Source organism: Dendrobates tinctorius, unplaced genomic scaffold (genome assembly GCF_039654945.1).
Source record: "Dendrobates tinctorius isolate UK_male_01 unplaced genomic scaffold, ASM3965494v1 ptg000173l, whole genome shotgun sequence".
Taxonomy (NCBI): domain Eukaryota; kingdom Metazoa; phylum Chordata; class Amphibia; order Anura; family Dendrobatidae; genus Dendrobates; species Dendrobates tinctorius.
In genome coordinates this window covers 3309071-3552863 of record NW_027361840.1, presented here as the reverse complement: position 1 = coordinate 3552863, position 243793 = coordinate 3309071, and the positions used below count along the sequence as shown (strand labels likewise).

General features: G+C 47.8%; 2 protein-coding genes, 1 long non-coding RNA gene and 1 pseudogene across 3 annotated transcripts; 2 read left to right on the top strand and 2 right to left on the bottom strand.

The window, feature by feature from the left end:
* Window positions 1–12163: 12163 nt before the first annotated feature.
* LOC141054000 (uncharacterized) lies at window positions 12164–72162 on the top strand. The gene is made up of 3 exons (XR_012221325.1): window positions 12164–13761; window positions 29409–29622; window positions 70794–72162. It is a non-coding gene; the product is annotated as an uncharacterized lncRNA (long non-coding RNA).
* Window positions 72163–75384: 3222 nt separating this feature from the next.
* On the bottom strand, window positions 75385–81201 carry LOC141053999 (2-oxoglutarate and iron-dependent oxygenase JMJD4-like; annotated as a pseudogene).
* A 231-nt stretch (window positions 81202–81432) lies between these two features.
* On the top strand, window positions 81433–108989 carry LOC141053997 (uncharacterized). The gene is made up of 3 exons (XM_073551139.1): window positions 81433–81472; window positions 105606–106113; window positions 106768–108989. Exons 2-3 carry the CDS (start codon window positions 105623–105625, stop codon window positions 108851–108853), a joined length of 2577 nt encoding a protein of 858 aa, XP_073407240.1. The 5' UTR covers window positions 81433–81472; window positions 105606–105622; the 3' UTR covers window positions 108854–108989.
* Window positions 108990–168147: 59158 nt separating this feature from the next.
* Window positions 168148–212463, bottom strand: LOC141053991 (uncharacterized). Its single transcript, XM_073551133.1, has 4 exons — window positions 212261–212463; window positions 197216–198513; window positions 172332–172439; window positions 168148–168206 (listed from the first exon to the last, which is right to left on the bottom strand). The coding sequence occupies exons 1-4, from the start codon at window positions 212461–212463 to the stop codon at window positions 168148–168150; spliced, it is 1668 nt and encodes a 555-aa protein (XP_073407234.1).
* Window positions 212464–243793: the final 31330 nt, after the last annotated feature.

Genomic DNA, 243793 nt, shown 5'->3' with positions numbered 1-243793 from the left:
CTTCCCGACTCCACATACGACTGTCACGCTCGCGCCTTGGCTGAATGGCGCGAGCCGGGGGTTGTGGCCCCACTGTGCCACAGACCAGACTACCCTGGAAGGGGCGTGACTGCGACAGCTACCTTGGTCTTCACTGGAGCCTCTGATGGTGAGGTCAGGCTTGTGCGGCAGGTAGCTGCCGGGTGCCACTCCAGGGTGGTGTCTGGCTGTGGCTGCTGATCCCACTCGGGAACAGGACACCTGGAGAGGTGCGAGTGACAAGCAGGCTGAGACACTGGGCAAGCAGGCACGGCTTGGTACACTGGCAGGCAGGCACAGCTTGGAGACACGGCTTGGAGACACTGGACACGGCTTGGAGACACTGGGCAAGCAGACACGGCTTGGAGACACAGGGCAAGCAGGAGTGGTATATGAGAGAACCGGTTTGGACCTGTTCACACAGGAGATGCAGGTATGGATATAAGCAGGAAGGTGTGGTATATGAGAGAACAGGTTTGGACCTGTTCACACAGGAGATGTAGGTAGGCAGAGCCGCAGGAGTGCGGAGCAGGCAGAGCCGCAGGAGTGCGGAGCAGGCAGAGCGGCTAGGGAGCCGTGCAGACAGAGCGGCTAGGGAGCCGTGCAGACAGAGCGGCTAGGGAGCCGTGCAGACAGAGCGGCTAGGGAGCCGTGCAGACAGAGCGGCTAGGGAGCCGTGCAGACAGCACAGATAAAGAGGACACAAGGAAAGACACGGCAGGGAAGGAACCACAAACAAGGAGACTGACAGACAGAGGTAAGACTGAGTTCAGACAGAGGCACAGGGACAAAGACTCAAGGGCCAGGATATTCAGCCTCCCGGCAGGCAGACAGGGTACAAAGCAAGACTAGAGAATCCTCCAGAGAAGGAGACAAACAGAACAGGGCCTGGCTAGCTCAGCAGCGGAATACTAACTGAGTATAGACATTGCTCAGGCAATGTTTCAGTGGGAGTGGCGAAACTAAATAGTCAAGGGCTCCAGGTGGTTGGTCAGGGACAGATTACACAGGTGCACCCAGACCGCATAAGAACCAGAGAGTTCAGGCGCTGCCCCCCTATACACACAGTCAGGAAACATGGAGAGCAAGCAGGAAAACAAGAGGCATAGCACATGGAGCTCAGGGCTGGCAACAGACAGATTTCACAGCATGGTTTGAAGGAGAAAGTAAGTTGGTGCGCTGGGGATGGGAGGCCATGCCGTGATGCCAGCAGGGTTGTTACAGTACCCCCCCCCTTTACGGCCCCTCTTCCTCAAGCCTGCCAGAATGACCTGAAGAAGGAGTATGGGACCACACACAGTCCAGGTTGACACGACATCCTTCACGTAGGGTGGAATATGTGTGCCATCAGGAATCCCAGGGTGCCAAGCTTCTTGGTGCCCGATGGAGTCAGCTTCCAACACCAAGGGTATAAGGACTTGGATCTCTTCCTCCAGAGTGGAAGAAAGCAGGGACCTGGAAGCCTCAGACTTGACCCCTACATCAGCCGGCCAACTAGAAACAGCAGACACCCTCACTGAGTCCAACTTCAGCCCAACATGCCAGAAAAATTGGACCTCCTCCTCCCAATTGGTGAGAAACGGAGATACGTAGGCCACTGTTCCAACCTCTTCACCCACCTGCCAAATGGAAGCTGGAGGCATACATACAGAGAGCCACTTCAGCCTGTTACCCTGAAAAAACTGAACCAGATCCTCCTGGTTAGAGGATGAGTGAAGCTCTGTCTTGGGACCTTCACCCCTAGGCCACAGGGGAGCTGAAGGCATACACTCTGGATCCATCTTCAGCCCTTTATCCTGGGGAAGACAATCAAGAGGCAGGGGTGCTTTTGGGAGCAGAACACTGGTATAGTCGCTGGGGATGTGTGAGGAGACTGAGACCGCCTCCCCCTCTTCAGAGGCACCCTCACACCTTGACTCGGCGACTAGCAAACCAGGCGAAGAAGACGACCTTGACTGAATGCGACGCAAGGGAACCAGACACCTCTTGTCACTTGATTGTTTCAAGCGCGGTGCCCTGCTAGGTTTCCAGACATAAATGGGTGCTAGAATCTCTGGATCACAATGACCCATGGGCATACCAGTCAGCAGGTGGAAGATGAACTTCTTCGTGTATAAAGCTCCGACCTGGAGCTGTAGTTGTCCTTGCAGGACTAGACTATTCTCAAAGAGGGCTCGGCCACCTTTAGACGATGCCCACGCCGGGTTCTGGAGTTGAAGAATGGAGACCACACACCGACTCTGTGTGGCTGGTGGCTCGAACACCCCAAAGCTCCCAGAAGGCAACGAAACAGTCATAGGCTTTAATGGAGAGGGAGGACTCTCACCAGGGGCAGCCTCTCCTACTGGCCCAGGGTTCTGGAGTACGAGCTTCACAGGGCAGAGGCTAGATTCCGGCTGCAACTTGGCCCGCTTCTTCTTCTTAGACCTCTTGGATCTTGCATGGGTGGCCGCATCGGCAGACTGTGGAACGGGTGATGGCTGGACAGTCATAGGAGGTTGAGACGATTCACCCACAGGTTCCTCTTGTCTCTGGAAGCTTGGAGGGGAAGACTTTTCAAGAGCAGCTGGACGAGGCATGTCGAACACTTTACGGAAGGCCACCAGGAAGGCCCCCAGGCTCATGACGACAGGATCCCCTGCTTCCCAAAGGGGACAGATCCACATCAAGGCATCACCAGCTAGGTAGGACATGATGTATCCCACCTTGACCCGATCAGAGGGGAAACAAGCTGCATTCTGCAGGATGTAGTGCAGGCATCTCTTCAGGAACCCTTGGCACTCTTTAGGGTCCCCATAGAACCTAGGCGGGTCTGCTGGGTTGTGCTCTTCATAGGCCAGGAGCTGATTGTAGAGAGCATTGGAGATGATGATTGGTTCAGAGGTCTCCACGATCGGTACCACGCAGGACGGAACAAATTCCTCTGGTTGCTCATACTGGCAGGGAGAAAGTTCATCATGCTCCGCAAGCGGAAAGACATGGGACTCAGCGGGGACCATGGCCTGAGCAAACTGTCACGCTCGCGCCTTGGCTGAATGGCGCGAGCCGGGGGTTGTGGCCCCACTGTGCCACAGACCAGACTACCCTGGAAGGGGCGTGACTGCGACAGCTACCTTAGTCTTCACTGGAGCCTCTGATGGTGAGGTCAGACTTGTGCGGCAGGTAGCTGCCGGGTGCCACTCCAGGGTGGTGTCTGGCTGTGGCTGCTGATCCCACTCGGGAACAGGACACCTGGAGAGGTGAGAGTGACAAGCAGGCTGAGACACTGGGCAAGCAGGCACGGCTTGGTACACTGGCAGGCAGGCACAGCTTGGAGACACGGCTTGGAGACACTGGGCAAACGGACACGGCTTGGAGACACTGGGCAAGCGGGCACGGCTTGGAGACACTGGACACGGCTTGGAGACACTGGGCAAGCGGACACGGCTTGGAGACACAGGGCAAGCAGGAGTGGTATATGAGAGAACCGGTTTGGACCTGTTCACACAGGAGATGCAGGTATGGATATAAGCAGGAAGGTGTGGTATATGAGAGAACAGGTTTGGACCTGTTCACACAGGAGATGTAGGTAGGCAGAGCCGCAGGAGTGCGGAGCAGGCAGAGCCGCAGGAGTGCGGAGCAGGCAGAGCCGCAGGAGTGCGGAGCAGGCAGAGCGGCTAGGGAGCCGTGCAGACAGAGCGGCTAGGGAGCCGTGCAGACAGAGCGGCTAGGGAGCCGTGCAGACAAAGCGGCTAGGGAGCCGTGCAGACAGAGCGGCTAGGGAGCCGTGCAGACAGAGCGGCTAGGGAGCCGTGCAGACAGCACAGATAAAGAGGACACAAGGAAAGACACGGCAGGGAAGGAACCACAAACAAGGAGACTGACAGACAGAGGTAAGACTGAGTTCAGACAGAGGCACAGGGATAAAGACTCAAGGGCCAGGATATTCAGCCTCCCGGCAGGCAGACAGGGTACAAAGCAAGACTAGAGAATCCTCCAGAGAAGGAGACAAACAGAACAGGGCCTGGCTAGCTCAGCAGCGGAATACTAACTGAGTATAGACATTGCTCAGGCAATGTTTCAGTGGGAGTGGCGAAACTAAATAGTCAAGGGCTCCAGGTGGTTGGTCAGGGACAGATTACACAGGTGCACCCAGACCGCATAAGAACCAGAGAGTTCAGGCGCCGCCCCCCTATACACACAGTCAGGAAACATGGAGAGCAAGCAGGAAAACAAGAGGCATAGCACATGGAGCTCAGGGCTGGCAACAGACAGATTTCACAGCATGGTTTGAAGGAGAAAGTAAGTTGGTGCGCTGGGGATGGGAGGCCATGCCGTGATGCCAGCAGGGTTGTTACAACGGCAATCAGACTAGCTCCCTGGATCAACGCAATATTAAGGAGACTAGTGTATATACCCTGTAATATTATACTTTTCAAGAAAGGCATCCAGTCCCTTCTTAAATTTTAGTAGTGAATCACTCATTACAACATCATATGGCAGAGAGTTCCATAGTCTCACTGCTCTTACAGTAAAGAATCCGCGTCTGTGAGTATGCTTAAACCTTCTTTCCTCCAGACGTAGAGGATGCCCCCTTGTCCCCGTCACAGGTCTAAGAGTAAAAAGATCATTAAAAAGGTCTTTGTATTGTCCCCACATATATTTATACATTGTAATAAGATCACCCCTAAGCCTTCGATTCTCCAAACTAAATAACCCCAAGTGTAATAACCTGTCTTGGTATTGCAGACCCCCTAGTTCCCTAATAACCTTGGTCGCTCTTCTCTGCACCCGCTCCAGTTCAGCTATGTCTTTCTTATACACCGGAGACCAGAACTGTACACAGTATTCTAAGTGTGGTCGCACTAGTGACTTATATAGAGGTAAAATTATGTTCTCCTCATGAGCATCTATGCCTCTTTTAATGCATCCCATTATTTTATTTGCCTTTGCAGCAGCTGCTTGACTCTGGCCACTAAATGTGAGTTTGTCGTCCACCCATACACCCAGGTCTTTTTCAGTGACTGTTTTGCCCAGTGTTTTACAATTAAGCACATAATTATACAACTTGTTCGTTCTACCCAAGTGCATGACCTTACATTTATCCCCATTAAAGCTCATTTGCCATTTATCAGCCCAAGCTTCTAGTTTACATAAATCCTCCTGTAATATAAAATTGTCCTCCTCTGTATTAATTACCCTGCAGAGTTTAGTGTCATCTGCAAATATTGAAATTCTACTCTCTATGCCCCCTACAAGGTCATTAATAAATATGTTAAAAAGAAGCGGGCCCAAAACTGACCCCTGTGGTACCCCACTGCTAACCGTGACCCAGTCCGAGTGTGCTCCATTAATAACCACCCTTTGTTTCCTATCCCTGAGCCAGCTCTTAACCCACCTACACATATTTTCCCCTATCCCCATTGTTCTCATTTTATGTATCAACCTTTTGTGTGGCACCGTATCAAAAGCTTTTGAAAAGTCCATGTACACCACGTCCACTGCATTCCCTTGGTCCAGTCCGGAACTTACCTCTTCATAAAAGCTTATCAGATTAGTCTGACAGGAACGGTCTCTTGTAAACCCATGTTGATATTGGGTCATAAGGTTATTCTCCAGATACTCCAGTATAGTATCTCTTAGAAAACCCTCCAGGATTTTACCCACAGTTGAGGTTAAACTTACTGGCCTATAATTTCCAAGTTGTTTTTGTCCCCTTTTTGAATATTGGCACCACATTTGCTATACGCCAGTCCTGTGGTACAGACCCTGTTGTTATGGAATCTTTAAAGATTAAAAATAGTGGTCTATCTATGACTGTGCTTAATTCCTGCAGTACTCGGGGGTGTATCCCATCCGGGCCCGGGGATTTGTCAATTTTAGTGATTTGTAGACGCCGCCGTACTTCCTGCTGGGTTAAGCAGGTGACATTTAATGGAGAATTTTTATCCCTGATCATGTTATCCGTCATGGGATTTTCCTGTGTAAATACTGTTGAAAAAAAGTCATTTAGCATATTGGCTTTTTCCTCATCCTCATCCACCATTTCACCCAGACTATTTTTAAGGGGACCAACACTGTCATTTTTTAGCTTCTTACTATTTATGTAGTTAAAGAAGATTTAGGGATTATTTTTACTTTCTCTGGCAATGAGTCTCTCTGTCTCAATCTTTGCTGTCTTGATTTGCTTTTTACAGAATTTATTTAATCTTCTGTATTTAGTTAATGCCTCATCACTACCTACTTGCTTTAATTCTCTAAATGCTTTATTTTTATCTCTTATTGCGCCCCTTACAGCTCTATTTAGCCACAGTGGTCTCCTCCTATTTCTCGCATGTTTATTCCCATACGGTATATATTGTGCACAGGTCCTATTCAGGATGCTAATAAACGTCTCCCATTTTCTTTGTGTATTTTTATGTCTCAGGATATTGTCCCAGTTAATTGCACCAAGATCATCTCTCATCCGTTGGAAATTTGCCTTCCTGAAGTTTAGTGTCCTTGTAACCCCTCTACTACACATCTTATTAAAGGATACATGAAAACTTATTAATTTGTGATCACTATTACCCAAGTGACCCTCAACCCTTACATTTGATATGCGGTCTGGCCTGTTGGTTAATATAGTAACGGGTAAGGCGGGAGTAAACTAGGCGTTCCAAAAGTTTAGAGATGAAGGGGAGATTGGAGACTGGTCTGTAGTTGTTTGTGCAGGATGGGTCGAGAGCAGGTTTCTTTAGTAATGGAGTAACAATGGCGTGTTTGAAGGAGGATGGGAAAATGCCCGAGGAGAGGGAGAGATTAAAGATTGTAGTTAGGTGGGCTGTGACGACTGGAGAGAGAGACTGGAGGAGATGTGAGGGCATGGGGTCGGTAGTGCATGTAGTCGGAAGAGAAGAAGAGAGGAGTCTGGAGACTTCTTCTTCTGTGATGGGATCAAATGTGGAAAGTGAGCCAGGGGAGATGCAGGAAGGGATGGGAGTCACAGCACTTGGTGGTTGGGAGCAGATTTCTTGACGGATATTATCTATTTTTTCTGTAAAGTGGGAGGCCAGGTCATCAGCACAAATGTCTGTGATAGGGGCTTGTGCTTTTGGCCTGAGGAGGGAGTGAAAAGTGTCAAAAAGTTTCTTGGGGTTGTTGGCTAGTGAGGAGATCAGGGTGGTGAAGTAGGTCTGTTTGCCAAGGTGAAGGGCAGCGTTATAGGTTCTTAACATAAATTTGAAGTGGATGAAGTCTTCTGGTGTGCGGGTTTTTCTCCATAGGCGTTCAGCACTCCTGGAGCATCGCTGGAGAAGTTGAGTTTGCGATGTGAGCTGTTTTACTCTGTGTTTGGAGGTTCTGAGGGTGAGAGGAGCTACTTGGTCAAGGGTGCTTCTAAGAGTGTCATTGTAGTGATGAACAGCCAGATTAGGACAAGAAAGAGAGGAGATTGGGGACAGTGATGAGTGTAGGGAATCTGAAAGTGTCTGAGGGTTAATGGCTTGTAGATTTCTGAATGTGTGATAGGTAGGAGTGTGCTGGGGTGGATGAGGATTTGTGAGCATGAAGGAGAATGTTGTGGTCAGAGAGTGGAAGCCGTGAGTTATTTAGGTGGGAGATTGAACAGAACCGGCAGAAGACCAGATCAAGGGTGTTACCGTCCTTATGTGTTTCAGAGATTGAATGCTGTGAGAGGCCTAGAGAGGTGGTTAGTGATAGAAGCTGGGATGCAGATGTGGACGTAGGGCTGTTAATGGGGATGTTGAAGTCTCCCAGGATGAGGGTTGGTAGTTCTGAGGACATGAAGTGCGGCAGCCAGGCTGAAAAGTGGTCAAGGAAGTGGGTGGGTGAGCCTGGGGGCCGGTATATGACCGCTACCCTGAGGGAGAGGGGACAGAAGAGCCTGATGGTGTGGACCTCAAAAGAAGGGAATAAGAGTGATGGAACTGGGGGGATGACCTGGAAAGTGCATTGTGGGGACAGGAGTATGCCAACTCCACCACCATGTCTGTTTGTGGGTCTCGGGGAGTGAGAGAATTGTAAGCCACCGTAGGAAATGGCAGCAGGAGAGACAGTGTCAGAATGCTGAATCCAGGTTTCAGTGAGGGCCAACAGATTAAGAGAGTTGTTCAGAAAGTAGTTGTGTAGGAAAGGAAGCTTGTTACAAGCAGACCGTGGATTCCAGAGGGCACAATTAAAAGATGTAGGTGAGGGAGAGCAAGTAATGTTAATAAGATTATTATGGTTTCGATATGAGGTAGGGTAGGGGTTGAGGATGGGGGATGGTGGACCAGGGTTGGGGGAGATGTCCCCTGAAATCAGTAGGAGTAGGAAGATAAAGAGCAGATAGTTGTTGGAATTGTAAGTGGTTTTTTTCTGTGATGTGTTTGGGCAAGATGGGCTGAGGTTTCTCAGGATGGTGAGGAGTGCGTGGGAGCTGTACATGGGAAAGGGAAGTATAGAGGGGCTGATGTGTATGAGTCATGATGGAGGGGGGATGGGGTGGTGAATGTGGATGGCAAGGGAACACAGGAGAATAAAAATAAAGCACATGGTTAAAGGGGAGAGCAAAGTGTGGGTTACCTGACTCCTGCCCTGACTAACTGCCATGTATAACTGCCGTTTTGCTGGATGCTTAGCTTCTGTGATGCCATGTATAACTGCCGTTTTGCTGGATGCTTAGCTTCTGTGATGCTTTGCTTATGGGATGCTTGCGTGCTGTACCCCACACTGCGTGCTTCCCCTTAGCAACTACTACATATATAGGCCACACTACAGGGTCAGGAGAGAGGGATTGTGGGAGCTGGTTGGGTATAATTTGGCAGCTGGGGCCAGCACACCAGGGGATGGTTAGATGATCAAAGGCGCTAGACCAAGATGTGTCAATATGCTATAGCACCTTCCACCTGATAAGATCTAGAAAGGCCCCAGTCACGGATCTAAAGCAGTAAGTATTACATACAGTGCAACAAATGAATTATACCGAAGCTTTAGCAAGCACATTAAAATATGCAGCAAAATGGTAAAGCAGCAGAAGTATGGCGTTGTACCATTTGGATATATAGCAGCAGAGAATAGAGGCAGCAGAGGTGGGAAGTTGTATCATTCAGGCTGCTTGCTAGCAGTGAATGGAGTAAATACATGCAGGGTGGCTCAGTTGATTACCTGTGTGAAGAGAGATGAATGTTAATTCCATGCCATGTATAACTGCCGTTTTGCTGGATGCTTTGCTTCTGTGATGCTTTGCTTATGGGATGCTTGCTTGCTGTACCCCCACACTGCGTGCTTCCCCTTAGCAACTACTACATATATAGGCCACACTACAGGGTCAGGAGAGAGGGATTGTGGGAGCTGGTTGGGTATAATTTGGCAGCTGGGGCCAGCACACCAGGGGATGGTTAGATGATCAAAGGCACTAGACCAAGATGTGTCAATATGCTATAGCACCTTCCACCTGATAAGATCTAGAAAGGCCCCAGTCACGGATCTAAAGCAGTAAGTATTACATACAGTGCAACAAATGAATTATACCGAAGCTTTAGCAAGCACATTAAAATATGCAGCAAAATGGTAAAGCAGCAGAAGTATGGAGTTGTACCATTTGGATATATAGCAGCAGAGAATAGAGGCAGCAGAGGTGGGAAGTTGTATCATTCAGGCTGCTTGCTAGCAGTGAATGGAGTAAATACATGCAGGGTGGCTCAGTTGATTACCTGTGTGAAGAGAGATGAATGTTAATTCCATGCCATGTATAACTGCCGTTTTGCTGGATGCTTAGCTTCTGTGATGCTTTGCTTATGGGATGCTTGCATGCTGTACCCCACACTGCGTGCTTCCCCTTAGCAACTACTTAGGACCAATATAATCTGGTGCATGGGTCTGTGGTGTTTTTCAACTTTTGTGGTCAGTGCACTGGAGGAGCCTGGGTATTTTACTTACCTTATCCTTAGGATATATTGGCAAGTTTTTACTCTGCCCAACATGTTTAAGGCTAAGTGCACACGTACTTTTTTGCCCTGTGGATTTTTCCGTGCAGAATTGAAGAAATCCACAAGTGAAATGACCTGCATTTTTCCTGCGGATTTCTTCCTTTTTTATTGTGGTTTTCTTGCGTTTTTTGTGCGGTTTTCCCCTACGGATTTCCCCCTGCAGATTTGGAGAATGGAGCAGGGGGAAAACTGCACAAAAGAAGTGACATGCTGCATATTTTGTACCACAAGAAAACCGCGCCGGAAAATCCGCAGCGTCTGCACAGCTGTTTTTTTTTTCAATTGATTTACATGTTACTGTACATCACAATGCGGATATGCAGCGTTTCTGCACGGTAAATTCCGCTGCAGATCCGCTGGAAATCTGCATCGTGTCCACATGGCCTTAATGTGGAAACAGGATGTCCATGTTACGATCCAGGGTACTTAAGTCACTTTATGATGCTCATCTACTCTTGCTAATTGTGTCTGCTCACACCTACTCTATATATTTTCTTTTTGCATATTTATGAAAAAACTCTCTTTTTTTGTAATAAATAAATGTTACTATTTTTCTATACTAGCATAGACTCTGTTTCTCCTCCTTTTTCTCATTACAATTTGAGTCGCCGCTTTGATGCATCTTCTGCCTAAAAGGGTGTTATTTGCACCATCATTGGATAGCCAATAATGATTTGGAGATTTGTTGTATTATCCACAATTTGCATAGTTTTAGGCGCTCCCTCAAAACACATTTGTTCAGAGCGGCCTATCACGTTCCCTAATCACAGTCATTCTAGGTGTAAGTGTGTGTGTGTAACCCATTCACTATCTCCATCCATCCCTCACTCCTTCAAGACGGCTGGACCATCATTGTATATACACACTTGTACTCTGTATCTCCCCCACCTCATTGTAGAGTGTAAGCTCTCACCAGCAGGGTCGTCTTATTTTGCTTTAATTATTGTATTGTTAATGTTGTTACTTACTACTTGTGTTTTGAAATTTTTAAACTGTAAAGCGCTGCGGAATATGTTGGCGCTATATAAATAAAGATTATTATTATATTTCCATTAAAAGATGACAAACCTTAGTAAGGGTTTTTTTGTGGATTGAGTTGAAGGTTTTATCGGGACAGTTTACATTACATTTTGGATCACCTTTATCCTGCGCTCTACGCTGAACACTTACTTTTGGGTTTCTATCAAAATCACTGAGTGACGTGATTCAGATGAAACTCCAGAGGGATTTATTCACTATAATTCAGCAGCAGATTACTCTGGACTCCGTATCGCCAAAGTTCAGCCGTGTCCTTCTTTTCAGAGGTGCACAAAACTGGCCGACCGTGATTTTTTACACACTTAAAAAACCAGACACTGCCAGATCACAGGTCAAACTACGTCCACAGTGTTTCCATCTGCCTCATTATAGGGAATCTTCCACCAAAGATTTACACAAAAACTCCGATGTAAGCGCTCAGCATAGAGCACAGGATAAATGTGTGCCGAGTCTTACTACATGTAAGGATTCCGGACTTTCCTTTGTGCCTGTTTGCCCTCATCCAAGTTGGAGTCTTGTATCTCGCCCTGTCATGGAACTTCCTGTCTGTCCTGTTATTTAAGTCCTGGTCGTGTGTTCCTCCTTGCCTGAGTATTTTGGGCTGTTGGTTCCAGAGCTCCTGCCCGTTGTGCTGGTGAACTCCCTGCTACTTCTGCTGGGTAATTGGTGGTCTGCCTCGCCTCATTCAGCTGCCTTCCATTTTCTGTGTGCTCCTGGATCCTGATCGGGGTTGCCTATTGATCGGAATACTTGGGTGCTGCCCCTCGCCTCAGAAGCTGCTGCGCTCAGTAAGAAGTGCAACTTCATATCTTCTGGACTACGTCTGTTGGGCTGTGGTGCGGGACTTGAGTGGGACTTGTCAGCCCTTCAAGGTACCTTTAGAGACATTCCCCTGTCTATGCTTCTTCTATGTATTGTTGGACTCCCACAAGCAAGTGCCGTACGGACGTGTGATCAAGATATTGGTGGGAGACTCCCTTGTTTAAGTACTGTGTGCATTGAACGACCCCCTTGCTGGATAACCACGTTTAAGTACTGTATGCATACCCACTGATATCTTTAATGGTCTTCCTTGTTTAGGTGTCTTGCGCACTCCTGCATCATATCTTTGCTGGACTGGTTCGTACTAGCAGTCGCGTCCCGCTATCCAGCTTGCTGTGATTTACTATATTGTGCTGAGCACCTCGTTTCGACTGCAGGAATATCTGTTAGTTCTGTTTACATTCCTGTTTTCTTTAAATACATCTTTTTGCTGCAGCTTTGTTCTCAGACTGATTTTATCCCACGCTATCAGATTCCTTAGCACCTACATAATTGTTACAGGATACTCAGGCCAATTAGGAATCTGCTGGGATAATGTCGACTGGGGCAAAGTTGGATCATTTGTTTTCTATGATCAACTCCTTACAAGGGGACGTAGTAGCTCTGAAAAAAAGGTGGCTATCTGGGAGGCCCATTTCAGGCAGGCGCTGCAGGATTTAAGTAATCAATAACAGCATGGGCGCCTCCACCCCTGGGGCAGCTACTGCCAACTAGTCCTCCCAAGTTACCGCCGATTAGATTTAATGGTGAACGCTACAAATTTTGTGGGTTGATAAATCAATGCATTTTGTATTTTGATGTACCCGCTGCCCATTTGTCTTGTGTATAATCATGTTACTTATCTCCCAAGCTCTCGCGTGGGTGAATCCGCTGATTGAGACTCGTGACCCTCACTTGAATAACCTTGATGATTTTCTTGCTGCAATGTCTATGATGTTTGATGATCCAAATCGTCGCACTACAGCTGAAACTGCATTGTTGTCATTACGTCAGGGTAAGCGCTCTGTTGTTGAATACGCCACTGAATATAGACGGTTGGCGGTGGATAGGGTTTGGGAGTTTATGCTCAATTACCCATTTTTAAGAGGGGACTTTCTAGTAAGATTAAGGACAAATTAGCCCATGCAGATTCTCCTCAGGAGTTGGAGGCGTTCATACAGCACTGCGTCCGCATTGACATATGTATTACTGAACGTAGACAGGAGGAATTTGCAGCCTTTAGCCGTGTCTCTAACTCTCCCCTTCCATCTAAAGAACTTGCAGGCAAAGACTCTTGGGAAGCAGAACCAGTCCCTATGCAAGTGGATGCTTTACAGCGGCGTGAGAGAGTAACGAGCGCACAGAGCATCACTTTCGTGAGAGTTTATGTTTTTACTGCAGTCAGTCTGACCATTTCCTTATAAACTGTCCTAAGCGGCCTCGCAAGGTACTAGCCGCTGTAGGGGAACATAATAATCAGGATGAATCTGTTACTTCTGAGTCCAGCTTTTCTGTGAATGCTGTGTTTCATTCCCTAGCAATGACTGCTGCTCCCAAGACACGGAAGGATAAGGATGCACATTGTTCCCTCCTCATTAAGATCTTATTGTCGGGCCAATGGATCTCATGGGTGGCTATGGGGGATTCTAGAGTGGGGGGTAACTTTATAGACGTCACTTTTGTCAAGGAACATGGCAGATTCCACAGAGAACCACCCCAGTAGGCATGGAAATGGTGGATGGTTCTCCCCTAGTTTCTAGACCGGTGGATCAGGAGACGGCACCCCTGGAGATTTACATGGAGCCCAATCGTCGAAAAGTGCTTTCTTTTATGCTAATTTCTTCACCACATTTTCCTTTAATTCTAGGAATTCCCTGGCTTCAGGCACAGAACCCAATCATCAACTGGGAGACCAAGGAGATCACCTTTCCACAAAAGAATACACCAGTAACAGGTCAGGTAAATTCTCGGGATGCGGAATGTATCACTGGAGTATCAATGTTACCACCCATTTACAACGAATTTTCTGATGTCTGTGGCAAGAAAATGGCAGATCAGCTTCCTCCTCTTAGACCCTATGTCTGTCCTACCAAGCTCCTTCCGGGGGCGGCTATTCCATTTAAAAATGTTTACCCACTAGCAGCTCTCACAAGCCTTGAAAGAACACATTCATGAGAATCTGGCTAAGGGTTTCATTCACCCCTCATCACCGGCAGGAGCACCCATCTTTTTTGGAAAAAAGAAGGAACTCTTAGACCCTGTATTGACTACCGGGAGCTCAACAAGGTAACCATTTGGAACCATTATCCTTTATCGTTAATCCCCGAATTGCTGGAGTACGACACGCCAACATTTTTTCTAAGTTGGATCTTCGAGGAGCTTATAACCTAGCTCGGATCCGCTCTGGGGATGAGTGGAAGATGGCATTTAGATGTTGTTATGGGCACTTTGATTACCTTGTGATGCCTTTTGGACTCTGCAACGCTTCGGCAACCTTTCAACATTTGGCTAATGACGTCTTTAGAGATTTGCTAGATCATTTTGTGGTAATCTATCTGGATGATATGGGCATAGCCACATGCGCAAAGTGAGCATTTCACTGCAATCCTATGGGTGCTGAATCGCCGCGATTCCGCACAAAGAATGAAGATGCTGCGTATTTTTCCGCTATGTGATTCCGCAGCTGAAAAATCCGCAGCATTAGCACATCGATGCGGAATCCCATAGGATTGCATGGGGTGCATTTTCGTAGTGTTTGTGCGGCATTTCCGCAGCGGAAAAACGCTGCGAAAATGCTAAACAAACGCAACGTGTGCACACAGCCTAACACTACGTTCTTTGGGAAGCAGAATTAACAAATCAACAGCAGGTGAAGAATTGGTTTTATTTATTATTTATTTTTTATGCCTTTCCTCGTGTGGTATAAGTCATTAGACTACTTTATTCTTCAGGTCGGTGCGCTTACAGCAATACCAGATTTAGACTTTTTGTATGTTTGGCTGCTGTCACACTAAAAGATACTTATTTTGCAAAACAAGTTTTTGCATCACAACATTTTGAGAGCTATAATTTTTCTATATTTCTGCTGACAAAGTCATGTGAGGGCTTGTGTTTTGCAAGATGAGTTGACGTTTTTATTGTTACCATTTTCGGGCAAATTACATTTTTGACCACTTTCTATTCTGATTTTTGTTAGGCGGGATGTACAAAAAATAGGTATACAGGAATTGTTTTTTTGTCAGTACGATTACAGCGATACCACATTTATATATTGTTTTATGTCTTGCCGCTTTTACACAATATAAATTATTTTATAGAAAATTGTGGGTAAACAACTTTGTTTTAAGCATGTGATGCTTATTCAAACTCACCTGTGGAAAGTGACAGGTGAGGGCAATATGAAAATTACACTTGAAAGCAGCTAAAAAGGGGAAAAATTGACTCAATCTTTGCATTGTGTGTCTGTGTGTGCCACACTAAGCATGGAGAATAGTAAGAGAAGAACTGTCTGAGGACTTGAGAATCAAAATTGTTGAACAATATCAACAATCTCAAGGTTACACATCCATCTGCAGAGATCTTCATGTTCCTTTGTCCACAGTGAGTAACATAATCAAGAGGTTTACAACCCATGGCACTGTAGCTAATCTCCCTGCACGTGGATGGCAGAGAGAGATTGATGAAAGGTTTTAACGCAGTAAATGGCCTGGATGGTGGAAAACCTCCAATCAAGGTCCAAAGTAGTTCAAGCTTTCCTGCAGGCTCAAGGTCTCAATGTGCACATGTGCCGCCTCCGGTGACCATTTTCCCGAAGCCCACATCAAGTTAGATTTGGAAACAAAATGGGGGCCATATAGGGGAGGGGGGTGGATTGCATTAAAGGGATTTTCCAGGGTTGACACAAAAGTCTACAGTCATGTCTACAGTCATTCTATAGTCTCTAGTCTGCTGAATTGTGACGGCGTGCAGTGTGCATGATTAGAGATGAGCGACTTTGCCTTTTTTCGGGTCGAGTCGGGTTTCATGAAACCCGACTTTCTAAAAAGTCGGGTCGAACGAAATTGGCCAACTATAGGGAAAAGTCGGGGTCCGACTGAAACACGAAACCCAATGCAAGTCAATGGGGAAGCAAAGTCGGCAGGGAGTGGAGGACAGGAAACACACCTACAGTGCCCATTTCATTGCTAACGACACCAATTCTTATTACTTAAGCTTGGCAACCTTAATTTACTTTATAATAATAGTATACGCATTGAAAACTGGGAGTTATTTGGCTAAAGTTGTGGGGGGGGTAGGGCTGGCGCCAGGTTTTCGTGTGCCCTGGGCCAAAGAATGTCAGTGCGCCCTTTTAACACATACCACAATTCATAATGCTCCGATACGGCACAGAAATATAGGTATAGTACAATGAAAAATACTTCACTGCTTACATGACATGACTGATATCTATTTTAAATTCTACAATAGCTCAAAAAATGGGCAGTATATTACTCCATACAGTATTATGAGCACCGCATAGTGCGCTATACAGCGTAATGAGGCCCATATATTTCTCCATACAGAATAATTGGTCCCATATAATGTTCCATACAGTATATAATGAGCTCCACATAATGCTACAGTATATGTTGGTCCCCATGGATGATGCTCCACTGTCTTATGGGCCCAAATAATGCTCCAGAGTCCATATATAATGGGCTCCATTTCTAATGCTCCAGTGTATAATGGGCCCTGCAAATGCTGCTTCAGTGTCTGATGTCCCCCATTTGGAATGCTCCAGTATATGATGGGCCAAATGGATGATGCTCCAGTGTGTTATGGGCCCAAATTATGCTCCATATATAATGGGCCCCATTTCTAATCATCCAGTGTATAATGGGCCCCGTAAATGCTGCTCCAGTGTCTGATGTCCCTCATTTGGAATGCTCCAGTATATGATGGGCCAAATGGATGATGCTCCAGTGTATGATGGGCCCCATATATCATTCTTCAGTGTATATTGCTCCCCAAAAAATGCTCCCAACATTTTAAAAAATTAAATACCTCTCCTCGCTGGGCACTGCTCTACTCTGGACTTCTCAGCATTGCCATTTTAAAGCTCTCTGCACTTGTACTGTTTCGGTAGAGGGCATACAGACGTGATGTCATCGCACTCTGTAACCTGAATGTCACTATCAGGAAAGGTGGAAGACGTCACGGCGGTGGAGCAGGGAGAGGTAAGTATTGCAAGTGCTGTGGCCCTGAGCAAACAGGGGGGACCCACTCGTGAGCGCCGGTACCTCATAGTACGCCAGTGTGTTATGAATGAGTCACCGGAGGAGGAAAAAACAAAAATGCAAGCTAAGTCCAGAAAACTGGAGAGGTTGGTAGCTAGCGGATTGCAGACCCCTGATCCTATTCACAACAACTAACAGTAGCCGTGGGGAATTCCTACGGTGGTCCTAGACCCCTCGTCACAGCCGGAGAACTAAATAAGCCTAAAGAAAGAAATGGGAAATCTATACTGCCCCAGAGCAGACCCCAAAGCAATAGACAGCCCCCAAAATGTATTGACGGTGAAAACAGATGAAAACACAAACACAGACAGAAAGACAGGCTGAGCAAACGATGGGGCCCAACTAACTAGATAGGACAGGACAGAAAAGATTCTGGCTGCAATCCGCAAAAACCCCACCAAAAATGTCCCAACCGTCTGATAAGAAAAAAGACCCTGAAGTCGCTAGACTTCAAAATCACTATATCAGCACTCAGGTATATTCTGAAAACAGAGCAAAGAGATCAACTGATCAGAGACAAAAATGGAATTCAGCCAGTCCCAGCAAGGGCTGGCTGAACACAAACACTAAGTAAACCAGACAAAATCTCATGGAATAATAGCAGAGCAAAAACTTAGCTTTCGTAGACAGGAACTATACTGGATGCAAGAGCTCAGAGCAGAAAGGATCACCAGCAACCCTGCAGGGCGTCGGCTGCCTTATATCCACTCAGAGATTCCGGATGTCCAATCACACTCCACCTGTTCAGATGACAGATCTTTCCCATCTAAATCAACTTCACCACCTCCCTTCACCAGCAGAGGGAGTTCATCGGACATCAAAGGTGAAGGAGAAAATGAACTCATAACACCAGTGTGTCTGATGACGAGTGGGCCCCCCCACTGTCAGAGACACTTTATTGTACTATGAGAGGCCCTGTGCCAGTCCCGTCGCCCAAGGGTGGGGCCACACACCTGTTCAGGGCAACAGTACTTGCACGGGTGCGGCAGGTGTTGGCCCTGGGCCTGGGGTAGGTGGGGGGGCAGCCCATTTTGGGTGGTTTAAAAGATGGCATATGTTGATGTGTAGGCTGGACTTTCAGCTGCTGCAAATGGAGGAATTGGAGAAGTCAGAGGAAGAGGACAAAAGCAAGCCATTTTTCTGGCAACCTATGTGTTATCAGGGGAGGGTGGGACAAAATATTTTAAAACCCATGCATGGTTCATTTTAATGATGGTTAGATCTTCAACATTTTGGGTTGACAGACGGGTCCTTTTTTCTGTCAGGTTTGATCCAGCAGCAATGAAGACTCTTTCAGATAGCACACTACCAGCAGCGCAAGTGAGCTCTTGTAAGGCATATTGTGCCAAATCAGGCCAGGCGTCCAGTTTTGAGGCCCAATAATCAAAGGGGAATGACCTGTGAGGGAGAACCTCGATATGGGAGGCGAAGTAGTTTGTAACCATAGATGACAACTGCTGTCTCCTGTCACTTGCAATCGATTCTGTATTAGCTGTCATGTGCACAGGACTTGAGAAATCAGACCACAACATGGTCAGGAAACCCCTGTCTCCAATGGCAGTTTGGCTGTGTGCACCACGAACATCTCCCCCATTTTGCCCACTACAGCTCGTGGGAGAACCAGCTCCGCTGCTGTGTGCTGGGAATGCCTCAAACAACCTGTTTACCAGAGTTGCTTCTTTGTTAGCCAATATTAGCTCTAGGTTCTCCTATGGCATGATGTTGTATAATTTGCCTTCATAGCGTGGATCGAGGATGCTGACCAACCAGTAGTCGTCATCCCTCATCATTTTGGCAATGCGGGGGTCCCTTTTAAGGATCCGCAAGGCATAGTCACACGTGTGGGCCAATGTTCCAGGTGTTAATGCTGCACTGCCAGTGGTGGGTGGAGGAGCACTTTCTGGCAAATCCACATCCCTCCAGTCACGCACAAACCCTGTACCTGACCTTGGCACGCCTACATGTTCTCTTGCCCCGAGAAGCATCCTCCTCCCCAAAATAATCATCCCCCTCATCCTCCTCCTCATCTTCCTCCACCTCGTCCAGGACAGTTCACTGACTAGACAATGGCTGACTGTCATCAAGGCTTCCATCCTCCTCCTCCTCCTTCTGTTGCTCCTCCACAGCAGATGCCTGATCCTTGATGTGCGTCAAAGTTTGCATGAGCAGACGCATAAGTGGTATGCTCATGCTTATGATGGCGTCGTCTGCGCTTACCAGCCGTGTGCATTCCTCAAAACACTGAAGGACTTTACAGAGGTCTTTCAGCTTTTACCACTTCACACTCGACAATTCCATGTCTGACCTCAAACTGCCTGCCTGTGTATCCTCCCACAAATGCATTACAGCCTGCCTCTGTTCGCACAGCCTCTCAACCATGCGCATGGTGGAATTCCATCTTGTAGCAACGTCTATGATTAGGCGGTGCTTGGGGAGGTTGAGTGATCGCTGCAGCTTCTGCACATGACTGGGGTGGACATTTGAGCGACGGATGTGCAAGCAGTCTTCGCACCTTATGGAGCAGGAATGTTATTATTATTTATTATTATAGCACCATTTATTCCATGGTGTTTTACATGTGAGGAGGGGTATACATACAGTTGTGGCCAAAAGTATTGACACCCCTGCAATTCTGTCAGATAATTCTCAGTTTCTTCCTGAAAATGATTGAAAACACAAATTCTTTGGTATTATTATCTTCATTTAATTTATCTTAAATGAAAAAAACACAAAAAGAATTGTCCTAAAGCCAAATTGGATATAATTCCACACCAAACAAAAAAGAGGGTGGACAAAAGTATTGGCACTGTTCAAAAAATCATGTGATGCTTCTCTAATTTGTGTAATTAACAGCACCTATAACTTACCTGTGGCACCTAACAGGTGTTGGCAATAACTAAATCACACTTGCAGCCAGTTGACATGGATTAAAGTTGACTCAACCTCTGTCCTGTGTCCCTGTGTGAACCACATTGAGCATGGAGAAAAGAAAGAAGACCAAAGAACTGTCTTAGGACTTGAGAAACCAAATTGTGAGGAAGCATGAGCAATCTCAAAGCTACAAGTCCATCTCCAAAGACCTGAATGTTCCTGTGTCTACCGTGCACAGTGTCATCAAGAAGCTTAAAGCCCATGGCACAGTGGCTAACCTCCCTAGATGTGGACGGAAAAGAAAAATTGACAAGAGATTTCAACGCAAGATTGTGCGGATGTTGGATAAAGAACCTCGACTAACATCCAAACAAGTTCAAGCTGCCCTGCTGTCCGAGGGTACAACAGTGTCAACCTTTACTATCCGTCGGCATCTGAATGAAAAGGGACTGTATGGTAGGAGACCCAGGAAGACCCCACTTCTTACCCCAAGACATAAAAAAGCCAGGCTGGAGTTTGCCAAAACTTACCTGAAAAAGCCTAAAACATTTTGGAAGAATGTTCTCTGGTCAGATGAGACAAAAGTAGAGCTTTTTGGGCAAAGGCATCAACATAGAGTTTACAGGAGAAAAAAAGGAATTCAAAGAAAAGAACACAGTCCCTACAGTCAAACATGGCGGAGGTTCCCTGATGTTTTGGGGTTGCTTTGCTGCCTCTGGCACTGGACTGCTTGACCGTGTGCATGGCATTATGAAGTCAGAAGACTACCAACAAATTTTGCAGCATAATGTAGGGCCCAGTGTGAGAAAGCTGGGTCTCCCTCAGAGGTCATGGGTCTTCCAGCAGGACAATGACCCAAAACACACTTCAAAAAGCACTAGAAAATGGTTTAAGAGAAAGCACTGGAGACTTCTAAGGTGGCCAGCAATGAGTCCAGGCCTGAATCCCATAGAACACCTGTGGAGAGATCTAAAAATGGCAGTTTGGAGAAGGCACCCTTCAAATATCAGGGACCTGGAGCAGTTTGCCAAAGAAGAATGGTCTAAAATTCCAGCAGAGCATTGTAAGAAACTCATTGATGGTTACCGGAAGCGGTTGGTCGCAGTTATTTTGGCTAAAGGTTGTGCAACCAAGTATTAGGCTGAGGGTGCCAATACTTTTGTCTGGCCCATTTTTGGAGTTTTGTGTGAAATGATCAATGTTTTGCTTTTTGCTTCATTCTCTTTTGTGTTTTTTCATTTAAGACAAATTAAATGAAGATAATAATACCAAAGAATTTGTGTTTGCAATCATTTTCAGGAAGAAACTGAGTATTATCTGACAGAATTGCAGGGGTGTCAATACTTTTGGCCACAACTGTAATACATGCAAGTACAGTAATCTTAAACAATACAAGTCATGACTGGTACAGGATGAGAGGACCCTGCCCGCAAGGGCTCACAATCTACAAAGGGATGAGTGAGGATACAGTAGGCGAGGGTAGAGCTGGTCGTGCAGCGGTTTGGTGGATTGGTGGTTACTGCAGGTTGTAGGCTTGTCAGAAGAGTTAGGTCTTCAGGTTCTCTTTGAATGTTTCCATGGTAGGCGAGAGTCTGATATATTGTGGTAGAGATTTCCAGAGTAGAGGGGATGCACGGGAGAAATCTTGTATGCGATTGTGGGAAGAGGAGATAAGAGGGGAGTACAGAAGGAGATCTTGTGAGGATCGGAGGTTTTGTGCAGGTAAGTACCGGGAGACGAGGTCACAGATGTATGGAGGACTCAGGTTGTGGATGGCTTTGTATGTCATGGTTAGGGTTTTGAACTGGAGTCTTTGGGTAATGGGAAGCCAGTGCAGGGATTGACAGGGGGGAGAGGCCAGGGAATAGCGGGGGGACAGGTGGAAGAGTCAGGCAGCAGAGTTAAGAATAGATTAGAGGGGTGCGAGAGTGTTAGAATGGAGGCCACAGAGCAGGAGGTTGCAGTAGTCAAGGCAGGAGATGATGAGGGCGTGGACAAGGGTTTTTGCAGATTCTTGGTTGAGGAAATATTTTAGAGTTGAAGTCGGCAGGAAGCGGAAAGGACTTGGATATGTGGTTTGAAGGAGAGATCAGTGTCAAGGATAACCCGAGGCAGCGAACTTGTGGGACTGGAGAGAGTGGGCAGCCGTTTACTTTAATGGATAGGTCTGTTGGGGGGGGTCACGTGAGATGGGCGAAAGATGATGAATTCTGTTTTGTCCATATTAAGTTTTAGACATCTAGCGGAGAAGAAGGATGAAATAGCAGACAGACATTGAGGGATTCTGTTTAATAGGGAGGTGATATCTGGTCCAGAGATGTAGATCTGTGTGTCATCAGCATAGAGGTGATACTGGAAGCCATGAGATTCTATGAGCTGTCCGAGGCCAAAGGTGTAAATGGAGAAGAGCAGGGGCCCTAGGACTGAACCTTGCGGGACTCTGATGGATAGGGGCGCGGTGAGGAGGTAGTGTGCGAGTGGGAGACGCTGAATGTCCGGTCTGCTAGGTATGACGCAATCCAAGATAGGGCCAAGTCTGTGATACCAAGAGATGAGAGGGTCTGTAGTAATAGGGAATGGTCCACTGTGTCAAAGGCAGAGGACAGGTCCAGGAGGACAAAGTAATGTCGCTTGGCCTTGGCGGCCAGTAGGTCATTGGTGACTTAAGTTAGGGCAGTTTCAGAGGAGTGGTGTGGCCGGAAGCCAGATTGCAAGTGGTCAAGGAGGTAGCAAGAAGAGAGGTGGGAGGACAGTTCAAGATGGACGTGTTGTTTCAGTAGTTTTGAGGCATAGGGGAGAAGTGATATAGGGTGATAGCTAGATACAGAGGATGGGTCAAGAGAGGGCTTTTTGAGGATAGGTGTGATTGAGGCATGTTTAAAGCTTGAGGGGAAAACACCAGTTGTTAGTGATAGGTTGAAGAGATGGGTTAGGGATGAGATGAAGACTGTGTTGAGGTTTGGGATGAAGTGGGATGGGATTGGGTCAAGTGCACAGGTAGTGAGATGTGATCTTGAGAGTAGAGTGGAGAGTCGATCTTCTGTAATGGTGGAGAAGTTGATTTTGGGGGAGGAGGGCAGGGCAGGTAGGAGGAAGGGCACTGGGGGTTGTTGACCAAATCTGTCTCTGATGTTATCAATCTACTCCTTGAAAAATGAGGCAAAGTCTTCAGCTGAGATGAGTGGAGAGGGTGGAGGTGCTGGGGGACGGAGGAGAGAATTGAAGGTGTTGAATAACTGTTTAGGGTTGTGAGACAGGGAGGATATGAGAGATGAGAAGTAGGTTTGTTTTGCTGCAGCGAGTGTGGCCTTGAAAGTAGTGAGAGAGTGTTTAAATGCGATGAAGTCCTCATTGGAGTGGGATTTTTTCCATCTCCGCTCAGCAGCCCTGGAAGCCCGCCTCAGTTCTTTGGTCAGACTGGTGTGCCAGGGCTGTTTGTTGATTTTGCGAGCTTTGGTATGTTTGAGAGGGGCAACTGATTCCAAAGCTACAGCTATTGTGGTGTTATATAGAGCGGCAGCGGCATCCGCATTGTGTAGGGAACTTACGTCTGTAAGAGGGATTCAGACAGTGAGTGTAGATCGAGGTGTTGAAGATTTCTGTGAGGATGTGCAAGTTTTTGAGGTGGGAATTGTGGACCTGAGGAGGAGAGGGAAGAGAATGTAAGTAGGTTGTGGTCAGAGAGAGGAAGAGGTGAGTTAGAGAGGCTAGATAGGGAGCAGAGGCGGGTGAAGATGAGGTCTAGTGTGTGGCCATCTTTGTGAGTGGCTGCAGAAGACCATTGAGTGAGGCCGAAGGAGGAAGTGAGAGATAGAAATTTAGTGGCAGCTGAGAGGGAAGTGTCAATGGGGATGTTGAAGTCGCCCAAGATGATAGTGGGGATATCAGTGGAAAGGAAATGAAGTAGCCAGGTGGTGAAGTGGTCAAAGAAGGTGGTGGCTGGCCCTGGAGGGCAGTATATGACAGCTAGTTGGAGGTTGGAGGGGTAGTAGATGCGCACAGAGTGCACCTCAAAGGAAGGGAGGGTAACAGAGGATGGCAGCGGGACTGGGGTGAAGGAGCAGTTATCTGACATGAGAAAACCAATTCCTCCACCATGCTTGCAGCTGGGGCGGGGGGTGTGGGAAAGGTGGAATCCACCATATGAGAGTGCAGCAGGAGAGGCTGTGTCAGAGGAGGTGAGCCAGGTTTCGGTGATGGCGAGGAAGGAAAGTTTGTTAGTAATAAAAAGATCATGGATGAAGGAAAGTTTGTTGTAGACAGAGCGAGCGTTCCACAGAGCTCCTGTTAGTGGGACTGGGGAAGCTGGAGCCGGGCGAATGTGTATAAGGTTGGAGTGGTTACGGAAAGTTGTGATTGGGCATGGATGGGAGGTAGACATGACTGTGGGAATGTGATGAGGAGGACCAGGATTTGGAGAGATATCGCCGGCCGTGAGGAGGAGCAGAGAGAGTGTTAGCCGGTGGGAGCAGGAGAGGGCATGAGGGGGCTGTCTGTGTTTGGAGAGAGAGGATTGTATGTTGAGGAACAGATCTGAGGAAGAGGCGAAATGGATTGGAAGGATTGAAGAAGAGATGAACAGTTCATTGCTAGGTGTAGGGATTAGTGGGGTTATCAGAAAGTGAAGGATTATAGGGGTCAGAGTGGAAACAAACAGAAACATTGTTTACATTGTTAACGCCGTATAATTATTTAGGAAGCACTGCACCACCAGGTTCAAGGTGTGAGCCAGGCAAGGTATGTGTGTGAGTTTTGCAAGGCCTATGGCTGCCACAAAATTCCCCCCATTATCACTGACTACCTTGCCTGGCTCAAGATGTAGACTGCCCAGCCATGACTCAGTTTGTCGATGCAAGTGGTCGGCCAGTACCTCCGCGGTGTGTCTACTGTCGCCCAAAGACATCATTTTTAACACAGCCTGCTGCCGCTTACCACTAGCTGTTCGATAGTGGGACACCTCGTGTGCAACACTGACAGATGTGGATAGAGTGCTCGTGCGACTGCGCTCTAACGACGAGCTTTCGCTTCTGGAGGAGGAGGAAGGTCGAACGCCTACAGCCAACTGTTTCCTATACCGTGGGCTAGGCAGCACTGTTCCACCGCCGCTGTCCCCTGTGGAGCCTGCATCCATCACATTAACCCAGTGCACAGTGAAGGACATGTAACAGCCCTTGCCATGCCTACTAGTCCATGCGTCTGTTGTGAGGAGCACCTTTCCACTCACTGATTGTTTTAGTGCATGGACAATGCGATCTTTCACATGCCTGTGGAAGACAGGGATGGCTTTTCGAGAAAAGAAGTGCCGACTGGGTAGGTTATAGTGTGGGACAGCGTAGGCCATGAGCTCTCGGAAAGCTTCGCTTTCTACCAAACGGAAGGGCATCATCTCTAATGAGATCAGTTTGGCAATGTAGGCGTTCAAAGCCATTGTACGCGGATGAGAGGATGAGTACTTTCTTGTCCTTCTCAGAGTGTCTGGTAGGGTGAGCTGGACTTGAGAGCTGCATATGGGGGAACTAGCATTGGACATGACGGAGTGAGAAGGGGTTGTGATGGTGAGGGTGTTGATGGCCTAGATTCAGTGTTTCCTCGCGAAAATATTGTGATTGCCTGACTGGTTTGGCATGGTGATGATACCTCAACATTTCTTGATGGTGGTGTGCTTAGCGGTGGCCTTACAGTGGGGGAAGCGATGGAGCATTGCCGGCTAACTTCAGTCGGAGCAGGTGCACATGTGCTACCTGAGCTTTTGTAGTCCGTCCACGCTTGCAAGTGCATGTTGGTTAAATGTCTAAGCATGCAATTGGTATTCAAATTTCTTAGATTTTTCCCTCTGCTAAAGGTCCTTCGGCACTTCTTACAGATAACCTTTGCGTCATCAGTAGGATTTTGTTCAAAAAAGTGCCACACTGCACTCTTCCTACTATGGTACAAATTTTCAGGGCTTGCACGCTGTGCTAATTTGACCGTCTGGCCAAGCTGTCCTGCAACTCTTTTAGTTTTCTTGCCACGTTTTTTGACAGCTGCGGGCCTGCCGGATAACCGCTGCTGCGATGATGATGCCTGCTGCGGATCCTTCTCTTGTTCTGACCTATTGTCACCAGCACCCTCTTTCCCCAATGGATGCCAATCCGGGTCAACAACTGGGTCATCCATGACCTCGTCTTCAATGTCATCTGCACCTTCCTCTCTACCTTCCTCTGTGTCACCGTGTACAGTGGTATAGTATGCAGGAAGGGGCACCTGAGTTTCGTCAGGGTCAGATTCTGGCTCAGTAGAGTGCGAGGGCAATATTGTGCTGTGGGTGAATGAACCAGCAGATTCATCTAGCAGTGGCTGTGCATCAGTGCACTCCATGTCAGATTCATCTTGGACTGGGGAATTCAGGATTTGACTGGATAACCCAGGCATGGTATGTGAAAAGGGCTCCATAGAGTAATCTGAAGTGTGTGCTGCAGCATCCTTCACTTTTGGTGTGGGTGAAGGACACAAGGAAAGGTGTTGTTCCTGACTAGAGGCCTGCACTGACGACTCCGTGCTTGCAGTTTTTGTAACTTCAGAAGAGGAGGCAATAGAGCTGGAGGCTGTTTTGGCAATGTAAGCCAAAACCTGTTCCTGATGCTCCGGCTTTAAAAGTGGTTTACCTACTCCCAGAAAAGGGAACCTTAAAGGCCTTCTTGTGCCAGACGATGACGCAGGCTCAACACCTACTGCCTTAGCTGCTATTGTGCTTTTGCCAGAACCAGCCGATGCACCACCACCATCAGTACCAGCTGCACCCCCCTGCCCACGTCTGCAGCCTGTTCCACCATACTTCCTCATGTTTGGGAAAATGTACCAAAAATACCAGAAGAGAGATGGTACTGTATGAGGAGCGTCCAGCTGTGTAAGGTGTATTAAAAAAATTAAATCTACGTATATATTTTGTTAGTCACAGACGCTCTACCAGTATGTATTTGACCGTAATCCAACACGCAGATATACGGTACTGTATCAGAAGTGTACAGCTGTATACGTTTTTAGTGAAACTAACAATCTCCGTATATGTATTTACGGAGTGTCACACACACACGCTGACACTGTATAGATGTGACTGTAATGCGAACGGCAGATATACAATACTGTTTGAGAATCAGACAGTTCTATACGGTGTATGGAGAAATGGAAATGTCCGTACATGTATTTACAGAGTGTCACACACACACGCTGACTCTGTATAGATGTGACCGTAATGCGAACGGCTTTTTTTTTCCCAGAGTCACACACAGATAGCTTCACTGTTTGAAAAGCAGACAGCTCTATACGGTGTAGGTCTGGAAAAATGGAAAATCTTTTTTTTTTTCCACAGTCACACACAGATAGCTTGTATTTGTCAGTGATACCAGCCAGTACATGGTAGTGTGTGAAAAAATGAACGCTCGGTAACTGAGCAGAACAAAATAATAAAAGTTGGAGTGCTTTGAAAACACAGCAATGCAGCTAGCAGGTAGCCTTATAAGGCAGCCTAATCACCACCAGCGCTGCTGCACATAACAAAAATCCTCCCCTGTCACTGCACACTAACTGTACAGCGAAAAGCGCTATCAGCGGAAGCAGTTTTTTTTCTTCTTCCCTGCCTAACGCTCTCCCTGTTCAGAATCAGCAGCTGCAGCAGCTCTCCCTGTTCTAAGATCGGCAGAAGTAAGATGGCGGTCGGCGGTCACGGCCTTTTATAGGCACTGTGACACCACACAAAGCCAGGCAGTCACTTGCATGCCCTTCTCTAAGGGCAGTTTCACATGTCAGTGGCTCCGGTACGTGTAGTGACAGTTTTCTCACGTACCGGAGACACTGACACACGTAGACACATTCTAATGAATGTGTCTATGCAGATGTCAGCATGTTTTCATGGACCGTGTGTCCATGTGCAAAACATGCTGACATGTCCGTTTTTGTGCAACAGCACGGATCACACGGGCACATACAAGTCAATGGGTCCGTGTAAACACATTCCGCACACGGATGCTGTCCGTGTGCTGTTCGTGTGCGATCCGTGTGCGTTTTTAAAAGTCAAAGGGTTAACATTGAAACTGATTTTTCCAATACACGGACAGCACACGGATTGTACACACGGACATACGGATAGCACACGGATGTCACACGGATAGCCTACGTATCCACACGGACACGGATAGCTCCGGTACCGGAATTATCTGGATGTGTGAAACTGCGCCAACATGGTGGGGGCCGCTGCCAACGTAATCGCGTTGCCCACGGTGTGCGTCCTTGATGATTGGCAGAGAAAAGGCGCTGGAAGCATCATTTGAAATGCGACTTTGGCGCTCAAGTCGGCGACCTCATGGCCGACCTCACGCTATGGTCGGGTTTCGATCGGCGAAACCCGACTTTAGCAAAAGTCGTCGGATTCTGAATTTGGCCGACCCGTTTTGCTCAATTCTACGCATGATGTCAGTGTTTCCTAGAAGTCACAGAGCAAGCGGACGCTCATGCGCTGAGTAGACAAGCTCCGCTTCTCTCACCAGAAGTGCAGTCAGGGAAGCTGGATATATCTAGTCAGCACAAGACAGCGAGCATGCGCGTCGTGTGACATACAGGATCTAATATTATGTGTAGGTGTCATTTACATGTCTGTAATTCTGCAAGTTGCACGGACATGATGACATGATGCCTATGCCGCGTCAATAGTGAAAGATAGAATGTTAAAAATAATTAAAAAATAAAAAATCCGGGTATATTTACCTTCCGGCGTCCCGCGCTGCCATCCCGGCCTCAGCGTTCCCAGTAATGCCTTGCGAGACCTGTGTGACGTTGGTCTCGCGTTGCTATAGTGATCTCACGAGACCGCTAGAGTCACGCGAGACTACGTCATCACTGGACCGTGCCGCAAGGCATTACTGGGAACGCTGAGGCCGGGAATGCAGCGCGGGACGCCGGAAGGTAAATATACCCCGATTGTTTATTCTTTTTTTTACAGGGGTATGGTACCCAGGGCCTGGAGGACAGTCTCCTCTCCTCCACACCGTGGGTACCAACCGCACATGAGACGCTTAACTTCGCGCATGGTGGGCATAGCCACATGCGGGAAGCGATTCTCATGCATTCCTATGGGTGCGGAGTCGCGGCAATTCTTTGCGATTCCGCACAAAAGAATGAGCATGGTGAGATTTATTCCGTGATGCGATTCCGCTGCAGAAAAAAGCGCAGAATTAGCACAGCATGTGCGGAATGCCATAGGAATGCATGGGGGCGTTCTGTACACGAGTTTTAAACGTTTTCGTGCCGAAAATCGCAGCAAAAACGCTTAAAAATCGCATGGTGGGCACACAGCCTGAAGGGGTGTAACATGCGCTATGCCAGGATTCTGCGGCCGTCAGGTGATGGCTCGATTTGCAGACTTGTGCTCCGGCTGACGTCTACTCCTGCTTCTCTTATTGTTCTGTTTTTCTACTGACAGAAGCCGGAGACGCTCGATCCAGCAGCATTACACACCGACCTCAGTGTCATGGATGACAGCGGAGAAATCTCGCAGATCGCACCGCTGCCACCAGTTTGTCAGAGGAATTCTGCTGCCGCCAATCACCAGGACAAAACGCAGCTGTCTGACGAGTGATGGACGAGGCCGCCGCTGCCTCCACTACTGCGCCGGATATTGGGACCTCACAGTGACGGTACGGTATATACACTTCCGATTCCAGCGCCTAGAATATATATATATGTGTGTATGTGTGTACATAAATATATCTACCATATGACTGCCAATCGGCTCTGTCACAGCTCCCGGCGATTGTGTCGCTATCCCACAATCCACAGCGGCCGGAAGCAGAGACAGAGCCGACCGCCATATTGCAACACCCAAGCAGTGGCCATCTACCGCGGAGCTGCAGCCGCTGCCAGGCTGCAATTGGCCTGAAGCGAGGAGGGGAGGAGTCAGGGGTCACATGATCAGTGTGTGCAGGACTCTGCTGTGCTGGTTGTCATGGTGCTGGATGAGGGGAAGTTTATGTGTGGGGTCAGGAGGGGTTTACAGGGTGGACGGAGCTGAGCCGTGTGTACGAGGTGTACGGAGCGGAGCCGCGTGTGTACGAGGTGTACGGAGCGGAGCCGCGTGTGTACGAGGTGTACGGAGCGGAGCCGCGTGTGTACGAGGTGTACGGAGCGGAGCCGCGTGTGTACGAGGTGTACGGAGCGGAGCCGCGTGTGTACGAGGTGTACGGAGCGGAGCCGCGTGTGTACGAGGTGTACGGAGCGGAGCCGCGTGTGTACGAGGTGTACGAAGTGGAGCCGCGCGTGTACGAAGTGTACGGAGTGGAGCTGCGCGTGTACGAAGTGTACGGAGTGGAGCTGCGCGTGTACGAGGTGGACGGAGCGGAGCAGCGTGTGTACGAGGTGTACAGAGTGGAGCCGCGTGTGTATGAGGTGTACAGAGTGGAGCCGCGTGTGTACGAGGTGTACGGAGTGGAGCCGCGTGTGTACGAGATGTTCGGAATGGAGCCGCGTGTGTACGAGGTGTACGGGCTGGAGCCGCGTGTGTACGAGGTGTACGGAGCGGAGCAGCGTGTGTACGAGGTGTACAGAGTGGAGCCGCGTGTGTACGAGGTGTACAGAGTGGAGCCGCGTGTGTACGAGGTGTACGGAGTGGAGCCGCGTGTGTACGAGGTGTACGGAGCGGAGCCGCGCATGTTCGAAGAGAATGCCAAGAGTGTGCAAAGCAGTAATCAAAGCAAAAGGTGGCTACTTTGAAGAACCTAGAATATAAGACATATTTTCAATTGTTTCACACTTTTTTGTTAATTATATAATTCCACATGTGCTAATTCATAGTTTGATGCCTTCAGGGTGAATCTACAATTTTCATAATCGTGAAAATAAAGAAAACTCTTTGAATGAGAAGGTGTGTCCAAACTTTTCGTTTGTACTGTATACACACACACCCACACCTCGGTATAGTCACTGCTCAACAAAAAACAAAAAGAACAACTAGCTTCCATCACCAATCATTTATACAGGCTGATTGGACGCCTGTTACAGGTTGCGTATGGCTTCAGGGTGTGGTTTACAGAGGAAAAGGAACAAAGCTATTACATTTTATATACCGTATATACTCGAGTATAAGCCGACCCGAGTATAAGTCGAGGCACCTAATTTTGCCACGAAAAACTGGGTAAGCTTATTGACTCGAGCTGGGTATGCATTGTCCCCTCATCCCTGTCCTGCTATATGTGGCTCCCCCTGTTGTACGCTTGGCTCCCCTCCTGTTGCATGCTTGGCTCCCCGCCTGTTGCATGCATGGCTGCCCCAGTCCCCTCCTATGTATGGCTTGCCCGGTCCCCTGTCCCATCTTGTATGCATAGCTTGGTTTCCCCATCCCATCCTTGTATGCATGGTTTTGATCAGCTAGCCCAGTCCTCCTTCATCCTTCCCCGCCCTCCTCGCGCCGTCGCTGCACGTCCCTGTATCTCCGTTGTCCCGGCGTGGCAGCTCTTCCTGTGTTCAGCGGTCACGTGGTACCGCTCATTAAAGTAATGAATATGCGCTCCACGCCTATGGGAGTGGAGACGCATGCATATTCATTATCTTAATGAGCGGTACCACGTGACCGCTCAGCACAGGAAGAGCTGCCATGCCGGGACAACAGAGATGCAAGGAGTTCAGCGAGGGCGGGAAGAAGGTGAGTATGATGTCACAGCCGCTGGCTCCTGCCGCTGCTCCACCGCTCCCCTCCCGCTTCCCCACTGGCTTTCTGGACAATGACTCGTGTATAAGCCAAGGGGGGGGGGTTTACAGCACAAAAACATGTGCTGAAAATCTTGGCTTATACACGAGTATATACAGTATTTAATCTGGAAACATAGGCAGTGTTTATAAAAACATACAAAATGTGAGCAAAACAATATATATACAATTGCATAAAATTAAAAGGAATAACGAAAGAATAAGTACTAAACCTGGCCACAGAGATGGCTCAGAGCTTAGCGGAGGGCGGTACTCCGTAGGAAAATGGACCTTACTGTGATGTGAGTTATGTTCGTCCCACAACGCCGAAAATATATCTCCCATAACTATCAGATCGATGCAAACCCCAATATTCATCACTGGCCAGTGGCTGCATCTCAGACAAGCCTTTTGAACAGAGGAAGCTCTTGCATTGGAAGTGTACGTCTCCACCTCTGTGCAATTAAATCCCAGTCTAGGCAGCTGGTTCCCAGAACAGATTCCTGTTGTAACTACCTAGTCCCCACAGGAGGTCCTTACTTCAATAAAGGCTGAAGTGTCAGCGCTCTCTCACTTCCCCAGTTATAGTTTCTCACTTCCCCAATTCTAATTAGTCTCATATGTTCAATGTGACGGTGATTTGTCTCCTCTCCAGAGATTTCTTTATGGATTTTTACATTTTCTCTACGACATTTAGGATTCGGCATCTCAACGTCAACTTTCAGAACTGCACAGTCAGTGTAGGGCAGCAGAGGAGGGAGAAGCTGCTGGGGATGGACACTTGGACTAGTCATCCTGGTCACATCTTCCCCAGCCGGATATTAAATGTAGGTTTCCTCTGAAATGTCACAATGTCAGAGTAAATCATCCACGGCTGTCAGATCCCTACTCTTGTGGGAAAACAACACTGGAAGCCGTATACGTTACACGGCGTCACTGCTCTCTGCACATCACACGTCAGTGTTCAAGGCGGAAATAGAAGCCATTCTGTCAATGTAAGGCTAGTTTCACACCAGCGTTTATGAGCGCAGCGACGGCCTGCGCACGGCCGCCGCTAAGCCCCGCCCCCTGCCGCGCCTCCGCCGGTAGCTCCGCCTACCGGCGCATGACGCTGCATGCGCCCTGCGTCCCCTATCTTTATCACTGGGGGCGCAGGGCGTGCGCAATATGCATTTGGCGGCGCATGCGTCCTTTTGACGGTGCGCTGACCTGCGCCAAACGCAACCTGCTGCAGTTTGGTTGCGCCGGCGCACCGTCAAAAAGGCGCATGCGCCGCCAAACGCATACTGCGCACGACCTGCGCCCCCAGTGATAAAGATAGGGGACACAGGGCGCATGCAGCGTCATGCGCCGGTAGGCGGAGCTACCGGCGGAGGCGTGGCAGGGGGCGGGGCTTAGCGGCGGCCGTGCGCAGGCCGTCGCTGTGCTCATAAACGCTAGTGTGAAACTAGCCTACGGCAACAATAGCAGATGAGATATATTATGAGGTTCTGCAGCAGCTGAGGTGTGTATGATGATGTTCTGCAGCAGCTGAGATATATTGTGAGGTTCAGCAGCAGCTGAGGTGTATAATGAGGTTCTGCAGCAGCTGAGGTGTATATGATGATGTTCTGCAGCAGCTGAGGTATATTGTGAGGTTCTGCAGCAGCTGAGGTGTGTATAATGAGGTTCTGCAGCAGATGAGGTGTATAATGAGGTTATGCAGCAGCTGAGGTGTATATGATGTTCTGCAGCAGCTGAGGTATATTGTGAGGTTCTGCAGCAGCTGAGGTGTGCATAATGAGTTTCTGCAGCATCTGAGGTGTATATTTTCAGGTTCTGCAGCAGCTGAGGTGTATTGTGAGGTTCTGCAGCAGCAGAGGTGTATATTATCAGGTTCTGCAGCAGCTGAGGTGTATTGTGAAGTTCTGCAGCAGCTGAGATGTCTTATGAGGTTCTGCAGCAGCTGAGGTGTCTTATGAGGTTCTGCAGCAGATAAGGTGTGTATTATGAGGTTCTGCAGCAGCTGAGGTGTATTATGAGGTTCTGCAGCAGCTGAGGTGTATTATGAGGTTCTGCAGTAGATGAAGTGTGTATGATGATGTTCTGCAGCAGCTGAGGTGTCCTATGAGGTTCTGCAGCAGCTGAGGTGTCTTATGAGGTTCTGCAGCAGCTGAGGTGTATTATGAGGTTCTGCAGCAGCTGAGGTCTATTGTGAGGTTCTGCAGCAGCTAAGGTGTATTATGAGGTTCTGCAGCAGATGAGGTCTATTGTGAGGTTCTGCAGCAGCTGAGGTGTATTATGAGGTTCTGCAGAAGCTGAGGTGTGTATGATGAGTTTCTGCAGCAGCTGAGGTGTATTATGAGGTTCTGCAGTAGATGAAGTGTGTATGATGATGTTCTGCAGCAGCTGAGGTATATTGTGAGGTTCAGCAGCAGCTGAGGTGTATAATGAGGTTCTGCAGTAGGTGAGGTGTGTATTATGTTCTGCAGCAGCTGAGGTATATTGTGAGGTTCTGCAGCAGCTGAGGTGTGTATAATGAGGTTCTGCAGCAGATGAGTTGTATAATGAGGTTCTGCAGCAGCTGAGGTGTGTATAATGAGTTTCTGCAGCATCTGAGGTGTATATTATCAGGTTCTGCAGCAGCTGAGGTGTATTATGAGGTTCCGCAGTAGATGAAGTGTGTATGATGATGTTCTGCAGCAGCTGAGGTATATTGTGAGGTTCAGCAGCAGCTGAGGTGTATAATGAGGTTCTGCAGTAGGTGAGGTGTGTATTATGTTCTGCAGCAGCTGAGGTATATTGTGAGGTTCTGCAGCAGCTGAGGTGTGTATAATGAGGTTCTGCAGCAGATGAGTTGTATAATGAGGTTCTGCAGCAGCTGAGGTGTGTATAATGAGTTTCTGCAGCATCTGAGGTGTATATTATCAGGTTCTGCAGCAGCTGAGGTGTATTGTGAGGTTCTGCAGCAGCTGAGGTGTATATTATCAGGTTCTGCAGCAGCTGAGGTGTATTGTGAAGTTCTGCAACAGCTGAGATGTCTTATGAGGTTCTGCAGCAGATAAGGTGTGTATGATGATGTTCTGCATTAGCTGAGGTGTATTATGAGGTTCTGTAGTAGATGAAGTGTGTATGATGATGTTCTGCAGCAGCTGAGGTGTCCTATGAGGTTCTGCAGCAGCTGAGTTGTCTTATGAGGTTCTTCAGCAGCTGAGGTGTATTATGAGGTTCTGCAGCAGCTGAGGTCTATTGTGAGATTCTGCAGCAGCTGAGGTTATTGTGAGGTTCTGCAGCAGCTGAGGTGTATTATAAGGTTCTGCAGAAGCTGAGGTGTGTATGATGAGGTTCTGCAGCAGCTGAGGTGTATTATGAGGTTCCGCAGTAGAAGAAGTGTGTATGATGATGTTCTGCAGCAGATGAGGTATATTGTGAGGTTCAGCAGCAGCTGAGGTGTATAATGAGGTTCTGCAGCAGCTGAGGTGTGTATACTGAGGTTCTGCAGCAGATGAGGTGTATAATGAGGTTCTGTAGCAGCTGAGGTGTGTATAATGAGTTTCTGCAGCATCTGAGGTGTATATTATCAGGTTCTGCAGCAGCTGAGGTGTATTGTGAGGTTCTGCAGCAGCTGAGGTGTATATTATTAGGTTCTGCAGCAGCTGAGGTGTATTGTGAAGTTCTGCAGCAGCTGAGATGTCTTATGAGGTTCTTCTGCAGCTGAGGTGTATTATGAGGTTCTGCAGTAGATGAAGTGTGCATGATGATGTTCTGCAGCAGCTGAGGTGTCTTATGAGGTTCTGCAGCAGCTGATGTGTCTTATGAGGTTCTACAGCAGCTGAGGTGTATTATGAGGTTCTGCAGCAACTGAGGTCTATTGTGAGGTTCTGCAGCAGCTGAGGTGTATTGTGAGGTTCTGCAGCAGCTGAGGTGTATTATGAAGTTCTGCAGAAGCTGAGGTGTATATGATGAGGTTCTGCAGCAGCTGAGGTGTATTATGAGGTTCTGCAGTAGTTGAAGTGTGTATGATGATGTTCTGCAGCAGCTGAAGTGTACTGTGAGGTTCTGCAGCAGCTGAGGTGTATTGTGAGGTTCTGCAGCAGCTTAGGTGTATATTATCAGGGTCTGCAGCAGTTGAGGTGTATTGTGAAGTTCTGCAGCAGCTGAGATGTCTTATGAGGTTCTGCAGCAGCTGAGGTGTCTTATGAGGTTCTGCAGCAGATAAGGTGTGTATTATGAGGTTCTGCAGCAGATAAGGTGTGTATTATGAGGTTCTGCAGCAGCTGAGGTGTATTATGAGGTTCTGCAGTAGATGAAGTGTGTATGATGATGTTCTGCAGCAGCTGAGGTGTCTTATGAGGTTCTGCAGCAGCTGAGGTGTCTTATGAGGTTCTGCAGCAGATAAGGTGTGTATTATGAGGTTCTGCAGCAGATAAGGTGTGTATTATGAGGTTCTGCAGCAGCTGAGGTGTATTATGAGGTTCTGCAGTAGATGAAGTGTGTATGATGATGTTCTGCAGCAGCTGAGGTGTCTTATGAGGTTCTGCAGCAGCTGAGGTGTATTATGAGGTTCAGCAGCAACTGAGGTCTATTGTGAGGTTCTGCAGCTGCTGAGGTGTATTGTGAGGTTCTGCAGCAGCTGAGGTGTATTATGAGGTTCTGCAGCAGCTGAGGTGTATTATGAGGTTCTGCAGAAGCTGAGGTGTGTATGATGAGGTTCTGCAGCAGCTGAGGTGTATTATGAGGTTCTGCAGTAGTTGAAGTGTGTATGATGATGTTCTGCAGCAGCTGAAGTGTACTGTGAGGTTCTGCAGCAGCTAAGATGTATTGTGAGGTTCTGCAGCAGCTGAGGTGTATATTATCAGGTTTTGCAGCAGTTGAGGTGTATTGTGAAGTTCTGCAGCAGCTGAGATGTCTTATGAGGTTCTGCAGCAGCTGAGGTGTCTTATGAGGTTCTGCAGCAGATAAGGTGTGTATTATGAGGTTCTGCAGCAGATAAGGTGTGTATTATGAGGTTCTGCAGCAGCTGAGGTGTATTATGAGGTTCTGCAGTAGATGAAGGGTGTATGATGATGTTCTGCAGCAGCTGAGGTCTCTTATGAGGTTCTGCAGCAGCTGAGGTGTATTATGAGGTTCTGCAGCAACTGAGGTCTATTGTGAGGTTCTGCAGCTGCTGAGGTGTATTGTGAGGTTCTGCAGCAGCTGAGGTGTATTATGAGGTTCTGCAGCAGCTGAGGTGTATTATGAGGTTCTGCAGCAACTGAGATCTATTGTGAGGTTCTGCAGCAGCTGAGGTGTATTGTGAGGTTCTGCAGCAGCTGAGGTGTATTGTGAGGTTCTGCAGCAGCTGAGGTGTATTATGAGGTTCTGCAGTAGTTGAAGTGTGTATGATGATGTTCTGCAGCAGTTGAGGTGCATTGTGAGGTTCTTCTTCAGCTGAGGTGTATTATGAGGCTCTGCAGCAGCTGAGGTGTATTATGAGGCTCTGCAGCAGCTGAGGTGTATTATGAGGCTCTGCAGCAGCTGAGGTGTATTGTGAGGTTCCGCAGCAGATGAAGTGTGTATGATGATGTTCTGCAGCAGCTGAGGTGTATTGTGAGGTTCCGCAGCAGATGAGGTGTGTATGATGATGTTCTGCAGCAGCTGAGGTGTATTATGAGGTTCTGCAGCAGCTGAGGTGTATTATGAGGTTCCGCAGTAGATGAGGTGTGTATGATGAGGTTCTGCAGCAGCTGAGGTGTATTATGAGGTTCTGCAGCAGGTAAGGTGTGTATTATGTCCGGTGAATGAGAAAATCATGACTCTTCTTTGTATTATTTAGTGGTAGTTCCTCACCGGGCCGGTTACATGTAGAGACGTCCTCTGAGCATCGCTCACCACCCCGGACATCACTTTCTTCTTCCATTATGGCGGCAGCAATAAGGTTTCTCAGATCTTTACCCGGATTTCAGAGCTCTGAAAGAAATAATGGAAACGTCACAGATAGAAGGAAAAGTCAGGAGGAAAGTTGTAGCGGAGCGGAGGAGATGAGCACAGAGGAGCCGTCCGCTCTCCGGACAATATTTATATCCCGCCTGATCTCTGGTTCTGGAGCTTCTCTCCTGACATCTCTGCGCTGCACCGTTCCTCTGCTGTTCCTCCTGATAATGTATGACTATATAGACAGCTGGGTGTCACCGGGGGTCACGGCACGGACCCTCTGATAATGGGAATGGACAGCCCAGCTGTCAGTGGATTCAGAGCTGAGGACCCCGTGGATGTGCCGTTAGGTCGGGCATTTTGTCATTGTGCGGTAAATATGATCTGGAATCATGATCGGCCACGACAATCCCATTACCGCGATGACAAACATGAATCTTTTTTTATTTATGTGATGAAGAAAATTCAGAATATTCCAGAAATGTCTCCAGGTTTGTGTAGGAACCTTCTGAGAACAGGAGAACCTTTTTCTCTGTTGCTGGGGCTGAGCGGGGGCTTGTTTTTTGGTTTCCCGGCAGTTACGCCAATTCAGCACATACAAAGCTTTGTTGCTTATTTTACACTTTTGGATCGTGAGATAAATAAACAAAACATAATTCAAATGGGGCAAAACTAAATATGAATTTTTCTTTTTCTTTACTGTTAACTACATAAATAGTAAGAAACTAGAAAATGATCGTGTTGGCCCCCTTAAAAATAGTCTGGGCGAAATGGTGGATGAGGAAAAAGCCAATATGCTAAATGACTTTATCAACAGTATTTACACAGGAAAATCCCATGACGGATAACATGATCAGGGATAAAAATTCTCCATTAAATGTCACCTGCTTAATCCAGCAGGAAGTACGGCAGCGTCTAAAAATCACTAAAACTGCCAAATCCCTGGGCCCGGATGGGATACACCCCCGAGTACTGCAGGAATTAAATACAGTCATAGATAGACCATTATTTTTAATTTTTTAAAGATTCCATAATAACAGGGTCTGTACCACAGGACTGGCGCACAGCAAATGTGGTGCCAATATTAAAAACTTGGAAATTATTGGCCAGTGAGCTTAACCTCAACTGTGGGTAAAATCCTGGAGGGTTTTCTAAGAGATACTATACTGGAGTATCTGAAGAAGAAGAACCTCATGACCCAATATCAACATGGGTTTATGAGGGACCGTTCCTGTCAGACTAATCTGGTGAGCTTTTATGAAGAGGTAAGTTCTGGACTGGACCAAGGGAATGCAGTGGACGTGGTGTACATGGACTTTTCAAAAGATTTTGATACAGTGCCACACAAAAGGTTGATACATATAATGAGAACAATGGGGATAGGGGAAAATATGTGTAAGTGGGTAAAGAGCTGGCTCAAGGATTGGAAACAAAGGGTGGTTAATGGAGCGCACTCGGACTGGGTCAACTGTTAGGTGGATTCATAACTGGCTTAGTGATCGGACCCAAAGAGTGGTCGTAAATGGCTGCACATCCAGTTGGAAGAATGTTTCAAGTGGGGTACCACAGGGCTCTGTCCTGGGCCCTGTATTGTTCAACATCTTTATCAATGATTTAGATGAAGGAATTGAGGGTAAACTAATTAAATTTGCTGATGACACAAAGCTAGGAGGGATAGCTAATACTAGAGAAGAGAGAGAGAGGATTCAAAAAGATTTAAATAAACTGGAGAAGTGGGCAGCAACAGAATGGTTTTTAACAGGGAGAAATGCAAAGTACTACATCTGGGCAATAAAAATGAAAAAAGCATATACAGAATGGGAGGAATAGGGCTAAGTGACAGCACATGTGAAAAAGACTTGGGTATACTAATAGATCACAGACTGAATATGAGTCAACAGTGTGATGCAGTGGCAAAAAAGGCAAATGCAATTATAGGATGTATTAACAGAAGCATACAGTCTAGATCACGTGAAGTCATTATTTCCCTCTACTCCTCTTTGGTCAGACCTCATCTGGAATATTGTGTCCAGTTTTGGGCACCACATTTTAAAAAAGACATCAACAAACTGGAGCAAGTTCAGAAAAGAGCGACCAGAATGGTGACCGGTCTGCAAACCCTGTCTTATGAGGAAAGGTTGCAGGATTTGGGAATGTTTAGTTTGCAAAAGAGAAGACTGAGAGGAGACTTAATAGCTGTCTACAAATATCTAAAGGGCTGTCACATTGTAGAAGGATCAACTTTATTCTCATTTGCACAAGGAAAGACTAGAAGCAATGGGATGAAACTGAATAGGAGGAGACACAGATTAGATATTAGAAAAAACTTTTTGACTGTTAGAGTGATCAATGAGTGGAACAGGCTGCCACGAGAAGTGGTGAATTCTCCTTCAATGGAAGTCTTCAAACAGAGGCTGGACAGACATCTGACTGGGATGATTTAGGGAATCCTGCTTTGAGCAGGGGGTTGGACCAGATGGCCCAGGAGGTCCCTTCCAACTCTACAATTCTATGATTCTATGATTCTATGGTTAGCAGTGGGGTACCACAGGGGTCAGTATAGGGGTACCACAGGGGTCAGTATTGGGCCCGCTTCTTTTCAACATATTTATTGATGACCTTGTAGGGGGCATAGAGAGTAGAATTTCAATATTTGCAGATGACACTAAACTCTGCAGGGTAATCAATACAGGTAAGGTCATGCACTTGGGTAGAATGAACAAGATGTATAATTATGTGCTTAATTGTAAAACACTGGGCAAAACAGTCACTGAAAAAGACCTGGGTGTATGGGTGGACGACAAACTCACATTTAGTGGCCAGTGTCAGGCAGCTGCTGCAAAGGCAAATAAAATAATGGGATGCATTAAAAGAGGCATAGATGCTCATGAGGAGAACATAATGTTACCTCTATATAAGTCACTAGTGCGACCACACTTAGAATATTGTGTACAGTTCTGGTCTCCAGTGTATAAGAAAGACATAGCTGAACTGGAGCGGGTGCAGAGAAGAGCGACCAAGGTTATTAGGGAACTGGGGGGTCTGCAATACCAAGACAGGTTATTACACTTGGGGTTATTTAGTTTGGAGAATCGAAGGCTTAGGGGTGATCTTATTACAATGTATAAATATATGCGGGGACAATACAAAGGCCTTTCTAATGATCTTTTTACTCTTAGACCTGTGACGGGGACAAGGGGGCATCCTCTACGTCTGGAGGAAAGAAGGTTTAAGCATACTCACAGACGCGGATTCTTTACTGTAAGAGCAGTGAGACTATGGAACTCTCTGCCACATGATGTTGTAATGAGTGATTCCCTACTAAAATTTAAGAATGGTCTGGATGCCTTTCTTGAAAAGTATAATGTTACAGGGTATATACACTAGTTTCCGTAATATTGCGTTGATCCAGGGAGCTAGTCTGATTGCCGTATGTGGAGTCGGGAAGGAATTTTTTTCCCCAATGTGAAGCTTACTGTTTGCCACATGGATTTTTTTTTTTGCCTTCCCCTGGATCAACATGTTAGGGCAAGTTAGGATAGGATATGGGTTAAACTAGATGGACTTAAAGTCTTCCTTCAACCTTAATAACTATGTTACTAGGTTTAACGAGGAAAAACTTAGGTGACCTCCACCTGCAATGCTCCTGAGGGACATAGTGAAGATGTCCACCTACGGCTGAGGTCCAGGAGGACGAGATGACAGTGACAGGACTAGGACAGTGGCGGTGGTCTTCAGCAGAGCCCCGACTGTCAGAGTAACCCACAGGTCCCCAGTGATCGCACTGCAGGGGGCTGATGGGGGCTCCTCCACATGGACACCACCATGCATTTCATTTAAATGCTGCTGTCCTAGACTGAGACAGATGGCGGCTATATAATACAGCTGGTATCTGCCTCGTGTGGACGGAGCTCAGCTCCTGAGCCCCCTCCACCACCGACGACAAATTCCCAGGATGTGAATACAAAGATTCAAAGAAGCTTTATTGGCAGGACTAAATACACATTAGTTTTGCCAAAGCAAGTGTACAAAAGGGAATAGGGATAGGGACTGTAGGGATGTTGGGTAGGGGTTGTAGTATAGGTGGGTGGGGGCAGATCCAGGGTGGGCTATAGAAGTCCATGGCATAGGGAAGGTGGATGAGGGGATGGGGGCAGATCCAGGGTGGGGGCTATAGAAGCCCATGGCATAGGGAAGGCGGATGGGGGCAGATCCAGTGTGGGGCTATAGAAGTCCATGGCATAGGGAAGGTGGATGAGGGGATGGGGGCAGATCCAGGGTGGAGGCTATAGAAGTCCATGGCATAGGGAAGGTGGATGGGGGCAGATCCAGTGTGGGGCTATAGAAGTCCATGGCATAGGGAAGGTGGATGGGGGCATGGGGCAGATCCAGGGTGGGGGCTATAGAAGTCCATGGCATAGGGAAGGTGGATGGGGGGATGGGGCAGATCCAGGGTGGGGCTACAGAAGTCCATGGCATAGGGAAGGTGGATGGGGGGATGGGGCAGATCCAGGATGGGGGCCATAGAAGTCCATGGCATATCATAGTTCTCTTTCTCGCAGCCTATGGCATGCGCTCACATATTGCGCCGCTATCTCCACTGCTCTCACTTCTTCTCCCAGCAGGATATTTGTTTTCTCTTCCTCTTTCATGGTGATGAAATCCGGGAAGAGATGTGAGAGTCTCCTGAAGTGAGTGTCCCTCACTGCTGAGTATTTGGAGCAGTGTAGCAGGAAGTGGGTCTCATCCTCCAGGGCCTCCTGGTCACAGTGTTGTCACAGTCTTTCCTCCCTGGGCTTGTAGCTCTGCCTGTGTCGGCCGACCTCGATGGCCAGACTGTGGGCACTGAGTCTATACCGCCTCAGGATCTTGCGGTCTCTGGGGTCTGGGAGTTTCTCCAGATATGGGGCCAGTCTGTAGTCTCTCTGTAGACTCTGGTACATGGTCAGTTTCTGTGAGCTGATGATGTCGTTCTTCCACTCACTTACGTACCTCTCCTGGCCTTCGTCTACCATCTTCCTAATTCCGGCTTTTGTCAGGTTGTTGTGATTGGTGTTTTGGTCAGGTTGGGTTTGGGTGGGCTGTTCCGAGGGTCCTGGTTTTTCTGTTTCACCTACATGTGTCAGGGCTTTATGGTGATGGGAGCTTGGATTGCTCCTTTGTAGGTGAGCCCGGAATGACAGTGCCCTCTTTAGAACCGTTAGGTGTAGAGGGAATCTGCCCAGCTCGGCCCAGCAAGCACTGTTGGAGGTGCTCCGATGGACTTGGAGGAGGTGCTTGCAGAATTCCAGGTGGAATATTTCTGTTGGGCTGGAATCCCACCTTGACCAGTCTGGGTAGGTGTGAGGGCCCCAGACTTCGCTGCCATACAGGAGGATTGGGGCGATGATAGAGTCGAAGATTTTTAACCAGACCCTCACTGGTGGCTTCAGATGGTAGAGTTTCCTTCGGATGGCATAGAAGGTTTTGCTGGCCTTGTCTTTCAGGGTCTGTATGGCTTGTTTGAAGCTCCCTGACCGGTGAATATCTAGGCCCAGGTAGGTATATTTGTCCGTTCCTGTAAGGACGCAGTTGTTGAGGACAAATGAAGGGTGCTGGTCTGATTTTCTCTTTCTCTTCTGGAACACCATGATGTTGGTTTTCTTTAGGTTGACCGGTAGAGCCCAGGTGGAGCTGAATTTCTCTAAGATTTTCAGGTTGTCTTGGAGGCCTTTCTCGGTTGGTGAAAGAAGCAGCAGGTCATCTGCGTACAGCAGGAATTTCACCTGCGCGTCATGGAGGGTGAGACCTGGTGTTGTGAAAGATTCCAGTGCGGTGGCCAGCTCGTTGATGTAAATGTTGAAGAGCGTTGGGCTTAGGCTGCAGCCTTGTCTGACTCCCCGGCTCTGCTGGAAATAGGCCGTTCTTCTACCGTTCACACACACACTGCAGAGGTTCTCGGTGTAGGAGCTTTTGATAACATCGTAGGTCTTTCCTCCTATTCCGCTCTCCAGCAGTTTCAGGAATAAGCCTGGGTGCCACACCGAATCAAAGGCCTTTTTAAAGTCCACGAAACAGGCGTATATCTTCCCGTTCTTTGTATTGTGCACGTGGCTTTGAATGAGGCTGTGCAGGGTGTAGATGTGGTCAGTAGTGCGGTGGTTTGGCATGAGCCCTGCTTGGCTCTTGCTGAGGACGTTGTGCTCGGTGAGGAAACTGAGGATCCTCTTGTTCAGGATGCTGTTGAACAGTTTTCCCAGGTTGCTGCTGACACATATGCCTCTGTAGTGTCTTTTTGCAGGAAGGCGTTAATATCTCCATAATTTTCTTCCAATTTGTCTGATAATTTGTAATAAATGTGATTTTTTTTCTTGAGATTTCATGTTTTTCAGTGTAAGAAGATGCACCGGACCGTAGGTACCTCTCTTGCGCTGGTTCCGGGACTATGGGATGGAGGATATGTATGATGAGTATATGGGCATTGGACTGTGGGATGGCGGATATGTATGATGGGTATATGGGCACGGGCCTATGGGATGGAGGATGTGTGATGGGTATATGGGCATGGGCCTATGGGATGGAGGATGTGTGATGGGTATATAGGCACGGGCCTATGGGATGGAGGATGTGTATGATGGGTATATGGGCATGGGACTATGGGATGGAGGATGTGAATGATGCGTATATGGGCACCGGACTATTGGATGGAGGATGTGTGATGGGTATATGGGCATGGGACTATGGGATGGAGGATATGTATGATGGGTATATGGGCACTGGACTATGGGATGGAGGATATGTATGATGGGTATATGGGCACGGGACTATGGAATGGAGGATATGTATAATGAGTATATGGGCACAGGACTATGGGATGGAGGATGTGTGATGGGTATATGGGCACGGGACTATGGGATGGAGGATATGTATGATGGGTATATGGGCATGGGACTATGGGATGGAGGATATGTATAATGGGTATATGGGCACGGGACTATGGGATGGAGGATATGTATGATGGGTATATGGGCACTGGACTATGGGATGGAGGATATGTATGATGGGTATATGGGCACGGGACTATGGGATGGAGGATATGTATGATGGGTATGTGGGCACGGGACTATGGGATGGAGGATGTGTATGATGGGTATATGGGCACGGGCCTATGGGATGGCGGATATGTATGATGGGTATATGGGCACGGGACTGTGGGATGGAGGATATGTATGACGGGTATATGGGCACAGGACTATGGGCTGGAGGATATGTATGATGGGTATATGGGCCTGGGACTATGGGATGGAGGATATGTATGATGGGTATATGGGCATGGGACTATGGGATGGAGGATATGTATGATGGGTATGTGGGCACGGGACTATGGGATGGAGGATGTGTATGATGGGTATATGGGCACGGGCCTATGGGATGGCGAATATGTATGATGGGTATATGGGCACAGGACTATGGGCTGGAGGATATGTATGATGGGTATATGGGCACGGGACTATGAGGTGCAGGATATGTATGATGGGTATATGGGCATGGGACTATGGGGTGCAGGATATGTATGATGGGTATATGGGCACGGGACTATGGGATGGAGGATATGTATGATGGGTGTTAGGGCTGGCGGAACACACCAAATAATAAAATAACAGTAAGTTGCGTTCGCAGCCCGGGGTCCACCGTGTAGGGATGGTAAACTGCTGCTATATATATACATACATACTGCTTTGTGATTGGTTGGTGATAAACACACACACATCAAGTTTTATATATATAAAGACTAGCTGAAGAGCCCAGCGCTGAACGGGCATAGCAATTAACTACGGGTTGTTATAAAAAATTATAATGAATATCTATATATATATATATATATATAAAGCTGAGTGTATAGCCCCGCCCGCTCCGCATAGCCACACCCACTATAATATCCCACATCATCCCGTCAGCCAGAGCCACCGGACTACTACTCCTAATATCCCACATCGTACCATCAGAGCCACCGAACTACTACCCCTAATATCCCACATCACCCCGTCAGCCAGAGCCACCGGACTACTAATCCTAATATCCCACATCATCCCGTCAGCCAGAGCCACCGGACTACTACTCCTAATATCCCACATCATCCCATCAGCCAGAGCCACCGGACTACTAATCCTAATATCCCACATCATCCCATCAGCCAGAGCCACCGGACTACTACCCCTAATATCCCACATCATCCCATCAGCCAGAGCCGCCGGACTACTACCCCTAATATCCCACATCATCCTGTCAGCCAGAGCCACCGGACTACTACCCCTAATATCCCACATCATCCCGTCAGCCAGAGCTACCAGACTACTACCCCTAATATCCCACATCATCCCATCAGCCAGAGCCACCGGACTACTACCCCTAATATCCCACATCATCCCGTCAGCCAGAGCCACCGGACTACTACCCCTAATATCCCACATCATCCCGTCAGCCAGAGCTACCAGACTACTACCCCTAATATCCCACATCATCCCATCAGCCAGAGCCACCGGACTACTACCCCTAATATCCCACATCATCCCATCAGCCAGAGCCGCCGGACTACTACCCCTAATATCCCACATCATCCCGTCAGCCAGAGCCACCGGACTACTACCCCTAATATCCCACATCATCCCGTCAGCCAGAGCCACCGGACTACTACCCCTAATATCCCACATCATCCCGTCAGCCAGAGCCACCGGACTACTACCACTAATATCCCACATCCCGTCAGCCAGAGCCACCGGACTACTACCACTAATATCCCACATCCCGTCAGCCAGAGCTACCGGACTACTACCACTAATATCCCACATCATCCCGTCAGCCACAGCCACCGGACTACTACCCCTAATATCCCACATCCCGTCAGCCAGAGCTACCGGACTACTACCCCTAATATCCCACCTCATCCCATCAGCCAGAGCCGCCGGACTACTACCCCTAATATCCCACATCATCCCATCAGTCAGAGCCACCGGACTACTACCCCTAATATCCCACCTCATCCCATCAGCCAGAGCCGCCGGACTACTACCCCTAATATCCCACATCATCCCATCAGTCAGAGCCACCGGACTACTACCCCTAATATCCCACCTCATCCCATCAGCCAGAGCCGCCGGACTACTACCCCTAATATCCCACATCATCCCATCAGTCAGAGCCACCGGACTACTACCCCTAATATCTCACATCATCCCATCAGCCAGAGCCGCCGGACTACTACCCCTAATATCCCACATCATCCCATCAGCCAGAGCCGCCGGACTACTACTCCTAATATCCCACATCATCCCACCAGCCAGAGCCACCGGACTACTACCCCTAATATCCCACATCATCCCATCAGCCAGTGCTACCGGACTACTACCCCTAATATCCCACATCATTCCGTCAGCCAGTGCTACCGGACTACTACCCCTAATATCCCACATCATCCCATCAGCCAGAGCCACCGGACTACTACCCCTAATATCCCACATCATCCCATCAGCCAGAGTCACCGGACTACTACCCCTAATATCCCACAACATCCCGTCAGCCAGAGCTACCGGACTACTACCCCTAATATCCCATATCATCCCATCAGTTAGAGCCACCGGACTACTACCCCTAATATCCCACCTCATCCCATCAGCCAGAGCCGCCGGACTACTACCCCTAATATCCCACATCATCCCATCAGCCAGAGCCACCGGACTACTACCCCTAAAATCCTACATCATCCCGTCAGTCAGAGCCACCGGACTACTACCCCTAATATCCCACATCATCCCATCAGGCAGATCCACTGGACTACTACCCCTAAAATCTGACATCATCCCGTCAGTCAGAGCCACCGCACTACTACCCCTAATATCCCACATCATCCCATCAGCCAGAGCCGCCGGACTACTACCCCTAATATCCCACATCATCCCATCAGCCAGAGCCACCGGACTACTACCACTAATATCCCACATCATCCCGTCAGTCAGAGCCACCGGACTACTACCCCTAATATCCCACATCATCCCATCAGCCAGAGCCGCCGTTCTACTACCCCTAATATCCCACATCATCCCGTCAGTCAGAGCCACCGGACTACTACCCCTAATATCCCACATCATCCCATCAGCCAGAGCCACCAGACTACTACCACTAATATCCCACATCATCCCGTCAGCCAGAGCCACCGGACTACTACCACTAATATCCCACATCATCCCGTCAGTCAGAGCCATCAGACTACTACCCCTAATATCCCACATCATCCCATCAGCCAGAGCCGCCGTTCTACTACCCCTAATATCCCACATCATCCCATCAGCCAGAGCCACCGGACTACTACCCCTAATATCCCACATCATCCCATCAGCCAGAGCCACCGTTCTACTACCCCTAATATCCCACATCATCCCATCAGCCAGAGCCACCGGACTACTACCCCTAATATCCCACATCATCCCATCAGCCAGAGCCACCGGACTACTACCCCTAATATCCCACATCATCCCATCAGCCAGAGCCACCGGACTACTACCACTAATATCCCACATCATCCCATCAGCCAGAGCCACCGGACTACTACCCCTAATATCCCACATCATCCCATCAGCCAGAGCCTCCGGAATACTACCCCTAATATCCCACATCATCCCATCAGCCAGAGCCACCGGACTACTACCCCTAATATCCCACATCATCCCATCAGCCAGAGCCTCCGGAATACTACCCCTAATATCCCACATCATCCCATCAGCCAGAGCCACCGGACTACTACCCCTAATATCCCACATCATCCCGTCAGCCTGGGGTCAGAACCAGAGCGCTGAGTGGATTTGCCCTGACTTCCATACCCATGATCCCTTTAAGAGGGAAGATGTGCCTCTGGGATGGAGGATGTGTGATGGGGATATGGGCATGGAGGGGGGATTCATTTCTGTCATGTACTCTCTGCTCCTTTCTGGGGGCAGACAATGGCTGGGAGCTTATGTTCCCGGGGATGCTAGATTTCTCCCACCGTGTCAGTGTCTGCTCAGGTGTTGTCAAGTGGGAAAACGTGCTCATAGCAACCAATCACAGCTCAGCTTCTTTTGAACAGCTCTGGTGAAATGAAAGATGCTTCGTGATTGGTTGGTGATACACACACACACACATTCAGTTTTATATATAGAGATAAACATATATAGATGTGGGGGCTCCGGCAGTGACAGGTGCAGTTATTTATAAGTAGCTTGTTATGTGGCGGCCCCATATATCGGGGAGGGGACATCTGTCGGGGTCTGTTGGACATTTTCTGGGGTGATTTTCCTCTGATGTCTCCGGACACAACTCTCCACCTCCTGCTCTCCTCAGAGATAAGCGGCTCTAGAGACGCTTTCCCACCGCTTCTCCCCTCCCCATAAAGAACATGTGCCCATGTGTATGGGGGTCCGGAGAGATGCCTGCACCTTAACCCTAGAACTGCTGGATTCTACTAATCCTTTACCTCTGGTGTCTCCTCAGACACCATAGACCCCCAACCCACCGTGTGAGCTCTGGAGCCCCCTGCACATAAAAGAGAGCACAGCACCATAATAGGAAAGGGCTCAGCGGCCACAATATGAATAAGTTCTCACCCCCAATCTCACATATTACTCACAATCCCAGGAACCGACAACTCTAGAGGAGGAAGAATGGAGACTTACCTGGATGGCAGACAGCGGGGTCCTGGAGAGGCTGCTTAGTGCCGGAGGACAGCAGACAGCAGGGTCCTGGAGAGGCTGCTTAGTGCTGGAGGTCGGCAGACAGCGGGGTCCTGGAGAGGCTGCTTAGTGCTGGAGGACGGTAGACAGCGGGGTCCTGGAGAGGCTGCTTAGTGCCGGAGGACGGCAGACAGCGGGGTCCTGGAGAGGCTGCTTAGTGCTAGAGGATGACAGACAGCGGGGTCCTGGAGAGGCTGCTTAGTGCTGGAGGACGGTAGACAGCGGGGTCCTGGAGAGGCTGCTTAGTGCCGGAGGAAGGCAGACAGCGGGGTCCTGGAGAGGCTGCTTAGTGCTGGAGGACGGCAGAAAGCGGGGTCCTGGAGAGGCTGCTTAGTGCTGGAGGACGGCAGACAGCAGGGTCCTGGAGAGGCTGCTTAGTGCTGGAGGACGGTAGACAGCGGGGTCCTGGAGAGGCTGCTTATTGCCGGAGGACAGCAGACAGCAGGGTCCTGGAGAGGCTGCTTAGTGCTGGAGGACAGCAGACAGCGGGGTCCTGGAGAGGCTGCTTAGTGCCGGAGGACGGCAGACAGCGGGGTCCTGGAGAGGCTGCTTAGTGCTGGAGGACGGCAGACAGCGGGGTCCTGGAGAGGCTGCTTAGTGCTGGAGGATGGCAGACAGCGGGGTCCTGGAGAGGCTGCTTAGTGCCGGAGGACGGCAGACAGCGGGGTCCTGGAGAGGCTGCTTAGTGCTGGAGGACGGCAGACAGCGGGGTCCTGGAGAGGCTGCTTAGTGCTGGAGGACGGTAGACAGCGGGGTCCTGGAGAGGCTGCTTAGTGCTGGAGGACGGCAGACAGCGGGGTCCTGGAGAGGCTGCTTAGTGCTGGAGGACGGTAGACAGCGGGGTCCTGGAGAGGCTGCTTAGTGCTGGAGGACGGCAGACAGCGGGGTCCTGGAGAGGCTGCTTAGTGCTGGAGGACGGCAGACAGCGGGGTCCTGGAGAGGCTGCTTAGTGCTGGAGGACGGCAGACAGCAGGGTCCTGGAGAGGCTGCTTAGTGCTGGAGGACGGTAGATAGCGGGGTCCTGGAGAGGCTGCTTAGTGCTGGAGGACGGTAGACAGCGGAGTCCTGGAGAGGCTGCTTAGTGCCGGAGGACAGCAGACAGGGGGGTCTTGGAGAGGCTGCTTAGTGCTGGAGGACGGTAGACAGCGAGGTCCTGGAGAGGCTGCTTAGTGCCGGAGGACGGCAGACAGCAGGGTCCTGGAGAGGCTGCTTAGTGCTGGAGGACGGCAGACAGCAGGGTCCTGGAGAGGCTGCTTAGTGCTGGAGGACGGTAGACAGCGGGGTCCTGGAGAGGCTGCTTAGTGCTGGAGGACGGTAGACAGCGGGGTCCTGGAGAGGCTGCTTAGTGCCGGAGGACAGCAGACAGCAGGGTCCTGGAGAGGCTGCTTAGTGCTGGAGGACGGTAGACAGCGGGGTCCTGGAGAGGCTGCTTAGTGCTGGAGGACGGTAGACAGCGGGGTCCTGGAGAGGCTGCTTAGTGCTGGAGGACGGTAGACAGCGGGGTCCTGGAGAGGCTGCTTAGTGCCGGAGGACAGCAGACAGCAGGGTCCTGGAGAGGCTGCTTAGTGCTGGAGGACGGTAGACAGCGGGGTCCTGGAGAGGCTGCTTAGTGCTGGAGGACGGCAGACAGCGGGGTCCTGGAGAGGCTGCTTAGTGCTGGAGGACGGCAGACAGCGGGGTCCTGGAGAGGCTGCTTAGTGCTGTAGTACAGCAGACAGCGGGGTCCTGGAGAGGCTGCTTAGTGTCGGAGGTCGGCAGACAGCGGGGTCATGGAGAGGCTGCTTAGTACTGGAGGACGGTAGACAGCGGGGTCCTGGAGAGGCTGCTTAGTGTCGGAGGTCGGCAGACAGCGGGGTCCTGGAGAGGCTGCTTAGTGCTGGAGGACGGTAGACAGCGGGGTCCTGGAGAGGCTGCTTAGTGCCGGAGGACGGCAGACAGCGGGGTCCTGAAGAGGCTGCTTAGTGCCGGAGGACGGCAGACAGCGGGGTCCCGGAGAGGCTGCTTAGTGCTGGAGGATGGCAGACAGCCGGGTCCTGGAGAGGCTGCTTAGTGTCGGAGGTCGGCAGACAGCGCGGTCCTGGAGAGGCTGCTTAGTGCTGGAGGACGGCAGACAGCGGGGTCCTGGAGAGGCTGCTTAGTGCTGGAGGACGGCAGACAGCGGGGTCCTGGAGAGGCTGCTTAGTGCCGGAGGACGGCAGACAGCGGGATCCTGGAGAGGCTGCTTAGTGCTGGAGGACGGCAGACAGCAGGATCCTGGAGAGGCTGCTTAGTGCCGGAGGACGGCAGACAGCAGGATCCTGGAGAGGCTGCTTAGTGCTGGAGGACGGTAGACAGCGGGGTCCTGGAGAGGCTGCTTAGTGCTGGAGGACGGCAGACAGCGGGGTCCTGGAGAGGCTGCTTAGTGCCGGAGGACGGCAGACAGCGGGATCCTGGAGAGGCTGCTTAGTGCTGGAGGACGGCAGACAGCAGGATCCTGGAGAGGCTGCTTAGTGCCGGAGGACGGCAGACAGCAGGATCCTGGAGAGGCTGCTTAGTGCTGGAGGACGGTAGACAGCGGGGTCCTGGAGAGGCTGCTTAGTGCTGTAGGACGGCAGGCAGCGGGGTCCTGGAGAGGCTGCTTAGTGCTGGAGGACGGCAGACAGCGGGGTCCTGGAGAGGCTGCTTAGTGCTGGAGGACGGCAGACAGCGGGGTCCTGGAGAGGCTGCTTAGTGCTGGAGGATGGCAGACAGCGGGGTCCTGGAGAGGCTGCTTAGTGCTGGAGGACGGCAGACAGCGGGGTCCTGGAGAGGCTGCTTAGTGCTGGAGGACGGCAGACAGCAGGATCCTGGAGAGGCTGCTTAGTGCTGGAGGACGGCAGACAGCGGGATCCTGGAGAGGCTGCTTAGTGCTGGAGGACGGCAGACAGCGGGATCCTGGAGAGGCTGCTTAGTGCTGGAGGACGGCAGACAGCGGGGTCCTGGAGAGGCTGCTTAGTGCTGGAGGACGACAGACAGTGGCAGTGACTGCTCCTGAGTCCAGAGAAACCTCCTGAAGATTGGAGGGACGCTCCTCCTCTTGATTGACTCTTGACAGCTGCACAGGAATGGAGTCATATAGAGTATCCTGACAGCCACTGAGGACGATGAGGGTGATGGTGCAGCTGTCTGGATCCGTCAGGTGGGGGCAGGGGGGATATTGTCAGTTGTGTGCAGGGGGCGAGAAATTAGGAGAGAAGGATCCCTTGTGACATGGAGACCATCCTCGACCAGAAGTCACCGGTCCCCCAGTACAACAGAGAAAGGACACCGGCCCCCCTAGTACTATAGAGAGCGGTCACCTGCCCCCCATACAATAGAGAGAGGTCACCAGCCCTCCAGTACTATAGAGAGAGGTCACCTGCACCCCATACAATAGAGAGAGGTCACCAGCCCTCCAGTACTATAGAGACAGGTCACCAGCCCCCCAGTACTATAGAGAGAGGTCACCTGCCCTCCGTACTACAGAGAGAGGTCACCAGCCCCCCAGTAATATAGAGAGAGGTCACCAACCCCCCAGTAATATAAAGAGAGGTCACCTGCCCCCCAGTACTATAGAGAGAGGTCACCTGCCCTCCGTACTATAGAGAGAGGTCACCTGACCCCCTGTACTATAGAAAGAGGTCACCTGCCCTCCGTACTATAGAGAGTGGTCACCAGCCCCCCAGTACTATAGAGAGAGGTCACCTGTCCCCCAGTACTATAGAGAGAGGTCAACTGCCCTCCGTACTATAGAGAGAGGTCACCAGCCCCCCAGTACTATAGAGAGAGGTCACCTGCCCTCCAGAACTATAGAGAGAGGTCACCTGCCCTCCGTACTATAGAGAGAGGTCACCAGCCCCCCAGTACTATTGAGAGAGGTCAACTGCCCTCTGTACTATAGAGAGAGGTCACCTGCTGCCCAGTACTATAGAGCGGTCACCAGCTCCCCAGTACTATAGAGAGAGGTCACCCCCCAGTACCACCCATGGGCGAAAGATTCTCAGTGGGCCCCTTTAACACATACCACAATCCATGAGGCACAGATATGGCAGAGAAATCTAGGTATAGCACAATGCCAAAGATTTCACTTACTTATACTGTATTACATGAGTGACATCTATTGTAAATTATACAATCGCTCAGAAACCAGGCAGTATAGTCCTCCATACAGAATAATGAGCCCCATATAATGCTCCATACAGAATAATGAGCCCCATATATTGCTCCATACAGAATAATGTGTCACATATATTGCTCCATACAGTATTATGGGCACCACATAGCTCTCCATACAGAATAATGATTCACATATTAACATAGAAACATAGCAAGGCCGAAAAAAGAAATTTTTTTCAGCCTACATTCTGTCAGAATAAATCCCCAGATCTAAGTCCTTCTAAAGAACCTAATAACTGTAAGATACAATATTGTTGCGCTCCAGGAAGACATCCAGGCCTCTCGTGAACCCCTCGGCTGAGTTCGCCATCGCCACCTCCTCAGGCAGGGAATTCCAGATTCTCACTGCCCTAACAGTAAAGAATCCTCTTCTATGTTGGTGGAGAAATCTTCTCTCCTCCAGACGCAGAGAATGCCCCCTTGTGACCGTCACCTTCCTTGGTATAAACAGATCCTCAGAGAGATATTTGTATTGTCCTCTTATCTACTTATGCATGGTTATTAGATCGCCCCTCAGTCGTCTTTTTTCTAGAGTAAATAATCCTAATTTTGCTAATCTCTCTGGGTATTGTAGTTCCCCCATCACCTTTATTAATTTTGTTGCCCTTCTTTGTGTGGCGCCCCTGAGGCTCAGTCGCCACAGAGGTACTGCACCTCCTCCTGAGTGTGATATCCCACCATCCAGGTAAGGTGGAGACTTCTGACCACGCTCCAACACCTGCACCCCACGCCACAAAGTAGTGTAGCAAAGCACCCATTGGTGGCTCCCTGCTTGGAACACGAAACGTGCTGGGAGGTGGGTGGAGTTAGATGACATTTCAAGGAGCGGGAAGAGTTTAAGGCAGTCAGTAGTTGGAAGGAGAGAGAAGAAGATCCCTAGAAAGAGGGATAGATGGATGGAAGTGCTGCAGCAGATCCCAGTGACCTGGGTCTGCTGGCACGGGAAAGGGAGAACGAGAGCAACATAGACTGACAGCCTGACTCTCCATAGAAAGCAAGGATTAGCACGGAATGTGAGGAGTAAAAGTGAACAGAGGACGTGGGTGAGAAGAGAACCCTTCCTAGAAGTTCTAAGCTCAAGGCCGGGGTCCGGTCCCCGAGGTTCTACGGATACTAATGGTCCTGCAGCAGACACCGGAGGAATAGGAAGCTGTAAATGCTTTATTCCCACACAAGACTTGGGGACACAACAGCAACATATTAGTGAGCCGGGACTCGGCAGCAAGGAGTCCCCGAAGCAGGCTACAGCTGTCTGCCGTACAAGTAGAGTTCATAGGAACATCAGACAAGAGGAACTCCAGTGTAACTCAGTACTATGAGTACTTCATCTAAAGGCGCTATAAGAGGAGACGATCAGAGAGGCACAAGTTGGCGGAGTGTTGGAAAGGAGTATTCCATCTGGTCTGGGGGGGGTTGACTGAGTCCCAGACCCGGAGGACACGGCACGGAAGTGGGCACCTGTTTGTACAACAGACTGTGAGTAAAGCTTTGGAACTACATGCCCTGGTGTCCTCCACTTATTCATGCGTCAACCTGCCCGGCACTGCTACATCCCCTGCGCCTGACACTACACCATCTAAGTGTCACCATATCTACTCTGCCCTGGGACAACAGCCCTGCCTGTGGAGGGCTATACCATCACTGCTGCACCACACCATCTGTCCCAGAGGATCTGTCTGCAGCGTCGGCCTAACATCTACATTGCCGAAAACCACAGATGGCGTCACGACTTATTCATTCACACTAAACATTTACAATGGGAGCCCAGGGCCACGGGCCGGATCACAGCTACCGTGACAACTCCCATTGAGATCCACCGGGCCCGGTACCGAGTACCCCACAGCCCTGGGTGTGAGGGTGACCCATTTGTACCCAGTCTAGTTCCATTATATCCTTCCTGAGCACCGGTGCCCAAAACTGCACACAGTACTCCCAGTGCGGTGTAACCACGGATTTGTACAGAGGCAGTATAATGCTCTCATCATGTGTATCCAGACCTCTTTTAATGCCCCCCATGATCCTGTTTGCCTTGGCAGCTGCTGCCTGGCACTGGCTGCTAAAGGTAAGTTTATCATTAACTAGGATCCCCAAATCCTTCTCCATGTCAGATTTACCCAGTGGTTTCCCGTTCAGTGAGTAATGGTGATATTGATTCCTTCTTCCCATGTGTATAACCTTACATTTATCATTGTTAAACTGCATCTGCCACCTTTCGGCCCAAGTTCCCAACTTATCTAGATCCATCTGTAGCAGAATACTATCTTCTCTTGTATTGACTGCTTTACATAGTTTTGTATCATATGCAAATATCGATATTTTACTGTGCAAACCTTCTACCAGATTGTTAATAAATATGTTGAAGAGAAGAGGTCCCAGCACCGACCCCTGCGGTCCCTACTGGTCACAGCGACCCAGTTAGAGAATATACCATTTAAAATCCCCCTCTGCTTTCTATCACTAAGCCAGTTACTTACCCATTTACACACATTTTCCCCCAGACCCAGCACTCTCATTTTGTGTACCAGCCTCTTGTGTGGCACGGTAACAAACGCTTTGGAAAAATCAAGATATGGGGAGTGGCTTAGGCAGCTGATGGAGTAGGTCACGCTGTCTGAGGGCTCTGAGGACTCCTCAATTAATTTTATGATAAAACCCGCTATTTAGCATATTTTTGGTGCCAAAACATTGGAGACTGTTCATAAGTGCATTACGGTCAACTTTTCTGTCAGTTTTCTGTCATAAAATCTTTTTTGGACCAATTTGGTCATTTTTCATTTGAGGCCTGTCACAATCTGACTGGACTGAAGCCTTGAGGCATTCACGCCTCGCCTATGCAATGTTTCCCCGCAACACCTTTGGACCCACACAATCGGTCCCATTGCCTCCTACAAACTCGGTATCTCCACCAATTGTCCTCATTTTATTTGATTTCAGGTTAAGACTCCATTTTGGTTAATTACCAGAAGTGACCCCGGACAGTATCTGGTCACCGTCTGACGCCGATTAGGGATGAGTGAGTATACGCGTTAGGATTCGGTATTCAGCGAGTAATGCGGTACTCGAATCCTGGCGAGTATTTTACTACTCGCCTCGCAATATTCGGCACAGCCTGCACAGTCCTCGCACAGCCCAGCACAGTCACCGCACAGCCCAGCACAGTCCCCGCACAGCCCAGCAGTCCCCGCACAGCCCAGCACAGTCTCGCCCAGCACAGTCCCTACACTGTACCCGCACAGCCCAGCATAGTCCCCGCACAGTCCCCACACAGGCCAGCACAGTCCCGCACAGGCCAGCACAGTCCCACACAGCCCAGCATAGTCCCACACAGCCCAGCATAGTCCCCACACAGTACCTGCAAAGCCCAGCACAGTCCCACACATTACCTGCACAGCCCAGCACAGTCCTGCATAGCCCAGCACAGGCCAGCACAGTCCCACACAGCCCGGCATAGTCCCACACAGTCCAGCACAGTCCTGCACAGCCCGGCACAGTCCCCGCACAGTACTTGCGCAGCCCAGCACAGGCCCGCACAGTCCCGTACAGGCCAGCACAGTCCCACACAGCCCGGCATAGTCCCCGCACAGTACCTGCAAAGCACAGCATAGTCCCGCACAGCCCAGCACAGTCCTGCACAGGCCAGCACAGTCCCGCACAGCCCGGCACAGTCCCCGCACAGTACTTGCACAGCCCAGCACAGGCCCGCACAGTCCCATACAGGCCAGCACAGTCCCACACAGCCCGGCATAGTCCCCGCACAGTACCTGCAAAGCACAGCATAGTCCCGCACAGCCCAGCACAGTCCTGCACAGGCCAGCACAGTCCCACACAGGCCAGCACAGTCCCGCACAGCCCGGCACAGTCCCCGCACAGTACTTGCACAGCCCAGCACAGACCCGCACAGTCCCGTACAGGCCAGCACAGTAACACACAGCCCGGCATAGTCCCCGCACAGTACCTGCAAAGCCCAGCATAGTCCCGCACAGCCCGGCACAGTCTTCGCACAGGCCAGCACAGTCCCACACAGCCCGGCACAGTCTTCGCACAGGCCAGCACAGTCCCCGCACAGCTCGGCACAGTCTTTGCACAGGCCAGCTGTCATGTCGGATACTGTTCGCACCAGGGTGTCCGGCAGACAGCGGTAATACCCCATCCTACCACATGGTTCTCAGCGGCGCTGGTTGGTCTTCTGATCCGGCTTGGATTGGGTTAACCAGGTTGTCATTCTGGCTGAGGGTTTAGCCACGCCCTCTGTCTTTAAATTGTCCTGTGTGACTATGGGCGTCGCCGACTATAGCTCTTGCCTTGTGCTAAGCGATACCGGTCTGAAGTGGTGGTCTAATGAGCATACGGTTTCTGGTGTAGTATATTCCGTTGTTGCCATTTTGCCCCCCTGTGTTGTATCATTTGGTTGCCCTTGCACATTATTGTATTCTCTTGTGTGTACGCGGTGTGGTGCATTTCCGTTATCCCTGTCCATACTTATTTGTGGGGTCTGGTGTTTGGTCTCCTCATTGGGTGGAGGGTGGTGGGTTCAGCTTAGGGCTGGACAGGTGACAAGGGCAGGGTGGAGGCCCAGGCAGGCACACCTTCAGTGTAAACCATGGGTTGAGGGACATACAGGGTTTCCCCTAGTCTGAGGGACACCACAGGGGCCCTGGGGTTTCAGCCTAAAGTTACCTAGGCTTCCCATGACATTATAGTCGGCCCAAAAAGAGAAAAAAAAAAATATTAGGAATTATTTACCATGGATCCTATAGTCTCCATAACCAAGCAGCTGGAGGCTCTGTCCATACAGGTCACTGAACTGAGGGGGGCGGTCCAGCAACAAGGCCTCTCAGTTCCTCCTGTGCAAACTGAGGCAGCAGTCAGGGCAGCTGAACCTAAGTTACCTCTCCCTGAACGATTTTCTGGTGATCGCTGTAAGTTCGTTGTATTTCGTGAATCCTGCAAATTGTATTTTCGCATGCGTCCTCTCTCCTCAGGAAATGAGGCTCAGCGTGTGGGCTTGTAATTTCCTTGCTGAGTGGTGACCCACAAGCATGGGCGTTTTCACTACCTTCTGATTCAACTGCATTTGAGTCCATAGACTTTTTTTTTTCTGCTATTGGTTTAATCTATGACGATCCTGACAGACTGGCATTAGCAGAGTCTAAAATACGCTCTCTGCTCCAGGGTGAGCGACTGGCGGAGGATTATTGTACGGAATTTCGTCGCTGGGCTGTGGACACACAATGGAATGACCCTGCACTAAGGAGTTAATTTTTGCATGGGGTTTCTGAAAGGGTAAAACAAGCTCTGCTAATGTATGAGACTCCCGCCTCTCTGGAGGCTGCTATGGTGCTTGTAGTACGCATTGATCGCCGCTTTCGTCAGAGGTCGCAGGAGACATTGCCTGTGGGGGGGGGCAGTCTCTGGTGAGGTCGCCTCAGGTGAATCCGTGGAACCTATGCAGATCGCTGGTATATCACATAGACATAATAACAAGCATAAATGTCCCTTGCCCAGAAAGCAAGGGGTCTGTTTTTTTTGTGGCAAAAAAGGACATTTTATTAATGCTTGCCCCCTGGTACCTAAGAAAGAAGTGGTGGCGGAAAACTGCTAGGCTCAGAGGGTTTGGAGGAGTCTAGTCTGAGCCTTTGCATATCCTCCGTGGTGGTCTCCGAGTGTATGCTCCCTGCCAAGGTAGTTATCGGGGGCCAAGAGCTGTCGATTACTGTATTTGTAGATAGTGGTTCAGCCGCTAATCTCATTGATGAAAAGTTTGCGCGTACTGCGGGATTTAAGGTGGAGACGCTGCCTAATCCTATCCGGGTGGTTACCATCAATGACTCCCCTCTCTCACAAGGGGAGATTAAAGAGTTTGTGGCTGATGTAAAACTCCACATTGGGGTCCTACACTCTGAGCGTGTAACATGTAAGGTGCTCAGTAATTTACCTGCTCAGGTAGTTCTGGGGTTTCCATGGTTGTCTATGCACAATCCGGTGATTGATTGGAAAACCCAGGACATAATTCAGTGGAGCAGATACTGCCAGGAGAGTTGTCTGGCCACGTGTATCTCCGCTGTGACTCCCAGCATCCCGGAGCCACTGCTGGACTTTGCTGATGTATTTTCTGAAAGAGGTTGTTCAGAGCTGCCACCGCACCGACCCTATGACTGTGCTATTAGGTTAAAACCGGGGGCCAAGTTACCAAAAGCCAGGATGTTTAATATCTCAGGTCCTGAGAGGCAAGCTCTCAAAGAATACATTGCAGAAAGTCTAAGCAAAGGGTACATCAGGCCTTCATCATCTCCATTGGCGGCGGGGTTCTTCTTTGTCAAGAGGAAAGATGGCGGATTACGCCCGTGTCTGGATTTCAGGGAACTCAACCAGATTACGGTTTGTGACCCCTACCCGATGCCACTGATACCCGATTTGTTCAACCAGGTGTCTGGTGCCAAATGGTTTTCCAAACTTGACCTCAGGGGGGCGTACAATCTCATAAGAGTCCGTCAAGGGGATGAATGGAAGACGGCATTTAATACCCCTGAGGGTCATTTTGAGAATTTGGTGATGCCATTTGGGTTGACGGGCGCGCCAGCAGTATTTCAACATTTCATAAATGATGTCTTTTCTCATCTCTTGGCGAAATTTGTTATCATATACCTTGACATTCTTATTTACTCACGCGACCGTGATGCACACATAGAGCATGTTAGGCAGGTGTTGCAGTTGCTCAGGGAGAACAAGCTCTATGCCAAGCTTGAGAAATGTGTATTTGTCGTCCAAGAATAACCTTTTTTGGGTTATGTAATTTCCGCCTCAGGGTTTAAAATGGACACCGCTAAGGTGCAAGCGGTGCTGCAGTGGGATCGGCCTGATAATCTCAAGGCGCTTCAGCGATTCCTGGGCTTTTCAAACTATTATAGGAAATTTATTAAGAATTTTTCTATGATTGCTAAGCCGCTCACCGACATGACTAAAAAAGGTACCAATTTTTCTGTCTGGTCTGAGGCTGCTGTGCGCGCGTTTGAATTCCTCAAAAACAGTTTTGCTTCAGCTCCCATCCTGGTTCAGCCTGATGTCTCCCTACCATTTACCGTGGAGGTGGATGCAACTGAGGTTGGAGTGGGGGTGGTACTGTCTCAGGGTCCATCCTTGGGCGAATTGCATCCGTGTGCCTAGTTCTCCAAGAAACTGTCGCCGGCCGAGCGTAATTACGATATTGGTAACAGGGAATTGTTGGCCATCAAGTTGGCATTTGAGGAATGGCGACACTTCTTGGAGGGGGCTGTCCATCAGATTACTGTTATAACAGACCATAAGAATCTGCTTTATTTAGAGTCTGCTAAACGCCTGTCCCCCAGACAGGCTCGCTGGGCGTTATTCTTCACCCGGTTCAATTTTTTTGTGACATACCGACCAGGTTCTAAGAATACTAAGGCGGACGCCTTGTCCAGATGTTTTCCGGGTGGAGAGCCACGTGAGGATCCGGTGCCTATCCTCCAAAAGGGAGTTGTGGTCTCGGCTCTCACGACAGAGGTTGAGGCAGAGATTGCTGATGCTCAGGAGGAGGTACCGCCGGATCTGCTTCCTAATAAATCATTTGTGCCAATACACCTACGCTTAAAAGTGTTAGGGGAACATCACGATACTGTCCTGGCGGGTCACCCAGGAGTTAAGGGCACTCTGGAACTTGTATCACGTTGTTTTTGGTGGCCCAAAATCCGGCAGGACGTGGCCTCATATGTGTCAGCCTGTACCACGTGCGCACGGGCCAAGACACCACGCTCCCGTCCTGCTGGCACATTGCATCCTCTCCTTGTGCCCAGTAAGCCATGGACTGAGATTTCCATGGATTTCATTACGGATTTGCCCTCCTCGGCTGGGAATACGGTCATTCTGGTAATAGTTGATCGGTTCTCTAAAATGTCGCATTTCATTGCTTTGCCATCTTTGCCCAATGCGAAGACCCTTGCTCAGGTATTTATTCGCGAGGTGGTCAGACTTCATGGTGTCCCGTCTGACATTGTATCTGATAGAGGTACACAATTTGTGGCAAAATTTTGGAGAGCTTTTTGTTCACGCCTAGGGATTAAATTATCTCATTCATTGGCTTTCCATCCTCAGTCGAATGGGCAGACTGAGCGTATGAACCAAAACCTGGAACAATACTTACGCTGTTTTGTGTCTGACAATCAGGAAGAGTGGTCGGCGTTTCTTCCTCTGGCTGAATTCGTGATAAACAATCATTATCAGGAATTGTCTGGGGAATCTCCTTTCTTTTGTGTTTATGGTCAACATCCCCAATTCTGTACCTTGCGCCAAGGGAGCTCTGCGGGCGTCCCTGAGGAGGACCAGTTGGGAGCACAATTGTCATCCGTTTGGAGGAGAGTAAAGCAGCGCTTGCTGAATGTAGGTTATAGGTATAAACGTGTGGCTGACGGTAGACGTGTGCCTGGTCCGGACCTGTGTGTGGGTGATTGGGTGTGGTTGTCTACAAGGAACATCAAATTCAAAATACCATCGCTTAAGTTGGGGCCCAGGTTCATTGGTCCATTTAGGATCTCCGCAATTATCAACCCTGTGGCATTTCGTTTAGAGTTACCTGCCGTATACAAGATACATAATGTGTTTCACAAGGCGTTACTTAAGAAAGTCGTGGGTGCTGTTGATGTTTCTCCTGTGCCACCACCTCCCGTCTTGGTGGATGGCACGTTGGAGTTTGAGGTGTCCAAGGTGGTTGACTCTCGGGTAGTGCGTCGCACTCTACAGTACCTGGTCCACTGGCGTGGCTATGGTCCTGAGGACAGGACTTGGGTGCCGGCCTCGGACATACATGCGGACCGACTGATTACAGTGTTTCATCGCTGCCATCCGGACAAGCCGGGTCCTCGACATTGTGAGGTTCCTGGGGTCCCTCTTAGAAGACGAGGTACTGTCATGTCGGACACTGTTCGCACCAGGGTGTCCGGCAGACAGCGGTAATACCCCATCCTACCACATGGTTCTCAGCGGCGCTGGTTGGTCTTCTGATCCGGCTTGGATTGGGTTAACCAGGTTGTCATTCTGGCTGAGGGCTTAGCCACGCCCTCTGTCTTTAAATTGCCCTGTGTGACTATGGGCGTCGCCGACTATAGCTCTTGCCTTGTGCTAAGCGATACCGGTCTGGAGTGGTGGTCTAAGGAGCATACGGTTGCTGGTGTAGTATATTCCATTGTTGCCATTTTGCCTCCCTGTGTTGTATTATTTGGTTGTCCTTGCACATTACTGTATTCCCCTGTGTGTACGCGGTGTGGTGCATTTCCATTATCCCTGTCCATACTTATTTGTGGGGTCTGGTGTTTGGTCTCCTCACTGGGTGGAGGGTGGTGGGTTCAGCTTAGGGCTGGACCGGAGACAAGGACAGGGTGGAGGCCCAGGCAGGCACACCTTCAGTGTAAACCCTGGGTTGAGGGACAGACAGGGTTTCCCCTAGTCTGAGGGACACCGCAGGGGCCCCGGGGTTTCAGCCTAAGTTACCTAGGCTTCCCATGACACTGACAGGCCGAGCAGCGGACGCCTCTCGCACAGTACCTGATGAGGACTGTATGGACTATGAGCAGATCAAAGAAGTGATCTTGGCCCGGTATGCGCTGACACCAGAGGCCTATCGCCAAAAGTTCCGCGGACTTATAAAATGCGTAACCGATACCCACGCTGAATGGGCCTGTAAATTACGGCGGTCACTGCTACAGTGGGTACAAGGGAGCCAAGCAACCACTAAGGAGGACGTCCTCCAGCTCTTCCTGTTAGAACGATTCTTTAATGGACTAAACCCCGAGACACAGGAATGGCTTCAGGACAGGCGGCCAACGACTCTTGAGGAAGCCGCTCGTCTGGCCGATGAACATCATGATGCCAGGAGGCCGCAGTTCTCCGGATCAAAGGTGGTCACTAGGGGCCCGCCCATGGACCTGGAGGGCCCCAAAACACCGAAGATTGTAGGGGGACCAGCTAGAAACCCGGCCTACCACAGTCCCCCTGGGGCGCGATACCACACCTGCCATCAGCTGGGCCACCTGCACAGACAATGCCCCAACCGGACTCAGCATACCCAGTGGCCAAAGGCGGGAACAGCTACCTTCAGCCAGGCTGCTGTACACTGCTACCAAGGCGAAGCTGACCCGGCATTGGGGGCTACGACTAACCAAGGGGTGGAAGAGATGGAGGAAGTGCTGCATGAAGTAGACCCCGTGCAGGCAGCCCGGGCAGATAATCGACAACAGCATCGACAGGTTGTGTGGGTTAAAGGGAAACGTATGCAGGGACTAAGAGATTCCGGGGCAACTTTGACCCTTGTGAAGCCTCATTTCGTCCGGGACCAAGAGAAGACGGACCGGACCGTGGCAGTCCGTGTAGCAGGGGTAGCCATAGATCGACTACCCACTGCCAGGATTCACCTGAACTGGGAAGTCGGGGATGGCCTTGTTGAGGTCGGCTTGATGGAGGATTTGCCTGCAGACGTCTTGCTGGGAAACGACTTGGGGCCCATGTTGTCTGCATTCTCGGTGGCCCCTCTGGCTGAGACATATCCTGTGACCACCCGGAGACAAGCTCGAGCTGCGGAGGCGGAATCACACTCAGAGGCCCAGGTAAGACATTCCAGCCCTACACGTATTCCCATAGCCAGACACATTTCTTGGGCCACCCCAGATGAATTTAAGAGGGAGTTACTTGAGGATCCTTCATTAGAGGGATATTGTGGGAAGGCACATGAGGGGAGGGGGTACTGGAAGGGGAACAGTTTGTATGGAAGCAGGGACTCCTCTACCGGATCACAGAGCAGCACCACACAGGGACGAGCCCCACTATAAAACGACAGCTGGTAGTTCCCAAGAAGTATAGGCAGGAGTTACTGCGAATCTCTCATGATATACCCTTGGCCAGGCACTTCGGCGTCAGTCGCACCAGGCATCGTCTGACACAAAACTTCTTTTGGCTGGGGGTAACCTATGATGTTCGTCAGTACTGCCAGACCTGTGACAGTTGCCAGTGCATTGGCAAGAGGGGGGATCGATGCAAGGCCAAATTACGCCCCCTCCCCATTGTGGAGGAACCATTTAGCCGAGTAGCGGTCGATTTGATAGGGCCGTTAGCCAAACCCAGTCCGTCCGGGAAAAAGTATATATTGACAGTGGTAGATTATGCCACACGGTATCCAGAGGTGGTTGCGTTATCTAACATACTGGCAGAGACGGTGGCGGCCGCCCTGCTCCAGGTTTTCTCACGGGTTGGATTTCCCCGGGAGATTATCTCGGACCAGGGTACCCAGTTTACAGCAGAGGTAACCAACCAACTGTGGAAGCTGTGCGGCGTAAAGTCCATTAGAAGCGCCCCGTACCACCCGCAAACCAATGGGTTGTGCGAACGCATTAACGGGACATTAAAACAGCTCATTGGGACTTTTACCAGGACCTACAGGGACTGGGAGAAATTCTTGCCACACCTCCTGTTTGCCTATCGGGAGGTGCCCCAAGAATCCATGGGGTTCTCCCCGTTCGAGCTGGTATACGGGAGGCGGGTAAGGGGACCCCTAGACTTAGTGCTGGAACACTGGGAAGGGGAGGGCCTCATAGAAGGGGTACCTATTGTACCCTATGTGCTGGAATTCCAGGACCGCCTACAGGAGCTGACCCAGGTTGTATGTGAGAACCTGCAGGCGACCCAGCGGCGCCATCGCATATGGTACGATCGGAGGGCCAGAGAGTGCACCTTGGAAATAGGACAGAAGGTCCTGGTGTTAGAGCCCACTAAGCAGAAAAAGATTCAAGCTGCATGGCAGGGGCCCTACCAGGTAGTGGGGAAAATAGCCGACACAACCTATAATGTCGCCGATTGTGACGACCCCAGGGTTATCCGCATGTTCCACGTGAATATGCTGAAGCCCTACCGGGAGCGCCATGAAGAGGTAGTGGCCATCTGTGCACCTGAAGCAGAGGATTTAGCCGGACTTTCCTTGCCGGATGTCTTAGGGGAAAGGACTCAGTCTAAAACATGGGACCAGGTACACTTGGGTGAAGACCTAGGCCCCCGGGAGAGACAGCAGGTGGAGGCGTTGTTGAGGCTGCGACAGAGGCCTGGCACAACACAAGGTTGAGACCCAGGATCAGACCCCCCTGCGACAAAACCCCTTCCGCGTCCCTGAGTCTGTACGAGAGGGGATGCGACAAAAGATACAAGAGATGTTGTGTTTAGGCGTCACTGAAGAGTCAGATAGTCCCTGGGCATCCCCCGTAGTGTTAGTGCCCAAGAAGGATGGGACTACACGGTTTTGTGTAGACTATCGTAAGCTCAATGAGAAAACAGTGACGGATGCATACCCCATGCCGCATGTGGATGAGTTGTTAGACCGGCTGGCGGGGGCAAAGTATTTGACCACCATCGATCTATGCAAAGGCTACTGGCAGATTCCCCTTAGTCCTGACGCTATTCCCAAGTCGCCATTTGTCACCCCGTTCGGCTTATTCCAGTTTCGAGTTATGCCATTCGGGATGAAGAATGCCTTGGCGACCTTCCAAAGGCTGGCTGACCGGCTTCTGGATGGTCTCCAGCACTATGCTTGTGCCTACCTGGACGACATCACCATCTACAGTGCAACAAGGGAAGAGCATCTAAATCACCTAGAAACAGTATTGGACAGGATCCACCAGGGCAGAATCACCCTGAACCCAAACAAGTGTCACGTGGGCAAAGCAGAGGTTCAGTATTTAGGGCATTGGGTTGGAAGTGGGAAACAACGACCAGAACCAGCCAAGATTGAGGCCATAGCCAAATGGCCGATCCCACGCACTAAAACCCAGGACATGGCGCTTCTAGGGACAGCGGGGTATTACAGGAAATTCGTTCCCAATTACAGCAGCGTAGCCAGGCTCCTCACTGATCTGACCCGTAAGAACCAACCCCGCCAGGTAACCTGGACCTCAGAGTGTGAGGAAGCCTTCCGCCAACTAAAGGACGCCCTCACCAATACCCCTGTATTGGCCGCACCCGATCCAACTACACGTGTCCTTGTTCATACAGACGCTTCTATGTTTGGATTGGGGGCAGTACTGAGCCAAGTCGGGCCGGACGGCCAAGGACACCCGGTAGCTTACCTGAGTCGGAAACTACTGCCCCGTGAAGTAAGCTATGCGGCCATCGAGAAGGAGTGCCTGGCAGTAGTATGGGCACTCAAGAAGTTGCAACCATATTTGTATGGACGACAGTTTTCCCTCCTAACGGACCATATTCCCCTAGTCTGGCTTAATAGGGTCTCTGGAGACAACACCAGATTGCTGCGGTGGAGTTTAGCCCTACAACCTCTTGACTTCACCATCCACTACAGACCCGGCAAACAAAATGGTAACGCCGATGGACTAAGTCGACAAACGGAACTTGTACCAACCCCATAAACTTCGGTCATCCCCAAACCGATCCGTTGAGGATCAGACTGTGTATGCCGATCGCGTCGCTGAAAAGGGGAGCCGTGTTACAGAACCACTCAGCACCCAGAATATGTTGTGCAGTTATATGTATATATAATAGGTTCCATGTGAGATGCATGTCCCTAATGTATCAGCAGTGTCCGCCCTCCCCCCACGTTTGTTATTCCCACAGTAAACATCCGCAGGCTCCGGCCACCTGCGGCTTTTCTAATGCATGTCTGGCCTGACGCTTGTCTATTGGCCGGCCCTCTGTATCTGTGTGATATATTCTGTGTCCTGTGAGTAAAGTGTTGTCAGACTGGAAATACATGGAGAAGCAGTGATCTTTTATATGCGCCCATGCACTCAGAGGAATTCCAGCCAGCGTCATTCATTCAGACTCCAGCCAACGCAGAGCGGACCTCCGAAAATACGGGGTGGTACTGAAAGAGGTACCCCAGCTTGGAAGACCCCGTTACATAGACAAGTACAATAAACATGTGTAGGACAAGGGACACACAAGTACATAAGGAGAGAGGACCCTGCCCGCGAGGGCTCATAGTCTACAGGGATGGGTGAGGATACGATAGGAGAGGGTAGAGCAGATTGTGCGGTGGTTCAGTAGACCGAGGATCATTGCAGGCTGTAGGCTTGTCGGAACAGGTGGGTCTTCAGGTTCTTCTTGAAGGTTTCCGTTGATGGTGATAGTTTGATGTGTTGCGCCAAGGAGTTCCAGAGTATGGGGGAAGCACGGGAGAAGTCTTGTATGCGGTTGTGGGAAGAAGAGATAAGGGGGAGTAGAGAAGGAGATCTTGAGAGGATCGGAAAGATCAGCTCTAGAGAACTATATGGACCGTCAAATTATACCACGTGGGTTACGGGTACAACTATACCCATCATTTGAATTGGAGGATGATGTCTTAATCAAACGTTGGATTTCAGCAGCAACAACATGCTCTTTGGAATTTATCCAAATTATCATCGATAAGAATACAGCATCATTAAAAATTATCGATGATGACATTGATGAGCTTGAGAAACTCATACTAAAAGACATACCAGTAGAAAATGTTGACAATATTTTGGTTGACATCAATAAGAATGCTGACAAATGGGAGAACGAAGTGTGTCAGAATAAAATTAAGAAATTCCAAAGGGATCTTAATGATTATGACACCAATAAAATATATCGCTGGCAAAATTAAAAAACCAAGCAGCCCAACAAAGGTAATGGAGGAAAAGACAACTCAAGATCCACTCGCTATAAAAGTCCCTCTGAGAGTTCAGCACCCTCAGTGTCAGACAACAACACATAAGCGATGGTGAAACCAACCATAGTGAGACATCCAGCATAAGACCTACACCACGGAATGACAAAAGACTTCCAGATATAGTTACAAGATCAAGTCATCATATACAAGGCAACCAATTTAAGGTAATCAATCTTTCTGAACATATATTAACTGATGTTCAGGTTGAGCTCCTGGGGAAGGGTCTGACTTTCTCACCTTCATGTCGCTTAGACACATTCACGACGGTGAGGGATCTACACCTATTCACCAGGAAGCTCATTCTTAAAAAAAATCCACCACAAAAACTGCCTTGGGGAAATCACGGGTACAAAAGAGGAAGAAGAAGCCGTAAGGAACTTGGAAGATTTATTACAGGAAAACACCGAGTTTAAGGTAAGTAATTTTCCACATAAGATCTTTAACAAATCTAAAAAATGTCCTCCAATGGGCACATGTTCGGCTGTTGAAATTTTTACTAAGGTCCTTACTACGGAAATAGAAGCCCTTCAGCCAAAACCTTCATGGTCTTCCAACTTGAATAGGGAATAAAAACAGGCTCTCATCAATCTACAATCGCTACAAAATGTAGTATTTAAGCCGGCAGACAAAGGGGCAATGTAGTTATATGGCCTACAGTACTATATGAAAAACAAGCACACAAACTACTTAACGCCCCCCCTATGCTATCGAAAACTTCCGTATAATCCTCTTTCAAAATATCAAGCCGAACTTCTCTCTATTGTGGAGAAAGCCTTTGAATCAGGTATTATACCGAAAAACATGGTTGAGACTATACACAATCTTCGTCCAAAACTACTGACACTATATGTGCTTACCAAATTACACAAAGACCCGGTGAACCCTCCCGGAAGACCCATATCTGGAAATGGTAGCCTCTGTGAGATCGTTGCAAATTTTATTGACCATTACCTAAAGCCCTTGGTAGGCACACTTCCATCTAACATCCAGGACACAACAACAGCCTTACAAAAACTAAACCATGTATACCTCGAAGAACACATGATAATGGTAACTGCCGATGTTGAGGCATTGTATACCTCCATCAGGCATGAGGATGGCATTAAAGCTGTGTCCTGGTTTCTTAGAAATAGCAACATTGAATTAGACATGATTGAATTGATTTTATGCCTCCTTGATTTTGTGCTCAATCATAATGTTTTTACATTTGATAAACAAATTTATCTACAAACACAAGGCACTGCAATGGGGGCTTCCTGTGCCCCATCATATGCTAACCTCTTCTTAGGGGCATGGGAAAGGGACATTTTCCAAAGTGATTTGATTCCTGGAATACATAATGTACAAGGGTGGATGAGGTACATCGATGATGTATGATTTATATGGGACGAAATAGCTGACACCCTCCATACCTTAATGAGCAAATTAAATGAAAACAGTCTTAACATCAAATTAACATATAAATTTGGCAGAGAATTGGATTTCCTGGACCTAAAACTGTGTCTGTTGATGGGATGATTAATACAAATTTATGTGGGAAACCCACAGCCACCAATTCCCAGCTACATGCCACATCATCCCACCCACCTGCAACAATCAGAGGCATACCAACCGGTCAATTCCTAAGAGCCAAACGTATCTGCTCCAAACCATCAGATTTTGAAGACCAAGCCGTGGATCTTACAAAAAGATTCCTAAACCGTGGTTATAGTAAAAGAAGCATTAAAGACGGATACAGGCGGGCAAAACAAGCGTTGAGGGAACATTTACTCTACTCAGCCTCAAAAGATTTCAATAAAAATGATAATCAATTGAGATTCATCTCCACTTTCAACAATCAGTGGGATGAAATCAAAAAACTATTGCAAAAACATTGGAATATTTTACTAACAGATCCAGTTTTGCGCAAAATTCTTCCCTCTGGTCCTTCTGTCGTAGCCAGAAGAAGCTGTAATTTGGGAGACATTCTAGTCCATAGTCACTGTGACCCCTACCCGCCAAGTCTCAAACGACCATTATCAAAAGGCTTCTTCCTGTGTGGCCTTTGCAAAGCCTGTGTTACTATGAAAAAAATCACATTCCTTCTCTAATGCTGATGGATCAAAAAATGTTGAAATTAGGAAACAACTCACCTGCGCATCCCAAGGTGTTATATATCACGCCACCTGCTCCTGTAATTTAATTTACATCGGTCTAACCACTCGGGAGCGAAAAATCCGGGTAAGAGAACACATTCAGGATATTGAGAAAGCCAAGTCAATAGATGATTATTCTCTCCTGAAAACTTTGCCCCGCCACTTTAAAAGTTACCACAATTCGAATCCCAAAAATCTTGTCTTTAAGGGTATTGGTCAAATTAGTTTGGGAATACGTGGCGGTGATCTGGGCAAATCCCTGGCCCAGCTAGAAAGCGGATCTACCGGTCAGGCACCATCACCCCATATGGCCTTAATGAGAACTTTGGCTTTAATTCCTTCTTATAATCCAATAAAATATAGCATTTCTGGGTATGGAGCTTTTTAAGGTGTCTTTTTATGTCTTTTATGTTTTTTCTTTCCCACTTTTTCTTTTGCTTTATCCAAAAAATTGTGGTCTTACTCATTTTAATTCTTTATTTCATCCCAAGGTGCTCGGTTTCTATGTTGCCTCCTGATGAGACCTTTCACCTACTCTTCTAAAAGCCATCATTTCAGGAGAAGATCATGATCCGGGACAGAGTGATAAAGAAGATGAAAATAATAACTGATTGTGGAAGAAAAAATATGGACACTTTTCTCACTTTTTTTTCATTCATTGCACATGTTCCCTATATTATTTTTTATTTACATGTGTATTTTCAGCCCCATGTCTTTCGCGTAATTTATGCTTTTTCTTTGGTATCATGTATACACATTTGTGTGTGTACATATATCATAATATTCTTTTTATATGTTATCCTTGCCTTGTGTCCAGCATGTAATGTTTTATGTATACACAGCTTTGTGTTCACACTCGTTAGGTCTCCTTCACATTCACCTCATGCAGGTCATTTATGCTCATTTCCCTTTTTGGTATAGTAATATGCCTCTTCTATTCATAACTCGCCCCTAACAGGTCCTTCACGTACACACGCGGGTCCATTCCTCGTCATCCACACACACCGCCAGCTTCACTCCTCCTCAGTTCACTTCTCTCATTTACATATTTTTGTGTCCGGTCCCTTCCTACAAGTCCAGTCGAGTTTATATTTCTATTCCCAGTGTCTAATGCGCACACGTTAGCCCTGTATCCTCCTACTGACCACCGGACGGGCTCTGAACAGTGACACGCAGTGTGCGTCACCTGCGCGCCACAGAGCGCATCTGCGGAAGTCCCCTTAGCAAAAGGAGGCGGGACTTCCTGACGTGCGCTACAACAGACCAATGGAAGCTCCTCCACACTCCTCCCCGGTATCTAGCACCTCGGCATAAATATTCCTCTGTCACCTCCTTATCTCCACGCCCCTGGAAGAAGCTACTTAGCGAAACGCGCTCGTCAGGCGGGGGGAGATATCCTGCGGCAATTACCTTTCACTGGTGGATGCTGCACCTAACCCGGCCCACGTCTTACTATCCGGCACTAACCATCAGTCCTTTGCTTTATACATGAGCACATCCATTATAAACCTGTGACTCTGTGCGGCTCCATGGTGCATTCCTCCCCATTAACCCTACATTATACCCAGCTCTCTAACAGTCACATGTGCAATGCTGCTCCTTTTGCAGATACTCAGTAGTAACAAACAATGGTGATTATTGTCATCTGCTGAGGCATGCTGAACCTTGTAGTGACTAATTTGCATGTAAGAACCTTTTTGTATTTATACCTACCTATAGGGTTATTTATTGCTCCTTCATGTCCGTGTTTACTTTCTTTGCCGCAGCTTGTCCCCCTCTTATTTGGAGGCCTGTTACCCTGTCTTTTTAATTTTCTCATTTTTTAATATATTCAATAAAGAATAATTTTGTAACAATTTATATTTTCTGTTATCTTCACTTTCTTTCCACATGGCATATATCATTGTGGAGTATGCTGAGCTCAGTACTGAAGTGACCTTGCTTCAAAGAAAGGACTATGAGATTAAATTAATATTATGCAGAATTTAGGGTGATCCGAACCCAAAGGAGGAGACTTTCATTCTAAAGTTTAGGCTAAGTGCACACGTACCGGAACTCTCGCGGAAATTACCGCGAGAATTCTGGAATTCCAGTCCGTGGGAAAATCGCATTTTAAATTCCCGCGATTTTCCCGCGGAAAAACAAGCATTTTGCAAGCGTAATTAGCTTGCAGAATGCTAGCGTTTTCCAAGCGATCTGTAGCATCGCTTGGAGAACTGATTGACAGATTGGTCACACTCGTCAAACATAGTGTTTGACGAGTGTGACCACCTTTTTACTATTGAGGCCGCCTATGCAGCATCAGTAGTAAAAGATAGAATGTAAAAAAAAAAAAAAAAAAAATGGTGTTATTCTCACCCTCCGACGTCTCGCGCATCCGTTCCCAGTAGTCCTTTGCGAAAATGCCCGCGATGACGTCAGTTCTCGCGGGAACGCGATGTCTCGCGGTAATTCGCGATGACGTCGCGCGAATTACCGCGAGACTTCGCGATCCCGCGAGATCGGACGCCATCGCGGGCATTTTCGCAAAGGACTACTGGGACCGGAGCGTGAAGAGAAGCGGGAAGCCTGCGCGGGACGTCGGAGGGTAAGAATAACAATATTTTTTATTTTAAATTCTTTTTTTTACAGGGATATGGTACCCAAAGCCCGGAGGACAGTCTCCTCTCCTCCGGACCGTGGGTACCATCCGCAATTGTTCTGCTTACTTTCCGCATGTTGTGCACAGCCACATGCGGGAAGTAAGCGGGACAATGCATTCCTATGGGTGCGGGATCGCCGCGATTCCGCAAAATAATGAGCATGCTGCGGTTTTTACCGCGAAGCGATTCCGCCGCGGTAAAAACCGCAGCATTAGCACAGCATTGCGGAATCCCATAGGAATGCATGGGATGCTTATTTTTCGCGTTTTCGCGGCAAAATCGCGCGGTTAAAACTGCCGCGGAAACGCGAAAAAAACGCCACGTGTGAACTCAGCCTTATTCATAATCTAATCACTTTTCTAATATATTTCACCGTTCCCTCTCTCCTCTGACCTCCTGTCTTCTTGGGTTTTTTTTTATTTTTACTTCGAAATGACATTTGTTTGAGAATCCCAGTGCATTTTGGGGCACTCACATGGGACATCATTAGGGGGCAGAGGATGCGGTCAGTGCCACTTCTAAAGAGTAATAATTGGATATGTGTTTATATTTCTTATTACACTCAGTTCCGTACTGAACATTGCCGTCTGCTGACACTACATAGGTTATTTTTGTAAGTTTAGCTCAGGGTAAATGTCAACTCCATATATAGAGACCACGTGCTTTGAGGGACGTATATTTAAGGTGGGCTCTTCTCCACTTCCACATTCGAGGGGACATCTTGCTCGGACACTACGGACAGCTGGTATGTAATCTAATCACCATCCAGAAAAGCTGCGTTACTACAAGACAGACGCCTTTTTCAGAGTTCCAGGAAAGAAGGATTAATGAACAAATGGACCAGCTCTCTTTATAATCATTTAACCTGTTTTTATGTTTTTCTGTAATAATCTTTTCTCTGATGGAAGAATCCAAATAAACCACCACATTTTTTCTATAAGAACATTGTCATATTTTAGTGTATCACATCTGGTAAGAAGTCCTGAATAATATACAAGAATATGCATTTTTAACAGCCACAGCTGCTTTCCGCATCATGAAAAGAAGCGTCATCTGTTTCAGAAACGACTGGTCCCTGCCGGGTCATCTCTTCTCCTTAGAGCCAGCAAGGGAGCGCACTGTCACTGTGCATTCAAAGGAATATAGCACAGGGAGCGCACTGTCACTGTGCATTCAAAGGAATATAGCACAGGGAGCTCACACTTAGGATGAGTCAGAATTTACGTACGACGCATTATCAGGTGAGCAGGACTAGCCGAGCCTCCAAAACAGACGTCACTGATGGTGCCTCATTTCAGAGAGGGGCAGAGGCTGCAGCAGTGACCACAGCTTCTGCCCCATGATGACGGCTCATTAGAGTATCCCAGCATGCACTGGTGAATCGCGAACAAAATGGGACGTTAAAAAAAAAAAAGGCAGGATGTCAGAATGTAGAGCGTACGTTAGGGAATTTTTCATTGAAGTATATTAGAAAACAAGATGAGATTATTACACTGAATAGATATACATTTAATATGAAATTCACCTTTGGTTCCGGACCGCCCCTTTAAGTTCAGCCGATTGGTTCGGCCCTCCACAGCAGTGCCAGTTTCTCATGTGGCCCCTTGGGAAAATTAATTGCCCACCCCTGGGGCATTGAGTGTATGTCCCTGAGGGATGGCAATGGGGGCAGGGAGTATGAGTATCTATGGGGCCAGTGAGTTTGGGTCCCTGGGGGGGTTGACAATGGGCACAGGGAGTATGTGTCTCTATGGGGCAAGTGAGTGTGGGTCCCTGGGGGATGGCAATGGGGGCAGGGAGTATGTGTCTCTATGGGGCCAGTGAGTGTGGGTCCCTGGGGGATGGCAATGGGGGCAGGGAGTATGTGTCTCTATGGGGCCAGTGAGTGTGGGTCCCTGGGGGGGTGACAATGGGCACAGGGAGACAGCTGGACTGCAGCTTCCTATGGAGGGGTCAGGATAGTAGCTGTTGGCTTTGTAGAATATTTGGCTGAAAACGCCCTTTTTGCCCACAGACCGCCATGCTACATTGCTGTAGTCGCCATTTCCCCCCCTCACTACCTCTTTCTTATGACACGATTTCTAGTTCGGCTCCCCAGGTTATTTCCTTTATGGCATATGGCGCCACTCCTGGTGACTGGAGCGCACTGCAGCTGGACTGTTCCACGGCCATTCAAGAAGCATTGCAAGGAATAGCGAGGGGGTCGCTCCCTTTCTGTAAAATGACTGACACCAGATCATCCCTTGATGCCCGACACGCTTCTTGGACACCCTGGAGACAATCCAAATGTTACGGTGTTTTCCTGGGGGTCCGGGAGCTGGGTGAGAAGGGCAATGAGCTCATTGGGGGCACCAGGGCTGATGTTTCTATACCTGGGGTGGGATCATGTACCAGCAGGCACCCATGCTGTTATTTCTGGGCGTGAGCATCCAAAACTTGCTTTTTTTTAAGTTAAAGCTTTTTATTGGTTTACAGAAACACAGCGGGACACGTTCTGTCCCTGAGTGAGAAACTCAAGAAATATTTTGTGTTACTTTTTCCACTCACACCCAGAGCTGCAATCACAATTCTGCTTGCCCGTCACCGCTCAGGTTACAAGACCTTAAGTCTCCTCGCTGCCCCCTGCTGGTTCAGTGTCTGTGCGGGATAGAGGATTTCTGCATGCCGCACACGCTATAGCACTCAGAATGCAGTACGACCACGGTCACATTTTCATCCTCTGTGCTCCCGTCATTGTATCTCTCTCTCCAGCTCCGTCAGTAAGTCTTCGGGGCGGGGTTGTAATGTTTCTGTGCCCAGATTTTGGAAATCTTGGTTGTCCATTAATAAAACCAAAGTATCAGCAATCTTCCTGAGATCAAACTGTACATGTCGGGGCCCCGGGGCCATCACCTGGGGGCTCTGCAGGACGTTGTTCTCATGTCCTTCCCGTAAGACCTGAATTCTGTGCTCAGCAATGATACTCAGGAAGGTGAAAAACTCTTTATAATCAATCCCAGAGCAGGATTTCAGGATGATCTGTGCAAAATATGAAAAGTACAAATGATTCCCACAGCAAGAAAATAACAGGGACGGGGCTCAGCACCACCGGGGAGAAAATGAACGGGGCTCAGCACCACCAGGGAGAAAATGAACGGGGCTCAGCACCACCGGGGAGAAAATGAACGGGGCTCAGCACCACCGGGGAGAAAATGAACGGGGCTCAGCACCACCGGGGAGAAAATAAACGGGGCTCAGCATCACCGGGGAGAAAATAAACGGGGCTCAGCACCACCAGGGAGAAAATGAACGGGGCTCAGCAACACCAGGGAGAAAATGAACGGGCTCAGCACTATCAGGGAGAACAGGGATGGGGCTCGGCCTCATCCAAAGATCATGGATGGGGCTCAGCACCACCCGGCAGAAAATGAACGGGGCTCAGCACCACCAGGGAGAAAATAAATGGGGCTCAGCACTATCCAGGAAAACATGGACAGGGCTCGGCATCACCCAAATATCATGGATGGGGCTCAGCACCACCCGGCAGAAAATGAACGGGGCTCAGCACTATCCGGGAAAACATGGACAGGGCTCGGCATCACCCAAAGATCATGGATGGGGCTCAGCACCAATCCAGGAGAACAGGGGACAGGGCTCAGTACCACCTAGGACACCATGAAGTGGCATGGTACCACAGGTAGAACAGAGATGGGGCTCGGTACGACAAGATACTCGGAACTGGGACAGGACTCAGCACAACATGGAAAACATGAACGGGGCTTGGCACCAGAGGGAGAATGGAGACCGGACTCAGCACCACCGAGGGCTAGGTATTATGAAATGAAGGTCAGCGTTACAGGGTTTCCGGGATCTTAAATGATTAACGTTCTGTCACCTGACAGTGCTGCTCCCAGTCATCCATCGTCTCCTTCCACTCACTGATCTCGCTCTTCACATCGCTCAGCTCCGCCTGCAGGAAGCTCCACATGACCAAGACGTTACACCCGTTCACCCAGTTATGGTTGATGGAGATGGTGTCCTCCTGGAAGATCAGATTCATAATTTTTGATGTCAGAACTGTATCCAGATTTTAATCCCTCCACCATATATGCTCTTATAGGGCTGTGACCTCGTCACCCGAGGGTCCTCTGACCACGTCACCCGGGGGTCCTCCGACCTCTCTCAGATCTCATATCCATTTGAAAACTGTGGACCTTTCATTATGTGAAATAAACGCATAACCCAATTACAGGTGAAGGGGAATGTGGCGCAGCCTCTCACCAAATTGTACACCTGATGGTGCCAACCACTGGGTACAAAGAGGATCTCCCCGGGCTCCTGTATGACCTCCAGGAATGGGGGGCAGACGTCGTGGAGCGAAGGTGCGGTCACATCGTATGGAAGGCGCCCGCTGCAATCACGAAGATGTTCCTCCTGGCCAGGCGGGAAGAGCAGCCACTTCTTACGACCACATATATTCGCTGACCAACTGTAGGATCGAAAGACGTCAGCGTGGAACGGAGTCCTGTCAGTGTGACATTATAGGAAAGGGATTATTATAATGTGGAGGGCATCCTGCAATCAAACACCACAGTAATGGTCGTCCGGCAGAATTAGCAGCAGTCGCCTCTTTGCCTTCCTCACATGCTAAACATTGCTGGAGAGCGACATGTCTACATAATTCAGTCAGGGGAAGGCTCTGCTCCATTGTACGACATCTGCTGCAGTGAGCGCTCTCAGCATAGCGACGTGCATGTGGGTGACAGCTGTGTGTACGGCTTGCCAGCTGCTGTGGATCTTTACTGCAGGTCAGCACACTGGGTACCGTGACGGGCAAGATAAAAAAAAAGCCAGACTTAATTATGACTTGCTTCTCACAGCATCCTACGGCGCCGCTGTGTGCCGCCATGCATCTGCATTGAGGTGTGATGTAGCAGCTGCACACAGCAATCCTTGGATGTGCCACGGCCAAACACGCTGTGTAGCACCAGCGGAATGCTTCGCTCTGGCAGCCTAGGGAGACTGTGTATAGGGTAGTGTCCCTGATAGCAATGTGTCCCACCATGTCATCTTCATACTGATGGTGCAAGAGGACAGCGGCAGGCAAGGCAGTGTAGTCATTACACGGCGGCACGAGTCGCACTGTTGGCTCTCTTTCACGCTCAACAGGTGTATAACACTGGCGCGTCTTTCTGGGCCGGGTCCTCTCCTCCTCACTTCCGCTCATTGCCCTGACTGAGAATAAGTGACTGGAGCGCCGGAGCGGAGGCTGCAGCTGACCCCGAAAAAAGCGGAGCGGTCAGGACGAGGGCAACGGCAAGAGTGTCTCACAGTCCAGATACAAGAATGATAGAAGAAACATGCAAAAAAAAAAAAAAGCAAAACACGCCGACACCACCGAGCAAACGTCACCGACACTGCCGCACAAACGTCATCGCCGAGCAAACACCGCCGCCGAGCTAACATCACCAGCACTGCCGAGCAAACCCCACTGACATCGCCGAGCAAATGTCACTGATACCGCCGCACAAGCGTCATTGCCGAGCAAACACCGCCGCCGAGCTAACACCGCCGAGCAAACGTCACCGACAGCACCGAGCAAACACCACCGCCTAGCTAACATCACCGATGAGCAAACCCCACCGACATCGCCAAGCAAACCCCACCGACACCGCTGAGCAAACGTCACCGACACTGCCGCACAAACGTCATCACCGAGGAATCACCGCCGCCGAGCTAACATCACCAGCACTGCCGAGCAAATGTCACTGATACCCCCGCACAAACGTCAATGCCAAGCAAACACCGCCGCCGAGCTAACACCGCCGAGCAAACGTCACCGACACCACCGAGCAAACACCACCGCTGAGCTAACATCACCGATGAGCAAACCCCACCGACATTGCCAAGCAAACACCGCCGCCGAGCTAACATCACCAGCACTGCCGAGCAAACCCCACTGACACCACCGAGCAAATGTCATTGACGAGCAAACACCGCCGCCGAGCTAACATCACCAGCACTGCCGAGCAAACCTCACTCACACCACCAAGCAAACGTCACCAACACTGCCACACAAACGTCATCGCCGAGCAAACACCGCCGAGCAAACCCCACCGACACCACCAAGCAAACGTCACCAACACTGCCACACAAACGTCATCGCCGAGCAAACACCGCCGAGCAAACATCACCAACACTGCCACACAAACGTCATCGCCGAGCAAACACCACCGAGCAAACGTCACCGACACCACCGAGCCAACACCACCGCCGAGATAACATCACCGATGAGCAAACCCCACCGACATCGCCAAGCAAACACCACCGCCGAGCAAACATCATCGACACCACCAAGCAATCTTTACCGATATCAGAACTTGCGGAGCAAAAACTTCGGTATTCAAATGAGGCGGAAGTGATACTGAGGCAGATATTATAAAGAGGTAAATATTATAATGAGGTAAATATAAAGAGGTAAATATTATAATGAGGTGATTACAGAAGCTTTTTTGGTTTTTACTAGAACAAAATAATTGTTTTACACCTCACACTTCATGTCTGCTGTTAATGGAACAATGATGGGCGTACAGATACACACTGCTGCCGTACATACCAGGAACCGGCGGGGCCCATGTACACAAAGCGGTAATCGTCCACGCCGATGGCGTCCCAGTATTCATTCAATCAGTCAGAGGAGAAATAAAGTGGCGTCTCATACACGTCCTGATCCGGGAACGCCCTGCAGAGAGAAGCAGGGGTCACACAGAGAACACTGGGGGAGGAGAAATGGACAGACCTTACTATTGGAGAGAAGGGGACACCACACAGGAAGGAGGACAGACGCGACTCCCGGGGACGGGGAGGACAGACGCGACTCCCGGGGACGGGGAGGACAGACGCGACTCCCGGGGACGGGGAGGACAGACGCGACTCCCGGGGACGGGGAGGACAGACGCGACTCCCGGGGGAGGAGGATATTGAAGAATAAGCATGTCATCTGTAGTGGGCAGTGCCGCCTCCTTGCACCTCCTCATGTGCCAGTCCTTCAGGTAGCGGCAGCCCAGGGCAGAGCGGTGGCCACTCTCGGTGTAGTCCCTCCAGTAGGCGATGTATTCTCGGAGGGGCTGGGGCTCCTTAGGATTGGAGTTGTATTCCTTCACATCACAATTTGCCACTGGAACGACGGCGTCTCCTGAAATAGAAGAAATATAGGAATTGTTCCATGTGATGACTAGTGTGAGCCGAACCCCGGGGAACGACTGGACAGAAATGGCACAAGGTGCTGGAGAATAAGGCGAAACATCTGCTCCCCCATGGACAATCCCCCACCCAGGCTCCATTAGGGGATGCGCTGGGGGCCGGCACCTGTCTCCATGCTACATGACGGTTGGTCCGATGGTCCTGTACCGTCTATGGGCGGCTGAGCCCCGCGGGACGTACCGAACACCTGCAGCAGGTGATCCCAGTTGGGCTTGTTATCGACGGTGACCCAGGAGCGGCGGCTGCTCCACGTGCGGGAGAACTGGGCGGAGAGGAGGCACGGAGCGTTGGCGGCCATGTACTGATGGAAGAAATCATCATAGCTGAATGTGTCAGGGTCTTCTATGCGGTCAACGCGGCTCATGGTGGGGGAGGGGGGCTCACCATCTATTATATGTCTTATTATTACCGGGGGAGGGGCAACGGCACCATGACGACCAGATGTGACTATTATCACAAAGGGCCCCTGTGTTATCTTATTGGGGCCCCTCTGTTATATTATCAGGGGCCCCTGGCTGCTTTCTTTCCCGGTCTCCTCCCGGGGCCTTATTGGGGCCCCTCTGTTATATTGTCGGGGCCCCTGGCTGCTTTCTTGCCCCCTGTCTCCTCCCGGGGCCCCTCTGTTATATTGTCGGGGCCCCTGGCTGCTTTCTTGCCCCCTGTCTCCTCCCGGGGCCCCTCTGTTATATTGTCGGGGCCCCTGTCTCCTCCCGGGGCCCCTCTGTTATATTGTCGGGGCCCCTGGCTGCTTTCTTGCCCCCTGTCTCCTCCCGGGGTCCCTCTGGTCTATTATTGGGGCCCCTGGCTGCTTTCTTGCCCCCTGTCTCCTCCCGGGGCCCCTCTGTTATATTGTCGGGGCCCCTGTCTCCTCCCGGGGCCCCTCTGTTATATTGTCGGGGCCCCTGGCTGCTTTCTTGCCCCCTGTCTCCTCCCGGGGCCCCTCTGGTCTATTATTGGGGCCCCTGGCTGCTTTCTTGCCCCGTCAACTCCCGGGGCCCAGGGCCGCCATCAGGGTATTACTAGCCTTACTGGTGTAAGGGGCCCCGGGAGCTGGAGGGGCCCCACGCTCAGAATTTTCATAAACCGGAGCGCTGAGTGTGAGGAGGAAGCAGGAGTCACTGTGACAGACAGCTGGGAGAGGCAGCCAGTGCTGAGCAACAGGAGGGCGGGACTTTCCAGCATCCAATCCTGGCTGAGCGCGGGCTTAGTGCAGTGCAGATATAGTATTCTTCCGCCACACAGTCTCGAGTGAGTCACTGAGCAGCAGTGCAGCCCTCAGTCCCCCGGTGAGTGTCTGAGCCTGTGTTGTATGGCCAGTGTCTTGCCAGGATCTAGTCCAGTCCCTGTAGCAGATGGATCCTCAGTGAGTGGGCTGTGTGCTCAGTGACAGCGTCAGCCACACTATCAGCACAGCAGCCGCTCACCAAGGAAGGACGCTGCGATGTCCTGAGTCTGACCCCTGCCTGTATCAGCTATAGACCAAGATAACAGCAGAGCTGAGTGCCCCCCTCACCTCCTACAGAGAAGCATAAGACCACTGAGCACAGCCTGCCCCCTGACAGGACACAGCAGCCCCCTCTCAGGATTCCCTGCATTTACTCTCCAAACTTATGTAAAAAAAACTTCAGTCTTCAGAATGGAGCTGTGGTGTCCTGTCAGGGGCAGAGGGGGCACACTGCCTTATCCTTCTCTGGAGGGGACAGGGGGCCAGGACACTGCTCATCAGGATTTATAGCATCTCCCAGAGATGTTATGTAACACAACCACACACTATATATATATAATCACAAACACAGTATATGTTAGGGTATATGCACACATTGCAGATTCTGCTGCGTTGTACCCTTAGGCTATGTGCACATGTTGCGGATTCTGCTGCGGATCCGCAGCGGTTTTGGCTCTGTGGAACAGCAGCTAAGCTGCGGTGTACAGTACCATTGTTTTCAATGGAGAATGAAAAACGCAGTGCACATACTGTGGATTTTTCCGTGGATTACAATCCGCAGCATGTCAATTCTTTGTGCGGAATCCGCAGCGGTTTCACACCTTCTCCATTGTGAGGTGTGAAACCGCAGGGCTAATCCGCAGGTAAACCTCAGGTCTTTTGACCTGTGGATTTTTCCAAATCCACACAGAAAAATCCGCAGCACGTTTCACTACGTGTGCGCATAGCCCAAAAGACTAAAACCAAAACTGTTGTGCACATGTTGCGGCTTTAAATCTGCAGCATGTCAATTATTTGTGCGGATCCACAGCATTTTTACACCTCTTTTATTATAGGAATCCACAAGTGTAAAAACGCTGTAGAAATCTGCACAAAATCTGCAGAAAATCCTCAGGTAAAACGCAGGTCATTTTACTGGCGGATTCAGTGAAATTTGTGTGGAAAAATCCGCAGCAGAATCCGCAACAAGTGCACACACCCTAAAAGTATGCAAAAATTCCACAGTATTACAGAAAAGTAACTGAGGCCGGACTCCAGCATGAGAGGCTGATGAGAAGATCTGCAGGGGGAATGAAGGCTCTCAGTCCTCGCTCACACAAGCGTATAACACGGCTGAGCGCTATGTGATGTTTTATTGCATAACACTCAGCACAGTGTTATACTTTGGGGCATCACAGATCTGTGATTTTTTCTACAGACCGAATTCATCTGTGGAAAAATAATCTGCAGCACGCCGTGCAGCTGTCAGCTGAGTGCAGTCTGAATCCACGACCTCAGACAATGGAGAAGATGGAGAAATTAAGTTCCCTGTCTTCTCAATGTGCTCTGATTATCTCATGCAAGAGAATCAGATGACACTTGGATGAGAGTTTGAGCTGAGTGTCAGTAGCATAATTAAGCTGATTCTCTCACATGAGAGAATCATCACTCGTGTGACCCCGGCCATACACTTTTTTCAGCTGGACAATTCTTTTATATACCTTAATTATTCCTAATATTCCCGAAAACTTTATAATATAAGTATCCTTCTTCCCAAACCCACTGACCTAAGCAGGGGCGCTATCAGGGCATTACTGCCCTTACTGGATAGGGCCCAATGACCGGAGTGGGGCCCCGGTCACTATGTGGTGGTAAAATGTGGTCTGGTCATGGCGTGATGGTATTTGTTCCTTGTATATGGGATTTTAGTTCACCATGTGGTGGTAATATGGTGGCTGGTCATGGTGCAGTGGCATTTGTCCCTTGTATGTGGCATTATTGGTAATTTTAAAAATGGAAAAATAAATAAAAATATACCAAAATTGTATTGGATATTTTAGCAAATGTTTAGTAAGTTACAGTAGAGTAGGGCCCGGCCAAAAGAGTCTACTTTGTCGTGGTGGTGGGTTAAAAAATCTTTTGGCTAAAACAAAAGCTGCTGGCTATGTATGTGGTGATGGGAACTGTTAATGTGTGATTTGTGAGGACATGGTGCAGAAGTGGAGTTGTTCCAAGAGAGCGGTGGGACTTTGGAAGGTTCGAGGGGTGGAGACGGGGCTGGGTGGAGCCTGGGCGGAGTTTCAAGGGGCCCCGAAAATTTTGCCAGTATGGGGCCCCGAAATTCCTAGTGGCAGCCCTGCCGGGGCCCCTCCAGTCACCCGCCGGCCGCTGTCCCTTCTCACAGTTCCGCCGTCGCCGCAGTTTCTGCTCGGTCGCTATTCCAGGCTGCACAGACTGGTCACGTGGTGCAGCTGATGACGTAGAGGTGGTGTCACCAGGATCCCCATCCGTGCAGCTCCCGGTAACTGACGTTCCGTGTATGAGGCGCGGCGGGCGGGAATGCTGGGAGTTGTGGTTCTCCGGCCACTGGGCGGCATGTGTTCACGGGGGGAGGTCATCTCTGGTCACATGGCATCACATCACGGAGGATGCTCTTTCCAGTGGGGGCGTGATCTGATTGGTTGCTGAGTGCAACTGCAGTAATGCCCGGCACGATTCCAGGCTGTTGTCACTAGCAACCGATCACGTCAGCCCTGGAAGATGAGAGTAGGAATTTGATTGGTTGTTGCTAATCAATCAGATAAGTTTTCTCATCTTTGGAGGATCTGATTGGCTCCTTCTGTGCAGCTCAACCAATCAGATCACTCCTGGTCGACAATCACTTCCCTGATGGCCAATCAGATTCCTTACATGATCAGGTCCTGCTGTCTGGATATTAGGCTTCTCCGACCCTGCGGCCGCTGCCTGCGCGGATCACTGGTGTGCAGCGTCACTGTGGGTGATAGGAAATGCTGCAGGAGCGCAAATACAATATTCTGACGCTTTTATAATATTTTTTACAGGATTTAGGACGTCCCTTTAATTTGCACATTGAATCTTCAGACCAGAATCCTGACACTCCAGAGAGACTGTGATGGCGGCGAATCAGTCCTGAGCATGAAGCCAATCACTGGACGCAGCACTGAGTGCATCACTGAGCGCAGCACTGAGCGCAGCACTGAGTGCATCACTGAGCGCAGCACTGCCAACATCTGATGTCGGGTATCATCTCCTTGAGAAAAGTGACCGGACGAGGGGAAGCTATCCCAACAATGCAGCCTCAGGACCAGCTGACGGCCCCCCGTGCCCAGGATCGGTGGCCCTCCGCTGACCCTGCGATCGGTGGCTCTCCGCTGGTCCTGCGATCGCTGGCCCTCCGCCGGTCCTGCGATCGGTGGCCCTCCGCCGGTCCTGCGATCGGTGGCCCTCCGCCGGTCCTGCGATCGGTGGCCCTCCGCCGGTCCTGCGATCGGTGGCCCTCCGCCGGTCCTGCGATCGCTGGCCCTCCGCCGGTCCTGCGATCGGTGGCCCTCCGCCTGTCCTGCGATCGGTGGCCCTCCGCCGGTCCTGCGATCGGTGGCCCTCCGCCGGTCCTGCGATCGGTGGCCCTCCGCCGGTCCTGCGATCGGTGGCCCTCCGCCGGTCCTGCGATCGGTGGCCCTCCGCCGGTCCTGCGATCGGTGGCCCTCCGCTCGTCCTGCGATCGGTGGCCCTCCGCTTGTCCTGTGACCGGCGGCATTATGCAGGCATGCGCCAATGGTTCTCTGTTACTTCTGTCCCATCGTATCCCGCTGTCCCAGTATCTGCCAGGATATAGAAGAATCAGAGAGGACCGGGGTATGAAGTGAGCCCTGGAGGCGGAATCCTGAAGGAACGAGGGAGCCAGGGTTTGGGAGGAGCTGGGATATGAGAGGATTCAGGGGCCAGGGCTGACGCAAGAAAGGAACAGGAGGAATCAGAATTCGGTACCAGGGGTGGGAAACGAGAGAAGGTGTGGGAGCCGAGATATGACGGGAAATGAAATATGGGAGGAGAGGGGGCAGCTGGGGCAAGGGAGGAGAGGGGGAATTTGGGAGCAAATCATAGTATCATAGAATAGTAGAGTTGGAAGGGACCTCCTGGGCCATCTGGTCCAACCCCCCGCTCAAAACAGGATTCGCTAAATCATCCCAGACAGATGTTTGTCTAGCCGCTGTGAAAACAGAGAAAACCAAAGAGAAAAAATCCTCCAATAAATTATTAAAATAGAATTTTTATTGAACCATGTCTAAAAATGTACAGAGTCACCCAGAGTCCAACCTGTCCAACCTGCTGCAATGTGCCCTCTTCTGAGGAAAAGATCTCGAAACGCGCGTCAAGGGGCACATTGCAACAGGCTGGACTCAGGGTTACTCTGTGCATTTAATTATCTATGTATATTATGTATTTTTACCTATTATGCATTTTCTATGATGTGCAAAGAAGTATTCTTACTCTGCCAGCTCTCAGTATTGTCTTGTATTTGCTATTTATGAACTGTATGAAGTTTTCTTCTATTGAATTATCTTCTCCCCAGTTTAGTCATAGAATCATAGAATCGTAGAGTTGGAAGGGACCTCCTGGGCCATCTGGTCCAACCCCCTGCTCAAAGCAGGATTCGCTAAATCATTACAGACAGTCTGTCCAGCCTCTGTGTGAAGACTTCCATTGAAGGAGAACTCAGCACTTCTCGTGGCAGCCTGTTCCACTCATTGATCACTCTAACTGTCAAAAAGTTTTTCCTAATATCTAATCTGTGTCTCCTCCCATTCAGTTTCATCCCATTGCTTCTAGTCTTTCCTTGTGCAAATGAGAATAAAGTTGATCCTTCTACAATGTGACAGCCCTTTAGATATTTATAGACAGCTATTAAGTCTCCTCTCAGTCTTCTCCTTTGCAAACTAAACATTCCCAAATCCTGCAACCTTTCCTCATAAGACAGGGTTTGCAGACCGGTCACCATTCTGGTCGCTCTTTTCTGAACTTGCTCCAGTTTGTTGATGTCTTTTTTAAAATGTGGTGCCCAAAACTGGACACAATATTCCAGATGAGGTCTGACCAAAGAGGAGTAGAGGGAAATAATGACTTCACGTGATCTAGACTGTATGCTTCTGTTAATACATCCTAGAATTGCATTTGCCTTTTTTGCTGCTGCATCACACTGTTGACTCATATTCAGTCTGTGATCTATTAGTATACCCAAGTCTTTTTCACATGTGCTGTTACTTAGCCCTATTCCTCCCATTCTATATATGCTTTTTTCATTTTTATTGCCCAGATGTAGTACTTTGCATTTTTCCCTGTTAAAAACCATTCTGTTAGTTGCTGCCCACTGCTCCAGTATATTTATACTTTTTTGAATCCTCTCTCTCTCTTCTCTAGTATTAGCTATCCCTCCTAGCTTTGTGTCATCAGCAAATTTAAGCAGTTTACCCTCAATTCCTTCATCTAAATCGTTGATAAAGATGTTGAACAATACAGGGCCCAGGACAGAGCCCTGTGGTACCCCACTTGAGACATTCTTCCAACTGGATGTGCAGCCATTTACGACCACTCTTTGGGTCCGATCACTAAGCCAGTTATGAATCCACCTAACAGTTGCCTTGTCCATTCCATACTTAGTCATTTTTTCAATAAGAATTGTATGAGATACTTTGTCAAATGCTTTGCTGAAGTCAAGATATACTATATCTACAGCATTTCCTTGATCCACCCAATCAGTGATTCCGTCATAGAAGGAAATTAAGTTAGTCTGACATGACTTATTAGTTACAAACCCATGCTGACTCTGTTTAATCACTTCATTCTTATCCAGGTACTGACATACATGTTGTTTAATAATTTGCTCAAACATCTTTCCTGGTATAGAAGTCAGACTCACCGGCCTATAGTTGCCTGGGTCCACCTTCTTCCCCTTTTTGAAGATAGGAACAACATTTGCTCTTCTCCAGTCTTCTGGGACTTCTCCTGTTCTCCAATAATTTTCAAAGATTATGGAGAGGGGTTCAAAAATTTCTTCTGCTATCTCCTTCAGTACTCTGGGGTGTAATTCATCTGGACCTGGAGACTTGAATTCATTTAGGTTAGCTAAGTGTTTCCTCACTATCTTTCTGTTTATAGATATCCTGGATTCTTCTATTCCCTTAATAGGACAGTGAAGAACAGTTGATGTTACATTTCCTTTCTGAGAGAAAACAGATGCAAAATAGGAATTTAAAAGTTCGGCCTTCTCAACATCCTGTCTTACCATTTCATCATTTTCATCCTGTAAAAATCCTATAGCATCTTTGACTTTTCTTTTACTTTTGACATATCCCCAAAATCCTTTATTATTGCTTTTGACATCTCTTGCAAGCCTCAATTCATTGTCAGCTTTAGATAATCTGATTTGTGCCCTGCAGGTTCTGCAGACAGCATTATATTCTTCTTTAGATATGCCTCCTTCTTTCCATTTTATAAACATTTTTTTTCTTCCTTTTTAGCATGTGCTTAAGTTCTGTGTTCATCCATCCTGGCTTCCTTAAATGCTTCCTATTCTTCCCTCTTTTCGGAATTGTTAACATTTGTGCTTTGAGAATTTCATTTTTCAAGATTTCCCATCCTTCCTGGACATTTTTGTCTTTAAGGATATCCAGCCATTGGATCCCTCCAATTCTCTTTCTGAATCCCTTAAAATCTGCCTTTCTGAAATCTAACCTTGACGTCTGAGTCTTCACAGGTCTTCCTCCTCTAGTTATCCAAAATTATAAAATAGCATGGTCGCTACCTCCTAGGGTCCCAGCCACTTTTACCTCCTCAACCATTTCCTCCCTGTTTATAAGGATTAGATCCAAGGTAGCAGTTCCCCTTGTTTTCTCCCCTACCTTTTGGAAGATAAAGTTGTCAGCAAGAGAGGATAAGAATTTCTTTGACCTGTTAGTTTTGCCTGAGAGAGATTCCCAACAAATGTCTGGATAGTTGAAATCTCCCATGACAACTATGTCATATTTTTTGGAGAACTTGGCCATTTGATGCATAAAGAGTTCATCCATATCTTCAGCTTGCACAGGTGGCCTGTAGTAAATGCCTACAATGGTGTCCTTTCCATTGTTCTGTCCTTGTATTCTTACCCAAACAGTTTCCACAGAACTCCCAGTCTCTGAAGCTTCAATCTCTGTGCAGATATACGCATTTCTAACATACAATGCGACACCCCCTCCTCGTTTATCAAGTCTGTTGCAAATAAGTTGTATTCTTCTAGTCTTGTATTCCAATCATGTGTATTGTCCCACCAAGTCTCAGTGATTCCAATGACATCATATTTCTTTTCCTGTGTTAGTAGTTCCAATTCTCCTTGTTTGTTGCCCATGCTTTGTGCATTAGTATAGAAACATTTTAGTTTGTGATTGGTTTCTCTTTCTCCAATATTTTTATTAATTAGATTCTTTTGTCTTTGTTCTTCCTTTCCACTTCTAATAGCAGAGTTCTCAATAGCATTTGTCAGGTGTATGGCTTTTTCTGGTCTTTTGCTTCCCTTCCCATGTTGTTCTAGTTTAAAGCTCTCCTGATGAGTGTCCTGTTTTATTCACACCGCTATGTGATCCACTTAAAAGCATTTCTGCTTCTATTTATCTACTTTGGATCTTACTTGTAAAAATTTCTTTTGGATCTTTATTTATTTATGACCGACTGAATTTATCCTTCTGCTCAATGTTTGCTGTTTTTTCACTTTTTTTGTGTATTGTCTTCCTTTTTAAAGATTTTTATACAAGGTTCAATAAAATTTATATTTTAATAATTTATTGGAGGATTTGTTCTCTTTGGTTTTCTCTGTTCTCACGGTCAAAAGTTTTTTCTAATCTCTAATCTGTGTCTCCTCCCATTCAGTTTCATCCCATTGCTTCTAGTCTTTCCTTGTGCAAATGAGAATAATTATGATCCTTCTACAATGTGACAGACCTTTAGATATTTGTAGACAGCTATTAAGTCTCCTCTCAGTCTTCTCTTTTGCAAACTAAACAATCCCAAATCCTGCAACCTTTCCTCATAAGACAGGGTTTGCAGACCGGTCACCATTCTGGTCGCTCTTTTCTGAACTTGCTCCAGTTTGTTGATGTCTTTTTTAATATGTGGCGCCCAAAACTGGACACAATATTCCAGATGAGGTCTGACCAAAGAGGAGTAGAGGGCAATAATGACTTCACGTGATCTAGACTGTATGCTTCTGTTAATACATCCTAGAATTGCATTTGCCTTTTTTGCTGCTGCATCACACTGTTGACTCATATTCCGTCTGTGATCTATTAGTATACCCAAGTCTTTTTCACATGTGCTGTTGCTTAGCCCTTTTCCTCCCATTCTGTATATGCTTTTTTCATTTTTATTGCCCAGATGTAGTACTTTGCATTTTTCCCTGTTAAAAGCCATTCTGTTAGTTGCTGCCCACTGCTCCAGTTTATTTATATCTTTTTGAATCCTCTCTCTCTTCTCTAGTATTAGCTATGACACCTAGCTTTGTGTCATCAACAAATTTAATCAGTTTACCCTCAATTCCTTCATCTAAATCGTTAATAAGATGTTGAACAATACAGGGCCCAGGACAGAGCCCTGTGGTACCCCACTTGAGACATTCTTCCAACTGGATGTGCAGCCATTTACGACCACTCTTTGGGTCCTATCACTAAGCCAGTTATGAATCCACCTAACAGTTGCCTTGTCCATACCATAGATATAATATATCTACAGCATTTCCCTGATCCACCCAGTCAGTGATTCTGTCATAAAAGGAAATTAAGTTAGTCTGACATGACTTATTAGTTACAAACCCATGCTGACTCTGTTTAATCACTTCATTCTTATCCAGGTACTGACATACATGTTGTTTAATAATTTGTTCAAAGATCTTTCCTGGTATAGAAGTCAGACTCACCGGCCTATAGTTGCCTGGGTCCACCTTCTTACTCTTTTTGAAGATAGGAACAACATTTGCTCTTCTCCAGTCTTCTGGCACTTCTCCTGTTCTCCAAGAATTTTCAAAGATTATGGAGAGGGGTTCAAAAATTTCTTCTGCTATCTCCTTCAGTACTCTGGGGAGTAATTCATCTGGACCTGTAATTTGGGATAGGAAGGGATTTGGGGCAGCGTCAGAGGGCGAGGTATGAGCGAAACGGCAGAGGCCGGGGTATGAGGAGAGCAGCACAGGCCGGGATGTGAGGGGAGCGGCAGAGGCCAGAGTATGTGGGGAGCGGCAGAGGCCAGGGTATGAGGAGGGCAGCAGAGGCCAGGATGTGAGAGGAGCGGCAGAGACCAGAGTATGAGGGGAGCGGCAGAGGCCAGGGTATGAGCAGAGCAGCAGAGGCCGGGATGTGTGGGGAGCGGCAGAGGCCTGGGTATGAGGGGATCGGCAGAGGCCGGGAATTGAGGGGAGCAGCAGAGGCCAGGGTATGAGGAGAGCAGCAGAGGCCAAGATGTGAGGGGAGCGGCAGAGACCGTGGTGTGAGAGGAGTGACAGAGGCCAGGGTATGAGGGGGAGCGGCAGAGGCCAGGCACGATGATGGTGCTGCGGGTCGGTTGCCATGTGGTGTCACTTCCCCTCCAATATGATAATGATGATGCTGTGGGTCGGTGGCTGTGTGGTGTCCTCCCCCCTCCGGTATGATGATGATGATGCCGCGGGTCGGTGACTGTGTGGTGTCCCCCCTTCCGGTATGATGATGATGATCATGCCTCGGGTTGGTGGCTGTGTGGTGTCCTCCCCCCTCCGGTATGATGGTGATGCCACTGGTCGGTGGGATGTGTGGTGTCCTCCCCCTCCGGTATGATGATGATGCTGTGGGTTGGTGGCTGTGTGGTGTCCCCCCCCTCCGGTATGATGATGATGCTGCGGGTCGGTGGCTGTGTGGTGTCCTCCCCCTCCGGTATGATGATGATGCCGCGGGTCGGTGGCTGTGTGGTGTCCTCCTCCGGTATGATGATGATGTTGCGGGTCGGTGGCTGTGTGGTGTCCTCCCCCTCCGGCAGGGCTGTGGAGTCGGTAAGCCAAACCTGCGACTCCGACTCCTCAATTTCCCTTACACCGACTCCACGACTCCCACATATATTGCTTATATTTAAGTGAAAAATGTATTGTAGTACAATGTGAACATCAGACATTAAATCGTTTTTATGATACAATTATCAAGATATTTAGATAGAACATAATATATATTTATTGGAATACAACTTTAGAACACAAAAAATTGTAATCAATTGTAAATATGTAAAACACTTTGTAATATTGATTATTTTGGACACACCTCATTCAAAGAGTTTTCTTTGTTTTCATGACTATGAAAATTGTAAGCAGGCTCCTTGCATCTTCTCGCCCAACCACTTGCACCAGTGACCCTATTCCGTCACATCTCCTCCAGTCCCTTTCCCCTGCTGTCACCCCTCACCTAACTAAAATATTTAACCTCTCTCTCTCTTCCGGTATCTTTCCCTCCTCATTTAAGCATACCATCATACATCCACTACTTAAAAAACCATCTCTCGACCAAAACTGTGCTGCTAACTATAGACCTGTCTCTAATCTTCCCTTCATCTCTAAACTCCTGGAACGCCTGGTCCACTCCCGTCTTATCCACTATCTCTCTGATAACTCTCTTCTCGACCCTCGCCAATCCGGTTTCCGCTCTTTACACTCTACTGAAACTGCCCTCACTAAAGTCTCTAATGATCTACTAACAGCTAAATCTAATGGTCATTACTCCATGCTAATTCTCTTGGATCTCTCTGCAGCATTCGACACTGTGGATCATCAGCTCCTCCTCACTATGCTCCGCTCCATTGGCCTCAAGGACACCGTTCTCTCCTGGTTCTCCTCCTATCTCTCTGACCGCTCCTTTACTGTATCTTTTGCTGGTTCCTCCTCCTCTCATCTTCCCCTTACTGTTGGGGTTCCTCAAGGATCGGTTCTAGGCCCCCTCCTCTTCTCCTTGTACACTGCCCCTATTGGTCAAACAATCAGTAGATTTGGTTTCCAGTACCATCTCTATGCTGATGACACCCAATTATACGCTTCTCCTGACATCACGCCAGCCTTTCTAGAAAACACCGGCGATTGTCTAAACGCTGTGTCTAACATCATGTCCTCACTATATCTGAAACTGAACCTGTCAAAAACTGAACTCCTTGTGTTTCCTCCCGCTACTAATGTACCTACACCCGACATTGCCATTTCTGTGTGTGGTTCCACTATTACTCCCCAGCAACATGCCCGCTGTCTTGGGGTCATACTTGATTCCGAGCTTTCCTTTGCCCCCCACATTCGATCACTGGCTCGCTCTTGTCATCTGCACCTCAAAAACATTTCTAGAATTTGACCTTTTCTTACTTTTGACTCTGCAAAAACTCTTACTGTTTCTCTTATTCATTCTCGTCTCGACTATTGTAACTCTCTTCTAATCGGCCTCCCTCTTACCAAACTCTCCCCTCTCCAATCTGTCTTGAATGCTGCAGCCAGGATCATATTCCTCACCAATCGTTACACCGATGCCTCTACCTTGTGCCAGTCATTACACTGGCTACCCATCCACTCCAGAATTCAGTATAAACTTATTACCCTCACACACAAAGCCCTCCATGGCTCAGCACCACCCTACATCTCCTCCCTTGTTTCAGTATACCACCCTACCCGCGCCCTCCGTTCTGCTGATGACCTGAGGTTAGCATCCTCAATAATCAGAACCTCCCACTCCCGTCTCCAAGACTATACACGTGCTGCGCCAATTCTTTGGAATGCACTTCCCAGGTCAATACGATTAGTCCCCAATCCCCACAATTTTAAGCGTGCCCTGAAAACGCATTTATTCAGACTGGCCTATCGCCTCAACACATTAACCTAATCTATCCCTGTGTGGCACAGCCAAAAGTTTTACCATAACTAGGATCCCCGCATCATGTTCCCACATGCTTTATGCATCCATTAGCCCTCTGCGTCTGTACTGATACACACTTAACATTATGGCTGGTCCATACAATCAGGGCAACTGTTACCACCCACCTTTCGTGTCTCCCTCTTTCCTCATAGTCTGTAAGCTTGCGAGCAGGACCCTCATTCCTCTTGGTATCTGTTATGATCTATGTGATTATTGTTATGCTGTAATGTCTAATGTCTGTACAAATCCCCTCTGAAATGTAAAGTGCTGCGGAATATGTTGGCGCTATAGAAATAAAATTTATTATTATTATTATTATAGATTCACTCTGATGGCATCAAACTATGAATTATCACATGTGGAATTATATAATTAACAAAAAAGTGTGAAACAACTGAAAATATATCTTATATTCTCGGTTCTTCACAGTAGCCACCTTTTGCTTTGATTACTGCTTTGCACACTCTTGGCATTCTGTTGGGGATTTCTTCAAAATTGAAGGCATACTGAACCAGCATGGCTACCACAGCATCTTGCAGCGGCATGCTATTCCATCCGGTTTGTGTTTAGTTGGACCATCATTTATTTTTCAACAGGACAATGACCTCAAACACACCTCCAGGCTGTGTAAGGGCTATGTGACCAAGAAGGAGAGTGATGGGGGTTACGCAGATGACCTGGCCTCCACAGTCACCAGACCTGAACCCAATCGAGATGGTTTGGGGTGAGCTGGACCGCAGAGTGAAGGCAAAAGGGCTGACAAGTGCTAAGCATCTCTGGGAACTGCTTCAAGACTGTTGGAAGACCATTTCCGGTGACTACCTCTTGAAGCCCATCAAGAGAATGCCAAGAGTGTGCAAAGCAGTAATCAAAGCAAAAGGTGAATACTGTGAAGAACCTAGAATATAAGACATATTTTCAGTTGATTCATACTTTTTTGTTAATTATATAATTCCACATGTGGTAATTCATAGTTTTGATGCCTTCAGAGTGAATCTACAATTTTCATGATCATGAAAATAAAGAAAACGCTTTGAGAAGGTGTGTCCAAACTTTGGTCTGTACTGCATATATATATATATATATATATATATATATATATATATATATTACACACACACTATGACTTATCTCAGCTAAGATAAACCCTAGATCCTCAGGCTACATTCACACTATGGGCGTATCCAGGATCAAACCTGGGGGGGGGCAGAACCTCATACTGTTCCGCAGAATTTCATACTGCACACCTCAGCTGCTGCAGAACCTCATACTGCACACCCCTACACTTGAAAATAAAGCCTGCACCTTAAGAAGATGTGGTGATGAATGCCGTCTATTTATTCCAACTATCAGTTGATGTTACTGAAGACGAGCAATGCCTGTCCTGGGCGTCCTTGGGCCGCTATGAGGTGTACCTGACTGGTGCTAAAAAAAAGGAGTGTTAGTCTGTGTGCTACCCGGCTTTCATTCTTTTTGGTACAGATATGATATGGATAGACAGATATGGATAAATGGATATATAGATAGAGCAGATTTATAATCTGCTTTTGCTATTGAAAACATTATGAGCTCAAAAACATTTCAGGTGATGCGGTTTTTTAAAAAGCTGATCGGCTTTTGCAGCTGAAAAACGTATCCTCAAAAAACGCAGGAAAAACGCTGTGTGTGAATGTCGCCTTAGATCAGGAATAGAACAGCCATTTATAGGACATTTCATAACTTTCCCAAATTCCTATGAAAAAATATTCAGCACATTCTGCACTGAATTACTGCACCCAATTTATTATATATTTTAGGAGTCGGAGTCGGTCCATTTTATACCGACTCCAACTCTGACGCCACCAAAATGAGCTCCGACTCCACGACTCCGACTCCACAGGCCTGCCCTCTGGTATGATGATGATGATGATGTCACGAGTCGGTGGCTGTGTGGTGTCGTTTACAGATGAGATAAAACCTTGGCGGCTCCCGGTCACATGACGTCTCCCGGTCACATGACGTCTCCAGATGATAGACCCCTGAGGTCAATGCCTCTTCAGATTCGGCTGACCGCAGAGAGCTCTAGCTGACGGGTAACTCGCCCTCCAGAAGAGCTGCCGAGGTTTTATTGTAAGTCTGCAAAAACTCATTTCTTATAAATGGACGTTTCACCCGTTTCTCCAGATGTGAACCGCCCGGGCCACGTATAGTCATCAGGACCTCCCCTAATCAGAAGGCCGTCAGCCGGGGAGGCGCCACTAGTCACCGCACAGGACCCCCGTCTCACGTCTGCTCTGCACACCCCCATGCTTTACACTGCAGCCTTTCTCGCTTGGGGCCCAGTGGTGGTCAGCGGCTCATGCTTAGCTGCATTGTGTATCTGCGTCTCGGCTCAGGCTGCTGCTGTATTCCTGCCTGCTTTACACTGCAGCCTTTCTCCATTGGGGCCCAGTGGTGGTCAGCAGCTCATGCTTAGCTGCATTGTGTATCTGCGTCTCTGCTCAGGCTGCTGCTGCTGTATTCCTGCCTGCTTTACACTGCAGCCTTTCTCCCTTGGGGCTCAGTGGTGGTCAGCGGCTCATGCTTAGCTGCATTGTGTATCTGCGTCTCGGCTCAGGCTGCTGCTGTATTCCTGCCTGCTTTACACTGCAGCCTTTCTCCATTGGGGCCCAGTGGAGGTCAGCGGCTCATGCTTAGCTGCATTGTGTATCTGCGTCTCGGCTCAGGCTGCTGCTGTATTCCTGCCTGCTTTACACTGCAGCCTTTCTCCATTGGGGCCCAGTGGTGATCAGCGGCTCGTGCTTAGCTGCATTGTGTATCTGCGTCTCTGCTCAGGCTGCTGCTGCTGTATTCCTGCCTGCTTTACACTGCAGCCTTTCTCCCTTGGGGCCCAGTGGTGGTCAGCGGCTCATGCTTAGCTGCATTGTGTATCTGCGTCTCGGCTCAGGCTGCTGCTGTATTCCTGCCTGCTTTACACTGCAGCCTTTCTCCATTGGGGCCCAGTGGTGATCAGCGGCTCAGGCTTAGCTGCATTGTGTATCTGCGTCTCGGCTCAGGCTGCTGCTGCTGTATTCCTGCCTGCTTTACACTGCAGCCTTTCTCCCTTGGGGCCCAGTGGTGGTCAGCGGCTCATTCTTAGCTGCATTGTGTATCTGCGTCTCGGCTCAGGCTGCTGCTGTATTCCTGCCTGCTTTACACTGCGGCCTTTCTCCCTTGGGGCCCAGTAGTGGTCAGCGGCTCATGCTTAGCTGCATTGTGTATCTGCATCTCGGCTCAGTTGGCTGCTGTATTCCTGCCTGCTTTACACTGCAGCCTTTCTCCCTTGGGGCCCAGTGGTGGTCAGCGGCTCATGCTTAGCTGCATTGTGTATCTGCGTCTCAGCTCAAGCTGCTGCTGTATTCCTGCCTGCTTTACACTGCAGCCTTTCTCCCTTGGGGCCCAGTGATGGTCAGCGGCTCATGCTTAGCTGCATTGTGTATCTGCGTCTCAACTCAGGTTGCTGCTGCTGTATTCCTGCCTGCTTTACACTGCAGCCTTTCTCCATTGGGGCCCAGTGGTTATTAGCGGCCCATGCTTAGCTGCATTGTTTAACTGTGTCTCGGCTCAGGCTGCTGCTGCTGTATTCCTGCCTGCTTTACACTGCAGCCTTTCTCCCTTGGGGCCCAGTGGTGGTCAGCGGCTCATGCTTAGCTGCATTGTGTATCTGCATGTCGGCTCAGGCTGCTGCTGCTGTATTCCTGCCTGCTTTACACTGCAGCCTTTCTCCCTTGGGGCCCAGTGGTGGTCAGCGGCTCATGCTTAGCTGCATTGTGTATCTGCATGTCGGCTCAGGCGGCTGCTGCTGTATTCATGCCTGCTTTACACTGCAGCCTTTCTCCCTTGGGGCCCAGTGGTGATCAGCGGCTCGGGCTTAGCTGCATTATGTATCTGCGTCTCGGCTCAGGTTGCTGCTGCTGTATTCCTGCCTGCTTTACAGTGCAGCCTTTCTCCATTGGGGCCCAGTGGTGGTCAGCGGCTCATGCTTAGCTGCATTGTGTATCTGCGTCTCGGCTCAGGCTGCTGCTGCTGTATTCCTGCCTGGTTTACACTGCAGTCTTTCTCCATTGGGGCCCAGTGGTGGTCAGCGGCTCATGCTTAGCTGCATTGTGTATCTGCGTCTCGGCTCAGGCTGCTGCTCTATTCCTGCCTGCTTTACACTGCAGTCTTTCTCCATTGGGGCCCAGTGGTGATCAGCGGCTCGGGCTTAGCTGCATTGTGTATCTGCGTCTCGGCTCAGGCTGCTGCTGTATTCCTGCCTGCTTTACACTGCAGCCTTTCTCCATTGGGGCCCAGTGGTGATCAGCGGCTCTTGCTTAGCTGCATTGTGTATCTGCGTCTCGGCTCAGGCTGCTGCTGTATTCCTGCCTGCTTTACACTGCAGCCTTTCTCCATTGGGGCCCAGTGGTGATCAGCGGCTCGGGCTTAGCTGCATTGTGTATCTGCGTCTCGGCTCAGGCTGCTGCTGTATTCCTGCCTGCTTTACACTGCAGCCTTTCTCCATTGGTGCCCAGGGGTGATCAGCGGCTCGGGCTTAGCTGCGTTGTGTATCTGCGTCTCGGCTCAGGCTGCTGCTGTATTCCTGCCTGCTTTACACTGCAGTCTTTCTCCATTGGGGCCCAGTGGTGATCAGCGGCTCGGGGTTAGCTGCGTTGTGTATCTGCGTCTCGGCTCAGGCTGCTGCTGTGTTCCTGCCTGCTTTACACTGCAGCCTTTCTCCATTGGGGCCCAGTGGTGATCAGCGGCTCGGGCTTAGCTGCGTTGTGTATCTGCGTCTCGGGTCAGGCGGCTGCTGTATTCCTGCCTGCTTTACACTGCAGCCTTTCTCCATTGGGGCCCAGTGGTGATCAGCGGCTCTTGCTTAACTGCGTTGTGTATCTGCGTCTCGGCTCAGGCTGCTACTGTATTCCTGCCTGCTTTACACTGCAGCCTTTCTCCATTGGGGCCCAGTAGTGATCAGCGGCTCGGGCTTAGCTGTGTTGTGTATCTGCGTCTCAGCTCAGGCTGCTGCTGTATTCCTGCCTGCTTTACACTGCAGCCTTTCTCCATTGGGGCCCAGTGGTGATCAGCGGCTCGGGCTTAGCTGCATTGTGTATCTGCGTCTCGGCTCAGGCTGCTGCTGTATTCCTGCCTGCTTTACACTGCAGCCTTTCTCCATTGGGGCTCAGTGGTGATCAGCGGCTCATGCTTAGCTGCATTGTGTATCTGCGTCTCGGCTCAGGCTGCTGCTGTATTCCTGCCTGCTTTACACTGCAGCCTTTCTCCATTGGGGCCCAGTGGTGATCAGCGGCTCGGGGTTAGCTGCATTGTGTATCTGCGTCTCGGCTCAGGCTGCTGCTTGCTGCTGTATTCCTGCCTGCTTTACACTGCAGCCTTTCTCCATTGGGGCCCAGTGGTGATCAGCGGCTCGGGCTTAGCTGCATTGTGTATCTGCGTCTCGGCTCAGGCGGCTGCTGTATTCCTGCCTGCTTTACACTGCAGTCTTTCTCCATTGGGGCCCAGTGGTGATCAGCGGCTTGGGGTTAGCTGCGTTGTGTATCTGCGTCTCGGCTCAGGCTGCTGCTGTGTTCCTGCCTGCTTTACACTGCAGCCTTTCTCCATTGGGGCCCAGTGGTGATCAGCGGCTCGGGCTTAGCTGCATTGTGTATCTGCGTCTCGGCTCAGGCTGCTGCTGTGTTCCTGCCTGCCTTACACTGCAGCCTTTCTCCATTGGGGCCCAGTGGTAATCAGCGGCTCGGGCTTAGCTGCATTGTGTATCTGCGTCTCGGCTCAGGCTGCTGCTGTATTCCTGCCTGCTTTACACTGCAGCCTTTCTCCATTGGGGCTCAGTGGTGATCAGCGGCTCATGCTTAGCTGCATTGTGTATCTGCGTCTCGGCTCAGGCTGCTGCTGTATTCCTGCCTGCTTTACACTGCAGCCTTTCTCCATTGGGGCCCAGTGGTGATCAGCGGCTCGGGGTTAGCTGCATTGTGTATCTGCGTCTTGGCTCAGGCTGCTGCTTGCTGCTGTATTCCTGCCTGCTTTACACTGCAGCCTTTCTCCATTGGGGCCCAGTGGTGATCAGTGGCTCGGGCTTAGCTGCATTGTGTATCTGCGTCTCGGCTCAGGCTGCTGCTGTATTCCTGCCTGCTTTACACTGCAGCCTTTCTCCATTGGGGCTCAGTGGTGATCAGCGGCTCATGCTTAGCTGCATTGTGTATCTGCGTCTCGGCTCAGGCTGCTGCTGTATTCCTGCCTGCTTTACACTGCAGCCTTTCTCCATTGGGGCCCAGTGGTGATCAGCGGCTCGGGGTTAGCTGCATTGTGTATCTGCGTCTCGGCTCAGGCTGCTGCTTGCTGCTGTATTCCTGCCTGCTTTACACTGCAGCCTTTCTCCCTTGGGGCCCAGTAGTGGTCAGCGGCTCATGCTTAGCTGCATTGTGTATCTGCATCTCGGCTCAGTTGGCTGCTGTATTCCTGCCTGCTTTACACTGCAGCCTTTCTCCCTTGGGGCCCAGTGGTGGTCAGCGGCTCATGCTTAGCTGCATTGTGTATCTGCGTCTCAGCTCAAGCTGCTGCTGTATTCCTGCCTGCTTTACACTGCAGCCTTTCTCCCTTGGGGCCCAGTGATGGTCAGCGGCTCATGCTTAGCTGCATTGTGTATCTGCGTCTCAACTCAGGTTGCTGCTGCTGTATTCCTGCCTGCTTTACACTGCAGCCTTTCTCCATTGGGGCCCAGTGGTTATTAGCGGCCCATGCTTAGCTGCATTGTTTAACTGTGTCTCGGCTCAGGCTGCTGCTGCTGTATTCCTGCCTGCTTTACACTGCAGCCTTTCTCCCTTGGGGCCCAGTGGTGGTCAGCGGCTCATGCTTAGCTGCATTGTGTATCTGCATGTCGGCTCAGGCTGCTGCTGCTGTATTCCTGCCTGCTTTACACTGCAGCCTTTCTCCCTTGGGGCCCAGTGGTGGTCAGCGGCTCATGCTTAGCTGCATTGTGTATCTGCATGTCGGCTCAGGCGGCTGCTGCTGTATTCATGCCTGCTTTACACTGCAGCCTTTCTCCCTTGGGGCCCAGTGGTGATCAGCGGCTCGGGCTTAGCTGCATTATGTATCTGCGTCTCGGCTCAGGTTGCTGCTGCTGTATTCCTGCCTGCTTTACAGTGCAGCCTTTCTCCATTGGGGCCCAGTGGTGGTCAGCGGCTCATGCTTAGCTGCATTGTGTATCTGCGTCTCGGCTCAGGCTGCTGCTGCTGTATTCCTGCCTGCTTTACACTGCAGTCTTTCTCCATTGGGGCCCAGTGGTGGTCAGCGGCTCATGCTTAGCTGCATTGTGTATCTGCGTCTCGGCTCAGGCTGCTGCTCTATTCCTGCCTGCTTTACACTGCAGTCTTTCTCCATTGGGGCCCAGTGGTGATCAGCGGCTCGGGCTTAGCTGCATTGTGTATCTGCGTCTCGGCTCAGGCTGCTGCTGTATTCCTGCCTGCTTTACACTGCAGCCTTTCTCCATTGGGGCCCAGTGGTGATCAGCGGCTCTTGCTTAGCTGCATTGTGTATCTGCGTCTCGGCTCAGGCTGCTGCTGTATTCCTGCCTGCTTTACACTGCAGCCTTTCTCCATTGGGGCCCAGTGGTGATCAGCGGCTCGGGCTTAGCTGCATTGTGTATCTGCGTCTCGGCTCAGGCTGCTGCTGTATTCCTGCCTGCTTTACACTGCAGCCTTTCTCCATTGGTGCCCAGGGGTGATCAGCGGCTCGGGCTTAGCTGCGTTGTGTATCTGCGTCTCGGCTCAGGCTGCTGCTGTATTCCTGCCTGCTTTACACTGCAGTCTTTCTCCATTGGGGCCCAGTGGTGATCAGCGGCTCGGGGTTAGCTGCGTTGTGTATCTGCGTCTCGGCTCAGGCTGCTGCTGTGTTCCTGCCTGCTTTACACTGCAGCCTTTCTCCATTGGGGCCCAGTGGTGATCAGCGGCTCGGGCTTAGCTGCGTTGTGTATCTGCGTCTCGGGTCAGGCGGCTGCTGTATTCCTGCCTGCTTTACACTGCAGCCTTTCTCCATTGGGGCCCAGTGGTGATCAGCGGCTCTTGCTTAACTGCGTTGTGTATCTGCGTCTCGGCTCAGGCTGCTACTGTATTCCTGCCTGCTTTACACTGCAGCCTTTCTCCATTGGGGCCCAGTAGTGATCAGCGGCTCGGGCTTAGCTGTGTTGTGTATCTGCGTCTCAGCTCAGGCTGCTGCTGTATTCCTGCCTGCTTTACACTGCAGCCTTTCTCCATTGGGGCCCAGTGGTGATCAGCGGCTCGGGCTTAGCTGCATTGTGTATCTGCGTCTCGGCTCAGGCTGCTGCTGTATTCCTGCCTGCTTTACACTGCAGCCTTTCTCCATTGGGGCTCAGTGGTGATCAGCGGCTCATGCTTAGCTGCATTGTGTATCTGCGTCTCGGCTCAGGCTGCTGCTGTATTCCTGCCTGCTTTACACTGCAGCCTTTCTCCATTGGGGCCCAGTGGTGATCAGCGGCTCGGGGTTAGCTGCATTGTGTATCTGCGTCTCGGCTCAGGCTGCTGCTTGCTGCTGTATTCCTGCCTGCTTTACACTGCAGCCTTTCTCCATTGGGGCCCAGTGGTGATCAGCGGCTCGGGCTTAGCTGCATTGTGTATCTGCGTCTCGGCTCAGGCGGCTGCTGTATTCCTGCCTGCTTTACACTGCAGTCTTTCTCCATTGGGGCCCAGTGGTGATCAGCGGCTTGGGGTTAGCTGCGTTGTGTATCTGCGTCTCGGCTCAGGCTGCTGCTGTGTTCCTGCCTGCTTTACACTGCAGCCTTTCTCCATTGGGGCCCAGTGGTGATCAGCGGCTCGGGCTTAGCTGCATTGTGTATCTGCGTCTCGGCTCAGGCTGCTGCTGTGTTCCTGCCTGCCTTACACTGCAGCCTTTCTCCATTGGGGCCCAGTGGTAATCAGCGGCTCGGGCTTAGCTGCATTGTGTATCTGCGTCTCGGCTCAGGCTGCTGCTGTATTCCTGCCTGCTTTACACTGCAGCCTTTCTCCATTGGGGCTCAGTGGTGATCAGCGGCTCATGCTTAGCTGCATTGTGTATCTGCGTCTCGGCTCAGGCTGCTGCTGTATTCCTGCCTGCTTTACACTGCAGCCTTTCTCCATTGGGGCCCAGTGGTGATCAGCGGCTCGGGGTTAGCTGCATTGTGTATCTGCGTCTTGGCTCAGGCTGCTGCTTGCTGCTGTATTCCTGCCTGCTTTACACTGCAGCCTTTCTCCATTGGGGCCCAGTGGTGATCAGTGGCTCGGGCTTAGCTGCATTGTGTATCTGCGTCTCGGCTCAGGCTGCTGCTGTATTCCTGCCTGCTTTACACTGCAGCCTTTCTCCATTGGGGCTCAGTGGTGATCAGCGGCTCATGCTTAGCTGCATTGTGTATCTGCGTCTCGGCTCAGGCTGCTGCTGTATTCCTGCCTGCTTTACACTGCAGCCTTTCTCCATTGGGGCCCAGTGGTGATCAGCGGCTCGGGGTTAGCTGCATTGTGTATCTGCGTCTCGGCTCAGGCTGCTGCTTGCTGCTGTATTCCTGCCTGCTTTACACTGCAGCCTTTCTCCATTGGGGCCCAGTGGTGATCAGCGGCTCGGGCTTAGCTGCATTGTGTATCTGCGTCTCGGCTCAGGCGGCTGCTGTATTCCTGCCTGCTTTACACTGCAGTCTTTCTCCATTGGGGCCCAGTGGTGATCAGCGGCTTGGGGTTAGCTGCGTTGTGTATCTGCGTCTCGGCTCAGGCTGCTGCTGTGTTCCTGCCTGCTTTACACTGCAGCCTTTCTCCATTGGGGCCCAGTGGTGATCAGCGGCTCGGGCTTAGCTGCATTGTGTATCTGCGTCTCGGCTCAGGCTGCTGCTGTGTTCCTGCCTGCTTTACACTGCAGCCTTTCTCCATTGGGGCCCAGTGGTGATCAGCGGCTCGGGCTTAGCTGCGTTGTGTATCTGCGTCTGGGCTCAGACTGCTGCTGTATTCCTGCCTGCTTTACACTGCGGCCTTTCTCCATTGGGGCCCAGTGGTAATCAGCGGCTCGGGCTTAGCTGCGTTGTGTATCTGCGTCTCGGCTCAGGCTGCTGCTGTATTCCTGCCTGCTTTACACTGCAGCCTTTCTCCATTGGGGCCCAGTGGTGATCAGCGGCTCGGGCTTAGCTGCATTGTGTATCTGCGTCTCTGCTCAGGCTGCTGCTGTATTCCTGCCTGCTTTACACTGCAGCCTTTCTCCATTGGGGCCCAGTGGTGATCAGCGGCTCGGGCTTAGCTGCGTTGTGTATCTGCGTCTCGGCTCAGGCTGCTGCTGTGTTCCTGCCTGCTTTACACTGCAGCCTTTCTCCATTGGGGCCCAGTGGTGATCAGCGGCTCGGGCTTAGCTGCATTGTGTATCTGCGTCTCGGCTCAGGCTGCTGCTGTGTTCCTGCCTGCTTTACACTGCAGCCTTTCTCCATTGGGGCCCAGTGGTGATCAGCGGCTCGGGCTTAGCTGCATTGTGTATCTGCGTCTCGGCTCAGGCTGCTGCTGTATTCCTGCCTGCTTTACACTGCAGCCTGTCTCCATTGGGGCCCAGTGGTGATCAGCGGCTCGGGCTTAGCTGCATTGTGTATCTGCGTCTCGGCTCAGGCTGCTGCTGTATTCCTGCCTGCTTTACACTGCATCAAACCCATCTGTTCTATGTTGTTGTAGATAAAACAGAAACGAGCACAAGGTTCAAACAATGAAAAAATTATTTTTATTATTCCACATGGAAAAAATCTTTAAATAATTACAACACAAATTATAATACAAGCTGACGTAACCTGTATGGCAGGAGTAATGACATGGAGATCAACGCGCCATTATTAACCTTCACCGACCCTTTAATGTTACTAGTGCGTCCCGGCGACATAATTATTTTGGCCTCCAATCAATGTATGAAGTCCGGCAAAGCCGCAGCCCGTCCACCTCCAGAAGGGAGAGATCCAAGCACAATTCAACCCCGCACGGAACTGGACTATAATACTAATCCATATTTTACTACATAAAGAAGAAAGTTCATAATGTTCAAAATAAATCTATCTGTACATGTTAGTTTAGCCTTTTTGTGTTTGCACTGTATAGATTCGTGTATTTAGTGTTTATGGCTTGGTGTCTTGTCAGTCCCTTTTGCATAGTGTATGTGGCTCTGTCATCGTAGTGCAGCGGTGTGACGGAGCTGATGGTATAGTCTGGACTTTAGGACCGTTGTGATATATGGAGTAAAGTATGGATTAGTCTTCTCTTCACAGAGCATGTTTGCCCCTGAGATTGATGATGCCTTGTATAGTATTATCGGCTTTTATGCAATGACGCGTTTTCATGTCTTGGAGAATATAATTATAATAACGTCGCTCACGTCTGCATTTATCAGGCAGATGACGATCACTTTATCAGACCGTCATTCTGTGGGGTCCTATTGGAATCGCCACCATAGAGCACACGGTTCTCCTTCACCATTGCTGGGACTCTGATCTCCCCGGCCATTAGGAGTACGCTGACACCCATGCAGGCCTGTCACGATGGCAGCCTGAGTGCTGGCGTCTCACCAGCCGGAGATGACGGGGCTTTTGAGAGCCAGCGGTGATGTTATGCTGCGCGCCGCCTTTAGTTTGGCTGTTCCAATTCTATACATTTTCATTGGTGCTTTAACAATATAAAAACCCACTTTCCCTCTTCCTTGATACGCCCCCTGATGAAGAGGACGAAACGCGCGTCGGGGTGAGGGATGTGGCACCAGGCTATATACATGTGAGCTACGATATAATCATTGGACGGGCACTGGTTCCTTGCGGGGTTGAATTGTGCTTGGATCTCTCCCTTCTGGAGGTGGACGGGCTGTGGCTTTGCCGGACTTCATACATTGATTGGAGGCCAAAATAATTACTGTGCCGGGCCGCACTAGTAACATTAAAGGGTCGGTGAAGGTTAATAATGGCGCGTTGATCTCCATGTCATTACTCCTGCCATACAGGTTACGTCAGCTTGTATGATAATTTGTGTTGTAATTATTTAAAGATTTTTTCCATGTGGAATAATAAAAATGATTTTTTCATTGTTTGAACCTTGTGCTCGTTTCTGTTTTATCTACAACAACATAGAACAGATGGGTTTGATGTCATTGTGGGAGGCACATTAATGTTTGGGGTTTTTGGTTGATTGCTTTACACTGCAGCCTTGCTCTCCTGATTTGTGTTCGTGCAGACTCAGCAGTTCTCTGTTGATTTTGCAGATTGATCTCGGACCCTGATGAGTAAGGATCCCGCCGTCCGGAGCTGGAGCTGCTCCTACTACCTGGCCAGCGAGAAGCGATGGCGTCCGGGGCGGCTGTCGCTGACCGCCACTCACCTGCGCCTCCAGCTGGACGGAGCCGAGCACTGCGCAGTGAGCGTCCCGCTGTCCTGCATCAATGAGATGAAGAAGGAGTCGTCCAGTTACATCTTCAGCGCCATCACGGTGCTGGCGCGCGGCGGGGACAAGCACTGGTTCAGCTCGCTGGCGCCCAGCAGGAACGCCGTCTTCACCGTGCTGGAGCACTTCTGGAGGGAGCAGCTCCTGTCACCGCGAGGGGAGCAGGGGACCCCCAACACCTCCCGGGGGGCCGAGCTCATCGCCATCATGTCCGGCTCCCAGAGACGCCTGGAGGACACCACCCGGGTCCTGCACCACCAGGGGGAGCAGCTGGGCAACATCACGAGCGGCCTGAGCAAGATAGAGGGCGACATGGCCACCGCCGACAGGTAAGAGTCATCCTGAGCCCCCTGCTGCACGAGGCCAAGGATGGAGAGCAGAGGATGTACCATTAACCCCCTGCTGCCTACACTGCTCATCCTGAGCCCCCTGCTGCACGAGATCAGGGCCAGGGATGGAGAACAGAGGATCTACCATTAACCCCCTGCTGCCTGCACTGCTCATCCTGTGCCTCCTGCTGCAGGAGAGCAAGGCCAGGGATCGAGAGCAGAGGATCTACCATTAACCCCCTGCTGCCTGCACTGCTCATCCTGTGCCTCCTGCTGCAGGAGAGCAAGGCCAGGGATCGAGAGCAGAGGATCTACCATTAACCCCCTGCTGCCTGCACTGCTCATCCTGTGCCTCCTGGTGCACGAGATCAGGGCCAGGGATGGAGAGCAGAGGATCTACCATTAACCCCCTGCTGCCTGCACGGCTCATCCCGAGCCTCATGAGTGCAGGACCGGGGATACTGAGCAGAGGATCTACCATTAACCCCTTGCTATATTATGTTCTGGCCTTGTGTTCATGAACCAGGAGGTGCAGGATGAGCACAATCTATGGTGGTCCGGCAGTCGCCTCCAGCACAGCCGGCATTGGTACGGTGACCCTAGGGGTCGGGTGCGATGGTCTGCAGCGACGCTCTCTGGTTGTCGTCCCCGCAGGATGCTGTCAGTCCTGGAGTCTCCGTCCTGGTGGCCGTTCAGCAGGAATCCTTGGAAGAGGACGACGAGTACAGAAGCTGCGGCGTCCGCCCTGAGCCGCGGGAAGGACGGCGTCATCACTGTCATCCCCATCGTCTTCTGCCGTCACCCCGACGTCACCCTCCGCCCGGGACACCTGACGCTCCTGCTGTCCGCCCTGGAGATCTGTGACTGCGACCTCCGGCCGGTGCAGCGCTACCAGCGGCAGGACGTGGACGACATCAGGGTGGTGAGCGGCCACGAGATGAGGGTCCGGCAGAGGTTCATCGGGCGGCCGGACGTCACCTGCAGCGTCATCTCCGCCAGATTGCCGGACGTCCTCCCCCTGCTGGAGCTGCAGTACAAGGGCAAGATGGAGGTCCTGGAGGAGGCAGCCGTGGTCCGAGACAAGGGCCGCGCACCCCCCAGCGACAGGAGTCCGGGGTGGCAGACGGGTAAGCACAGCAGCCCGCGCCGAGAACATCCGCCGTATACTCCACTCACACCCAGAGCTGCACTCACTATTCTGCGCTCTTATACTCCACTCACACCCAGAGCTACACTCACTATTCTGGGTTCTAATACTCCACTCACAACCAGAGCTGCACTCACTATTCTGCGCTCTTATACTCCGCTCACACCCAGAGCTACAAACACTATTCTGCGCTCTTATACTCCACTCATACCCAGAGCTGCACTCACTATTCTGGGTTCTTATACTCCACTCACAACCAGAGCTGCACTCACTATTCTGCGCTCTTATACTCCACTCACACCCAGAGCTACAAACACTATTCTGGGTTCTTATACTCCACTCACACCCAGAGCTGCACTCACTATTCTGCGCTCTTATACTCCACTCACACCCAGAGCTGCACACACTACTGTGCGTTCTTATACTCCACTCACACCCACAGCTGCACTCGCTATTCTGCGTTTTTATACTCCACTCATACCCAGAGCTGCACTCACTATTATGCGTTCTTATACTCCACTCACAACCAGAGCTGCACTCACTATTCTGGGTTCTTATACTCCACTCACACCCAGAGCTCCACTCACTATTCTGCGTTCTTATACTCCACTCACACCCAGAGCTGCACTCGCTATTCTGCGTTCTTATACTCCACTCACACCCAGAGCTGCACTCGCTATTCTGCGTTCTTATACTCCACTCACACCGAGAGCTCCACTCACTATTCTGCGTTCTTATACTCCACTCACAACCAGAGCTGCACTCACTATTCTGCGTTCTTATACTCCACTCACACCCAGAGCTGCAAACGCTATTCTGCGCTCTTATACTCCACTCATACCCAGAGCTGCACTCACTATTCTGGGTTCTTATACTCCACCCACACCCAGAGCTCCACTCACTATTCTGCGTTCTTATACTCCACTCACACCCAGAGCTGTACACACTATTCTGCGCTCTTATACTCCACTCATACCCAGAGCTGCACACACTACTGTGCGTTCTTATACTCCACTCACAACCAGAGCTGCACTCACTATTCTGCGATCTTATACTCCACTCACACCCAGAGCTCCACTCACTATTCTGCGTTCTTATACTCCACTCACACCCAGAGCTGCACTCACTATTATGCGTTCTTATACTCCACTCACACCCAGAGCTCCATTCGCTATTGTGCGCTCTTATACTCCACTCACACCCAGAGCTGCACTCACTGTTCTGCATTCTTATAATCCACTCACACCCAGAGCTGCACTCACTATTCTGCGTTCTTATACTCCACTCATACCCAGAGCTGCACTCACTATTCTGCGTTCTTATACTCCACTCATACCCAGAGCTGCACTCACTATTCTGCGTTCTTATACTCCACTCACACCCAGAGATGCACACACTATTCTGCGTTCTTATACTCCACTCACACCCACAGCTGCACTCGCTATTCTGCGTTCTTATACTCCACTCATACCCAGAGCTGCACTCACTATTATGCGTTCTTATACTCCACTCACAACCAGAGCTGCACTCACTATTCTGCGCTCTTATACTCCACTCACACCCAGAGCTGCACTCGCTCTTCTGCGTTCTTAAACTCCACTCACACCCAGAGCTCCACTCACTATTCTGCGTTCTTATACTCCACTCATACCCAGAGCTGCACTCACTATTATGCGTTCTTATACTCCACTCACACCCAGAGCTGCACTCACTATTCTGGGTCCGTATACACCACTCATACCCAGAGCTGCACTCACTATTCTGGATTCTTATACTCCACTCACAACCAGAGCTGCACTCACTATTCTGCGCTCTTATACTCCACTCACACCCAGAGCTACAAACACTATTCTGCGCTCTTATACTCCACTCATACCCAGAGCTGCACTCACTATTCTGTGTTCTTATACTCCACTCACACCCAGAGCTGCACTCACTATTCTGGATTCTTATACTCCAATCACAACCAGAGCTGCACTCACTATTCTGCGCTCTTATACTCCACTCACACCCAGAGCTACAAACACTATTCTGCGCTCTTATACTCCACTCATACCCAGAGCTGCACTCACTATTCTGGGTTCTTATACTCCACTCACACCCAGAGCTGCACTCACTATTCTGCGCTCTTATACTCCACTCATACCCAGAGCTGCACTCACTATTCTGGGTTCTTATACTCCACTCACAACCAGAGCTGCACTCACTATTCTGCGCTCTTATACTCCACTCACACCCAGAGCTACAAACACTATTCTGCGCTCTTATACTCCACTCATACCCAGAGCTGCACTCACTATTCTGGGTTCTTATACTCCACTCACACCCTGAGCTGCACTCACTATTCTGCGCTCTTATACTCCACTCACACCCAGAGCTGCACACACTACTGTGCGTTCTTATACTCCACTCACACCCACAGCTGCACTCGCTATTCTGCGTTCTTATACTCCACTCATACCCAGAGCTGCACTCACTATTATGCGTTCTTATACTCCACTCACAACCAGAGCTGCACTCACTATTCTGGGTTCTTATACTCCACTCACACCCAGAGCTCCACTCACTATTCTGCGTTCTTATACTCCACTCACACCCAGAGCTGCACTCGCTATTCTGCGTTCTTATACTCCACTCACACCCAGAGCTGCACTCGCTATTCTGCGTTCTTATACTCCACTCACACCCAGAGCTCCACTCCCTATTCTGCGTTCTTATACTCCACTCACAACCAGAGCTGCAAACGCTATTCTGCGCTTTTATACTCCACTCATACCCAGAGCTGCACTCACTATTCTGGGTTCTTATACTCCACCCACACCCAGAGCTCCACTCACTATTCTGCGTTCTTATACTCCACTCACACCCAGAGCTGCACACACTATTCTGCGCTCTTATACTCCACTCATACCCAGAGCTGCACACACTACTGTGCGTTCTTATACTCCACTCACAACCAGAGCTGCACTCACTATTCTGCGATCTTATACTCTACTCACACCCAGAGCTCCACTCACTATTCTGCGTTCTTATACTCCACTCACACCCAGAGCTGCACTCACTATTATGCGTTCTTATACTCCACTCACACCCAGAGCTCCATTCGCTATTGTGCGCTCTTATACTCCACTCACACCCAGAGCTGCACTCACTGTTCTGCATTCTTATACTCCACTCACACCCAGAGCTGCACTCACTATTCTGCGTTCTTATACTCCATTCATACCCAGAGCTGCACTCACTATTCTGCGCTCTTATACTCCACTCATACCCAGAGCTGCACTCACTATTCTGGGTTCTTATACTCCACTCTTACCCAGAGCTGCACTCACTATTCTGCGTTCTTATACTCCACTCACACCCAGAGCTGCACTCACTATTCTGCGTTCTTATACTCCACTCACACCCAGAGATGCACACACTATTCTGCGTTCTTATACTCCACTCACACCCAGAGCTGCACACACTATTCTGCGTTCTTATACTCCACTCACACCCAGAGATGCACACACTATTCTGCGTTCTTATACTCCACTCACACCCAGAGCTGCACTCACTATTCTGCGTTCTTATACTCCACTCACACCCAGAGATGCACTCACTATTCTGCGTTCTTATGCTCCACTCACATCCAGAGCTGCACTCAGTGTTCTGCATTCTTATACTCCACTCACACCCAGAGCTCCACTCACTATTCTGCGTTCTTATACTCCACTCACACCCAGAGCTGCACACGCTATTCGGCGCTCTTATACTCCATTCATACCCAGAGCTGCACTCACTATTCTGCGTTCTTATACTCCACTCACACCCAGAGCTGCACTCACTATTCTGCGCTCTTATACTCCATTCATACCCAGAGCTGCACTCACTATTTTGCGTTCTTATACTCCACTCACACCCAGAGATGCACATACTACTGTGCGTTCTTATACTCCACTCACACCCAGAGCTGCACACACTATTCTGCGTACTTATACTCCACTCACACCCAGAGCTGCACACACTATTCTGCGTTCTTATACTCCACTCACACCCAGAGCTGCACACACTATTCTGCGTTCTTATACTCCACTCACACCCAGAGCTGCACACACTATTCTGCGTTCTTATACTCCACTCACACCCAGAGCTGCACACACTATTCTGCGTTCTTATACTCCACTCACACCCAGAGCTGCACACACTATTTTGCGTTCTTATACTCCACTCACACCCAGAGCTGCACACACTACTGTGCGTTCTTATACTCCACTCACACCCAGAGCTGCACACACTATTCTGCGCTCTTAAACTCCACTCACACCCAGAGGTGCACACACTACTGTGCATTCTTATACTCCACTCACACCCAGAGCTGCACACACTATTGTGCGCTTTTATACTCCACTCACACCCAGAGCTGCACTCACTGTTCTGCATTCTTATACTCCACTCACACCCAGAGCTACACTCGGTATTCTGCGTTCTTATACTCCACTCACACCCAGAGCTGCACTCGCTATTATGCGCTTATACTCCACTCACACCCAGAGCTGCACTCGCTATTCTACGTTCTTATACTCCACTCACACCCAGAGCTGTACTCGCTACTCTGTGTTCTTATACTCCACTCACACCCAGAGCTGCACTCGCTGTTCTACGTTCTTATACTCCACTCACACCCTGAGCTGCACTCACTATTCTGCATTCTTATACTCCACTCACTCCCAGAGCTGCACTCGCTATTCTGCGTTCTTATCTCCAACTCTTTTATTTTACAAAATTATCAAAATTACACTCAGAAACAAACCACAATACATAAACTAAAGAAAACCAACATAGACATAAAATGTGCAAAACATGCGCAAACAACTGAAAGTCCAAATCCTTTCCTTGTCCCCCACTGAGCTCGGCAGCTTAGGGTCCCCCAGCAGGAATCCACTGAAAAGAGAATACAAAGAAACATAAACCCCTCTCCCCACTCTCACTCCATTCACCCCCATTCACACCTCACCGATTTTACTGGTTTACTATTTACAATTTTACTATTTACAAAAACCAAACGAAAATAACCCTTTCCTGGCCCTCCGCCTTGAAAAAAACAAGAACTCTGCCACTTTGGCCGACAAACCTTACCTCCTATTACACAGCAAAGATTTTTTTTTTTTTTTTTTTTTCCCCCACACATGGCAACAAGTTCGCAGCCTTTTTTCCCACCACCTTGCACCGCAGGTCCTACAAGTTTGTAGCCTTGTCACTGCAAAATCTGGTCCACGAAAGTTTATGGCCTTTTGATTCCACACGAAAACTCTTTCCAGGGTCCGCAGAGTCTACTTCTCCTGCCCTGCTCCTTTGCTCCTTCATGTTGCTCTTGGCATCCGGTCATCCATCCACCACCCCCCATGCACCCCCCTCCCAACCTGACTACACCCCATCCACACATTCTAACTAAAAAAACAAAAAAAACGTGTGTTATATGTTTTTCCTTTTACCAAAGCACAACCAAAAGACATTTTCCAAAACTCTCAATACCATCCCATCTACTTACGCATTAATATACAAACTAAACACAGCATTTGCATACCCAAGGCCCAAGTTTGGCACCTGTAAGCCCAATATCCATTATATGTCCTGTTTTTAAAACAAAAAGCTAAGGTGGCATGCACCAGCCCACCACCAGGAAAACGGGGTTCTAGAGGCTCCATCCCTCACTAACACATTCATCCTATCCCTCAAGAACTAAGACTGTCCCTACTTCTGTCCCTAAAAAAGAAACCTGTCCCTATCTGTCCCTACCTGCCCCTACTCTACCTAACTTATCATAACTAACTCTCTATCTGTCCCTCAGTGCCTGTCCCTCCCTGTCCCTATCTGCCCCTACTTCTGTCCCTAACACACCCAGTGAAACTTATGCTATCCCTACTGTGACGGGAGTATTCTCCAGAGCAAGGAGGGACAACAGGCCTGGGAATAATCCAACAGATTTATTGACCAAAAAACAGGAACAACACGAAGGTAATTTGCAGAGTCCCAAAATAAGTCCACAGGAAACTGATTCGGGGGCACCTCCCGACAATCCTTGTGCCAGATCACAAAACCATAGTCCTTTAAGAGTCCCAGAAATCCACCACGATCACACAGAGGCCGAAGCTTCCTCAGACAGCCTCATCCTTCTCTTTTAGCATCCAACTCACATCTCATCTTAAAGCAAGAATGTATTGTCAGGGCTCCTGGGATCAGTCCATCTGAAGGGGGGTAGGGGTCACACCTACTATTCAATGGTTTGGTCCATCAGAAGATTCTAGAAATGTAAGGGCTCCACTTAGTCTACAGGATGTGTATTGTAGGTTATCTTCTGCTTAGGAAAACAATAGCCAAAGTTCCACTAGCTGTTGACACAAGCCTAAATTAGATTATGGTCCAGGTACATCACAAGACATTGCAAGTATTGGGGGAAGGAGACATGGTTAATTTACAGCAAATGAATCAGAGGAAAGTTAAATGACCTATTATACAAAATACAGGACAGGGCAAGACTACAAATCATGACACCTACCCTCATTCACACGGAGCTAGCTCTCCCTTGAGTGCGTTTTTAAAAGGAGAGGCCTCTCCAAAGCCAAGAGGCCTTCCTCACACCCAACCTTTCGAACTCCAAAGAACGGACCTTCACCAGGTCACCCAAGATGTTTCCTACCACCTCATCCCTTGGGAGGGTTTTTTTCCGCGTCGAAACTAGGCACCGTGCATTCCAAGTGTGGAACCTAACCGCTGCACTGACTAGGAATAAAGTGCACGGGTCCCGGCCACCCAGGGATCTGAACGCTCCATAGGCCCATTCAGCGTAGGAGAGGGACGCCAGCCGCGGCCAACGTATGGAAGCACCCACCCTGTTGTAAACCTCTGCATTAAAGGGACAATGAAGCAGGAAGTGCTCCATGCTTTCCAGCACGTCGCCACACTCCTCACGAGGGCAACCCCGGTCATCGGAGTTCCTGCACTTCAAGTTGTCCCTTACATACAGCCTCCCGTGGAAGCAATGCCAGGTCAAGTCCCATAACTTCATGGGGATCCGCTTAGAATTTAAAAGCCCCAGCCCGACCTCCAGATCCCGGCCTGGGCAATCCTTAAGGGCCAGGGGCTTCTGGAAATGGGTCAACAGGACCCTCCTGTCAAGGCACTGCCTCGACATGGTCCTGATTTCCCACATTCCCAGACCCCACCGGCGGATCACCTTCAGAACCGGGGTAGCATAAGCCGGGAGATGCCCATGAGGTGTGCGTAGGTCCTTCACCCGCCCTCCTGTCTCCCATTCCTGGAAGAAAGGCCAAAGCCAACCCTTGCAGGAGACTACCCACGGAGGAGCCCTCTCTAGCCAGAGGTTGGAGATGTTAGTCTTAAGAAAGGTGTTTACTAGAAACACCACCGGGTTGACCATACCCAACCCGCCTAGTCTCCTCGTACGGTATGTAACCTCCCTCTTGATTAGGTTAAGCCTATTCCCCCATAACAATTGGAAGAACAGGCTATAGACCCACGTCCAGAGAGGTTCCGGCAAGATGCACACACTGCCCAGGTATATCAATAAAGGTAGCAGATAGCCTTTAGCCAGGGCAACCCTTTCCCTCAGGGTTAAAGACCAACCCTTCCATTGGTCCACCTTTTGGGCTGCGATCTTAAGTCTGCCCTCCCAATTTTGCTGGGGGTAGTCCCCGGGGCCAAATTCGATGCCTAGAATTTTGGCGGTGGCCTGGGGCCCTGGAAGGGTGTCCGGGAGATCAAAACTAGGATCTCCCCCTCCCAGCCAGAGACTTTCACACTTATCCCGGTTGATCATGGACCCGGATGCCTCCGAGTAGCGCACTACCTCCGACATGACCCAGTCCGCCTCCCCTCTCGAGGATACGAACAGGGAAACATCATCGGCGTACGCCACCACCCTCAGAGAGGAGCCAGAGCCCGCCCGGTCCATCCCGACTCCCGCCAACGGTCCACGATCTACCCTCCTTAAGAAGGGATCGATCGCGAACACGTATAAAAGCGGGCTCAGCGGACAGCCCTGACGGACCCCAGAACCCACCTCAAAAGGACGACCTGACCAACCGTTAACCAGCGGAAAAGTCTCAGCCCCTTGGTACAAGATCTCTAACCATTTTACAAACCTCCCAGGCAGACCATACCTCAAAAGGACGGACCAGAGGTACTCGTGGTTGACCCGGTCAAAGGCTTTCGCTTGATCTAATGACAGCAAGTACCCCTTCCAGTGACCTGCCCTACCCTGCTCCACTGCCTCTCGGACACCGAGCACAGCACTAAAAGTACTGCGGCCTGGAACAGAGCAATGCTGGGCCCCTGAAAGGAGCCGGGGTGCAAACTTCACCAGCCGATTAAACAGCACCTTGGCCAGAACCTTCCGGTCCGTATCGAGAAGCGCTATGGGACGCCAGTTCTCGATTCGGGACGGATTCTTACCCTTTGACAGAATAATGAGGGCTGACTTCCTCATTGAGCCGGGAAGAGTGCCCGAGGAGAGACACTCATTAAAGACCCCTGTCAAGAGGGGGACCAAGGAGTCCCTAAAAGTCTTATAGAACTCAGATGTTAAGCCATCCGGACCTGGCGATTTCTTGAGCCGAAGCCCATCAATGGCCAGTCTCACTTCCTCTTCCCTGATTTCTTCTGCCAAAACACCAAGAGAGGGGTCACCCCCTGGCTCAGGGACGGCTTCAGCCAGGAAAGCCGACATCCTGTCCCGATCCAGATCCTTCTTTTCCAAGAGGTGTGAGTAGAAGGATCTGACTACCTCCAGGATCCCTGATTTGGATCTGTTCAGGGACCCCGTACTGTCGATCAGTCCTGTCACCATCTTACAATTCACTGACATCTTACAGTTTCTGTAAGGGTCGGGCGAGCGGTACTTCCCGAAGTCCCTCTCAAAAACCAAGGATGTGTGCCTATCATACTGACACCTCTTGAGCAAAGATTTCACTCTGGAGATTTCCTCTCGGTCACCTCCAGTCGAGACAAGCTGCTCGAGTTTCCTCCCCAGAGCCTGGTACAAGCGGTGCCTGTTCAGACTCCTGAGGCTCGAGAGCTGACGGAAGAACCCCGCCACCCGCTTTTTGAAGATCTCCCACCACTCTGACTTACTACTACAGAGATCCAACAGCGGTACCTGGCTCTGAAGAAAATCCTCGAAGGATTGTCTCACCTCCGCTTCTTCCAGCAGGGACGAATTGAGCTTCCACAGCCCTCTTCCCATCCGAGGAGTCTCTGCAACATTCAGAGAAAAGAAAATTAGACAGTGATCGGAGAACTCCACCTCAACGGCGGACACAGCAGAAAAGATGGCGTCCTCCTTCAAAAAAAACCTGTCTATTCTAGACCTACAGCTACCCCTATGGTAGGTGAAACCTCCGTGACCTGGGGTGTGCCGGATGTGGGCATCCACCAGGCGAGCTTCACTGGCTATGCTATTCAACGCGACGCTATCATAAGCCAGGCGATCTCCGGGACCCCCCCGGTCACGGGACCTCGTAATGGTGTTGAAGTCCCCACCGAAGACCACCTGTCGGCTCGTAAAAAGAAAGGGCTTGATCCTCAGGAAGAGACATTTGCGGTCCCACTTGGACTGCGGGCCGTAGATGTTGATGAGCCGGAGCTCTTGTCCCCTCATGAAGACATCTAGGATCAGGCACCTCCCCATTTCCAACTCAGTAACCCGTCGGCATTCAACTGCTGCAGTCTTAAAAAGGACTGCCACCCCGCTATACGGCTCGGCCGCAAGAGACCAGTATGAGGGCCCGCACCTCCACTCCCTCCGTGCTTTATAGATGGCCCCCATGTCTGTTAGTCTGGTCTCTTGCAAGAATAAAATTTCTGCCTCAATCCGGGAGAAAAAATCAAAGGCCGTGAAGCGAGCCGCATCTGACTTAATGCTGGCGACATTAATAGACGCCAGCGTCAACGGGGCGAGTTCAGCCATCATGGGTGATCGAGTTGGATGGCCAATTTCTTCCCTACCCCGCTATTACCTCCTCCTGGGGAGGGGTCAGACACCTTCCTTTTCAGGGAAGCTCCCGACGTGTCCATCCCACCCCCCTCGGTGTCCTCGCCCCCGGGTTCCAGGTCTGTCCCCCCCTCAGGAGGAGCAATGCCCCCTGAGGGACGGACTCCGCCATCCCCTGAAGGACCCCCCGGTGTTGCCCCCGGCCCAGTACCCTCGTCTTGCGGTTCATCATCTGAACCTCCGAGGGCGCTGAACCGGTTGGAGAGTCTGATCAGTGGGGGGTCAGCGGGCCCTTCCGTATGCACCCTTGTGGTCGGGGGCGGGGGGGACTTTGAAGGCTTGTCAGCCTTCCTCCCCACCGCTTTGCGCTTGGCACGCCTGGTTTTGCCACCTGGTGCTGTAGGCTGCTCTTGGACATCCTCATCAACACTTTCATACTGAGAGGAATTGTCCGAGTCAGCCGCTTTCTCCTCTCTCTCCATCCTCCTGATCTCCTCACTCACCGCACTCTCCCCCAGGGCCTCAGAGGCTTTGGCCACGGGCCTGGAGGGAGGAGCAGGCATCACCCCGGTTGCCCGAGGCTCCACCTGTCCCTTACCTCCCTGGCGCTTTTCCTGCCTCCGCTGGTACGTGGGGCCCCTTGCAGCATTGCCCTTCCTCACTGGCCCCTCAGCCCTTCCCCCTTCGCCACCACCTGCCACAGCAGAAACAGCGCCACCGGGGGTTGCCCCCCCGCGGTCTCCCCCCACCGGGCCTGTGGCGGCATTAGAGAAAGAGCGAGGGAAGCGGCTGAGAGGGTGACCCAGGTCACCACACAGGTGGCACCGAATGTCTTTGCACAAGGCAGCCAGGTGACCTACCCCACCACACAACGCGCACTTCTGCACCTTGCAGTTGGCGCTGAAGTGAGTGGGGTCGCCGCACTTGTGGCAGACCTTCGGTTGCCCCTGGTAGAAGACCAGGATCCTGTCCCTTCCCAGGAACGCCGAGGAAGGGATGTGGGTGACCGTGCCGCCGGAAACCTTCAATTTGACCATGAAGGTCCAGCCCCCCGACCAGATGCCAAACTCGTCCCTGTTCTTTTTTGGGACCTCGGTGACCTCCCCGTAACGGGAAAGCCACGTCATGATGTCCACGCCTGCGAGTGACTCGTTACATGTAACCACGGTCACTCGCTTGACGGAATTTTGGCGAGACACCGCTTGAGCCACGAAGTCTCGCCATCCGGGCTCTTCTCGCACCAGCTCGTAGTTTGACCAGAAGAGCTCAAGCCCCTCTGGCCGCACGAAGCTGACGTCGAAGAAGCGGGACGCCGAAGGGTGTATCAGGGCAAAGATGTCATTCGCCCCGAAGCCCATCTTAAGGAGGAGCTCCACCACCTTGCTCCTAGGTGGACAAGCTTCACTGCCCCCCCACCTAAGACGGACCACATTCCTTCTTGGCGGCCCCTGCCCGGCTGTGGGGAGAGACCAAACAGTCCCTCCCTCCCTTTGATTTTGGAAGGCTGCTAGGCCATATCTCTCTATCCAGAAAGACAGGTCCACTGTCCTCCCCTCTACCATGATCGATCTTTCTTCCCTTTGGAGGGCCTCCAGGAAACGGCGGTGCAAACCGCCGTCCCCGGAGCCCGGAGGCGAGGAGACCCCCCGGAACCACCCCGACCCCCAGCCGCGACCCCCGCATAATTACGTTGGGGCCTCGCGGCTGGGGGGGCAGACGGGCCAGCCCTCCCACCACTACCACCACTTGTGCCAGCACCCTCATTCATTCTCCCGTTCACTCTTTTATTATTTCCACTCGCTCCGGCACTCACTCCAGCATTTACTGCCACATTCACACTCACTCCCTCATCCATATCGCTCACATCACCATTTATGTCCTCAAACAGCTCTTCAAAAATATCTCCTATCTCACTCCCACTCTCACTTCCAGATAGACCACTATTTACATTAGCAGACTTGGTGTTGCAGTACCCCTGCCTGCCTGCTGGGGGCCCTGACTGGCCAGTGCTCTGCTCCTTGGAGCTGCTGGCACTGCTCCAACTCTTGTCCAGGAGTGCCGCTGCCCCTTTAAATACCTCCGAGCAGAGCGCACTCACTACGCCCTGCCCGAGCCTGGGAGCAGCAGCAGCTCCTGGGTTCTCTGGCTCCAATTTTTTTTCTTTTTGCGGTGTCTTTGCATTGAGGACAGGGACGGCCACTGCCACCGCACCCTGCCCTCTGCTGTTCACCCCCGCCGGCTTCCCAAGGAGCGCCAGAGCCCCCGCACCACCAGATGGAGGTAAGCGGGCTGGGGACCCCGACAACTCCCTACCGCCTTTTGGGGGCACTATGCTGCTTGAGGGGGTAGGCGGGACAGGAGGCAGTGGGTCCGCCAAGGCCACGCCCCCCACGCCGGCCGCAGCCACCCCGGGCAGAGCAGTGACCCCTTGCGAGGCCACTCCCCCCCAGGTGACGTGGGCACAGCGGGCGGGACAGCGGCCGAGGAGGACACGCCCCCCCCCGCATGCCGCAGCCTTTGCAGGCTGGGCAACACTCGGGGAGGCCACGCCCCCCTCACGGACCGTCACTGCGCCCCTGAACCCACCACTTGATGTTGGCAGGGCTGGCCACTCCCCCTCGTCGCCCAGCGGCGGCGGTGCCCCCAGCACGGACCCTTTTTGGGTCTACGCGCTGGGGACCCCGCTCTTGCCACGGGCGCCGTCAGAGGAGCTACCAGCCCCTTGCATTTTTTTAGCTGCTGCTTCACAGCAGCCTCCACGCCCTTTCTAGGTCTCTGGACCCCCATAAGTGGACCAGACTTAACGGACCCGTGCGTGGGGGATCCAGAGACCCCAGCACTCACCGCCGGAGGTGCGGTCCTGGCTGTACCCGTGCTGAGCGCCAGGCCAGCACCCCCTGCCACCGGGGACTGAGCCCGGACACCACTACTGCCAATACCGCCAGCGGCTGTTACACCAATGGCACCAGCACCGACCTCCATGTCGCTGCCTGAACCCTCACCGCCACCACCAGATGTGACGGTAAGGCCCAGGCACACATCACTCTGCCTGCGCCCCCGCTGCGGACCCACCACAGGGCCCGAGCCGGGGTGGGCAGCGGGTTCCATACAGCGGGACAGAGGGGCCCCGGAAAGAGGGACAAACATAAGTTTGTCAGCCACGGTGTTTTTTGGCTTGCGCTTGTTTTTTTTCTTTTTCCTCTTTCCGGTTGCCTCGTCCTCAGGGCAGACCTCATCCCCAAAGAGCAGTGTGCCAAACCGCTCTGGGGACTCGATCTGCCTCACCTGTTGTAGGACGAGTGTAAAATAATGCATATCCTGTAAAATACTCAGGACTAGTTACCAGATAAAAATATAGTGGTTTATTTGGTTTCTTCCATCAAAGAAAGGTTATTACAGAAAAACAGGTGAATAAAAATAGGTGAAAGAGAAATTGTCCATTAGATCATGTTCTGAGATCCCACATGGCAAAAGCAACATGTATTCTTCTTCTCTCCGAGATCCTGAATAGCAAATGGCTGCTGTGTCTCAGTTCGGCTTCTCACATCGCCGTCAAGTAATATACCAGCTGTTATGTCATGTCATCTTGCGTCTGTCTCTCATGATGGTGAGGGAAGAAGAGGAGCGACCTCTACAGTTAGCCATGAATTATATATGTCTCCTAAAGCACGTGGTCTCTACATATATGGAGCTGTCTTTCTACCATGAGCCAAGCTTAAAAATAGCCTATGTCATGTAAGCTAAAGCATTCTACAGAACTGGGTCTTATAAGAAATTAACGGATTATTAATATTTAACAATTCCCCCTTTTGAGGGAGACAGACATTAATTGGAACCCTCAAATATAACAAGATCTTCTTTCTTCTTTTCTTCTTCTTTGACAAAATAATTTAATATCAATAATAATAATAATAATAATAATATCAGATTACCGTTATAAGTACTCAATGACATAATTGATGTGAATTCATGTTATGGTAAGCCGTGAACAATATTCATATAAAATATGTATAATTATACTTCCCTAAGTCTAAATTGAAGCATCTCAGGTCCAGTCATCATCATCTGATGTCATCTGGTCTTCATTTTGATGTCTTCTGTCTTCTTCTTGGTTCTTTTAAAAATACAGTTTTCTTATAGCATATAGATGTTGTAGGAATTGTGTGGTGTATCAAATGAAAGTCCATAAATTCAAATGTTGATAAGAAACAAAGTCTATAGATGAAATGCAGCTTTAATATCTGTGCAGTGTCATCTTTAAAAACCTGGGCTTACATTGGCTCGCCTTGGATATTCTGGAATCCTCCATCGGTACTGGTCTTTGAACAGGTGTGACGTCTTTGGTCAACAAAGCAAGGGTTAAAATGACTCTTCCTTGCTAAACATAGCACCATAACCAGTCCTTGTCCTAATGCACAGGACATATGTCAGGGTTGTAGCTTCCTGATAATTACCTTCATTGTTCACCAGCTTTCATCGAAGCTTTTCAGGTGATTGAAAACCTCTGGAACTTGATAAGAACGTGATAACACCGTTCATCTCAGCATCATAGGATCATCGTCCTCTGGTTGTCAGGTTAGACACTTTAATTGTGACTGTCGGTGGTGGATACTGCACTTGTGACTGTCAGTGGTGGATACTGCACTTGTGACTGTCAGTGGTGGATACTGCATTTGTAATTAACACAGTCTATTACTCAGTAATCATAGCTTTGTTACCTTCTGGGACTTCTGGATCGCGGCATTCTTCTTCTTGCAACTGATAAAAATCAATGAAGTTTAGAAATGTGAAAAGTCTTTATTAACATAATTTCAGTATCTTGCTTGAAGTCTTCATTCCCTATTCTATACCAAATCTGGTAATTTCCCTATCCCATAATATCACAGCGTACCATAGCAATCAGTAATATCCATATAATTATTATCAGAATTTGTACTGTATATGGATTTCAATATTTGAAATAATAAACCAATAATAAGTGATAATACATTATTATCCATTTTTTTCATGTGATAGAACATTTTTATGTCATAGGTGTAATTACCTTTTTCAACCCATAGGTGTCACTGTGTTTTATGTAACCAGTGTTTTCATCTTTATTAATAAGGAATATATTTATTATACTAATAATATGTAGGAATGTATAGCCATGAACCAAAATAAGAATATATGAGTGAGCGAATGAATGAATAAAAGAATTGTTGCATATAACTCAGAAGTGAAACATTTTCTTAGTAATAGAACCATATAATTGCTATATTTAATGAAGCAATATTCTCAGTAGATATTACTTTACTAAATATTGGTGAAAGAATTAAAAATAATGAAAAATAAGAATAAAAATAAAAATAAGAATAAGGCCTTTATGTTGATGCAGAGTAGTTATGTCTTCAAATTATGCAACTTTGCATGTAATTCCTCTTAGTGTAAAGAAATGACTCTTTATAATACTTGTTATTATACCCAATACTTATACCATTGTACCTTATTAATATTTTTTCCTATTAAAATGTGTGAAGAAGAAGTATTAATCAAATGTGATTATGTAGTCAGGATAAAAAACATATTTTCCCCCTTAATACCAAAAAATATTGTTTCATGAAATAATTCATTTATCAAAACCAAAATTAAAAATAATTAATGTATAAATTATGTGAATTTATACTTGCTTATACCATTATTTGTCTGAAGATGTGTAACCATCAAAATTAATTTGAATATCATAAAATTATCCTTTGGAAAAATTAATTTAAATGTAGTTTAAGATTAACACACTTGGACAGAGAAGGAAGGTCCACTATTCCCAGATGCAGCTGGTGAATACCAGGCTCTGTGCTGGTGCCTGTTTAAAAGAGCTAAAGCTGATAAGGAAAGAATAGATTTTCTTCCTAAACTATTTTCTATTTTGTTGTGCGATTGCACTTATCCACAATTAACTAAATCAAGAAATAATAATTACTATAGAAATATAGAAATATATGTTTGTATAGATAATATTTCATTATGTATCTTAATATTCTAATAATTTCCTAAAGATAAAAGCTTTGGGGGTTTTTTTTTTTTTTCTTTCTCTCATGCATTCAGGATCCTGAGGTCTCACAAACGTATCACATTACTCGCTCAGCAGCTGCTCATACACTCAGTCACTGTCACTCAGACTGTGTCACATATTAAGTTTAAACCAAATACCTCACATACGAAGGTGTGATGAATACACGTATTTTAACCCAAATTATCCTAATTATCAATGCATTGTAAACTATTTCAATTTAGTCTCTTAATATTTCTTTGAATATTCCCCAAATACACATGACATAAATATATGTATAGCTATACTTGACATTTAGGCCTGGAAAAAAAATTCCATTGCTTTGCAAAAGTTGAGACCCCCTTTAAAATTCTTTTCCTAAGGAACAGGGACATAGTATACTGGTCTGGTATACTTATTATTAGAACAAGGTTGAAATTTTCACCTGTTGAGGTTGTCATTCAAACCATGCAGTAAAAAAGCACACACCCAGAACATTTTAAAAAGCAATTGGTTATTTCCTTTTAAGGGTTAGATATATAAAATCATGCAATTATTGCAACTTCCTGTGTAAATAAAGGCATAAATCCTTGGAAGAGAATTTTTCTCGATTAAGTCCTGCTTTGAAATGAAAATTCTAAGGAAACATAAAAAATAAGGTTAATATCATATTCATATTCTAAATATTATTACTGATGTAGATTTTAATTTTCATTAAAAAATACAGTTCTACTATTTCTACTTCTACAAACACTCTATATATATACTGTATGACTATGTATATATCCACAAACCATAAAACTACAGGATTATACTCTATAACTCACTAATTGTATAACACTGTTACACAATATATATTACTTTTTCTAGCCAATTCCTACACCCATACTTATTTCTCTGCAAAAAATATCCTGAAAGGTTCTTGCCATTTTAAAGCTGATAGATTCTTGGAGCAGAGTATTCAGTTTACAGGCCATGATGTCACTCACCACCTGTTTCTGTCTGTTAAATTCGGCCATCTTTGTTACAGAAAGAAAATCAGCACTCATCATTTTTCTTAATTCCATTTGTGTCTTTTCGGTGTTCTTTTGCATCATTCCATATGGCTTATAACAAACATGTGATCTCCTTTGTACTTCATATATTTGGGGAAAACTCATTTTAGAAGGTTTTGCTAATACAGGCTTCTGATAAGATTTTACTCTGCCTGTCTTTCCAAAATTAGCACAATTTACTTTCCTTTCACGATTCTCGTGTTTCCTGGCAAAATCAAGAAATTGCGCACATTCAAACAATGAATCTTTTTGTGACGCAATAACACGAGATGCAGGATTTAGAAACCAAAATTTGCTTACAAAACTCCTTATGAGGGACGGTGTTTTGACATTCTCACTCAGCATTTTGTACAAACGTTCATATATGGACATGAACGTAAAAATACATTCCTTCCGACCAATCCTTAATTTTTGAAGAATATCAATATCTGGATGATTTTCATTTGATGAACAAAAAATGAGAATTTTTAATCTGTCTTTATCAGTTAAATTCTCATGTGTTTCACCAGATACCTTTAAAGACAATCTCCTAGCAAAATTTACAGGGATCCACATTTTGAACAACTGATTCTTCTCCTCGTTAGATAAATCAAATTTTCCAGAACAACTTTCAAAGATCTCAGAGTTTCTATAAACATCTATTTTGTTGTCATAAGCAGGAATTATTTGGCATATCTTTATCAAATTCTTCCTCACGCTACTTCGGATTTGGGCCTGTGAGTCTTCTATTTTTAGTGGTACGTCTTTCCCTTGTACGTCCTCTACGTCAGTTCTGAAGTCTCCTCCTACTTCTCCATCTTGTTCCACGTCTGCAAGGTCACCTTCAATAGCTGCTACTACTTGTAACTGTTTCTCCACATTACAGTGAATCTCGGGAATATCACTATCCTCTACACAATCATTTTTAGATTTCTCTGACACAGATCTATGAAATATATCTACCATCTGTAGAATATTTTTTAATCTCTCTCTTTCTCTATTGAAAAACTTAGAATCTAACCTCTGATTCTCGAGTTCACACTCGGCATATAAACTTAACCATAAAACTTCTGAATTAGAATTGTCTACAGACTTAAATTTCAATTTACTCTGCTTAGCAAGACAATTAATGACATCCATTTTATCTTACCTTGAAATGTCTCAGCTCCTTTGATGGACAACGCTGGGTTCCTGTCTTTACACGTCTGGCTTAGGTCTGGTACTTTTGGCACTTGTAGTACTTCTCAATCTATCTGGTACTTCTTACTTCTAGGTTCTATGTGATTCTTGTAAGTAGTGGAATTCCCGATAACTTGCACATATGATTTGACGTTAGCAAAGTCCAATCCCCCGTGTGTGCAAGTTGAGGGAAATCCGCAAAAAAGTACAAAAATTCAGATCTGGCTGGCTCTCCAATGTAAAATAATGCATATCCTGTAAAATACTCAGGACTAGTTACCAGATAAAAATATAGTGGTTTATTTGGTTTCTTCCATCAAAGAAAGGTTATTACAGAAAAACAGGTGAATAAAAATAGGTGAAAGAGAAATTGTCCATTAGATCATGTTCTGAGATCCCACATGGCAAAAGCAACATGTATTCTTCTTCTCTCCGAGATCCTGAATAGCAAATGGCTGCTGTGTCTCAGTTCGGCTTCTCACATCGCTGTCAAGTAATATACCAGCTGTTATGTCATGTCATCTTGCGTCTGTCTCTCATGATGGTGAGGGAAGAAGAGGAGCGACCTCTACAGTTAGCCATGAATTATATATGTCTCCTAAAGCACGTGGTCTCTACATATATGGAGCTGTCTTTCTACCATGAGCCAAGCTTAAAAATAGCCTATGTCATGTAAGCTAAAGCATTCTACAGAACTGGGTCTTATAAGAAATTAACGGATTATTAATATTTAACAACGAGGCAGCCCCCCTCACTACTACTGTCCCCACTCCCACCAGCCTCCCCCTCGCCCCCACTTTCCTCCGAGTAACTGGAGTCCGGTGGGAGAGCCACTTGCTCAGGGGCAACCCCGCTGCATGTTACCTGGGTGTTGTTGCTCACCAGGCCTTCAGGTGGGGCAGGCGTAGATGTTCCGCCATCCTCCTCCTCCTCCTCTTGGCCCTCCACCTGGCAGGGGCCTCCTGACCCCCCAGGAGACCCTCCGGTCATGGCTCTAAACCGGTCATCATTTTTCAGTTTCTCTGCAAAGGGGCCGCTCCCACTCAGGATAGCCGCTCGTATCTCCTCCAAGGCCCTGATAGCCCCCTTCAGCCTCTCCACCGTGGCGGAGACCTCAGCTCGTCTTGAGGCGGGGAGCCGGTTCTTAGCCACCGCTCGTGCTCCCCTTAACTCCTCCTGGAGTTTTCTCAGCTGTTTGGCGGCCTCCTCATATTCGCAGAGGTGCGCATGGATGCGGGAGGCGTAGATGGTAGATGGCTCTCCCTCAGCTCTGGAGCCCCAGATGTTGGGGGGCTCTGCCACTGCACCTCTGCTCTGGGCCGCCACTCCTCCGGGAGGAGGAGCCGCCACGGTACCAGCTTCGGGGGGCCCGGTGTCCCGGGGCTCCTGGGTCCTGCGACCCCCTCTCTCTTGGCTCCGTCTCTTCCCCATCTCCCTGGGACTGGCTGGCCGCACCCTGGCCTCCGGATGGTGCTGAGGCCCCCCACCCCCAGCTGGCTTGCCGGAGGGTGGGAGCCAGGGGCACAGCCCCGGCGCTCAGTCCCAGGGAAAGTCCTCTTTCCTGGGAAGGGGGCAGATGGAAAGTCCTTGCAGGAAAAAACCTCCCTTCCCAGGAGCTTAGCAAGGCCCTAGCCTGCAGACACTCAGCACAGATGCTCCTCCTCTTCCTGGGCGTGCTCTATCCTCCAGTCACCTCCAGAGCTGCACTCACTATTCTGCGTTCTTATACTCCACTCACACCCAGAGCTCCACACACTACTGTGTTCTTATACTCCACTCACAACCAGAGCTGCACACACTATTCTGCGCTCTTATACTCCACTCACACCCAGAGCTGCACTCACTATTATGCGTTCTTATACTCCACTCACACCCAGAGCTGTACTCACTATTCTGCGTTCTTATACTCAACTCACACCCAGAACTGCACTCGCTATTCTGCGTTCTTATACTCCTCTCACACCCAGAGCTGCACTCCCTATTCTGGGTTCTTATACTCCACTCACACCCAGAGCTGCACACGCTATTCTGCGCTCTTATACTCCACTCATACCCAGAGCTGCACTCACTATCCTGCGTTCTTATACTCCACTCACCTCCAGAGCTGCAGTCACTATTCTGCTGTCACATGTCGTCTTAGGCTACTTTCACACATCAGGTTTTCGGCGTCAGGCGCGATCCGGCGTTGTGCCGGAATGCCGGATCCGGCAAATGTTTTGTAAAACCTGATGTGCCGGATCCGGTTTTCTGCCGGATCCGTCTTGTTCTTGACAGACAAAACCGGATCCGTCTCATCCGGTTCATCCGTTTTTCTATCCGTTTTTCGACGGATTACGCCGGATCTGGTTTTTAAAATTGACCCTTGTGGCCTACTGAGCATGCTCAGACCAAAAAAACCGGATCTGGCCACCGGATCCGGCTTTCGCCGGATCAGGCGCATTGCGGCGCTCATAGGCTTTCATTGTGTGAAAAAGCCGGACGCGCCGGATCCGGCGTGTCCGGCTTTTTCGCCAGAGACAAAAAACGTTATAGTAGCCGTTTTTTCCAGACGCCGGATCGCGACACTTTGCCGGATCCGTCGAAAACTGGATGAAACGCATGGCCATCCGGCACGATCCGGCGCAAATGCAAGTCAATGGGGGGGAAACCGGATCCGGCATTGCATTTCGCCGGATCCGGTTTCTGTCAAAAGCGCCGGATCGCGCCTGACGGCGAAAACCTGATGTGTGAAAGAGGCCTTATCTGTCACCTACAGAGCTTTGGTTAGAAAGTCCCCTTGCACTTCCTCTTCTGACCAGTAGATGGCGCCCCAGTATCACACAAGGCTCATTGGCTTTCTGAGGACAAATCATTTTAACCCCAGAAAGCAGAGAGACATGTGAGGGGAGACATGAGAGATGAGACTGCTGCAGAAAGTCCCTGTAAATCCTTTATCTCATCTCCAGTCACACACAAAGCAGCATCTGTAAATCATTTAGAGCTCTGACTCTGAATAGCAGAACTATGAGCGCAGCTCTGGATGTGATTGGAGTGTAAGTGGTTATGTGAAATTAGAGTTTTGTAACCAATTAGTGTAAACAGAGACGAAGAACCGAAGCAGCCAATCACAAAGCCGCAGAGCTGCTCACTCCGTTCCCCCTTTAGTTCTTTGTCCGCTGGCTCAGTCCTTTCTACCTTAGTCCCGATCCCCGGGTGGCAGTCACATGACCTCGCGCCTCCGCGCACGCAGTTACTCATTAGCTTGTGCAGAAGTTTCTCCTGCTTTTAATGAGGATGCGGCCGACAATCATTAACCATCCGCCGTCCACAACCGCATGCTGCACACATGAGCCGGAAGCCTCCCCCTCCCCGTATTGACTGGTTTGTCCTTGTGGCCATGAGGACGTTCATCATGGAGCCTCTTTGATGTTGATGCCTCAGTCATCGCCCTTTGAATGATCGACGCCTCGATGATCGACCCATGAATGATCGACACCTCGGTGATCACCCTGGAATGATTGATGTCTCAGTAATCGCTCCATGAATGACCAACCCCCATAATGAGCCCTCGACCAGTCACGTACCCCCAAGTAACGTGCTTTCTCAAGACCTTTTACACATTTTTTGGGGTTCGCTGTTAGGCCTGTGGCTCTGAGCCACTCCCACTTGTACAAGATAAGTGATTCTGACAGTCGTCACTGTAGATGATGACATGGCCCAGGTACGCCGACGCATGCTTAACATGGGATTCTCAAACTATGTCCATCTGCCTGTGAAACATGGCTGAGGCCCCATGTAACCCAAAAGGCAAGACAACATGGTGATGAGACCCTCCGGGGTTAGAAGGTGGTCTTCTCTCGCCAACTTTGTCAAAGGCACCTGCCAGTGACCATTGATCAGATGGAGTGTTGTGAAGTACGGGCCTGACCCAGTCTCTTAATTTCTTCATCTACCTGGGGAATTGGACAAAGGTCAAATTGTGACCATAACGGTCCGTCCGGCTTTGGAATTCGGACTGTGATGACACAGCGTGTGTTCTTAATTATACCAGACATATTTCCCAATAGGACAGGAGAACAATTGTTCATATGAGCCTGAATGTTGACTCTTGAAGTGATGTTTGTTACCGCTGATTGTGCTGCTATCCTTGGTGGACAGGGACGCAGGGTCATTGAACAATCAATGATTGCTAATATGTGGATTACCTATTGTCCCAGTCCATGCAGCTTGTTGACCTGCAAACATTGAAGGACAAACTATGCAGATTGATTGAATACTCGAACAATGAGAGTAGACCTCATCCCATATTCCCCCTGACCTGATGGCCTGGAGGACAGATGTGGGTATAAAAAGGGACCTCTATCCTTCTGCAGAGACACGCAATTGAACAGCAGCCAAAAAACCATGGCTCCAACCACAGAAATACAGATTTAAGACTCTACATGACAGTAGCCATGCCACCATGGCTCCAACCGGAGGAATACCAAATAAATACCGATTTGAGACACTCTGCAGGATAACAGAGGACCATGGCCCCTGCTGGAGGAATACAGATCTGATCCGTTGACCATCTCTGAATCAATGGAGACGTTCGGATAAGCCAAGTTGGGACAATCAGGTCACCTGGCCACGTACCTTGATGGACTGTCAGCTTCCTAAGCTTGTCATTACCTTCTCTCTGTGGGTGCCCACCAAAAGCAGGGAGCCACTGGTGGAGGTGGTCAGCACTGGAAGCCCCAAAGTCACAGCTGCTCTAATTCCGGCAAGCCAGTGGAAGGGTGAGACTCTGTAATTTGCCCCATCTTGTGTATTTGCTTGGACTGTTCTGTATGTTCTTGTCTGTTGGTGATTCAGTAAAGTTTTACCACCACTCTGTTAACAACCGGCTCACCTTGTGTTGCCTGAGTAGCATTATGCTCATTGGGAAGGAGTGCGGTCGTCAGTGGGATGAGCCCTGGTCCATGCGGTCTTTCTAAAGGGATCCGGGCCAGAGGACAAGACCACCCACTGACCCTCGTGTCTCCACACTTGATGACAGTGGGGAGATACTACTCAGGCAGGCGGATCCGGGAGAGCTGCAGGGGACTTGTGTTCGTAGACACCGATCAAGTGCTCCACAACCAGGGAGGCAGATACAGTCCCAGCATACCATAGGTGAGGCATACACAGCAGGTTTTGGACACCACCATGTCCAACCCAACAAGCTCGGCCTTGGGAGCAGAACCACAGGGGATATGCAGGTACAACAAGAAATGGGGACTACAGGAGTTGTGGCAGCTTCGGCAGATCAAATGCAGGGCCACTGACACTCAAGTCGGATTTGATACAGAAATTGGTCCTTTGGGATGGCAAGAACATTGTGGAGGACGATGAGCTTGACGAAGAGGAATTGAACTGCCTGCCAAATCAAGGATCCAGTGGTAATCTGGAATCAAATACTCAGTCCCAAGCAACCCAAATCCATGAGTTGTTGGTCACATTGGGACCTGAAGCCTCAAGCGGGAAAAGGAGCTGGAGTAGTTATTCTATTGGTATGGGCAGATCCGTACCATCAAGTTGAAGAATCACGAGGGAGGTAGGGCTACATCTTTTGCTTTCATCAGCTTCCAGAAACCACAGGATGCAGAGGATGCTATGTGTGGATGCAATGGATACGAGATCAGTTCTCGTGGATTACATGAGCAGTTACCCAGGTCAAGCCGGGGATCAGGAGGATGATTGGAAGCCTATCATGTCTGGCTAATTAAGAGGGGGGCAATGTGATTAAATAGCATTAATTCATTTTTTCTAGTAGGTCAAGAGACATAGGCCATTTTTCATATGAGCCTGAATGTTGACTCTTGAATTGATGTGTGTTGCAGCTTATTGTTCTGCTATCCTTGGCGCACAGGAATGCAGGGTCATCGAACAATCGATGTTTGCTAATTTGTTGATTATCCATTGTATCAGTCCATGCAGCTTATTGACCCTCGAAGATTGCAGATTGAATTCTTGAACAATGACAGTTGACCTTATGTATCCTTGCCCTGAACCTGTGGATGATGGCCTTAAGGACAGATGTGTGTATTAAAAGGGACCTCTATACTTCCGCAGAGAGTCACTACAGAACAACAGCCTGAAACCATGGCTCCAACTGCAGGAATATAGATTTATGACTCTTCATGACAGTAGCCAAGACACCATGGCTCCAACCAGAGGAAAACAGATTTGAGACACTGTACAGCATGACAGCTTAAGGGACCGTGGACCCAGCTGGAGGAATAGAGATCTGATCAATTGAGCATCATTGAACCCATGGAGAATTTCAGAGAAGCCAAGTTGTGACAATCAGGTCACCAGGCCCCATGGAGACGTTCAAAGAAGCTAGGTTGAGACAATCAGATCAGCTGGCACCAATGGACTGTCATCTTCCTAAGCCTGTCATTATCTCCTCTCTGTGGGTGCCTGTCAAAGCGGGTGCCACTGGTGGGGGTAGTTGGCTCTGAAAACCCCAAAGTCGCAGCTGCTCTTATCCCGGCGAGCCAGCGGAAGGGTGAGACTGTAATTTGCACCATCTTGTGTATTTGCTGGGACTGTACTAGAGTCCACCACACGTCGCCTCCCCTTTCCATGCCTTTTTGGCAATGTCCATCAGGCCTCTGGGATGTCTGCCATATAATAGTTTGAACGGAGAGAACCCTGTTGATGACTGCGATACCTCCCGGATGGCAAACATTAAGTAGGGCAGCAACATGTCCCAATCCTTCCCAGCTTTGGATACTATTTTTTTCAACCCAGATTTTCATGTTTTGTTAAGTCTCTCCACTGAACCACCTGTCTGTGGGCGGCGCACAACTCCGCTGTCATGTTGGACATAAAAGGAGTCCACTCATCTGTAGGGATCTCCTTAGCTCCCGGTCAATACGGTTTGCCGAGGTAGGACGAATAGGCATTGCCTTCAGGTAGTGAGTAGCATAATTCACCACCACTAATTTGTTTTGGTGGCCACGGGCTGATTTTACTATCGGCCCTCCCAGGTCCATGGCAGCCTGCTCAGAAGGAACCTCGATAAAAGCCAGAGGAACCAGTGGAAATTTGCGGTGGCTGTGGTTAGCTGACACTCTGGGCAAAACTCACAAAACCTCGGCATAAACCCCGGGCCCAGAAGCTGCAGAATACGCTCGTGTCTTTTTAACCCCTAGATGACCACCCAGCACGTGTTTGTGGGCCATCTCAAGCAGCACCGCCCAGCGGTTAGATTGGGGCACTACCAGCTGTTCTACTTCTCGAATTTTGTTAACCCAGTATAGCAATTGCCATATGAGGAAATACCGCCTCTGCTCCAGCTGCAGGTATCCCTGACTTGGGATCTTTGGGTTCCACGCCCGGACAGACCTTTACCTTGGGAAAGTTGACTTTGCTCTCCTATAGGGACCAGAACAGGGGCAAGTCTCTTCCCAAAATCGTCCCATAAGGAAAGGTTGTTCACTACTCCCACTACATGTTTAATCCCCCCGCTCAGTGTGAAAAGGGTAACCTCCGTGTGAATTACTTCTGCAGTTCCCCATGTATGCAGATTACCCCTCTTTTCCATGGGCTCAAGCGGCGGTTGGCAGGCTCATCTCTTGGCACCACAAGCACCTGATAGCGGTGGCACTGCTCATCCACGAGACAAGTGTACAGAAGCTGGGCTCCTGGTACCCTCAGTTTGGGCTTGGTTCTGACTAAACCCAGCAGAGGGTCATGTCCCTTTCCCTGGCTTATTCACTTGAAGGAGCCAGCTTGATAGCAGCAGTCGGACACAGTCCTGTACCAGGTCCTGGGTGGCCAAATAGCGTTCAGTCGGGCTAAGCACTTGACCTAGGTTGCCCAGGTCCCCTTGTATGGTGATCTGCAGAGTTTCTACAAACTAGTCGACTACTACCCTCTCAGCCATCTGGACTGGGCTCCAGGTCTCGGGATGGAGCCATTTTTTTATGAGATGCAGTAAGTCATATGCCTGAGACCTAGCGGGTCGGGCCTCCACAAAGGACCATTGGTGTACCCGCTCTGCCATACCAGCGTGTTGACCCCCATTCAGACAAAGATCTCACCTTTGAATCTTCCATAATTCCAAGCATCCTCACGGCTGAGGGTGAAGTATGGTTTCTAGGCATCTCCCATCAAGAATGGAGCCAGCGCTTCAGCCCACTGGTCTGCTTGATGGGCAAATTCTCCCTTTCTCCGCGCCGGCCTGACTTTGTCCAGGGCCTTGTGATGATCTGGGGTCTTCGGTGGGGGTATCTCTCTTAGGGTCGCAGTTTGTTGTCCTGACTGTCTGCTGCATTTTAGAGGGCCAGCTGCTTTAGTCATTCCTCCATCTTGTCTGCGGTCCTGAGTTGTAGCGTTGCGGGCTTCATCACATGCCTGCAGTTTTCTTTGTTGTAGGCCTCAATTCACACTGCCCGCATTCTCCACCAAATGTAAGGTAGTGAGGCAGTGACCCAGGTATTTGCCAATTTCCGTTCCCATCCAGATCGCAGCTGGATGTGTCCGTGTACAGTCCGGTGCCGTGGGCGCCTGCACCACTGTGGGAATCTCGGGGGCTGTGTTGGCTCGGCCCAGGTCTCTGGTCTGTGCTCAGTCTCATACTGCCAGGCAAACACTCAACCTCCAGCTCTGCTGGACATGAGACCAAAAACTGACCCACCCAACCCGTACCTGCAGGAAACAAGACATGGACGGGAGGGAGAGATCTGTCCCATTACTGTCTTACAGATCTTTGCAAAAATAGAAGCCCCAATCAGGTTTTCCGAAATCTGACTTGGTGAAATCACCGAACCCAGTTCACACTGATGTTCTGTGTTGTAACCACAGCTGTGGCGGTAATTCACCCAACTCTCAACCGCATCCAGTCTCTCTACATCCTGGGGGGCACGAAACGACCCTTGTGTCTGACTCTCATCACAGCCTCACACCAGACAGGAGACTGCACACAGTGACTGCACGGGAGGAGGAGACTGCACACGGTGACTGCACAGGAGGAGGAGACTGCATACGGTGACTGCACAGGAGGAGGAGACTGCACACAGTGACTGCACAGGAGGAGGAGACTGCACACAGTGACTGCACACAGTGACTGCACAGGAGGAGGAGACTGCACACAGTGACTGCACAGAAGGAAGAGTCTGCACACAGTGACTGACAGAAGGAAGAGACTGCACACAGTGACTGCACAGGAGGAAGAGACTGCACACAGTGACTGCACAGGAGGAAGAGACTGCACACAGTGACTGCACGGGAGGAGGAGACTGCACGGGAGGAGGAGACTGCACACAGTGACTGCACGGGAGGAGAAGACTGCACACAGTGACTGCACGGGAGAAGGAGACTGCACACAGTGACTGCACGGGAGGAGGAGACTGCACACAGTGACTGCACAGAAGGAAGAGACTGCACACAGTGACTGCACAGGAGGAAGGAGACTGCACACAGTGACTGACAGGAGGAGGAGACTGCACACAGTGACTGACAGGAGGAGGAGACTGCACACAGTGACTGCATAGGAGGAGGAGACTGCACACAGTGACTGCATAGGAGGAGGAGACTGCACACAGTGACTGCACAGGGTAAGAGACTGCACACACAGTGACTGCACAGGAGGAGGAGACTGCACATACAGTGACTGCACAGGAGGAGGAGACTGCACATACAGTGACTGCACAGGAGGAGGAGACTGTGCACAGTGACTGCACAGGAGACTGCACACAGTGACTGCACAGGAGACTGCACACAGTGACTGCACAGGAGACTGCACACAGTGACTGCACAGGAGACTGCACACAGTGACTGCACAGGAGACTGCACAGGAGGAGGAGACTGCACACAGTGACTGCACAGGAGGAGGAGACTGCACACAGTGACTGCACAGGGTAAGAGACTGCACACAGTGACTGCACAGGGTAAGAGACTGCACACAGTGACTGCACATGAGGAGGAGACTGCACACAGTGACTGCACAGGAGGAGGAAACTGCACACAGTGACTGCACAGGAGGAGGAAACTGCACACAGTGACTGCACAGGAGGAGGAAACTGCACACAGTGACTGCACAGGAGAAGGAGACTGCACACAGTGACTGCACATGAGGAGGAAACTGCACACAGTGACTGCACATGAGGAGGAAACTGCACACAGTGACTGCACAGGAGGAGGAAACTGCACACAGTGACTGCACAGGAGGAGGAAACTGCACACAGTGACTGCACAGGAGGAGGAAACTGCACACAGTGACTGCACAGGAGGAGGAAACTGCACACAGTGACTGCACTGGAGGAGGAAACTGCACACAGTGACTGCACAGGAGGAGGAGACTGCGCACAGTGACTGCACAGGAGGAGGAGACTGCGCACAGTGACTGCACAGGAGGAGGAGACTGCGCACAGTGACTGCACAGGAGGAGGAGACTGCACACAGTGACTGCCAGGGGGAGGAGACTGCACACGGTGACTGCACAGGAGGAGGAGACTGCACACGGTGACTGCACAGGAGGAAGAGACTGCACACGGTGACTGCACAGGAGGAGGAGACTGCACACGGTGACTGCACAGGAGGAGGAGACTGCGCACGGTGACTGCACAGGAGGAGGAGACTGCGCACGGTGACTGCACAGGAGGAGGAGACTGCGCACGGTGACTGCACAGGAAGAGGAGACTGCACACGGTGACTGCACAGGAGGAGGAGACTGCACACGGTGACTGCACAGGAGGAAGGAGACTGCGCACAGTTACTGCACAGGAGGAAGAGACTGCGCACGGTGACTGCACAGGAGGAAGAGACTGCGCACGGTGACTGCACAGGAGGAGGAGACTGCGCACGGTGACTGCACAGGAGGAGGAGACTGCCCACGGTGACTGCACAGGAGGAGGAGACTGCACACGGTGACTGCACAGGAGGAGGAGACTGCACACGGTGACTGCACAGGAGGAGGAGACTGCACACGGTGACTGCACAGGAGAAGGAGACTGCACACGATGACTGCACAGGAGGAAGAGATTGCACACGGTGACTGCACTGAAGGAGGAGACTGCACACAGTGACTGACAGGAGGAAGAGACTGCACACAGTGACTGACAGGAGGAGGAGACTGCACACAGTGACTGACAGGAGGAGGAGACTGCACACAGTGACTGACAGGAGGAGGAGACTGCACACAGTGACTGACAGGAGGAGGAGACTGCACACAGTGACTGACAAGAGGAGGAGACTGCACACAGTGACTGCACAGGAGGAGGAGACTGCACAGTGACAGCAAAAGATGAAGAAACTGCACACAGTGACTGCACAGGAGGAGGAATCTGCACACAGTGACTGACAGGAGGAGGAGACTGCACACAGTGACTGCACAGGAGGAGGAGACTGCACACAGTGACTGCACAGGAGGAGGAGACTGCACAGGAGGAAGAAACTGTACACAGTGACTGCACAGGAGGAGGAGACTGCACACAGTGACTGCACAGGAGGAGGAGACTGCACACAGTGACTGCACAGGAGGAGGAGACTGCACACAGTGATTGCATCGAAGGAAGGAGATTGCACACAGTGACTGCACGGGGAAGAGACCACACAGTGACTGCACCGGAGGAGGAGACTGCACACAGTGACTGCACAGGAGGAGGAGACCGCACACAGTGACTGCACAGGAAGAGGAAACTGCACACAGTGACTGCACAGGAGGAGGAGACTGCACACAGTGACTGCACAGAAGGAAGAGACTGCACACAGTGACTGCACAGGAGGAGGAGACTGCACACAGTGACTGTACAGGAGGAGGAAACTGCACACAGTGACTGTACAGGAGGAGGAAACTGCACACAGTGACTGCACAGGAGGAAGAGACTGCACACAGTGACTGCACAGAAAGAGGAGATTGCACACAGTGACTGCACAGGTGGAAGACACTGCACACAGTGACTGCAGAGGAGGAGGAGACTGCACACAGTGACTGCACAGGAGGAGGAGACTGCACACAGTGATTGCACAGGAGGAGGAGACTGCACACCGTGACTGAGAAAAGGAGGAGACTGCACACAGTGACTGCACACACAGTGACTGCACAGGAGGAGGAGACTGCACACAGTGATTGTATCGGAGGAAGAGATTGCACACAGAGATTGCATCGGAGGAAGAGATTGCACACAGTGACTGCACAGGAGGAAGAGACTGTACACAGTGACTGCACAGGAGGAGGAGACTGCACACAGTGACTGCACAAGAGGAGGAGACTGCACACAGTGACTGCACGGAAGGAGGAGACTGCACATACAGTGACTGCACAGGAGGAGGAGACTGCACATACAGTGACTACACAGGAGGAGGAGACTGCACATACAGTGACTGCACAGGAGACTGCACACAGTGACTGCACAGGAGACTGCACACAGTAACTGCACAGGAGACTGCACAGGAGGAGGAGACTGCACAGGGTAAGAGACTGCACACAGTGACTGCACAGGAGACTGCACACAGTGACTGCACAGGAGGAGGAGACTGCACACAGTGACTGCACAGGAGGAGGAGACTGCACACAGTGACTGCACAGGAGGAGGAGACTGCACACAGTGACTGCACAGGAGAAGGAGACTGCACACAGGGACTGCACAGGAGGCGGAAACTGAAGACAGTGACTGCGCAGGAGGAGGAGACTGCACACACAGTGACTGCACAGGAGGAGGAGACTGCGCACACAGTGACTGCACAGGAGGAGGAGACTGCGCACAGTGACTGCACAGGAGGAGGAGACTGCACACAGTGACTGCACAGGAGGAGGAGACTGCACACAGTGACTGCACAGGAGGAGAAGACTGCACACGGTGACTGCCAGGGGGAGGAGACTGCACACGGTGACTGCACAGGAGGAGGAGACTGCACACGGTGACTGCACAGGAGGAGGAGACTGCACACAGTGACTGCACAGGAGGAGGAGACTGCACACAGTGACTGCACAGGTGGAAGACACTGCACACAGTGACTGCAGAGGAGGAGGAGACTGCACACAGTGACTGCACAGGAGTAGGAGACTGCACACAGTGACTGCATGTAAAATATCAGTATTTCTATAATATAGATTAATTCTCTCATACAGAATCTATTTAACAGGCTGCTTACTTTAGAGAAGTGACTGACTTATTCTGAGTGCCTTGGCTCACACAGCTGTCTCTCTTGTCAAATGTATAGGTCAAAATAGTCAAAGCTGTCAAAATGTGACTATTTAGAGATAATGAATGGTTCTAAAGATCTCAGACTTTAGGCTTAAATATCTCAGACTAAGGTAATGCATAAATAACTGTATGCATATTGTTTCAAATAACTAGGGTTCACTTAATATGGAAGAAGTTATGAACATAGTGGCAAGCCACCATATGTGGTTGTAGTTTATAGGTCAGAATAGTATATAAAGCCGGCCTAACTCTTGTTCAGGAGATCTCATATCCCTTGAGACTCTCGAACACCCGGACAACACAGCTGATCAAGACCATATGTAAGAACAATGCTCGTTTTCTCTTCAAATAATTATTGCATGTCATGAACTTACTTTTCTTCATTTTTGTAATCACTTTTTGAATGAACAATTAAAAACAAGATTTATTTTATCCTCAACATTGCTTTTACTTTTTGATTCTCAACCGTGCAAGAAGATATATATGTATATATTTTTCTACATTTTGGCGAGCCTGAGCCAGCTTGATCTTTTGTGCTAATTTTGGCTGGCATTCCTTCCTCGATTGTGCAAGGGGGAGCACGAACTCTGCTAAAAAACCACCTGTTGTACAAGCCTCCTCACGAATTCCACTATTTCACGGCACAAGGATCACACTGAACCTGGAAACGACGGGTGAGGATCGTAAAGAGCTGCATGCGTCTCATCCAGACGGAGATCTGAGGATTGCATAAGGACACAGAGGACCATCCATTGACGGGAAAGACTCTCAATAGGTGAGGAAAAAAATATAATGGATTTTATACATGATTATGCTAAGAAAAGTAACATAGATTTCAAGTTTGTTCATAATCATACGGATGCCCAATTATGGTCTAGTTTGTATAATCAATGTGAGGCAGAAAATGTTAAAATTGACAAAAGGTTTTTCTCAGTAAGAAAATTACAAAGGAAACTTCAGAATGTTATGCAGCTTGTTCATGTGTATAATAGCTTAGTCTTTGAGAAAACTGAACCTAACACCTATAAAACATGCATTGTCACACAAGACATTAATCACACTGACACACCAGGTGACACACAAGAGTCTGACGGGGATTACTTTGATTGTCCAAATTGTTTGATTTTGTCAGAGCATATAGAACAATTGGAAGATCAAATAGATACCAGGACAGAGTTATTGTCTAAATTACGACAAGATATAAAAAGGGTTTCTGCTAACACAAGATCAACAGGTAAACAGGAGGACGGTGTTGCTGCGTCATCATTTGTACCAAATATGCAGGATCCAGATGCTTCAGTAGAGGAATTAGAGGCAGTAGAATTACAACGGAAAAAATTACATGACAGAGCAGCACGCATTAATCTGAAAATACACGATCAGCTAATGAAAATTGTAAAAGACATTCCAAATTACAATGATAAGATGGATGCCTTTTATAATGCGGACACTTTTGAATCAAACACAGACAAATACAATCTGAATGATGAGCAAAAGAATAAAATATTCAAAGTTTGGTTACCTTCACATATGGGAAAAAGATTACAGACCACACCCAGATTAAATGATGAGAATGAAATGGCACATAGTACAAAAGAAGACAGACTTAGACAATTAGTATTGTTTATAACTGGAGAAGACATGCCTACAGTTGATATTTTAGGGAGTTTACAAACAAATATTTCTGAAGACCCATTCTCTTTTCTGGTAAAGTTTGAACAGGCCTATAGGATGGTAATGGATCTCAGGCCTCACGAAGAGCCAGCATCCATGATCAAATTTTTTGTAAAGAAGTTCAAGTACTTAGATCCTGCCTCAGTGCAATTGGCTAACACTCAGCCATCATTGCAAGAAGCAACAGTTTTTATTGACAGAATAAGGAGATCCATGAAACAAAATCAGGTCAAGGCTAAAATAGCGGTAGTTCATGAGAAGGAAGACAGTCAACTGAGACCTAGAGCCACAGTATTCTCCAAGAGCAGGGATTACATTGAGCATAGAGGTAAAAATACTACACAAAGGAACAATATCCATTGTTATTTTTGTGGTATACCTGGACACTTGAAGTGGCAGTGCAGGAAATTTTTGAGAGCAGAATCAGAGATGGGTACACAAGGAACAGGTAAGCTTGGAAGGGAAAACGGACTCATGCCAAAATCATACACCACACCTTCCGCACCTGCATTACAATTATCTGCACCTGCTCATACTGCCAACAGACAAACACAGTCACCATATGCACCATTAATCAGACAGATCAGAGAGATGACAGTGAAGGAAACAGAGTCAAGGGATAGAATTCCAAGGTCTTTTAAAAAGGACACTGGTCTTCTCCCATCTCCTTCATCTTTCTGACAATCACAGACTATTCCTGTACCACATCCATTGGAATTTGTGACTCGAGTTACATTGGATGACTGTGGAAGACCATTTATCAAAGTAAGTTTAGCAGGCCAGAATGTTGTATTCCTCATTGACACAGGAGCTCAGTTAAGTGTTACAAACCTTGATTTGAAGCTAAACCCAGATTCACCAGTTTGTACAATTGTCGGTTTCAGTGGAAAAGGTGGAACTAAAGCAACCTTAGTTCCCAATGTGATTTTGGAAATACCTAGTTCTTTCAAAACAGAAATTGACATCTGGTATTGTCGTGATTCTGAAAATATACTTGGCACAGATTTTATGCAGAAATTCGGATGGGTAGTTGACCTAGGAAATCAAGTGATCTGGAAAGATTCCAATGGTTGTAAACCGGTAGTCATTGATCCTAATGATTATAGCCATGTTGGAAGTATTTGCTTGAATGATGTGGTGTCATCTGACCATTTGTGGCCTGACACTAATGATGACAAGGTATTGACAGAAATTGTACAGCTTTTCCCTTCTCTTTGGGCTCAGTTCAGGAATCAGGTTGGAACAATGAAAGACGTTATCGTGAATGTGGAGGGGCGTGATCCCCCGCCACAGCGTCAGTATAAATTGCCTCCAGAATCAATTGACTCTATGTCAAAGATCATACAGGAATTGTTAGATCAAGGTGTTATCCGAAAGGCTAATTCTGTAAGTAACAATCCTTTGTGGTGTGTTTTGAAATCTGATGGTTCTTATCGAATGATATTGGATTTACGGATGTTCAATAAGCATACACCCAATGTCGCACCAATTGTGGCAGATACTCATGACATGATGGCAAGGTTAAATGCAAAGGCCAAATACTTTTCTGTACTGGACATTAGCAATGGTTTTTTCAGTATACCTCTTGAAAAGAGTTGTCAGTATAAGTTTGCATTTACTTTCTTGGACGAGCAATATCTGTTTTGCAGGTTACCTCAAGGAGCACATTTGTCACCTAGTGTTTTTCATCAGGCATTGGCAAAGGTATTATCCAGATTTTCGAGGCCTGATTGCATTCTGCAATATGTGGATGATATTTTATTGTCTACAGAGGATAAAGAGACACATGTTTCACTTCTGACAGAATTGTTTGAGTTGCTGCATGATGCAGGGTTGAAATTGAACACCAAAAAGGTCAAATTAATGCAGACTGAGGTCAGATTTTTAGGGGTGCTGTTGAGTCCAGGAAAAAGGCAGCCACTGCAGGAAAGAATTGAGGCAATTGCTTCCCTACCAATTCCGACATCACACAAGGCATTGAGACATTTTTTAGGTCTTATGAATTATTCAAGGGATTTCATTGAGAATTTTGCAGATAAGGCCAGATCTTTATATGATCTTTTGAAAGGTGAAAACAGTGATTACTTTGGTCCTTGGGGTGATGAACAGCAAACCTCATTTGAACAATTGAAAATGAATTTACAAAATGCACCTGCTTTGTCCACAGTAGATCCTTCGGCTCCATTTGCTTTGCAAGTGCACACATCGGAGATTTCTGTTTCTGCTGTATTACTGCAATTACAGGGAGAAGAGTGGAGAATTTTGGGCTATTTTTCAAAACTTCTCTCACCTGTTGAAAAAGGTTTTGAGACCTGTGCAAGACACTTGGTAGGTGTGTACTTTGCAGTCAAAGCAACCGAACATATTGTCGGGTTCAACAAAATCATTTTGCAAACTCCTCACTCTACACTAAAACTTCTCTTTGAGAATAATATCCCAGGTGTGTCACATCAGAGATTTGCTCATTGGTTATTGTCATTGTCTCCCAAACAAATTGAGGTAGATTACAAGGCCAAATATGTTCTTCCTCAGCTGATGCAATATGAAGGACAAACTCATGATTGTTTACAGTCTTTTCAGGATCCAAGTCCATCACTTTTCAGACGGAAAGCAGAGGTAACAGACGAACCAATTTTTGTAGATGGTTCCAGATTCTATTCAGATGGGCACTATTATTCAGGATATGCCATTTTTTATCCCAACAGAGGACAGGTTGTGAAGCACAAATTACCGAGTCATTTTTCAGCTCAAAGAGCAGAGCTAGAAGCAGTAAAAATGGTACTACAGCTGAATGAAGCAGATGATCAGTGTCCCATTACAATCTACAGTGATAGCTCTTATGTTGTAAGATCACTGACAGATTACTTGTCAGTTTGGGAAAAAAGAGGTTATGTAGATTCATCTAATAAGACTCTTGTTCACAGTGACACACTGAAGACAATTTTCAGGATAGCATCAAAAAACCCTAATGGTTTTGCTATTGTCAAGGTTCCGGCCCATAAAAAATCTGATGATGAATTATCTGTTGGAAATGCAACCGCAGATATGCTAGCCAAAGAGGCAGCCCTGACAGGAGAAGAGGTGTTTGAACCTGAACCGCTCGAGGTTTCAGCAGTTCAAAGAACAGACACGCATATCCCTTCTTTTGCGGAAGAACAAGAAAAAGACTCATCTCTTGTTGCTTCCCGGGTTGATCCAAAACCTCCCTTTGTTTGTGAAAACGGGGTTTTGTGTCATGACTTAAACGGGGAGTTGCGTCCTGTTGTCCCAAGACATCTACAGGTTGAGTTCACAAAATACAATCATGAAAGTTTGGGTCATTTGGGCCAACAAAAATTGTTAGGCATTCTCAGAGAGAAATTTTACTGGGAAAAGATGGAAGAGACAGTGCAAAGTGTTGTTCAATCATGTCTCATTTGTGCCCAAATTAATCCAAGACCAAAAGGACAGAAACCGCCACTACTCCGAATCGCACCTGCAGAGGGTCCATGGTCTACGTTACAAATCGACTACATTGGACCGTTACCATCAGGTAAAAATGGTCTCAGGTATGCATTGGTTGTAGTAGATGTTTTTTCTAAGTGGGTTGAAATTTTACCTGTCAGGAAAGATGATGCTTTGTCTACAGCTAGAGCATTAGTTAATCATGTCTTTTGTACTTGGGGGATCCCAAGAATGATCACCTCTGATCGAGGAAGTCACTTTACAGGAAAAATCATGCAAGCCGTTTGTGCTATTCTAGGGGTACGACAACAGTTTCATGTACCCTACCATCCACAGTCTGCTGGTATTGTGGAAAGGATGAATAGAACAATAAAATCCAGAATTGCCAAGATGTTATTGGACAAAGGCAATACTTGGGTTGATGCAGTACCTTTTGTACTGTTGAGTGTAAGAGGAACAACCTCTGCCACAACTCAGTTTACTCCTTTTGAACTGATGACAGGAAGAAAAATGCCATTGATTTTTCCTCATGAACCATTTTTGTCTACACCACAAAAAGATGCTGTTGTAAGGTCCAAATGGTTGCAATTGTTGCAGGAAAATTTGAAAACAATTCTTCCACATGCTGCATCAAGAATGCAGAGAATGGAGCCACCATATGTATCCAAATTCAAGAAAGGGGCTCTAGTGATGATTAAAACTTTCAGGAAGAATGGACCTTGGGAAAGTAATTGGGAAGGTCCCTTTGAAATTATCGAAACCATGGGACAAGTGATGATACTTGTGCAACGAGCATCTAAGGTGGTTAAAAATACCCGCAGACAACAAAAATTGTGGGTACATGTTGATCAATGCAAACTGTATATTGCAAAATAATGATACTGCATTTCTTTTAGGAAGAAATGGATTCCAATAAGAACTGGAATATGAAACTCCACGTCCTTGATGGAAGGGATTCAACACCAATCCTTCAGGAGAAAAAGACGTTGCCCAGGAAAAGCTACTATCTGATGGGAATCACATTTCTGCTGTTTTGTACTGTTTCAACTGTGATCTACGCTGAAGATATTTCACACCATGGAACAAATACTAGTGAAGTGAAGGAACTTTTCAAAGGAACTTTACATCCAAGGAAACCAAGAGGAACGAATCTACAAAGCTTAATAGATGAGGACATACCGGACGATTCAGTAGATATTACTGGAAACATTTGCATGGGTTTTGGTGCAAAATGCTGTATTGAGCTACACTTTATACATGACACTGACATAATATTACACGCAGCCACAGGACCTAAGACGAAGTTCACACAGTTACAAGGAGATTATATACACAATAATAAGACAGGCACATGGGAATGTAGTCCTACAGATGTGTTATTCTGGAATATAGAGATAAGAGGTGAAGAGAGAGCTGTGTGGTCAGGCGACATTACAAATGATATGATCGCAAAAGGGAAAGTTGAAACATCCAAAACAGATGCTTGGTTAAGGACACAACTATTTGGGAAAGTTTTAGATCCTGCATTTCTTTCTATTACAGAAGGAGACGAGGATTGGGTAAAAACATGGAATTTTCAGATAACCAGAGAACCAGTACAAGTACAGGTATCTGTAGTTTTTACAGTTTCAAATACTATAGCTCCAGAAGTAAGGGTTACACCACAAGCAGTATATAGTCAAGAAAATATGTCTCCTTTATTATTAAAATGCAACACGAGGTTAGAGCTACCTTCAGAATCTTTGTTAATATGGACCAAAGATAAATCATTTTTGGGAAGTTTTTCAAATGGTCCAACAAATGTTATACACAGAGGTCAATCCGGTAACGTGAGATGGTTAAATAAGGATTTTATTTTTTCTGTAGATAATCCATCTCCTAAGGATTCTGGACCTTACCAATGTTGCATTTTAACGAAATATAACTACAAACAATGTAGAGATGTAAAGGTAAATATATGGTCAGCAGTAGATAATGTATGCACACAGACAAGATTTCAACCATCTACTCCTTTTCAGATCAATCAGTTCCAAACTAAACCTCTGTTACGAGATGGAGTGTTTCTGACCATGGTATGGACCTTTAACATGTCTAACTGGAAAATCTCTTCTAGATATCCCCAGTGTCAACCACATCTCACTAACATGGAGATGGGAATAGAACAATGGTTTGGGAAAAGAACTTCAACACAGGTTAGAAGTAAGAGGGGAGTGTTTGAAGGTATTTTGGGGGGATTAGGAACAGTAGGAAGTTTAATTAACACTGTGGACATTCATACACTTAAATAAGATCTGGAAAATATTGGGTATATTGGAGGAAAAGGGGTAGAGATTCAGAAAAGCTTGAATCAAGTCCTTGAAAAGATGGTTTTGAACACTGCTACTGTATTGGGATCTTCTGTATCACATCTTCAAGATGCTACTTTAGCTTTAATGGAAAGTGAACAGGAATCTCAAGTGGCCAAAACATGTCTAGAAATTCAGATTGAATATTCCACCAATCTGAAAATGATTGCACAAGCCTTACAAAGTGGAATTACCCCTTTAGGGCTAATAAGAAATTTGCCCATAGAATATAACTTTGCGTTAAACCATACAGATTTGTGGGTAAATAAGTGGTTAGGATGTGAACAGAACATTTGTGTAGGAACATCACTGATTCCAGTGTCAGGAAGAGAAGAAACCCTGGTTCCTATAGGTGTTCTGGGAATTCCTGTCAGCCCTACACAATTGTTATATTATCAATTACAGTACACAGATTTTGCATTTGATGGTACAAACATTGAACAATTAGACATTTCGTCATGCTTAAATTTTGTTTTCAAGGTAATGTGTCTACCTGGACAGGATAAAGTCATTTATCATTCATGTTTCCATAATCATACTTCTTGTCATGCCAGAGTTGAGAATGTCCACACGATACATGACTTGGTGACACCAGTAAGCGCTAACAAAACTTGTTTCCAAGTCATGTCAGGAAGAGAAGCAGTTTCTGCATTCTTCTCATCTTGTGTACATGTCGAAAATCTGACAATGGGTTTATATTGTATTGAGGGAAATGTTAAAACTCTCACAAAGAAGGAAGGAAGTATTAATATTACGTCAATAGGCTCAAGACGTCTGAAAATCCTTCCGATCCAGTTCAATTTGTCACAAGTTAATAAATTCCCTTGGGATTTGTGGACAAATGAAATAAAGAAAGACAAGGGTTTATTAAATCTGCTGACAAAACAATTAAAAGAAGCTGAAATTGTATTTAGACATGAACAAGGTAATCTAAATGATATTGAACATGAATGGACGAGTATGTCAGGCTCATCATGGTGGAGAAATTTAGGAAAATCTGTAACTAGTTGGTCACAGTCTTCAGCGAAAATGGCAGCAGGAAATGTATTGTCTAATCCGATTGTTATTCTATTTATCATAGTTTTGCTGTGTATAATATATCAAATAATTATTATGTGTAAAATTAGGAGAATTTATAAGAATATAAAGATAGAAATGAAAAAGGAAGATGATATTTTAAGAGAGATGTTAAAACGAAAAAAATATAACTCTCTGATCTAATTTTTGTTTTTACAATAGGTTTGAAAATTCAGATGACATTCAGGGCAGATGTTGATACAAGGTTTTCAGAATAAAGAATGAATGTGATACGAATGGTGAGAGAATGAGTTAGGATTGATTATGATATTTCTCAAATCATAATCAGGGGGACTGTAAAATATCAGTATTTCTATAATAAAAAAATATATGGATTAATTCTCTCATACAGAATAGCTAACAGGCTTTGCTTACTTTAGAGAAGTGACTGACTTATTCTGAGTGCCTTGGCTCACACAGCTGTCTCTCTTGTCAAATGTATAGGTCAAAATAGTCAAAGCTGTCAAAATGTGACTATTTAGAGATAATGAATGGTTCTAAAGATCTCAGACTTTAGGCTTAAATATCTCAGACTAAGGTAATGCATAAATAACTGTATACATATAGTTAAAATAACTACGGTTCACTTAATATGGAAGAACTTATGAACATAGTGGCAAGCCACCATATGTGGTTGTAGTTTATAGGTCAGAATAGTATATAAAGCCGGTCTAACTCTTGTTCAGGAGATCTCATATCCCTTGAGACTCTCGAACACCCGGACAGCTGCTCAAGACTATATGTAAGAACAATGCTCGTTTTCTCTTCAAATAATTACTGCATGTCATGAACTTACTTTTCTTCATTTTTGTAATCACTTTTTGAAATGAATAATTAAAAACAAGATTTATTTTATCCTCAATTCAACATTGCCTTTACTTTTGATTCTCAACCGTGCAAGAAGATATATATATATATATTTTTCTACATTATTTCAGATAAAAATCTTTTTTTCGAACCTTGTCAATGTCTGGACGAGATTTCACATTCATTTGGCAACTCATGTGATTAATAAAAGTATGAGATTTCATGGAAAGCACAAAATTGTCTGGGTGACCCCAAACTTTTGAACGGTAGTGTATGTCCTCCATCCCGGTATATGTGCCTCATCCTGATATGTAACCCTCATCCTGATATATGTCCCCCATCCCGGTATATGTTCCTTATCTTGGTACATGTTCCCCATCCCGGTATATGTTCCTTATCTTGGTACATGTTCCCCATCATGGTATATGTTCCTTATCTTGGTACATGTTCCCCATCCCGGTATATGTTCCTTATCTTGGTACATGTTCCCCATCCCGGTATATGTTCCTTATCTTGGTACATGTCCCCATCCCGGTATATGTTCCTTATCTTGGTACATGTTCCCCATCCCGGTATATGTTCCTTATCTTGGTACATGTTCCCCATCCCGGTATATGTTCCTTATCTTGGTACATGTTCCCCATCCCGGTATATGTTCCTTATCTTGGTATATGTTCCCCATCCCGGTATATGTTCCTTATCTTGGTACTTGTTCCCCATCCCGGTATATGTTCCTTATCTTGGTACATGTCCCCCATCCCGGTATATGTTCCTTATCTTGGTACATGTTCCCCATCCCGGTATATGTTCCTTATCTTGGTACATGTTCCCCATCCCGGTATATGTTCCTTATCTTGGTACATGTTCCCCATCCCGGTATATGTTCCTTATCTTGGTACATGTTCCCCATCCCGGTATATGTTCCTTATCTTGGTATATGTTCCCCATCCCGGTACATGTTCCTTATCTTGGTACATGTTCCCCATCCCGGTATATGTACCTTATCTTGGTATATGTTCCCCCTCCCGGTATATGTTCCTTATCTTGGTACATGTTCCCCATCCCGGTATATGTTCCTTATCTTGGTACATGTTCCCCATCCCGGTATATGTTCCTTATCTTGGTATATGTCCCCCATCCCGGTACATGTTCCTTATCTTGGTACATGTTCCCCATCCCGGTATATGTACCTTATCTTGGTATATGTTCCCCCTCCCGGTATATGTTCCTTATCTTGGTACATGTTCCCCATCCCGGTACATGTTCCTTATCTTGGTACATGTTCCCCAATCCGGTATATGTTCCCCATCCCGGTACATGTTCCCCATCCCGGTATATGTTCCTTATCTTGGTACATGTTCCCCATCCCGGTATATGTTCCTTATCTTGGTACATGTTCCCCATCCCGGTATATGTTCCTTATCTTGGTATATGTTCCCCCTCCCGGTATATGTTCCTTATCTTGGTACATGTTCCCCATCCCGGTACATGTTCCTTATCTTGGTACATGTTCCCCAACCCGGTATATGTTCCCCATCCCGGTACATGTTCCCCATCCCGGTATATGTTCCTTATCTTGGTACATGTTCCCCATCCCGGTATATGTTCCTTATCTTGGTATATGTTCCCCCTCCCGGTATATGTTCCTTATCTTGGTACATGTTCCCCATCCCGGTACATGTTCCTTATCTTGGTACATGTTCCCCAACCCGGTATATGTTCCCCATCCCGGTACATGTTCCCCATCCCGGTATATGTTCCTTATCTTGGTACATGTTCCCCATCCCGGTATATGTTGCTTATCTTGGTATATGTTCCCCATCCCGGTATATGTTCCTTATCTTGGTACATATTCCCCATCCCGGTATATGTTCCTTATCTTGGTATATGTCCCCCATCCCGGTATATGTTCCTTATCTTGGTATATGTTCCCCCTCCCGGTATATGTTCCTTATCTTGGTACATGTTCCCCATCCCGGTATATGTTCCTTATCTTGGTATATGTCCCCCATCCCGGTATATGTTCCTTATCTTGGTATATGTCCCCCATCCCGGTATATGTTCCTTATCTTGGTATATGTCCCCCATCCCGGTATATGTTCCTTATCTTGGTACATGTTCCCCATCCCGGTATATGTTCCTTATCTTGGTACATGTTCCCCATCCCGGTATATGTTCCTTATCTTGGTATATGTCCCCCATCCCGGTATATGTTCCTTATCTTGGTATATGTTCCCCATCCCGGTATATGTTCCTTATCTTGGTACATGTTCCCCATCCCGGTATATGTTCCTTATCTTGGTATATGTCCCCCATCCCGGTATATGTTCCTCATCTTGGTACATGTTCCCCATCCCGGTATATGTTCCTTATCTTGGTACATGTTCCCCATCCCGGTATATGTTCCTTATCTTGGTACATGTTCCCCATCCCGGTATATGTTCCTTATCTTGGTACATGTTCCCCATCCCGGTATATGTTCCTTATCTTGGTACATGTTCCCCATCCCGGTATATGTTCCTTATCTTGGTACATGTTCCCCATCCCGGTACATGTTCCTGATGCTGGTATATATCCTCCAAACCTGATATATGCCCCCATCCTGGTGTAGAGTGGTATGAAAAAATGTTTGTCCCCTTCCTGATTTCCTATTCTTTTGCATGTTTCTCACACTTTTTAGATCGAACAAATATAAATATTAGCCAAAAATAAGACAAATAATCACAGAATGCAGTTTTTAAATGAAGGGCTTTATTATTAAATATTAACATTTGCTCGGTGATCTGAAGCATTTAAGTGTCACAAACTTGCAAAAGAATCGGAAATCAGGAAGGGGGTGAACACTTTTTCACACAACTGCATAAACCACATGAGACACAGAGCGGGCTCTTCTCTTCATTCATTACAGGGTCTACATGCCACAGCTGACATGTGCTTCTAAAGGCTTGACACCTGCTATTCCTGCAACATCTGGAGCCATGATATAGACATGGACAGACAAAAATATCCATTCAGAATCCAGGAAAAGATGGGTGAATTTCAACTAATCTAATGAGCTAATTATCGACAAATGAACAATTTCTTTCTATTTCACGTATTTTCTATTTGACTGCAATGATGCTTTTTGGTGGACAATCCAATAAAGCACTACATTTTTTCTAAGAATTATCGTGACATTTTCTTTGGAGAATTTCATCTTGTAAGAAGTCGCAAATCAATTAATAAACAAAATATATATATCTAGCAGTCACATCTCGGCGTGCCACATGAAAGCGTGGATCCCGGCGGGGTGTCAGTGTGGGGAGGTTGAGCTGGGTACGGTTCTGTCTGTAATAGGAGACAGAGTGATTGACAGCAGGTGTCATGTGGCAGTCCGCCATCAGAGGTCACTGGAGAGCACCGACGGCAATGGTTATGTAACTGTCATATGAGGGTTACATAACTGCCAGAGGTCAAGGTGACTCTGATTGGGCGAAGGTGACTGTCAGGTCACAGAGGGCGGGGCTACCTGGACTGACTGGATAAATACTGAGGTGAGCTTCTAGAAGCTTCAGTCAGCCAGGGGAGCTCACAAAGAAGCAGGGTCTGTCACACAGAGGAGACCCCTCAGAGACTTTCTGACGGCAGAAAACGGTAACGGGGGGTGACCCTACAGCACATTGGTCACAGGCAGAGACGGCCTGTGAGGGTCTGGTGTACGGTGGACTTTGTAGGGTGAAACGCCGTGGTGGATTGGCCTAGGGCAGCCACGGTGGATAGAGCCACGAAGTACGCCTGATGGAGAAAGTGAACAAGTAAAGGTGCCCGGGCCTGTCTGCAGTGGTAAAACAGTGTAAACCATCTGTCATATATGGTGCTGGTCGTCGTAAGGGCGGCCAATAAAAGCAAACCCTGTTGAATACATTTCCTGCCTCTGTCTCTTGCCTGTGGATGTCAAGAAGCGGGTCACCCCCCATTCCTGTGAGTACAGCACACCTCCGCCGCCTACCAGCCACATCTCCTAAATACCCACAGCACGCTATCCTCCGCCCCAGCCTGCCACCAGTCTCTGCATTTGCGCTGCTGTTGTGTGGGCCTTGCTCCCATGTAGGTCGCCTTTAGCACATGGTGTTGGCTGGCCAGGACCACAAGTTCCACAGATTACCATAATACAGGAGACATCTGTTCAAACATGGGGAATTAACTGAACTTGATATGTACAAGGGATAGCGGGTGCACAGCCTTAAGCAGGGTTCTTTCACACTGTATCCTTCCTCTGTTGGCTACTTCAGGGCTCTGCAGCTTATCGTTTCGCCTGTATGTCACCATAACCCAGCTTCTAGGCCGCAGTCCTGATGAGCGAGTTTCTTGCTACTCACCCATCTGTTCTACGTCCTACCACTATAGACGTTCTGGATCTACCACTCGGAACCCCCGCTGGTCCCACGCTCTCAGTCCTCCTTAGGTCCATCACATTTGGCACTAGCAAGCTCTCAGGTTTCTAGTAACTCGGCGTCTCATCTGATATCGCCTTCAGGAAGGTCTCTCAGTAGCTCTCTTTATGATCTCACTATTCCTCACTCCAGTCTCTTCTCTTCCAGCTGTGGATCACTCCTTGGCAGCAATGCACACTTCTAACAACCCCAAATCTATCTAACTCTATTCAAGAAGCACAGTCCTGGTGTAAGGAGGTGGCAGACACGCTCCCCTGCCTTCCCTCTCTCCTTCCCTGTATGTGGTCATTTATGCGTGTTGTACTGTAATGTTTGCTATGTATATTAATGCATGTGCTGTGTTTGCCATGTTTTAATGTGTTACCAGTGTACCATGTAATATATAGATGTGTTTGGAGTAGGGAAAGATAGGGTTAATTTAGGGGACTGAGCCAGCAGCCTCCAAGCTGACAGGAAGTCCCTGTCTCCAGAGCAGAGGCAGGGCAGGCGTGCCTGTGGCAGGATATGCTCTACTGCTGGGAGCTTGCCTTACCCCTGAAGTGGACAGAGCAGCCAGGGGACCATTGGGCAGCATTCACAAGGACTGTATACGTGTCCTCTGAGAGACTTTCAGCTTCTGGGATCTCCCTGGGAGTTATGGACTTTGCTGCTGCAGCCATTGCTGTGAATTGGAACAAATCAGAAACCATTATCGTTTTGTTTACTACACCTTCATTAAAACCAAGTTGCCACTGTTGGGCCCTAAAGAGTGTGATGTGTGGTGCATCCATTTTGGCATGGAGTGGAGCCATCCATCTGAGGTAACCCACTGTGACCTGGGTGTGGGACTAGGACTGCCTTTTCATGTGCAAGGGGCCGGAGAGTGGACTGACTATGCCTTAGTGGACTCGCCCGCGACTACCACCATGTACCACCATTTTACATTTGGCGTAGTCGGCAGGATCGATTCAGCAGCCCTGAAACCCCAAGACTGACAAACAGAGAAGGATACGGGTCTGTGACCAGGGTGGGAGTAGCTGAGATGGCGTTCCCTGCAACTTTCCCAATTGGAACCAGACGAGAAGCTGAAAGTGATTTTGAGATGCTGATGGAGAAGACTCTCGAGCTTTGTGAATTGTTGTCCATCGTGAAAGAGTTGACAATGATTTTGAAATGTTGACCGCCGTGAGAGAGTCAAAGATGGCAGCTGACACTGACTGTAAAATGGTGCCGAACACTGGCAAGATGACAGAGGTCAGTGGCGTGGAAATGACGGAGGGTGCCGCCTTTCGTTGGCGTCATGCCAGAGATTTGGCGCCAGGAGAGAGAAGGCGGCACCCCATTGTGATGGATGCCCACCCAAAATGGGTGTGGGTGAAGAGAGAGTTCCCTTCCTCGCAGCAGAGTCTGGAAAAATGGGTGGAGCAGCAGGAAGTGACTCCACCCACGAACGGGAATAGTCTGGCAAAGAGAGACTACCTGTTAATGGAAGAAATGCCATTGCTGGACGTGATGGAGAGGCGCAGCACATCTTTCCATGGTGGCATTGGCCATCAGGACTGGAGGCGATCCGTGGCCTGGGCAGAGATCGGCCTGAGCTTTGAAGCCTGGTGGAGGAGTTTGAGGAATGGCATCCTTTCCGGCAGTCAGACAAGCGGCCAGTAGAGAATGAGGAACCCGGGGAACTGGAGAAGCGGAAGGAGCCCGGAGGACATTAGAAGCTGCAGGGTATTTGCTGCGGTCACCATCCCTGTATTCCATGGCCACGCAGGAGGACTGTCACCATGTAAGGGGGTGAACAGGAATAGTGCCAGCAGACAGAAATACGCTCTGGAGCCGGAACGATCAGGGCTGTCACCACTGTTGCAGGGGGGTGACTTGCCTGACGTGCCTGACTTGCCTGGGCGGGAAGAGCGCGAGCACCTGACCGAAGGGGGCATGGGGGACTTAAAAGGAGAGGAGCGCGGGAAGGGGAGAGACTTGGCGGGAAGGCGACTGCAGAGCAGGACGAAGGTTGACTCCCTCTCCTCATCTACTGCCACTGAAGCCAATCCTTTTCAGACTGTTCCCTACTTGAGTACTGTATCCAGTTCCTCCCCACGTACGAGACCCTTAACGGGTAGTGCAGCAGATTTAACGACCTTTCCTAAAGGCTGTGACTCTGTACGAGGCCTTGTCATACCTGCAGCCTGTACGACATCATGCTCCCGGCGTGTCGCGTCACGCTTCAATGACCCACAGCAGGAACTTTATCCGAAGTTTAATGGACCCAAGTTAAACGGACACAAGACCAACGCAGCGGGATACTTTGGCACGGTCAGGAGACAGTGCATCTCGTTTTTACACCACAAAGGCAAAGACTTTGTTCATGGACTACAACGCTGTTGGGAACTGTACCAACCGTTCTCCAATAAGATCTTCAATCGATAAGTCCTTATCTTCACTTTTACTTTTATTGTGTTTATTTTATATTTCACTGCCTGTCTCAACACCTCCCTGCGCGGAAGATTTCCTTGAACTCATATTCAATAATTGCCTTAGTAAACCTTGTTAACCCCTTCTCTGCCTCCTGCTGTTCACTGCATCCGACGAACCTCTTACAAACAGATGCAGTGGCAGTGAGTAGGAAGTTTCTGTCCGAACGACCTACCGGCCTGACCACTGTTTCTTCACCCTCTGTGGCTCTGTCATCCTCTCTGGTCGCGCCCCGTCTCCACCGTCATCCCCGTTGTTGGTGGCACCTGTTTCCTCCCGGCCTGCACTTGTTCTGGCCGGTGCCAGTGCTGCGTATGTGGAGGAGCCCCGGAGGTCCGTTGCAGAAGAGGTTCAATGGATCCAGAGTGTGATCCGGGAAAAGAAGCGACAGGAATGCTGCATTGTCAGAGACTTGAAGCGCCCCGGCGGGGGAGTTGTAGCTGGCTAAATGACCAGCGGAGTGGTCTGGCACCTCGACTTGGCCAAAGGATATGGATTCATTCAGGAGGCCCAGACTGGAGAAAGGGTCTATGTGAATAGGCCTATGTCTAGGTAATATGATGACGATTATGATAATCCTAAAAATTGAATAGGATTATCATTATCATCATATTACCTGTTTATGGACTTTTGTATTTTGGTGCTTTCATGTCCGGGGAGCTGACCACATTATGGGGTATGTATCACATGATCTGTTTTTAAATGTTTTTAATCTTTGGGTGTTGCGTTGACTCTAATAAACTTTGCACTTTTGAATATTTAATTGGTGGTCCCAGATATGTAGCATGTTTCTTGGCTCTTCTTTTCACCCCCTGCTACATTGTTACACTGTCTCTCTCACTAAGTCCTCCCCTTGCGGGCAAATCCCAACACTTATAGTGGGGAAAAAAGTATTTAGTCGCCACCAATTGTGCAAGTTCTCCCACTTATAAAGATGAGAGCGGCCTGTAATTGACCTCATAGGTCGACCACAACTGTGAGAGTCACAATGAGGAAACAAATCCAGAAAATCACCTTGTCTGATTTGGGAAAATTTATTTTGCAAATTATGGTGGAAAATAAGTATTTGGTCATTAACAAAAGTTCATCTCTGTATTTTGTTATATATCCTTTGTTGGCAATGACAGAGGTCAGACGTTTTCTGTAAGTCTTCACACGGTTGGCGCACACTGTTGATGGTATGTTGGCCCATTCCTTCATGTAGACCTCCTCTAGAGCAGCGATGTTTTAGGCCTGTCGCTGGACAGCACGGACTTTCAAATCCCTCCAAAGGTTTTCTGTGAGGTTCAGATCTGGAGACTGGCTAGACCACTCCAGGAGCTTTGTTGCCCTGGCGGTGTGTATATACAGTATATACACACACATAAATGCATGACATTATTCACATGATGTGCTTTGTGCCTCCAGGGAACTGGATCCTTCACCCAGAGTTGGGTACAGAGGATCTAGACTTCGGGCCCCACCTACTGGAAAGACACTAGAATGGGGTATCCTGTAGCAAATATAACATTTATTGAAGGACAGGAATCTACAGTACAAGTAAATTTCTGTAGATTATTGAATGGTTATTGCAAAAATCAAAATCAAGCATCCAGACTCACACAGTCAGATAAATATATTTGCTTTATACCCACAAACACACCAGATAATACCTGTACAGAGGCAGATAATTGTAATGATTTGTGAATTACTTTAAAGAAACCCCAGATTACAGACCAAAGATTACATGACATTGAAGGCGATGTATTAGGTACAGACCCTATGGCTATGTTCACATGTTGCGTCGTTTTTGCAGCATTTTTTTTCTGCACGCAAAACCTGCTCTCTTGGCATTAAAGAAGCAACTACAAAATAACAGATTTTGCTTCGTTTTTTTGACGCGTTTTTGCTGCGTTTGTCTACTGCGGTTTTGTCAGTGTTCATTTGTCTCTTGTGAATGCTGATAAAGTTTAGGGCAGAAAAAAATAACCTAATTCAACTTCAGCAGGCTTTGGCAGCAAAAACGCAGCAAAACCAGACACCTGCGTCATTTTTTTTAGGCGTTTTTGCAGCATTTTTGCACTACCCATTGCTTTCGAAGGGTGAAAACCGCTCCAAAAAAGCTGAAAGAATTGACATGCTGTATTTTGCAAAAATGCAGCTCTTTGACAAAATTCAGATTAAAAAAAAATAAGGTGCTTGCATGAGATTTCTGAAATCTCATAGACTTTGCTGGTACTGTAAACGCAGCTGAAAATTTGCCTTAAAAAAAGCTGAAAAAATGCAACGTGTGAACATAGCCTATCGGTCACTTCTCCATAAAAGTACAAAAGCCCCAAGCCAATAAGATAAATAAGAAGCGAAAAATGGAAATCCCTGGTGGAGCAACTTTAGGATCCTTATGACCCACAGTTAGGTACACCTGATGTATGAAGACGAACTGGCCCTAGAAATTGGGTACGATGAAAAGAATTGGTGCTTAGATCAGATAAGATACACAGCTAAGAGCCTAAATAAAAACAGCTCTTACCGACCTACTGAGGGTAAAGGCAAAATCCCTGCTCTTTCCACCCATGAATAAACCAGACGTCCCACTCCAGGTGATCGCTTAGGCCTCTTTCACACATCAGTTTTTCGCCGTCAGGCGCGATCCGGCTATTTTTACGAAAACCGGATCGCGCCGGATGGTCATGCGTTTCGTCCGGTTTTGGCCGGATCCGGCAATGTGTCGCAATCCAGCGTCTGGAAAAAACGGCAACTGTAACGTTTTTTGTCTACGGCGAAAAAGCTGTACATGCTGGATCCGGCGCTTCCGGCTTTTTCACACAATGAAAGTCTATGAGTGCCGCAATGTGCCGGATCCGGTTTTTTGGTCTGCGCATGCTCAGTAGCCCTGCCCACAGCAAACATATATAAAACCATGACTGTGGGACCCTCAGCCACAGCCAACATGCCACCCAAGAGAGGAGCCAGCCGCAGGAGATGGCAGGAGATAACTGCACCACCAGCACCACCACCCCAAATGGAGCGAAGGGACCATGGTGACCATGCGGAGGGGAGTCCACCAGCAGATGACAGACGGTAATTATCAAATCTCCCATTCCTCAAAACTAGGGCCATGGAATATCAATATATTCAGTGGCCCTTTGTTTCTCTTTATTCACCAGCAGAAGACGCCCTATTGATGCAGCAGCACCGGCAGCACCAGCAGCAACAGCAGCAGCAGCAGCAACAGCAGCAGCAGGAGTGGAGACTGGCCAGCAGGAGGACACCACATCTTCTTCTGGGAGCCCTCCCTCACATCGTCAGCGTTTGACGGTAAGTTTGTATTTCCAAAATCCATCATCTCTGTAATATATGTCTATTCATTGGCTTTTATTTCAAAACAGGAATCACAAGCTGAAGAGGAACTCCCAGATGAAGAAGGAAGGGGTGGACAGACACCTGGAGTGGGCTCACAATTGGTAAGTTTCCTGCATCAAATACAGAAACACAGCATCACACTACACACAACACATTGAAAACAATGTAGCGCAGATATCACACAGCAAACACATAAGCCTACATCCAAACATAATTTTTTTGCTTTTCTTTTCTAGTCTTCCCAATCTGGTGCTCGGCCAAGAGGTCCTCGCAGTGCCTCCAAGGGTCGTCGGCGACAGCGACGCGGCGGTCACCAGCGTGTAAGTATAATATTTTTGCTTTGTTTTTTTTGCACTTTTTATTTCATTTCTTTAAGTCTGGAGGCTAATTATGCTATTTTTCTTTTTTTCTTTAACAGCCTTCACAGCGTGCTCCCTACTCTGACGGTGAGGATGGAGGGATTGATGTGGACCACCTCATCGATCTTGTTAGAGAAAGAACCGCTTTGGAATATGGCTGACCGCCGGCATGCTGATCTAATTGTGACCCGACGGCTCTGGGAGGAAATCTGTTCGCTCCTTGTGGACCGCTGGGAGGACCTTGATGCTCGGGCCCAGATTCAAGAGCGTAAGTATATACAGTTTCAGCTGCTTGATGTCAAGCAGTGTTTCCCGAACTCCAGTCCTCGTGGTACCCACGGGTCATGTTTTCAGGCTTTCCTTTTGAGCAACACTATGGAAATCCTGAAAACATGACCCCTGGGGACCACGAGGACTGGAGTTTGGGAAACACTGATGTTGTATACTAACCACTTTGTGCTTTCTTGTTTCAGGGGAGAGAATTGTGAAGCGGTGGCGGTCTGTGAGGGATCGTTTCAAGAAGGAGTTCAATAAAGAGATGCGGGCCCCGAGTGGATCTGGTGGACGCAGGAGCAAGTACAGGTACGCCCGAGCCCTGTCGTTCCTCCGGGAGACAATGGTCACCAGAAGGTAAATATTACACACCCCATGTCAAAAAATAATTTTTACATGTCTAATTTTTTTCAGCCAGCGCCATGCCATGTCACTATATTAATTAAATTTTTTTCTCTTTATTCCACAGCACGGTGACCAGCACTCGGGAGCCTGCACGGTTGGACCCTTCTGCAGCGATCCCTGAGGAGACCGGCACAGAGGGACACTTCAAGCACCCCGGCACATCTGCACCTTCCCAACCTTCCCTCACATTCGATCCATCTCTCCCATCCACCAGCGCAGGAGCATCATGGCCACCTACATTACATGAAGCTGCTGGTGAGGAGAACGCTTTCCCTTTACCCCACCCTTCTGCCCCTGCCACCTCTAGTACACCTGCGGGTACTGGGCGGCAGCGGCAGAGGGGTCAGGAAAAGAGCTATGCCCCAGAGTTCTTGCATCTGAATGCATCTTTCCAGAACTGTCTCAAAGTCTTGTCAGAGCAAATCTCCGTAGGCTTTCAACAGCTCAACTCCGGCATTCTGGAGTTGAAGACACTTCCGCAAACAATGCATTCAGAAGCAAGATCTTCTCCAAACCACACCTTTTTCAGGTCTGTTGTGGAGCGCATGACAATGCTATCTCCTACCCAGCAGATGCATGTAATGCATTCGTGCCACGGTGCTCTACAGCAGGTTACCTCCCAACCTCCACCTCCCACCACAGTAGTTCCTCGACCTGCACCCCCTCCAGCCACTGTCCCTCTTCCCCCTCCTATTCCTTACCAGCCACCTCCTCAGTACCAGACACCTACCCAGTACCAGCAACCTCCCCAGTACCAGCAACCTCCCCACTTCCAGCAACCTGCCCCTTACCAAGCTCCTTCCCCGTACCAAACTCCGTCCCCCTACCACTTCCCAACCACATCATCTGCTACTCCAGTCCCTGCCCAACCCATCACTCCACCACCCACCACCTGTTCTGCTACCCACATGTCCACCCATTCTCTTGCTTTTTCCACCCCTTCACCTCTAACTGTTCCTTCCCCACCACGATCCCAGTCCTCTCTACACACTCCCAGTGTCGAAGTGTCCCGCAGCCCCTCCAGCAGTATTTCCACCCCACACTACACTAACTTATAAATGTGTGTCTTCAAATAAAAATGAAAATTTTTTTGGGACATTTACAGTTTAATAAAAAACAAAAGTTTTCAATAAAAGTTAAATTATTGGTTTACACTGGTTGTCTGTGTTTTATTTCTGCGGCAAAATATGGTTTAAAAAAAGGTTAAGTACAGGGTAGACAAACTGTCAAAAGGTATACAAAACAAGGTACATAACAGTGGGTAAAAGGTCATTAAATTTTACCTTTTGCCCACAGTTGTGTTCCTGGTTGTGCTTTACACAAAGTATTTCACCTTTTACCAAAAGTTGGGTATCTTGTTGGCGATTTCCTAACAATGTACACAACTTTGGTTAAAAGGTGAAAGACTTTGCCTAACACACAACTGTGGGCAAAAGGTAAAAATAGTTAAACCACGACAAGATAGACAACAAGATAGCCAACTTTGTTTGGAAAAGGTATATACTGTTGGTACAGAAGGTACACAACTTTGGTTAAGGGCAGAAATTTATTAAACTCTATCATCCTGCCAGTCTATTCTGCCTTGGGGTGACAAAGTATTGTGCAAAATTGTCCCTCATTCGTGACACCGTCACAAAACTTCGATTGGTAATGTTGTGGTAATCTTGCAAGGTGCTTTCTTCCGAGTCCTCAATGGAAATGGGTTCCTTGCACATAACAAAATGTAGTACCACGCAAGCTTTGATCTCCTCGTCCACAGTTTCTGTCTTGAGGTTGATCGCAGTCAATAGGACCCGCCATTTGGCTGTCAGAATACCAAAGGAGCATTCCACCATTCTTCTTGCTCTTGTTAGGCGGTAATTAAAAATGCGTTTTGTTCTTGTCAATCCTCTGCTACAGTAGTGTTTCAAAAGGTGTTCTGACAGCTGGAAGGCTTCATCCCCTACACAGACAAATGGCATAGGGGGACCAGATGTTTGCGGCAGCGGTCTAGGTGGTGGGAACTGGAAGGTGTTTCCATATAGTTTACGCCCCATGGCAGACAGTTTGAAAACTTGAGAGTCATTGGAGCAGCCATAGGCCCCAATATCAACAGCAATAAATTTGTATTCGGCGTCAGCGATGGCCATGAGGACAATGGAAAAATATTTCTTGTAATTGAAATATTCCGATCCCGATCCAGCTGGCTTTACAATGCGGATATGTTTCCCGTCCACAGCGCCCAAGCAGTTCGGAAACTGACATATCTGTTGAAACTTTTCTGAAATTTCAATCCACCTCTCTGTTGTGGGCTCTGGTAAAAACTCTTCAGCTAAGGAGTCCCACAGTGCACGGCATGTGTACTTCACTATTCCAGATATGGTGGAAATCCCGAGTCTGTACTGGAAATGCAGTGACGAAAGGGATTCTCCAGTTGCAAGAAATCTGTGGGGAATTAAAAAACAATAAATTAGTTAAAAATCACAGCATTGCATACCAAAACTCAGCTCTAACACTTGGAGATACAAACTACCACCAACAAGATTGCAGTGAAAGTGTGCTCTGATGCGAGCATATCCAATAAATGTGTCTTACCTTAGAGTCACCATCAGATGCTCTGCGGGTGAAACGGAGAAGCGGCAATAGGTGTCCGCTTTTCTTATAAGGTGTGCAATGCGCTCCACCAAGTAATCAAAATTCTCCATTTTCATCCGAACATATCCCAAAAATTTCTCCGGGTTTCGTCTAAGGTCCATGCAGAGTGTAGAATAGACCCCACGCGTCATTCTCTTGGCTGTGATGGGGTGGATCCGCAAACGGCGTCGCTGATGCCTGATGCGCTGCTGTCTCGCTCTCTCCTTCTCCAGAACAATCACCCTCAAACGGTTCGCCTCCGCTGTAAAATCCAACAAATTCTTCAAAATATTTGCAATCACAACATCCATCTTCGCCAGTCACTTGCTCTTCTCTCCAGCCTGCAGTTTCTCCTCTACAACCTGTCAAAGATGGGCTGTAGGAACACGGTATATATAGATTTCAGCAGCCAATCCCGTTTCAAAACCCCCAAGGGGTGTTTTTAAAAAACGGATCCGGCGTAATCCGGTGGAAAACGGATGGAAAAACGGATGAAACGGATGAGACGGATCCGGTTTTTTGTCTGATGACCAAGACGGATCCGGCAGAAAACCGGATCCGTCACATCCGGTTTTACATAACATTTGCCAGATCCGGCGCACCGGCGCGATGCCGGATTGCGCCTGACGGCGAAAAACTGATGTGTGAAAGTAGCCTAATCTGGGCAGCTAGACTTGTTTGTGCTCCCAGCTACTGGACTTGACTATGACAAACTTCAAGGGGACTCATGAGCAGAAAGGATCGACATCTCCGTACATGAGAACCACACCAACATCTGGACAAACCAGACTACCGTGAGAGAAGACATATGGAGGTTATGTGGTCATGGTAAGATAAGGGCCCTGTGGGCGTGGCTGTGGAGTCAGTAAGCCAAACCTGTGACTCTGACTCCAACTCCGACTCCACGACTCCGACTCCCACATATATTGCTTATATTTAAGTGAAAAATTTATTGTAGTACAATGTGAACATCAGACATTAAATCATTTTTATGATACAATAATCAAGATATTTAGATAGAACATAATATTTTTTGGAATACAACTTTAGAACACAAAAAACTGTAATAAATTGTAAATATGTAATACACTATTTAATATCGATTACATATATATATACAGTATATATATAACACTATGTAATAAACTATAAGTGGCAAAAAGCAGTTTTCAACAAAAACATACTAAATAGCATTTGTGCAGTCTATGAATTTGTTCTAAGAAATAGAATTGCCTCCATCAGATCCTCCTTCATAGATGACCTCACATCTGACCTAATAATTTTAAGGCTAGAGAACAACCTCTCTACACTAACTTGGGTTGGAGGCAAAGACGTAACCACATGGGCAATATCTCTAATAATTTCCGGGTATAAAGGAATTGCCTCATGCACAGTCAGTTTTGATGAATGGTTGAATTTTTCTATTTCTTTGCGAGCAAGTGAAACATTTTGCTGAAATATGGTCAATCTGCTTGCTATAGGAGACGGAGTGAAATCTTTTTCCTTGCGGCAATGCTTTGCCTGCTCCATGTCATCCAAATACTTGTCAAAGTCAAATCTGATGAGGCTGAAGATATGGCAGCAGTAGCACTGTCAGGACCCGAGTCCTCTTGCGCCTGGCAGTCCTCCTGTAGGCCACTCTTCCTAACTGTTACCTCAGGCAGAGCTTCTTTTCCTTTAGTAAGCTGTATACGATAACTTGGGTCCACATAAACAGCTGCCAGAAAATTTTTATTTTCCAATAGCTGTGTCTCTCTCCGTTTCATTGAAGCAGAAATGCCGTCTGCGATTAAACAGCAAAATAGCAAGTTCTTCCACTCCCTCATGAAAATGCCAAGAGTTAAATCCTCAGCTTGTAATTTTTTAGTCACGGTAAATGGGTAATTAAGCAATTCCTTCAATTCAGCCACCTGTGTCCATTGACCTTCATTTAGGGTTACCTGAGGGTTCGCCATATCTATAAGAAACGGTTTTAGTTCAAGCAATCGCTCAATCATTAAATAATTGCTGCCCCACCGAGTGGCTTGATCAACAATTGCCCTTTTCCAGAACGTCTCTTCAAGATGGAATCAATTTTAGGGGTTCTGGCGGCAATAACCAATTTCCTCACTTTTCCAATCAGATTTCCAGCATGTCCCTCTTGCAGACTCTCTCTTATTGCCAGCTGCAGCGTGTGCACAGCACAGCGCATGTGATGAATAGGAAAGTGTTTTGAAGCAGCTTCAACAAGATCATCAATTTCTACAGCATAATTTTGCTGTTCTTCTGTTGTAATATCTGTTTGTTCCTCAGTTACATGAACAGCACTGTGGCCTTCCATCTCAAACATACTGAATCCTAAATGTTCCTCTAGCTGTTGTTCATTATTCTCATTCATCAGTGTAATTGTACTTATGTTTGAAGCATTGTCCGTTACAATAGCAAGAACCTGTTCTTTTTTGAGTTTGTAATCTTGCAGAACTTTTTCCACTAAGGCCTGGAGAAACTGGCTGCTGTGATGAGCTTTAGTATCTGTTACTGCCAGCGTGTTGGTAACAATTTTTGTTGTCACAAACATATCGAACATTGTTGGCAAAATAGTTCACTCTGTGACGTGTGCAGGCGTCCATTGTAAGAAACATGAAGCGTCTTTTGAGAGTCTTTTTAAGATCTTCCTTTTGTTTAAGGGCTTCTTCAATCACTAATTTTCTAATACTTTCTCTTTCCAGAGAAACACCAAGTTTGCGGCCATTTCTCCATTAAGAGCTATAAAAGCTGGTCGTGCAAATAATGATAATGGTACACCGTCCTTCACAACAAGCTGGAGGAGCTGTCTGTTAGACATATCTGCTGTCATTGTTACAGTAACTTTGTCACTTACAAAATATCTTGTTAATGATGTTTTAGACGCTCTTTCCTCATCCTTTGCCTGGCAGGAAGTGTTAGTCTGTGTGCTACCCGGCTTTCATTCTTTTTGGTACAGATAAGATATGGATAGACAGATATGGATATATAGATAGAGCAGATTTCTAATCTGCTTTTGATATTGAAAATATTATCTATGAGCTCAAAAACCTTTCAGGTGATCGGGTGTTTTAAAATCTGATCTGCTTTTGCAGCTGAAAAATGTATCCACAAAAAACGCAGCAAAAATGCTGTGTGTGAATCTAGCCTTAGATCAGGAATAGAACAGCCATTTATAGGACATTTCATAACTTTCCCAAATTCCTATGAAAAAATATTCAGCACATCCTGCATTGAACTACTGTACCCAATTTATTATATATTTTAGGAGTCAGAGTCTGTACATTTTATACTGAGTCCAACTCCGACTCCGACTCCACCAAAATGAGCACCGACTCCGACTCCGACTCCACGACTCCGACTCCACAGCCCTGCGTAACACTGAAGGGGAGTGTGCCTTAATCCAACTAATAAAACCCTGACACCTGCCGTCTACATGGAAAAGGTTGGAGAAAGCCCGAATACATGCCAGCGCAAGAAGGGAGTCTCCGAAACGATCCTTTGACTCTAGCATCTATGTGTATGAGACTGGATTCCCCCGAGGAGTTCCCAATGAATTTCAATCCAGTAATCAAATAACAACTGGGTGGGAGTCTACAATTCAGTGGGTGACCATAAATGAGAATGCTGATTGGATAAACTACAGGGTGGGTCATTTATATGGATACACCTAAATAAAATGGTAATGGTTGGTGATATCAACTTTCTGTTTGTGGCACATTAGTATATGGGAGGGGGAAAACTTTTCAAGATGGGTGGTGACCATGGTGGCCATTTTGAAGTCGGCCATTTTGGATACAACTTTATAAATGGCCCACCCAGGTCTATCCATAAAAATGGCCCACCCAGTACACCTACTATGAGCAGCAGAGATCTGTTCATTACAGCCGAGATGCTATTAAAGAGAAAGCTGAACAACTGGAGCCCACCAGTCTGATGGCATGGCAGAATAGGATGGCTCTATGTATGTCGCTAGTAGACATGGAAGGTGTCTGTTACATGGTTGTTTTATTTTGGCATTTTTATTCCCAATAATACAGCGCCAAATGGAAGTATAACCAAGGCCTTGGAGGCATAGACAGCACTTTCTGAAGAATTGGCTGACAATTCTGGCTGTAATGGGTGGCATGACACTGATTAAGGAATGTGCCTCTGACTGTAGCGCCCCGCTATCTCATACTCTGGGTTAAGAGTTAAGTGATGTCTGACCCTCTTATCAAACTGCTGCGTGCCAGTGTGGCACAGGAAGGTGCTCTTAGTTCAGGGCTTAGTACTCACCTTCCATCCCCTGCCGAAGCAATACCAGGCCGGTGGTCTACAAGGCGTTCTCGTCCTCTTGTTCGTCTCAGCCCCTTCCCCTCTGCTTCTCTTACACGAATGCAGTGCAGACAATGGGGCTCTGCCCCCCAATCCTCTGTCCATCATTCCTCCACCCATACCTCTTACTCCTCTGGGTGTCGGGTGCTTACACGCACGCTGTGAAGATGAGGTAGCTCCGACAACTTCCTCCACACCCACACTCTCTGCTCCTCTGTCTGCTGGGCGACTACATGCGTGCCAAACAGGCAGTGTTGCTCCGCCCCCTTTCCTGTTATGATTGAGTCACCGAGGAGCAAAAAACAAAACACAAGCTCAGCCCAGAAAATCAGAGAGGTTGGAAGCTAGCGGATTGCAGACCCCTAATCCTATAACACAACTAGCAGTAGCCATGGAGTGTTCCTACGGTGATCCTAGACACCTCGTCACAGCCGGAGATCTAAATAATCCTAAAGAGAGAAAAGGGAAAAACTGACTGCCCCAGAGCAGACCCCAAAGCAATAGGCAGCCCCCAACATGTAATGACGGTGAAACGAGATGAAAACACTAACACAGATAGAAAGATAGGTTGAGCAAACGATGGGGCCCAAGCTAACTAAAAAGGACAGGACAGAAAAGCTGCTGTCTGCAATCCGAGAAAACCCTGCTAAAAATATTACCAACACAACTGATAAGCAAAAAGGACCCTGAAGTCACTAGACTTCAAACCCTATGTCAGCACTCAGAATATTCTGAAAGCAGAGCAAAAGAGAACACTGATCAAGGAATAAGAATCCAGCACACCTCCGGCCGGTGATGGCTGAACTCAAAAAACAAGGTAAACAAAACCAAAACTAATAAGTTCAATAGCAGAGCAAAAACTTATCTTTGGGAAGCAGGAATCAGACTGGACTCCAAGAATCCAGCAGAGAAATCACCAGCCACTCAGAAGGGCGTCGGCTGCCTTATATCCAGTCTGATATTCCTGTTACCCAGTCACAATCAACCTGATCAGGTGTTTGTTTTCTTTCATCCAAATCAGCCTCACTACCTTCCTTCACCAGAAGAGGGAGATCCTCGGACACAAAAGGTGAATGAACAGATGAGCTCACACCACTTTCCCCCATCCAGTCCCCACATGTTGGCATCCACTGTCCTCAGTGTGTGCGGCACCATTAAAGAGACGCCATCAATAACCCTACAGCAGACATTATATATTACTCCTCAACCCCCATATGGTGAGCAGATGGTTTCCAGAGGCAATACTTCTACCTCTGCAAAGGAGCCTCCTGAACCACTGCAAATAAATCCCCAGTTACCAACAAGTGGTGTAATTCCTCCTGCTGGTGTTGTACCCAGCACTGCTGAATTTAATAAAGAGGATACTGAGGTCCCTGTAGCTCCTACTTTGCCCCATGTGGCCTCTGCTGTTTTGGCCACAGCCATGTCACATGGAGCTGAATCAAATAGGGGTTGAAGGCGTGTATCCAGCTCATTCTCGTCTGGGTCCTCATACCGACGCAGCAAGCGTTCCAAGCATGTGCGTCAGATGTCCAGATCTCACAGGAGGGGCTCCTGGTCTTGGTCCTCAAGATGGTGCTCTCCCTTATCATCGGAATCTTCGAGGACATCTGCAAGTCCCGCTCCCCGGTCTTGTTCTCGTAGGGAGAGACATGAGCCGAGGGCTACATCCAGGGCTTCCTGCCTGGCCGATCTGGGAGCATCATCTAGTGATCATCCATTAGCAGGAGGCTGCATTCCCAGATGGGACCCTGAACTAAGGTGACCTCACCGCTAGCACCGTGAGAAAAAGTCTCACTGTGCAGCAATGAGCTCAGTGAGTTCATCGCAGTTCACAGTGAGAAATTTCAGTGAGGTCACTGCATATCAGCCCGGCTGGGATCGCAGCCTCAGTGAACTACGGTAACCTCCATGACATCACCACTAGTCACTGGTAATGTGCTCGCAACAGCTCATTCCTCAGTGGTTTTATGCTTGGGCAGCCGCATCTTGGCATTGTCCAGGTAGAAAACTATTTATCGCACACATGGATTACAGCATGGGACAGAACGTTGGACTGGTGTAGGATATGGTTGTTTTTTACTTTTGTTTTTTTTACAGGAAACCATGGCTTCAATGAAATGGGTGTTAGGTGAGTATTTTTGTTGTTTATTATTTTCTGTTCTTTTACAGGAGGTGATGATTTCAATGGAATGGGCGTTAGGCGAGTATAAATGTGTTTGATATTTTTAATTAAAAAAGTAAAAAAGTGTGCTCTTTTCAAATAGAGGACATTATTCTTTCTGTGTGTTCATTTACAATATCACTATAGGATTAGTAATGGATAGGTGTCTTATAGACACCTCTCAATTACTAACCCGTCGGATTGATGTCACCTGAGAATATAAAGATGACATCAACCCCACAATTATGAACCCCACTTGCCACCGCTACAGGGCAAGTGGGAAAAGCTGAGCAAAGCCCCAGAATTGGTGCATCAAATAGATTAGCCTTTTCTGGTGCGGCTGCAGGTTGCTATTTTTATGCTAAGGGGGGGCAATATTCATGGCACCTTACCAGCCTGAGAATACCAGCCCCCAGCTATCTTCTTAAACTTGGCTGGTTTTCAAAGATAAATTTTAAATTATTTATTTAAATAATAATTTTAAAAAAATGGAGTGAGACCCCTCTATTCTTGATAACCAACCTTGATAAAGCTGACAGCTGAGGGTATCAGCCCACAGCTGTCAGTATTGCCTGTCTGGTTATCAAAAATACAGCGGAACCCATGCCATTATTTAATTTGTTTTATTCATAGCGGAGGCACCAGCTGATGAACTCTCCAATCAGCTGCGCCTACTCACTGTTATCAGCAACTGCAGATGTAGACTGATGGGAGTACTAGTCCCATCAGCCGACGTCTGTGACAGGAGGTAAAATGTTTACCTCTGGTCGCAGCTGCGGTCTCACACTGTCATATGACAGTGTGGGAACCGCAGCTCTCTGACTGGTGGTATTAATCTTACCTCTGATCAGAGGCAGTGTTTGCCGCGCAGTCATGCTCATGACATTGTGGCAAACATATGGTGTTTGGGCCCGTCATTCACGTGAATGGGGTCCGGGTACTGTTCTGGTACCTGAACAAAACTTTTTTAACTGTTTGGCCAATCTTGTCGGACCCAAAAAACAGGGGTTCACCCATCACTGCTTGTGTTGTCTCCTTGCTAGCAAGCCAACAAACAACCTTGCGCTTAAATCAGTTGATGATTTGGGTCCTGACTTGGTTGAACAAGTCTCACGATTCGACTGGCGACTGACCTGGGACCAGGGGCACCTTTCCTGGCCCTAACACTAAGGGGCATCCTAGCTCGCCCTATTGCCCAGGATACTTCAGATGGCAAAGATGCCGGGGCCTCCTCCCTTGCCTTATCTCCTAGATCAGCCCTTAGTCTGTCCATTTCCCCCGCACAGGAAGAAGGGCGCTACTGTTCACCGCAGTACACCAACCCGACAGACAGGGTAACAAGACAAGGGTAAACTGAAAACTCCACACACACAAAATATACACTCACATATAACAGAGGTATTCACCAGGGTGTGTAGGGAGGGGGAAGAAAGCAAAACAGGGAAGGATAAGGAATTACCAAGTGTACAAACAAGACAACAGTCGCTTATAAACTCGTCCAGCACTACTTCTCAAAACTAACTTCTCCCAATCCAATGTCATGCAGTAATTGCTAACTCTGATGAGGATTTGGTAATCGAGCCCAGATTTTATAGGGAGAAGGAGTGGCTAACCGAGCACAGCTGAATGCCGGAGTTTCCAACATGGCTGATTAACCCATGTTCTGCTGGAAGAAATAAACATGTTTAATACACTGGAGAAGTGCTCCTTCTCAGCTTAGTAGGAGCCACCAGACGTCTTCTGGCTCTGCTCTGTTGTGGTAAGCCCTTGACAACAAGTTTCCGTAACACTCAGCACAAGAATATTTTTATATATTCTGTTCTTGGGAAAACCCCTTTAACCGTGAGGTTAAAGATATCAGAATCTTCTAACCATCTAGTGTGTACGAGGGGCGATCCAAAAGTAATGAAATCGGTTATTTCTATTGCACACAGAAATTAAAATAAAATGTTTTCTTCTCTCTTGGGTACCCACTAGTCCAGGAAAAAAAAAATCACTTAAATAGGCCACGATTCCCGGGAGCTACATTCATTTGAATATGAACTGCCAAGGAGTGAACATCAAAATGGAAAAAAATGAGCTCAGAGCTGTCATCAAATACCTCTGCTTGAAAAAAATGTCTACCAAAGACCTACACAGCGACTTGGTGGAAACATTGGGGGACTCTTCTCCATATTCCACAGTTACACGCTGGGCCAAGGAATTTAAGCTGGGAAGAACATCGACGGAAGATGAACATCGCGAAGGACGCCCATCCACGTCCCTCAATGAAGAAAACGTGAAAAAAGTTGAAGAAGTTGTGTTGGCAGATCGAAGAGTGACTATCAGGCATGTAGCTGAGGTCACAGGGATCTCATATGGCAGTATTCAAAGAATCCTTGAAAAAGAATTGCATATGAGAAAGGTCTCCGCGCATTGGGTGCCATAAATGTTAACCGACGAGCAAAAGAAGAAACGAGTTGACATTTCAATAGCAAATCTCGAAAAGTTCCAAGCAGACAAGGAGAATTTTTTGTCACGTTTTTTGACCATGGATGAGACCTGGATCCACCACTTTGATCCCGAAACTAAACAACAATCGATGACATGGAAACGAGCCGACAAAACGACGCCGAAGAAATTCAAAGTGTCAAGCTCAGCAGGGAAGGTTATGGCGTCCGTTTTTTTGGATACTGAAGGAATAATTAAGGTGGACTATTTGGAGAAGGGAGCCACTATTATGGGCTCCTACTACGCAGAACAAATAAGAAGATTGCGGGAGGCTATCAAGGAGAAAAGGCGCAGCAAACTGCGGGCTGGAGTGCTGTTTCACCAAGATAACGCACCGGCTCACAAAGCTGCAGTTGCCATGGCTACCATTCAAGAAGCGGGCTTTGAACTGGTGGAACACCCCCCCTATTCACCAGATCTAGCCCCCAGTGACTTCTTTCTCTTTCCTCGGCTCAAGGAACACCTCCGGAGCAAGAAATTTGCCGACAATAGCGACGTGATAACCGCTGTTGGGGAGTTTTGAGGGTCAAGATCAAGAATTTTTTTCGAAGGGAATTCTAAGTTTAGAAAAGAGATGGACTAAATGTATAGACTTGTTAGGAGACTATGAAAAACAAAAACAAAACACAAAACAAATATCCTGGAATAAAAAAAGTAAAAAAATATATTGCAAAAATTGCATGAAGGTAGTAATAATAGTAATAATAAGGGTATTTAGTTAACATAATTTTGATCAAAATAATGTAGAAGCCATCCCGCCATGTCACGGCAACCCTTGTGGGACAGTCCTAACTCTTGTATTTAAAACCGTTAGGAGACTATGTAGAAAAATAAAACATTTTTTTGACTATATTCATTGTGTTTGTTATAGATTATCATTACTTTTGGATCGCCCCTCGTATGTGGTAATCTTCAATCTCTCCCTAAAGTCTGGATTCAAACGTCTGATGCTTTTGTTTTCTTGGATATTAAATCACTGGCAGAGAAGTCTCAGAGCAGATTTCTTCTCTCCCCATATAAAGAAGAGATAAACCTATGGCCGAATGTTAACTTCTATGAAGTAATCGGAAGAGACAGCTGTGAGCAGACTCCGGTATAGCTGTGTCTACACGAACATCACTACATACAGTATGTGTCTAATAACAGCTAATGGCTCCATAGTCCCAAAATTGGACACATCCTCATCGTCATCAGTAGTGACAGTAGATGATAGAGATATCGGCTCCGGTCACGCTCCTCACCACCATGTTCTCGCTGTATCTTACACCCATATTATAGCTGCACTGCGGTGTTATCATAGAGCACTATCACATTATCACCAGATATCACCTGTATTTATCTGAATGGGGAAATCTACGGCTGAAGAAATGGAGAAAACACAAAACATAAAACCTCCAGCTCAGAACTGTCCGGTTTGGAGATTGAGGAGAACGTGACTCTTCTCTGCTTTATTTAGTGATGGCTCCTCACCGGGGTGGTTACCTGTGGGACCGTCCTCTGTGCACCGCTCATCACCCCGCACATCACACTCTTCTTTCTCCATTACGGCTGCAGAACTAAGATTCATCAGATCTTCACCAGATTTCATAACTGTGAAAGAAATAATAGAAAAGTTATAGATGGAAAGAAAAGTCAACATAACTGGAGAAAAAAGACAATGGACCGCACATCTAAAACTAATACAGGTGCTTCTCATAAAACTAGAATATCATCAATATGTTAATTTATTTCATTTCTTCAATACAAAAAGTGACTCTCCTATATTCTATAGAGTCATTACACACAGAGTGATCTATCTCACGGGTTTATTTCTGGTAATGTTGATGATTATGGCTTACAGCCAATGAGAACCCAAAAGTCATTATCTCAGGAAATATTGTGGTATTTCCTGAAGAAGGAGTCATATGGACTCCGAAACGCGTTGAATAAACCACTATTTTCTTCTTCACTACGTCTGGTTTTGAATTTGCTGGCAGTGCGGATTACAATCCACAAATCTTCCTATATAACAATTCTGTTATGGTCGTAGGCCGACCCCTGGAACTGCAGCAGCCGGCATTATACGCTTGTGAATACACTGACATCAGGTGAGCAGCTCTTTGTAGGTATGTTTTTCTTTTAAATTGTGAGATAAGACACTATCTGTGCTTTTTTCCTATAAGTTTTATTACTAAAAATGTGGTGGAGTGGACCGCTGCTGGAGTCATTGCTTCAAGAGCCGCCACACACAGACGTGTCCAGGACATGGGCTACAAGTGTCACATTCCTTGTGTCAGCCACTCATGACCAATAGGCAATGCCAGAAGCGTCTTACTTGGGCCAAGGAGAAGAACTGGACTGTTGTCAGTGGTAACGGAGTCTGGAGGAAGAGTGGAGAGGCCACAATCCAAGCTGCTGGAGGTCTATTGTGAAGTGTCCACCATCAGTGAGGGTTTGGGGGCCATGTCATCTGCTGGTGTAGGTCCACTGTGTTTTATCAAGACCAAAGTCAGTGCAGCCGTCTACCAGGACATTTTAGAGCACTTCATGCTTCCCTCTGCCGACAAGCTTTATGGAGATAGAAATGCCATTCTCCAGCAGGACTTGGCACCTGTCCACACTGCCAAAAGTACCAATATCTGGTGTACATGTGGCGCCCCTGAGGCTCAGTCACCACAGAGGTACTGCACCTCCTCCTGAGGTGCGGTGCCCCACCATCCAGGTAAGGTGGAGACTCCCAACCACGCTCCAACACCTGCACCCCACAACACAAAGTAGTGTAGCAAAGCACCTTCAGCGGCTCCCTGCTTGGAGTATAGCAAAGCACCCATTGGTGGCTCCCTGCTTGGAACATGAAACGTGCTTGGAGGTGGGTGGAGTTAGTTTATATTACAAAGAGCGGGAAGAGTTTAGGAATCAGTCAGTCATTCAGTCAGCCATGCAGTCGGTCATGGAGTGATTCAGTGATTGGGATGCAGAAGGACAGAGAGTGAGACAGAGAAGATCCCCGGGAGAGGGATGGATGAAGGAAGTGCTGCAGCAGGCCACAGTGACCTGGGTCTGCTGGCACAAGAAAGAGACATAGAAAAGAAATCTGATTTTTCCATAGAAAGAAAGGATTAGTACGGAATGTGAGGAGTAAAAGAGAACAGAGGACGTGGGTTAGAGGAGAACCCTTCCTAGAAGTTCTAAGCGCAAGGCCGGGGCCCGGTCCCTGAGGTTGTGTGGATACTAATGATCCTGCAGCAGACACCGGAGGAGTAGAAGTTAACAATACTTTATTCCCACATCAGACTTGGGGGCATAACAGCATCAGAGAAGTGAGCCGGGGCTAGGAAGCAAGGAGTCCCCGAAGCAGGCTACAGCTGTCTGCCGTACAAGGAAAGTTCATAATAACATTGAACACTAGGAACTCCAGTGTAACTCAGTACTAGGAGTACTTCATTTATAGGCGCTATAAGAGAAGACGTTCAGAAAGGCACATGTTGGTGGAGTGTTGGAAGGGAGCATTCCATCCGGCCTGGAGGTTGACTGAGTCCCTGACCCGGAGGATACAGCACGGAGGCAGGCACCTGTTTGCACAACAGACTGTGAGTAAAGCTTTGGAACTACATGCTCTGGTGTCCTCCACTTATTCCTGCACCAACACACCCGGCACTGCTACATCTTGGTGCCCGACATTGCCTCACCTACGCCTTCCCTTTGTCTCTACATCTACACTGCCCTGGGACTACAGCTTCACCTGTGGGGAGCTATAACATCTTTGCTGCACCACACCATCAGTCCCAGAGGATCTGCATGCAGCGTCGGCTTAACATCTCCCTTGCCGAACACCACAGGTGGCGTCACAAACTATTTATTTAATCAACTACATTCCCCCATTCAATCTCCCTTTTACTTGGGCGCTCAGGGCCACGGACCAGGTCACCGCTGCTGTGACATTCCCATCTGAGAGACCGGCCTGGTACCGAGTACTCCACAGCCCTGGGAGGGCGACCCAAACTTGGCGTCACGAACAGGATGACTAGACCCGATGCCATCGGGTTCTGTGTGCCTAAGACTCAAAGTTTTTGAAAATGTGCAGAAGACCCAATTTAATAGACTGTAGAATGAACGCTAAAAATGGCCGCTAGTGGGGTAAAGAAGGGCGTGACAACATGGGTGGTCCTAAGAAAAGACCGCGAACTGTCCTGGGCCTCCCCTGTCTGAACTTCTATGCGACAGCAACATGGCCCACCCCCCGAGGGGTTCGTATACTGGCCTGGTATGGAGGAGTTGGAAGAAGACGCCACCCCCAGAAGGAGGAGCGGAGGCCAGTGGCGGGAAAAGAGCTTAGGCAGGAAGAAGAACGCCAGAACGCCATCTTGGAAGGAGAAGGGAGGAGGCCTGCGGAGCGCGCAGAGGTTGAGTTGAACCTCCCCGGCGCCATGGCTGAAGGCTCCAACCCCGTCTCTGGGATGAACCGCCAACAGCTGGAGGACGAGATAGCACAGCTGACGTGCTGCCTGCGACTGAGGCAGGAAGCGTTATGGACATTGAACCTGCAGCGTGCCCAGAAGGGTCCTACACCTGCGGTACCAGCAACACCGTTACCTGTCACCGCTGCATCGGATCTCCCCAGGAAGACCCTGTAGCACCTGAGATGGCTGCAATGACCCCGGCAGGGTCTGTGGGCATCTCCCCGCCGCTCCATGCTGCCAATTGAGCCGAAGCAGAGGAAGAGGAGCTCCTGCCTGGACCTGACACGGCTGTGCAGGTCCCACCGGAGACCCCCGCAGACCGGGAGCCGCCAGTTCCACCGCCATCTCCGGTATCTACCCGGGCAGCCATTACCATCGCCGCTGCCACCGGGAACCACACCGTGCCTGTACCAGACCCGAGACAACACCACCGGGAGGTGCCAGGTATAGATCCGGGCCCTCCTAACGGGCTACCCCCTGAATTTACATTGTCAGAGGCTGGCCTGCGGGAGCTTGAAATGGGGATGTTGGACGAGCCGTCTGGGGGCACTAGACTGTCGGAAATGGGGAGGTGGAAGAGGTCCTTGCTGAGAAGGGTCCGGCTGGACCAGGCGTGCACGATTCGACACCTTCAGGGCTTGGAAGAGTCTAGGCCGCTTGGGGATATCGAAATCCCTTGGCCACAAAGCCCCTGTGTAGCTGCCTACCAACGCCAACAGGCCGCGGTGTCCCTAGATGTCAGGCCATGCACCAGAGCAGCAGTACCACCTGCAAATGAGGAACAGTATCCATTAGTACCAGCTGCTACTCCTACTGAACTCCTGGTAGCAGAGACGCCACCAGCAACCATTGATATCACCACTCCTGCTGTACCTCAGGCAGCAGCCATGCCATATGAGAATCAGCACATCCTCAACCCATCTGGACACCCAGAGCATCTCCCCTGGAAGCAGCCCAAGCAATCAGCTTCCAGAACCCAAGGAGGGGATCACCACTAGTAATTTACAGTAAACTAACTTTGTTGCCCAGGAGGGTATTTGCACCATTGTGCCTGTTTTTTCAGTTTTCTAATATTTTTTCTATTTTTGATTATGGTATCTGTTGATCCAGTTGTTGCCTAGTTCCATTGGCAGCCTTTACACTTGAACTGTGGAGATCATGGACCCTGAGTGATCCAGAACTGTAAATGTAAATAGTTTGCACCTCTTTAGGTGCTCTCTCTTGGTTTTACATAGGAACCTTCCCTTGAACAAGGATTACCTCATAATAAGGACATTTCAAGACATGATGGCCGGACCAGTGTCTACTCTTTCCCCTTATTAATAATGCTTAATATTTTTGAATAAGAACTAGACAGTGATAGTGTGTAGTGAAAGTATTAATGACAGATTTTATAAGGTCTAATTGAGAAAGAAAAATAGTGAATGTGTTACAGAGTTTGAATAAAGATGTGAGCGTTAAATAAAAATGTGAAAGATAAACAGAAAAGAAATGTGTTGCTAGCAAATGTATTGCTCAAGTTGATAGTGAATCTGTTGCTATAGCACTTTGAACTAGGTAGCATAACTTTAAATATAGATAGGCAGTTAACTTGTTTGTAACATTCAAGAAACAGTGCCTCCCACATTGGGAAGTTTAGTATAAGGAATGTTCATTATGTAATATAAAAATTTTGTATGTTCCTATATTGCCAACTTTGTTTAACTTGCAGCCCACGGACGTGCTGTGTTTAATGGGGGGGTATGTGGCGCCCCTGAGGCTCAGTCACCACAGAGGTACTGCACCTCCTCCTGAGGTGTGGTGCCCCACCATCCAGGTAAGGTGGAGACTCCCAACCACACTCCAACACCTGCACCCCACACCACAAAGTAGTGTAGCAAAGCACCTTCGGCGGCTCCCTGCTTGGAGTATAGCAAAGCACCCATTGGTGGCTCCCTGCTTGGAACACGAAACATGCTGGGAGGTGGGTGGAGTTAGTTTATATTACAAAGAGCGGGAAGAGTTTAGGATTCAGTCAGTCATGCAGTCAGTCAGGCAGTCAGTCATTCAGTCAGTCATGCAGTCGGTCATGGAGTAATTCAGTGATTGGGATGCAGAAGGACAGAGAGTGAGACAGAGAAGATCCCCGGGAGAGGGATGGATGAAGGAAGTGCTGCAGCAGGCCACAGTGACCTGGGTCTGCTGGCACAAGAAAGAGACATAGAAAGGAAACCTGATTTTTCCATAGAAAGAAAGGATTATTATGGAACGTGAGGAGTAAAAGAGAACAGAGGATGTGGGTTAGAGGAGAACCCTTCCTAGAAGTTCTAAGCGCAAGGCCCGGGCCCGGTCCCCGAGGTTGTGTGGATACTAATGATCCTGCAACAGACACCGGAGGAGTAGAAGTTAACAATACTTTAGTCCCACATCAGACTTGGGGACATAACAGCATCAGAGAAGTGAGCCGGGGCTAGGAAGCAAGGAGTCCCCGAAGCAGGCTACAGCTGTCTGCCGTACAAGGAAAGTTCATAAGAACAGGAGGAACTCCAGTTTAACTCAGTACTAGGAGTACTTCATTTATAGGCACTATAAGAGGAGACGTTCAGAAAGGCATATGTTGGCGGAGTGTTGGAAAGGAGTTTTTCATCTGGCCTTTAGGTTGACTGAGTCCCTGACCTGTAGGACACGGCACGGAGGCAGACACCTGTTTGCACAACAGACTGTGAGTAAAGCTTTGGAATTACATGCTCTGGTGTCCTCCACTTATTCCTGCGCCAACACACCCGGCACTGCTACATCTTGGTGCCCGACATTGCCTCACCTACGCCTTCCCTTTGCCTCTACATCTACACTGCCCTGGGACTACAGCTCCACTTGTGGGGAGCTATAACATCTTTGCTGCACCATACCACCAGTCCCAGAGGATCTGCATGCAGCGTCGGCTTAACATCTCCCTTGCTGAACACCACAGGTGGCGTCACAAACTATTCATTTAATCAACTACATTCCACCATTCAATCTCCCTTTTACTTGGGCACCCAGGGCCACGGACCAGGTCACCGCTGCTGTGACATTCCCATCTGAGAGACCGGCCCGGTACCGAGTACCCCACAGCCCTGGGAGGGCGACCCAAACTCACAACAGTATCACTGGGCTTGATTGGCAGCAAACTCTCCTGATCTTATCCCCATAGAGAATCTATAGAGTATTGTCAAGAGGAAGATGAGAAACACCAGACCCAACAATGCAGACGAGCTGAAGGCTGCTATCAAAGTAACCTCGGCTTCCATAACCCCTCAGCAGTGCCACAGGCTGATCGCCGCCATGCCACGCCGCATTGATGCAGGAATTGATGCAGAAGGAGCCCGACCAAGTATTGAGTGCATTTACTGAACAGACATTTCAGATTTTACAATCATTTTTCAGGCTGGTGTTATAAAGTGTTCTAATGTACTGAGATAATGACTTTTGCGTTCCCATTGGCTGTAAGCCATAATCATCAACATTACCAGAAATAAACACGTGACATAGATCACTCTGTGTGCAATGACGCTATACTTTAGAATAGAGGAGAGTCACTTTTTGTATTGATGAACTGAAATAAATTCACTTTTTGGTGATATTCTAATTTTGTTGAAAGCACCTGTAGTTCTTTTGAAGCTATGAAAAAATATATTAAGCTGAACATGTGGTTCTTAGTTAAAGGGATTGTTCTCTTTAAGGAAATATTGGTCACCGGCTCCAAGTTATTGTAAATAAACAATCTGAACTCATCTTCCCGGAGTGTTTCCTCTGCTCCCGGTGTCTGGGATTGGCTGCAGTGTTGAGGTCAAATCAACAGCACAGCAGTCAATCAGTGAGCTCAGGAGGTCGGAGCGTTGGGTCCCCATGTAGATGTAATACCCCACTCAGTTCACTGATTGGCTGCCGCACTGTTGATATGACATCAGCACCGCAGCCAGTCCCAGACACCGGGAGCAGGGTCGGCGTTAGGGGCAGGCAGACCAGGCAGCTGCCTAGGGCCCCTGCTCCTCCAGGGGCCCCCAGCCAGCGGCACATCACACAGCCGCTATGGGGCCCCTGTGAGGCAGGGGGGCCTGCCTGCCCCCAGCGCCAACTCCCGCCGCCGCCGCATTGAAGGAGGCAGTGATGGAGGAGAGAGCGTCAGCTGAGGCTCCCTCTCCCATCATTCCCCGCTCTGCCTCTGACACAGCGGGGGCGCGATGACGTCATTGCGCTCTCACTGTGTGCCAGACAGAGCAGGAAGAGACAGGAGCAGCCAGCAGCGCGGGCACGACGAGAAGGTGAGGAGTGGTTTTTTTTTTTTTTTTAAATTAGTATGAGTATTGGACTGTGCGGCCACTCTGGGGGGGCTATATACCATGCTCAGCTGTATCATACCATGCTGGGGGGGCCATATACCATGCTGGGCTGTATCATACCATGCTGGGAGGGCTATATACCATGCTGGGCCGTATTATACCAAGCTGGGATGTATTACACCATTCTGGGGGGGCTATATACCATGCTGGGCCATATTATACCAAGCTGGGATGTATTACACCATTCTGGGGTGCTGTATACCATGCTGGGCTGTATTATATCATGCTGCGCTGTATTACACCATTCTGGGGGGGGCTATAAACCATGCTGGGCTGTATTATACCAGGCTGGGCTGTATCATACCATGCTGGGGGGGCTATATACCATGCTGGGAGGTATTATACCATGCTGGGCTGTATTACACCATTCTGGGGGGGCTATATACCATGCTGGGCTGTATTATACCGTGCTGGGCTGTATTATACCATTCTGGGGGGCTATATACCATGCTGGGCTGTATTATACCTTGCTGGGCTGTATTATACCATTCTAGGGGGGCTATATACTATGCTGGGCTGTATTATACTGTACTGGGCTGTATTATACCATTCTGGGGGGGGCTATATACCATGCTGTGCTGTATTATACCATGCTGGGGTGTATTATACCATTCTGGGGGGCTATATACCATGCTGGGCTGTATTATACCGTGCTGGGCTGTATTATACAATTCTGGGGGGCTATATACCATGCTGAGCTGTATTATACCTTGCTGGGCTGTATTATACCATTCTAGGGGGGCTATATACCATGCTGGGCTGTATTATACTGTACTGGGCTGTATTATACCATTCTGGGGGGGCTATATACCATGCTGTGCTGTATTATACCATGCTGGGCTGTATTATACCATTCTGGGGGGCTATATACCATGCTGGGCTGTATTATACCGTGCTGGGCTGTATTATACCATTCTGGGGGGCTATATACCATGCTTGGCTGTATTCTACCATGTTGGGCTGTATTATACTATTCTGGGGGACTATATACCATACTGGGCTGTATTATACCATTCTGAGGAGGCTATATACCATGCTGGGCTATATTATACCATGCTGGACTGTATTATACCATGCTGGGGGGCTATACACCATGCTGGGCTGTATTATACTACTGGGCTGTATTATTCCATTCTGGGGGGCTATATACCATGCTGGGCTGTATTATACCATGGTGGGCTGTATACCATGGTGGGCTGTGCTGTATACCATGGTGGGCTGGGCTGTATAGCATGTGGTGCTGGGCTATATACTATGTGGCTGTGTTATATACCATGGGGTACATTTTACATTATATTCTATAGGGGGAGGCTGTGTTATATAATATGGGGGGGCTACATTATATTCTATGGGGAGGTGGGCTGTATTATATTCTATTTGGGGCTACATTATATTCTATGGGGGGGCTGTATTATATTATATTCGATGGAGGCTGCATTATGCTATATGAGGAGGGCTACATTGTATTCTATGGAGGGGCTACATTATACTATATAAGGGGCTGCATTATATCCTATGAGGGGGTTGCCATATATTCTGTGGAGGGGCTGCATTATACTATATGGGGGTGGGGCTGCATTATTTCTATGGGGGTTACATTATATTCTGTGGAGTGGCTGCATTATACTCTGGGGTAGCTGCATTATTCTCTAAGGGGTGGCTGCATTATACTATAAGAGGTGGGCTGCATTATATTCTATGGGGGTTACATTATATTTTATGGCGGGGCTGCATTATACTCTGTGGGGTGGCTGCATTATGCTCTATGGGGTGGCTGCATTATACTATATGTGGGCTGCGTTATACTGTATTGAGGACTATGGGGAATACATTATATGAAGAACTATGGGTGACTATGGTGGTGCATTATACTATATGGAGAACTATGACGAGTGTATTATACTATATGGAGGACTGAGCAGTGTATTTTAATATATGGAGGGCTATGAGAAGTTTATTATACTATATAGAGGACTGAGGAGTGTATTATACTATATGGAGGACTATGGGGCAGATTATATTATATGGAGGACTATGGGGTGTAAACTGTAGATGTGCTGCTGATAACATGATACTGTATGGTGATCTGTTAGGGTGTGTGCACACGTTGCGGATTAGTCTGTGACTTTTTCTGCAGAGAATCCATATATCTTGGCCGAAACCGCAGGGTAAAACACATGCATTTTTCCTGCGGATTCCTAGCATGTGTACAGTGGATTTGATGCAGGTTCTAGTGCGGTTTGGCAGTGCGGATGAGAGAGAGAGATTGATTTGTATGTCCCGGAACGTACACTGCAGCTGCGGTTCCGCAAAAAAGAAGTAACATGCTGTGGAAAATAAACCGCAGCAAATCTGTGTGGAATTTTCCGCAGCATGTGCATGGCGAATTTGGTTTTCCATAGGTTTACATGGTACTGTAAACCGCATGGAAACTGCTGCGGATCCGCAGGACCAAATCCGCTGCGGATCCGCAGCAAAAACCGCAACGTGTGCACACACCCTTACTGATCCATTAGTGATCGTTCTGTTCCCATCATTCTTTCTCAGACGGTGGAAAGAGGCCGGGAAACAAGTGTTGAACAACTTCTTCAGTATTGTCGATCACACTCATTTAGCGGACTGAACTCAGCGCATGTAAATACAATCGAAATGCTTCTGTGATGTGCTATATGTTATCATTTGGGGCCCCAATTTAAACTTTGCCTAGGGCCCCACTTTGCCTAAAACCGGCCCTGACCGGGAGCAGCTGCATTATGATCGGAGTCCGTGAAGCCCACCGCTATGTGTTCTGGAATGATTCGAGCAGTCCGGCTAATTCACATTATGCCACGCACATCACAATCCCTAGATTAGGAGCAGTGTGACATTCTCTCATGAAAGCTTCTTTGTGGTGTTGCCTACGTGGTCTCTAGACCAAAGTCTGGTTATCATTGTGTCTAAAACGAAAGCTGGCCTCATCTCTAATGAGGATAGACCTCCATTCCAGCCTCCGGCCCCTATCTTATTACTGCGTATACATATATATCCATCAGGAATCGGTTCTGCTGGCTCCAGCGCAGTCTGACTTGCTGTAAAGTGATAACTGGTGTCAGCGACGTCAGTGAACAGAACACTGCAGACGTGGCGGACACTAGAGTCAGCACATGACAAGTGTGCAAAGCGCTCCTCGTGGTTACATGATAATTGCTGGAACCAGCAGAGCCCGGCCAAGTATATATTATATTATGTTATGTGTCTGGTGTCTGTACCACCTGGTATCTACTTTATTCACTGTGTATGGAGCCGATGGAAATAGCCAAGGGCAGCGCTCAGCAGCTCTATAGATAATGGAGAGAGCAGAGGCCGAGCATGCACAACTCTGCTCCATCTAGGAGCAGACTGCAGAGCCTTGTTCTCAGAATCTCTGGGGGGCCCAGTGGTCGAATCCCCAGTGATTAGCAAGTTATCCCCGATCCATTATCGGTGAATAACCCTTTAAAGCGATAGATTGATTTTCCTATTCTTTACAATAACAGTATGTGGTGCTAATAAAAATATGGATATCTTATAGCCTACATATTGTAATATATTGATTAGTCCATATTGAAGTTAGCCTGTAATGTCAGCATTTGAAGGCCCCATATCCAGTTCTTGGAAACCAGGGTTCATAAGGTCAGACCCACAATGGATATTGAGATGCAGCCTTAGTATTGAGTATACTAAAATACAATGATTGTTGAAACAGTATGTTTAATCTGGATTACTGGAAAGGATTAACCTTTGTGTACGCTGTTGACTTACTTGAATTTTAAGAGCAGTGAATGGTGTGAGTATATTGACAAGGCATCATCTGATATTTGTGCCATATGGGGGTTAAAAGTGGACCAGGCATATAGACAATTGCACATTATTGTACATAAGGCCATAGAAATATGGCTGGGGAAGCCTAATGTAGAACCAGGAATATAGTTGGCGATCTGAAACCATTATAGTGTATTCAATCTTAAAGATCTCTTTAACTGTAGTCTGAAATATATATATATTTTGTGCTAGGGTTCTGATCATAGCATGTTGTTGGAAACTTTGTTCTGTGTATGATTTACTCTTATCATATGTAAATATTAGGACAGGAGTAAAATAGTCCGAAGAGGCAAGTTTTGTTTGATGTTATTTATTCATGATAGCTGGCCTCTGTCATGTGATTGGAACATCAGACAACTAACTTGTGTATTTTCATGTTTACACAATATTATATTGTGTAAACCTTTGTTTAAAGCATATAAAAGCCGGGGAGGCAGTCAGAAGAGGCAGGAGCTTTGTTGACCTGTGTGAGAGGACGCTCTTCACAGTGTAGGTCTAGGAAGCATTCTGTCTTCGCTGACCGCTTCTCCAGCTGAAGTATTTCCGGACAGACGTAAATGCCCCTAGTGAAGATTATTTTCTCTTCTTCTTTCTGATGTGAGTATATGTACCAAACCCTTTGTAGTTTGAATATATAAGTATACGCAATATCATACTATTTTCTATGTCTATATCATTGTCATATATTCCATTAATTTGGTGTTTTATCATTTGAAGTTGGTCATTGCATAATAAAATTGTGTCATATCCAAGTGGTGCCTTCTTTAAAGCCGTATCCAAACCTTATTGCTAAACAGTTGGCAATACACAGTATCATACATGCACCGAAAACAAATATCTTCACACATACATACACATATATCTTACGTACAAATATCCACACAAAAACACATACACACATACAGTATCAGGGGTGGGATTCAAATTTTTAACAACAGGTTCTGTGTTTGTGTGTAGGAAAACCACACCCATTTTAAGCCACACCCATTTTAAACCACACCGGTTATTAAGCTACACCAATTTACACGCACCTTTTCCTCAAACATATACAAGTAGGGGTGCAGTCAAACAGTTGAAAAAAAATAAATTGGAATGAGATCAGAACAGGTCCCCAATAGGCAGGCATAGGTCCCCAATAGGCAGCATTGGTCCCCAATAGGCAGCACAGGTCCCCAATAGGCAGCACAGGTCCCCAATAGGCAGCACAGGTCCCCAATAGGCAGCACAGACATACTGACGGGGCAATGGAGTACAGTACACAGTGACAGGCTGCGACGTGTCTGCAGTAAGTGAGTCCCGTGATTGACCAGGCCTCCTAGATGGCCCCCAGGCCCCGCACCACCCATCCTGCTCCACCGTGCTGCTGCACACACACTGGCAGCACACCACCACTGCACCGGTGACCGGGGTGATGAGGATGATGGTGACACGCAGGCCGCACAGCACAGCTCACACTGGGTAGGTAGCAGCGCACGGTGACTCCCCCAGATACCCAATAGCGGCAAAGCTCTGCCGCAGGTATCAGTGCACGGGGGCTGCTGGGGTCCGGCAGGGTGTGTGCTCAGTCAGAGTGCACGGACGTATCAGTGCGCCGCACGCGGTGTCCGGCGGGCGGGGCTAACATCTAGGAAGTCGAAGCAGAGAGTCCTCCTCTTACTCCTCTCCCCTTGCGCGTCGGCGCCGCTGCAAAGTACCAGATCGCGGCTCTGGATCTCCCTGGTTCGGGGAACTGGCTGCTTTTTTAACAACCGGTTCCACCGAACCGGGGAGAACCGGCCAAATCCCACCCCGGTACAGTATACACATATACATATAAACATACTATACACACACATACACCGTACATTTACACACATATCATACATACATATAGACATACACATATACTGTACATACACACACATATATACCATACATATATACACACACATACATGCACATAGATATAGTAACATAGTTAGCAAGGCCGAAAAAGACATGTGTCCTTCCAGTTCAGCATATATTCCATCATAAAAAATCCCCAGATCTATGTCCTTCTAAAGAACCTAATCACTAGAGTGGAGCGACTTTTGGTTTTTTAAGGTCGAGTTTCGTTTCGTGAAACCCGACTTTTCCAAAAGTCGGGTCCAGCAAGATCGGCCGATTATAGGGAAAAGTCGGGGTCGTCCTGAAACACGAAACCCAATGTAAGTCAATGGGGAATAAAAGTCGGCAGTGAGAGGAGGACAGGAAACACACCTACAGTGCCCATTTGAATGCCAAAAGCATCAATTCTTCTTACTTAAGCTTGTCAACCTTAATTAACTTCATAATACAAGTTACGCACTGAAAAATGGGGGTTATTTGGCTAAAGTTGTGGGGGGGTAGGGCTGGCTCCAGGTTTTCATGTGCCCTGGGCGAAAGAGCGCCCCTTTAACACATACCACAACTCATCATGCTCCGATACGGCAGAGAAATAGCGGTATAGTACAATGAAAAATACTTCACTTTTTACATCTCATGATGAGGCCCATCTATTTCTCCATACAGAATCATTGGTCCCATATAATGTTTGAAACAGTATATGATGAGCTCCACATAATGCTACAGTATATGTTGGTCCCCATGGATGAAGCTCCACTGTCTTATGGGCCCAAATAATGCTCCAAACATAATGGGCCCCATTTCTAATGCTCTAGTGTATAATGGGCCCTGTAAATGCTGCTCCAGTGTCTGATGTCCACTTTTGGAATGTTCCAGTGTATGGTGGGCCCCATCTATCATTCTCCAGAGTATAGTGCTCCCCAAAAATTGCTGTCCCAACATTGAAAACAATCAAATAAGTCTCCTCGCTAGGGAATCCCTGTACTAGTCTGGACTCCTCGTCGTCCCCATCTTCCATCTCACTGCACAGTATTTCAACCTTGCAAGTGCTGTGATCCTGAGCAAGCAGGGGGGGCCCACTCGTTGGCGACGGCACTGGCACAGGGCCCCTGATAGTACGGTGGTGTGTCTGATGGCGGGTGGGCCGAACCTGCACTTTCATCTGCAGCTTCCTCTTTGTCACCGTGTAAGATGGAACTGTATATGGGAAGGGTAACCTGAGTTTCATCAGGGTCAGATTCAGGCCGTGTAGCGTGCGAGGGGAATGTAGTGGTCTGGGTCAATGTACCAGCAGATTCATCGAGCAGTGGCTGGGCATCAGTGCACTTGTGTCGCCCCCAGGAGTACGGTCGCCACAGTGGCATTACCTTCCTCCTAGGGAGTGTGATGTCATGCTTGGGAGCAACGAAGGATCTCTCTAGCAGGTTAACTAATTGGGCGGCGTTATTCCCACGAGTCATGACCCTCCAAACAGCATTCATGAAGGCAAAGTGTTTGTTTTACGTGGGCAGTATGGTTGCAAAGCTGAACCTTAAAGGAATGTCCAGAAGGGCACCACCAGGAGTGGAGCCTACGGTTAAATTCGACTCCACCTGGGAAACCTCAACCATGCCAGCTACAGAAAAGATGCACACATTGCAAGCTTAATTCCGTTAACGAACGAGACTCCGTCATGCCCCGCGGTCTGAGTCCGGCTTACTAGAGGGACACGTGAGGCTCTGGCACATGAGATTGGCCAATAACTGGTGTGTCATGCCCTTACATGTCTGTGGCTGCATGTGCGCTACACTGAAAAGGCCAGCGTTTGTCGCTTACAGGTGCAGATAACCCGCTGAACAACGTTAGTGATGGGGATCACTGATTACAATTATTACCCACGAACGATGATTTCCCAGTAAGTGCAGGTCAACCGCAGTTCCGGAATTAGGCCTAACCGTCATTCCTGAAAAAATGAAAAACTTACGCGTGCAAACCACAGGTGCTGTAGCTTGCTTAACAGCTCGCCAGCCGTTCTCACGCCCAGTATGGATTACACGTGATTGCACAAAGGTGAGAAAGGGTACCGTATCCCCGAATAACATGTATGGATAGCGTACACATTCAAAATATATGTCTATACATCAGGAGGCAGGCTCAGACGGTGATAGGCCCAGTATGGCTTGCATGTGATTGCACAAAGGTGAGAAAGGGTACCGTATCCCCGGATAACATGTATGGATAGCGTACACATTCAAAATATATGTCTATACATCAGGAGGCAGGCTCAGACGGTGTTAGGCCCAGTATGGATTGCACGTGATTGCACAAAGGTGAGAAAGGGTACCGTATCCCCGGATAACATGTATGGATAGCGTACACATTCAAAATATATGTCTATACATCAGGAGGCAGGCTCAGACGGTGTCAGGCACAGTATGGCTTGCACGTGATTGCACAAAGGTGAGAAAGGGTACCGTATCCCCGGATAACATGTATGGGTAGCGTACACATTCAAAATATATGTCTATACATCAGGAGGCAGGCTCAGACGGTGTCAGGCACAGTATGGATTTGACGGCCCAGACTACACAGCGGAGGAGCAGGGAGAGGTAAAGATTGCAAATGCTGGGGCCCTGCCCATGCAAGGGTGGCCCACTCGTGGGCGTCGGTACTGGCACTGGGCCCCTCATAGTACGGCGGTGTGTCTGACGGCGGGTGTGCACCACCACCGTCAGAGACACTTGATTGCACTATGAGGGTCCCTGTGCCAGTGCCCGCGCCCAAGAGTCGGCCTACCCACCTGTCCAGGGCAACGGCACTCGCACGGTGTCTTGCGCTAGGTGGTGACCACGGCCATGGGGGGGGAGGCAGCACAGTTAAGGAGTTTTTGAAAGTGGCATATGTTGATGTTGGACATTCAGCTGATGCAAAAGGCGAAATAGGTCAAGTCCCAGGAAGAGGTGGACCAAAGCAAGCCATTTTTCTGTCACCCTATGTGTCATCAGGGGAAGGTGGGACAAAATCCTTGGAAACCCATGCATGGTTCATTTTAATGAAGGTTAGATCATCCACATTTTGGGTTGACAGACGGGTCCTTTTTTCTGTCAGGATTGATCCAGCTGCACTGAAGACTCTTTCCGATAGCACACTTGCAGCTGGGCAAGCGAGCTCCTGTAAGGCATATTGTGCCAATTCAGGCCAGGTGTCCAGTTTAGCGGCCCAATAGTCAAAGGGGAATGACCTGTGTGGGAGAACATCGATATGGGAGGAAAAGTAGTTTGTAACCATAGTTGACAACTGCTGTCTCCTGTCACTTTCCATCGATGCAGTATTACCAGTTGTGTGAGCGGTACTTGAAAAATCAGTCCACAACATTGTCATGAAACCCCTGTCTCCAACGCCACTTCTGCTGTGTGCACCAGGAACACCTCTGCCAAGCTGCCCCCGGCCCGTACGGCTCGTGTGAGAACCATCACCGCTGCTGTGTGCTGGGAATGCCTCAAGCAACCGATTTACCAGAGTTGCTTGTTTATTAGCCAATATTAGGTCAAGGTTCTCCTGTGGCATGATGTTTTGTAATTTGCCTTTATAGCGTGGATCCAGGAAGCTGGCCAACCAGTAGTCATCATCGTTCATCATTTTGGCAATGCGGGGGTCCCTTTTTAGGATCAGCAAGGCATAATCTGACATGTGGGCCAATGTTCCCGGTGTCAATGATGCACTGCGAGTGCTGGTTGGAGGAGCACTTTCTGGAAAATCCACATCCCTCCAGTCACGCACAAACCCTGTACCAGACCTTGCCACGCCAACATTTTCACTTGCCCCACGAGATGCATCCTCCTCCCCTAAGTAATCATCCCCATCATCCTCCTCCTCCTCTTCTTCCTCCACCTCATCCAGGAGAGGTCCCTGAGCAGACAATGGCTGAATGTCATCAAGGATTCCCTCCTCCTCATCAACATTGGCTGCAGAAGCCTGCTCCTTAAGGTGCGTCAAAGTTTGCATGAGCAGACGCATAAGTGGGATGCTCATGCTTAGGATGGCGTCGTCTGCGCTTACCAGCCGTGTGCATTCCTTAAAACACTGAAGGACTTTACAGAGGTCTTTCAGCTTCGACCACTGCACACCTGTCAACTCCATGTCTGCTCTCAAAGTGCCTGGCCGTGTATCCTCCCACAAATGCATTATGGCCTGCCTCTGCTCGCACAGCCGCTCCACCATGTGCAGGGTGGAGTTCCACCTTGTTGCAATGTCGATAATGAGGCGGTGGTTGGGAAGGTGGAGCAATCGCTGCAGCTTCTGCATACGAACGGAGTGTACAGGCGACCGGCGGATGTGCGCGCACAGTCTTCGCACCTGCTGGAGCAGGGCTGTTAACTCCGGATAATTTTTGAGGAAGCACTGCACCACCAGGTTCAAGGTGTGAGCCAAGCAAGGTATGTGGCTGAGTTTTGAAAGTGCTGTGGCTGCCACAAAATTACGGCCGTTATCACTAACTACCTTGCCTGCCTCAAGATGTACACTGCCCAGCCATGACTCAGTTTGTCGCTTCAAGTACTCGGCCAGCACCTCGGCGGTGTGTCTGTCGCCCAAACACATCATCTGCAACACAGCCTGCTGACGCTTTCCACTAGCTGCTCGATAGGGGGACACCTCGTGTGCAACAGTGGCAGCTGCAGATGGAGTGCTCGTACGACTGCGCTCTGTGGATGAGCTTTCGCTTCTGGAGGAGGAGGAGGAGGAGGGTCGAAGGCCTACAGCCAACTGTTTCCTATACCGTGGGCTAGGCAGCACTGTCCCACCAGCGCTGTCCCCTGTGGACCCTGCATCCACCACATTAACCCAGTGCGCAGTGATGGACACGTAACGGCCCTGGCCATGCCGACTGGACCATGCATCAGTTGTGAGGTGCACCTTTCCGCTCACTGACTGCTTGAGTGCATGGACAATGCGGTCTTTCACATGATGGTGGAGGGCTGGGATGGCTTTGCGAGAGAAGAAGTGGCGACTGGGTAGGTCATAGCGTGGTACTGCATAGGCCATGAGTTCGCGGAAAGCTGCGCTTTCCACCAACCGAAAGGGCATCATCTCAAACGAGATTAGTTTGGCAATGTGGGCGTTCAAACCCAGTGTACGCGGATGAGAGACTGAGTACTTTCTTGACCTACTCATAGTGTCTGGGAGGGTGAGCTGGACTTGAGAGCTGCATATGGTGGAAGTAGCGGTGGACAGGGCGGACTGAGAGAGGGTTGATGATGGTGATGGAGTTGTTGTTATTTTCTGATGGCCTAGAATCAGTCTTTCGTTGATATAACAGTGGGATTCCCTGACTGCTGTGGCCTTGCAACGACACCTCAACATTTGCTGCTGTGCTAACCGGTAGGCTTACAGTGGGGGAAACAATGTAGCGCTGCTGACTACCTTCGTTGTGATCAGTTGCACATGTGGCACTTGATGTTTGGTGTTGTGTCCACGCTTGCAAGTGCATGGTGGTTAAATGTCTAAGCATGCAACTGGTATTCAAATTTTTCAGATTTTTCCCTCGGCTAAAGGTCTTTGCGCACTTCTTACAGATAACCTTGGCCTGATCATGAGGATTTTGTTCAAAAAAGTGCCACACTGCACTCTTCCTACTTTGGCAGACATTTTGCGGCCTAGCACGCTGTGATCTTTTGACCCTCTGGACAAGCTGTCCAGCAACTCTTTTGATTTTTGGAACCTGTCTTTGGAGTGCTCCGGGCCTGCTAGATAACAGCTGTTGCGATGTCGATGTCTGCTGTGGATGCTCCTCATCTGAGCTATTGGAAGCAGCACCCTCTTCCCCCAATTGATGCCAATCTGGGTCAACAACTGGGTCATCCATCACCTCCTCTTCAATGTCATGTGCACCTTCCTCTGTGTCACCGTGTATGGTGGTATAGTGTGCGGGATGGGGCACCTGAGTCTCATCAGGGTCAGAATCTGGCTCTGTACACTGCGAGGACAATGTAGTGCTCTGAGTGAATGTACCAGCAGAATCATCTATCAGCGGCTGTGCATCAGTGCACTCCATGTCAGATTCATCTTGGCCTGGGTAATTCACCATTTCACTTGATAATCCAGGCATGGTATGTGAAAACAGCTCCATGGAGTAATCAGTAGTATGGCTTGCGTCATCCTTCAATCTTGGTTGGGGTGAAGGACACAAGGAAAGGTGTGGTTCATGAACATGAGCCTCCAATGACGACTCAGTGCTTTTACTTTTTACAACTTCAGAAGAGGAGGCGATAGAGCTGGAGGCTGAGTCAGCAATGTAAGACAAAACTTTTTCCTGATGCTCTGGCTTTAAAAGCGGTTTGCCAACTCCTAGAAAACTAAGCCTTCGAAGCCTTATGGAGCCAGACGATGACGCAGGCTCAACACCTCCTGCATTCGGTCCTATTTTGCTCTTGCCACTACCATCAGATCCACCACCAACACCATCATTACCAGCTGCCAACCCCCGCCCAATTCCAAGGCCTCTTCCACCAGCCTTCCTCATTTTTTGTAGAAATGTAGACAAAATCCAACAAACTATATAGTAATGTAAAACAAGGTACAAGGTGTCTATAGGACAGGGGAGATTTTGAATTTCTGCACACACTGGTGGACACTGGACACTTTTGGATTGTGTGAGGCCCACTGAATATTAGAGCGCTATGTCACAGGCTCGATGGCACAGGTGTGAAAAAAGTGACTAGAGGATAAGGGAGATTTTGAATTTCTGCACACACTTGTGGACACTGGACACTTTTGGATTGTGTGAGGCCCACTGAATATTAGAGCGCTATGTCACAGGCTCGATGGCACAGGTGTGAAAAAAGTGACTAGAGGATAAGGGAGATTTTGAATTTCTGCACACACTTGTGGACACTGGACACTTTTGGATTGTGTGAGGCCCACTGAATATTAGAGCGCTATGTCACAGGCTCGATGGCACAGGTGTGAAAAAAGTGACTAGAGGATAAGGGAGATTTTGAATTTCTGCACACACTTGTGGACACTGGACACTTTTGGATTGTGTGAGGCCCACTGAATATTAGAGCGCTATGTCACAGGCTTGATGGCACAGGTGTGAAAAAAGTGACTAGAGGATAAGGGAGATTTTGAATTTCTGCACACACTTGTGGACACTGGACACTTTTGGATTGTGTGAGGCCCACTGAATATTAGAGCGCTATGTCAGAGGCTCGATGGCACAGGTGTGAAAAAAGTGACTAGAGGATAAGGGAGATTTTGAATTTCTGCACACACTTGTGGACACTGGACACTTTTGGATTGTGTGAGGCCCACTGAATATTAGAGCGCTATGTCACTGGCTCGATGGCACAGGTGTGAAAAAAGTGACTAGAGGATAAGGGAGATTTTGAATTTCTGCACACACTTGTGGACACTGGACACTTTTGGATTGTGTGAGGCCCACTGAATATTAGAGCGCTATGTCACAGGCTCGATGGCACAGGTGTGAAAAAAGTGACTAGAGGATAAGGGAGATTTTGAATTTCTGCACACACTTGTGGACACTGGACACTTTTGGATTGTGTGAGGCCCACTGAATATTAGAGCGCTATGTCACAGGCTCGATGGCACAGGTGTGAAAAAAGTGACTAGAGGATAAGGGAGATTTTGAATTTCTGCACACACTTGTGGACACTGGACACTTTTGGATTGTGTGAGGCCCACTGAATATTAGAGCGCTATGTCACAGGCTTGATGGCACAGGTGTGAAAAAAGTGACTACAGGATAAGGGAGATTTTGAATTTCTGCACACACTTATGGACACTGGACACTTTTGGATTGTGTGAGGCCCACTGAATATTAGAGCGCTATGTCAGAGGCTCGATGGCACAGGTGTGAAAAAAGTGACTAGAGGATAAGGGAGATTTTGAATTTCTGCACACACTTGTGGACACTGGACACTTTTGGATTGTGTGAGGCCCACTGAATATTAGAGCGCTATGTCACTGGCTCGATGGCACAGGTGTGAAAAAAGTGACTAGAGGATAAGGGAGATTTTGAATTTCTGCACACACTTGTGGACACTGGACACTTTTGGATTGTGTGAGGCCCACTTAATATCTGAGCGCTATGTCACAGGCTCGATGGCACAGGTGTGAAAAAAGTGACTAGAGGATAAGGGAGATTTTGAGTTTCTGCACACACTAGTGGACAATGGACACTTTCGGATTGTGTGAGGCCCACTGAATATCACAGCGCTATGTCACAGGCAGAAATTGGCTAGTGTATCACAAACTACAAGGTGTTTGTAGAATTGGGCAGAATAGGAATCTCCTTAGAGTGTAGGTCTGTAAGAACGGAACAAGTCCTCCACTTATCCTTCCACAGTGACACACAGATAGCTTCACTGTGGCCGTGATAACAGCCGTTACACGGTACTGAGAGGAGCGTGCACGTACACGGCTGTCCGGTGTACGTTAAATTGTCAAGCTCCGTGTTTTTTAAGTATACGGACTGACACATGCTGTCTCTCTATAGTTTTGAATGCGATCAAACAGCAAATATATTTAACTGTTTGAAAGCTAGACAAAACTAGTAGGTGCAGGTCTGTAAGAACGGAACATGTCCTCGACTTATTCTCACAGAGTGACACACAGATAGCTTCACTGTGGCTGTGATAACAGCCGTTACATGGTACTGTGTAAGGAGCGTACACCGCAGTATGGTGTGAAAAAATGCACGCTCAGTACCTCAGCAGGACAAAAAAAAAAAATTGGGATTGCTTTTAAAAAAGCAGTTTGCAGAGCAGTGGGTAAACAGCAATGCAGCTGTCAGGAAGCCTTAGAAGGCAGCCTAACAACCAACACCACTGATACACCACAATATAGCCTCCCCTTGCACTGCACACAGTGACTGGTGTGTTGTACAGGCACAATCGCTAGCAGCAGAAGCAGTTTTTTTTTCTTCTTCCCTGCCTAACGCTCTCCCTACAGAATCAGCAGCAACCTCTCCCTATGCTAAGATCGGCAGAAGTAAGATGGCGGTCGGCGTGCACGCCCTTTTATACCAAAGCAAGCCAATCACTTGCATGCCCTTCTGAAAGATGGTGGTGACCCGTGCCTATGTCATCACGTTGCCCACAGTGTCCGTGGATCCTGATTGGCTGAAAAAGAGCGCAAAACAAACTTTTGAAACGCGACTTTGGCGCGTAAGTCGCCGACCTCGTGGCCGACCTCATCCTAGGGTCGGGTTCCGTTTCATGAAACCCGACTTTGCCAAAAGTCGGCGACTTTTGAAATTTTTCGACCCGTTTCGCTCAACTCTAGTGGCTAAGATTAATGTTTCAGGTGCACCCTGGCCTCCCATCACGTGCAAACAATGTCCATTACTTCTCATACCTGTGGTTTCACTTTCTGCTCCGTCAGAGTCCCCTCTGCGCTGCTAAAGGCTCCCTATAGACGGTTCCGCACAAATCGAGACAGTCCATTTCAACTTTCAAATGAACAACTTTACCGGTTCGTTTACGCAGCACATTCATATTCTTCACAGCATCAACAAGTTCCACATTGCACGTTTCTTCCACTTTCCCTGTATTTCTCTCTATCACACGGCACGTACCCAGGTCGGACCATATCATGCGGTACCTCAGCGTCCTCCCCGTCCAGATCTGCTACAGTTAGGCGTTCCCCAGTCTGATTTGCCCTAGACATAAGAGCATCAGCCCCCAAAGTCAGCTGCCACATGGTGTGCGACCTGCCTTTCTGTACTGTTTTGACTTCTCCTGCAGTTCTTCTTACGGCCTACAGTACATTGCGGGGTCATACCGCCATTGGTGGTAACGCAGCGTCCTCCCTGTTCAAACTCACTGCGCTTGGGGGTTCCCTCAGCCATTTTGCCCCAGATCTGAGGGCATCAGCCCATGCGATAAGTTGCCACATAAGTGGACAGATTAGACCAAGATAGAGGTTTTTAGTAAAGCACATCATTTGACTATTTACTGAAAACAAAATGAGGGCAACAAAGAAAAGAACACAGTACCTACAGTCAGATATGGTGGAGGATCAAAGATATTTGTGGTTGTTTTGCTGCCTCTGGCACTGGGTGCATTGACTAGGTGCAAGGAATCAAGAAATCTGAAGATCACCAAAGATTTTTGGTTGTAATGTAGTGCCCAGTGTCAGAAAGCTGGGCTTGTATCATTGGTTGATGGGACTAAGAAACTTTATGCAACAGTCATAATATGTTGACTATGAAAAGTATCATCAGAGTGTTTGTTCTCAGAGCATTCCGTGAAGTGTACTGTCAGTGTACTCCTGGCCTTCAGTAATAAACATTATCTTCTTTAAGATTTTATCTCTTGAGTCCTATTCCACAACAGTAAGAATATCCCATAATATATAAGGCATACATTATTTAACAATGGCCAAACATGTATTGTACACCTGACAGGAGGAATAACACTGTACTGTACACCTGACAACAGGAGTAATACTCTGTACTGTGCACCTGACAGGAGTAAAACACTATACACCTGACAGGAGGAAAAATCTACTGTACTGTGCACCTCACAGGAGGAGTAACATACTGTACACCTGACAGGAGGAATTGTGGCACCCCAGGAGTCTGGTTGCCACAGTGGCATTGCCTCCCTCACAGGGGGTAATGTCATGCCTGGAAGCAAAGAGGGTTCCCTTTACAGGTAACAGCAGCATCCAACACTTTTCCTGACTTCAGACCAGAAGAAGGGGGAGCTCAAAACCTGGTTTCAGGGAAGCTTCCCTATACGTTCTGGCCTGGAGGCGGGGCTAGTCAGTCAGTAGCAGAGAGACTGCAAGAGACAGTCTGAGGGAGACAGAGAGGAGAGAGGAAGTAAGGAAGAACTTGAGGAGTGAAGCTGTAGATAAGCTCACTCCAGGGCCAAGTGCTGGAGACTGGACGCCGGAGTCCGTGGTTGTGCGGGTACTGAAGTCCCAGCAGCTAAATCCCGAGGGCACCTTTCTTCATTCTTATTGCATGTGATTGTCTGTATATTCATACTTTCTACATAAACTATATATAAAACAAGGGTATGAAAGGAAATAACCGAGGTCTCATGCTGTCATCCACTCACAGTTCTAAGGGGCAGGAGGGAGCGAGTGACCATCTTCTCACTACTCCTGCATGGAGAGGTTGACCCTAGGACAGACCCTACTGTAACCCTTTAAACCGCCTGAGTTCAGGGCAGCCTCTTTATGCTCAAGCACAAATTGTGCAAATAATATTGGCCCATGTCTGAGAAATATATGATTTTTGGGGGGATGGTTTTAGTCTACCCAAGCATCAGGAGAGCACATGATAAGATTCAATAAAATATAGTCGTATATTGAATATTCATGAAGGATTTATAGTAGGAAAATACAGAATACGACATGTTTTATTGTTTTCTTTATTGTATCCTTGAGACTATTTGGTCATTACATATAATCTTTGTACTAACCAGTAATGTTTTTTGTTTCATAGCCAAGCATTAAATTGTAGCTAAATATTTATATTTCCTTGGCATGTTTTTAAAGCATTGTTGTTCATAGGTGATCCAGACCCTGAGATCCTCACCGATTGGTCAGACAACAATGCAGGAGCGCTCCTGCACAGTGGTGTAGAGACCTGTAGTCTGTCTATTGAGTTTGTACACCGCTGTACATGCACTCGTGAATTAGCTCAGCAGTTCTCAAAATAGAGCATCACATTTACAATCATACTATGAATATGGCTTCTCTCCTGTGTGAAGTATCTCGTGATAATTAAGCTGTGATTTATGTGCAAAACATTTCCCACATTCTGAACATGAATATGGCTTCTCTCCTGTGTGAAATTTCTCGTGATAATTAAGCTGTGATTTATGTGCAAAACATTTCCCACATTCTGAACATGAATATGGCTTCTCTCCTGTATGAATTTTCTCGTGACTATTAAGATGTGGTTTATCTGCAAAACATTTCCCACATTCTGAACATGAATATGGCTTCTGTCCTGTGTGAAATCTCTCATGATAATTAAGATGTGATTTCTGTGCAAAACATTTCCCACATTCTGAACATGAATATGGCTTCTCTCCTGTGTGAATTTTCTCATGATAATTAAGCTCTGATTTATGTGCAAAACATTTCCCACATTCTGAACATGAATATGGCTTCTCTCCTGTGTGACTTTTCTCGTGACTATTAAGAGTTGATTTATGTGCAAAACATTTCCCACATTCTGAACATGAATATGGCTTCTCTCCTGTATGAATTTTCTCATGACGATTAAGAAGTGATTTATGTGCAAAACATTTCCCACATTCTGAACATGAATATGGCTTCTCTCCTGTGTGAAATTTCTCGTGATAATTAAGATGTGATTTATGTGCAAAACATTTCCACCATTCTGAACATGAATATGGCTTCTCTCCTGTATGAATTTTCTCGTGATAATTAAGCTGTGATTTATGTGCAAAACATTTCCCACATTCTGAACATGAATATGGCTTCTCTCCTGTGTGAAATTTCTCGTGATAATTAAGCTGTGATTTATGTGCAAAACATTTCCCACATTCTGAACATGAATATGGCTTCTCTCCTGTGTGAAATTTCTCGTGATAATTAAGCTGTGATTTATGTGCAAAACATTTCCCACATTCTGAACATGAATATGACTTCTGTCCTGTGTGAAATTTCTCGTGATAATTAAGCTGTGATTTATGTGCAAAACATTTCCCACATTCTGAACATGAATATGGCTTCTCTCCTGTGTGAAATTTCTCGTGATAATTAAGCTGTGATTTATGTGCAAAACATTTCCCACATTCTGAACATGAATATGGCTTCTCTCCTGTGTGAAATTTCACGTGATAATTAAGCTGTGATTTATGTGCAAAACATTTCCCACATTCTGAACATGAATATGGCTTCTCTCCTGTATGAATTTTCTCGTGACTATTAAGATGTGATTTTTGTGCAAAACATTTCCCACATTCTGAACATGAATATGGCTTCTCTCCTGTGTGAAATTTCTCATGATAATTAAGCTGTGATTTCTGTGCAAAACATTTCCCACATTCTGAACATGAATATGGCTTCTGTCCTGTGTGAAATCTCTCATGATAATTAAGCTGTGATTTCTGTGCAAAACATTTCCCACATTCTGAACATGAATATGGCTTCTCTCCTGTGTGACTTTTCTCGTGACTATTAAGAGTTGATTTATGTGCAAAACATTTCCCACATTCTGAACATGAAAATGGCTTCTGAATTGTAAGACCTCTCTGATCTTCCACATTTCTTCTGTGACTTTTATTTTGCTTTATAATCTGTGATGAATTTGGTGATAACATTTCTTTACAGAGACCAGAAATCAGATCTTTGCTGTGAGGTGCTGAGGGTATATCGGAGGCGCCAGCATGGTCTTCATATGTATCTCGTGTAATACTGCAATCATCTGCTTTACAATACGACAAAATCAGATGTCCTTCAAAGTTCCTGGTGCACTCATCTGCCAAGAATTAAATTGATGTTAGTTTTTGAGAATAATGTAACCTCAAAAATTATATTTATATACACTCACTGGCCACTTTATTAGGTACACCTGTCCAACTGTGTGTTAAGACTTAATTTCTAATCAGCCAATCACATGGCGGCAACTCAGTGCATTTAGGCATGTAGACATGGTCAAGACAATCTCCTGCAGTTCAAACCGAGCATCAGTATGGGGAAGAAAGGTGATTTGAGTGCCTTTGAACGTGGCATGATTGTTGGTGCCAGAAGGGCTGGTCTGAGAATTTCAGAAACTGCTGATCTACTGGGATTTTCACGCACAACCATCTCTAGGGTTTACAGAGAATGGTCCGAAAAAGAAAAAAAATTCAGTGAGCGGCAGTTCTGTGGCCGGAAATGCCATGTTGATGCCAGAGGTCAGAGGAGAATGGGCAGACTGGTTCGAGCTGATAGAAAGGCAACAGTGACTCAAATTGCCACCCGTTACAACCAAGGTAGGCAGAAGAGCATCTCTGAACGCACAGTGCGTCGAACTTTGAGGCAGATGGGCTACAGCAGCAGAAGACCACACTGGGTACCACTCCTCTCAGCTAAGAACAGGAAACTGAGGCTACAATTTGCACAAGCTCATCGAAATTGGACAGTAGAAGATTGGAAAAACGTTGCCTGGTCTGATGAGTCTCGATTTCTGCTGCGACATTCGGATGGTAGGGTCAGAATTTGGCGTAAACAACATGAAAGCATGGATCCATCCTGCCTTGTATCAACGGTTCAGGCTGGTGGTGGTGGTGTCATGGTGTGGGGAATTTTTTCTGGGCACTCTTTGGGCCCCTTGGTACCAATTGAGCATCGTTGCAATGCCACAGCCTACCTGAGTATTGTTGCTGACCATGTCCATCCCTTTATGACCACAATGTACCCAACATCTGATGGCTACTTTCAGCAGGATAATGCGCCATGTCATAAAGCTCGAATCATCTCAGATTGGTTTCTTGAACATGACAATGAGTTTACTGTACTCAAATGGCCTCCTCAGTCACCAGATCTCAATCCAATAGAGCATCTTTGGGATGTGGTGGAACGGGAGATTCGCATCAGGGATGTGCAGCCGACAAATCTGCGCCAACTGTGTGATGCCATCATGTCAATATGGTCCAAAATCTCTGAGGAATGCTTCCAGCACCTTGTTGAATCTCTGCCATGAAGAATTGAGGCAGTTCTGAAGGCAAAAGGGGGTCCAACCCCTTACTAGCATGGTGTACCTAATAAAGTGGCCAGTGAGTGTATATATAAATAGTACACAATTAATTTAAGAAATTCTGTGTAAATTGCAAGATAGGTAGCAAATTGTTAATAAAGGGAACCTACCATCAGATTGATACCTGTCGATACATGTCGAACTATGGGCTGCATTGATCAGACACTGGCTGCACAATGCTCACATGTCACAAGCGGAAGGGCAAGGGCAGCGCACTCCGCAACACAGTAGAGTGTGACGGGGAATGTAGATGTAGACCTTGATTCTTTACAAGGTAGAAATATGTTTGTAAGGCCGGGGTCACACTTGCCGTATGGAAAATCGGTCCAAGTCTCCCTGCCGAGGGTCGCAGGAGTGTTCTCCGTATGGTGATCCATGTGTAATGCGTTTCCAAAGCGATGATGCGATTTTCTTGCACCTATGTATCCGTATGGCTTTACATTTCTCACTGCTTTTCCCCATTTAATTTAATGGCTCAATGGGTTGAAATGAGAAAAATGTGCGCGTATTCGTTACAAGATACACAGATGGTCGGTGTGGTGTCCGAGTTTTTCTCGCACCCATAGACTTACATTGGAGAGTCACGGACGATATACGCGTAAAATCGCAGCACGCACGTCGAATACGCCCGAGAAAATAAACGGTGATGGGAGCTGCCCCATAGATTAACACTGGTCCGAGTGCTGTGATCTTTTCTCGCATAGCACTTGTCCGTATTGTACGCTAGTGTGACCCCGGCCTAAGGCGCATTATACCTCCGTTCTTGAGAAGATAATTGTGCTGTCATTTCGCAGGACCCTGGTCCAGACGCCACATCTGTAGTCTGTGGACACCAGGCAGGAACTCTGCCAATCACGTAATACCGGCTGAAACCCTAGATCCTCTTTTGATTTGTAGTCCTTGGATGACGTTATCACTGCGGTGTGAAGAATACATGATTGCATGCCAGGGCAACAAATCAAATGAGGAATCACAACTGCCGGCAGGTAAATGGTGATTTGAATGGTTCCCATCCAGCAGCCACAAACGTCTGACATTGCTGAAGGTCCCGGGTTTTGCAAATTAATTTGCTCATTTCAATCATGCAACCAATACTCCAGAAAGAGGTGAACACCAGGAGTAAGGCCTCATGCTCACTTGCGATGAAATTGGACAAATTCAATCGAATAAAAAATGGAATTGAATTCGGGCCAATGTTAATCTATGATGGTGTCTTTATCTGCGTTTTGTTTTCCAGATCGGATCAAGATCGGGCTGGAAAAAAATTACAGCATGCTTTGATTGTCAGCAAAAATCGAATCACATCTCGCAATAGAAGTCAATGGGTGTGATAAAAAAATCACACAGCACTCGCGCCATGTATCGTAAAAAATTTTTATCGCACCCATTGACTTCTATTGCGGGATGCGATCCGATTTGCGAGTACAATTGCAGAATGCTGCAATTTTTTTTTCCAATCCGATCTTGATCCGAACCGAGCTGGAAAAAAAAAGCAGATGAAGGCACCATCATAGATTAACATTGGTATGAATTAAATCCGATTTTTTTTTTATCCTATTGAATTCGTCCGATTTCATCGCAAGTGAGCATGAGGCCTTAAAGGAATTTAACAGATCAGATAAAAAAGCTGATTTTACTTAAGCTAATTACATAGTGAAAATGCTAAATATGAAAGAAGTTTCTGTTCCAAATATTCCAGGAGAACAACTCACCGAACGCACCACAGTGAAGCCAGGAGATTGGGTGCTGATAAAAGTTATAAAAGGAAAGCACTAGTATCAACTCCGATGGGAAGGTCCATGCCAAGTCCCAGTAACCTCTCCCACTACAGCAAAAACAACTGAAAGGACCTCTTGGATCCACATGTCCCATTGCAAGCTGGTAAAAGTAGAATAGGGAGGGACACAATTGAATCCAAAGCTAAATGCATTAAAGTCCAGTTACAAAGGGGAACGTGCCACAAGCAAAGGCTGGTCTCAGACCTGGTGAAGACTCCCTATCCCCAATTCTGGGCAAAAGATTTAGATTTAGGATGAAGCTGGTAGGTGTAATGGGGCCTGGGGCGGCAGCTGCGGGTGAAACACTTGTTTTCTCTTTTCACCGTTAAATATTCATTACGTTATTCATTTTCTACTAGCTCAGCACTGCGTATATTTGCTGACATGACATTTAGGTTATTCTTGTACACTAACATGGACAGATAGTAGCACCATATATAGAAACAGGTGCTATGTGAGACATATATACGGTGGTGTGCAGTGGCGTAACTACAAAGTAATGGGCCCCGATGCAAACTTTCAAATGGGCCCCCCCATGCCAAAATACACGCACATCTCCGCTCCGTCCCCCTCTTACACACGCGGCTCCTCTCCATATACCTCATACACACACGGCTCCTCTCCGTACACCTCGTACACACGCGGCTCCTCTCCGTACACCTCGTACACACGCGGCTCCTCTCCGTACACCTCGTACACACACGGCTCCTCTCCGTACACCTCGTACACACGCGGCTCCTCTCCGTACACCTCGTACACACGCGGCTCCTCTCCGTACACCTCGTACACACACGGCTCCTCTCCGTACACCTCGTACACACGCGGCTCCTCTCCGTACACCTCATACACACACGGCTCCTCTCCGTACACCTCGTACACACGCGGCTCCTCTCCGTACACCTCGTACACACGCGGCTCCTCTCCGTACACCTCGTACACACACGGCTCCTCTCCGTACACCTCGTACACACGCGGCTCCTCTCCGTACACCTCGTACACACGCGGCTCCTCTCCGTACACCTCGTACACACGCGGCTCCTCTCCGTACACCTCGTACACACTCGGCTCCTCTCCGTACACCTCGTACACACGCGGCTCCTCTCCTAACACCTCATACACACACGGCTCCGCTCCGTGCACTTTGTACACATACGGCTCCTCTCCCTACACCTTGTGCACACACACTCCACTCCGCACACCTCGTACACACGCGGCTCCGCTTCGTACACACGCGGCTCCTCTCCATACACCTCATACACACACGGCTCCGCTCCGCACCTCGTACACACGTGGCTCCTCTCCCTACACCTTGTGCACATACGCTCCACTCCGCACACCTCGTACACAGGCGGCTCCGCTCCGTACACCTCGTACACACGCGGCTCCGCTCCGTACACCTCGTACACACGCGGCTCCGCTCCGTACACCTTGTACACACGCGGCTCCGCTCCATACACCTCATACACGCACCGCTCTGCTCCATACACCTCGTACACACATGGCTCCGCTCCGTACACCTTGTACACACACATCTCTGCTACATCCACCCTGCAAACCCCTCTTGACCCCACACAGAAACTTCCCCTCATCCATGACAACCAGCACAGCAGAGTCCTGCATACACAGAGGCTCCTGATTATGTGACCCCTGACTCCTCCCCTCCTGTGACCTCATCACAGGTCCTGTGCGCATAGCCACAGAACAGCCTACGACATCATTGCAGGCTGTGGGGGGCTGCGGTGGGTCTATCTGGGAGGGCGAGGATGGGGTGCATGTGGGGGGAGCCTGGCGGGGCAGTGCAGGAAGAATAGAGTCCCGGGCGGAATGCGGGGGGTTAAAAAATGGGACTGTCCGGCAAGAATCGGGACGGTTGGGAGATATGGTCTGACCTGCCGTGCCCCTGACTCTCCCCGGGCCTGGTCGCAGTGGCGACTGCTGCAACCGTGGTAGTTACGCCCCTGAAAAATTGTTTGCCCCTTCCTTATTTCCTGTTGTTTTGCCAAGATTTTCATACTTAAATGTTTCAGATCACAAAATAAATTTAAATATTATACTGGTATATTTCCCCCATCCTGGTATATGTTCCTCATCCTGGTATGTGACCCTCATCCTGAAATGTTTCCCATACTGGTATATGGCCCCCATCCTGGTATATGGCCCTCATCCTGGTATGTGAATCCCATCCTGATATATGTCCCCCATCCTGGTATATGTCCCCCATCCTGATATATGTTCCTCATCCTGGTATGTGACCCCCATCCTGGCATATGGCCCCCATCCTGAAATGTTTCCCATCCTTGTATATGGCCCCTCTCCTGGTATATGTTCCTCATCCTGGTATGTGACCCCCATCCTGGAATATGTTTCCCATCCTGGTATATGTTCCTTATACTGGTATATGCTTCCCATCCTGGTATATGTCCCTCATCCTGGTATATGTTCCTCATCCTGGTATGTGACCCCCATCCTGGTGTCTGGCCCCCATCCTGGAATGTTTCCCATCCTGGTATATGTCCACCATCCTGGTATATATCCCCCATCCTGGAATATGTTCCCCATCCTGGTATTTGTTTCTCATCCTGGCATATGTTCCTTATCCTGGTATGTGACCCCCATTCTGGTATGTTACCCACATCCTGGTATATGGCCCCCATCCTAGTATATATCCCCCATTCTAGTATATGTTTCCCATCTTGGTATATGTCCCCCATTCTGATATATGTGCTTCATCCTGGTATGTGACCCCCATCCTGGAATATTTTCCTTATCCTGGTATATGTGACCCCCATTCTGGTATATATGCATCATCCTGGTATGTGACCCCCATCCTAACATATGGCCCTCATCCTGGTATATGTTCCCCATCCTGGTATATGTTTCCCATCCTGATATATGTCCCCCATCCTGGTATATGTTTCCCATCTTGGTATACACTACCATTCAAAAGTTTAGGGTCACTTAGAAATGTCCTTATTTTTGAAAGAAAAGCACAGTTTTTTCCAATGAAGCTAACATTAAATGATCCAGAAATACACTCTATACATTGTTAATGTGGTAAATGAATATTCTAGATGCAAACGTCTGGTTTGTAATGCAATATCTTCATAGGTGTATAGAGGCCCATTTCCAACAACCATCACTCCATTGTTCTTATGGTACTTTGTGTTTGCTAACTGTGTAAGAAGGCTAATGGATGGTTAGAATACCCTTGAAAACCCTCGTACAAGTATGTTAGCACAGCTGTAAACAGTTTGGCTGATTAGAGAAGCTATAAACCTGAACTTCCTTTGAGCTATTTGAGAATCTGGAGCATTACATTTGTTGGTTCCATTAAAGTCTCCAAATGGCCAGAAAAAAAGAACTTTCATGTGAAACTCGACAGTCTATTCTTGTTCTGAGAAATAAAGGCTATTCCATGTGAGAAATTGCCAAGAAACTGAAGATTTCCTACAACGGTGTGTACTACTCCCTTCAGAGGAGAGCACAAACAGGCTCTAACCAGAGTAGAAAGAGAAGCTTCATTAAATAGTACAAGCAAAACGCCAGTGTCAATGTCTACAGTGAAGAGGCGACTCTAGGATGCTGGCCTTCAGGGCAGAGTGGCAAAGAAAAAGCCATATCTGAGACTGGCTAATTAAAGGAAAAGATTAATATGGGCAAAAGAACACAGGCATTGGACAGAGGAAGATTGGAAAAAAGTGTTATGGACAGACGAATCCAAGTTTGAAGTGTTTGGATCACACAGAAGAACATTTGTGAGATGCAGAACAACTGAAAAGATGCTGGAAGAGTGCCTGACGCCATCTGTCAAGCATGGTGGAGGTAATGTGATGGTCTGGGGTTGCTTTGGTGCTGGTGAAGTGGGAGATTTGTTCAAGGTAAAAGGGATTTTGAATAAGGAAGGCTATCACTCCATTTTGCAGCGCCATGCCATACCCTGTGGACAGCGCCTGATTGGAGCCAATTTCATCCTACAACACGACAATGACCCAAAGCACACCTCCAAATTATGCAAGAACTATGTAGGGAAGAAGCGGCAGCTGGTATTCTGTCTGTAATGGAGCGGCCAGCGCAGTCACCAGATCTCATCCCCATTGAGCTGCTGTGGGAGCAGCTTGACCGTATGGTACGCAAAAAGTGCCCATCAAACCAAACCGACAAGTGGGAGGGGCTTCTGGAAGCATGGGGGGAAATGTCTCCAGATTACCTCAGCAAATTAACTGCTAGAATGCCAAAGGTCTGCAATGCTGGAATTGCTGCCAAGGAGCATTCTGTGCCGAGAGCAAAGTGTGAAGGAGAAAATTATTATTTCAGATAAAAATCTTTTTTTCGAACCTTGTCAATGTCTGGACGAGATTTCACATTCATTTGGCAACTCATGTGATTAATAAAAGTATGAGATTTCATGGAAAGCACAAAATTGTCTGGGTGACCCCAAACTTTTGAACGGTAGTGTATGTCCTCCATCCCGGTATATGTGCCTCATCCTGATATGTAACCCTCATCCTGATATATGTCCCCCATCCCGGTATATGTTCCTTATCTTGGTACATGTTCCCCATCCCGGTATATGTTCCTTATCTTGGTACATGTTACCCATCATGGTATATGTTCCTTATCTTGGTACATGTTCCCCATCCCGGTATATGTTCCTTATCTTGGTACATGTTCCCCATCCCGGTATATGTTCCTTATCTTGGTACATGTCCCCATCCCGGTATATGTTCCTTATCTTGGTACATGTTCCCCATCCCGGTATATGTTCCTTATCTTGGTACATGTTCCCCATCCCGGTATATGTTCCTTATCTTGGTACATGTTCCCCATCCCGGTATATGTTCCTTATCTTGGTACATGTTCCCCATCCCGGTATATGTTCCTTATCTTGGTACATGTCCCCCATCCCGGTATATGTTCCTTATCTTGGTATATGTTCCCCATCCCGGTATATGTTCCTTATCTTGGTACTTGTTCCCCATCCCGGTATATGTTCCTTATCTTGGTACATGTCCCCCATCCCGGTATATGTTCCTTATCTTGGTACATGTTCCCCATCCCGGTATATGTTCCTTATCTTGGTACATGTTCCCCATCCCGGTATATGTTCCTTATCTTGGTACATGTTCCCCATCCCGGTATATGTTCCTTATCTTGGTACATGTTCCCCATCCCGGTATATGTTCCTTATCTTGGTATATGTTCCCCATCCCGATACATGTTCCTTATCTTGGTACATGTTCCCCATCCCGGTATATGTACCTTATCTTGGTATATGTTCCCCCTCCCGGTATATGTTCCTTATCTTGGTACATGTTCCCCATCCCGGTATATGTTCCTTATCTTGGTACATGTTCCCCATCCCGGTATATGTTCCTTATCTTGGTATATGTCCCCCATCCCGGTACATGTTCCTTATCTTGGTACATGTTCCCCATCCCGGTATATGTACCTTATCTTGGTATATGTTCCCCCTCCCGGTATATGTTCCTTATCTTGGTACATGTTCCCCATCCCGGTACATGTTCCTTATCTTGGTACATGTTCCCCAATCCGGTATATGTTCCCCATCCCGGTACATGTTCCCCATCCCGGTATATGTTCCTTATCTTGGTACATGTTCCCCATCCCGGTATATGTTCCTTATCTTGGTACATGTTCCCCATCCCGGTATATGATCCTTATCTTGGTATATGTTCCCCCTCCCGGTATATGTTCCTTATCTTGGTACATGTTCCCCATCCCGGTACATGTTCCTTATCTTGGTACATGTTCCCCAACCCGGTATATGTTCCCCATCCCGGTACATGTTCCCCATCCCGGTATATGTTCCTTATCTTGGTACATGTTCCCCATCCCGGTATATGTTCCTTATCTTGGTACATGTTCCCCATCCCGGTATATGTTGCTTATCTTGGTATATGTTCCCCATCCCGGTATATGTTCCTTATCTTGGTACATATTCCCCATCCCGGTATATGTTCCTTATCTTGGTATATGTCCCCCATCCCGGTATATGTTCCTTATCTTGGTATATGTTCCCCCTCCCGGTATATGTTCCTTATCTTGGTACATGTTCCCCATCCCGGTATATGTTCCTTATCTTGGTATATGTCCCCCATCCCGGTATATGTTCCTTATCTTGGTATATGTCCCCCATCCCGGTATATGTTCCTTATCTTGGTATATGTCCCCCATCCCGGTATATGTTCCTTATCTTGGTACATGTTCCCCATCCCGGTATATGTTCCTTATCTTGGTACATGTTCCCCATCCCGGTATATGTTCCTTATCTTGGTATATGTCCCCCATCCCGGTATATGTTCCTTATCTTGGTATATGTTCCCCATCCCGGTATATGTTCCTTATCTTGGTACATGTTCCCCATCCCGGTATATGTTCCTTATCTTGGTATATGTCCCCCATCCCGGTATATGTTCCTTATCTTGGTACATGTTCCCCATCCCGGTATATGTTCCTTATCTTGGTACATGTTCCCCATCCCGGTATATGTTCCTTATCTTGGTACATGTTCCCCATCCCGGTATATGTTCCTTATCTTGGTACATGTTCCCCATCCCGGTATATGTTCCTTATCTTGGTACATGTTCCCCATCCCGGTATATGTTCCTTATCTTGGTACATGTTCCCCATCCCGGTATATGTTCCTTATCTTGGTACATGTTCCCCATCCCGGTACATGTTCCTGATGCTGGTATATATCCTCCAAACCTGATATATGCCCCCATCCTGGTGTAGAGTGGTATGAAAAAATGTTTGTCCCCTTCCTGATTTCCTATTCTTTTGCATGTTTCTCACACTTTTTAGATCGAACAAATATAAATATTAGCCAAAAATAAGACAAATAATCACAGAATGCAGTTTTTAAATGAAGGGCTTTATTATTAAATATTAACATTTGCTCGGTGATCTGAAGCATTTAAGTGTCACAAACTTGCAAAAGAATCGGAAATCAGGAATAATAATAATAATAATAATAATAATAAATTTTATTTTTATAGCGCCGACATATTCCGCAGCACTTTACATTTCAGAGGGGATTTGTACAGACAATAGACATTACAGCATAACAATAATCACATACAGTAGATTATAACAAATAACAAGAGGAGTGAGGGCCCTGCTCGCAAGCTTACAGTCTATGAGGAAAGAGGGAGACACGAAAGGTGGGTGGTAACAGTTGCCCTGATTGTATGGACCAGCCATAATGTTAAGTAACAGTACAGACACAGAGGGCTAATGGAGGCATAAAGCATGTGGGAACATGATGCTGGGAACCTGGTTATGGTAAAACTTTTGGCTGTGCCACACAGGGATAGGTTAGGTTAATGTGTTGAGGCGATAGGCCAGTCTGAATAAATGCGTTTTCAGGACACGCTTAAAATTGTGGGGATTGGGGACTAATCGTATTGACCTGGGAAGTGCATTCCAAAGAATTGGCGCGGCACGTGTAAAGTCTTGGAGACGGGAGTGGGAGGTTCTGACTATTGAGGATGCTAACCTCAGGTCATCAGCAGAACGGAGGGCGCGGGTAGGGTGGTATACTGAAACAAGGGAGGAGATGTAGGGTGGTGCTGAGCTATGGAGGGCTTTGTGGGTGAGGGTAATAAGTTTATACTGAATTCTGGAGTGGATGGGTAGCCAGTGTAATGACTGGCACAAGGTAGAGGCATCGGTGTAACGATTGGTGAGGAATATGATCCTGGCTGCAGCATTCAAGACAGATTGGAGAGGGGAGAGTTTGGTAAGAGGGAGACCGATTAGAAGAGAGTTACAATAGTCGAGACGAGAATGAATAAGAGAAACAGTAAGAGTTTTTGCAGAGTCAAAAGTAAGAAAAGGTCGAATTCTAGAAATGTTTTTGAGGTGCAGATGACAAGAGCGAGCCAGTGATCGAATGTGGGGGGAAAAGGAAAGCTCGGAATCAAGTATGACCCCAAGACAGGAAGGGGGTGAACACTTTTTCACACAACTGCATAAACCACATGAGACACAGAGCGGGCTCTTCTCTTCATTCATTACAGGGTCTACATGCCACAGCTGACATGTGCTTCTAAAGGCTTGACACCTGCTATTTCTGCAACATCTGGAGCCATGATATAGACATGGACAGACAAAAATATCCATTCAGAATCCAGGAAAAGATGGGTGAATTTCAACTAATCTAATGAGCTAATTATCGACAAATGAACAATTTCTTTCTATTTCACGTATTTTCTATTTGACTGCAATGATGCTTTTTGGTGGACAATCCAATAAAGCACTACATTTTTTCTAAGAATTATCGTGACATTTTCTTTGGAGAATTTCATCTTGTAAGAAGTCGCAAATCAATTAATAAACAAAATATATATATCTAGCAGTCACATCTCGGCGTGCCACATGAAAGCGTGGATCCCGGCGGGGTGTCAGTGTGGGGAGGTTGAGCTGGGTACGGTTCTGTCTGTAATAGGAGACAGAGTGATTGACAGCAGGTGTCATGTGGCAGTCCGCCATCAGAGGTCACTGGAGAGCACCGACGGCAATGGTTATGTAACTGTCATATGAGGGTTACATAACTGCCAGAGGTCAAGGTGACTCTGATTGGGCGAAGGTGACTGTCAGGTGACAGAGGGCGGGGCTACCTGGACTGACTGGATAAATACTGAGGTGAGCTTCTAGAAGCTTCAGTCAGCCAGGGGAGCTCACAAAGAAGCAGGGTCTGTCACACAGAGGAGACCCCTCAGAGACTTTCTGACGGCAGAAAACGGTAACGGGGGGGTGACCCTACAGCACATTGGTCACAGGCAGAGACGGCCTGTGAGGGTCTGGTGTACGGTGGACTTTGTAGGGTGAAACGCCGTGGTGGATTGGCCTAGGGCAGCCACGGTGGATAGAGCCACGAAGTACGCCTGATGGAGAAAGTGAACAAGTGAAGGTGCCCGGGCCTGTCTGCAGTGGTAAAACAGTGTAAACCATCTGTCATATATGGTGCTGGTCGTCGTAAGGGCGGCCAATAAAAGCAAACCCTGTTGAATACATTTCCTGCCTCTGTCTCTTGCCTGTGGATGTCAAGAAGCGGGTCACCCCCCATTCCTGTGAGTACAGCACACCTCCGCCGCCTACCAGCCACATCTCCTAAATACCCACAGCACGCTATCCTCCGCCCCAGCCTGCCACCAGTCTCTGCATTTGCGCTGCTGTTGTGTGGGCCTTGCGCCCATGTAGGTCGCCTTTAGCACATGGTGTTGGCTGGCCAGGACCACAAGTTCCACAGATTACCATAATACAGGAGACATCTGTTCAAACATGGGGAATTTACTGAACTTGATATGTACAAGGGATAGCGGGTACACAGCCTTAAGCAGGGTTCTTTCACACTGTATCCTTCCTCTGTTGGCTACTTCAGGGCTCTGCAGCTTATCGTTTCGCCTGTATGTCACCATAACCCAGCTTCTAGGCCGCAGTCCTGATGAGCGAGTTTCTTGCTACTCACCCATCTGTTCTACGTCCTACCACTATAGACGTTCTGGATCTACCACTCGGAACCCCCACTGGTCCCACGCTCTCAGTCCTCCTTAGGTCCATCACATTTGGCACTAGCAAGCTCTCAGGTTTCTAGTAACTCGGCGTCTCATCTGATATCGCCTTCAGGAAGGTCTCTCAGTAGCTCTCTTTACGATCTCACTATTCCTCACTCCAGTCTCTTCTCTTCCAGCTGTGGATCACTCCTTGGCAGCAATGCACACTTCTAACAACCCCAAATCTATCTAACTCTATTCAAGAAGCACAGTCCTGGTGTAAGGAGGTGGCAGACACGCTCCCCTGCCTTCCCTCTCTCCTTCCCTGTATGTGGTCATTTATGCGTGTTGTACTGTAATGTTTGCTATGTATATTAATGCATGTGCTGTGTTTGCCATGTTTTAATGTGTTACCAGTGTACCATGTAACATATAGATGTGTTTGGAGTAGGGAAAGATAGGGTTAATTTAGGGGACTGAGCCAGAGCTTGCCTTACCCCTGAAGTGGACAGAGCAGCCAGGGGACCATTGGGCAGCATTCACAAGGACTGTATACGTGTCCTCTGAGAGACTTTCAGCTTCTGGGATCTCCCTGGGAGTTATGGACTTTGCTGCTGCAGCCATTGCTGTGAATTGGAACAAATCAGAAACCATTATCGTTTTGTTTACTACACCTTCATTAAAACCAAGTTGCCACTGTTGGGCCCTAAAGAGTGTGATGTGTGGTGCATCCATTTTGGCATGGAGTGGAGCCATCCATCTGAGGTAACCCACTGTGACCTGGGTGTGGGACTAGGACTGCCTTTTCATGTGCAAGGGGCCGGAGAGTGGACTGACTATGCCTTAGTGGACTCGCCCGCGACTACCACCATGTACCACCATTTTACATTTGGCGTAGTCGGCAGGATCGATTCAGCAGCCCTGAAACCCCAAGACTGACAAACAGAGAAGGATACGGGTCTGTGACCAGGGTGGGAGTAGCTGAGATGGCGTTCCCTGCAACTTTCCCAATTGGAACCAGACGAGAAGCTGAAAGTGATTTTGAGATGCTGATGGAGAAGACTCTCGAGCTTTGTGAATTGTTGTCCATCGTGAAAGAGTTGACAATGATTTTGAAATGTTGACCGCCGTGAGAGAGTCAAAGATGGCAGCTGACACTGACTGTAAAATGGTGCCGAACACTGGCAAGATGACAGAGGTCAGTGGCGTGGAAATGACGGAGGGTGCCGCCTTTCGTTGGCGTCATGCCAGAGATTTGGCGCCAGGAGAGAGAAGGCGGCACCCCATTGTGATGGATGCCCACCCAAAATGGGTGTGGGTGAAGAGAGAGTTCCCTTCCTCGCAGCAGAGTCTGGAAAAATGGGTGGAGCAGCAGGAAGTGACTCCACCCACGAACGGGAATAGTCTGGCAAAGAGAGACTACCTGTTAATGGAAGAAATGCCATTGCTGGACGTGATGGAGAGGCGCAGCACATCTTTCCATGGTGGCATTGGCCATCAGGACTGGAGGCGATCCGTGGCCTGGGCAGAGATCGGCCTGAGCTTTGAAGCCTGGTGGAGGAGTTTGAGGAATGGCATCCTTTCCGGCAGTCAGACAAGCGGCCAGTAGAGAATGAGGAACCCGCGGAACTGGAGAAGCGGAAGGAGCCCGGAGGACATTAGAAGCTGCAGGGTATTTGCTGCGGTCACCATCCCTGTATTCCATGGCCACGCAGGAGGACTGTCACCATGTAAGGGGGTGAACAGGAATAGTGCCAGCAGACAGAAATACGCTCTGGAGCCGGAACGATCAGGGCTGTCACCACTGTTGCAGGGGGGTGACTTGCCTGACGTGCCTGACTTGCCTGGGCGGGAAGAGCGCGAGCACCTGACCGAAGGGGGCATGGGGGACTTAAAAGGAGAGGAGCGCGGGAAGGGGAGAGACTTGGCGGGAAGGCGACTGCAGAGCAGGACGAAGGTTGACTCCCTCTCCTCATCTACTGCCACTGAAGCCAATCCTTTTCAGACTGTTCCCTACTTGAGTACTGTATCCAGTTCCTCCCCACGTACGAGACCCTTAACAGGTAGTGCAGCAGATTTAACGACCTTTCCTAAAGGCTGTGACTCTGTACGAGGCCTTGTCATACCTGCAGCCTGTACGACATCATGCTCCCGGCGTGTCGCGTCAAGCTTCAATGACCCACAGCAGGAACTTTATCCGAAGTTTAATGGACCCAAGTTAAACGGACCCAAGACCAACGCAGCGGGATACTTTGGCACGGTCAGGAGACAGTGCATCTCGTTTTTACACCACAAAGGCAAAGACTTTGTTCATGGACTACAACGCTGTTGGGAACTGTACCAACCGTTCTCCAATAAGATCTTCAATCGATAAGTCCTTATCTTCACTTTTACTTTTATTGTGTTTATTTTATATTTCACTGCCTGTCTCAACACCTCCCTGCGCGGAAGATTTCCTTGAACTCATATTCAATAATTGCCTTAGTAAACCTTGTTAACCCCTTCTCTGCCTCCTGCTGTTCACTGCATCCGACGAACCTCTTACAAACAGATGCAGTGGCAGTGAGTAGGAAGTTTCTGTCCGAACGACCTACCGGCCTGACCACTGTTTCTTCACCCTCTGTGGCTCTGTCATCCTCTCTGGTCGCGCCCCGTCTCCACCGTCATCCCCGTTGTTGGTGGCACCTGTTTCCTCCCGGCCTGCACTTGTTCTGGCCGGTGCCAGTGCTGCGTATGTGGAGGAGCCCCGGAGGTCCGTTGCAGAAGAGGTTCAATGGATCCAGAGTGTGATCCGGGAAAAGAAGCGACAGGAATGCTGCATTGTCAGAGACTTGAAGCGCCCCGGCGGGGGAGTTGTAGCTGGCTAAATGACCAGCGGAGTGGTCTGGCACCTCGACTTGGCCAAAGGATATGGATTCATTCAGGAGGCCCAGACTGGAGAAAGGGTCTATGTGAATAGGCCTGTGTCTAGGTAATATGATGACGATTATGATAATCCTAAAAATTGAATAGGATTATCATTATCATCATATTACCTGTTTATGGACTTTTGTATTTTGGTGCTTTCATGTCCGGGGAGCTGACCACATTATGGGGTATGTATCACATGATCTGTTTTTAAATGTTTTTAATCTTTGGGTGTTGCGTTGACTCTAATAAACTTTGCACTTTTGAATATTTAATTGGTGGTCCCAGATATGTAGCATGTTTCTTGGCTCTTCTTTTCACCCCCTGCTACATTGTTACACTGTCTCTCTCACTAAGTCCTCCCCTTGCGGGCAAATCCCAACACTTATAGTGGGGAAAAAAGTATTTAGTCGCCACCAATTGTGCAAGTTCTCCCACTTATAAAGATGAGAGCGGCCTGTAATTGACCTCATAGGTCGACCACAACTGTGAGAGTCACAATGAGGAAACAAATCCAGAAAATCACCTTGTCTGATTTGGGAAAATTTATTTTGCAAATTATGGTGGAAAATAAGTATTTGGTCATTAATAGAGTTGAGCGATACCGTCCGATACTTCAAAGTATCGTATCGGATGGTATCGGCCGATCTTTAAAAAAAGTATCGGTATCGCCGATTCCGATACCGGAAGTCCCATTCAAGTCTATGGGACTTCCGGTATCGGAATAAGAAAAACCCTTTCCTGCCCTTGTACAGCCTCTCTGGGGTCTGTACGGGCCTTTCGGGGGGCTGTGCCGGCCTGCCAGGGGGTCTGTGCAGGCTCCGGTGGTCTGTGCCGGCCTGCCGGTGGTCTGTGCAGGCTCCGAGGGGCTGTGCCGGCCTGCCGGGGGGCTGTGCCGGCCTGCCGGGGGGGCTGTGCCGGCCTGCCGGGGGGCTGTGCCGGCCTGCCGGTGGTCTGTGCAGGCTCCGGGGGTCTGTGCAGGCATCGTCCGATGGGACTACAAGTCCCATCGGGCGATGCCTGCTACCATGACAGTGATTGACACATTAGCCAATGATGGGACAGTAGTAGTCCCATCATCCGGCTAATGTGTTAAATGTAAAAAAAAAAAAAAAAAAAATAATTACATGCTACATACATACTTCCGGTATCGGAATAAGAAAAACCCTTTCCTGCCCTTGTACAGCCTCTCTGGGGTCTGTACGGGCCTTTCGGGGGGCTGTGCCGGCCTGCCAGGGGGTCTGTGCAGGCTCCGGTGGTCTGTGCCGGCCTGCCGGTGGTCTGTGCAGGCTCCGGGGGGCTGTGCCGGCCTGCCGGGGGGCATAAAGTGAGACTAGGGACTTTTTTTTTTTAAGTGGCGGAGGAATACAGTGCGGAAGGATACCTACCTTCCGTCATTGGATTCCTGCAGCCCGTAGAGAACGGCAGCATCATCTGATGCTGCAGTTCTCTACCCAAGATCGTCGTGGGACACACTCGTGGACTGCTTCGGATCGTGGGTGAGTATTTTTGTGGTTTGTTATGTTAATATTTATTCCGGAAAAGACAATGGCTTCGGGGAACAATGTGACAAGTATTGGTAAGTATGTTACTCTATGTTATATGTACTGTATGTCTATGTATGTATTGTATGAATGTATTGTATGTATGTAGTATATATGTGGTATGTATGTAGCATGTAGTATGTATGTAGTATGTATGTAGCATGCATGTAGCATGTAGTATGTATGTAGCATGCATGTAGTATATATGTAGTATGTATGTAGCATGCATGTAGTATATATGTAGCATGTATGTAGTATGTATGTGGTATGTATGTAGCATGTAGTATGTATGTAGCATGCATGTAGTATATATGTAGTATGTATGTAGCATGTAGTATGTATGTAGTATGTATGTAGTATGTATGTGGTATGTATGTAGCATGTAGTATGTATGTAGCATGCATGTAGTATATATGTAGTATGTATGTAGCATGTAGTATGTATGTAGTATGTATGTAGTATGTATGTGGTATGTATGTAGCATGTAGTATGTATGTAGCATGCATGTAGTATATATGTAGTATGTAGTATGTATGTAGTATGTATGTGGTATGTATGTAGCATGTAGTATGTATGTAGCATGCATGTAGCATGCATGTAGTATGTATGTAGCATGCATGTAGTATGTATGTAGCATGCATGTAGTATGTATGTAGTATGTATGTAGCATGCAGTATGTATGTAGTATGTATGTAGTATGTATGTAGTATATATGTAGTATGTATGTAGCATGTAGTATGTATGTAGCATGCATGTAGTATATATGTAGTATGTATGTAGCATGCATGTAGTATGTATGTAGTATGTATGTAGTATGTATGTAGCATGCAGTATGTATGTAGCATGTATGTAGTATGTATGTAGTATATATGTAGTATGTATGTAGCATGCATGTAGTATGTATGTAGCATGTAGTATGTATGTAGCATGCATGTAGTATGTATGTAGCATGTATGTAGTATGTATGTAGTATATATGTAGTATGTATGTAGCATGTAGTATGTATGTAGCATGCATGTAGTATGTATGTAGTATTTTTTTTTTTTTTTTTAACATTTAACACATTAGCCGGATGATGGGACTACTACTGTCCCATCATTGGCTAATGTGTCAATCACTGTCATGGTAGCAGGCATCGTCCGATGGGACTTGTAGTCCCATCGGACGATGCTTGCACAGACCCCCGGACATCAGCACAGCCCCCCGGCAGGCCGGCACAGCCCCCCGGCAGGCCGGTACAGACCCCCACAGGGTGCACAGACCACCGGCAGGCCGGCACAGCCCCCCGGCAGGCCGGTACAGACCCCGGGCAGTCCACACAGCCCCCCGGCAGGCCGGCACAGCCCCCCGGCAGGCCGGCAGAGACCCCCGGAAGGCCCGAAATGACGGCGCATCATGATGCGCACACACCGCGCATCATGATGACGTCAGGCCGTCAATCAACTGAACTTCCGATTCCGATGCCGAATTCCGATATTGAAAAAATATCGGAAGTCGGTATCGGAATTCCGATACAGCAAGTATCGGCCGATACCCGATACTTGCGGTATCGGAATGCTCAACACTAGTCATTAACAAAAGTTCATCTCTGTATTTTGTTATATATCCTTTGTTGGCAATGACAGAGGTCAGACGTTTTCTGTAAGTCTTCACACGGTTGGCGCACACTGTTGGTGGTATGTTGGCCCATTCCTTCATGTAGATCTCCTCTAGAGCAGTGATGTTTGGGCCTGTCGCTGGACAGCACGGACTTTCAAATCCCTCCAAAGGTTTTCTATGGGGTTGAGATCTGGAGACTGGCTAGGCCACTCCAGGAGCTTTGTTGCCCTGGCGGTGTGTATATACAGTATATACACACACATAAATGCATGACATTATTCACATGATGTGCTTTCTGCCTCCAGGGAACTGGATCCTTCACCCAGAGTTGGGTACAGAGGATCTAGACTTCGGGCCCCACCTACTGGAAAGACACTAGAATGGGGTATCCCGTAGCAAATATAACATTTATTGAAGGACAGGAATCTACAGTACAAGTAAATTTCTGTAGATTATTGAATGGTTATTGCAAAAATCAAAATCAAGCATCCAGACTCACACAGTCAGATAAATATATTTGCTTTATACCCACAAACACACCAGATAATACCTGTACAGAGGCAGATAATTGTAATGATTTGTGAATTACTTTAAAGAAACCCCAGATTACAGACCAAAGATTACATGACATTGAAGGCGATGTATTAGGTACAGACCCTATGGCTATGTTCACATGTTGCGTCGTTTTTGCAGCATTTTTTTTCTGCACGCAAAACCTGCTCTCTTGGCATTAAAGAAGCAACTACAAAATAACAGATTTTGCTTCGTTTTTTTGACGCGTTTTTGCTGCGTTTGTCTACTGCGGTTTTGTCAGTGTTCATTTGTCTCTTGTGAATGCTGATAAAGTTTAGGGCAGAAAAAAATAACCTAATTCAACTTCAGCAGGCTTTGGCAGCAAAAACGCAGCAAAACCAGACACCTGCGTCATTTTTTTTAGGCGTTTTTGCAGCATTTTTGCACTACCCATTGCTTTCGAAGGGTGAAAACCGCTCCAAAAAAGCTGAAAGAATTGACATGCTGTATTTTGCAAAAATGCAGCTCTTTGACAAAATTCAGATTAAAAAAAAATAAGATGCTTGCATGAGATTTCTGAAATCTCATAGACTTTGCTGGTACTGTAAACGCGGCTGAAAATTTGCCTTAAAAAAAAGCTGAAAAAATGCAGCATGTGAACATAGCCTATCGGTCACTTCTCCATAAAAGTACAACAGCCCCAAGCCAATAAGATAAATAAGAAGCGAAAAATGGAAATCCCTGGTGGAGCAACTTTAGGATCCTTATGACCCACAGTTAGGTACACCTGATGTATGAAGACGAACTGGCCCTAGAAATTGGGTACGATGAAAAGAATTGGTGCTTAGATCAGATAAGATACACAGCTAAGAGCCTAAATAAAAACAGCTCTTACCGACCTACTGAGGGTAAAGGCAAAATCCCTGCTCTTTCCACCCATGAATAAACCAGACGTCCCACTCCAGGTGATCGCTTAGGCCTCTTTCACACATCAGTTTTTCGCCGTCAGGCGCGATCCGGCTATTTTTACGAAAAGCGGATCGCGCCGGATGGTCATGCGTTTCGTCCGGTTTTGGCCGGATCCGGCAATGTGTCGCAATCCAGCGTCTGGAAAAAACGGCAACTGTAACGTTTTTTGTCTCCGGCGAAAAAGCTGTACACGCTGGATCCGGCGCTTCCGGCTTTTTCACGCAATGAAAGTCTATGAGCGCCGCAATGTGCCGGATCCGGTTTTTTGGTCTGAGCATGCTCAGTAGCCCTGCCCACAGCAAACATATATAAAACCATGACTGTGGGACCCTCAGCCACAGCCAACATGCCACCCAAGAGAGGAGCCAGCCGCAGGAGATGGCAGGAGATAACTGCACCACCAGCACCACCACCCCAAATGGAGCGAAGGGACCATGGTGACCATGCGGAGGGGAGTCCACCAGCAGATGACAGACGGTAATTATCAAATCTCCCATTCCTCAAAACTAGGGCCATGGAATATCAATATATTCAGTGGCCCTTTGTTTCTCTTTATTCACCAGCAGAAGACGCCCTATTGATGCAGCAGCACCGGCAGCACCAGCAGCAACAGCAGCAGCAGCAGCAACAGCAGCAGCAGGAGTGGAGACTGGCCAGCAGGAGGACACCACATCTTCTTCTGGGAGCCCTCCCTCACATCGTCAGCGTTTGACGGTAAGTTTGTATTTCCAAAATCCATCATCTCTGTAATATATGTCTATTCATTGGCTTTTATTTCAAAACAGGAATCACAAGCTGAAGAGGAACTCCCAGATGAAGAAGGAAGGGGTGGACAGACACCTGGAGTGGGCTCACAATTGGTAAGTTTCCTGCATCAAATACAGAAACACAGCATCACACTACACACAACACATTGAAAACAATGTAGCGCAGATATCACACAGCAAACACATAAGCCTACATCCAAACATAATTTTTTTGCTTTTCTTTTCTAGTCTTCCCAATCTGGTGCTCGGCCAAGAGGTCCTCGCAGTGCCTCCAAGGGTCGTCGGCGACAGCGACGCGGCGGTCACCAGCGTGTAAGTATAATATTTTTGCTTTGTTTTTTTTGCACTTTTTATTTCATTTCTTTAAGTCTGGAGGCTAATTATGCTATTTTTCTTTTTTTCTTTAACAGCCTTCACAGCGTGCTCCCTACTCTGACGGTGAGGATGGAGGGATTGATGTGGACCACCTCATCGATCTTGTTAGAGAAAGAACCGCTTTGGAATATGGCTGACCGCCGGCATGCTGATCTAATTGTGACCCGACGGCTCTGGGAGGAAATCTGTTCGCTCCTTGTGGACCGCTGGGAGGACCTTGATGCTCGGGCCCAGATTCAAGAGCGTAAGTATATACAGTTTCAGCTGCTTGATGTCAAGCAGTGTTTCCCGAACTCCAGTCCTCGTGGTACCCACGGGTCATGTTTTCAGGCTTTCCTTTTGAGCAACACTATGGAAATCCTGAAAACATGACCCCTGGGGACCACGAGGACTGGAGTTTGGGAAACACTGATGTTGTATACTAACCACTTTGTGCTTTCTTGTTTCAGGGGAGAGAATTGTGAAGCGGTGGCGGTCTGTGAGGGATCGTTTCAAGAAGGAGTTCAATAAAGAGATGCGGGCCCCGAGTGGATCTGGTGGACGCAGGAGCAAGTACAGGTACACCCGAGCCCTGTCGTTCCTCCAATGGTCACCAGAAGGTAAATATTACACACCCCATGTCAAAAAATAATTTTTACATGTCTAATTTTTTTCAGCCAGCGCCATGCCATGTCACTATATTAATTAAATTTTTTTCTCTTTATTCCACAGCACGGTGACCAGCACTCGGGAGCCTGCACGGTTGGACCCTTCTGCAGCGATCCCTGAGGAGACCGGCACAGAGGGACACTTCAAGCACCCCGGCACATCTGCACCTTCCCAACCTTCCCTCACATTCGATCCATCTCTCCCATCCACCAGCGCAGGAGCATCATGGCCACCTACATTACATGAAGCTGCTGGTGAGGAGAACGCTTTCCCTTTACCCCACCCTTCTGCCCCTGCCACCTCTAGTACACCTGCGGGTACTGGGCGGCAGCGGCAGAGGGGTCAGGAAAAGAGCTATGCCCCAGAGTTCTTGCATCTGAATGCATCTTTCCAGAACTGTCTCAAAGTCTTGTCAGAGCAAATCTCCGTAGACTTTCAACAGCTCAACTCCGGCATTCTGGAGTTGAAGACACTTCCGCAAACAATGCATTCAGAAGCAAGATCTTCTCCAAACCACACCTTTTTCAGGTCTGTTGTGGAGCGCATGACAATGCTATCTCCTACCCAGCAGATGCATGTAATGCATTCGTGCCACGGTGCTCTACAGCAGGTTACCTCCCAACCTCCACCTCCCACCACAGTAGTTCCTCGACCTGCACCCCCTCCAGCCACTGTCCCTCTTCCCCCTCCTATTCCTTACCAGCCACCTCCTCAGTACCAGACACCTACCCAGTACCAGCAACCTCCCCAGTACCAGCAACCTCCCCACTTCCAGCAACCTGCCCCTTACCAAGCTCCTTCCCCGTACCAAACTCCGTCCCCCTACCACTTCCCAACCACATCATCTGCTACTCCAGTCCCTGCCCAACCCATCACTCCACCACCCACCACCTGTTCTGCTACCCACATGTCCACCCATTCTCTTGCTTTTTCCACCCCTTCACCTCTAACTGTTCCTTCCCCACCACGATCCCAGTCCTTTCTACACACTCCCAGTGTCGAAGTGTCCCGCAGCCCCTCCAGCAGTATTTCCACCCCACACTACACTAACTTATAAATGTGTGTCTTCAAATAAAAATGAAAATTTTTTTGGGACATTTACAGTTTAATAAAAAACAAAAGTTTTCAATAAAAGTTAAATTATTGGTTTACACTGGTTGTCTGTGTTTTATTTCTGCGGCAAAATATGGTTTAAAAAAAGGTTAAGTACAGGGTAGACAAACTGTCAAAAGGTATACAAAACAAGGTACATAACAGTGGGTAAAAGGTAATTAAATTTTACCTTTTGCCCACAGTTGTGTTCCTGGTTGTGCTTTACACAAAGTATTTCACCTTTTACCAAAAGTTGGGTATCTTGTTGGCGATTTCCTAACAATGTACACAACTTTGGTTAAAAGGTGAAAGACTTTGCCTAACACACAACTGTGGGCAAAAGGTAAAAATAGTTAAACCACGACAAGATAGACAACAAGATAGCCAACTTTGTTTGGAAAAGGTATATACTGTTGGTACAGAAGGTACACAACTTTGGTTAAGGGCAGAAATTTATTAAACTCTATCATCCTGCCAGTCTATTCTGCCTTGGGGTGACAAAGTATTGTGCAAAATTGTCCCTCATTCGTGACACCGTCACAAAACTTCGATTGGTAATGTTGTGGTAATCTTGCAAGGTGCTTTCTTCCGAGTCCTCAATGGAAATGGGTTCCTTGCACATAACAAAATGTAGTACCACGCAAGCTTTGATCTCCTCGTCCACAGTTTCTGTCTTGAGGTTGATCGCAGTCAATAGGACCCGCCATTTGGCTGTCAGAATACCAAAGGAGCATTCCACCATTCTTCTTGCTCTTGTTAGGCGGTAATTAAAAATGCGTTTTGTTCTTGTCAATCCTCTGCTACAGTAGTGTTTCAAAAGGTGTTCTGACAGCTGGAAGGCTTCATCCCCTACACAGACAAATGGCATAGGGGGACCAGATGTTTGCGGCAGCGGTCTAGGTGGTGGGAACTGGAAGGTGTTTCCATATAGTTTACGCCCCATGGCAGACAGTTTGAAAACTTGAGAGTCATTGGAGCAGCCATAGGCCCCAATATCAACAGCAATAAATTTGTATTCGGCGTCAGCGATGGCCATGAGGACAATGGAAAAATATTTCTTGTAATTGAAATATTCCGATCCCGATCCGGCTGGCTTTACAATGCGGATATGTTTCCCGTCCACAGCGCCCAAGCAGTTCGGAAACTGACATATCTGTTGAAACTTTTCTGAAATTTCAATCCACCTCTCTGTTGTGGGCTCTGGTAAAAACTCTTCAGCTAAGGAGTCCCACAGTGCACGGCATGTGTGCTTCACTATTCCAGATATGGTGGAAATCCCGAGTCTGTACTGGAAATGCAGTGACGAAAGGGATTCTCCAGTTGCAAGAAATCTGTGGGGAATTAAAAAACAATAAATTAGTTAAAAATCACAGCATTGCATACCAAAACTCAGCTCTAACACTTGGAGATACAAACTACCACCAACAAGATTGCAGTGAAAGTGTGCTCTGATGCGAGCATATCCAATAAATGTGTCTTACCTTAGAGTCACCATCAGATGCTCTGCGGGTGAAACGGAGAAGCGGCAATAGGTGTCCGATTTTCTTATGAGGTGTGCAATGCGCTCCACCAAGTAATCAAAATTCTCCATTTTCATCCGAACATATCCCAAAAATTTCTCCGGGTTTCGTCTAAGGTCCATGCAGAGTGTAGAATAGACCCCACGCGTCATTCTCTTGGCTGTGATGGGGTGGATCCGCAAACGGCGTCGCTGATGCCTGATGCGCTGCTGTCTCGCTCTCTCCTTCTCCAGAACAATCACCCTCAAACGGTTCGCCTCCGCTGTAAAATCCAACAAATTCTTCAAAATATTTGCAATCACAACATCCATCTTCGCCAGTCACTTGCTCTTCTCTCCAGCCTGCAGTTTCTCCTCTACAACCTGTCAAAGATGGGCTGTAGGAACACGGTATATATAGATTTCAGCAGCCAATCCCGTTTCAAAACCCCCAAGGGGTGTTTTTAAAAAACGGATCCGGCGTAATCCGGTGGAAAACGGATGGAAAAACGGATGAAACGGATGAGACGGATCCGGTTTTTTGTCTGATGACCAAGACGGATCCGGCAGAAAACCGAATCCGTCACATCCGGTTTTACATAACATTTGCCAGTTCCGACGCACCGGCGCGATGCCGGATTGCGCCTGACGGCGAAAAACTGATGTGTGAAAGTAGCCTAATTTGGGCAGCTAGACTTGTTTGTGCTCCCAGCTACTGGACTTGACTATGACAAACTTCAAGGGGACTCATGAGCAGAAAGGATCGACATCTCCGTACATGAGAACCACACCAACATCTGGACAAACCAGACTACCGTGAGAGAAGACATATGGAGGTTATGTGGTCATGGTAAGATAAGGGCCCTGTGGGCGTGGCTGTGGAGTCAGTAAGCCAAACCTGTGACTCTGACTCCAACTCCGACTCCACGACTCCGACTCCCACATATATTGCTTATATTTAAGTGAAAAATTTATTGTAGTACAATGTGAACATCAGACATTAAATCATTTTTATGATACAATAATAAAGATATTTAGATAGAACATAATATTTTTTGGAATACAACTTTAGAACACAAAAAACTGTAATAAATTGTAAATATGTAATACACTATTTAATATCGATTACATATATATATACAGTATATATATAACACTATGTAATAAACTATAAGTGGCAAAAAGCAGTTTTCAACAAAAACATACTAAATAGCATTTGTGCAGTCTATGAATTTGTTCTAAGAAATAGAATTGCCTCCATCAGATCCTCCTTCATAGATGACCTCACATCTGACCTAATAATTTTAAGGCTAGAGAACAACCTCTCTACACTAACTTGGGTTGGAGGCAAAGACGTAACCACATGGGCAACATCTCTAACAATTTCCGGGTATAAAGGAATTGCCTCATGCACAGTCAGTTTTGATGAATGGTTGAATTTTTCTATTTCTTTGCGAGCAAGTGAAACATTTTGCTGAAATATGGTCAATCTGCTTGCTATAGGAGACGGAGTGAAATCTTTTTCCTTGCGGCAATGCTTTGCCTGCTCCATGTCATCCAAATACTTGTCAAAGTCAAATCTGATGAGGCTGAAGATATGGCAGCAGTAGCACTGTCAGGACCCGAGTCCTCTTGCGCCTGGCAGTCCTCCTGTAGGCCACTCTTCCTAACTGTTACCTCAGGCAGAGCTTCTTTTCCTTTAGTAAGCTGTTGATTATTAAGCAGTATACGATGACTTGGGTCCACATAAACAGCTGCCAGAAAATTTTTATTTTCCAATAGCTGTGTCTCTCTCCGTTTCATTGAAGCAGAAATGCCGTCTGCGATTAAACAGCAAAATAGCAAGTTCTTCCACTCCCTCATGAAAATGCCAAGAGTTAAATCCTCAGCTTGTAATTTTTTAGTCACGGTAAATGGGTAATTAAGCAATTCCTTCAATTCAGCCACCTGTGTCCATTGACCTTCATTTAGGGTTACCTGAGGGTTCGCCATATCTATAAGAAACGGTTTTAGTTCAAGCAATCGCTCAATCATTAAATAAGTGCTGCCCCACCGAGTGGCTTGATCAACAATTGCCCTTTTCCAGAACGTCTCTTCAAGATGGAATCAATTTTAGGGGTTCTGGCGGCAATAACCAATTTCCTCACTTTTCCAATCAGATTTCCAGCATGTCCCTCTTGCAGACTCTCTCTTATTGCCAGCTGCAGCATGTGCACAGCACAGTGCATGTGATGAATAGGAAAGTGTTTTGAAGCAGCTTCAACAAGATCATCAATTTCTACAGCATAATTTTGCTGTTCTTCTGTTGTAATATCTGTTTGTTCCTCAGTTACATGAACAGCACTGTGGCCTTCCATCTCAAACATACTGAATCCTAAATGTTCCTCTAGCTGTTGTTCATTATTCTCATTCATCAGTGTAATTGTACTTATGTTTGAAGCATTGTCCGTTACAATAGCAAGAACCTGTTCTTTTTTGAGTTTGTAATCTTGCAGAACTTTTTCCACTAAGGCCTGGAGAAACTGGCTGCTGTGATGAGCTTTAGTATCTGTTACTGCCAGCGTGTTGGTAACAATTTTTGTTGTCACAAACATATCGAATATTGATGGCAAAATAGTTCACTCTGTGACGTGTGCAGGCGTCCATTGTAAGAAACATGAAGCGTCTTTTGAGAGTCTTTTAAGATCTTCCTTTTGTTTAAGGGCTTCTTCAATCACTAATTTTCTAATACTTTCTCTTTCCAGAGAAACACCAAGTTTGCGGCCATTTCTCCATTAAGAGCTATAAAAGCTGGTCGTGCAAATAATGATAATGGTACACCGTCCTTCACAACAAGCTGGAGGAGCTGTCTGTTAGACACATCTGCTGTCATTGTTACAGTAACTTTGTCACTTACAAAATATCTTGTTAATGATGTTTTAGACGCTCTTTCCTCATCCTTTGCCTGGCAGGAAGTGTTAGTCTGTGTGCTACCCGGCTTTCATTCTTTTTGGTACAGATAAGATATGGATAGACAGATATGGACATATAGATAGAGCAGATTTCTAATCTGCTTTTGATATTGAAAATATTATCTATGAGCTCAAAAACCTTTCAGGTGATCGGGTGTTTTAAAATCTGATCTGCTTTTGCAGCTGAAAAATGTATCCACAAAAAACGCAGCAAAAATGCTGTGTGTGAATCTAGCCTTAGATCAGGAATAGAACAGCCATTTATAGGACATTTCATAACTTTCCCAAATTCCTATGAAAAAATATTCAGCACATCCTGCATTGAACTACTGTACCCAATTTATTATATATTTTAGGAGTCGGAGTCTGTACATTTTATACTGAGTCCAACTCCGACTCCGACTCCACCAAAATGAGCACCGACTCCGACTCCGACTCCACGACTCCGACTCCACAGCCCTGCGTAACACTGAAGGGGAGTGTGCCTTAATCCAACTAATAAAGCCCTGACACCTGCCGTCTACATGGAAAAGGTTGGAGAAAGCCCGAATACATGCCAGCGCAAGAAGGGAGTCTCCGAAACGATCCTTTGACTCTAGCATCTATGTGTATGAGACAGGAGTCCCCCGAGGAGTTCCCAATGAATTTCAATCCAGTAATCAAATAACAACTGGGTGGGAGTCTACAATTCAGTGGGTGACCATAAATGAGAATGCTGATTGGATAAACTACAGGGTGGGTCATTTATATGGATACACCTAAATAAAATGGTAATGGTTGGTGATATCAACTTTCTGTTTGTGGCACATTAGTATATGGGAGGGGGAAAACTTTTCAAGATGGGTGGTGACCATGGTGGCCATTTTGAAGTCGGCCATTTTGGATACAACTTTATAAATGGCCCACCCAGGTCTATCCATAAAAATGGCCCACCCAGTACACCTACTATGAGCAGCAGAGATCTGTTCATTACAGCCGAGATGCTATTAAAGAGAAAGCTGAACAACTGGAGCCCACCACTCTGATGGCATGGCAGAATAGGATGGCTCTATATATGTCGCTAGTAGACATGGAAGGTGTCTGTTACATGGTTGTTTTATTTTGGCATTTTTATTCCCAATAATACAGCGCCAAATGGAAGTATAACCAAGGCCTTGGAGGCATAGACAGCACTTTCTGAAGAATTGGCTGACAATTCTGGCTGTAATGGGTGGCATGACACTGATTAAGGAATGTGCCACTGACTGTAGCGCCCCGCTATCTCATACTCTGGGTTAAGAGTTAAGTGATGTCTGACCCTCTTATCAAACTGCTGCGTCCAAGTGTGGCACAGGAAGGTGCTCTTAGTTCAGGGCTTAGTACTCACCTTCCATCCCCTGCCGAAGCAATACCAGGCCGGTGGTCTACAAGGCGTTCTCGTCCTCTTGTTCGTCTCAGCCCCTTCCCCTCTGCTTCTCTTACACGAATGCAGTGCAGACAATGGGGCTCTGCCCCCCAATCCTCTGTCCATCATTCCTCCACCCATACCTCTTACTCCTCTGGGTGTCGGGTGCTTACACGCACGCTGTGAAGATGAGGTAGCTCCGACAACTTCCTCCACACCCACACTCTCTGCTCCTCTGTCTGCTGGGCGACTACATGCGTGCCAAACAGGCAGTGTTGCTCCGCCCCCTTTCCTGTTATGATTGAGTCACCGAGGAGCAAAAAACAAAACACAAGCTCAGCCCAGAAAATCAGAGAGGTTGGAAGCTAGCGGATTGCAGACCCCTAATCCTATAACACAACTAGCAGTAGCCATGGAGTGTTCCTACGGTGATCCTAGACACCTCGTCACAGCCGGAGATCTAAATAAGCCTAAAGAGAGAAAAGGGAAAAACTGACTGCCCCAGAGCAGACCCCAAAGCAATAGGCAGCCCCCAACATATAATGACGGTGAAACGAGATGAAAACACTAACACAGATAGAAAGATAGGTTGAGCAAATGATGGGGCCCAAGCTAACTAAAAAGGACAGGACAGAAAAGCTGCTGTCTGCAAGCCGAGAAAACCCTGCTAAAAATATTACCAACACAACTGATAAGCAAAAAGGACCCTGAAGTCACTAGACTTCAAACCCTATGTCAGCACTCAGAATATTCTGAAAGCAGAGCAAAAGAGAACACTGATCAAGGAATAAGAATCCAGCACACCTCCGGCCGGTGATGGCTGAACTCAAAAAACAAGGTAAACAAAACCAAAACTAATAAGTTCAATAGCAGAGCAAAAACTTATCTTTGGGAAGCAGGAATCAGACTGGACTCCAAGAATCCAGCAGAGAAATCACCAGCCACTCAGAAGGGCGTCGGCTGCCTTATATCCAGTCTGATATTCCTGTTACCCAGTCACAATCAACCTGATCAGGTGTTTGTTTTCTTTCATCCAAATCAGCCTCACTACCTTCCTTCACCAGAAGAGGGAGATCCTCGGACACAAAAGGTGAATGAACAGATGAGCTCACACCACTTTCCCCCATCCAGTCCCCACATGTTGGCATCCACTGTCCTCAGTGTGTGCGGCACCATTAAAGAGACGCCATCAATAACCCTACAGCAGACATTATATATTACTCCTCAACCCCCATATGGTGAGCAGATGGTTTCCAGAGGCAATACTTCTACCTCTGCAAAGGAGCCTCCTGAACCACTGCAAATAAATCCCCAGTTACCAACAAGTGGTGTAATTCCTCCTGCTGGTGTTGTACCCAGCACTGCTGAATTTAATAAAGAGGATACTGAGGTCCCTGTAGCTCCTACTTTGCCCCATGTGGCCTCTGCTGTTTTGGCCACAGCCATGTCACATGGAGCTGAATCAAATAGGGGTTGAAGGCGTGTATCCAGCTCATTCTCGTCTGGGTCCTCATACCGACGCAGCAAGCGTTCCAAGCATGTGCGTCAGATGTCCAGATCTCACAGGAGGGGCTCCTGGTCTTGGTCCTCAAGATGGTGCTCTCCCTTATCATCGGAATCTTCGAGGACATCTGCAAGTCCCGCTCCCCGGTCTTGTTCTCGTAGGGAGAGACATGAGCCGAGGGCTACATCCAGGGCTTCCTGCCTGGCCGATCTGGGAGCATCATCTAGTGATCATCCATTAGCAGGAGGCTGCATTCCCAGATGGGACCCTGAACTAAGGTGACCTCACCGCTAGCACCGTGAGAAAAAGTCTCACTGTGCAGCAATGAGCTCAGTGAGTTCATCGCAGTTCACAGTGAGAAATTTCAGTGAGGTCACTGCATATCAGCCCGGCTGGGATCGCAGCCTCAGTGAACTACGGTAACCTCCATGACATCACCACTAGTCACTGGTAATGTGCTCGCAACAGCTCATTCCTCAGTGGTTTTATGCTTGGGCAGCCGCATCTTGGCATTGTCCAGGTAGAAAACTATTTATCGCACACATGGATTACAGCATGGGACAGAACGTTGGACTGGTGTAGGATATGGTTGTTTTTTACTTTTGTTTTTTTTACAGGAAACCATGGCTTCAATGAAATGGGTGTTAGGTGAGTATTTTTGTTGTTTATTATTTTCTGTTCTTTTACAGGAGGTGATGATTTCAATGGAATGGGCGTTAGGCGAGTATAACTATGTTTGATATTTTTAATTAAAAAAGTAAAAAAGTGTGCTCTTTTCAAATAGAGGACATTATTCTTTCTGTGTGTTCATTTACAATATCACTATAGGATTAGTAATGGATAGGTGTCTTATAGACACCTCTCAATTACTAACCCGTCGGATTGATGTCACCTGAGAATATAAAGATGACATCAACCCCACAATTATGAACCCCACTTGCCACCGCTACAGGGCAAGTGGGAAAAGCTGAGCAAAGCCCCAGAATTGGTGCATCAAATAGATTAGCCTTTTCTGGTGCGGCTGCAGGTTGCTATTTTTATGCTAAGGGGGGCAATATTCATGGCACCTTACCAGCCTGAGAATACCAGCCCCCAGCTATCTTCTTAAACTTGGCTGGTTTTCAAAGATAAATTTTAAATTATTTATTTAAATAATAATTTTAAAAAAATGGCGTGAGACCCCTCTATTCTTGATAACCAACCTTGATAAAGCTGACAGCTGAGGGTATCAGCCCACAGCTGTCAGTATTGCCTGTCTGGTTATCAAAAATACAGCGGAACCCATGCCATTATTTAATTTGTTTTATTCATAGCGGAGGCACCAGCTGATGAACTCTCCAATCAGCTGCGCCTACTCACTGTTATCAGCAACTGCAGATGTAGACTGATGGGAGTACTAGTCCCATCAGCCGACGTCTGTGACAGGAGGTAAAATGTTTACCTCTGGTCGCAGCTGCGGTCTCACACTGTCATATGACAGTGTGGGAACCGCAGCTCTCTGACTGGTGGTATTAATCTTACCTCTGATCAGAGGCAGTGTTTGCCGCGCAGTCATGCTCATGACATTGTGGCAAACATATGGTGTTTGGGCCCGTCATTCACGTGAATGGGGTCCGGGTACTGTTCTGGTACCTGAACAAAACTTTTTTAACTGTTTGGCCAATCTTGTCGGACCCAAAAAACAGGGGTTCACCCATCACTGCTTGTGTTGTCTCCTTGCTAGCAAGCCAACAAACAACCTTGCGCTTAAATCAGTTGATGATTTGGGTCCTGACTTGATTGAACAAGTCTCACGATTCGACTGGCGACTGACCTGGGACCAGGGGCACCTTTCCTGGCCCTAACACTAAGGGGCATCCTAGCTCACCCTATTGCCCAGGATACTTCAGATGGCAAAGATGCCGGGGCCTCCTCCCTTGCCTTATCTCCTAGATCAGCCCTTAGTCTGTCCATTTCCCCCGCACAGGAAGAAGGGCGCTACTGTTCACCGCAGTACACCAACCCGACAGACAGGGTAACAAGACAAGGGTAAACTGAAAACTCCACACACACAAAATATACACTCACATATAACAGAGGTATTCACCAGGGTGTGTAGGGAGGGGGAAGAAAGCAAAACAGGGAAGGATAAGGAATTACCAAGTGTACAAACAAGACAACAGTCGCTTATAAACTCGTCCAGCACTACTTCTCAAACCTAACTTCTCCCAATCCAATGTCATGCAGTAATTGCTAACTCTGATGAGGATTTGGTAATTGAGCCCAGATTTTATAGGGAGAAGGAGTGGCTAACCGAGCACAGCTGAATGCCGGAGTTTCCAACATGGCTGATTAACCCATGTTCTGCTGGAAGAAATAAACATGTTTAATACACTGGAGAAGTGCTCCTTCTCAGCTTAGTAGGAGCCACCAGACGTCTTCTGGCTCTGCTCCGTTGTGGTAAGCCCTTGACAACAAGTTTCCGTAACACTCAGCACAAGAATATTTTTATATATTCTGTTCTTGGGAAAACCCCTTTAACCGTGAGGTTAAAGATATCAGAATCTTCTAACCATCTAGTGTGTACGAGGGGCGATCCAAAAGTAATGAAATCGGTTATTTCTATTGCACACAGAAATTAAAATAAAATGTTTTCTTCTCTCTTGGGTACCCACTAGTCCAGGAAAAAAAAAATCACTTAAATAGGCCACGATTCCCGGGAGCTACATTCATTTGAATATGAACTGCCAAGGAGTGAACATCAAAATGGAAAAAAATGAGCTCAGAGCTGTCATCAAATACCTCTGCTTGAAAAAAATGTCTACCAAAGACCTACACAGCGACTTGGTGGAAACATTGGGGGACTCTTCTCCATATTCCACAGTTACACGCTGGGCCAAGGAATTTAAGCTGGGAAGAACATCGACGGAAGATGAACATCGCGAAGGACGCCCATCCACGTCCCTCAATGAAGAAAACGTGAAAAAAGTTGAAGAAGTTGTGTTGGCAGATCGAAGAGTGACTATCAGGCATGTAGCTGAGGTCACAGGGATCTCATATGGCAGTATTCAAAGAATCCTTGAAAAAGAATTGCATATGAGAAAGGTCTCCGCGCATTGGGTGCCATAAATGTTAACCGACGAGCAAAAGAAGAAACGAGTTGACATTTCAATAGCAAATCTCGAAAAGTTCCAAGCAGACAAGGAGAATTTTTTGTCACGTTTTTTGACCATGGATGAGACCTGGATCCACCACTTTGATCCCGAAACTAAACAACAATCGATGACATGGAAACGAGCCGACAAAACGACGCCGAAGAAATTCAAAGTGTCAAGCTCAGCATGGAAGGTTATGGCGTCCGTTTTTTTGGATACTGAAGGAATAATTAAGGTGGACTATTTGGAGAAGGGAGCCACTATTATGGGCTCCTACTACGCAGAACAAATAAGAAGATTGCGGGAGGCTATCAAGGAGAAAAGGCGCAGCAAACTGCGGGCTGGAGTGCTGTTTCACCAAGATAACGCACCGGCTCACAAAGCTGCAGTTGCCATGGCTACCATTCAAGAAGCGGGCTTTGAACTGGTGGAACACCCCCCCTATTCATCAGATCTAGCCCCCAGTGACTTCTTTCTCTTTCCTCGGCTCAAGGAACACCTCCGGAGCAAGAAATTTGCCGACAATAGCGACGTGATAACCGCTGTTGGGGAGTTTTTTGAGGGTCAAGATCAAGAATTTTTTTCAAAGGGAATTCTAAGTTTAGAAAAGAGATGGACTAAATGTATAGACTTGTTAGGAGACTATGAAAAACAAAAACAAAACACAAAACAAATATCCTGGAATAAAAAAAGTAAAAAAATATATTGCAAAAATTGCATGAAGGTAGTAATAATAGTAATAATAAGGGTATTTAGTTAACATAATTTTGATCAAAATAATGTAGAAGCCATCCCGCCACGTCACGGCAACCCTTGTGGGACAGTCCTAACTCTTGTATTTAAAACCTTTCCACTTGTCAAGTGACGTAAATGTGAACAAGGACAGAGGGACTGAGCCACCAGTAATAGTATAGGCCAGACAGGATGGATTTTCCAACTCAGAAACAGGGCGGTCACACCCTTATATGCACAGAATGCACAATGAAACAATTGAGAAACTGGGCCTGAGCAGAAAAAGTAAATTAATGTGCATGCAAAATGTAATTGCATATGAACACATGACCTTTGCACAGAGAAAAACAAAAACAAAACACAAAACAAATATCCTGGAATAAAAAAAGTAAAAAAATATATTGCAAAAATTGCATGAAGGTAGTAATAATAGTAATAATAAGGGTATTTAGTTAACATAATTTTGATCAAAATAATGTAGAAGCCATCCCGCCACGTCACGGCAACCCTTGTGGGACAGTCCTAACTCTTGTATTTAAAACCATTAGGAGACTATGTAGAAAAATAAAACATTTTTTTGACTATATTCATTGTGTTTGTTATTGATTATCATTACTTTTGGATCGCCCCTCGTATGTGGTAATCTTCAATCTCTCCCTAAAGTCTGGATTCAAACGTCTGACGCTTTTGTTTTCTTGGATATTAAATCACTGGCAGAGAAGTCTCAGAGCAGATTTCTTCTCTCCCCATATAAAGAAGAGATAAACCTATGGCCGAATGTTAACTTCTATGAAGTAATCGGAAGAGACAGCTGTGAGCAGACTCCGGTATAGCTGTGTCTACACGAACATCACTACATACAGTATGTGTCTAATAACAGCTAATGGCTCCATAGTCCCAAAATTGGACACATCCTCATCGTCATCAGTAGTGACAGTAGATGATAGAGATATAGGCTCCAGTCACGCTCCTCACCACCATGTTCTCGCTGTATCTTACACCCATATTATAGCTGCACTGCGGTGTTATCATAGAGCACTATCACATTATCACCAGATATCACCTGTATTTATCTGAATGGGGAAATCTACGGCTGAAGAAACGGAGAAAACACAAAACATAAAACCTCCAGCTCAGAACTGTCCGGTTTGGAGATTGAGGAGAACGTGACTCTTCTCTGCTTTATTTAGTGATGGCTCCTCACCGGGGTGGTTACCTGTGGGACCGTCCTCTGTGCACCGCTCATCACCCCACACATCACACTCTTCTTTCTCCATTACGGCTGCAGAACTAAGATTCATCAGATCTTCACCAGATTTCATAACTGTGAAAGAAATAATAGAAAAGTTATAGATGGAAAGAAAAGTCAACATAACTGGAGAAAAAAGACAATGGACCGCACATCTAAAACTAATACAGGTGCTTCTCATAAAACTAGAATATCATCAATATGTTAATTTATTTCATTTCTTCAATACAAAAAGTGACTCTCCTATATTCTATAGAGTCATTACACACAGAGTGATCTATCTCACGGGTTTATTTCTGGTAATGTTGATGATTATGGCTTACAGCCAATGAGAACCCAAAAGTCATTATCTCAGGAAATATTGTGGTATTTCCTGAAGAAGGAGTCATATGGACTCCGAAACGCGTTGAATAAACCACTATTTTCTTCTTCACTACTTCTGGTTTTGAATTTGCTGGCAGTGCGGATTACAATCCACAAATCTTCCTATATAACAATTCTGTTATGGTCATAGGCCGACCCGTGGAACTGCAGCAGCCGGCATTATACGCTTGTGAATACACTGACATCAGGTGAGCAGCTCTTTGTAGGTATGTTTTTCTTTTAAATTGTGAGATAAGACACTATCTGCGCTTTTTTCCTATAAGTTTTATTACTAAAAATGTGGTGGAGTGGACCGCTGCTGGAGTCATTGCTTCAAGAGCCGCCACACACAGACGTGTCCAGGACATGGGCTACAAGTGTCACATTCCTTGTGTCAGCCACTCATGACCAATAGGCAACGCCAGAAGCGTCTTACTTGGGCCAAGGAGAAGAACTGGACTGTTGTCAGTGGTAACGGAGTCTGGAGGAAGAGTGGAGAGGCCACAATCCAAGCTGCTGGAGGTCTAGTGTGAAGTGTCCACCATCAGTGAGGGTTTGGGGGCCATGTCATCTGCTGGTGTAGGTCCACTGTGTTTTATCAAGACCAAAGTCAGTGCAGCCGTCTACCAGGACATTTTAGAGCACTTCATGCTTCCCTCTGCCGACAAGCTTTATGGAGATAGAAATGCCATTCTCCAGCAGGACTTGGCACCTGTCCACACTGCCAAAAGTACCAATATCTGGTGTACATGTGGCGCCCCTGAGGCTCAGTCACCACAGAGGTACTGCACCTCCTCCTGAGGTGCGGTGCCCCACCATCCAGGTAAGGTGGAGACTCCCAACCACGCTCCAACACCTGCACCCCACAACACAAAGTAGTGTAGCAAAGCACCTTCAGCGGCTCCCTGCTTGGAGTATAGCAAAGCACCCATTGGTGGCTCCCTGCTTGGAACATGAAACGTGCTTGGAGGTGGGTGGAGTTAGTTTATATTACAAAGAGCGGGAAGAGTTTAGGAATCAGTCAGTCATTCAGTCAGCCATGCAGTCGGTCATGGAGTGATTCAGTGATTGGGATGCAGAAGGACAGAGAGTGAGACAGAGAAGATCCCCGGGAGAGGGATGGATGAAGGAAGTGCTGCAGCAGGCCACAGTGACCTGGGTCTGCTGGCACAAGAAAGAGACATAGAAAGGAAACCTGATTTTTCCATAGAAAGAAAGGATTAGTACGGAATGTGAGGAGTAAAAGAGAACAGAGGACGTGGGTTAGAGGAGAACCCTTCCTAGAAGTTCTAAGCGCAAGGCCCGGGCCCGGTCCCCGAGGTTGTGTGGATACTAATGATCCTGCAGCAGACACCGGAGGAGTAGAAGTTAACAATACTTTATTCCCACATCAGACTTGGGGGCATAACAGCATCAGAGAAGTGAGCCGGGGCTAGGAAGCAAGGAGTCCCCGAAGCAGGCTACAGCTGTCTGCCGTACAAGGAAAGTTCATAATAACATTGAACACTAGGAACTCCAGTGTAACTCAGTACTAGGAGTACTTCATTTATAGGCGCTATAAGAGAAGACGTTCAGAAAGGCACATGTTGGTGGAGTGTTGGAAGGGAGCATTCCATCCGGCCTGGAGGTTGACTGAGTCCCTGACCCGGAGGATACAGCACGGAGGCAGGCACCTGTTTGCACAACAGACTGTGAGTAAAGCTTTGGAACTACATGCTCTGGTGTCCTCCACTTATTCCTGCACCAACACACCCGGCACTGTTACATCTTGGTGCCCGACATTGCCTCACCTACGCCTTCCCTTTGTCTCTACATCTACACTGCCCTGGGACTACAGCTTCACCTGTGGGGAGCTATAACATCTTTGCTGCGCCACACCATCAGTCCCAGAGGATCTGCATGCAGCGTCGGCTTAACATCTCCCTTGCCGAACACCACAGGTGGCGTCACAAACTATTTATTTAATCAACTACATTCCCCCATTCAATCTCCCTTTTACTTGGGCGCTCAGGGACACGGACCAGGTCACCGCTGCTGTGACATTCCCATCTGAGAGACCGGCCCGGTACCGAGTACTCCACAGCCCTGGGAGGGCGACCCAAACTTGGCGTCACGAACAGGATGACTAGACCCGATGCCATCGGGTTCTGTGTGCCTAAGACTCAAAGTTTTTGAAAATGTGCAGAAGACCCAATTTAATAGACTGTAGAATGAACGCTAAAAATGGCCGCTAGTGGGGTAAAGAAGGGCGTGACAACATGGGTGGTCCTAAGAAAAGACCGCGAACTGTCCTGGGCCTCCCCTGTCTGAACTTCTATGCGACAGCAACATGGCCCACCCCCCGAGGGGTTCGTATACTGGCCTGGTATGGAGGAGTTGGAAGAAGACGCCACCCCCAGAAGGAGGAGCGGAGGCCAGTGGCGGGAAAAGAGCTTAGGCAGGAAGAAGAACGCCAGAACGCCATCTTGGAAGGAGAAGGGAGGAGGCCTGCGGAGCGCGCAGAGGTTGAGTTGAACCTCCCCGGCGCCATGGCTGAAGGCTCCAACCCCGTCTCTGGGATGAACCGCCAACAGCTGGAGGACGAGATAGCACAGCTGACGTGCTGCCTGCGACTGAGGCAGGAAGCGTTATGGACATTGAACCTGCAGCGTGCCCAGAAGGGGCCTACACCTGCGGTACCCGCAACACCGTTACCTGTCACCCCTGCATCGGATCTCCCCAGGAAGACCCTGTAGCACCTGAGATGGCTGCAATGACCCCGGCAGGGTCTGTGGGCATCTCCCCGCCGCTCCATGCTGCCAAGGGAGCCGAAGCAGAGGAAGAGGAGCTCCTGCCTGGACCTGACGCGGCTGCGCAGGTCCCACCGGAGACCCCCGCAGACCGGGAGCCGCCAGTTCCACCGCCGTCTCCGGTATCTACCCGGGCAGCCATTACCATCGCCGCTGCCACCGGGAACCACACCGTGCCTGTACCGGACCCGAGACAACACCACCGGGAGGTGCCAGGTATAGATCCGGGCCCTCCTAACGGGCTACCCCCTGAATTTACATTGTCAGAGGCTGGCCTGCGGGAGCTTGAAATGGGGATGTTGGACGAGCTGTCTGGGGGCACTAGACTGTCGGAAATGGGGAGGTGGAAGAGGTCCTTGCTGAGAAGGGTCCGGCTGGACCAGGCGTGCACGATTCGACACCTTCAGGGCTTGGAAGAGTCTAGGCCGCTTGGGGATATCGAAATCCCTTGGCCACAAAGCCCCTGTGTAGCTGCCTACCAACGCCAACAGGCCGCGGTGTCCCTAGATGTCAGGCCACGCACCAGAGCAGCAGTACCACCTGCAAATGAGGAACAGTATCCATTAGTACCAGCTGCTACTCCTACTGAACTCCTGGTAGCAGAGACGCCACCAGCAACCAGGGGAAGAGTCTTGAGGAGATCATTTGCATATTCCCAGTGCCTTCTGGGATAAGTGAAGAGTCTCCGCGAGCTCAACGATCACTGGGTTTTGGCGGTTGCAGCTCAAAAGAGGAAATCGGAAAACCAGGGGAAGAGTCTTGAGGAGATCATTTGCATATTCCCAGTGCCTTCTGGGATAAGTGAAGAGTCTCCGCGAGCTCAACGATCACTGGGTTTTGGCGGTTGCAGCTGAAAAGAGGAAATCGGAAAAATTTGGCTCATCTTTCATCGTTTTTAAGAAATCTCAAGATGGAAGAGGCCAGGAGCCATTTGGTGAGCTGCATTTCTTGCTACATGTTCACAGATTTACCAGTGGAAAAGCCAAACTTCACATGCCACAAATGCAAGCTTGTGTCCCTGTTGGAGGAAAAGTTGCAAAATCTCGAAGAGAGGTTAGCTACGTTGAAGATCATTAAGGAAGGTGAAGAGTTCTTGGACAGAGCAGAATTATCTCTTCATGTTACAGAAAGAGAAGAAATTCGAAGTGCACCTGAAGAAACAGAGGAATGGAGACATGTGACCCAGAGAAGCAGGAGGATCAGGAGGCAGTCAGCACCCATACTGCTCAGAAACCAGTACCAGGCTCTCACGCAGGAAAACGATGAAGAAATACATCAGGATAAGACTTTGCCAACAAACAGCAACCTTGTACGCCCTCAGAGTCCTCCTGGATGGAGAAAGAAAAATGTTGTGAAGAAGAAACGGAGAGTGGTGGTCATGGGGGATTCCCTGCTGAGAGGAACAGAGGCCGCTATCTGCAGACCGGATATAACTACAAGAGAAATGTGCTGTCTTCCAGGTGCAAAAATTAAAGATGTGTCTGACAGGATATCAGGACTCTTCAGACCTACAGATGACTACCCATTCCTGCTACTACATGTGGGGACAAATGACACCGCAAGAAACGACCTGGAAATCATCTGCAGAGACTTTGAAGACTTAGGCAAGAAAGTGAAAGAACTGGGAGCGCAGGTGGTCTTCTCTTCCATCCTCCCAGTGGATGGCCATGGAACAAGGAGGTGGAATAAGATTCTGCAGGTGAACAACTGGCTACGTCGATGGTGCCGTCAGCAACGATTTGGATTTCTGGATCACGGAGTGAACTACTTATACGATGGACTACTTGCTAGAGATGGGGTGCACCTTACGAAGACTGGAAAGCATGTATTTGGAAGTCGCCTTGCTACACTTGTAAGGAGAGCTTTAAACTAGAACAACATGGGAAGGGAAGCAAAAGACCAGAAAAAGCCATACACCTGACAAATGCTATTGAGAACTCTGCTATTAGAAGTGGAAAGGAAGAACAAAGACGAAAGAATCTAATTAATAAAAATATTGGAGAAAGAGAAACCAATCACAAACTAAAATGTTTCTATACTAATGCACAAAGCATGGGCAACAAACAAGGAGAATTGGAACTACTAACACAGGAACAGAAATATGATGTAATTGGAATCACTGAAACTTGGTGGGACAATACACATGATTGGAATACAAGACTAGAAGGATACAACTTATTTGCAAGAAACAGACTTGATAAACGAGGAGGGGGTGTCGCATTGTATGTTCGAAACGCGTATATCTGCACAGAGATTGAAGCTTCAGAGACTGGGAGTTCTGTGGAAACTGTTTGGGTAAGAATACAAGGACAGAACAATGGAAAGGACACCATTGTAGGCATTTACTACAGGCCGCCTGTGCAAGCCGAATATATAGATGAACTCTTTATGCATCAGATGGCCAAGTTCTCCAAAAAATATGACATAGTTGTCATGGGAGATTTCAACTATCCAGACATTTGTTGGGAATCTCTCTCAGGCAAAACTAACAGGTCAAGGAAATTCTTATCCTCTCTTGCTGACAACTTTATCTTCCAAAAGGTAAGGGAGAAAACAAGGGGAACTGCTACCTTGGATCTAATCCTTATAAACAGGGAGGAAATGGTTGAGGAGGTAAAAGTGGCTGGGACCCTAGGAGGTAGCGACCATGCTATTTTAGAATTTTGGATTACTAGAGGTGGAAGACCTGTGAAGACTCAGACGTCAAGGTTAGATTTCAGAAAGGCAGATTTTAAGGGATTCAGAAAGAGAATTGGAGGGATCCAATGGCTGGATATCCTTAAAGACAAAAATGTCCAGGAAGGATGGGAAATCTTGAAAAATGAAATTCTCAAAGCACAGTTGTTAACAATTCCGAAAAGAGGGAAGAATAGGAAGCATTTAAGGAAACCAGGATGGATGAACACAGAACTTAAGCACATGCTAAAAAGGAAGAAAAAAATGTTTATAAAATGGAAAGAGGGAGGCATATCTAAAGAAGAATATAATGCTGTCTGCAGAACCTGCAGGGCACAAATCAGATTATCTAAAGCTGAAAATGAACTGAGGCTTGCAAGAGATGTCAAAAGCAATAATAAAGGATTTTGGGGATATGTCAAAAGTAAAAGAAAAGTCAAAGATGCTATAGGATTTTTACAGGATGAAAATGATGAAATGGTAAGACAGGATGTTGAGAAGGCTGAACTTTTAAATTCCTATTTTGCATCTGTTTTCTCTCAGAAAGGAAATGCAACATCAACTGTTATTCACTGTCCTATTAAGGGAATAGAAGAATCCAGGATATCTATAAACAGAAAGATAGTGAGGAAACACTTAGCTAACCTAAATGAATTCAAGTCTCCAGGTCCAGATGAATTACACCCCAGAGTACTGAAGGAGATAGCAGAAGAAATTTTTGAACCCCTCTCCATAATCTTTGAAAATTCTTGGAGAACAGGAGAAGTGCCAGAAGACTGGAGAAGAGCAAATGTTGTTCCTATCTTCAAAAAGGGGAAGAAGGTGGACCCAGGCAACTATAGGCCGGTGAGTCTGACTTCTATACCAGGAAAGATCTTTGAACAAATTATTAAACAACATGTATGTCAATACCTGGATAAGAATGAAGTGATTAAACAGAGTCAGCATGGGTTTCTAACTAATAAGTCATGTCAGACTAACTTAATTTCCTTCTATGACGGTATCACTGATTGGGTGGATCAAGGAAATGCTGTAGATATAGTATATCTTGACTTCAGCAAAGCATTTGACAAAGTCTCTCATACAATCCTTATTGAAAAAATGACTAAGTATGGAATGGACAAGGCAACTGTTAGGTGGATTCATAACTGGCTTAGTGATCGGACCCAAAGAGTGGTCGTAAATGGCTGCACATCCAGTTGGAAGAATGTCTCAAGTGGGGTACCACAGGGCTCTGTCCTGGGCCCTGTATTGTTCAACATCTTTATCAACGATTTAGATGAAGGAATTGAGGGTAAACTGATTAAATTTGCTGATGACACAAAGCTAGGAGGGATAGCTAATACTAGAGAAGAGAGAGAGAGGATTCAAAAAGATTTAAATAAACTGGAGAAGTGGGCAGCAACTAACAGAATGGTTTTTAACAGGGAGAAATGCAAAGTACTACATCTGGGCAATAAAAATGAAAAAAGCATATATAGAATGGGAGGAATAGGGCTAAGTGACAGCACATGTGAAAAAGACTTGGGTATACTAATAGATCACAGACTGAATATGAGTCAACAGTGTGATGCAGCAGCAAAAAAGGCAAATGCAATTCTAGGATGTATTAACAGAAGCATACAGTCTAGATCACGTGAAGTCATTATTTCCCTCTACTCCTCTTTGGTCAGACCTCATCTGGAATATTGTGTCCAGTTTTGGGCACCACATTTTAAAAAAGACATCAACAAACTGGAGCAAGTTCAGAAAAGAGCGACCAGAATGGTGACCGGTCTGCAAACCCTGTCTTATGAGGAAAGGTTGCAGGATTTGGGAATGTTTAGTTTGCAAAAGAGAAGACTGAGAGGAGACTTAATAGCTGTCTACAAATATCTAAAGGGCTGTCACATTGTAGAAGGATCAACTTTATTCTCATTTGCACAAGGAAAGACTAGAAGCAATGGGATGAAACTGAATGGGAAGAGACACAGATTAGATATTAGAAAAAACTTTTTGACAGTTAGAGTGATCAATGAGTGGAACAGGCTGCCACGAGAAGTGGTGAGTTCTCCTTCAATGGAAGTCTTCAAACAGAGGCTGGACAGACATCTGACTGGGATGATTTAGCGAATCCTGCTTTGAGCAGGGGGTTGGACCAGATGGCCCAGGAGGTCCCTTCCAACTCTACGATTCTATGATTCTATGATATCACCACCCCTGCTGTACCTCAGGCAGCAGCCATGCCATATGAGAATCAGCACATCCTCAACCCATCTGGACACCCAGAGCATCTCCCCTGGAAGCAGCCCAAGCAATCAGCTTCCAGAACCCAAGGAGGGGATCACCACTAGTAATTTACAGTTAACTAACTTTGTTGCCCAGGAGGGTATTTGCACCATTGTGCCTGTTTTTTCAGTTTTCTAATATTTTTTCTATTTTTGATTATGGTATCTGTTGATCCAGTTGTTGCCTAGTTCCATTGGCAGCCTTTACACTTGAACTGTGGAGATCATGGACCCTGAGTGATCCAGAACTGTAAATGTAAATAGTTTGCACCTCTTTAGGTGCTCTCTCTTGGTTTTACATAGGAACCTTCCCTTGAACAAGGATTACCTCATAATAAGGACATTTCAAGACATGATGGCCGGACCAGTGTCTACTCTTTGCCCTTATTAATAATGCTTAATATTTTTGAATAAGAACTAGACAGTGATAGTGTGTAGTGAAAGTATTAATGACAGATTTTATAAGGTCTATTTGAGAAAGAAAAATAGTGAATGTGTTACAGAGTTTGAATAAAGATGAGAGCGTTAAATAAAAATGTGAAAGATAAACAGAAAAGAAATGTGTTGCTAGCAAATGTATTGCTCAAGTTGATAGTGAATCTGTTGCTATAGCACTTTGAACTAGGTAGCATAACTTTAAATATAGATAGGCAGTTAACTTGTTTGTAACGTTCAAGAAACAGTGCCTCCCACATTGGGAAGTTTAGTATAAGGAATGTTCGTTATGTAATATAAAAATTTTGTATGTTCCTATATTGCCAACTTTGTTTAACTTGCAGCCCACGGACGTGCTGTGTTTAATGGGGGGGTATGTGGCGCCCCTGAGGCTCAGTCACCACAGAGGTACTGCACCTCCTCCTGAGGTGTGGTGCCCCACCATCCAGGTAAGGTGGAGACTCCCAACCACACTCCAACACCTGCACCCCACACCACAAAGTAGTGTAGCAAAGCACCTTCGGCGGCTCCCTGCTTGGAGTATAGCAAAGCACCCATTGGTGGCTCCCTGCTTGGAACACGAAACATGCTGGGAGGTGGGTGGAGTTAGTTTATATTACAAAGAGCGGGAAGAGTTTAGGATTCAGTCAGTCATGCAGTCAGTCAGGCAGTCAGTCATTCAGTCAGTCATGCAGTCGGTCATGGAGTAATTCAGTGATTGGGATGCAGAAGGACAGAGAGTGAGACAGAGAAGATCCCCGGGAGAGGGATGGATGAAGGAAGTGCTGCAGCAGGCCACAGTGACCTGGGTCTGCTGGCACAAGAAAGAGACATAGAAAGGAAACCTGATTTTTCCATAGAAAGAAAGGATTATTATGGAACATGAGGAGTAAAAGAGAACAGAGGATGTGGGTTAGAGGAGAACCCTTCCAAAAGTTCTAAGCGCAAGGCCCGGGCCCGGTCCCCGAGGTTGTGTGGATACTAATGATCCTGCAGCAGACACCGGAGGAGTAGAAGTTAACAA

Coding starts and splice junctions, on each gene's coding strand:
- LOC141053997 (XM_073551139.1), top strand. CDS start 105,623: ATGAGTAAGGATCCCGCCGTCCGGAGCTGGAGCTGCTCCTACTACCTG. Junction 106,114..106,767: donor GACATGGCCACCGCCGACAG/GTAAGAGTCATC, acceptor TCGTCCCCGCAG/GATGCTGTCAGTCCTGGAGT.
- LOC141053991 (XM_073551133.1), bottom strand. CDS start 212,463: ATGGACAACAATTCACAAAGCTCGAGAGTCTTCTCCATCAGCATCTCA. Junction 198,514..212,260: donor TCCTGCCGACTACGCCAAAT/GTAAAATGGTGG, acceptor AACTCTTAATAG/TCACGAGAAAAGTCACACAG. Junction 168,207..172,331: donor CACAGAGGACGGTCCCACAG/GTAACCACCCCG, acceptor TGCGATAAATAG/TTTTCTACCTGGACAATGCC.